This window comes from Sebastes umbrosus, chromosome 18 (genome assembly GCF_015220745.1).
Source record: "Sebastes umbrosus isolate fSebUmb1 chromosome 18, fSebUmb1.pri, whole genome shotgun sequence".
In the NCBI taxonomy this organism is placed as follows: Eukaryota; Metazoa; Chordata; class Actinopteri; order Perciformes; family Sebastidae; genus Sebastes; species Sebastes umbrosus.
Genome location: NC_051286.1, coordinates 24,462,464 through 24,714,307, shown reverse-complemented (window position 1 = coordinate 24,714,307; position 251,844 = coordinate 24,462,464). Strand labels below are relative to the sequence as shown.

Here is a 251,844-nt window from a genome sequence, read left to right as displayed (position 1 = left end):
ACTGTTTTGATCTGCAGGAGTGTTGCTGTTCCTGTTCGCCACTTGATGTCACCCAAGGGTGCCTGTTCACTAGTCCTAGTCTGAATCTTGTTTTTGAGTCCTACGGCACAGTCCTCTTATAAAAACAACTTTCAAAATGTCATCTTCTATTTTTAAAGGACCATTGCATGTCTTTTTCTTGTAGTATTTTCAATTAAAGATCCACTTACTCACTTTGTGGAGCTTTTAACTCCATCTCATGGCCTTTCTGCCGCAAGTCATCCCCAGAGTCTGGTGGTGTGCATCTGAGGTTAAGTGGTTGTAAATGTGTGTCTTCTCCTCAAAGCTGTCCTCCAGAGTTGGAAGTAAATGTCCTCCTTGATCCGTCTCCAGTCGTCGACTTTGACCTCCTCCCAGCTAGTAAGTGGACCTTTTGAATTGAAATTATTCTATCACCTCCAGTTGTACAGTATCTAGCCATGCAGATAGCTTTGGTTTTAGGTAGGGCTGCCAATTGATTCAAATATTTAATCGGGATTAATTGCTTGATTGTCCATAGTTGATCGTAATTAATCGCAAATTAATCGCACATTTTTTTATCTGTTCAAAATGTACCTTGAAGTGAGATTTGTCAAGTATTTAATACTCTTATCAACATGAGAGTGGGAAAATATGCTGCTTTATGCAAATGTATGTATATATTTATTATTGTAAATCAATTACCAACACAAAACAATGACACATATTGTACAGAAACCCTCACAGGTGCTGCATTTAGCATAAAACAATATGCTCAAGTCATAACATGGCAAACTGCAGCCCAACAGGCAACAACAGCTGTCAGTGTGTCAGTGTGCTGACTTGACTATGACTTGCCTCAAACTGCATTTGATTATCATAAAGTGGGCATGTCTGTAAAGGTGAGACTCGTGGGTACCCATAGAACCCATTTTCATTCACATATCTGGAGGTCAGAGGTCAAGGCACCCTTTTGAAAATGGCCATGACAGTTTTTCCTCGCCAAAATTTTGCGTAACTTTGGAGCCTTATTTAGCCTCCTTTGCGACAATCTAGTATGACATGGTTGGTACCAATGGATTCATTAGATTCATAGATTTTTTAGTTTCATATGATGCCAGTATGTTCACTCTAGCTTTAAAACTGAATCCGCTACAACTAAGCTCAGTTTGCTCATGTTGTGTGAATGATAGTTTGGTGATAATTTGTGTGCAAATCTTGCTGCTGTTGCCTGATTTGTCAGGGCCTGTGTAGCCCTAGTAGTAGTAGCAGTAGTAGTAATTCTAGTTTCAGTGTTCAACAACTCACGTTTGGTTTAAACTTTAAACTTCTTGTAAAATCTTAGAGTGAACTTTGCCACACTGCGCAACTCAGGTGAAAGCTGCTTCAGGCGTTGCTGTCGGCAGTCGGTTATTGCAGCACTGTGCACATGAGATTCAGTTCCACGTTGTTGGCCTTCTGTCGTCACGCATCCCACTCTGCAGTCAAAGGTGTTATTATAGCGTACCTTCTTATTGTGTCTTGCGTTACACGCATCAGTAAACAGGAGAAGAGTGAAACACATCCTGCTGCCTCCTCCCCCACTCTATCTTTGGAGTGTTAAAAATTGCAAGTTGCGTGACTGCGTTAATGAAATTAGGAAAAATTGTCAGACACTTCTAATAACAATCTGAGCCGGTCAGTGGTGAAAACAAGCACTGTTGTAAGTGGGGACGTATATTGACGGTGAGGCGTTGCACTGAGCGATTACATTACAGCCCGTTTAGCGGCTGCCGTCTGCAGCGTTCTTCCTCAAATACTGGACCAGTTTCACACATTGTTCCCTATTAGACAGTTAAACACAAAAACATGAGAAAATAGGATCCAAGTTGAAAAATACAGAAGTTACCCTTTAAAGCTGAAGTAGGCGAGTTGCTAGCAAATATGATTAAAAAAAAATATTTATAAAACGGTCGCTATATCGTGAACAGGAAACAGGTAACCTGAAAAAAAATCATGTGCCTCTGTGTCCTCCAGTGTCCTCTGGTGCTCCTAGCGGCATCTGCAAGGTTTCCCAGACCGGAGGAAAACAAGCAGTAAGAGCTGATCTGAGGTCTGCTGTCCAGCCGCTGTCTATGAGACCTGGCTGTCAATCACTCGCAAACTCCGACCAAACGGTCAAACTAGGCAGCGCTGATCAAATATGAATCAGTGTTATGTTACGTTAATGCCTATTTCTCTCCTCAAATGTTGTCAGAATCATCTTGTAGTGTACTGTTTAGCTGTAAAATGAGGAAGTTTGTGAAATTTGGTGACGGAACGCCAAATTCCGGTCACATGACGGGAGCACAGCCAATAGGAACGCTCTCTCTCTGAAATGACCTGTGATTGGTCAAAGTCTCCCGTGACGGGCTAGATTTTCTAAAGCCTGAAAACAAAGCCATGAGGAGGAGCAGAAGTATAGTTATCTCTCAGAACACTTGAATTACAATATGCTGAAAGGTTATTATGGAATTTTTGCCCACTGATGCCAAAAACATTCTGCCTACTGCCACTTTAAAGTGCTAAAACTCATAACTAAATATTTCTTCAGATGCACAAAAGAAAGATAAAAGATGGGAAATATGACAAAGATCTCAAAAAAACATCACAAACGCTGCGTGTCTGCCCCGTGTCCCTGCTACTGACCCTGTTGGTGTCATAAGGTTACGTACACACTCTCGTTACATAGGAGTGAATGTGTTTGGATGATTCGAACGCTTCTATCCACCATCAAGACATTCCACAGGATGCGTCAAGTAAGCGCCACATTCAGTTCTCTTTATGGGCTGCTGGTTTGACAAGTGAAACCAGGGCAGGCAAGCTGAGACTTGGCATCGACCTCGTGAGTTCTGGCAGCAGCAGCAGCAGCAGCAGCGGATCAGCCTGCACTGTTACTGCCACCACTTGAAGGAAATTTATGAGTTGGAGAGAGCTCAGCAGAATGTGTTAACGCAGATGATCCCATTTCCTTCTCTGTCTCCAGGTGCTGCAGCTCGGGTCGGCTCCTGAGGAACAGGTACCCCACACATACTGTATAGACCTGAACCCTGACAGGCAGCTATGTTATACTGGCTATCCAACAGTAGACAGAGACCAGGGTTTCTCTGCACTTCACAATCTGTAACTGCCTCTTCACTGCCTGTCATACCAGCACTGTGGAAAGATAAATGGCTCTAAACACGTCCTGAGGTTTCCATTACAGCTGGGAAAAATGCTTCGGTCTAATTCGAATTAATAGCATCATTTAGTTGGGCTGCTTTTATCCAAAACACTATTTAGCACCACGCCTACATGCAGGTACATGAGACTAACAGACCGTAGCATGACACAACATGACATGACTGACGGTAAAAAGCTTGACAAAGACGTGACGTAAATACGACATGATACAACCTGATATAATATGGCATCAAGTAAAAATAACACATCATTTCAACAAAACATACTTTAATCTAAAGGGTTAGTCCACACAAATAATAGAAAGGAGAATAAAAAACACCACCAGCTGTATCATAACCAGGCCCCAGACCCCCTTTAAAGGATATGCCCTGGCCATATTCTGTTGTTTTTGTTTCTGTCAAAATATCCCTTGAAATATGGAGGACAGAACCTGCCAAAATCATAAATAAATAGATAAATAAATAAATAAATGAAAAATACAAAATAAATGCTAAATAAATTTTAAAATAAATTTAAAAATAGATAAATGATACAAATTATTAAAATAAATACATAAATAAATAAATAAATAAAAGGGAAAATTAAACAGGAGAGTAAATAAATAAGGGAATTAATACAAAGATATATAAAATAAAGAAGCAAAGTAAAGAGAAATATCAATTTATGTTAAATTGTATCAATTAATTAATGGCTACATTTATTTTTTATATTATTCTTGCTACATTTGATGATATATTTATTTATTTATTGAGTCATTTATTTAATCATTCATTTATTTGTGGTTCCGTCCTCCATACTGAAAAGACCAAAACCAACAATGTGTTAGTTAGCTCCTGATGATAGAAATCTTTAAAAATGGGTAATAAATACTTGATTTTTTTTCTTAAGGCTCAGTAATTTTCTAAAACAGCTGGATAGCTGGGCACTGTAGTTTTTAGCTAATTTTACTCAAACAGGAGGAAATAGAGCATTTGTTGGGGACTATTTTCAGCGGCGGATTGATACACATTTGGTATTTGGGGCAGCAGGACAGTGTATGATTGTGTCAAAATAAACAACACAATCTCACGGAAGTTTGTGAAATAGTCACAAAATTGAATCTTTTTGATTCTTGTACATTGACATGAATTTCCCTTTTCGTTCATGACGCTCAACGACTTTCAACAACGGATTTTTTGTGTGTTTTCCTACGAATGTCCAGCAACATGTGACACACGGGTCAATTTCTGCTCCAGTCTTTTCAAAATAAAACTACTTAGTTAGGTTTAGGAATAGATTTACTTTGTTAGGTTTAGGCAACAAAACTACTTAGTTAGGTTTAAGAAAAGATTACGGTTTGGGTTTAAATAACTCCGGAAGTGGCGTAACTCATGTACGGAAGTTATACGTGACAAATAAATCAACATTGACTTGTGGTTTCACACGGCTCCAAATCAGAATTTCGCCAAGGGCACCAAAAGGGCTAGAGCCGGCCTTGACTGAACCCCAAGTTGTGACCGTTTGCAGGCAAGCACCAGTGTGAATGTGAGTGTGAATGGGTGAATGAGAGGCCAATTGTAAAGCACTTTGTTCGATAATGTAGAAAAAAGCTATATAAGTGCAGTTAATTTCCTTTATCCTGTAAAAGTAAACAGTTACTGTAGAAAAAAAAAGTCCCCGAGTAGAAAAAATTACTTGCAAGAAAAGGTTGGCGGCCTTTCTATGCATTCCAGTGAACAGGGAGAACCTGTCGTGAAAGTAGAAAGTTGGTATCAGACAGTCCCAGATGTCACCATGACAACACAAGTGCGGTAGGACATAGATATGGGGTAGTTGATGCATGGCATAATTTCTGCCCATGCTAAAGTGAGATTAACACCATTCAAAATATTGACACCCATATTTACTATTAACATTAAAGAAGTTTGGAGAAAATATCCCTGATGAATGTCACACAGCGATTCATTCACAAAACAACTTCCTCTATCGTATGTTAGAATAAAACTCTCATTATTTTGTGGGATTTAATGAATATGTAATGATATTCAAACAGAAACCTCTCTAAGGATTTTTTTTGATTTGTAAAGACTATTTTGTGTATATTCTGTGTTACAGTAATACAGTACCAGTCGCCACTTCTGACTGTCTGTCTGTTGACCAGCTTCCTGTCTGGCGTGGGATGTTAGACTGATGTCTTGGTCTCCTCCTCCTCCTCCTCAGACTCAGCAGTGTGGTGGAGAGAGAGAGTTTGTGCCAAACTGCAGAATTTGAACGAGTAGAACGGTGCACTTTAGAAGACTTATTCATCTGAAAATTAAAACCAATCAATCATTGTCTGCAGTCACCAGGAGACTACTGTTAGCATTGTGCTAAACCGTTGGAATGAAAGGGGTTGTCGAGAATAGATGTCAAGCTAATTACAAATGGCTTTAAGGGCCTAATTCAAGAGTCTCAGATCCAAATAATTGCACTTAAGTTAAACATTTGACACATTATCTCCTATAATGTCCCCAGTGGCGAAGCTCAGGGGGTTAGTGTACTCTTGCTGCCATGAGATGTGTCCATATTTTCCATAAGTTAATTTTTCTGTTGATGGTTATATACTGTAATTTTAGTCGTAGAGTTTTTCCACGTAATTTTATAATATGTTTGAGAAAACTGTTTATATTCCTAACGGCCTCATTGTTTTCCTCTGTGCATTTCCTGAATTACGTTACCCGCTTGCTAGCTTGCTAAATAGAGTGCTGAGGATTGAGTCCTAAAACCCGGAAATGAGTCAACATTTTAGCACTTCCTGTTCCCTCGTCTGTAAGTCAATGGGTTTTTATTTAGATGCCTGAAATAAGGTCTGTGGTTACGACAAGCTGAAGAGATTTTAACGTTTTGTTCTACGATATAAAATCCGTCAGTAAATACCCCACTCATCAATGTTGGAGCCTTTCTGTGTCTTAAAAAAGGCAGTTGCTAACAAGTGGCTAAACGAGACTACTAAACGTCATCACACTGTTCGCTTTTTACTTTTGGTGATTGCATTTACGCTTCAAAAATCATAAAAGTGGTGTTCATTTGTGAAATTATCTTGTTGAACAAAATGTGTAAGTATCATAAACGTTTGTCTAACCCAAAACTCAATGAAACAATCCCGTTGGCTTTTTGACGAGGAAACCAGGACGATGCTAATTTCCTGGTTGGCCTACAAAAATACATCATCCCTGCAGCACTCTATTCATGAACTCTTAAGTGGAAATTTTCTGAAAGCTCTGAGTTCACAAGTTGTGACGTTTTCAGAAATGGTGGAGGCCTTGGAAGTTAATTTTTCAGTGGATGGTTATTTAATATATAATATAATTTTAGCCGTAGAGTTTTTCTTTGCAATTTTATATATGTCTGAGGAAAATGTTGATTTCCTCTGTCACTATGCCTTTGCATTTCCTGCGTTACCCGCTTTCTAGCTTGCAAAATTGTTAGCCTTGCTGTTGCCGTTGCCTAGCAATAGTGTTCTCACGACTTAACCACTTAAACACCAAGCATATCGTGTACATGACTTCCCATTACGTAACCACAAGCTCACCAGTTCCATTTGAAGGGAGCAGATCTACATTCACATGTAGTAACTTAGTTTACCGTGTTCACCGTCTTAGTTTAGCGTGTTAGCATGCTAACATTAGCTTATCATAAGTAAATTCAAAGTACAGCTGAGGCTGATGGGAATGTCATTAGTTCTGCAGGTATTTGGACACAAACCAAAGATTTGGACACATCAGATGTTGACCTGATGATGGCGTTATAGAGGCAAAGTCAGAGGATCACCAAAGTTATTACAGTTCATCCTGAGGGGAGCACGAATGTCTGAACCACATTTCATAGAAATCCATCTTATAGTTGATGAGATATTTCACTAAAAATCACAAATGTTAACCCCCTGGTGGCGCTAGTCTGAGGATTACCAAAGTCAGTAGGATCCATCCTCTGGAGATAATGAATGTCTGTTTAATAGTTATTGATATGTTTAAGTCTAGACCAAAGTGGTGGGCTGAACTGATCCATAGAGCCAAACTGCAAACGTGGTTAAAAATACTGTTGAGAAAGTTCATAAGTTTCCATAATGATGGTGAAGATGTTGAAAATTATCTTAATTTTAAACTCTCTCGAGCCTGATCCACACTCTGATGTTGCCAGTCAAATAGCAGCCATTTTTTGCTTTTCCACATCAGATGGCCGAGCTACAGCCAAGCTACAGCTCTACGTGTCCTTTCTATCCTCTGCAGTTCTAGTGGGAAAGTGCCGACCCATCCACAGAGTGTCAGTTTGACCTTAAGGGTAGGAGATCGGTGTCTGGAGCTCCGCCATCACACCACTCACTCCCAGTCTGCTCTCAGAGCAGCCTCCAACCACAACTTGATGCTTACACTCCACAGACCTTGACATTTCGATTGCCTCTTAGTAATAAACTCTCTACTCTGCATAAAAACAGGCCCAGACTTTGTTTGGATCATTATCTGTTACCTCCTAATGAATCCAATGCAGTTGTAGTTCTATAGTACTTTTGCAAATATTCTTATAACATCTTGTTTTGTTTAAAGATGACACCAGAAACGCTGATTTAATATATTTTCGTATTATATGCTAATTCTTTTATCTTTCAAGTTTTAATGAAACCATGCAGCTCATCCTCCCTGTGGCTTACTCACTCTTACTGTCAGACGAAAACTCTGTATTTGCAAAATGTCTTTTTTCCAGGATCTATGAGAAATAGTCTTGTCATTACCTCTCAATGTAATAGTGACTCCTCTATATGACCTTACGAGACCATCAGCGAGAAGTCCAATTCCCCGCGAAATCAGACAAAACGATTTACGCAGGTTCACCAAAAACTCCTTCAGCTCAGACTCCAGCCCGCCACGGACAGACCCAGATCCGGCTTCGCTGCCGCCTTTCGACTCGGAGAGGTCGCTGCTCCGCCGGCCCCAGCTGGGAGCCAACACTGACACCACGCTGCTGGAGGCCCAGGCCGTATTGCCAGTAGTGGTTTTAGACCATTTCAAAGAGGATTTTAGGGGTACCAAAAATATTAAGCACAACTATTACAAACCTCAACAGGTAGAGCGGTCGTTCACTCATCAAAAAGTCGGTGGTTCGATCTCTGGCCACTGCACACTACATGTCGAACGATTCCTTGGGCAAGATACTGAACCCGACATTGCTGATGTGAATGTTTACTGTATCTCTCCTGAGGAACAGGTGGCACCTTGCATAGCAGCCTCTGCCATCAGTGTGTGAATGTGTGTGTGAATGGGTGAATGCTGACATGTAAAGCGTTTTGAGTGGAAGACTAGAAAAGCACTATATGAATGCAGTCCATTTACCACCTCTCTAGGTTTGGTTCCCCAAAAGACTAACGATACACATACTTTATACATACATAGAATTTCTCCTCTCTGGGGGTAAATGGAGTGAAAAATGTATGAAAATATTTGCCACAGTTAGGGAGAGGAGGGGTGGGGGGAGAGACGGGGGTCCAGGCTTAATATTACAGAGGGCACAAACAAAATGTTCAAAAATCAAATATATTAAAGGTGCTAAATTCAATATCCGGAGCATTAATATAGCTGCAAACAACTATTGTCTATGTAAAGATATAGAGGAGTAATGTCTACCTGAGCAGAGAATGAAGTCTCTCTCTCCCAATGTGTGTGTTGGAATTGGAGCTTCTGCGCGCATGACTTTTAGTGCATGTTCGTCCACGTGAGCGTCTCCCACTGGCGAGCTCACAGCCGCCGCTCTGCACTGCGCTCATACGGCGGTTACAGCTGATAACGCCGTCGTTGTGGAAAGCGTAATGACCACCTTCCAGTTCCCACTCAGGTAAACACTGTTAGCTCTGTCAGCACTGTTGTCGTTGTTTAGCGCTGTTAGCACAGTTAGCTGCTATCTGCCGTCTCAGCCGTCTCAGCCGTCTCAGCCGTCCCCACGCAGAGAGCCATTAGGGAGGCAATACATATGCTCTGAATTCCGTATAGTGAACCTTTAAGTATATAAAAAAAATATCTTAAGTGTATCAAGAATATCCAAACTATTTGTAAGTTACATGAAATGAAACAATAAACATAAAAAATATATTTCACTAGAAAATCTCCAGTAAATCTCTCATTTACATCATATGTTTCTTTTAACATGCACAAACTTACATGTCTGTTATCCTCAATACTATGGACAGATATCACCAAGAAGCTATGCCAAATTTACAAATCTAAATGTAAAAGTTAATATTTTTTGAGAGATTTTAAAGTACTTGATCTATTTGATGTATCATCTCCGTGCTCCCACTCTTTGGGATTGATGTGCTTTTGATTCAGTTTTAATTGTGTGCTTATTGAATTATTAATTGTTTTGGGATGTTTATCCCCACTGGGCGGGTTGGATGGTTAACCACACCTATCATAATAAGCCTACTGGTAGGCTATATACAGTGCATGGGTGAGGTATTTAAACATTTTGTCCTGGCGAAGCTTGACTGGTGTTACTCTTTTCACCCTCATAATACAATAAGTGTTTTGATATGTCACGTTAGTAAGTTTGAGAATAGAATAACTTCCTGCTCTCTGCTCCCTCTGTCCTCAACAAAACTGTGTCGAGCTTGTTAGCACTGGAACGGCCGCTTAAGCCGCTCCAAATGGCCAGTGGACAAGCACTGAAGTTTGCTTAAGAGGGGGAATAATGACTGCAGACCCACTGTGGAGCTAAATCTAAACTGCTGACCCATGACAAGCTGTCCTCAGACCGTGAGAAACGGGCCTCTTTCCATGCCAAGAATGTGGGTGGCCGACCTTCTATCTGAGGAGTGTGGCCAGTTGCAGCACTGGAGTGCAACGGCAGGTTTTTTATGTCAGATTTCTCTCAGACCGCCACTGTTATGTGCACGTTGCTTCAGATGAACCCGCGCTGTCATTCTTTGTAATCTGGGTCTATGTGCAGCATGTACACAGGGAAATGGAGCTGGTGGAGTGGGAGGGTGTGTGGGTGGGGGTGGCCTGAGGAGGGGAAGGGTGGGGGGGGTTGTAATTCCAAAGCAAACACAGTCCACTTCCACTTGTTAGGCGGCTTGAGAAATGAGAAGGAATGAAATGCGACCACATTCACGAGGTTCAGTCACTGGAAATTCTTGAGAATTTTGATTCCACTGGTTTTTGTTTTTGCTGATTCACTGGTCTGACACATAACCCCCCACGCCACTAGCACATCACAAAGTGTGTAAGGCATTGTGTAGAGTAATGAATCCTCTGTGAGAGCTCTGCTCACAGAGGATAAGAGGCTGCACTGTGCTGTCAGTTTGCTGCTCGCACTGAAGGGGATTTCAGCTCCCCAGGCTTCAAACCCAGAGTCAAGGGGTCATGGTCTGTGCGAGATAGCAGGGGCCACAGTTTGTGTGTGTGTGAGCGGCTGTGTGTGTGTGAGTCAAGGCATTACGCCGACACACGAGACGCCATATGTTTCCACCCAGCTCACAGGAGAACAAATGCACCGTCCCTTTTTCATGAGAGTTCCCACAGGCGTCTGTTTTCTCGCTCACCCCATGTGTGGGTCAGTGCAGCCGGGGGCAGCGAGCAGGAGACGTGGTCCGCGTCAATTATGTCGTAAAAGAAAAAAAAAATAATGGGGACACCTGATTATGATGCCCACGCAGAAAGAAAAAAAGAATGATTTAAAAAGTGGGTGCAACATTGCCAGAGAAAACTGGAGGGTTCTTCCTGGAGGACATTAAGATTTCTTGGAGGGGAGAAAAAGCCTTTGAAGCAGCATTTGACATCAAAAAACCCTCAAACAATGGCACAGCAATTCATTATCAAAATTATATTTTTATGGTATAAGAATGTTTAACAGTTTCTCTTTTCAAATACAAACCCCCGGTTGTAGGGCTTTTATTCTTATGACGAAATGGTCATGATGGCGCCTCAACCCCAAGCGATCTCATTCCCATCAAATTTACATTTTAAATTTGTTGTAGAACTGCTACATTGTGTGTTTTAAATGTAATAAAGTAAAACATAAAACAAGTGATAAACTGATGATAAAAATGTAATGCTTGATCTTGGGAACCCTGAAAATACATTTTTCAAGAAAAATTCAATAACTCACGGCCCACTTACGAGCTTTTTTAGCTTTCAACCGCATCTTATGGTCTTTCTTATTCTAATGAAACACATAAAATAACAAGACAAATAGCCTACTAGGGCTGTACCGAATGTCTTTTTTTTTAATATATATATTTGAAGCTTCTATTGAGGTTTTCAAATGAATGTCGTCATATTTTGGTCAACAGTCACGCTAGCAGCTCTGTGAAACTTTACTTTGGTACAGTGATGCTTTTAGCAAAATGCTTACGTCAGAATGCTAACATGCTCACAATGAACGTGCTGATGTTTAGCAGGTGTAATGCTTACCATGTTCACCATCTTTTTGCTAGCTCAGGTGTACTAAATTTAATGGCAATCAAACCAATATTTGCCAATAGATATTTCACTCAAAACCACAAATGTCAACCTCATGATGAGGAAAAGTCAGAGGATCGTTAAAGTCAGTTCAATAGGGAGAGACCTCTGTATCGAATAAACAATAATTTATTACATGGTGCATGATAAGAAGAATAGTGCAAAGTCTATGGTGATTAGACTTCATCGTGACGCAGTATATCAAAGGGGGTAATGATGCAAATTGCAAATTTCCCAACTGTGGGACTAATAAAAGAATATCTTATCTTATTACCTCCGCCAAGGCCGAAGGCCTAGGAAGGAGGTTATGTTTTCACCGGCGTTGGTTTGTCCGTTTGGAGGATTACTCCAAAAGTCCGCGATGGATTTGAATGAAACTTTTTGGAGGGGTGGGGTGTGGCACATGAACAATCCATTAAATTTTGGTGGCGATCATGATCCGGCTTCGGGAATTTTTTTTTAATAACTCCAGTCAGCCTGTGCATTAACACCACGCGCTTTAGGACATGCGCAGTGTAACTGATGACACTTTCATGACGCGTCACCCTACATCTTTCCTTCAGCCTACAGAGGGACAGAGAGAGAATATAATACAATATAAACGTTATCAAAATAAATTTAAAGAAAGCATATTAAGATCCATCCTCAGTCTGGACCAAAGTGGTGGACTGAAAGACTGTCATTGCTATCCCTATAGAGCCACACCGCTTTAGCGTGACTAAAAATACAAACTGAATAGTGAATACTAAAAGCTGAAAAATAAAATGATGGAGTTGTAAAAAAAAACCAATATGCACTGATGCACTTTCAATTGCTATCTGACAGCCCTTCCTCTGCCCGAGCGGTCGAGCAAAGTGTGTTTACAATCCTCCAATGAGGGAACACGTCGTGATCGGTCTTCACTTGACAGATGTTTGCCTCCCAACACTTGGACTACAGGCCTCTTGCACTGTACAAAGCACTGCAGGTCTTATCTGGTCGACTGTTTGCAATGTTGGATTGGTTTGATAAAATGTTGTATAAAAAGTTTAAATACAGACAAAGACATGCAACCGTGCACACTTTGTTAATGTTAGTCTTCAAACCTTCATCCACATTCTTTTTATCAGGCTTCTGGAGGCGTCAGTGATCAGAGTGCGTAGTGTCGTCTGGAGCTGCCTCTTGATAAAGACTGTTAACAAACAACAGAGCCTTCAGATGAATGAGCCATTTCAAACCCCATGAATCCATCACTCAGTAAGGGGGCCATTCATTTAGAGTCAGACTGAACTTTAAAGACTGCGAGCAACATGCTCATGCTTTACCAACCTATATCTCTTCTGTGAGTATTTCACAGCAGAAGGACAATGCAGACAGAAGCTCTGCAATGGTTTGTTATATTCTTTCTGGACGGAGCACTAATATGCCGCTGTAAATGAGACAGCTTTGTATTTCACACTCGTGTATGAAATGTGTGGTTTCCTTTTTGGGTGGAGAAGTGGTCAATAAGTGATAAGAGGAAGCTGTTCTGTGCACAGCCCCACTTTGTGATTTACATTGATAAGACATGTAGCACCCTGTCTGCTCTGTGATGCTGTGACCCAAACGGACAAAAAAAGTAGATGTAAAGTAGATGTGTCAGGCTTTCTCGGGACTCGTGCTACTAAAAGGTTCCTTCAGCCCGCTGTCTAAAGACCTGTGATGATTAGGCAAATTAGTCCGCTGACGTATGAAAAAGCAACATGACGCGTGATGAGGGCTGCCGGTGGTCACAGCAGTAAACACACTCTGCAGCCTGCAGTTCAGTGTGTCCGTCTGTTTACTCTAAAAAACACGCTGGAAAAAACAGATTGTGTCTCACTGTGACGACATTTAATGCTGTATATATTTACTGATGCACGTTGGATGGAATGAATGAAATGAAAGTAAGAGCGTCTGTCTCCACAGTAAATCATTTGTTGAGTGTTTGAGGGTTATTTATTTGTGCTTTAGAACGTTAACGCCGTGAAACAATCAGAAAATAACTTTTCTTTCTGTCATTCACAGCTTCATCATGCTCTATCTCTCTCTCTTCTACCGCTTGGGAAGCCGACAGCAGAGCCTAACATTACTATTAATGTTATCAAGCACAGAGAAATGCTCTCCACTCGTCCTAAATCGATACTAGAGTACTTCCTTGTTTTATGAATGAAGCGGTATATGAGTTGACGCAGTAGTGCTGTGTATGTTTCATCAATCAGCGACAGTCATCCCTGCAAACTCCAACCTGAAAGTTCTGGTACTTTCAGAGAGTACTACCCCCCAACCAGGACCTTTTTTGGGGGTAAAAAGGACCCATAAAATGTCCCCGGAACTTAATTTAGACCTTGGGTTGCGTCAAAAAGTCCATACTAATGTGCTAAAACAGTATGTCAGATATTTTAGTATGTATGAAACCAATAGTACGCAAATTGCATACTATTTCCGGTGAAATATTACAGTACGCAACGCTGGGCACTACAAATATCCCACAATGCAATGCGGTAGTGAGGACAACGTTGATAACGGACGTTGACGAACAGCTCTGTAACGTCAATAACGCTTCAATTCAACTGTAAGCATAAGATTTCACTTTACTAGGTGTAATATATATTTTAAATTAATTCAGACTTTGATTCTCACAAATCGTCGTTATGGTCACATGAGGTTGGCACAGGTTACCATGGCTACCGGCAAGGAGGCTCTCAGGAAGTGACGTCGTAAACTACCGCTCAGTGCGTCCGAAAAGATACCTACTACTGTTTATTCACACAAAAGTATGTTGAACGAGAGTAAACATATTGAGTATGTAGTGCATAGTATGCCACAAAGCCCCTCGTCCCTGCTGCTGAAACGCAATGAGTTCTTCAAAAGGTTCTTAGTTCCGGGAGGAAAGCTCCTGCGGTGGAAATGGGGCTTTACAGGTATTTAGGGAGACACATTTTCTTGTTAATTCCTGCAGAAATAGAATTTTATATTCAACAGCACCAGAGTTTGGTGTGAATCCATATCATTGTGAATAACAGTGGTGTAAGCCTGTAGCTGTAAGAATGTATTAAAGCTGAAGTAGGCGAAATTGGAGCAAATATAATTAAAAAAAGTTATTTCTATAAAACGGTCGCTATATCGTGACATTAGTACATGAAACAGGTAACCTGAAAAACACCATGTTCCTCTGTGTCCTCCAGTGCTTCTAACTGCATTTGCAAGATTTCACAGATCAGAGGAAAACAAGCAGTAAGAGCTGATCTGAGGTCTGCTGTCCATCTGCTGCCTATGAGAGCTGGCTGTCAATCACTTGCCAACTCCGACCAAACGGTCAAACTAGGCAGCGCTGATCAAATATGAATCAATATTATGTTACGTTAATCCCTATTTCTCTCCTCAGATATTTTCAGAATCATCTTGTAGTGCACGGTTTAGCTGTAAAATGAGGAGGTTTGTGACCCGGCAGCCATGTTGAGATCTCATGAAGGAACGCCAAGTTCTGGTCACATGACCGGAGCACAGCCAATAGGAACGCTCTCTCAATGAAATGACCTGTGATTGGTCAAAGTCTCCCGTCACGGGCTAGATGTTCTAAAGCCTGAAAACAGAGTCATGAGGAGGAGCAGAAGTCTAGTTTTCTCTCAGAACACTTGAATTACAATATGCTGAAAGATTATTATGGAATTTTTGCCCAATGATGCCAAAAATATACTGACTACTGCCACTTTAAGGTGATACCTTATTGATTCAGGTGGCGAATCCTCTTTTTGCTTACAGGTCAAACTTCGACTAGAGGTTCAGTCCCCTGCCGAGGTGTCCTTCAGTAACACAATGAATGCTTACTACTATCTTCAGGGCGGCTGATGCTACGTAGCTGACCTCTGACCTTTAACTTCTCTATGAGGAAAGGTAATATAAAACAAGATCACAGAGCAGACAGCTACTTCTCTTGCACAGTTTTTACTCCAGAAACTGTAAGAATGATCTGAGTCATGTCTTGTTTTTTCCTTTGCTTGCATCTTGTGCAGCAGCAGGCTGCTCAGCTCATTTTGCACACAATAAATGCTTACTACTATCTTCAGGGCTGCTGCTGCTACGTAGCTGACCTCTGACCTTTAACCGCTCTATGAGGATATAAAACAAGATCAATATTGTCCCATTTGAAGAGTCAGACCACAGCAGACAGCTTATTCTCTTGCATAGTTTTTGCTACAAAAACTTTAAAACTGATCTGAGTCATGTCTTGGGGCGGCAGTAGCTCAGTCCATAGGGACATGGCTTGGGACCCGGAGGGTCGCTGGTTCAAGTCCCCGCAATGACCAAGTACTGAGTGTGAACTGGTAACTGGAGAGCTGCCAGTTTGCCTCTTGGGCACTGCCCTTGAGCAAGGCACCAAACCCCCAACTGCTCGGGGCACCCTCGCTCTGACATCTCTCCATTAAAGGGACTATTTGTAACTTTGTACGCGCATAAATGTAGCGGGTCGTCACACATGCGCGCTCGCATATGCGTGTTCGCGTGTAGCCGCTGTACCCTCCTCCTCTGCCTGCTCTCCTTCACTCAGACAGCTCAGCTTGCTCCACCTCTAGACGTGAACGCGCGCTCACTCCACACTGCAGAAGAGTTAGTTTAGCTCTGAGAATATCTAGTGAATGCACAGGGGACGTTTGTGCAGAAATAACTGCTGCAGCTCCTCCAGACCAACAGAGGTTTTCCGTGTCTTGTGAAGTGACGGAGCTTTACGTTGTCTTCTCGTTACCAACCAGGTGCCGGTGTCTCCCCTGCTCTCTCCGGCTGCGGGCGGAGAGAGCAGGGGAGACATGCTGCAGAGCCCCGCTGCCTCAGCCTGCACTTAGGCAGGAAAAGCCAACACTAGGATCAGATCTAAATCATGTTCATGGAGAGACCTTCGTCTGGTCAGCTAACATTACTGCCAAGCAGCTGAAATATAGAGTGATATTGTGGTTTTAGCTGACGTGTGTCGCCTCACTGTTTTGAGCGATGCTCGTTCAGGTATATTGAGAGCGAGCAAGCGCGAGCCCGACGCTGACTTTCGTTGATTTCACGGCCACAGGTGTCGCTGTTAAGAAGCATTTCTGAAAGTTACAAATAGTCCCTTTAATGCATGTATAAATAGGTCCTGTTTGTGCATGTGTGTATGTTCTATGTAAAATAACAGAGTGTAAAAATTGAATTTCCCCTCTGGGATTAATAAAGTGCCCTTCTTCTTGTTTTTCCTGTGCTTGCATCTTGTGCAGCAGCAGCAGCAGCAACAGCAGCAGCAGCAGCAGCAGGCTGCTCAGCTCAGTTTGCAGCTCTCTCCTCCCTCAGCACAACTTTGGGAAACTAAAGAGAAAAAAAAGAGAAACAGCTCTTCCTCTCGCGATAGTAGCTCGCTTCAGCAGCCGCCATATTGTGTGACAGTATTTTGATTCGTATCTGCTGGAAGTGAGGAGGAAAAAGAGAAAAGTGCAGGGCTGTCGAGGGGAGGGGGGGGCTGAAGAAGAGGAGCTGTCAGAAAGTGATTCCCGAGTCTCTGTCAAGCGGCGCAGCGCCGAGCCGAGACTCCTATCCTCCTATCCCTCCCCCCTAACGCTGCTACACCGAGGACACTCACACTAGGCCCGGGGCCTCGCTGGTAGTTGGCTCTCCGTCTCCTGGTAGTAGCTGGACTCCTCTCCGGCTTACCTCTCACAGCTCCGCGGCCCTCTGGAGGTCCGGCGGCGGGTCTCGGGTGTTGAAGGCGGCCCGGGGAGCGGCGGCGGCGGCGGAGACGGTAACGGTAAGGTAACGTTACATTAACGTTAACGACACTTTGGTTGGTTAGCAACGGCCGTTAGAAAGCCGTTACTGTGAGACTTTGAAGCGGGTGAGCTTCTTGTGAGATAACCGCTGTTATAAACCGTCTCAGTTTGTTTGGAGGAAAATGGAGAGAAAAAAGTTTTCAGATGTGGAAAAAGTTTTTTGTCTCCTACCAGCCAGCAGCTAGCTGAGTTAGCCGAGGTGTTTGGAGGCTGTTGCCGTCAAATCACTGAGTTCAAGTTTATAACACATTACTTAACTTTCCCCTCTGAGTCCTGCTTTAATGTGGACATCTGTTAATACATATCCATGGTGTTTTTATGTGAGCATAACTCTGGCTGGTAGATTCATGTTTTGTAGCTCATGTTAGCATAACTTTTTTTTCCATTGAGCTCTTCTTTGAAACGTCGCAGGACTTGTGGATGGAAATCAGTTTTGTGTAACGTTAGCTTCACTTCACCCTCATACAGGGGTTATCTACAACGAGCCCTAAAATGAAGCTGTTAACTTACACACACAGTTAGCCAACGTTAATTGTTTATCCATGTGTTATAACATTGGAACTATTTTCGTGTAACGTAACGTGGAAACTTTCTTATAAGTTACTTGCAAGTTTGTGTGTCAGTGAATGCATCATACATACAGGTTACTGTTGTCAGTGAATGCATCATACAGGTTAATGTTGACAGTGAATGCATCATACAGGTTAATGTTGACAGTGAATGCATCATACAGGTTAATGTTGACAGTGAATGCATCATACAGGTTAATGTTGTTGTAAGCTTCACTATGTATCCTGTCAGTGATTGCATCATACATACAGGTTAATGCTGTTGTAAGGTTCACTATGTATCCTGTCAGTGAATGCATCATACATACAGGTTACTGTTGTCAGTGAATGCATCATACAGGTTAATGTTGTTGTAAGCTTCACTATGTATCCTGTCAGTGATTGCATCACACCTACAGGTTAATGTTGTTGTAAGCTTTTGTGTGTCAGTGAATGCAGCACACATACAGGTTAATGTTGTTGTAAGCTTCACTATGTATCCTGCCAGTGAATGCATCATACATACAGGTTAATGCTGTTGTAAGGTTCACTATGTATCCTGTCAGTGAATGCATCATACATACAGGTTAATGCTGTTGTAAGGTTCACTATGTATCCTGTCAGTGAATGCATCATACATACAGGTTAATGTTGTTGTAAGCTTCACTATGTATCCTGTCATTTTCATAATAAGACGATGCAAATAGAGCACAATAGTTGCACAACTGTGGCCAAGTTGCACTAAAGAAGACACACACAACTCTCTATTGTCTGTTTGGTTGTTTATTGAGTCACCTCACCTGTTTGATAGCTTTCTGACTTTGTACCTCCCGTATCAGATGTTCCTGGTAGTTGTGATGGAAACTTAAAGGAGGGGGAGGGTCTGACTGTTTGACAGTCAAAATGACAGCTCAGTTGTTGTTTGTATTCTTGGTATAGTTAAAGTAAGAGACGTTTATCCTGAGGTAACCTAACCTGTCATGATTTAGACTTTTCTCCCCTGTTGGATTTATTCTTGTGAAGCCACTAGAGGTGCCCCGGATGGTTGCAACATTTGACCTATTTTTAAAGTTGAGTGTTTGTTTGTGAGACAAGAGCCAAGGAAAACCAGAGTCCAAGTTGTGACAGAGCATGGTTGAGTGACTTAAAAAAGAATCTGAAGACTTGTACTTAATCATGCCGATTGCAGCCAAATGTAACACAAATATTACTGTTCGATGACGGGTATGTCAATTCTTTTTTTTATTTTTTATAATTGCAGTGTGCGGTTATGAAGCCTCTTTCAATTCATGGTAGCGTTTGGTGGTTAGTGGTGGTCTGCTTGGCACAGTGAAAGCCCCTCTGGGTGTGTTGACAGTGTGTTGTATCACTAAGGCTGGTCTTCATATTAACGCCAGCCCACCAGTCATATGATGCAACATGCTGGCTGTGGCTGGAAAGTCGGCTCTACCAGCCGCTTTGGCAGGTAATCAACCTGTGTTCCAGTTCGTGTTTTTGTTCTAAACCTGGCATCTAAGAAATGTGAATGAAACGCCATGAATCACTCATATGTTTTTCAATTTAAAAGATGATTTTGCAAGTCAAGAAAGTCTCAGTTCAGTATCATTTAGTTTTGTGTGAAACCGCTCGGGGAACTACATCTCTCGTCTCACACAATATACGTCACCAACACTAGCTAGCTAGCTAACTTAGCTATGTCCCACGCACAAATGAAACGTTATGTTACCTGATGTGTTTTATCCAGCGACTCCTGGTCTTTTTATTAGCCGGGAAGAGAAAGAACGAGCATGACGCGTTGCTCATGTGAGTATGTCCCAGTATGAAATACATAGGGCTTGGTCCTGACCGCGGTGGCCCGGGTTCGAATCCGGCCTGTGGCCCTTTCCGCATCCACTCTCTCTCTCCCCCCTTTCAAGACTCTATCCACTGTCCTCAATAAAAATGGAAAAATGCCCCCCAAAAAAAAAAAAAAAAAAAAAAGAAAGCAATGTTTAAGTCAAGCCTGATGTTGCCTTACACATAAAAGAATGATCCCAGTCACCTCCACACAGTGAGGCATACAGCTTATAAATTTAACACTAGCATCGGATCGGTACTCTGTATTGGCTGTTACCCAAAGCTCAGGTATTGTTAGCGGTGTCGGGACTGAAAAAGTCGCATCGGCATCCCTAACATAGGCACCGTGGCTTCAGCAAGAGAGACGTCACTTGTGTGACTTTTGGGTGTCTAGTCTTTCTAATTACGTATTTTCACAGTCTGACACTTCAACATCTTTAAGTCACTGCCATTTTCTTAATTTGCAAAATAATGTTTTAAATTGTGTGATTCATGGCGCAAATCAAACGGGATACAAAAAAATTTGTCTCTTACCATTGACTACCGTACATATTTTTTTCCGAAATAAGGTCCCATGGTGGTCCACCGGAAGGGGAGGGACTTTGCCTTTCTATATAAACCAAATTGAAAATTGAATTGAAATTGAATCCTCAGCAGACATCAACTAGTTTCTCTGCCTGTCTGCTTGCTTTGACTTTATTCACAACCCTAAAGAGCTCAGAATCACTCCTCCGTCGGCCTCCAAACTCCTCCGATCTACACTGTGTTGTCATCGCAGCTAGAGTGTAAGAGTGTATATCATTCATTAGCAGCTTGTGCCTGTCTTGACTTGCAGTCAACATTGCACTTCCTGACCAATAAGCTGCCATGGCCAACTGTTTATAGGTGCAGACCCCTAACTGAAACCATGTGTGCCTGTAGCAGGGCAAATATGTTTCTAGGAGGCCTTGCTGATTTGCCACTCTGTGGAGACTCCGCAGCGAATGCTCACAGCCTGTATGATAAGTGCTAAATCAGGATTTTGGTGAGGATCATGCACAACAGCAGGCTGCTAATTGCTTTGTTTGGATGTCATTAGGCATATGCTAACAAGCTAAATCAACAAGTGAAGGCACAAATTATAGATCTAAACTCAGAGTGCGTTACCTAAGTTGATGCTTGTTGACAGCGGTGAAGAATTGGACTCACTCGATGTGTTTGCTTTCGTACAATAAACAAGCAGGACTAACACTTGTGTTTGAGAACTTTTACAACAAGCTGAGGTTGTGGCATGTTGTTGCGAGCTCTGTGCCAATACTCAAATCTTCTTTCCTACAGAACCTGTTTCCTGATTTATCATTCGCAGTTTGCACAACAACTTATCACCAATCACAGCAAAGGGTGGGGGTGTGTAGTTTTTTCCCCTTTCACAAGGGGAAGGATAATTGCTACATATGAGTGTGTTTGGATGGAGTACAAATGCTTGTTGTTTGAGTCAGTTTAACCCAGGAAACGATATTGGCTTACCTTTCTCTTTCTCTGTGTGTCAGAACAGATTTCTTGAAGAGGCAGCAGTCTCTGAATTAGTGTAGATGTATAACTTGATACTCACTGACTTGTCAGGTTATTTATTACACAGCGTGTGTTTTCTTCAGAGTAAAAGTGTCGGGGTGAGACAGACCTATGAAGCCAAATGGGAATCAAGTAGGTGGAAGGGGAAGGATCCATCACATTATGCCCACTGCTGCCGATTCAGGAAGAGGGCTTGGTGTTTTTTAACCCTCCCCCACTCCAGTGTGTGGCTGTCAGGAAGAGAGGCTCTTATTTGAAGCCCCCTCCCCCTGCTCTCCTGACTTCTCCGCTTTAAATGGAGTCCTCCATTACACATGCTGCTCATGGTTTTCTCCAGTTCAAGGGTTAAATTGCATGCATCGGGGCTGACACTGCACAGTCCGCTGCACCTCTAGCTGTCGCCTGCACAGCGCTTGTTCATTTTGCAGAGTTCATTTTTTTTTTGCCACTTTTACTGCAGCTTTAAAAGTTATCCACAGTTATGAAAGCACTTGCACAAGATCATTTGAGGTTTGCATGTAACACGTTGTAGTTGTTCATGATTAGGCAGAAGAACTCCTCAACGAGCTGACCAACCCACAGCCTTGACAAATTCTGACTTTATAGTTGCATGTTTACACATCCAGCAGACACTGCAGTGCATAAGCATTAATTTGTAGTTATGTATATATATATATATATACATATATATATATATACATATATATATATATGTATATATATATACATATATATATATATATACATAAGTCCAATATTACCTCTCCTTTTAAGCTCTGGGTTGGTCTCTAGATCAACCACTGGTCTTTAGTTGTTACATGCTTGACTTTCTTGACCAGCTGGTCACTGACTTAGTCTGTCCATGCTAGTTGGTGCTGGGCAGGTAGCCTGCTTTTGCTTTATTATTGCTGATAATATCTGCCGGCTGCTGCTGGAAAATGGGTTGTGGTGAAACTGAACCATAAAGGGCTCGGCAATATGGCCAAAATCTTCAGAAATCCAGAATCAGAAATACGTAATTGATCCCTGGGGGGAAATTGGGGCGCAACAGTTGCTCTTATATAAACATAAAGAAATGTAAGGAAATAGAAATAAAGGGCTAAAAAACATGTATATTATGCACATAATGCTGCAACATACTGCTACAATATAAAGACAATGTATGTAAAGAAATATAACAAAATGAGAACATATAAAATATGTACAAATGTTTGCATTAAAACGTGCAATATATAGCAAATAACCATAGTGCAAAATAAGTAAAGACAAAATGCTGAGAAGTGGGTTATATTAAGTTTGTTAAATATAAATGCCAGACTGGTATAAATAAGAAATTAATAAGAATATTTCTTGAATGTGCAGTATAAATGCAGTATTATTCTATCACGGTATATGTAATTGTATTTCATGGTAATGGTATATGTCACGATACAGTAACTGTAAATTCAATTAAGAAAATGGTTTCAAATAAGCGTACCGTAATTCATCACATTTGATTATTTTCTTCTTTTATTTGGAGCTTCCATACAAACAAAAACAACTGCCTCACGTGAGACAACACTGAGACTTAAAAATAAATAAAAAATTCAAAAGCTTTAAGGTGAGAACAATTATTTCAAGTGTTACAGCTTTTAAGGTTAACAGGTGCAAATAACTACCAGCCTAACTTCAGTCAGTACAATAGAAAAATCACACAAATTTGGCTATACCAAAAGAAACAAATTACCTGACTTTTCCTGCAGGATTTGCTCATCTTTCATGTCCAAAAGCTGACAAAGCAAAATTAAACTACAGTGCAGATGTCTGATAATCATGTAGCCAGAGTTCTCCCTCATCTTGGGTTGGTTGGAATGCCTCTTCTTGCTCTGTATTTACACCTGCACGTGCCCAAATCACCTTACTTTGCGAGGCAGCTGGATTCACGCAAGAATCACTGCGGTGTAAACGTTATTGCCAAATCTCTACCGGTGGGCACATTTCTACTGTAGCATGGTAAATATCGCCCAACCCTAGAACCATACAGTACAATCGTGGGATGTGAGGCTAAAAAGCTCCATAAAGCTGAAGAGTTTGGTGATAAGTCTCACATTTGACACTGTGAGCAACCCTTTTTTTGATTTGTGGAACTTTAAATGTGGCTGTTATGTTACTTAGAACTTTACCTAAATAAAATACAGTGTCAATTAATGAAAAGTGATCTCAATCAGGCAAAGAATGAGTAGTCGCATGACTTAGAATATGAGGTGCTGTGCCCATTTGCATTATTAGACTGTTCAGTTTCTCTCTGCTATGGACAGGATCTGGTTTGTGCATAGAAGTATTTAGGCTCTAAACCCATCCATAAGTTAGACATTTATTTAGCAGATGTGATGACGAGCCAAGTTTTATATGCCTAACTGTATAGAACAGTAATGCACAGATTAGGTAATACAGATAAGGTAATGGAGATATATAACGATTAGATAACGTCTGATAAAAAAGTTAAGTGTTAGATTATAAATGATAAAATGGAGCAGTGATATTCTTATTGTGTGACAGGCCATTTTTATTTAGCTAAAACTGACCGGTCTCAACACATGTGTACAGTCTTCCATTTGCTTGATCTGGAAAATAAAAGAGAAGTGCCACTGACAGTTTCCATTTTAGTTGCTGGTTACATTGATGTTTCCCCTGAGCTCTTTGTGCATCTGTTTGTTGGCTTTTCTTAGATGTTCTCATTTATTTAGATGTGATGGTTCTTCTCGTTATAAGACCTTAAAGGGAGATTTGCCAAGTATTTAATACTCTTATCAACATGGGAGTGAGCAAATATGCTGCTTTGTGCAAATGTATGTATAAATGTATTATTGGAAATCAATTAATAACAAAAAATAATGACAAATATTGTCCAGAAACCCTCACAGGTACTGCATTTAGCATAAAAAATATGCTCAAATCATAACATGGCAAACTGCAGCCCAAAAGGCAACAACAGCTGTCAGTGTGTCAGTGTGCTGACTTGACTATTACTTACCCCAAACTGCATGTGATTATCATAAAGTGGGCATGTCTGTAAAGGGGAGACTCGTGGGTACCCATAGAATCCATTTTCATTCACATATTTTGAGGTCAGAGATCAAGGGACCCCTTTGAAAATGGCCATGACAGTTTTTCCTCGCCAAAATGTAGCGTAAATTTTTATTAAATATTTAGCCTCCTTTGCGACAAGCTAGTTGGTTGGTACCAATGGATTCATTAGATTTTAGTTTCATATGATGATAGTATGTTCACTCTAGCTTTAAAACTGAGCCCGCTAACACCTTAAAAATTGCAAGTTGCGTTAAAGAAATTTGTGGCTTTAAAACGAATTTGGACTAATGCGTTATTATCTTGTTAACTTTGACAGCCCTTCTTCAAATATTTAGATGAACAATTGGAAGGTCTAAATGACACTGAGGTGGTAATTTTAATCACAGTTTGCATCATTTTGAAGGGCTCTGCTGCGGCCCGGGACGAGCTCAGTTTTCTCATGTTGTGTGAAAGATAGTTTGGTGATAATTTGTGTGCAAATCTTGCTGCTGTTGCCTGATTTGTCAGGGCCTGTGTAGCCCTAGTAGTAGTAGTAGTAATAACTCTAGTTTCAGTATGTAACAACTTACGTTTGGTTTAGACTTTAAACTTCTTGTAAAATCCTAGAGTGAACTTTGCCACACTGCGCAACTCAGGTGAAAGCTGCTTCAGGCGTTGCTGTCGGCAGTCGGTTATTGCAGCGCTGTGCACGAGATTCAGTTCCACGTTGTTGGCCTTCTGTCATCATGCATCCCACTGTGCAGTCAAAGGTGTTATTATAGTGTACCTTCTTATTGTCTCTCTGGTTACACGCATCAGTAAACAGGAGAAGAGTGAAACACATCCTGCTGCCCCCTCCCCCAACCCTGTGCTTTTGACCCGGGCTCTAGGTTTCATCTCTGATGGCTTTTCTATTCCTCTAAAATCACTGCCCCAGCTTCCCCAAACTGACACATGCTCTGTCACAAGTTGCACACACCTAGAACTACTTGGGTGGGTCTCATTCCTGCAGAACTTTATTTTCGCACCCTTAAAAATAATCCAGGCAAAGTCAGCCTGACAAGTTCACTATCAGCACTCTCTTGGTTCACATCTGCACAGGCGCACACATGTACACTTGGGAGCGGCCCTGCAAAACCACAGTCTTCTACTGAATGCAGAGAGCAGTGTGAGTGGAGCAGCAGAGGGTTAAATTACCTGGTTACCTGGGGGGCAGCCTTCTGGTCCTGTCCCTCGAACATCAAGGCTACTGGTGCTCCATATTTATTAGAGATTTTCACTACAAAATGTTTAGTTACAAAAATGACACAAAGCTGTCAGAACCAGAATTTACATGTTCACCTGTTTAGTTTATTCGTGCACAGTCATCACTTAATTAGCATGCAACATGTTATGCATCTGCAATAAAACAATACAGTGATGATTCAATCATTAAGTGTGATAGCTATTTTGACAGCCATTAAGATACTACTCGCTACATTTTTTAATTATAGTAGGAAGTTTGTGAAGTTACTGTTAATCTTTAAAGGGACTCTCGCACTACCGACACACACAAGACTGAACGTGATTGACAGGCATCATGTTGATTAATGTTAGCAACATTAACCAGCTAAAAGCACAATATCACTATATATTTCACATGGTTAACGAAGGTTAACTTTTCCTGCTTCAGCCTCCCGACCGTGTTCAGAAGACACAGGGGAGACACCATAGTTTGGGTCTCCTGGGCCAGAGTCGATAACGTTACTCGCTCCGGAGTTAACCCCCGTCACTCCACTCAGCAGCAGGGAACAAGAAACATTTCTGCACAAACTGCAACTTCCACTCTACATTCCCTGATATTCTCAAAGCTAAACTAACTCTCTTCTGCTCTGCTGCTCGCTCGTTTTCTAGCACACTCGCTGCCGCTCTCTCTCTTTTACTTCACCACTCATTTCTGACGTACACACACACTCTTTATACTGGCTCTGATATTCTCCCACAATACTAGTTTTCACCCGACGTCGATCACGTTGCTGTTTTGCAAGACGGGCTTCACTAGATCTAACTTTGATTTATTGTGAATCTGAGTTGTGGTGGGGGCTGGTTGTTTGTTGGCGTTGGCAGACTCCATTTCTATCCGAACGTTAGCTATGGCTAAGGCACTGGCGAGCGCGTACGACGTCACATCTATTGGATTTTCACGGAAAAACAGGCTCGGTTCTTCCCATTGAAAGCAGTCTACAGGCTGATAGAGGAAACCCGGAAAGTCCCTGAAGGTCTCATTTTTTAGGTTAGGTTACAACCTGTTCACACATTGGCAATAAAAAAATGATTTATATGTGTCAAAAAGGTTGCATACAGTCCCTTTTAAAACTTGATGGAAGCTTGTTGTTAGCAGTAACTCTAAGTTTCAGTGATGAATACAAGAAAAACAGATGCAGAAACTTTCCCATGTCAATGGTGTGTAGAAATGAAGAATTACTGACTGAAAAATTTCTAATGTCATTATTCATTACATTAACACTAAAATCACCAAAGTGCAAAGACCGGCAAATTGTTCAGCTAAATAAATTAACTCAAAATAGACATGTCGTGTAATGGCACTTGTAAATCAGGCTCGAACGCGGTGGAATAATTAAAGAGCAGCTTTTTCATGCTAATGAAGTGTTTTTCAAGTTTCCTTTGCAGAAACTGGGCTATGAAATAGGATAGTAGCGCAACCATCAATTAAAGGAATATAGCAGAGCTCCTCTGCCGGCTTCCTTTGGATGTAGCATTTAAACTAATTGGAACCAGAGCCGCTGGTGTGTTAAACAGGCATGTTTGGAGAGACAGCAGTGCAGCTCTCGAGACACTTGGGCATTGTTAGTGGGATCAGTGTTGTGCTTGAATCGTTCATTTCCATCCTTCTTTTTATGATTTATTGGTCAATTGAAGCAGCAGACCAGTTGGATTACAGTGCCCCTTTATTCTGAGTGTCGAGAAAATGTGTTGTCAAAGCAGCATCATATTAACACGCAATCAGTTGAGCCCACAGAGAACTTGTTTACTTCCTGTTGTTGGGCTTATATTTTCAGTGAGATTTACTTTCACATGAAGCCAGGTGCCTGAACCAACAGGTTGTAGGATTCACTTTGACAAAACGAAAGCAGTTAGAAAACGGTAACTTCATACACATGTAACTTTGAGCAAGAATCGGATGTAATTTGTTGGTTTACAATTCACATTTTTACTCTTGATGATGTTCATTATTCAATATCTTTTTAAAAATATAGAGGTTTTAACATCAGGCTTTACTTAAACATGGCTTTCTTAACTTTGTGAAACAAAATGTAACATATAAATACATAGATATAAATGTATTGAATGGTTATTTGTTATTAAAATAATAAATCATACACCAGAAAATTCCAGTATAGTATATAATCATAGAACTTAATTTAATATATATCAACCCAGTTGTCACCGATACCCGATTCAGTATCGGCCCGATATCCGATATTGGTATCGGTGTATCCCTAATTGTTTTGTGTGTTTTGCCAATTCTTGTGTAAAATGAAGTCACTTTTCCTAATAGTGCATATCTCATTTACAACTGATACTAAAAGTTTACATTACTCCATCTTGGTTTCTCATTAAAAGGTCAAGCTGCCAGCAGTGTCCCATTCTTCCACATCAGTTAATGTCTGTTTTGAGTTTTCAAGCAGAAAACTTCTCTCAGAATTCAAATTGGCCGTCTGTAACTTTTCCTGTAGACCCACTCGCAGTGTAACCAGCGCTGTTCGACGTTCACAAACAAGCAATCAAATATTAGGTAGAGTTACCCCCCTTCTATTGCTTGTTGGCTTTCTCCTACATCCACAAATCTACTGGCCTTTCTAGTGTTACGTGTCACTGCACCTCCACATGAGCGCTGTTCCAACACGCCGGGCTGCGTTTTGAACGTAACCCCTGAGTGACAGAGCACAGGAAGAAGGTTCAGCGGTTATCTTTGGCCTCTGTGCTCCTCAGTCATGCACGCCGTAGCTTCTGCAGCAGGATACTGTATGTGTGTGTGACACAAGCACTTCCTCTCATAGTGCATTGCTCTGAGAAACACTTCAGTTTGCATTTTTACATTTGGCCTCCACTGCTTAATTTTACGTTTTCGTGGGTGCAGAGGCCAACTGCATAGTGTCATAATAATAATAATAAAGAGGTGTGCAGGAAATAAATGCAGCTCACTCCAGAGTTTGCAAGTTTCCTTGAAAGATATAATCTTACCTATGAGCAGTTGTTTTGAGTTGTGTTTGCTGCTACAAGAGAACACAGTTGGCGGTGAGACACGGAGAAAAGCAGACGCACACTCGTGCAACTGGTCAAGCCATTTCTTCTCTGCCTCATTGATGTACCTGTCATTGCAAGGGTCTTGGCCTGGTTTGGTGTGGTCTCCTGTTGCCTGCCTTTAATCTTTATTACAGTCTCTTTCTGTCTTTTCTCTGCTCTGAAATAAATACTTGACTACACACTGCAGAGCGATTCCAGACCTTACATGACATCCTGAACCTGCATATTGGTTTGTGGGGTGGGGATGGGGGTAGGTTAGCGTCCCGTTTTTTGTGCAGCTTGTCTTTGAAACACTCCAGCCTGCTGAAATGAAAGCTTCCTATAGTTGCAGATGTATTGACTTGAGCTTTCAGAATCAGATTTATTGCTGAGTAGTTTTTCACAAATAAGGACTTTGCTTTGGTGTACAGACCCTTTTTGTGTCGACTTCTGCCAACTGCGGCTAGCAAAAGGCTAAACTATTAGCAACCCTTTCTCTCCATCTCTGAAACGCTTCGCCCATATTGTACGACTCTTTTTTTTTATACGCCCTCAATTTATCTTTACAGTGCTGCCGTTGGTCGGACGGCTGGCTACTTAGCTAGCTTAGCTTGCTAATTCCGCCATGCCGTCATGCAACACAGAAAATGATCGGAACCAAGTTGTCAATCATCTGGTGAGAGCACTGTGCTTTCCTACGCTGTGACAAGAGTGTGTGGATGAAGCATTAAGTTGTTAAATTTTACTCATTTAGCGACTGGCTAGTTAGCTAGCTGCCTTGCTAATTCCACAATGCTACAGAAAATGAGCCCAACAGTGGACATAGCGTTGGGTCACGGTCCCTCTGCCTCACTCCTCGCCGCTAGGAGAGGAGGAGAGCAGACGTCAGCTAGCTAGCTAACTAATGTTAGCCAGCCATCTACTCCTCCCGAAGTAGAATAGTTTTGCAATGCATGCATGGAATTGATGCTGTGTGAGTAAGCAGATAGTGCTATGACATCCCGGCTGTTTGTTTTCTGTCCGATGGATATTGCAGGCTGCTGTCTTATCTCTCCCCTGCTTATCCTGTGGGCAGGTTCTGGCCCCGCGTCCCCTCAGACTCCCTCCAGCATTTCCTCGCAGACGCAGGACAGAAAGCTGGTCTTGTTCTGGGCTGTTTGTAAATGCCATACAGGGACTGCTCTGTCCTTCATCATTTCTCCCACAGCGTGCTGATGGTCTTTCATCTCTCTCAGGTTTTCTGCGCTCACAAACGATGGGAAAGGTCTTTGATCTGGTGTCCTATCAGTAACAGCGTGGGCCTCAGGCTCTCATACATACTCCCTTGCTCCCTAGCTGCCTCACTCTGAAAACATATTGTCAGGGCGTGGTGGACAACGGAGTCCACCCAGCTGAAAGCCTTTGTTTGTTGTGGTTCAGTTTAGCTTTGCCAATGGCAACTGCCTGTGTGGGTCTCTATGAAATTCTTGCAGCAGTAGTGGTCTATTAAATTAGACCCCATATTTGCCGATGTTTTGCAACCTTTCGCATCTCCGATACAACCACCTGAGCTCCGGGGGAAGAAAACAAACCACACTCCCCATAACACTTTAAAGGGAATCTTTTTTTCCCCTTCCACTGGAGATTGCACAACAGCACTGCAAACATACACACAAGTAAAGCTTGTGGAGCGTTCACCCTCACATCAGCAATGTGCAAACAAAGACATCAGATTTTTTGTTAATGCAGAGACAAGTTTCTAGAACTATCCAGATCCAGTACAAAGAGAGGAGCATGTTAGGTAAACGCTTGTCATAGTGGAATCAACTAAAGACTTTCTCCCAGTTGCCCAAAGTCTCCCTTTGTTTGAAATGTTTCCCTGTTCTCAGTTACTGATCCATGGAAACTTCTCTTCAGTTGAAAGAGGGAAGCGGAGAGGTCAGCTGAGGGATATCCCTGGGTTAGCTAAGTCCATCCCGCTCCCCTCACCCTCTTCCCTTACCCCCCTTTTCCTCTCTCTCTCTTCCATGGCGCCCTTTGGCCTCCCAAACCCACTGGCCTGCCTCCGCTCCTGGTTAGAGATGTCATAACAGAGCCGGTCTGCTGTGGTATTCCTTAGAGGAATGTGCTGCCTTGGGTTCTTGTGTGTGTGTGTGTGTGTGTGTGTGTGTGTGTGTGTGTGTGTGTGTGTGTGTGTGTGTGTGTGTGTGTGTGTGTGTGTGTGTGTGTGTGTGTGTGTGTACGTGTGGTTTGGCTGCTGTGTGTGTGCAGCGTATCAGGCCAGTCCGGCGCTGGCACCCTCCAAGGCACACCTGTTGATGCCAGTCTGCGCAGAACCAGCGCTGTGTTGTCCCTCCCGTCCTCTGCCGGCTGCACCAGCACAGCCGATCACTGGCTGCACACACACTGCACCTCCACACACCGGCCGACTGTGGGTGTGTGGGAAAAGAGAATAGCACACATTAGACCTGCCCATCCTGCAGATGATTGAGTGAGCATCTGAAAGTGTCCTAAAATTGGCAATAAATATAACTTGTACTGCTATATAGTGCAAAACCACCTGAATAAACAGAATGTGTGGAACATGTATGTAGTTGTTGATCAGTGCCAGTGACTCAACAAGTTCTCGGGCAGGTGCTGAGATATCTGGCTTCGAGATCTCACTTTGCAGCCATACTTTGTTTTGGAACACAAAATTAACTTTTGCTTGACAATGGACCACGATATATTTCAGAAACAAGTTATTAAATCTCTATTCAAGGCAAAGGAAAACAAAGCGGGGTTGTTACTACACTTTTTGGCATTTTTGATACACGTATCAAACATTTCACTAAGAAGAAAACCTTTGTGTGTGTGTGTGTATATAGGGCTATATTAGGACTGTCAAAGTTAAAGCGCTAATAACGCGTTACGCAAATATGTTTTAACGCCACTAACTTCATTAACGCAACTCGCAAGTTTTAATTAACCTCTTAAAAATCCGATGGCTGATGATGTTTCGGAGGTGGTGGTGGGCTCAGTTTTAAAGGTAGAGAGAAGACATCATATGAAACTATAAAAACCTAAGGAATCCATCAGTACCAGCCATGTCATATTGGCTTGTCATGAAGAATGCTAAATAACGCTCCAAACCTGCACAAAATTTTGGTGAGGAAAAATTGGCATGGCCATTTTCAAAGGGGTCCCTTGACCGATGACCTCCAGATATGTGAATGTAAATGGGTTCTATGGGTACCCACGAGTCTCCCCTTTACAGACATGCCCACTTTATGATAATCACATGCAGTTTGGGGCAAGTCATAGTCAGGTCAGCACACTGACACACTGACAGCTGTTGTTGCCTGTTGGGCTGCAGTTTGCCATGTTATGATTTGAGCATCTTTTTTATGCTAAATGCAGTACCTGTGAGGGTTTCTGGACAATATCTGTCATTGTTTTGTGTTGTTAATTGATTCCCAGTAATAAATATATACATCAATTTACTATGGACAATCATGCGATTAATCGCGATTGGCAGCCGTAATATAAATAAATACATAAATATTTTTTTAAGTACATTTTAATGAAGAGAAGAGGACAGGACTTTTGAAATGATGCAGTCACTTCTTTTATTTCATTTATATAGCACTTTAAAAAGCAAACACATTTTGCACCAAAGTGCTTCATAAAGACACAGAATGTATGCGTATACGTTATGTGCATATATGTGGAATTAAAACTAGATTATAATAGAAACAAGTTTAAACACAATTTAAACCCAGGGAATCAGATGAAGACAGGTTAGACACAATTAAAAGCCAGAATATAGAAATGGGTCTTACGGTGCATCTCAAAAGCATCAACAGAAGAATTTTGAAGTTTATGAATAGGGAGCCAGTGTAAGGATGCAAGGACAGGGGTGATGTGGTCTCTGTGGCTTTATTATTTCTATGTCTACACATTAAACAATTTACAACATGTAAATAACAGAGCTTTGGAGATGTTGAATGTTTTTTCTCAGTGTTGATGGAGCCAGGCTAGCAGTTTCAGTTTTGCCTCCAACCACTGTATTTACCAATGAATAAATTATGAAGTGAAAGCTATACTCCTCATAGATCAACTTCACTTATAAGATCTGTTTAATTATAGGCCATATATACTGATCACCAATAGCAGAAGGGTTAGGCATTTGATGGTTGTATTACAAGTCAATTATCCTGATGTAGGTGAAAAGGGGCTGCTCGCTGAGGGAGACAGCTATGACTTGAATGTTTGAGAGGGCTGGAATAAGAGCGAATGGCATCTCAGCAGCAGAGGAGTCACGTGACCTGGCTGCTATTTGTCTTTTGGTTGGCCTCAAGGTGGAGAATGATACTCCTAACAGCTGCGGGAAGCATTTCCGGCGGAGGGTTTTCTCCTCAGCCAAGCACACGGACGTCCAGCAATACACTGCAGCAGGGATGCATCGATGACTACTTCTCCACCACATATACATATTCTGAGCACAACATTTTAAAAGTGTGGAATTGTGCTGGTTATAAGGCCTTAGTTTGACTGAACCGTATCATTTTCCACTCTGGAGAAATCTGAAAGCATCATGCTTTTCAATAAAGGCAGAAATTCCTTCAGATGGATCAGAAATGTCTGCTAACTATGTAGACTTCTTTCATCAGATTTAAGTATTCATTGCCCTGTTTTAGCATTAATCAAAATCTGCTATAGCATCTGGTTAGAAGGCTTCATAGAGGCCTTTTTTCCTGTGTGTGAGTAGCCGATAACACCACCAGCGGTGGAGTGAACTGATGGAATGAGCTGACCAAAGACAGAAGTGCTGTTAATGTCCCGCTGTCTGTGTGCTTCAAAGAGCATGATGACATACAGTAAGTGCATTTCGTAAAGCAATAAAGGGTGAAGATTTGGCGGGTGCATACTTGGCATGTCATCGCTAAGCGCCTGAGTGCAAGCAGTCTCATTGTGTTCAATTGCCTCGCAGTGAGTGTTGAGAGACGGCGCTGCCACCCAAAGCTCCAGCTACAGAGAGCCGGAAGGTCACCAGTTTGAATCCCCATGGCCAGCTGAGTCTGGGAGGCGGAAGTGGATGAGAAATGCTTTTACCTCCCTCAGTAGCTGAAGTGGAGGTGCCTATGAGCAAGGCACTTGGAGCTACTTGAACAGTGAACAGTAGAAAGCTGTAAATGTTCTGGGGAAATAACTCAAGTACGCTCAGGGCTGTGTCGGAACGTGATCCGGGACCTCCCAGATTGGTTCCGGCACCTATTTGATTGGATCCCGCACCTCCTTCATCACTATCAATCTGTAAATACATTTTGTGTAATATTTAATGTTATCTGTCATTCTTTCATTTCTCATTGAAGTTACTCATAAATTGCTTATTTTGTTTATTTTGGATGCATTTTCACCTGCAGCGTAGGGCTGTGTGGAATGGCAAGAATCTGGCGTATCGTGATACTGGGGTAACGATTCAGTATATTGTGATGTACTACGATACTGTAAGCAAGGCGATATATTGTGATTTTTTTTTAAGTTTAATTTAAAAAGTGTAAAGAATACACCAGAAATACACAATTTTAGAATAGACAGAAATAACACATTTATACTGCATGCAAAAAACTGCATATGATTATCATAAAGTGGGCATGTCTGTAAAGGGGAGATTCGTGGGTACCCAAAGAACCCATTTTCACTCACATATCTTGAGGTCAGAGGCAAAGGGACCCCTTTGAAAATGGCCATGCCAGTTTTTCCTCGCAGTAACTTCACTCTAGCTTTACAACCGAGCCTGCTACTAGGGATGTCACGAGAACCGTTACTTTGGTACCAAGTCGATGCCAAAATTCTTTAAAACGTGACGGTACTCGTTTTCTACGGTACCGTACGATGCCTGCAGGGTCCAAAATTAACACCCGCCAAGTGCCAAATGCGGCTGCTTCTGTCTTCTGCTCTCTGTGTCGGAGTCTGACACACGCACAACAGCGCCATGCAGCAGCGAGATCCGGAGATGCAGAGATCCTATATGTCACTCGTGGGGGAAAAAAACTGAACTTTTGTTGCTTATTGTTAAATCTCTGAAAAGTGGTGTTTTTTTTATTGAACTCTGGGCTCTTTATTTCCGGTGAATGTTATTGGGACTTGCATTTGATTATCTTACACTTAACTCCCCAGATCCACTTAGTTTGAACCAATCCAACAGCATACAATCAAGTTTCACGAGAAAACCATGAAGAACTAATGTTACGTTACTGAGCACCAGTTGGATCCAGTTACTCTGCTGACGTTATATTTTGTGAATATGACTTGTTTAGGACTTACCTTGGACTTGAGACTTACTTGTGACTTGAAAAACAATGACTTGGTCCCACCTCTGGTAGCCTATACCCAGTGAATTTAAACTACTGCTTGCAATCTGAGGATATAGTATATAGACACATGTACACATTACATTGGATTTTTTTTTTTTTTACCGTGGTATCGAGAATCGTGGAAATTCACTGGTATTGGTATCGACTACTAGATTTCTGGTATCGTGACATCCCTACCTGCTACAACCTATCCAGTTCATTTTTAACGTCTAAAATGTGTTTTGTTTTGCAGGAAATATATTGGGTGTGATGTGATCTTTGAGGGAGATGGCATGCTCTGTTTGCGTGTCTGCATTGTTGCACAACGGAGAAAGAGGTGTGTGTGTGTGTGTGTGTGTGTGTGTGTGTGTGTGTGTGTGTGTGTGTGTGTGTGTGTGTGTGTGTGTGTGGGTGTGTGTGTGGGTGTGTGTGTGGGTGTGTGTGTGTGTGGGTGTGTGTGTGTGTGTGTGTGTGTGTGTGTGTGGGGGTGTGTGGGTGTGTGGGTGTGTGTGGGTGTGTGGGTGTGTGGGTGTGTGGGTGCGTGGGTGCGTGCGTGCGTGCGTGCGTGCGTGCTTGTGTGTGAGTGTGTGACTTCCTCTTGAAGGTGGGGCTGTGGAATGGGATTGACATGGAAGTTATGTCTGGTATTTATGGCTTTTTCTATGCAGCTTTGTTATCTCAAGGACAAGGCACCGAAGGCTGTGAAGGTACCAGACTATATACCAGGTATTAGTCAACTCCCAGACTATTAGGAAGGTGTTACTCATGATTTTGAGTTCACATACAGTCTCTCAACAGTCGATACGCTGCACCTTTTTTCCCCTGAATCTGACAGATACATCGCCTTGCATCTGATTAATTGATACAATGAAATTAATTATAACCACAACAAGCTGACTTATCAAGATAACAGCACCATTCCTTCAATTTTATCGGTACATAATTGCTGCTATCTAAATACTTACTACCGTGCTAAAGCTCCAAGTGATAAATTCTGTCAGATCCTGATTTGTATGGGTTTGATGCTAAGCTAAAGATAACCCAATGAATTCCCAAGCTTAAGCAGCCCTTAATGAGGCAGCCCACAGCAGAAATAGTATGAGAGGTTGTAACCATGGAACTGATAAATAATCTGTAATTGTGAATCATGGAGTGGAGGAATCCGGTGCCACGCAGCTGGCCAGTTGAGCCGAGCAGCCTCAGAAACTCCTGGCGGAAAATCTATCAGAACCAACTGTTTCTGAACCTTTTTTTAGCCCACCACCCCGCTGCAGTCCGTGTCCTCCCAACCCTCACTGGTATCAGATCAGTTTTCACATAACTTGGGTTTCCTTCAATTCATTGGCGTCCCTCTGTGACGGAACAAAAAGGAGCAGTTGTGTTGTTCCGAGCAGGGCAGTGACCGGTCTCTCAGTTTAGTCAACTTTACAACAGGCTTTGAGTGTTTTGTACCTGGTAAATGTAGTCCACGGGCTGCTTGTACTACACTCTTTCTTCCACTTAACAACTCAGCTGGTATCTAGTTGTTTTTAGTAGCAGCCAGCAGGTTCACTCTGCCACATGTCCATGAGTCACTGTATGACTCGTTGTTGTGGATAGACTCAGGAACTCCTCCACGCAGTGCTGCGGTGTTGCTGTGATCAGTGAAAGCGGAGCTGTGCATTCAGTGTGCACAGTGAAGTACCTTTACCACAGGCCCAGCTGCCTGGTGAGTCTCAATATGCTGTACAGCAGCAGCCACTTTAGCTGTTAAACCACCATTTTAACAGAATTATCCTGCTTCCACAACCCCACTGGAAATACTAGAAATGCAAGGTGACATGTAGAAGTTGAACATGAATGTTCCTTCAAGTGAAGTCAAATATATCAGTCATTGTCAGGAATTATTTTTTACATTTTTCCATCAACCCAAAATTCAAAGAATGAAGACATTTCCCTCACAAATTACTGGTATTTTCTTTTTAATTTATAAGGGACATGTAATGTTTTATACTTCTGGTGAATATAATCCATCAATCTTATTTCCATATATGTATTTTGTATATACAGTTCTCTTTGTTAACACCTTATTTTGAAAACCGGATGTAGTCACACATGTATACTTCCTCTAACTTCTCCAAGTCCGTCTCTAGCTCTCCCGTCAGCTCCGTTCTCTTTATAGTATATATCCATGGTCAGCTCCATCGGGGCCGTTTGAATGCATTTAACATAAATGTCAGTATATGGGTGCTCTTCAGTTGTAGCGTCGGCCCATTTGGCCTCGGAGATGAGAGCGACGGCCGGCTTGATCGCACGTTACCGCGATACGATGACGTTTCCTGTCCGTGACAGAGTTAGCATGCAGCTTTAGCCGTGATGTCTAGCTCTGCTTTTCCTGTCAATGTGTGAAACCCAAAGTGTTTCCATACTTAACTGGATGTGTAGTGTTTACCAAGCTGGATTTAAAATGTGATGGTGCAAGTCGTATCCACTTTCTCGTTTCGGCTCGCTGAGGCCGGCAGCGGTTTGTTTTGGTTGACGGATACGGAACGGGTATGACATCACGTTACTCCGACTACAACGATAAAAGCAGTAATTTCCTTCTACCTCCATATAGACTCAAATGAAGCAATTGTATCGATTCTGGCATTAAAAAAAATCGATTTCAAAATTGTAACAAAAAAAAATCATCGCAATACGTAGGTGAATAGATTTTTTCCCCACCCAGAACAAGTGGGCTACTTCACTTCGTCATTGTGATGCAGAAGTTTCTGAATCGTGTTTTACTGACCTTGATATCGACTGCATGATCGTTCGCAGTGAGTAAAGGCCCCGCTTCCATTCAAGAGCTGCTGTATTCTCCTGACATCCTCTATGTTTGTGACTCAGCAGCCGAACACAGTGGCTTTCTAATTACTACTTGACAGCTGGTAAATGGGAGCTTTGGACAAACACATGAAGGCAGCGTTAGTCCTCCCAGTGATTGACGGCCAACTGCCAAAACCTCTGGCAAAGTCAACAAACAGGCCTGCCATAACCTACATTTACTCACAGTTGGGTTATGTCTGGTCAGTTTTTCTCACTTAAAGACTTGAGTCAGGCCTGGGAAAAAAAATTATTTCTGAAGCTGCATACTAGCCCATTTGCTTTCACAGATGTTCTTAATTTGAAACGACTAGTGCAGTGCTCGTTCAAAACATACCTGTTCAGAACATGCCTGTTCAGAACATGCCTGTTCAGAACGGGCTGAATGCTTAGCCTGTGGTGTTGCTGCTCATACATACAACTTCACACTCGACACTGCACTTCCTTGAGTTCTCAGCAATACACCTGCCATGACATAGTTGCATCACGCACCCAAGTCGCTGCTACTCACGGTCAGAAACACCGGTGAAATACACTCTGGTTCACGGGAGAAAATACAAGGTGAAGCAGGAATCGACATTAATGCTTATCCGCTTGCCCGGGGCAAGTAAACCCTGTTTTCGGGCAAGTGGAATGCCTCATGCAGTTGTCTGATCAGGCAAGTGGAAAAACAAATATGATATTTATTGGGGATGCCCCAATATTCAGTACAAATATGCATCGGGAGTTCGGCATTAATGCTTTTGCTCAAGTGCCCAGAGTACGCTCCACCGCTTCGAGAGTGAGGTGCTCTGAATAACTGAACGGTAACCTTACATTCCAACAGAGCTCGGAATTTACCAACAGTCCTGTATCCTGTGAAATACACTTAGCGGAGGTAATTTCCAAATAGGCGTATTAGTTGCTTGCTTAAACCTGCAGTAGGCAGAATGTTCTTGGCATCATTGGGCAAAAATTCCACAATAACCTTTCAGCATATTGTAATTCAAGTGTTCTGAGAGTAAACTAGACTTCAGCGCTGCCTAGTTTGATCGGAGTTTACGAGTAATTGAAAGCTGCTCAGAGACGGCAGGCTCCAGATCAGCTCTTACTGCTTGTTTTCCTCCAATCTGTGAAATCTTGCAGATGCCGTTAGGAGCACTGCAGGACACTAGAGGCACATGATTTTTTTCTCAGATTACCTGTCTCATGCACTACTGTCAGGATATAGTGACCGTTTTATAAAAATAACTTTTTTTAACCATGTTTGTTCCAATTCTACCCACCGCTGCTTTAAACATTGCTGTTATAAACTAGAATATGGATTTAATTAGTGGAAGTATTTTGCTGGCGCTAACGTTATTAGTGTTAGAGATGAAATGATGAGTTGATTAATTGATTAGTCGAGCAACAGAAAACTATAATAATCGATTCATCATTTATCTCTTTTATCAAGCAAAAACACCAAACATTCTCATCATTGGGTCCGTTGTTTAATGAAACGATAGCCTTTTTAGTTAATAAACAAAAGTACAAACCATCACTTATTCACATTCAAAAATATATTTTGCGAACTGTGACCTTTTCATTTGTGTAATTAATTAGTTCATATACTGATTGGAAAAGATAACAGAGTTGACAGTTGTGAGATTCAGTAAAATGGTGGGCTGGCTGTGTTTGGTTTAAAGGAATAGGAAGAGTGATGGCTTTTTGTGACTCGGAGCTGCATCACTGCATCTGTCAGCCTTCTCAGAAGACAGGAAAATGCCTTTATCTGTCTGGTCACCCCCTTCCTGGTGCTCACCAACAAAATCTGTCTCATGTGCATCCTGCATTCAGCGTTTTCCATTGTTTGCTGCTCCACCCCCGTTGTTGTTGGAGCACGTTGCTTTGGAAGAAGATCTGAAGTGTTTTCTCTGGACAAAAACGAAAAGCTGTCTTAGCCGCTGTCCAAATACAACAGGATCCACCAAGACGTGCAGAGATGGGGAATAAATATGGAGCAGAAAGCCAATAGCTAGTCAGTGTTTGGTCAGGCCAGAGCCCTGCTGCTGCTGCACTCTGCTGACTTTGTGCTATCCTGTGATATAAAGTGCTCAGACATGCATCCAACTGCTTTATATACCCGTTTTAAAGGTTTGCATTGACGTTTTTTTCTCCCGTTGTCTCAGCTTTGATTGGTTGGGTTAAATCTCCACCCTCCTCTTGGCCTGTGGCAGTATTTGGAAGAATAATGCACTACTTGCAGTGAATGCCAACAGTTTGTAAAGTTGTTGCCTCCTTCCAAGCACGCTATCCCCAATAAGGTGTGAAAGTAGGGTCACATGGTTTCGGATACTGCTGCGTTGCTGAATGTTTTATGGCTGGAAAAATACCCTCTATCATGTAACCTATCTTTCCTGAGAGTTGATTTGGAAAGTTTAGCTTATAGATTATACTATATACCGGCTCAATGAGAGTCTGTGTTGAGGCATGTCAGCTGGCAATTAATGTTCCCACAATGTAAGGAAAAACAGTGCCCTGCTAAGACCACCATTGTTAAGCGCCTGGTCTTTCTTTTCACTTATTAATTTTTGCTTTGTAGATTGGTCACACCCTCTTTTTTAATTCAGATTTTCTTGGAAGAAACCATACAAAAAGATTAGTGGTTTAGGATAAGGCTTTTCATGTTGCTGAGGTTTCTATTTTAAGCTCAGGCTGTGGTGCTGACATATAATGCCTAAGGAAAGCAAAGCAGGGAGGAGGGCCCTCAGAAACAACTGTTGATTGTTGCACAGCCTCTCACTAAACAGCTGCACCTTTTGGCTAAATTCATACCTTTTAAAATATTGTGATGTGATGAATATGTGAGTCCTGATTATGATAAAGAATGTATACTGCAGAGTAGGGCTGGACCAGAATATTCGACCATTCAATTATTCGCTCTTTGTGCAGGTATTCGATTTTCAATTTTGGGATTCGGATATTCGTTGTCTTTTTTGTTTTTGTTGTTGTTTTTTTAACCCCTCTGGATTACAAACATGCATAACATACCAAACCTTTTGGAAAATGTTTTTTATTCAATAACTAATAATAATTACGGCTGTCAATGAATTAAATGTTTAATCGTGATTAATTGCATGATTGTCCATAGTTAATCATGATTAATCGCAAATTAATTGCACACACAAAAGTGGCAGTAGGCAGAATGTTTTTGGCATCATTGGGCAAAAATTCCATAATAACCTTTCAGCATATTGTAATTCAAGTGTTCTGAGAGATAACTACATTCCTGCACCTCCTCATGACAGCGGACCTCAGATCAGCTCTTTCTGCTTGTTTTCCTCCGGTCTGTGAAATCTTGCAGATGCCGTAAGGAGCACCGGAGGACACAGAGGAACATGATTTTTTTCAGGTTACCTGTTTCATGTACTACTGTCACGATATAACAACAGTTTTATAAAAATAACTTTATTTACTTACCTACTTCAACTTTGAATTAAACCAAAAGACACGCGTTTCAGCGCTATTCCGTCCATCCCGAGTCATGTCATTGAGACGAGCCAAGCCAGAGCCCTCGCTGCCGTTGTGTGGAGCGTTCTTCAATGCAAACCAGGGGGGCTCGGGCCGAAAGCGCTGAGCGTAAGCCCCCCGGAGGCTGCATTACGCACAAGGTTGCAGCTGGGCACTGCCAGAGAGGCAATGTGTAATGCGCAGAGACATCAGCCTCAAAATGCCACCGTTCAGGGGGAGAGGGCCCTCAAGGAGAGGAGCTGCGAGTGCGGAGAGAGGCGTGTGTGCACATCCACACACGGCGTAAAAACAGGGCAGAATAAGCAGGAGGACGAGAAGCAGCCGCGGCTGTCGCTGGCGGTGATCTCTATGGTGTCTGGTGGTCTCACGGCGGTCCGTCAGCGACCGGAGGAGCGCTGAGAGTGTGCTGTAGGTTGAGCCGCTTCCCCCGCCCGGCCAAAGCTTCGAATATTTGCTGTTGACTGCTACCGAAACTCCATTAGGATCTGATTTGGGGTAGCGTTTTTCTTGACATTGCTTACACTGAAGTACTCAAAACCCACAGCATGGCATGTAGATAGCTGGCTTTCATTTTGACAGAGTCAAGGTGCTTTGGGGATGTTTTGAAGCTGGAAACTTTGTGGTTGTGTGAGGGTTTTATTTGACAGACATTCGTGAGGATGCTTTGGTTTCCTTTTACAGTTTTCCCCATGTGGCCTGTACTAAGATTGGTTCTTTATTCTTTCTATCAACCCTCTGTCTCATATGCTGAAACCATTTTCTTTTCCGAAGAATTAGTCCGTCTTTAAGGAAATAAAAAAATGTCAAGAAATCCTCGTGGTGAAACTATGACTTATTTTCTTTAACATTAATGGATAGAAATACAAATATTTCTGATCCATAAAGCCTTGTCGAGGAAAGAAGATCCGTCCATGCAAACGTAGCCTGGGATAAACAGTGTGCTGCTATAGATTTACTTCCTGATCTTTCTCAATAGGGCATCTGTTGACTCTTTGCTGTGTCACTGAACTTTGTGGCTTTACTGGCACCGCTTTGTCCTTTGATCAACTACGGAGCCGTCTTCCTGTTGTCCTTACTGCTTGTCAGTGTGGTTCATGTCATGACCTTAACCTTTACCGAGCGCTCTGTTAACTGAATAACACTGTGTGTATTATAGTCAATGTTTCTGTAGTTGAATTCAGCCCTGTTGAAATTGACTGAAATTAAGTCACTTGTGGGCGCTCTTCATTCAACTCGAAGTACGAATTTAGGCGTGCCACAATAACGGGAGTTATTCACTCCCTAATTACATCCACTATGATTTAACAACATTTAATACTTCAGAAAAGTGCAGTATACAGTTTCATTATAAAAATGATGAGATGATTATTCATGATTAAAGTATTTAGCAAAGCAGTAGAACTTATCATTATCCTATCATATCCACTGATTGCCTTAAAGAGGACCTATTATGCTCATTTTCAGGTTCATACTTGTATTTGGGGTTTCTACTAGAACATGTTTACATGCTTTAATGTTCAAAAAAACACTTTATTTTTCTCACACTGGCTGTGCTGCAGCATCGCTTTTCACCCTCTGTCTGAAATACTGCAGCTGGTGATAAATGATGGATTTAACCGGTTTGTGCATCGGCTTATCTTTGCAGCCGGACGGCTTGTTAGGCATTAAAACCACAGCACTCCTGAATGCAAGGCACTAATCTTCTAATTCTTAATGAGTGTCAGCTATCGTTTAGAAAAAAAATTCTAAATTACAATCCATATTCACCGACAGTCTGAACTGTACACACACTGCACTGCTACGCTCACAGCTAGTTGCTCTCTCTCTGTCCGTCTGTCTCTCTCTTGACCGCCAACACCGACACTCACTAACGTTAAGCACACAACCTACACACCGAGGACATCTATACTTGTCTAACGCATTTTAGTTTAGAAAACATCTTAAAGATACATAATTCCCCGATGCTTTGACCTGGCGGTGAGTCATCTCAGGCCTGGCGGGCCGCTGGGCTCGCAATACACTGTTGGAAGCCCTGCAATAATAATAATAACGGATCTGTGTATATCGGTACTTTTTGAACATTTGCAGCACATTATAACAATACTGCGATAATAATAACCGTGATAATTTTAGTTGCTATAATCCTGATGGGAAATTTTCATACTGTTTCATCTGTAGTGCCAAACTAGCCGTTATGCAAATGTGTTACTTGGTGACATCACCACGTTACGGAAGAAAAAGGCAGGACTTCAAGCAAGGCGTTTCAGGCAGTTCAGGAGTGTTTCTGTGGGGGAGAGGAACTCCCTTTTGGGCTTTGTAACTTTACAGACCTTTTACATGCACAAAAAAAACAATATAACACACTAAAGGAAAGGGAAAAAGCACAAAAGCATAATAGGTCCCATTTAACCAGTACAAACCAGTAGCTCCACTAATGTAGACCAGACACATTGTTGACTATGCATTTGCATTTTTATAGCAGTGTGTTTATTTTAACTGTGCATCTCTTTCATACCACAGAGAAGACACAGCTCTGTGAAGATAAGCTCCTTTATGTGGTCATGGATAGTTGACCTTCTGGTCATCCGTTTCCACATGTGGACATAGAGTTGGAAGACGGCTCATGTCATGAATCCATAATAAGAAGGAAGAGAAAAGTCCTCCCTGGGGGTGGCTAGACTAACCTCATTTTTTAGCATTTATTATCTGGTAGCATTTTCTTATGGTCTCTCCAGAGTGAGCAAGTCAGCAAATGTACACGTCCAAAGGCTGTGATATTCACACTATAAAACAAAAATAAGTGATTTCAGCTGTCAAACTTTACAAATATGCGTAATTATATGTTGTTTACAAACCACTGTAGTTATTTTAAAGTGAAATTGGTATTTCAGGAGTGTTTGTAACGGCAGACTTTCTGTGTTTGCGATACAAATCAGAGTGGATGTTGGAGAAAATCTTGCATGGTATTTAAGATGAGATGATTACTAGTATGCAGTAATGCACAGCAAAAGTTGGTAGTAGTAATGCACTAATACAATAGAAGAAAAAGCTTAATATTGTAGGTTTCAAAGCATTCAGAAACAGTACATTTTATATGAATTGGGAAATGTATTCAACATGTGTTCAGATGTAATCTTGTAAAATATAGTTTTTGGCCAGAGTTGTTTGAAGGAGATGTTTTCACAGCGATATAAAATAGATAATAGAGAGGGAATTGTGACCTGTTTAACTTCCTAACACTAGCTCTAAGTGTTTATTGTTTTTTACCGTGGCATTTTATTGTGAAATTTCACTGGTATTGGTATTGACTACTTGACTTTGGGGCGGCTGTAGATCAGAGGGTAGAGCAGGTCATCCACCAATCGGTGGAAGGTGGTTCGGTGGTTCAATCCCCGGCTGCTCCGGGTCACATGTCGATGTGTCCTTGAGCAAAGCACTTAACCCCAAATTCCTCCTGAAGGCATAGCCATCTGTGTGTGAATAAGTATTTAGATTAGATCCTGATGGGCAAAGTTGGCACCTTAGCAGCCTCTGCCATCAGTGTGTGAATGTGTGTGTGAATGTGTGAATGCTGACATGTAGTGTAAAGCGCTTTGAGTGGTAGGAAGACTAGAAAGAACCTATATACTGTAAATGCAAATCCATTTACTACTACGTTTCTGGTATCATGACATCCCAATTCCCATGTGGGGACTAGCAGGTGTTAGACCACCAGAAAGAAGAAATGCAAACCACAATGAAAATAATTAGTCTTTGTATTGGCAGGGAAGCAAGTGTTAAATATATCTTTGATTCTACAGACAGATGGTGCATTCAGATGGCTTACCCTGGATAAATAAGGGTGAAAAATATGGTGCCAAACCATGAAAGACGCAGTGTAAGAATGCATCAGTGGTAAAATCATCCAATTTCTTTTTGGAGGACCATGTAGTTCTCGACCTTTTTGGCTTGGAAACCTCTAAAGTGAAGCAACGTCTACACATGAGTCATGATGAGCCCCCTTGTCTGAATTGTGAGCAGTACAACCAAAGACTGATGATCCCTTCTCAGACTGTTTCCTTTAAATAGTAGAAGTCTGAACAAGTAAAACTATCCAATATTTCACAATGAAAAAGCAAAGATTAGGAAGTCAGGAATAATAAGTCAGAATAGTTTTCTTTCTTAAAGGGGCTCTCAGTAAGAGTCAGAAAATGCTTGTTAAAAGTGACACCTGCAGCCGTTAGGTCAACGACAGTCAGCGTCCTGTTGCTCGCGCTCTACCGACAAACACGAGACTGAACGTGATTGACAGGCATCATGTTGGTTAACGTTAGCAACATTAGCCAGCTAATATCACTATATATTTCACATGGTTGGCAGTAATGTTAGCTCACCAAACGAAGGTCCCTCCATGAATGGAAGGCCCGGCCGATGTTGTTAGCGGACTCCATTTCTAACCGAACGTTAGCTATAGCTACAAGCGCACATGACGTCACATCCGTTGGATTTTCCCGGAAAAACGGCCCGAGTTCTTCACATTAAAGTCGTCAATCTACAGGCTGATAGAGGAAACCCAGAAAGTCATGGAAGGTCTAAATTTTTAGGTCAGGTTACAACCTGTTCACCGATCGGCTTCGTCCGAAATCTCATATATGTACTACATACTCAATAGATGTACTATTGTTCAACATACTTTTGTGTGAATAAACAGTAGTATTTATCTTTTCGGAGGCACTGAGCAGTAATTTACGTCGTCACTTCCTGAGAGCCTCCTCGCCGTTTGCAGACGTGTAACCATGGTAACCCGTGCCAACCTTGTTTGTGAGAATCAAAGTCTGAACTAATTTAAAGTATATATTACGCCTAGCAAAGTGAAATCTTATGCTCATAGTTAAATTGAAGCGTTATTGACGTTACAGAGCTGTCCGTCAACGCCCGTTATGAATGTTGTCGTTGTTTCCGCATTGCATTGTGGGATATTTATGCCGCCGGTAGTGTCCGGTGTTGTATACTGTAATATTTCACCGGAAATAGTATGCAATTCGTGTACTATTAGTTTCATACTAAGGCTTCGGATATACTAAAATATCTCGCATACTAAATAGCATGTTAGTGTGGAATTTCGGATGCAACCATAGGCAATAAAAAACGATTTATAAAATTAAAAGTTACATACAGTCCCTTTAATTCCTATTTTGTTAATTATCTTGTGTGTTTATTGTGCAGCCCTTTGAGGGGTCCCGACCCCCAGGTTGGTAACCGCTATTCTCGGCCAACAGCATTGCCTCAGTTGTACCTTTGATCAGGCCGGTTAATTGTTGAGAGGCCTGAGAACATTTTGCTTGTGGTCGAGGTGACTGCAGGTGAAAGCACACATTTGTACTGTAAGAAGCTGCTGGATGAGCTCAGCATTTCGTTGCCCACAGAAATCTTGTGTTGAAGAGTAGGGAGGAGGAGGGGAGGACGAAAAAGTAGGAGGGAGGTCGGAGTCGACTAGTGTCTGAGCCCGTGCACACATTCACACTCACAGAAAAGCAAGCTGCAGCGAGCGCCCAACAGCTTCACCTACTTAACACTTCTAAATACTCCTCTTCTTTCCTTATACGGCCAAGACAGACACAACTGGCCAGGCGGCTTTTTTAACTGATATTTACAGTGTTTACAGGGGAAAACACAAAGTTGGACTGTCATTCCATTGACTGAACAGAGTCACTCCTCCATGTTTCTAAGACCTCCCAGTTTCCCACAGTGCCTTGGGAGGGGTTGGTCGACCTGGGGAGCTGGTGCCCTCGCCTGCTTCCAATAAACCACCAGCTGCAGGCTGCGGCGCTGAAGAATTTTTGATTTCCTGCACACACACACACACACACACACACACACACACACACTCCCCCACCACTGTGCACATACACACACACACGCTTGCACACAAACACTCTCAAACCCCTGTTTTCAAAAGTGGGCAACTAAAAGCCGAGCAGGCCGTCTCGCAGAGCCGATCCCAGCTCTGTGTGCGCTGTGAGGCCCGGGCTTCATGGCACAGTTGAGTGCAATTTGGGTTCTGCACATAAAGTGTGGTTTGTTTCTGTTCTGGAGACTTTGGCTGGAACAAAAGAACCGCTTCATGTGTGGGGCTCATGTGCAAGCCTAGCATACTTACAGTAAATGTGTTGTCTAATAGTGTTGTCATTATTAAGATGAATTTAAATTGTTATAATCTAAAATATATTTATCTCAGTAATGTGGGAGATGTTTTTATTCTGAGCACATAGACTGGTAATAAGAGTCCAGATTTACGCTCTCAGCTTGGCCTGACCTTTTCAAGAGGAGGTTTCAGGATGTTTTAAGACAATCTTGTTGAAGATGCACAACTGTTTCAAGTTTCCATTGATGACACAATTGCAGTTTATCTTCAAGTTTATTTTAGTTGGACATTAATATGGTGGGAAATCACTTTGATTCAGTGGGTCACAGCTTTTGTGATGACTTGAAAAGCTCTTCTGTTAAGACTAGTCTCGTCGGTAAAGTTTCCATGCAAGCCTGTGTGTTCCTACGCTCCGTGGGAGGCAAGGTATGGCCTGTGGTTCTTCAGAGTCATTCGATCAGAATGAAATGTAAAAAAAAAATTGTATGATTCAAGTTGAATTCTTTAAGAACGACGAGCGTATATGAGCAGTTCGCAGAAAAATGGACGATGGAATGGCATGAGAGGAAAAGTAGCAGAGCTTCTGTGGGCTGCTGTTTGGTGGTTTCCATCGGGGCTGCTCGTCTGAGGTGTACCACGCCGCGAGCTGCACAGCTGAAACCAGTCTACAGTACAGCCTAGCAGAATCCTTCATCTTCCAACATTATGTAGTCCAATAAATCTAATCGATCAATACGTAATCAGTTTGGATTGTTTTTGTTTCTTTATAAGTGCATCCTTTGCATTCTCAAGCCTAAGTAACCGTTTGATATTTTGAATTGACTTATAACAGCTCTGTTTGGCAAATGTGTCACTCAGGTGCAACATACTCTTGGAGATATTAGCTTTGTTGTGGGTAAAATAAGATCATGTTTCATGCACGTGATTGGATATTGGTCCTTTGAGTACTTTACACAGTTTGCATACTGCTCTACAGTACAACATTCTTGTCAGGGTTGACCTGATTGATCGGCCACCGATCGTTATCGGACGATATTCAGTAAAAACATTAGTACACTAGATTTTAAAAATGTTCCAACCGAAAAAACCCTGCCCAGTTTGCCAACTCTTTTCCAATGGAAGTAGCTAACGTTTAACGTTTTTGAGCGTCGTTGTTTACGGTCTAGAGAGATGGAGACAGACAGAGAGAGCGAGGGAGTGTGTGTGTGTTGGAGTGATGGTAAGATGAAGTCAGCTGTAACTACTGTAGCTGTGAGTGTACACTTTAGGCTGTCGGTGAATAAATACTACAACTCGATGCGTCAGTCCAGCACGGCAGGGATTTATGTCTCCATCACTACAGGGCTACCTGCTCGGGTGTGTGTGTGTAACCACAGCTGTGACTAGTGGTCAAAGAAGCTGCTATAAAAACAGTGATGAACACATTTTGTTTCCTATATTCTTCACAATAAAAGTCCTCAGTTATTTTGTTATTTAAAAGCTTTTATAACGAAGCAGCAATATCAGGAAATGTTTATCAGCAGCAACTTAACACGACACCTATACAGCTAATAGCGAAACAGAAAAATAAAAGAAGGTATCTGAAAGTACAAACAGGGAAGCAGGAGATTCAGTCAGAAGCTACGAAAGTAGTGAGAGCTGAACACACAACGTCTTTCTTTCTGGTCTCCACGCTTGTTTGAGGGGGTGGACAGGCTTATTACAGTCCTGCAACAGCCACAGATACTAGATTATATGTATTTTCTTTTTTTTGTCAGAGGCTTGGTTAAATAACGGCGCTAACGTTAACGGAGGTTCAATTGAGTTACATTATGATGCAAGCTCTATTCAGTAAAAAAGAGTATTGGGTGAAGCTAAATTATAACACTGTCATGATGCGTTCAGTTAGTTTTTGGCAAGAAATTTGAATATATCCAGTTGTTTGAAGGAGATGTTTTCACAGCAATATAAAATAGATAATAGAGAGGGAATTAAGACCTGTTTAACTTCCTAACAGTAGGTCTAAGCAGCTTATAATACATCATTAAAACTATTGATGCCAAGAATATTTTTGAATCAAAACAAATATTTAAATAAGAAATATAATCGTTTATCCTATCCTCCATTCCTATCATTTTTTATTTATTTTTTAAACTTCTTTTTAGTTCCTTTTAAGAGGTGCAGTCGTACAGCACAATCACATTTTTTAAGACACAACAGGGTCATAAGTGTCCTCAGGAGGCAGTCCGTGAGCTTCGGCGTCCCCTCAATGTCCATACATTGTTCCATTAAGTAGGGATGAATAATATTTTTCATCAATAGGCATATACTGTACTTATATTTGGAGAGAAGAGAAGAGAAGTATAGAGGAATTGAAAAAGAAGAAATAAATAGATAAATAAATAAAAAATAAAAATAAAAATTAGATAAAGTTAGAAAATAGTAATAAAAGAATAAAAATAATAGAATAGGAATAATAATAAACAAAAATAAATAGGGGAAAAAAATAATTAAATTAAATTAAAATAGAGAAACAAAGTAAATAGTGATAATAAATCACAACGAACGAAAATAAATAAATACCAACAAAAATGAAAAGAAGAATAAAACTAAAAAAGTTGTTACATATTAATTTGGTTCACATCAATTAAGAAAAATGAAGTTATTGGGGACCACATAGTTCATTCCTATCATTGTTATTGTCATCTAGAGTGGTTATTTGCATAAAGACACAATTCAAAAGTAACAGGATAACATATAGAATTTTTGACTGTTTACACTGACCTCGGGATGGTTGAAATGATGGTGGTGAAAAAAGTTAGCCCTCTATACCAACTGCTATAATGAATAACATAATATAATAAAACAAAACAACAACAAAATGATCGGTATCAGCTGATAGGGCTTATTGATTAGATTGGCCATCATATCGGTGTCAAAAAACGTGAATGGGGCATCTCTAATTCTTGTGAATGTGCATGCGTACACGTGTCAGTGTGTGCCCTGGACACACACACACACAAGCATGTTCGTTGCTTCTTTAGAAGACTGGGGCGCCTGCCAGCAGCCCTCAGCAGCGTCCACTGCCAATTAGTCCCTTTATTTGTTTAAATTTTGCTGGACCAGGACACAGCAGTTAGACATTCCACGCAGCGCCGCTGGGCTGCTCCTTAAAGATGCAGAGGATGTTTCTGATTGAAGTTCAAATGGGATCCCCACTGTTCCCACTGTACTCGGTGTTTAGCATATTTCAACTACCAGTTCTGCAAATTCGTAGGAAGATTTGATTTGACGAGATCAGTGCCGTCCCAAACCCCTCACGATCAGAGCGTCTAGTCTTTAGCACACTGAAGAGAGAATGGCTTGACATTTTGTGGTGTGTGTGTTTTGTTCTCAGTAATGTGTAGCCCCTTTGTTTACAGCAGCTAGTTTAGTGTGGGGCTATCACAGTGGCCACAGCGCCAGGTGCTGGGCTGATATTTCTGCCAAAGGCTCCTGTTGATTATTTATAGGCTACATTTTATTTAGGCTTTAATTGATTTGGACGTTTTAGGTGCATTCACTTGGGCAGAGTGAATGAGCCCATTGATGGGAGCATGGCAGGCCTGCTACTTCCAGAAACGAGAGTGGGACCGTGGGTCAATGCTTTGGCACGGCCAATAACAGCCTCAGCAATAGAAGCTTTGTATGTATCTCTGCTGGCAGCGCTGTGCTGCCTCAGGCCCTGTTCCACCAGCTCCTCCAGGGACAGCAAGGACTAATCTGCCCCCCTCGGAGACACCCCCACACATGGGCCGGCTGCTGGCCTGTAATTACGTACAGTGAAGAGGTGTGGACCTTTTTGTTTTTGAAGCCAGGAAACAATCTAACCACACTGTTGACCCGTAACTGGGTCAGCTGCCAAGTAGTGAGTTTCCTTTCCCACAATGGTTGAGCCTCCTGAGCGGAGCCTGAATGGTGGACTGTTGCTCTCTGGCTCCGTGCAGCCATGTCTCATCTGGGCCTGTGATTTAAACAGGTATATGTAAACTGATAATGTATTAGGCTCCAAAAGTGGTGTGTGAAGTTGAACTTTAAAGGCCTCATTTTCTGTAGCTTTCATCTGCTGGAGGAGATGGAAAATGCTTTGCAGGAGGCAGTGAGATTTGCTCTAAACTTGTAATCTGAGATATGACAAACTGTTCTCCTCTGGTTTGCGTTTAGGGGCTCTCTCTAAACTGTTGTCTAAACTGCGTTTTGTGCTTCTTTTTTGAAACACACAAAATTAATTCCACAGTCTGGTGGCATAATTGCAAAACTTTCGATTTCCTTGTACAGTGGAAACCACTTATAGTGATCACGGCTGTCCAGGATCACTATAAGCGGATGATTGTTATTACCACTTCTTTTTTTCTCATGTAGATTACCATCTAATAGACATTTGTATATTTATTGCATGAATATAAAGTAATGTAACGGACAGCTTCGCTATTTGCTGGCTTGCTGCCAATTCTCCTGCCTTTTCCCCTTACCAAGGGCCCACTTGGGATGAGGCTTTGCTGTTTTTTTGGCCGTCTCTGGGTCACCGCGGTGCATGCAGATGAACGGCGCACCTTTGCTGCCGGGGCTCCTCGCTTGCTCACTCGCCGGCAAAAGGACCGGTGAGCTCCGGACGGCATGAAGGGAGGCGAGCGTTTCATTGAGAGAAAATTACTTTAATTTTCCCGTCATGATTTCAATGTGCACGCAAGTGTCCCGAGCTTTTTGATCCATAAGCGATTGATCACTGTAACCCTGATCACTATAAGCAATTTCCACTGTATTGACTCAGATGTTGCTGCATCTCCTTTCTTCTCTGGTCAATCTCTGAGGTTAGGCCCGGCTTTACCTTCCTACTGCCCGCTGAGGGTCACTTAGGTCGAACAAGCTCTCCAATCAGGTCCCTGTCTCGCTGAGTTTAGGCTCCTCCTTGCAGCTGGCGCCCTACTATTGACAGTAGCCAAATTGCTCCTCCTTCTGTTATCAGCTACATACAGATGTTTTGCAAAGCCGATTTAAGACTTTTCAGTTATGGCATTACACATCCTCATAGCTTAGATAAGACAGAAGCACAGCTGCTCAGATAAAAACGTGTCTTCTTCTGAGCAGAAATAAGAGGCCAGTGTGATTTGAAGCACTTTTCCTCATCATTAAATAAGAGTATTTCAGTCTTAAAATTCACTTTCTCTGATGTATTGAGATCTTTGTCAAGAGGCTTTTCACTCTGCATCACACTGCATTGATAAGCATAGAGCAGAACAGGGTGTGTGCTTCATGTGTCACGGTGTTTTGAATGGCATATCTGAACCTCCTACAGGTGTTTCCAAAGACATGGCTGATATGCACTTTGAAGTTCTGACAGTTCTGTTCCACGTCACTTTTGTCTGTATTTCTAGTCTCTTAATGTAGTAGGATGACGGTTGGAGAAGTGAGCCAGATCCGATCTCCGGACTTGCTTTTTAAAACCTGGGTTCCACCAGTGAATGAGACACAACCGCAAGGCGAGTGTCTTGAGCAAAGCCTTGGCCGCTGCAGTGAAGCTTCACAGTGGCACGTAGTAAAGTAGTGCGGTTGCCTTGGCCAGCTCCCAGGTATGAGTATAGCTCATACATAGAATGTGGATAGGAAACAGTCGAGCACAACTGTGGGTGAACACCTACCGGCCACTCGTTTTTCTCACCAGCCAACATTTGAAACATGCATTCAGTTTTCCAGTTTATAAGTTACACCTAGGTAAAACTAGATGACTTTATGTTGAGTGTTGATGGAGCAGCTGCATATCCTTTCACTGATCAATCCAAACTCCATTCTGAAAACAAGCAATTCAAAAATTGCTTGTCGTTTTGCGGACAGACCTGACAAAGCATGAATTCAGACTTTTTACAAATCTGCATCATTATGTAGTTATTTCGGTCTCCTTTTGATCCATTTACAACGACGTCGCTGCTGTATTTATGCCTGGATGACGTTATGTTGAGTGCTGATGGAGCAGCTACAATGATAGAATAGCCTAGCACTTTTTGATCCAAACTCCATTCAGAAAACAAGCATTTTAAAAGCTGTTTGCTTGTCGTCTTGCAGACAGACCTGACAAAACATGAATTCAGACTTTGTACAAATCTGCATCATTATGTAGTTATTTCGGCATCCTTTTGATCTGTTTATTTCAATTAAATCACAGCAAAATGTGTTTATTTTGGGTTCATACCGCAGTAGCGACGTGTGGCTTGCTAGATACAGTCAGTGCAATGGCGCTGTATGTGAATACAGCTCTCTGCCGGGTGATTTTATGAACCTGTTTTTTTTTTAAATATCTGGGACTTCCACAACATATACAAAGCAGAAACAGTGGTTATTTCTTCCATGGTTGATGGTGGAAAGAAAAGTTGCTGGTATCTATGGAGACAAGCTCCTTCTCCTCTCTGGCGCGTCTAGCGCAACTGAACACAAATGATACCGGCGGTCCGACTTGCACGACTAAAGCGAGGCGAAACTTTGCTTTGTTCTTGGTGTGAACGCAGCATGAGACATGACAACTTTCATGTGACTTTAGGTAAAAAAAATGATGCTATTATTACAGCACAAACATCCATTAGATGATAACAAATGAAAACACATAACTAAGAATTTTGAAGAGCTTGAAATGGAAATGTTTTCTCATAGTTGTATGAGCTGTAAATGCTCATAGTCCACACTGTTAAACATGACCTCCAAATCTATTAGCAAGTTCCACTGTGTGTGCAGAAACTGTTTGCTGTTAGTCCTTTTGGAAAAGCCTTTCCTCTGGTTCATTTAAGGTCAAGGGATGATTAATAAATGAATGTCCCTCAGATTTATGTGTGAGACAGTCAGAGGCAAACACAGTTTACAGCCCTGCAGCTCTGTCTTTGTGCTGCAGTGTCAGAAATAAAGCAGCGATTCTCGGGAATCAACTGTTCTGCAGAGCCGCCTTACGTTGGAGCTTAACAGATATTTATGTGCAGATTTTCCTCCAGACCAGACTACTGTTGGCCCCCCCCTTGTGTCCTTAATACATGAATGTTGATGTTGAGATCAGTTGGAAAGGCTGTTTTTCTCAGTAGTCAGTCAGAGGTGGTTTCCTCCCTCTGCTACTCTTTTATTAAGGAGCTCTGTGTGGACGAGGGCTTCTGAAATGAATGCCATCTATTTCTCATCGAGGATCTGTGAACTCTAAGTTTTGAAAGGCATAATGAAATGGACAGCCTCAAATGTCTGATGGATGTCTTGTAGTAGACTTGCAGTAGACCACATTGGCTCCTTCCCTGCCACTTGGACATGCTTACTGTTTCATTGAATAATAACAAAACACAGACTTCTCCAGCTCATATGACGATGTGAAGATTCCCTCCTGAGTGTGGACCAGAGAAAGATTGGATTCTGTGTATGTTGTTTTTTTTACAAAAGTCATATAGAGACAACTTTCTGATCATGTGTTTCCCCTTGTTTTCTTTGTTTGAATATAGAAGATGTTCAAGATGAAGGCGGTCTGCTGCCACCACTGACGCCCGAGTGCGCTGAACAGAACGAGCAGTCCTGACCTGGCAACATACGAATGGCCCAGGGAAGCCACCAGATTGACATTCAGGTTTTGCATGACCTGCGCCAGAAGTTCCCTGAAGTCCCAGAGGGTGTTGTCTCCCAGTGTGTTCTGCAGGTGGGCAAGTTCACACAGTTAACACCAGAAAAGAGGATTTCTGCAAAGTAACGCGCAAAATCCATTGTTTTCACACACACACACACACACACACACACACACACACACACACACACACACACACACACACACACACACACACACACACACATCCCTACTTACCTGAATGTAGTGGTGTGTGTATGTATATATATTTATTTTATTTCTGCGACCCCACCCACATTCATGCGTCAGGACAATCATCTTACAGTGCAATAAGCCAGTTAAGACCGTTATAGTTTGATGGTATAAAATGTTATGTTTAAAAATGGATGTTAGCACCTTTTAAGATTCTCATCTGAAACACTGATATATCATAATACGTTTATTTCCTCTCTCTCTTTCCTTCAGAACAACAACAATTTAGACGCCTGCTGTGAATACTTGTCCCAGGTCAGTCCGGTTTACCTGTACAGCGAAGGAGGAAACCTCAGCTTTTCTGACGACCCCGGCTTCATCAGGCTTCGTAATCACATGACCCAGCTGAACCTGGGCCTGCAGTCTCAGAATGTGCACATGTCCCCGGTTCGGGACGGCCTGAGAATGAACGGCAGTCGGACTCTGGCCCACAGCCTGAGTGACGGGCCCCTCCAGACAGGCCAGGCCCCCAACAGTGACTTCTTTCAGCAGGAGCCCCAGTCAGCCCCAGTGCAGGTGCCCTCCAGCATCAATGTGTTTGGTGTGATGGAGCCCACGCGCAAACCGCAGCCTCCGCAGCACCTCGGACTCTACGCTACACCGCGCTTCAACCCCATTACCGTGACGCTAGCCCCCAATATCCAGACAGGCCGCAACACCCCCACTTCTTTGCACATACACGGCGGTCCACAGTCGGGCCTCAGCAGTCCACAGGGTAACTCTATCTACATCAGGCCCTACGTTAGCCAGTCTGGTACGACCCGGCACAACCACCAGCAGCAGGGAGGCAGGGCCCAGTACAGCCCCACCTCCCAGCCCCAGCAGCAGATCTACCAGATCTCACACCCCTCATCCGTGTCGGGCTCCTGGTCCAGCCCTCAGCACCCCTCCTCACATACCTCACAGCACCAGACCCAGGGCCACCAGACCTCTCACGTCTACATGCCGATCAGCTCCCCCACGAATCCCCAAGCGCCCTCCATTCTCCCCACTGGAAGCCAGGCCTCTTCCTCCGGTGTCTCCTCATGCTCTTCTTCCTCTTCCTGCTCCTCTGTCATGCCCACCTCCCTGTCCACCATCAGCCAGTACAACATCCAGAACATCTCCACTGGCCCGCGGAAGAATCAGATAGAGATCAAACTTGAATCTCCTCAGAGGAGCAACTCCACAACCACGACTGCCGTGCTGCGGACAAGCAGCGGGCCCAGGTCCTCCTCCACCTCCTCCTCCTGCCCTTCCTCTTCCTCCTCTTCAACCGGGGTGGCTACCGTCCCCACCGCCCCTCTCTCCATCGGAGGCCCAGGTCTGAGCCGCAGCCAGCCCACTGTTTACATCTCTGCCAGCCCGCCCACTGCTGCTACCACTCCTTCTGAGGAGGCTGTCGTGGCCCCAACCGGCTCCCGCTCCCAACCCAAGTTTTACATTTCTGCCAACGCCTCCAGCGACGACAGTGGGGGTAGGAACCCTCCCACAGTCTACATCTCAGCCAACCCTCCCTTGCAGGGGGCCCCCGGGGGCCAGGAACATGGGGGGCCAAGTGAGCATGGGCCCCGCCTACATCCACCACCATCCACCTAAGTCCCGTGCCTCTTTAGGAGGGGGCGGCACGGCTTCTTCCCCACGCGTGGTGGTGACTCAGCCCAACACCAAATACACTTTTAAAATCACCGTGTCCCCCAATAAGCCCCCTGCCGTGTCCCCCGGAGTCGTGTCCCCTACTTTTGAGCCCAACAACCTCCTCGGCCTACCCTCGGACCACCACTTCGTGGAGCCGGACCCCCTCCATCTCTCAGACCCGCTGTCGCCACACAGGGAGAGGCCAAGTGAGCCTCGCAGACTCAGCATGGGCTCTGAAGATGCAGCGTACACACAAGGTGAGCAATGCTGAGTGTCATCACTTTGATCATAATCACAGGCTTTGTTTCATTTCATTTTTTATTTGTTCCACTGGTGGTAGTGCACAAGACAAGAGTGATTTACAATCAAAAACACAACTCTAGTTACACATTCCAAGACCGAAAAGGAGCAGAGAGAAGAAAACATCTTATTATACCTGCCCCTTACTCAAAACATAAATAAATAATAGAAATAGATGGTCCATCTGTTACAGTTATTCAATAACCAATATTTAAAGAAACATGAGAAAAAGAAGAATGCCCTAATAGAAACAAATGCAGAAGACTAAACATACATAAATCTCCTAGAAAAGTTTAAATATTCATAAGTTCATACTCGATAGTATAATATACATAAAGTAATTACAAAAACGTTTGTGCACTGATATAGGGCGATATCAGATTTTCACTACACGATTACCGTGGCAAAAATAATTCACTATATTGATATTATCACGATATCTATAGAAAAGGTGAAAAAAATAAAATAATAAACTAGGGCTGTCAATGTATTAAAATATTTAATCACGATTACTCGTATGATTGTCCATAGTTAATCGTGATTAATCGCAAATACATTTTTTATCTGTTCAAAATGTAACTTAAAGGGAGATTTGTCAAGTATTTAATACTCTGATCAACATGAGAGTGGGCAAATATGCTGCTTTATGCAAATGTGTGTATATTTATTTATTATTGGAAATCAATTCAACAACAACACAAAACAAGGACAAATATTGTCCAGAAACCCTCACAGGTACTGCATTTAGCATAACAAATATGCTGAAATCACAACATGGCAAACTGCAGCCCAACATGCAACAACAGCTGTCAGTGTGTCAGTGTGCTGATTTGACTATGACTTGCCCCAAACTGCATGTGATTATCATAAAGTGGGCATGTCTGTAAAGGGGAGACTCGTGGGTACCCATAGAACCCATTTTCATTCACATATCTTGAGGTCAGAGGTCAAGGGGACGCCTTTGAAAATGGCCATGACAGTTTTTCCTATATTATCACGATATCTATAAAAAAGTTGACATAATTGAAACAATAATAATAATCAGTCAAATTCATCTTTAACTTTGTTTATTGTGCATTTTATCTGGCAGATGAATTACATTTAAAATCCGTATAGGGAGGTGGAGAGAGAGTCTGTGACCATAACTGTTCTAAAGCGTGATTTAAGAGGTGCTGGATTATTTACATGATATTATCATATGTGTATTATTAACGTGATAGCTAGCTATTTTCACAGCCCTCGTGCCCGCAAGTTTGTGTATACATACTTTAGATTACGAGTTAACGCCCACAGCTTGGACCAAACGGACGAAAATGTCCAGAAATGGTTTACACTGTGGATTCTCCATCAAGTAGGCATCTGATGTCTCGGTAGAGCTGTTTGCTTCCCCGTTTATTGGTTGTTTAGCAAATGTCAAGTGGCTAAAGAGTGCACAGTGATGAGGCAAAAAAGACCAGTTTTTAGACTCATTTTCTGCTACCAGCAGTGGGTTTAAATGCTTTTTCCATCGCTTCCTGCCAAGAAAGTCATTTTACTATAAAGTACACTGTGATTTTAAAAGTTTCCCTCCATAACACTGACTGTAATGTATTATTGAGCCAAACTGTGTATACCTGCTGTCACTAATGTTCAGTCGGTGCCGTAAAGCGTCTCCGTGAGCTAGATAGAAGCAGAGGTGACTCGCTCGGTGATGACTGGAGTGTGAGTCCTCCACGCTAAATGCTGCGTTTGCTCCGACGACCCCTCGAGACTGGTGGATTCTGTAGTGTGAGTCAAATGTGTCAGAGCACTCTGCTGTTTCCTTTTTTGGGCTTTTGACTGTATTACGTGTGAGTCACCGGCTGTGGCTCCTGCACTGCGGTGACTACCACCGAGAGGGGGCTTCACAGCGGGCAACGCTGCCTCTGCTGCTGACCCCCCATCAGCCCACTCTACTCCTCCTACTGTATCTGCTTTGGCTTGAAACAAAACTGTACCTGATGGAGACACACCTGTCACCTCCTAACTGTTAGTTAAACATGAATGTGTTTAAACATCAACAGTCACCATTCACACCAGAGCTGTAGCTGTTACTGTTTTGCAGCAGAATAACATTATTTTAATCACATAATGTCATTGAAAGAGCCGGTTCTGGTTGGCGAGGGAAGGCCTGTTTCAAATGCAGTCACAGATTTAAGTCAGTTAAAGGGGAACTTTGGTATTATTCAACCTGGCCCTTATTTTCCCATGTTTTTGTGTTTAATAGGGCTGTCAAAGTTAACACGATAATTCCTTTTAACGCCACTAATTTCTTTAACGCATTAACGCAACTTGTGGTTTTTAGGTTGTAGCGGGCTCAGTTTTAAAGCTAAAGTGAAGATACTGGCTCCATATGAAACTAGAAAACCTAATGAATCCATTGGTACCAAAAACGTATAAACTGTCATGGCCATTTTAAAAGGGGTCCCTTGACCTATGACCTCCAGATATGTGAATGAAAATGGGTTCTATGGGTACCCACGAGTCTCTCCTTTACAGACATGCTCACTTTATGATAATCACATGCAGTTTTGGGGCAAGTCATAGTCAAGTCAGCACACTGACACACTGACAGCTGTTGTTGCCTGTTGGGCTGCAGTTTGCCATGTTATGATTTGAGCATATGTTTTATGCTAAATGCAGTACCTGTGAGGGTTTCTGGACAATATTATCATTGTTTTGTGTTGTTAATTGATTTCCAATAATAAATATATAAATACATTTGCATAAAGCAGCATATTTGCCCACTCCCATATTGATAAGAGTATTAAATACTTGACAAATCTCCCTTTTTAAGGTACATTTTGAACAGATCAAAAATGTGAGATTAATTTGCGATTAATCCCGATTAACTATGGAAAATCATGCGATTAATTTGCATTCACTTGGTTGTTTTGGTCCGCACCAGAGTACAGTTACTGCGTTCACAACCGGCCAAATGACCCACACCAGAGTTGGATTAAAGTGGACTAAATGTTGGCTTGTGAAAGCGCCTTTATACACAAAAACATGGGAAAATAGGGTCCAGGTTGACAAATACAAAAGTTCTCCTTTAAGTCTATTTGGTTGAATCAAATATAACCTGCTGCCACTGCTATTAGACATCACCCTTTTGATTCTGCAAGTATTCCTGCTGGCCTGTATGTTTTGTTATTTTATTTTATTTTATTTTATGTGTTTGTTATTGTGGGTATAGTGGGTCAGTAACAGCCAGACTACATCTTGTGAGCTAAATTTAGACTAAGAGATGTAAGTTTTTGAAAAACAACGAATTCAGTCCGATGTGTACCCGATCATTCCGTGAACCTTTTAATGTGACTCTCAAAAACAACAATTAAAAGTAGGCGTCGCAGATATAAAAATCAAGTGTTATTCTCCAACTGCATGACCTATTTGTCAGCTTAATTTTGGAAGGATAGTTTAGGAGAAAATAGACCCGTCGGTCTAATCAGGTGTAAGACAGACAGGCTCATGTTGTCGGAGTAAAGAAGTCATTTATTATACAGCTTACTTCAAGTGACAAAAAAAATAGTCGACTGGGTTTGCCAAGAAGGAAGATCAGCTTAAAACAGTTTCATTATCACATATTAAATAAAATAATAGGTTGAATCCAAGAGCCAAACATAAACCACAGGAACTTTCCCCCGGAATAAAGAGCCTTTTGAGGAACTCATTTCAGCAGCAACTGCAGGGACCAGGGTCTAAAATGAAGTTCCGGAGACATTTTATAGGCCACGCACCCCCAAAAAAAGGCCCTGGTCATGGGGCTGTACTTTCTGAAAGTACTGGAACTTTCGGTTGGAGTTTGCGGGGATGACCGTCTCACACACACACACACACACACACACACACACACACACACACACACACACTGCACCGCTACGGCTTAAACTCGTGCACCACTTCATTCACGAACAAGGAAGTACTCTAGTATCGATTTAGGACGATGGGAGAGCATTTCTCTTTGTTTGATGACATTAAAAGTAAAGTTAGGCTCTGCTGCCGGCGTCCCGACTCATTATAAAAAAGAGAGAGAGAGAGATCGCGAGGGCGAGCGGTGAAATGAGACGTAGACGTGGCCTTAACCTTCTAAAGCACAAATAAATAACCATCAAACACACAATAGATGATTTACTGTGGAGACAAACACTCTTAGTTTCATTTCTTTCATTCCATCCGACGTGCAGCAGTAAATAATGTGTTTTGTGTGGTTGTTTTAGAGTAAACAGGCGGACACGCTGAGCTGCAGGCTGCAGAGTGTGATTCCTCGTCTCATGTCATGTTGCTTTTTCATACGTCAGAGGACTAATTTGCCTAATCTTTGCAGGTCTTTAGAGCGCTGTGGAAACACAGACAACAGTGGGCTGAAGGAACCTTTTAGTTCCTTGAAAAGTACTTCCTACTTACTTACTTCCTTACCTAACTAAAGACTATTATCCGTTGTTGTAAGGCCCATTTGCCTCATTGTGGCTGAACTAAAATCACTGTAAAGCACGGCGATACATTACGTGCATCATGTTCCGTTTACATTCAGCTGTACGAGTGTGGGGGCTCATGTTCTCACACTGTGTGACTCATATTAAGAGAGCAGGTAGCAGTTTAGCTGGAGGACATTCTGACAGGAGAACAAGTGTATGATCACCATCCTCCCATACGTTGTGAAGCAGGAGAGAGAGAGTTATTTGTCACTGAATGTGTGTGTAGGAGGAGGTGTTACAACCTGTCAACGGATGCATGAACTGTAATGAATTATGGGAAACATGCTGCAGAGACTTGAACATGTGCACAGTGAAGGTTCTATATTAAACAGTGCAGCAGAATTTGCCCGCAGCAGTCCTCTAACCGAGATACGTCTGATCTCTCGGCGTTCACCACAATAGGTGATGAAACGTGGAATCTGATGTGGTTCCCCCGTCTCTCCTTACACAAAGTTGTTTTTATGCTCAAAAACTGGTTTGGCTGATGTATGCAGAGATCATCCTGTGGTGTATCTGAAAGCGTGTCAGTACTGTATTACACACAGCAATTTTCACTGAAGTGATCGTTATCAGTGGTTTTTATTTTTACCCTGTTTTGATCTGCAGTTTTTAGTTACGGGGAGTTTCTCCGTATAATATTCTCATGATTGCATTTTTCAGTAGTTGTTTACTCGTGAGACAGCTGATGACGGTACTATGTGTGTGTGTGTGTTCTCCAGCGTTGTTGGTCCATCAGAAGGCCCGCATGGACAGGCTGTGGCACGAGCTGGAGCAGAAGAAGAAGAAGCTGGAGAAGCTAAAAGAGGAGGTCAACGAGATGGAGAACGACCTGACCAGGAGACGGCTGGAGAGATCCAACTCGGCCTCCCAAATTCCTTCTGTAAGCTTCATTCGGTGATTTTTAGAGATACACTTTTGATTATTTTTTTTGCTTTAACCCTTTGAGGGTACACCTGTTTTTGTCTTTTTTAAGTGGGGTACAGGGGGTGTTTAGGGGGAGATAGCAGGTCAACAGTAGATGTCACATAGAAATGGTGTACATCATCTGAAAGCTGGGAACCTGGAGATTAATTTGAGATGCAGCTCAGCACTGTGTCAAGTTGTTCTAGTCATAAATAAACAGAAATAAACATGAATTAAATAATTAATTGATTAAAATAAATAGTGAGAGTGTGTAAGGGTTTAGAACAGGGGTGCACACACTTTTTCAGCATGCGAGCTACTTATAAAATGACCAAGTCAAAATGATCTACCTACTATAAAAATGCAAAACATATATTTATTTATAAATATATTGAGTATTCTTTATATGTACAATATATGTTGGTGTACCTTGCATAACTGCATGAACCCATATTGTACAATATAACTCTGTACATTTTTTGTCATTACCTTACTCTGATGACTTGCACTGAATGGAATCAGCCAGGGATGCATAGTCCGGACAGTAGCTGCTGATAGCCAGCCTCAAGCACACTTCCAAATGATCATCAGTCAAGGTGGAACGGTATTTGGACTTAATAATCTTCATGTGGGAAAAGGCTGACTCGCATAAATAAGTGGAGCCGAATAATGCAGTCAAGGAGGTAGCACATTTCCTCATGTTGAGGTACTTTTCCTCTGTGAGTAAGTTCCAGAACTGTCCATGAGCCCTGGACTTAAGCTGAATGTCAGCTTGTAGTGTCAAAATCTCATCCTCCACTCCAGATGAGTTCAGGTGAAACCGTGTTGCAATTTGTTGGCTGACGTCTATTTTAAATTTCTTTTTTTTTTTTTTATAATGCCATGCGATCTACCCACACTACCTTTGCGATCGACCGGTAGATCGCGATCGACGTATTGGGCACCCCTGGTTTAGAACATTATGATAGAAGTATATGATGTCCATCCCCATGTCTCATAAGTTGCTGCAGCAATTTTTGGAGTTGATTAGTTAGTTAGTTACACAGATTTGCTGCTACATTTAACCATTTTTTACCATTCGAGAATTGATAAAAATGATCAATAATCCCTCCAAGATACCACATTAAGACACCAAAACCTTGAGGAACACCATAGAAAAAGCCATGCTGTGATTTGGGATCAAAAACTTTTGGAGATTTCTGCAAGAATTGCATTTTTCAGCGATTGGATGGCAAGCACTTCTGTTGTGTAAACTGCTCAGAAACCCCCTTATTGTCAATCTAGCTAGGAAAGCCATCCATCCTCTGAATGCTCTAGGTCTTTAGTTTGTGGCTTTAAAATGTTATGAGGCTGTGATTATCCTAGAGGTCTGAAAGACAGTAAAGTAGGGATCCCGTGGGTCTCAGGGTGTTAATTTGATAGTGAAAGTTGAAATACAGACAGGAAATGCGAGGAGAGATAGGGTCTTATCCAGCAGACCCCCGGATGCCCCTGCAGCCCAACTCAGTAACTGTAATCATCAGCTCTGGTGTTGGTAGTCATATTTCCCAGCTAACAGCAGCCAGAATGTAGAAAAGTTGGGACGTTTGAAAGGGAAAATGTCTTTAACCAACATGTTTCACTGGCAGATCAATCAATTTAAAAAAAACAAAACAAGTTCAATATGATTTTATTAGCAGTCATCAGAGATGTTCTTCATAAGTGCAAACAGATGTTTTCCTGGTTATTACTGACAGATAAAGGCTGAACAGACAAAACAAAACGATCTGGGTCACATTGCCGTTGTCGGTGCTCCTGCACCCTGAAACTATGCTGATTACAGGGTCTGTTTATGATTTGGCTGATGTGGTTCCATATTTTTCAGACTGACAGAGCACACAGTTTCTGTCAAATTCACTTCACAGTTCGTCGTGTTAGCTGCGCAGCGAGCTCTGCAGCTAACACGGCGATGCTGCAGAGTTCAAAAGAAATCATAAAGTGAATGCCTTTTTCTTCTTCTGCACAACTTAATGTTTACGTTAGATTTGCAGCTGTTGAGTTTGTTGAAACCGCTCGGGTTCAGATCGAGTGCCGCTCTGAGCTTGTTGTTGAGTCAGCTGTTTTTGTCGGCCGTTCCAATTTGAGTCAACCGAGGGGGTTGGGGGGGGGAAATGTGGCTGCTGGAAAGTTAATTGTGTGGTGTTGCTGAGCTCAGTAGCTGCTTGGTTCAGTGTTGTTTATTGAGGCGAGCCAGGTCTGGAGAGCGGAGCGGCTCTCCTCCTGACACCGTCACAGATCTGCTCCGCTGACTTCCAGCTGCCCACCGGCTCATCCCTTCCTGTCTCGCTCTTTTTCAGATTGAGGAAATGAAGCAGTTGCGATGCAAAAACAGGTTACTGCAGATCGACATCGACTGCCTCACCAAAGAAATTGATCTCCTTCAAACAAGAGGTAGGATTCTGTTGACCTGTCTCTATCTCTCTCTCTCTCTTTCTCTCTCTGATATATGATATTTCAGGTATCTTAAACCGGCATACAGCTTGTGTACATATCCGTGTTGTATAATAATAATGTTAAAGGTGAGTGTCATTGAGCGGAGTTCTCATTTGATCCTGGGTCTGCAGCTGCTCACATCCTCTTTGCACACCCACTCAAGGTGCTGCCATTGTGCTGTTAACTACCAGCTCTTCCTGAATTGCATCCTGTTGCTGGTTGGTAACAAGGGATTTATTGGCCCCCTGGCAGCGTTCGCTGCCGACAGACACCGAGCCGCCGACCAGCCGCTTCACGCAGGTGAAGGAAGGCGAGAGGCAGCTCACTCGAATGAGCTGTCAAAGACCTGCTGCTACCTGGGATTTAATGTCAGACATAAACTATGACCAGCTGTGACGTCACAGTCAGAGTCAGAGTCAGTTTCCAATTGTTTATCATCTCCGCCAGGCTTAAGCCTGTGGGGAGATCATGCGTTCAGTCGTGTATGTCTGTCTGTCCACAGCTAATCTCAATCACACTACTGGACCCATCAGCCTGATATTTTTGTGCTCGATTTTTACCGTTTGCTCAAAGACCTCTCGTGGTTGCGGTGATTAACCCATGTTTATATTATTACAGTACAAACAGTCATTGGCTGTTTCAGCTGTTCTATGACGTTAAGTTGGTGGATAAATCAGACCGTGTGTCAGTGCAGCGTGTTGTTTCAGACCATTCATACAGTTGAATACAGTATTTTTATTTGTAAATGCATGTATTGATTATTGTTTTATAATAATGTCATTTGTGTGAATGATGAACATGAAAGATTACCTTTCTGAACACTGTGATGTATCTATTGACGGGTTTGTTCTGTTGACGTCATACCACTATGAGAAATGTTAATCTACTTTTTTTCTCCCACCTGTTTACAGGACCACACTTTAATCCCAGTGCAATCCATAATTTTTACGACAACATTGGATTCCTCGGTCCTGTCCCACCCAAACCCAAAGGTACTTTATCTATTGGTAAGTTTAGAAGAGGCTGCATGGTCGTGTCTGGGCATTTTCATTACATTTACTTTATTGGATTTACTACATTAGTATTGTCCCCTGTTCTAATCCTATTGATAGAGTATATATATTTCTTTTCCATTTGTTTCCGTATGTGCTAAAGGTCAAGACAGGCCATGTGGTTGTCATTTGTAATATTCACTTTCCATTCATTCATTCATTCATGTATTTATTGCACGTTGTCTACATGTTGCCCCTGAAGCATACCAAAGGTTCATACACATCCACTATTCCATTCCTGTTTTCTATCAGGGTTGTACCAATATGAGTTGTTGATAGCCAATACCAAGATCTTTAAAAATTATATTAGCAGTGTTTTATGACTATAACGAAAACCTTGACATTTCAGTACTCTCTGTTTTCTTTCAATATTTATCAGAGTGATGAAACAGTATTCAGAGTATCACGAGACGATAAACCTTTCGGCTGTTAAACACTAGGGCTGGGACGGTACACCAAGTACCGACTCAATACTATCACAATACTCGGGTGCCGATTCGATATGTATTGCGATTCTACACGTATTGAAATTCGATATTACGATTTATTGATTTATTCATACACTTCTAGGGACTTTTACTTTGGAAAATATCTAAATTAATCCAGTAAAAATGTTTGATTTTCAGCATGTATGTAGTCAGAGATTTCCTGAAGTCAAATATATCAGGAATTATAATTTTTTCCCAGCAACCCAAAAATCAAAGAAGAAAGACATTTCCTTAACAAATTAGTGGTATTTTTATTTTAATTTATAAGGGACATGTAATGTTTAATGCTTCTGGTGAATATAATCCAATAAATATTATTTACATAGATGTATTTTGTATATACAGTTATCTTTGTTAACACCTTATTTGAAAACCGGATGTAGTCACACGAGTATACTTCCTCTAATGTTCCCCAAAAGTGGTCTCTAGCTCTCCCGTCAGCTCCGTTCTCTTTATGCATCCACGGTCGGCTCCATCGGGGTTGTTTGAATGCATTTCACATCATGTTGATGTCATGTTACTCAGACTACAACAATAAAAGTGGTAACTTTCTTATGCCTCCACATAGACTCAAATTAAGCAAATATATTGATTCTGGCATTAAAACATAAATTTCAAAATTGTAAAAAAAAAAAAAAAAGATACATAGGTGACCCCTAGTAAATACACAGTGAGCAACACACCTAATCATTGTGAGGAATACATCTCTGCAAAATGAGGGATGAATTATAGATCAAAATGATGTAGATGTAGTTGATTGTTATTAAAACCAGCCCAGGATATTGGTTTAACCCTGTTTATTATGACCGACTACTGATTTCTTTATTTCTGCACTTTTCTTCTCCCCCCCCAACTGCTCTGTAATCCTTTTTCACCCATCCATCCATCCATCCGCCCGCCTCTCATCCATTCATCCCTCTTCTTGCTCTCCGCTGGGCTCCATCACACCTGCCAGACAGGAGAGGATGTAGATATAATGTGACCTCTGAGCTCATGATGGAGCCCTCCTCTGGTCCTCCCCCTCCTCTCCCACTTGGTTGGTATCTCTGTCCTTCTCCTCTTCTTTCCTTCTTCCTCCCTTTATCATCAATTGTCCATTTCGTCTTTAACGAGCTCATTTAGCTTTCCTGATTTTTACATTTGAAATTCAAACCTCTCCTCTACTGCCAAGTGGGCGACACACTGACACACAAGTGTTCACTTCACTACAGCCACACATGTGAAGAATTTGAATGTCAAATTCATGGATAAACTTCTTCTTCTCTGTCCTGACCCTCCTCTTCCTCTTCCTCTTCCTCTTCCTCTCCTCAGACCCGGGCAGTAAGATTGTGAAGCCCATCGCTGACCAGGAGGAGGACGAGGAGACGCAGTGGAGCTGCACCGCCTGCACCTTCCTCAACCACCCCGCCCTCAACCGCTGTGAACAGTGCGAGTTCCCGCGGCACTTCTGAGCCAACGAGGCTGCGACGCGCCGCCCCCCCGGCCCTCCTTCCTCCCATCCTCTGCCCGCCTGTCTTCTTCCAGACCAGGATAGAAAAAGGGCCTTTTTCTGTTTCTTCTTTTTTTCGCTAGTTGTATGAAAACTGGGACGGGGCGTCCTGATTTTTTCTTGAGTCTCTCCTCCTCTCTAAGGTTGGTAGAATGCTGTCCATTGAAGGCTTGACTGGATGGTGTTTACAGCTCGTGTTTTTCAAAAAGAGTCGGATGATACCTACCTTAGAGACTCGGATGGCGTGGGGGTCACCTTCCACCCCCTTTTTCTGCTCGACGGGTGACACTTTCTCCCCCGGGGATACCTCGCTGCTCCCACTTACAGTATTACGAGTGTGGCCCTGCAGTGTGATGGCACACCTACACACACATGTACACACACACACATACACACACACACAACACAGGTGCCAATGTGCCTTTTTGCTGATTACATTTTTTTTTTTCTTCCTCTGTGGTGGCATGACCGGGGAATTGGGAACTGTGTTCAGCCACTGCTCTCCACCTGAAGGGAAAACTAACAGACTAATCGTGGACTTTAAAGTTTGTTTGCTGTTTCTAGAGGATGTCAAAAGGGGGAAGCGGCGTCGCTGCCGCTCAAACGTGCCTGTTGTCCTCCCCCCTTCAGTATCCCCCTTTTTTTCTGTCTCTTCAGTCATGAGTTAATGAAAAAAAAGATGCATGCTTTGTGTACAGTACACGGAGGCAGAAACTCCCCTTGAGCTTTTTACTGTACATAATTTTAGAATGTGTCTTGAAAGCCTTCTTCCTCACACTATGAATCACTTGTATTTCCTGTAAGTATAGCTTTATAGACTTTATTAACTTTGTCTTGTTTTGTTTCCCTCTTTTCAAACAAATAAGCACCATGCTCCCTTTTTAAGCTTTTGACTTGATTTCTGTGAGAGTTGAAGCCTTGCAGAAGGAGAGGAGCAGCAGAGCGGTTAGAAAAAAACCCACTCGCAGTCATCATGAAGCTACGTCTGCCCGGTCCGTTCATCGCTCGCGTCGTCGCCGAGTTTCCTGTTGTGTACGATCTGCAGACGCAGCAAAAGAGGAAAAGGCGATGGAGGATTATTTTTTCTTTTTTTTTTTTTTTTTTTTTTTGAGGTTTCCAAATATGTGGGGGCTGTGGGGGGGGGGGGGGGGGGGGGGAAGGGGGTCAAAAAACAAAAAGCAAAAAATGACAAACTGCCATCTTATCTGACAACTGGAATGTAGGTTTAATGTTTTGGGGGACAACTACACCTCAGTGCAAAGAGACACTCGTTTTCCAGTACAATCAGGATGTTACTGCAGGTCGATTAAAGGTTTCCATGTTGCTGTGCGCCTGAAATGGGTTTTCGTGAGGTAACAAAGTGAATATGTTTCTGTTAAAAGTATTCCTATGATGTAGAAATATTCATATGGGTCCCATGCCTTATATCCAACAGGTCACAGTAGCAGACAACATGACTGTCCACTTTGTATACTCTTATTTTTATTTGGCTCATTTCATCCTCCTAAGCTTTTATTGATGAGGGTGTTTCTAAAGTTTACTTATCGTCATTAACGTACCTTAACTGTGGAGTAGTTACTTTGTTTTTTTTGTTTTTTTTCCACACTTGTGAAATGTTGCCTTGCATCAGTGCCTTTTAGAACTATCCAATTTGTATTGATTATCTATTCTGTCACATCAGAGTGCCATTTTTTAAAACCAAAATTTTTAGTATCGTTTAAACCCATTTTAAAAGTAGAAGATGAATTATTGTCTCTTAAGCACTTACGCCATACTTTTTTTTCCTTTTTTTTTTTTCCAATCCAAAGAAACCAGTTTTCAGCTTTATCTGCACCTTGGTGTGAAGAGGCAGTTTATTCATGTTTTATTAAATGGAAAAAAAAATAATTTGGATATCTAAAGTGTTTTTTTGATTTTAGCTGGGAAAACTGTCTTTGTAACAGATAAGTTATTTGTAAAAATAATTAAAAAAAATCTATTCTGATTTTTTTATTTTTTTTGGTTTGTCTTTGTGATACATATGTTTTCTGTCCACTAGATGGCAGAAGAGACCAACAGAGATTTCAGTAGAGGCAGCTCGTCTGATATGGAGATTTAGAGAATGCTGAGGGGATGATGTATTTTTGTTGGTTCCCTCAACAAAAAGCCAAGTGGATTGTTCCATTGGGATTTGTATTTTGCAGAAAATAAGCTCCGTGGCAAACAAACGTTTATGATACTTTTATTTATTTATTAATTTATTTGACAGGGACAATACATGTAGGCAATGTTACACGTAATTACAGTGCAACTGATGCAATGTAAACCGATCAGCCATAACATTAAGACCACTGAGAGGTGACGTGAATAACATTGATTATCTCGTTACAATGGCACCTGTCTAATGATATATTAGACAGCAAGTGAACATTTTGAACTTTGAACTTTGTGTTGGAGGCAGAAGAAATGGGCCAGCGTAAGGATGTGAGTGACTTTGACAAGGGCCAAATAGTGCTGGCTAGACGACTGGGTCAGAGCATCTCCAGAACTGCAGCTCTTGTGGGATGTTCCCGGTCTGCAGTGGTCAGGACCTACCAAAAGTGGTCCAAGGAAGGAAAACCGGTGAACCGGCGACAGGGTCAGACTCGAGGATCATTGATGCACGTGGTGAGCGAAGGCTGGCCTGTGTTGTCTGATCCAATAGAAGAGCTACTGGAGCTCAAACTGCTGAAAAAGTTCATGCTGGTTCCGATAGAAAGGTGTCAGAACACACAGTGAGGAGCAGTTTGTTGCGTATGGGGCTGCGTAGCCGCAGACCGGTCAGGGTGCCCCTGCCGACCTAATGTTATGGCTGATCGGTGTATATAGGACTTCTAGCTGTAGCCAATGTGCAGACCTTGTCCCTGGTTTGGCTTTTAAGAAAAAAAATACATAATACCACTCACATGTTTTAATTAATTATGCTTTATGATCAGTCAAGGTATCTCCTGTGACAATGGTCTACTGAGGGTTATACCAGATATTTGTCACATGCTGTTTGTCACTGTTTTAAAATGAGAAAGTTTGTGACCCGGCCGCCATGTGGACATCAGTTGAGTCTGTTGAATGAACAGCCAATAGGAACGCTCTCTCTCTGAAATGACCTGTGATTTTTTAAAGCCTGAAACAGAGCCATGAGGAGGAGCAGAAGTCTAGTTATCTCTCAGAACACTTGAATCGAAATATGCTGAAAGGTTGTTATGGAATTTTTGCCCAATGATGCCAAAAACATTCTGCCTATACTGCAGGTTTAAGTTCCCCTCACTGCAGTGTGTCGCCTCAATGTTGGCGGCGCCGGCGACCACAACAAACAATTGTCAACTACAGTAAACATAAAATATAAACATAGTGGTTGTTTGTGATACAGCCTCCATCTCAAATGTTGACACAAGCTACATATATTTGTCTGCAGCAAAAAACTGTTATTTAATCATCTCCAACACATTTCACAATGTGTGATTTCTATTAGGGACTTTACTATGACAGAGACTCAAACGGACTCTGGGAAGTTGTTTAACTTGCAGTGATTTACACTGTTTTACAAACTGCAATGAATAACCAGCGAACAAGAATTGTTCTTTTACTTCTGCCTCAAAACTCGCTGGACTAACTCAAAGGCACCACCTGGTGGCAGAAGCCGTGCAGCACATTCACAAACATCAATACCGCATAAGGTACTCAATTATTATAACATTGCAGCCTAGAAAAACATATTACAACAGTACATTTTGAATATAGATACTGCCTGCATATAAAGAAGCAAGGATGCAACTGCTGAATTAAATTAAAAAATACCAAAAAAAAGTGGGGACCAAAACAGTTCTGTCTTTTTTTTTTTTTTTTTTTTTTTTTTTCAGTTTAAAATGAAAAAACGAATTGCCAGAAAGTACACGGACCAGTCCGGTCCCTTATACATTATATTAAACAGTTAACAATATGAAATACCAAATAATAAACATAAACAACCTTAAAAATATCAATTATATACAGACTCACTATGTGCAAGGCCGTCAGCATCAACGATACACTCGGAGCCAGAACATTACACTGATGAAACTCATCAAGGCATCATGTAACACTGAAAATTAAAGGTCAAATTGATGAGATAAATTTACATCTAGACCTTGGTAGTCGTTGTATTGAAACATCGATAAAGACCAGTTTGTGACCCAGCTGGTTTTGGTCTCCAGTTTCTCAGTAATAATGCCCATTTCATTGTTCCGTACACCTGTCATACGTTATGGGAATAAAAGTCATGTTAACTACAACTAAGCTGCCACTTTTATCGTATCATATCAGAATATGTCCCCCCCCACACATGGAGGATTACAAAAATCGTTACTAGACTTTGCCACCTCATGTGATTTTTTTTTTTGGTCTGGGCCCGTGGATTAATAGAGTCCATCTGATGTCCACAGGTCGTTCAGTTGTGTTTCCAGTCAAAGTGATGGGAGGCAGAATGTTTTCGGCATCATTGGGCAAAAATTCCATAATAACCTTTCAGCATATTGTAATTCAAGTGTTGTGAGAGATAACTAGACTTCTGTTCCTCCTCATGGCTCTGTATTCAGGCTTTAAAACATCTAGCCTGTGATGGGAGACTTTGACCAATTACAGGTCATTTCAGAGAGAGAGAGCGTTCCTATTGGCTGTTCATTCAACGGAGGCAGCTGTCAATCACTCACAAACGCTGATCAAACGGTCAAACTAGGCAGCGCTGATCAAATATGTATCAATATTCTGTTACGTTAATGCTTATTTCTTTCCTCAAATGTTTTCAGAAACATCTCATAGTGTACTGTTTAGTTGTAAAATGAGAAAGTTTGCTCCGGCTGGTGGGCGGTGCTTGGTATTTCCTCAACTGATCTCAACATGGCAGCCGGGTCACAAACTTTTTTTTTATTGAATTCTTTCAACAATACAGTTTAAATTGGAACAAGAAAATGAAGATTTTACCTCATAACTTATAAATCATCAATATATGACATGGACAACATGAGACTAAAGACAGAAAAAAGATTAAATTAAATTACATACAATTAAAATAGAAACATATTATAAATGAAAAATAAGCGATGACATTTAGTACAAGGGAAATGACTAGATATTTGAAATTTATATAATTAATTTGTTAATATTTTCTTTATATATCAATTTGTTTGTATATTTGGGATGTCAAAAGAGCTTTGGTTGGTTTGGTTTAGTTTGGAGACTAGATGGCGGTAATTCACTCGAAGCCGGAAGTCAACCGCTGCTCCACCAAAGAAGAAGAAAATCACCAGTGTTGTCTTCCGCCGCTGTGATTCACGTGGAGGAGCTGCATCGTGAGGACTCGTGGTACTGTCTATCAGGAAGACCAAGAAACACACAAACATGACGCACTTAGGCGGTATAGTGTAAGTTTGACGTTATATTCTTGTGAACTCTCTGTGTTTGTCTCTCTCTGTGTCTCTCTTCTTGTTCAGGACTCGTTAAACTGTTAAGAGACCGCTAACGTTAGTTAGCCGAGCATGGACGTGTTGCTAACATTAGCTTCATGCTCTGTAGCCACAGCTCTCTCTGCTCTCTCTACTCGTCAGCTACATTCAATACAAACCACTAATGTGAAGTTAGTGTTGAACTGTCAGTCACGTTAACATGTAACTGGGTTAACTAACGCGTTACATTAGTGAGCTCAGATACATCAGTAAACTGTTATTCAGAGTTTGGTGGGGTGACCTGTCCTACTGAAACACCAGGAGAAGACTGGAGTACATCAATGTGTAATACATCAAGTCCTTTATTTATCAAATGCACAACAATGACAGAGAAGCAGAATAAAGATGTTATTCTAGTATCATATACTATCTAGTTGTTAGTCTATTCAGCATGTATTAAATTAAGTATATACATTTAAAATAAATGTACTAGTGATTTATAATGGTGAGGTACAATGGTGTTCAAAGCCTCTTCTTACTGTCCTGTATTGTATAACCATGAGCAGGTTAACCACACACACCATTTAATGTGAGGTATAAGGTGGACTGTTGTGTTCTAGTAACAGATAACATTTTTCAGCATATAGGGGAAGAAAGTTTGTCCCCATTTTATTTTCCAACAAAGGGTACATATCAATATGATCAGATATAACATGTTAGAACCTGAAATAAGATAAGATCAGATATTCCTTTATTAGTCCCGCAGTGGGGAAATTAGCAGTGTACAGCAGCAAAGGGGATAGTGCCAAAAAGAAGATGCATCAACTAACACTGTAAAAAAGAGCTAAACAAAGTGTAACAAAATATGAACCATTTAAATAGAAGAAAATATAAAAATAGGAGCAGTATATACAGTATTGACAATAAACAGACTATTAACAAAATTGCACAAGTGGAAAATGATAGTGCACAGTGAGAATGAAATGAATTTCCACCTGAAAATATTGCACAGTATGAATAAAATCTGAGTAGTATTGATATTGCACAGTCAGTATACAGTTTAGATGAGAGGAAGAGGGACAATGATGATGCTCAAGTTAGTCTAGATGGGTATGAAATGAACAATTATTTTAATTATCACTAATTTGTAGATGTTTTAATGAACTCAGTTTTCTTTAAATTTATATAATAATTAGGGCTGTCAATCGATTAAATTATGTAATCCTGATTAATGGCATGATTGTCCATAGTTAATCGCAATCAATCGTAAATTAATTGCACATTTTTTATCTGTACCTTAAAGGGAGATTTGTCAATTATTTAATACTCTTATCAACATAGGAGTGGGCAAATATGCTGCTTTATGTAAATGTATGTATATATTTATTATTGGAAATCAATTACCAACACAAAACAATGACAGATATTGTCCAGAAACCCTCACAGGTACTGCATTTAGCATAAAATATATGCTCAAACCATAACATGGCAAACTGCAGCCCAACAGGCAACAACAGCTGTCAGTGTGTCAGTGTGCTGACTTGACTATGACTTACCCCAAACTGTGTCATAAAGTGGGCATGTCTGTAAAGGGGAGACTCGTGGGTACCCAGAGAACTCATTTACATTCACGTATCTTGAGGTCAGAGGTCAAGGGAACCCTTTGAAAATGGCCATGACAGTTTATACTTTTTTGGTACCAATGGATTCATTAGGTTTTATAGTTTCATATGGAGCCAGTATCTTCACTTTAGCTTTAAAACTGAGCCCGCTACAACCTAAAAACCACAAGTTACGTTAATGCGTTAAAGAAATTAGTGGCGTCAAAACAAATTAGCGTTAACGTGTTATTGCAGTCCTAATACTAACATATTCCCATCAAATTACTGAAGTCTAAAGTAATGTTAATATGACCCATTTAGCCGAACCAAAGGCCAAAAACATAACGGTATTATGAAATGTTAAGAAATCATCTGAAACATGAAAAGTATGATTGTTTTCTAATTTGTGAAGCTATAATATTTATCATAATTACTCTATTAAAGACCACTAAAGATCTAAATTAGGATACATTTCCCTCAAAGGGGGTTAGTTAATATATCAGCTGTCCTTTCAACAACTTTCTCTTGAGCACAATAAACTCTTTTAAACAGTTTTATGTTTATTATATTTAGTTTAACTTAGCAAAGGATAGAAAAGAAATCAATTGCAATTGTTAGATTTAAGGAGCATTCATGTGTTTCTTTGCTCAGCATGAACAGGCTGTAAAACGGATGAGATTGATAACCAGCAGAATAAACAATTAAAAGCTCCTGAGAATCAATGCCATGTTTAACACTCATTTATTTCGTGACTCTTCTTTGGCTCTGTTTTTGTTATTTAGTGTAGCAGTGAGCAGCACTGTCAGTTTGTCATCTTCCCCCGTGTTTGTTTGTGTCCGTTCTCAGAAAACCCAAGACCAAGCGCTCCAAACGCTTCTTGGATAACAGAGCGCCCAAGCTGACTGAGGATGTGAAGACCGCCATGATTATGAAAGGGGGGAACACCAGTCAGACCATCACCCAGGCCCTCAAGGACATAGTAAGTAACCTGATGATGCATGGGCTGTTATAAAGCTCTGATAGCCCTCTTTATCAGTCTCCAGATGTTAGAAGATAATTGTAGACACGACGACATCACACTGTGTTCTTCTTCTGTTAAAGTTCTTTTAGTAGCTCTTTATTTTTTCTTTATTCGCAATAGAGTGCTGCAGGAATGAGTCCTAAAACCCAGAAATGGTCATTTTATCACTTCTGGTTCCATCGTCTGGAAGTCAATGGGTTTTTAGTAAAATGCCTGAAATAAGGTCTGTGGTTAACACAAGCTGAAGAGATTTTAATGTTTTGTTCTACGACATTAAATACGTGAATATTGAACTCTTTACGTGTGTTAAAAATGGCGTTTGCTAACAAGTGTCTAAATGAGACTACTAAACGTCATCACGCCGGCTCGTCCTCCTTTACAGCCTCGTTGTTTTATACGGTTTATACTCGCACTCATGCGACCGTGGTGTAGTTCGTTTATAGCATAACATTAGCTTTTTACTTCGGGCGATTGCATTCACCCTTCAAAAAATCATAAAAGTGGTGTTCATTTGTGAAGATTATATCATAAATGTGTGTTTGCAAAAGAGTTTATTTTCTGCAATAATCCAAAACCCAATGGAACAATCCCATTGGCTTTTTTGTCGAGGGAACCAGGGCGATGCTAACTTCGTTAGTTTCAAAAAGTAGACCCTGTGTAATTCAAAATAATAATAAAAAAATCCACTGAAATTTGCAGATTGATTGAAAGAGACGCAAACAATCTAATAATTCAGCTACGTCCAATACAGATACAGATTTCAACTCATGCACACATCACATGTGACAAACAAGAGTTAAATGGATCGTGAGGTACCAGAGCAGCTTTTGGAACTCTGTGAGTCTGTTTGAGTTCAAAATTGGGGGTTAGTTCAGTTCCTCACCTGTGGGTTAAATGTATGCTAAGCACTTCTGTCTTCTGATCACCTGAATTTCATTGTGTGATTATGTGTGAATGTCTCTGTTTGGAAACACAGAACATTTAAACAGTGACCCACTGTGTTCTGGTAATGTGGGTGTAATTAGACCTAAATGCATGCATCACTCACATCACTACCTCCTACTTCAGTCTACAGGCTGACCTCAGAATCAGAAACACTTTATTGCCAAATAGGTTTGCACATACAGTATAAGGCATGTGACTTGACCTGAATGTGACCTGCTGTTGTTTGCCAGTAAGACGTCAGATGTGACCTGGTTAGCAAAACCGAGAAGTCAAACGGGTCGAAAAGTCACGTACGAAGAACCTTTTTTAGATATGTGTTCTCTCTGCTCCTTTCCTTGTTGAAAAAAGCTGTTACCAGCAATGACTCCTGTCCATAATCTCTACAATGAAAGTCATTAATATCATGTTATTAAAACGTGTTATGTTAGTAAAAATTATGTCAAGGAAACCCCGATTGTGGATTTTGACTATCCATGCAGGGGTTAAGTGCCTGAGGGTGCTTTCACAAGCCAACATTTAGTCAGTTTTAACTGAACTCTGGTGGCAGTTGTGAAAGCAGAAATTGTACTCTGGTGCGGACCAAAACAACCGGTGCGAGACCACTTGCGAGAGGTGATCTCAGACCGTTTCCAAGCGAACCAAAACGCAGGCTGTCTGTGTGGCCTTTTGTTGAGATGGACACAGGTATACAACAGGTTAACATGAGTGGGAGAGGACTGACCTGGACTTCTGCAGAAGTCTGATGTTTGCTTGACGGCTGGGCCGAAGAGAACATACAGAATATGATAAAAATCTACAAAAACAGGGACGTTTGTAAAGTCATTGGGATATAAACCGGAGAAGGGATTCGTGCGGACAGTAGATCAAAGTGAAAACACTTCAGCAGCATCAAAGTCTGCGATTCCCTGCAGATAAGTGGCAGCTCTTGAGATGAAAAAGATAAATTCACTCCGTACACTCCCCTCAGCAAATAATTTTTTTAATTTGGTCCCCTTTAATTTGTGCACTGTGAAACCAAATCAGACAAAACAGAAAACGAACCAAAAGTATCAACTTCACTCTGATTCGGACTAGCCAAACGGACTACGGCTTTCGAAAGGTTTGTGACTCCAAATCAGATGTTGCGTCTATTAGTGCAGGGTTGTGTGGCGGTGTGGGAGTGTCACTTTTAATGGTCTATTAACACCAAGCAACTACACAACGATTAATGTCCTTTGTTCCCTCATGGCGTGGTTGCACAGCTCTGGATCTCCAGTTAAATGATCGGCCACCGCAGCGTGACGTTTGGTTAAGTTTCTCCAAAAGTTTATCCTGTTTCAAGTACGCAGGTCGCTGCGTTTTTTTCCGGCATCCCCTGTGGTCCCCACCGCCGCAGGTTAAACTCACTATCCACATTGAAAGTGGGTAGATAATTTGGGCAAGACAAAAACGGGTCTATTGTGGGTCTCAGTGTTAAATGAAAACTGCTGATTCACTAGCACAATTATGAATTCACACAATAAATCTTTTCTCTGCAGTATTCCCTGAAGAAGCCCAATGCTGTGCTGTACAAGAAGTAAGTGAAATTACTACTAGGATACACTGAGTCTACGCCTGTCGTATCAAATGTGCTTTATAAATATGACGGATAAATAAACTTGACTTGACATGTACATTTGTTTTGTTTTCCTCGGGCAAAACTTTCTATATTTCCCTTCATAATAACAAATAAATCTACCAGTTAAATGATCATGAAGTGAAAATAAAAGCTGAGCATTTAATATAACTATTTGAATGCTATTTTTTAAGAACTAATTAAGTATTTTTTTGTAATTTAATTTTATTGGCTCACAATCAATATTTCATGTGCTGTTTTCCACTGAGAATGAAACATGGATGTTGACAGCAAAATAAACTACTTATTTGAGCAAAAATGACAATTTCCTTAACCTTTCCTTACTGAATTCAGCAGGATTTTAGTTGTTTTCTTAGATCCTTTTAAAGATGTAAACCAATAGGAATATTAAAAGTCCCCATCACTTTTAATCCCGTGTCCCCCGTGTTAATTAACAAAAGCACGATCACCCCCAGCTTATACCTCGACCTCGGGACTTCTAAAAAAAAGTTGACATGATGACCGCAAAGCCCTGTTATGCTCGCGGAGAGTTAAAATCTCGGACAAATAGGGTGGGGCGAGGCCGTTAATGGCTTAAAAAAACAAACATCAAGAGCTTGAAATCAATTCTAAAGTGAACTGGAAGCCAATGGAGATAGTAAAGTACGTGGGTGATGTGTTCACGTCTGGAAGTGTTAAGGACATAATCCATCAGAACCATTGCTGAATTCAGCTGAGCAAATTAGATATCAAATCGAAGTTCAGTTTGAAAAACGAATCTTTAGTGGTAAATAAAAACTGTTGAAGTCAACACAGTTGATTATTATCTACGAGTGAGTGTTAGGAAACCTGTTGCGCTAACTGGAGTGTATAAAATGTGTATTTGCTTTTCAGGAAGAACATAACCCGGCCGTTTGAGGACTCAACATCACTGGTGAGTGTACTAGAAATACCCCAAATTATGATTTATTACAATGAAATCTGTGAACATGTTTTCCAGTTTTATTACTAATCATTTAATTCTCGATCAGGAATTTTTCTCCAAGAAGACGGACTGCTCTCTGTTTCTGTTCGGCTCCCACAACAAGAAACGACCCAACAACCTCATATTTGGTAAACTCTCTTTTTCGCTCTCTGTCACTCTCTCAGTTTTAAACATACATTGAGAGACCAATTAGATGTCATTTCTATACAGTTGATGTGTGTGTCACTGTTTCCTTTGGTTTGCTTGCAGGTCGCCTGTTTGACTTTCACGTGCTGGATATGATAGAAGTTGGAGTTGAGAAGTACGTCTCTCTGAGCGACATCAAGGTAATGCTTCTGTGTTTCCTGTTGGATTTTCAATCTTGTAGTCAAACTGGGTTCAAGGGTCAGTGTATTTAAACTGTCATCCTTTTTACTTTTAGTGGGCTTAAGCAGCATGAAGCATCTGTGTTGTTGCTACGGTTACCTGATAAACCTTGAGCACTGATTTAGAGCGCTGGTTAAACCGGTGTCTGAGGTGTCCCAGCATATGGCTTTAGGAGACATCCTGCCAGCCAATCAGAAAGAAGTGTTTTTCAACCCATGGAGTGTTTTGATGCATTCACACCAAAAACAAAGCAAATTTTTGCCTCGCTTTAGTCGTCCGAGTCGGACTGCCGGTATCATTTGTGTTCATTCGCTCTAGATGCGCCAGAGAGGAGAAGGAGCTTGTCTCCATAGATGCCAACACAGTTTTTTTTTCACCATCAACCATGGAAGAAATAACTGCTGTTGCTGCTTTGTACATGATGTGGAAGTCCCAGATGTGTCAGAAAACCAAACTTTGTCGTGTCTGACTTCATAACATCACCCGGCGGAGAGCTGTATTCACATATAGCACCATTGCATTGACTGTATCTAGCAAGCCACACGTCGCTACTGTGGTGTGAACCCAAAATAAACAGATTGTGCTGTGATTTAATATCAATAAACAGATCTAAATGATGCCGAAATAACTACATAATGATGCAGATTTATAAAAAGTCTGAATTGATGCTTTGTCAGGTCTCTCCGCAAGTCGACAAGCAAACAACTTTTAAATTGCTTGTTTTCTGAATGGAGTTTGGATGGATCAGTGCCAGGTTATGCAGCTGCTCCATCAACACTCAACATAAAGTCATCTAGGCATAAATACGGCAGAGACGTTGTTGTTTGAAAGGCCACTGTCTGACCACATAGCAGCAAATTATGGTTGTGAAATATTGGAGTAGTTACTGTGTAAGTTAGTGTTGTTAGTCACTTCCAGGTTATTAGGACATTTGCAATAATAGGACCAAAGCACATTTTAGCTTGTTTGAAGGGAACTCCCGCAACTACCTTTTCTTTCTGTTGTCATAGTTACACATGAGCCATCAGGTTTTTTTCTGTCCGGTCTTGCAGCAATTGAGAGGAAACTGGTAATTCCAAACAGTTGTGTTCTTTCTTTCTGTTGCAGACCAGCAAATGTCCTGAGGGGACCAAACCGATGCTCGTGTTTGCAGGGGAGGCTTTTGATATAGACAACGAGCACAAACGTCTGAAGAGTCTGCTCATAGGTAAACACCAACTATACTCGGTGAACCGGTCTCTAGATTTCCTTTATTCCTGTTCTACGACTAATCTCCATGTCACCTTTCAGACTTCTTCAGAGGTCCCACCGTGTCGGCGGTGCGTCTGGCAGGTTTAGAACATGTTCTGCACTTCACAGCCCTGGATGGGAAAATCTTCATGCGCAGCTACAGGTCAGTTAGATTAGGTTTAAAACTATATTAAGAATTGGTGAAGAAAAGTTTGCATCTAAACTGATCACAAAGTTGTGTTCTTCTGGTTGAAAAATAATTTACCTGTCACCGTGGCCAGTGACCACCTCATGTTCTGATCCTCTTTTAAGACCCTTTTTGAAAGAAAATTCCGATGTTGGTACACGCCAGACACGCATATCATCTCTACAACAGATATATTGATTGATGTCATGTGTCATTGCAGGTGTCTGTTGAAGAAGTCCGGGTGCCGCACACCGCGCATAGAGCTCGAGGAGATCGGGCCATCGTTTGACCTTGTCTTAAGAAGATCACATCTGGCTTCAGATGACTTGTACAAGTTGTCTCACAGACGGCCCAAAGCTCTGAAGGTAAACATCACCAACATCTGTCCTGACTCTCTCAGCTTTCCTTTGATGGGAATGACATTAAATTGAGAGGTGTGCTTACTGGGTAAATGTTGGATAATCCATCTTAACAGGAGCTTTCTTTCCGCTACGTTCATTCAGCTATGCCTATGACCAAGCTATTAATACTGAGAGTCTATTATAGCAACAGTAATGACCCCACGCGGCTGCACTGGTCATTACACCAAAAAAAAACGGCAACGTTGCTGTTCTTAGATCCTGACCATCAGTGGATTGAAAAAATGTAGTTTGTGCTGAAGATGGCGCCAGAGGACAGACCACGTTGTTGCCTAAATGTGAAGGTTTAACCTCTGTGTGGTTACCATTTCACAACCTCTTCCACTCTGCATTGTCAGACTTAAGGCTGGCCCACTCTAACAGATTTTTCAGATCTTAACAGATGTTGAAAATGTAACGACATGTAATGTTAAATTTAACAGTTTGGTTCCTACAGTGTGTGGAGAGCAACAATTTGGCCAAGACAGCACATCACACACTAAAAGATTCATTCATGAACAACAAGAGTCCCCACTAAAAAAACGGAAAACTCGCAAAATCTCTCGCGATCAAACGTGACTTTAGTGTAAACAAACATGGCGGACGACGGGCAGGAAGAATTAGTGATGTTAGTTTTTACTTTGTAAAGGAAGGATGGATGGATGAAGTCATGGAGACGCGTTAAATAAACACTCGCATTTTTGCCACAAATCAACCAGTTGGTCCTCCATCTCTGAGCTCCATCTTACTACTACGTTATGCTTCACGTTTAGCATTAGCTCACGCATTAGCTCACGCATTAGCCGCGGCCGCCATGACGCCGATGGTTGTCCTTCCTTCATCGGTCAGCTTGGTTCTCTATTGGTTATCGTTCTTTACAACGTGACTGCGTCATCGGCTGTCCTTGGGGTTCCCGACAAGTTATCCTATCGGAAATACTGAACATGTTTAATATTTATGATTTGAAAACTGACTTCCGAGCCGATAAGGGGGATGTAAAAAAACATTCTTAACATACCTCACACCACAGGAACATCTGGAAAGATGATCTCTAGAACCATCAAAAAATCAGGGCTTTGCTGGCGATTGTCAGGAGGGAGGAATCAGGCCCAAAATCAGCTTGATTTTTGTGTAATGTGTACCCGTCATTGATCTACCTTTAACTAGGCTGAGCTCTACTTATCTGTACTTCAAGGTTAATGCTAACATTAGCATTAAACTTCTCACACCCCACTGACCCTCCATTGGGCAGAGAAAGTTCAGAACTATTTTTATTTATTTTTTTACTTCTAGAAGAAATCCTGAATTTACAAATATGTGAATATCTGAATTTTGGGGAATATTTCCATTTGATGTTAATATTGAATAAATTCTGTGTAACGAGCTGATACAGAGTATACTGTCACACAGTGTGGAATAAGATGATTTTACCAACTGTAAAGCTGTTTAAAACTTCGACCGATACACAGAGTGACTGACTAATGAAATGACCAACATCGTCTCATATAGAGAGACACTGCTAATTTTGCTAAAAAATATATAAATTAATCTAACCATATAATTAAATGCCAATCACGCACAAACCACTGTGTCAAAAAAACATAAAAATAGAACAACCACTATCCCAAAAATTGCAATTCCGTCGGGGATGAGGGTGGATGTTATGGAGAGAGGTAGCAGTAGTGGGAGAGTTGGGCCTGTGGTACAAACTGACTTTCTTTGCCAGTATTTATGTTTGTGTATTGTTGAGTAAATCATTAAAATGACCAAAAAGAAAGTTCTCTGAATATACGCAAGTTAATCTGTCAAACTGACATGTCGTTAATGCTTTTCTTCATCACCGTTACAGGCCAGGAAGAAGAAGAACATTTCCCACAATGCCTTCGGTACCAAGTTCGGCCGGGTGCACATGCAGAAGCAGGACCTGTCCAAGCTGCAGACACGTAAGATGAAGGGCCTGAGGAAGAGGAGGGGACCGGTGGTCGCTGAAGACAAGGACCAGGAAGGACAGGAAGCCAAAGTCCCCAAAGTGGAGAGCTGAGGTGGCTGTGAACGTCGTCGTCCCCCCCCCCACACACACACACACACATTTATAAGACTGACCGTGTGCTCATCTGTGAGCAGAGAGGATCTATTATCCCTACCCCTGTTGTCTCCCCTTCTCCATGTGACTTTCAGATACTTCTCTGTCTAGAGCATCAGGAGTGTGTTCGCTCAGTTCTCTGGTTAAACCACACAAGCATCAGCAAAAGTCCAACACGTGATTGGCAGTTGAAGGGGAAGTCTGCCTGAAATTAGCTGAATTGTCTTCTATAAATCGGAGTGTAAAAATGTAATTTCACTGTCAGCACTCACTTTAAAGGAAATAAAACGCTCTCTAAACTACGTCGAGTTTAGAGCTTTAATTTTTAGACAATTTATCTGCGTCTCTTTTGACTTATTTTCCTTATGTTCACGTCATAAAGTCAGGCTATATTTGCCCTCATTCTGTTATTCCCAAACGGTGTGAAGCTTTTATCAGTCACAGGGCAACCAGTCTTTCTCTCTCTAGCTAAATTTGAATAAAACAGTTATTAAAATACCACAGTGCCATGTTTCTACGGTCAGAACTCACCACCAGTAGTTCCTTTGACTGCACAGAAAGGAGATTAGGTTGCAGGTATAAGTGCTATTTTGAAAATGATTTTTGAATGTGTTTATGTGGACTCATAATCTTTTTAAAAGCGTTTTTTGGGGGGGATTTGGGGATGAGTAGAAAGAGGCCGTGTTCATAATGTCGAGGCTTGATAATTAAAGCTTCATTTCCAGAACACTACACTTTAGGAAAGTCTCCAGCTTTGTTTCTTTAAATGATAGAAGACAAAAATAGCATCTAAATATGTTGTCATGTCCTGCAACATAAACATGAAACCTTTAAAAACGTACTACAATGTACTATGAATGAGATTCCTAACACTGTAGCACCACTAGAGTTTGCTGTTTGACAGCCGAACACGCTGCTCAACTAGCAGACTACTGGAACAACATCACCTCCAGGATTAAACAATCTAGGTAATGTGATATTTTTCCAGTTCAATCCAATTTACAGTCTCTAATCTGACGCCTTACCACTTCACTGTCTGGGTGCTCACGTGTTCTTCGCTCACGTGTTCTTCACTCACAACAGAAATCCCTTTCACTCTTTATTTCTTCTGTCTCCTAGTTAGGACTATTTACCAAACTATTACAAAAAGCAAATATGCATTCCTCCTTTACACATTTTTAAATTGTTGACAGACATGACAAACATATGAATAGACATTTCTAAGAACCAGTTGAACACTGATGTGCTCCATTGAAAACACTAATAATATGAAAGCCTTATCAGGGACCTATGCCTTTTGCATGTTCAGTGTTACTACGTATATTTTTGTATGTTTTCATACTCAAATGTAGAAACAAAAAGATACTGTAATACAAACGAGACTGCAAATGTAAACTGTAAGTAGGAATATAGTTCCCAATATGATAAATATATGAAACATACTTTCCGTTTACAGTACTATGGTCCACTTACAATAAAAAAACAACTTAAACTATGTTAGATTCATCCTATACATACAGGTACATACATGAAATTTGACCTCTGCATTTAACCCATCCTAAGCATTTAGAAGCAGTGAGCTGCTGTGAAGCACCCGGAGAGCAACCAGTGTCTCGCTCAAGGTCACTACGACATGCAGATAGTAGGAACCGGAAATCTAACCACATTCAGTCATTGAGTACTGTATTGATATGAAGTACTACAATACTGTGATGAGAGAAGATTTCTTACCTTACCTTCTGTGAACGTGCTCAAGTTTGGCGTTCCTCTTCCTCTCACTCCTCTTGCTATGCCTCTCTCTCTCTCTCCCTTCTGTGATTGCATCCATTGCTCCAAAACACAAGAGCTCACCTGTGGCCCTTTTGTTGCTGAAGCACAATTATTCAATATGCAGTCAGGCTAATTGAACATGTAAGTAGTCAGGGTGGATAGTAGGGTGAACGGCAGGGTGTTCCCTGTGAACACGAGAGATTGTTTTAATGTAGATTGAGCCAGATGTAGAGAATTGTGTTTTGGAAAAAGAAACATTTGGTTTAGAACTGCAGTCTGAGTGTAAAACAGGATCTGTGCTTGTATTTTAGCAGAATTGGTTCAGAGGGTTGGTACATGAGTTACAGGTTGTTGTCATTGTGTCTCTAGTACCAGTGTTGGTGTGTAAATAATTGAGAAAAAAAAAATTAGGAGGTTAAATAACGCTCCAAACTTGCGCTAAATTTTGGCGAGGAAGAACCGTCATGGCCATTTTCAAAGGGGTCCCTTGACCTCTGACCTCAAGACATGTGAATGAAAATGGGTTCTATGGGTATCCACGAGTCTCCCCTTTACAGACATGCCCACTTTATGATAATCACATGCAGTTTGGGGCAAGTCATAGTCAAGTCAGCACACTGACACACTGACAGCTGTTGTTGCCTGTTGGGCTGCAGTTTGCCATGTTATGATTTGAGCATATTTTTTATGTTAATTGCAGTACCTGTGAGGGTTTCTGGACAATATTTGTCATTGTTCTGTGTTGTTAATTGATTTCCAATAATAAATATATACATATATTTGCATAAAGCAAGCATATGTTGAAAAGCGTATTAAATACTTGACAAATCTCCCTTTGAGGTGCATTTTGAACAGATAAAGAATGTGTGATTAATTTGCGATGAATCACGATTAACTATTTGAATCGATTGACAGCCCTAATAGCAACTGTTTTCTAGTCAAATTACTGATATCATTTGTCATTTCTAGATCAACATCATTTTTCAAAATGATCTCCCCCACAAAAACTGCTGAAATTGTTATTTATTATATGTGGCTTCTTTTGTCTTATGATCTCCAACCACACAGTTCACTCACATCTACTTTTACTTCTGCTCTCTGCACATTATCGTTGCATTTGTGTCCATGTGCCTGCCTTGCAGTTTGTCTATTTTTAGCAGCTGGGAAGAGGAAGTGAGACCTCTCAGGACTGCAGAGAGGGAGCTGCCAGAAGAAGGGGGAGAAAACATCAAGCTGTGTAGATTAGTATGGACAGATTAGTAGTTTATTAGTAGTCGTGCAGTCGTAAATTCGTGAGCCTGGTTTGATAGCTCAGGGCTTGTGCCCTTTTCTATCCAGAGGAAATCATTGAGGGAGGAGAGAGGAGATGGAGGAGGAGCCCAGCTGGTGTTGAAGCAGCATGGCCCATGCCCGGCCAATTGAGGAGGTTTTTTTAAATATATATATATATATACATATATATATGTATATATATGTATATATATATATATATATACATTTTTTCCTTTTTTTCCCCCTTTTCTTTCTTTCTTCCTTTTCCTCGTAACAAAATAAAATAAAATGAAATATGGATAAAACAAAATGGAGGGAAAAATATATATATATATACATATATAACGGTAAGTAAGTAGTCGTGCATATGTAATCTACTGAAGCTGTACTGCGATTCTTGGTCGTGACGTTTGAATGACGTCGTCCAATCAGCTGCAGGATTCCCCGTAGCCCCGCCCCCTCCTTACTGTCTATTTATAATATTGCAACAGCGGCTCTCTGACAGCGACTGGAGGACAGATGCTGCACCGCCAACTACTGCTACTCCTCCATGGATGCGACTTTATACCTTTAACCCGACAGCCGGCACCGCTCAGACTGAGATAACCTGTGTTTGACTTGTTCCTACCTAGATCTTGACGTATACATATTTCTTCGCTCTTCAATAATATAAACCTGAAATAAAAACGCACCATGACAGAAGGAGGCAACCACATGCCGGAAGGTGAAACAGCGGGGACAACGGAGGAGGTGCCGGCCGGTGAGCCCGCGGAGGAGAAGCCTTCACCGCCGGCGGAGGAGGAGAAGAAGGAGAACGGGGACAGCAAAGTGACCGTACCGGAGCAGGCAGCGGCGGCCGGAGCATCGGAGGAGGAGGTTGAGTTCGTCCACCCGGAGGGCGGCTGGGGCTGGGTTGTCATGCTGGCTGCTATGTGGTGTAACGGCTCCGTGTTCGGGATCCAGAACGCCTTCGGGATTCTGTTCCTCTCTCTGCTGCGGGAGTTCGGCTCCGAGGACGACGACGACCTCCGCTTCAAGACAGGTGAGGGACTAACTAATATACCTGGGGGGGGGGGACTAACTTATATACCTATAACCTAGGGGGGACAGCTTCAAGACAGGTGAGGGGACTCACTTATATACCTGAGGAGGGACAGCTTCAAGACAGGTGAGAGGACTAACTTATATACCTGGGGGGGACAGCTTCAAGACAGGTGAGAGGACTAACTTATATACCTGGGGGGACAGCTTCAAGACAGGTGAGAGGACTAACTTATATACCTAGGGGGGACAGCTTCAAGACAGGTGAGAGGACTAACTTATATACCTGGGGGGACAGCTTCAAGACAGGTGAGGGGACTAACTTATATACCTGGGGGGGACAGCTTCAAGACAGGTGAGGGGACTAACTTATATACCTGGGGGGGACAGCTTCAAGACAGGTGAGAGGACTAACTTATATACCTGGGGGGACAGCTTCAAGACAGGTGAGGGGACTAACTTATATACCTGGGGGGGACAGCTTCAAGACAGGTGAGGGGACTAACTTATATACCTGGGGGGGACAGCTTCAAGACAGGTGAGGGGACTAACTTATATACCTGGGGGGGACAGCTTCAAGACAGGTGAGGGGACTAACTTATATACCTGGGGGGGACAGCTTCAAGACAGGTGAGGGGACTAACTTATATACCTGGGGGGGACAGCTTCAAGACAGGTGAGGGGACTAACTTATATACCTGGGGGGGACAGCTTCAAGACAGGTGAGGGGACTAACTTATCAGGGGCGTGTCCAGACATTTTTGATAGGGGTGGCACCAGTGGGGCACTGACTTATGCAGGGGTGGCATGAAGTGTGAGCAGGAGCGCCTGCGCACAGACATATACACTCAAGTATGCACGCACGCACACACACACACACACAAGAAAATACACACCCACACCCAGGTGTCGGCATAGCATTAATTTACCATTTTTGTCTTCACAACCCATATCTACTTCACTTACTAACACTGCAAGCAAGAATAGACCTACTAGTCACAACATTCAGGAAAAGGCAACATACAAATGTGATTGAAAACTACCATACTTTATTCTAACCTCAAAACAACCTTCCAAGGTATGATATACAGTACATACAAAAAAGACAATGCACTTTCTGTATAAAGTGCATTGTATAAAGTGCCAACAAAATTACAATAAATAAGCCTGTTTGGGCAAAACATTTACTTGACAAAACTTGTCACATGTGCCACAGTGTAGTAAGTTACTGTAGTATTCTCAGCAACAGAGAAACCTGAACTCCCAGGTATAAACAAAAGTCACATCCCTCCTCACATACCAGCAAATCTTGTTTTAACATTGTAAAGTGAACTGTTAAATAATACCAAAATAATTTGTAAATTCCCAAAGTAGGTTACATACAAAAGAAAATCCTTATTCTAAAACAGTCACTTTATAAAGTGCCAACAAAATTAAAATAAATAAGACTCTTTGGGCAAAATATTTACTTGACAAAACTGTGCAAAACTTTACATGTGCAACAATGTAAATGGTTGGAGGTACAGACCGTGTAGAATATTTCCTTCATCACAGGAATCTTCATTTGACTCTGCAATAACACATAGGTTGTCATTAGAATGATAATAAAATGTGCCTAAAATATTAAGCATATTATACTTCATATGAAAAATGAATTGTTAAGACATACCAATAGGTCCAAGCCCGCCAAATGGGGCTGCCACACCACTATCCCCCTGTGCATGGCCTGCAGGAACCTCTGGATTGTCAGCACTGGACAAACCTGAAGCAATACAGAGATTGTATCAGTTCATTTATATGTCAAATTGTCACATTTAGGCTTTTCACACCAGTATTGTTAAAAAATTTGTCTACACGCTTAATGACAGTATATGCCACTGTAGTATAAGTGAAATATCCCAGTTCGAATCAATGCACATAATGTTTTAAAGAAGGTAAATTCATACATACCCTGATGTGTATGTGATGTTGAGGGTCTTTCATCTTTACCATCCACATGTGACTCTATAATAATACATAAGCTGTGATTAGAATGATAATACAATCAGCCTTTCCTAAGTAAACTAAGTGGTATGTTACAGTCAAACCAAATGAGTAAGTTCAAACATGAGAACAAACTTGAACTATCAGGATTTCCCATACCTATGTGTACAGCTGAAGCTGAAGGCTGTTTCAGGACAAGCTGGCTCTCATCCTCTGACTGACTGCTCTGCCCCGGCTCTGCCTCTATTTTGGATTTCTTTCTTTTGAAGAAATCCTTTATATTCTGATTTCTTTTCATACTGTAATAGTCCCATAATGCACGACATTCTTATATGTTGTACAATAGATAATTGTGCATACACACGAATGAAAACGAAATGTAATTGATGTTACACGGGTCTAACATAACAATGTTACGCAGTACAGAATAGCTAAATGTTAGCTTTAGCATCGTTGACAGTCAAAACAGTGTTTGCTAATGAGATGAGATGATGACAGCCTTGTGCCAATTACAATAAAAAGAAATAAAACAAGACCGTTACAGCTTTTAACTACAGGCACAGTAAGTGTAGTAAAATGTAGGCTACGCACATCTTTCACGACGACGCTCCAGAGACGTGTTGCTTCGATAGACTGACTGTAGAAAAACAGTTTGTTTCACCTGTAGGTTCACCTGCTCAAACTTCTTCTTCTTCGCGCCTTTTTTTTTGCAGGCTACATACTACTTTAGCGCATCTCTGCCTCTCAGGTTTGAGAAGGAACTGCAACTCTAAACAAGAGTGCAGTTTACATTCAGTGCCGTGGCCCGCCTCTGACTGGGCATATAGCCAATCATATTTTAAGATATTGGGGTGGCACTTGGGGTGGCCAATCAGATTTCAGGGGTGGCCTGTGCCACCCAAGGCCACTCCCTGAACACACCAGTGTAACTTATATACCTGGGGGGGGGACAGACCTCCGCTTCAAGACCTTAACTTCAGGGCACAGGACTGTCGAGGTTGTCGGTGAGAATGTCCCGTTAAGCGGCCTCAAAAGTCAGCATGTATGAGAAAGGTCCAGAAGCTGACTCCCCCTGAAGGTGTCCCCTAGTGGGACTTAAAGTTAGCTTCATGGTGTCTTGCTCGTGGACCCGAGACACGATGGGAGTTGAACCGACCACACTTGCCATTTTGCCAATTTCCGGCTAAAAAATTGCCATTTTAACGTTACTTTAATGTATATTTATGTTAGCTAACGTCAGCTAGCAGGTACAGTAATATGATATATGTCGTTTCCTGGTGAGAGAGGGGACAACTGCTAACGTTACTATAGTCTATTTATAAATAACATATGGCAGGTAGTGGTATGAAGCTTCTTCAGTACTGTCTTCCGGTATTGTCTCTAATGTGGTGTCAGTAGCTGCTGTGGGTTTACTGGTTTCTGGGCTCCAGGTGTGAGGTGTTGTAGTTGCAGCGGTGCGTTCACTGACTGTCTGGAAACATGGGGACAGAAAGGTGGCGCTTAAATGCTGCTCTTAAAAAGCAATGCACCTTCTCATTGAGTAAACAATGTAACCAGACATTATGTTAGGCCTTTGTTGAAGACACATGGGGGTCCCAAATCCCCCCCTCTCTCTGTGTGTGTGTGGGTGTTTGGGTGTTCTTGTTCAGCTATCTTTGTGAAGACCAATGGGAGTTTTAGACCTTCAGAGTGAGGACATATTTGGAAAGTGAGGACATTTTACATTATCCCCCCAACACTGTATCCCTCTCTCTCTCTCTCTCTCTCTCTCTCTCTCTCTCTCTCTCTTCTTCTCTCTCTCTCTGGTACGTGATTGTTTGCACACCGGCAATATTTGCACTATCTGTTTATATTATGTTTATTTTTTGTTTATAGCTTATATTGTATATTGTACATAGGTAGAATTTAAATTTTTTTATCCTTATTTTATTCTAACGTTTTATCTATTCTTTTGTTATTTTACTGCTCATTTGCACCAACAAAACCAAAGCAAATTCCTAGTGTATACCTCTTACACCTAGCAATAAACAACATTCTGATTCTGATTTTGGCTGGTCGTCACCTTCACACAGACCTTCAAAGCCCTGTTTTGAGGGTTCAGACTTGTTTTTTTAAGGTTCCGGTTAGAATTAGGTTTAGGTTACGGTAAGGGGTGATGGTACTTGTCCACAGGCTCGTCAGGCTGTCATCACTTTATTGTAATGTAGCATTTACTGTAAAAACCAAGAAAAGCAACACTTATGCCATATTACGATATCCAAAGTCTCATATCATAATATTGACCCTATATTATACCTATTTTTGGATATTTTGTGCTATGGAGCAGTTAAAATGTAACTCGTTGCCCCTTTTTGCGATGAACTTTGAACAAAAGATTCCGCACAAATCCACTTTTACACAATATATATTGTATTATTGCTGTCTTTAAAGCCTTTAACACCCAGCGCCCTCTCCTCCAATGACCAGAGTTCACTGGAACTCTGCCTCGATGAGTGATGTCTTCCCCCAAGTGAGGCTGAGACAACTGGACGATGGGAATGTGAGGAGGAGGGGAAGCCAGTTGGACTCGAGGCTCGCTTATGCAACTTCCGCCAAGGGTTTTCACTGGATTTCACATAGTTTAATATTGAGGGCATTTAACATTCTTATACTTTAATGGGACTGTTTTAATGGTGTGAACCTAGAATGATCATAGTGGTCATAAGTGAAAGCAACAGAATTGAGGAAAACAAAGAGTTCAGTAAAAATTGTTGGTGTGTTTTATCAATTAATCATGTGGTATTTGTATGTTGCCAGTGGTGTAAAGTAGTGGTTTTACCATGAAATAGAACACAATGTGCCATGTGGAGTTGGTTAACAATCAGCTTGTTATGTAATCATTTACAGACGTAGGCAAAGTTGTTGGTAACGTTCCGTTAAAGAGAGAAAAACCCACAATGGTCACTGAAATAACTTGAAACTGACAAAAGTAATAATAAATAAAAATTTACTGAAAATTAACTAATGAAAATCAGATATTGTTTTTGAATTGTGGTTCAACAGAATCATTTAAAAAAACAAACTAATGAAACTGGCCAGGACAACAATGATGGTACCCCTAGAAAAGATGTAAAATAATTTGACCATAGGGACATATTAAACTAAGGTGTGTCCTGTAATTAGCATCACAGGTATCTTCAAACTTGTAATCAGTCAGTCTGCCTATTTAAAGGGTGAAAAGTAGTCACTGTGCTGTTTGGCATCATGGTGTGTACCACACTGAACATGGACCACAGAAAGCTAAGGAGAGAGTTGTCTCAGGAGATTAGAAAGAACATTATAGACCTTCATGTTAAAGGTAAAGGCTATAAGACCATCTCCAAGCAGCTTGATGTTCCTGTGACTACAGCTGCACATATTATTCAGAAGTTTAAGGTCCATGGGACTGTAGCCTACCTCCCTGGACGTGGCCGCAAGGGGAAAATTGATGACATATTGAAGAGACGGATAATACGAATGGTAACCAAAGAGCCCAGAACAACTTCCAAAGAGATTAGAGGTGAAATCCAAGGTCAAGGTACATCAGTGTCAGATCGCACCATCCGTCGCTGTTTGAGCCAAAGTGGACTTAATGGAAGACAACCGAGGAGGACACCAAATCATAAAAAAGCGAGACTGGAATTTTCCAAAATTCATATTGACAAGCCACAAAGCTTCTGGGAGAATGTCCTTTGGACAGATGAGACAAAACTGGAGCTTTTTGGCAAGTCACATCAGCTCTATGTTCACAGACGCAAAAATGAAGCATCCAAAGAAAAGAACACTGTACCTAATGTGAAACATGGAGGAGGCTCGGTTATGTTATGGGGCTGCTTTGTTGCATCTGGCACAGGGTGTCTTGAATCTGTGCAGGGTACAATGAAATCTCAAGACTATCAAGGCATTCTGGAGCGAAATGTGCTGCCCAGTGTCAGAAAGCTTGGTCTCAGTTGCAGGTCATGGGTCCTCAAACAGGATAATGACCCAAAACACATCTAAAAACACCCAAGAATGGCTAAGAACAAAACATTGGACTATTCTGAAGTGGCCTTCTATGAGCCCTGATCTAAATCCTATTGAACATCTGTGGAAGGAGCTGAAACATGCATTCGGAGAAGGCACCCTTCAAACCTGAGACAGCTGGAGCAGTTTGCTCACGAGGAGTGGGCCAACATACCTGTCGACAGGTGCAGAAGTCTCATTGAGAGTTACAGAAATCACTTGATTGCAGTGATTGCCTCGAAAGGTTGTACAACAAAATATTAAGTTAATGTTACCATCATTTTTGTCTAGGCCAGTTTCATTAGTTTGTTTTTTTAAATGATTCTGCTGAACCATAATTCAAAAACAATATCTGATTTTCATTAGTTAATTTTCAGTGAATTTTTATTTATTATTACTTTTGTCAGTTTCAAGTTATTTCAGTGACCATTGTGGGTTTTTCTCTCTTTAACGGAACGTAACCAACAATTTTGCCTACGTCTGTAGGTCTCTCCAAACCTTTGAACCTGGTTCCTTTGGAATTGATTTGATTTCAACAAAGGTGGTCTTGACTGCAGCTCTTTTTCGAGTTTTTAGGTAGGTGGACTTTGTCGAGTCACTCTTGATGATTGTTGTGTCCCAAATAAAAAAATGGAAATCTTGCAAAATCTCTCTCGATCAAACGTGACTTTAGTGTAAACAAACATGGCGGATGACGGGCAGGAAGAATTAGCGATGTTAGTTTTTGCACTACTTTGTACTGAAAATGCACAAAGAAAAGTAAAATATGGATGAAGTCATGGAGACACGTTAAATAAACACTTGTGTTGTTGCCACAACTCAACAAGTTGGTCCTCCATTTCTGAGCTCCATCTTACTACTACTTTATGCTTCACGTTTAGCATTAGCTCATGCATTAGCCACGGCCGCCGTGACGACGGTGGTTGTCCGTCCTTCTTCAGTCAGCTTCGTTGTCTATTGGCTATCGTTCTTTCCCACGTGACTGCGTCATCGGCTGTCCTCAGGGTTCCCCACACACAACAGGATATCCCATCGTAAATATTGAACATGTTTAATATTTCCGATTTGAAACCAGTGCAGCCAGGATGGACTTCAGACACCACAGGAATATCTGGAAAGAATCTTTAGAACCATCAAACAATCAGGGCTTTGCTGATGATTGGGGTGTTTGTGTGGTGAAATGGTGAAATGAGTATGGCTAGATTAGGGGGTGCGTGTGTCGGTGCGGCGCTGTCCGTAGTACTGAAATGGTGCAGATAAGATCGATAGACGGAACACGTCAAGGTTTCTTAACCTGCTTGCCTTTTTGTGTTTTTTTGGCCTTAATTCCTCCTCACGCCCCCTCCCCCCCTCCCCCCATTATAGCAATCCACAGACAGAAGGAAAACGACAGGGAAGTGAAGGGACAATGAGAGAATCCCCTGCTGGTTTTGAGTGATTATTGTGAATGCTCTGATTAATACATGTAAATAAAGGTAAAGTAGATAAATAAATACAGGTGATTTGAACCCAGTTCAAAATATGTTATTTTATTTTTGATATGTTATTTTTAGGGCTGTCAATTGATTAAAACATTTAATCGCGATTAATCACGTGATTGTCCATAGTTAATCGTGAATAATCGCAAATCAATCACACATTTTTTAGCTGTTCAAAATGTACCTTAAAGGGAGATTTGTCAAGTATTTACTGCTTAATGCAAATGTATGTATATAGTCATTATTGAAAATCAATTAACAACACAAATCAATGACAAATATTGTCCAGAAACATTTTGTACATTTGAGTTATGAAATGCAACAGTGTATTTAATACTAAACCACCAAACATTATTAAATTATTAAATGGATTTTTGGGGAGTTGGTATATTTTATCTACTTTGTAATATTAAAGCCGTTTCTCACCAGTGGGATGAGAAAATGCAACTGCACACCAGGTCCAGTGTGAATTATCCGGATATTACACGGAAACACGCCGTTTTAATAATCAGCCGACCACCTCACGGCACCGCCAGCTGTGAGCTGTGATCTGTTTTTAAAGTCACGCACTTTCGCGAATGTCTGCTCTGCCATTAACAACACAAAACAATGACAAAATATTGTCCAGAAACCCTCACAGGTACTGCATTTAGCATAAAAAATATGCTCAAACCATAACATGGCAAACATTTTCAAAGGGGTCCCTTGAACTCTGACCTCAAGATATGTGAATGAAAATGGGTTCTATGGGTACCCACGAGTCTCCCCTTTACAGACATGCCCACTTTATGATAATCACATGCAGTTTGGGGCAAGTCATAGTCAAGTCAGCACACTGACACACTGACAGCTGTTGTTGCCTGTTGGGCTGCAGTTTGCCAAGTTATGATTTGAGCATATTTGTTATGCTAGATGCAGTACCTGTGAGGGTTTCTGGACATTATCTGTCATTGTTCTGTGTTGTTAATTGATTTCCGATAATGAATATATACATACATTTGCATAAAGCGGGATATTTGCCCACTCCTATGTTGATAAGAGTATTAAATACTTGACAAATCTCCCTTTGAAGTACATTTTGAACAGATCAAAAATGAGAGATTAATTTGCGATTAATCACGATTAACTATGGACAATCATTCGACAATAAGTGTGATTAAATATTTTAATTGATAGTTTGTTTACAAGAAAACTCCACAAGCACCTTTAAGTATAAAAAGTGAATTTAAAAAAGTGGAAAGAGCTCGACTTTTAATCAAAAGTAACTGGTTCTAGCCCCAGTACTGCCATTGTTATTTTCATATAAAGTCTTTCCGTATTCTCTTTATGTTCAGTTGGCTTCCCCTCTTATCCTGTCACAGTGTGAGAACGTGGTTTCTCACCTCTAACAGACAACGTTTGAAGCCAACTTGTTAGCTTTGTAACAACGGGTCTGCTACGTGAATACCACACTGCTTGTTTTCCTCTTACTCTGTAATCCGATGAGAGAGCTGCATTGTCTCCAGCTGTCACCCAGCCGTCATCCTGCATCCAGACCTCTCACAGACGCACTGTCACTGCTTCATTTAGTCCGTCACAAAAGGTATTCATCGAGGCTGAATGCCAAGCATTTCCTAGTCAATGGGGTTGTAGCAATGCACTTTCCCTGGTTGTTGTACTTGCTGTGTCATGGGGTATGTTTCACGTACTGCATCTGTCAGGTTTTATTTTCCTGAGACGTGCCAGCAGACGATAAGAAAGCTTTCTCTTCTGTAGAATCACCACCTTGGCATGATCCATGGCAATTGTATTTTTATATTTAGTCTGTGTGTTGCCGTCTTGCTTCTCTGATGACAATAACAGTGCATTTCCTGCTCTGCCCTGTTTTTTCCCGCACTAGTTCACCTCCTGACGTGAGCGCACATTCATTTGCGTGTTTTTTCCCCGACCTGTTTGTCTGTTCCCAGAGGGAGAACATGAAGTGCTGCTTCAACCAGGACGGCCGCGCTCTACAGCGGGTCTTCCTGTCGTGAGAGGAGGGGTGACGGGCATTAATCAGCTCGTTGAGTGGTTCTGTAGTTGAACACCGGTGTTTAGAGGAAGTGCAGGGGGTTGCGTGAGGCGGTGGGAGGGGCCCCCGTCGCCTTGACAGGCAGGATGAGAGGCCAGAAAGACCTGATAAACATCATGAATCATTCAAATTCGATCCCTTTCCTTCCGACGCTGGTATTTTTGTCACAGTGCGATCAGGAGAAAAACAGATTTTAATTGACGGAACTGAATGATAAAGACTATTAATCAATGCAGAGTGATTAAATTAGCTTGGTGAAGTGCCTTAGAGATGGTTAGGGATGACTTATAGTCATAGCACATAATTAGATCTCAGTGTTTATCATCTCTCATAATCATGTTCTCATTGGATTGATTTATTCCTGCGATAGAACATTCTGTTGTTAAAGTTAATGATAGAACAGTAAGTGGTTAATACTACCCAACACAAGCATTCCCAAGCGTTTTCAGGGCGCAACCTGGGCTGCGCTCTGAGATAAAAAATAGTTCAACTTTTGGAACGCTGCAGTGCGCACCAGATGTCATGTGACGAGGAACAACCAATCACAGGCGGCAGATACCTTTTCTTTCTTCCGTTAATATCGGTCTACGGTAAATATATGAAAGAGAGGTTAATAATTTTAGTGCAGGACTACCCAGAGTTTTACCATCTGTCCCACAGACTATTTTACTGTCTTCACCCTGCAATGACGATGATGAAGTTGTGGTAATTTAGCAGTAAAAGCCTCACTGACTAAACTAAACAATGTTGAAACAAAGATAAGTGGATTTCCATTACCGTAAATCCCCCTCAGTAACTTTATTGCTCGATGTGTCTGTGTCTGTCTGGTTGACCTTTCAACCGGATGTTGTTCCGTCTTCGGACAGAAAGGGTGAAGCCAGTAAAATAGTCTATGGGACAGATAGTAAAGCTCTGGGTAGCCCTGCACTAGAGTGATTAACTTCTCCTCCATATATTTACCGTAGACGGATATTTATGGAAGAAAGATAAGGTATCTGCCGCCTGTGATTGGTTGTTCCTTGTCACATGACATGCAGTACGCACTGCAGTGTTCCAAAAGTTGAACTGTGTTGGGGCAAAGCCGCTGCGCCATGAATAGTAGGCGCTTGGGAACGCTTGCGTCTGCCGCGCGCCTACATTCACAACAATGGATTTGAGGGCGCAAAAAAACGAGGCCCTGAATGTCAAATCAACGGTGTTTGTTTAACTTGTTAACTTGTTAACTTGTTAACTTGTGAAACAAACATGTCAAACATGACATGTTTGTTTGACAAGAGATGAATACTTACAAACTGTTCAAACACGTCAAATTGCATTGAAGTCTAAGGGATCTCCGGTTATGGACCTTCATCAGAGCAAACCTAAACAAAAAAAAGAACAGATGGATTCATCGATAATGAAAGTATTGCTTAGCCGCAGCCCTGAAATTGTTGAGTAGTACCATCACATGTCAATAGCAAATTAACTAGTAAAATTATCATTTTAATCCTACACTACATTTGTCCAGTATTTCCCTTAGCATTTGTCGGACAGAGACAGAGACTGACTATGCTGAGGACATGACCTCACCTATCTGCACAGTTCAGCTCAGTTTATCTTAAGACAGCAGTGTCCCTTCGATCCAAGTTTACACTGCAGCCCGCTGCCAGACCCCTCCATCTGCTGTCTGCATATATAGCTCTATAGGGTAAATATGGCACTGCTGTTCATGAAGACAAACTGAACATTAATGGATTTACTTTAGCAAACATTTTAGCATGTCACTCATTACAAAGTACATATTTAGGGCTGACTTCAATACAAGGAGGTTGTTTTTGGCACAAGTGGGACTTTACCTATCTATCTATACATGCAGGGGACTGGCCTGTCTGCACTTAAGATATGACACTACTTTGGCCTTAACTAATGACATATTAAAAAGCCAAGAGGCTGTGATGTTACACGCAGCAGTGTGTAAGAGTTGTGATGAAGTGAGATGTAAAATCCAAGTACATAATGATAGACTTGCCTCATGTTGTCTTGTTATGATGTTTGTTTTTGGGGACAATTCCATCTGCTTTAATTTGACTTTATTTGTCCCACATGGGTGCAGTTTGAATGGATGTGATTAAAAAAAAAGTGCAGTGATAGGTCATTTTATACATGTGTTCTTTATGGGGACTGTATGCTCACTGTACAAGCAGCACTGGCTGTGTGTCTGTGGGACTGTAATACCGGCAGTTACTGTACACACAGGAAACCCATCTGATCTCCCTCTATGTTGTGAGACCCAACAGAGGACATACCAACGCACATGTTGCAACACGCTTCTTCTTCTTCTCACTCGTCCTGTTGAATCGGCATATGCTTAGAAACTACCTCCACGTGGAAACACTTTTTTTTCCTGTTATAAACTGGTATTTTGTACATTTGAGTTATGAAATGCAACAGTGCATTTAATACTAAACCACCAAACATTATTAAATTATTAAGTTGGGAGTTGGTATATTTTACCTACTTTCTAAGATTAAAGCAGTTTCTCACCAGTGCGATGAGAAAATGCAACTATACACACCAGGTCCAGTGGGAATTATCCGGATATAACACAGAAACACGCCGTGTTAATAATAAGCCGACCACCTCACGGCACTGCCAGCTGTGAGCTGTGATCTGTTTTTAAAGTCACGCACTTTGGTGGATGTCTGCTCTGCAATTAACAACACAAAACAATGACAAAATATTGTCCAGAACCCCTCACAGGTACTGCATTTAGCATAAAAAATTATGCTCAAATCATAACATGGCAAACTGCAGCCCAACAAGCAACAACAGCTGTCAGTGTGTCAGTGTGCTGACTTGAGTATATCTTGAGGTCAGAGGTCAAGGGACCCCTTTGAAAATGGCCATGCCAATTTTTCCTCGCCAAAATTTTGCGTACGTTTGGAGCGTTATTTAACCTCCTTCGCGACAAACTAGTATGACATGGTTGGTACCAATGGATTCCTTAGGTTTTTTAGTTTCATACGATACCAGTATCTCCACTGTAGCTTTAAAGCCGAGCCCGCCACAACCTCAGAAAGATCTATTGCGTTAATGCGTTAAAGAAATTAGTGGCGTTAAAGCGCAATTCCGCAAACGCATTATTATCACGTTAACATTGACAGCCCTAGTATAAACGGTTTGATATACCTTACACACGTTTTGTGATTAAGGCTCAATGAGTTTCCTCCTAAATAGTGCCGCGTCCAGTCCACTCCACACAACAACCTACAACCTATCCAGACAGAGAATGTCTAAGGGGTTAACGTCAACTACATAATACATAAACTAATCAGCCCCCAAATGTGATGCTAACGTTAGCTGTTGTGGTTAGCCCCGTTCCATGATCAACATTTAACGTTAGCAAGTGCATATCAGCTACATTGCCGTCTTCATCGTATCCCAGCTGCTTGGCGATCTCAAGCCATATATTGTCCTTTATTTGGTTGTTGAGGTAGTCGTTGCGGTGTTTGTCGTACAATCCTGAGTATTGAGAAACCAAATTGGTGATTTAATTGGTCAAACTTATATTGCCGCAGGGAGAAATCTGCTTTCCCCCCCGCACGAATGTTCCCCAGGGGTGTGCGAGCATTCATAAGAACCTACAAAATCAGTTTTTTGTAAATTTCTGTGTGGATTTTTTGGACAAAAATCCGTGCTTGGTGTGAAACGGCTTTTAGGTAACGTTATGTGAGCAGCTGTCTTAGCTCAGTTGCAGGAAGTCTACAGGATCAATTAACAGCTCCTCAAAAAGTTGTATGGAAGTTACAGTATCTTTTTTTTTAAAGATAATAATTCCTATGGTAGACGTCCTTATCCCTACTGGTGTAATCAGAACATGTGTTACAGAATATCACTCCTTTTGGTCCCAGTGAGTCTTTTGGATAGTGGATCACATAGTGTTCATTTCCTGGTGATTGGTGTGTTTTAAGGACAAGAATCCATCTGTCACATGGCAGGTCACTTTGTGGTGGCATTTGAAATTCCTTCAGAAATGAAAATCTAGCTCGAGTCCTGTTTTAATCAAATTAGTATGGCCCATGTGTGTCCTTTCACTTTGGGGGTGCTTTTAGTTAACCCAACATGGCACCAACTGTATCTTTTCAGGTCACAGGTTATGTTGCTTCATAGATGTCATGCTACATTTATTGTTTTAATAATTCATCTGAATTAGTGCCTTGTATGGTTTAATCTTCCTGTACTGATAAGGCAGTAGGCAGGTTTACAGCCCCACAGAGCTCACTGTTATTTAATTAACTCACTCTTAGCTGGATGAGGCTGTAGAAGGGTTCTTTATGATTAACCATAAGGAGATTTAAACAACTAAAAAAAAACACCATTAAGAAACTGCACTGTAAGGCACATTTTTGTCTCAGCAGGATCTCTACAGTGTTAGCTACACTTTCCACTGAAGTTTCTGGTCAGAACTTCTCTATCTGTGATCACATCGCTCAAAGTAGAGACTGTAAATAAAGATGGACGACATGACAGCTCCCCAAAAGTGAAGGTTGTGTCTAGAAGGTTACCATAAGTAGCGAAACTCTCACGAAATGGTTGAGGTTGACCTCAAATGATTAAGGTTAGAACAGGTCATCGAGTAGCGAGTCTCGTGAGAGTTTTCACACGTTTTCACAACTTGTGGGTAACCATCTAGACATGACCAAAAGTGATGGTGGTTGGCAGCAGTATAGGTCATAAATCCTGCCTCCTCCATGTTAGTGGATGGGACATGGGTCAAACTAAAACGCCAAAGAACACGTCAAATAAATCTTTCCCAAAGATGGTTTCTGTCATTTTAGGTAGTTCTTATCACGCTGATGTATGTTCAGATAAGTTTGGTTTGTTGTTGTGTCTTTCAAGCCAAAGAGCTACCTTGTGCTAACAAGCTGTGGCCGTGCTCGGCTCGCGATTGGGTTGGGCGCGTGCATGAGTGGGACCTGGATACAACTCCACTCCAGGATCACTACTGTCCGGGATATTTTGGCTTCACTTTTGTACAGCCGGAGGAAGTGGAGACGCATCGTCCCATTTATTTAACATATAGGCCTGTTATATCACATTATCAACAGTAAAGAAAATCATTGCTAAGCTTCTTACAATAAAATCTTGTTTACGGTTTGCGGCTTGAGACAAAATGTGAATTGCATTTCTTTAGTCTTGTGGCATGAAGACATTTCAAAGGACCAAGCAGCTGGACATTGATGAATTTCCCCAATGGGACATATTCTGTTGTAGACAGGTTTATCATGACAGGCTGATTGACGTCCGCAGCTATCACATGGCAGCTGTTGTCTTTTCTAGTGCCAAAGAGAACGTGCACAAAGCTGGGAAATTGGAAATGGCCTTCAACCAATCACAGTGCGTAATGCTGGGGCGGGGAAGTCCAGCCCATAGACTGGCTTGAACTATCAGGTCAGTGGCCTTCACATCTGTGTTGCAGGTTCTGGTTCCCTCGCTGTGGGAATGCCAGATGGGGTTATTCCTAGGCCTCGTGCCAGAAAAGCCACTTGCCTTTCGTCTAATGTTGGAGCAGCCAAAGACCTCTGGACCAAACAGAAGGTCTAGAGTCCTTGATTGTGCCATTTAGATGAATCTTGAGTAGTAACCTGAACTCACGTGGTTTACTGACGTTCACGTCAGTAACAAGAAGTCATATGAACATATTTTGGCTGAATATTATTTTCACTCGGCGTGAAAGGAAAACATAGAGGGGAGAACGACACATGAATCAGATGTTTTGTCGCTGGATTGGACGGTGAAGTTGAAAATATTGTTTTAGTATCACTGTCTGTTTTTGGCGTGTCATGCTGAGTGTGAGGTAGCCAGGATATGTGTTTCACGATCACTATAACACACAGCAACAGACTTCACTGCAGTAGTAGGCAGCTGACATGCCAGTAATTGGTTGGAGTTTGACCTCCCTCTGCCAACATTAGATGAAATGTAGTTCAAGTGCGGTAGCTGTAAAACCACCAACAAGAAATAGGACCCTGACCCAGTGCTGGTTTGTGCAACTCCTTCTGGATGTTAACTCTTCTAGCTCAAGGCAAAGTGCCATTGTTGGTTTATCTAATCTAAAGAACCTGTTTGTATGGATTTGGTCAGGTATCATTACCTCCCTCAAGGCTGAAGGCTTAGGAAGGAAGTTATGTATTCACCGGCGTTGGTTTGTTTGTTGGTTTGTTGGTTTGTTTGTCCGTTAGCAGGATTACTCCAAAAGTCTGCGATGGATTTGAATGAAATTTTTTGGAGGGGTGGGGTGTGGCACAATGATCATCCTTTTGATTTTGGTGGCGATCCAGATCATGATCAGGAATCTTTTTACGCTAGTCTCCAACAATGGCGCGCGCCCCAGAATGCTCCGCGATTCCCATTCCCTACTGGGAGTCTCCCAGACAAGAAATAGTGCATTTAATAGCATGGGCAGTCCCAAATATGATTTATGTCCATCAACTGATTGCAATTAAAAACATGAATAGCTAAGTCCTGCATCAAAGCAAGATTGCTGATTACTGAACAGCGGCCACAAAGTGGCAACTAATGGTAAATGCTAACATACAGTGTAAGAATAGCACAACAGGGGTAGTCATAAAGTCAGTGAACAGACTCAGTAATGACAGTTACACATCAATATTAAGTATCAAGTTTTCTAACATTAGCTAACTTTAGCCACTATTAGAAGCTGGTCATACCAGACCAAGTAAGGCTGTAGCAGCAAAACCTCTGAGTGCATTGGATTGAGTAGAGTGTGTTTTATTGTTCATGAAACAAGCTTTTCATTTGTAGAAGGAGGAAGGAGGTTATTTCTTATTTCAAAAGCTACGTAGTCTTGCTTTAAGGTTTCTTAAAATCTAAATTGAACTGTTCTCAGCCTTAAAATAGCAGCAGAACCCCACCCAGGAATCAGCCCACGCTGCTCCCAAGCAGATTTTCATGTATGTCTTTTATTAAATTATGTATATTGTGATTGGATTAAAATGTATGCCTGTTTCTGTATATCCTAAAGACTTTAAAAGACTGGAGTCAGGAGCTCCAACAGCTGGCACTGCGTGGGCAACTTAAGTAAAAAGAAAAAAACAACAACAACAATACATGGATCGAAAAGCTCCAAAAAACCTTGACAAGTTTGAAGCCTACACAGGTTAATATTTGACAGGCCGTTTCATCTCAGGCGTGTGTAAGCTGTGGGCCTGAGGTTAGGTGAAGGTTGTCAAGAGATAAAGCCAAGAGCAGGTAAACATGTTAGAACAGAGCAGCACTTCAGTGGCAGCAGGAGGACCAATTGTTTGGCCTCCTGCACATGACATGCATCATCAGGCCACCGTCTGAGAGGCTGGCTGTGAAGGCCTCGCTCTGTAGTCAGACAACCAGGGAGGAATTAAAGGTGTGTATCTGTTGCTGGTACTGAATCAGTATAGTTTAGAGGGTTCTGTTTACTCTCTTCTGCGTCCCTGATGTAGCACTGGACAAAACAATATATTGTCCTGGAGGTAATTAAGTTTGTAAAGAACAACTCAGAGCTCATCATACATCACATACACCGTATGAAAGCACATAACAAGATTCTGAGGTATTATGATCAGTCCGGTCTTTTTTATGTGACCTATTTGTTATCTGGTCTTTACAGGTTTATTCTGATAATTTCTTTCATTTGATTCTTTTCTGCCCTGTCTATATTTGGAATTACTGTGAGGAACTTTTAATGGTTATGAAACATTTGATACCGATGCCTCTATATGACCTACGAAAGCAAACGAGACCATCAGCGAGAAGATTGGTTATTTTTATGTAGGTATTCTTAATGCCTCTCATCGGTGCCGTCGGGTCCAATCCTCGCTAAATCAGAAAAAATCACGCAGGTACACCAGAAACTCCTTCAGCTCAGACTCCGATCCGGCCTCACTGCCGCCTGCGAACGTGCAGAGCTTCACCTCGCTGGTAGCCAACACCGACACCACGCTGCTGGAGGCCCAGGCCGTATTGCTGGGCCCGCTGGAGCGAAGGGAGGCACGGGAGAACCAGAACCAGGACTGAGCGGGGCAGACTGTCAGACCCTGCCACAGTGAAATTCGAGTTTTTTAAAGGGACTCTGGTGCTCGGAAACACCACCGCTCTTGTCCACAGGGACCGCCAAAATTAGGGGTGTCTTGATAAACGGGTAGTGGCGATAACCGTAATAGTTAGTGTTAACAATATGTGGTTAAAGACTCTCTCTCCACCTCCCTACACTCATATTTTGAGTGTAAGGCATTTGCCAAAAACAAGAAAAAAACACAATAAACAAAGTTAAAGACTGATAGCATTTTTTTTTTACTTTTTAAACTTTATAAAGATATCGCGATGATATCGTCATCGTGAATTAATTTGGCCATGATAATCATGTAATGAAAATCTGATATCGTGACAGCCCTAGCCAAAGTCAATCCAAAAGTTCCTTGTAGTTTTAATGCTTGCAAATTTCCCCACTGTGGGACTAATAAAGGAATATCTTATCTTATCTTTTCTTGTTTTTTTATACAGGCGTCTTTGAAATCTTAGGACATTAGGATTTTATTATAAATCCAGTTTTATTATATATAAACAATTCTGTATTTTTGAATTATTTGTATTAGTCAGTGTGGGTTTGCTAGTTTACATTAGTTACAGTATATTTTTATATTTTTTTATTTAGCTTCAGTTGTTATTGGTAGTTGTCCAACTTGTAAAAGCTATAATAAAAAGTACTTTAAAAAAATGGTACTTTGTACATCCACGGCTCTAATCAGTATTTTTATAGTAACAAAGGATCAAATGACTGTGTAATATGAAAGATGCCACTCATAGTGATGAACCCACAGAGAACTATCAGCTCAGCTATGGAGCGTTTCATTGTTTTGTTTCAGCACACTAAGAAATAAACGATAGGGATCTGTGAGGTTAAAAATTATTTCATTACTTTTATTTGATTTATCTAAAGTCACCTTTCGTCTGCAGCTCAGTAGATTTGTGTAAAACTTTGATGTGGCTTCATTCTCAGATTGAATGCAGATAGCAGTCAGGCCTGTGGCCTGGAGCCATCTCTATACTGTTGCACTTAAAAAGGGGGTGGATGAAAAGCTCCCCCAATCACCAACCAGCCCCGACACACCACCCCATTCCCTTTCCTCTGACACACTGGGCCCACAACTCCCATTTGACATATTTCATATGGACCTGTTGTATCCACTGCAGAGAGAAGCCGTTCCAAACATGCATATGATATGTTTTCCCTCCGTGTGCACATCCATAAATTACTCTGTGGTCGCTCCCCGACTTTGGTGCTGTGTCATCAGGCATAAGGTTTCACTTCCTGTGCTCTGAGGCCAGAAAACACATTGAGTTGGAACTTGGGATGCAAGCGCACAAGAAGTTGGCGCTCCTCACTGCCTCTCCCCCTCCAGAGCCTCCAGCGGAGCGGTCCAGTATAAATGGCTTCCAGCTGCTACCAGCAGTAGATGGAGTGTTACTTGTGGTTCTATGGTCCATTCATGTCCAGATGTGTATCTGCAGCACCGTGAAGCCCTGATTGGGGTTATGACTGGGCTCTTTGTGATCAAACAGCAACAGCTGTACAGTCATATTTTTACTGTAAGACCACATTAATTCTACAGTTTGTCAGGGGGGCTGAAGTTTCTGAGAATAGTAGCAAGAATTTCCTCAGGTGCTTCCATGCTGAGAAGAAGTCAGGCTTCACCTGCAGGAATCTTTGAGTTATTACATTAATTCAAGCTGCAGCTGCTTTTCCTTCATCTATTTATGTCAGGTGAAATTATTGCTGTCAAAGCCACATAAATCTTATCAGACCTGACAGAAAAGGATGGGACTGAAACCGTGGACCCGTGCCAGTAACGATTATACCACCACCCCCACACTGTAAAAGAGGCAGTTAGAGCTTGAATCAGTCTTAACGTTTTTTTTTTGTGAAAGATCCTGCCAGTGCAGCGGGACAATTCCATTTAATTCAAATAAAACTTTTGTCGATATCTCCAAACACGGCAGACCGTTCCACTATTATTAACAAAATAACCTCCAATTTAAGAAAAATCTCAAAATGGTCATTTTAGGGCAATAATTATGCGTTAACACAAATGTGTTTTAACGCCACTAATTTCTTTAACGCATTGACGCAACTTGTGATTTTTAGGTTGTAGCGGGCTCAGTTTTAAAGCTAGAGTGAAGATACTGGCATCATATGAAACTAGAAAACCTAAATAATTCAAAATTACACTAAATTTTGGCGACTAAAAACTGGCATAGCCATTTTCAAAGGGATCCCTTGACCTCTGACCTCCAGATATGTGAATGAAAATGAGTTCTATGGGTACCCACGAGTCTCCCCTTTACAGACATGCCCACTTTATGATAATCACATGCAGTTTAGCAAGTCATAGTCAAGTCAGCACACTGACACACTGACAGCTGTTGTTTCCTGTTGGGCTGCAGTTTGATATGTTATGATTTGATCATATTGTTTGATGCTAAATGCAGTACCTGTGAGGGTTTCTGGACAATATCTGTCATTGTTTTGTGTTGTTAATTGATTTCCAATAATAAATATATAAATACATTTACATAAAGCAGCATATTTGTCCACTCCCATGTTGAGTATTAAATACTTGACAGATCTCCCTTTAAGGTACATTTTGAACAGATAAAAAATGTGATTAATTTGCGATTAATCGCGATTAAATATTTTAAACGATTGACAGCCCTAGTTCATTTGCATTGGAAGCACAACATCACTTAAATTAGTTTCATGTCTTTTCAATGAAATCAAATCAGGATCAGGTGGATTTTCTTTGCAGTGTACCTCCTCCTGTTGAGCTAATCCTGTCCAAATAGGGATTAATTATGAATCGCAATTGGTTCTGGGGGCTTTCATACTTAAGACTAGACTGGATCAGTGTAACACTAAGGTGCACAGGCGGAGCCCCTTATCGGAGGACATCCTGTAAGCTGAAAACACATTCTCTGCAGTTAATATCCCACACCCACTTACTCTCCGACACTCTGGTCACTAGTAATAGGAGAGTTGTTGTTGGTTGCTCTTCAGTCCCATCCAGACTCTACATTTACAAAGAACACATCTATTTTGGCAAATTTCAGAGCAAACCAGTTGTGGAGACGTTACAGCGCTTGTGTCTGTTCTTCTGTTACTGTAGCTCCCCTCAGGAGGGACATTAGTAATGAGTCTCAGCTATGTGCCAAACATGTTCAGCTCAACACCGGCCACAGCTTGTAAACCCATTAACCCTGCTGCTGGCTCCACTATTCTTTTTTTTAGAAGGTGAGTGGGTTTTCACCTTCATTTTTAGGAAACAAAGCTCTGTCAGGGTATAATCCAAGGATCTCCACATTCTACACCTGCACTTTCCTTTTCTTTCCTCCTTCTTCTCTCTCTCTCCCTCTCTCTCTCTCTCTCTCTGTCCTCATCAGAAAAAAGTATGCTCTGTCTTTGTGGGAGCCAACAGTGAGTTCAGTACAGTGACCCCCAGGTCAGTGGGTCTAAAGCTCTGACTGTAATGTGAGCTGGCTGGTGAGGCTGCTATAAGTGCAGGTTCGACTGCAGCAGCAGTTCAGCCCAGTGTGCGGCTTCGTTCTTGCCTGTGGAGATCCAGTGAGCTTGGATCCTGCCCAGATACGAATGTGTTTCCATCTAGTACAGGACTGGCCAGAGGTGTGCGTTGGACACTGACAGAATCGTCTCTGTAGATGCTGTGTCTCTGCAGCTGCTCTGTCACAGTGCAGTTTGACAGAGGTAACTCCGTTGCTGTTCAGAGATATAGGATTTATTTAAGGAATTTATTATGTTGTAGCACTTATTGTTGTTAGGGCTACTTGGAAAGTCAGGTTGGACACATAGAGAAACTGTCCTGTTTAATGCAGGAGGTGATGTGTTGTAAACAGTGGTGGAAGAAGTACTCATATCTTTTACTCAAGTAAAAGTAGCAATACCACTCTGTAAAAATACTCCAAGTCCAACATTCAAGACTTCACTTAAGTGTTGCAAATTAGCATTCACTATAAGCACTAGGGCTGGATACACATATCTCCGGATTCAATACTATCACGATACTTGGGTGCCGATTCAATATGATTGTGATTTTTTAGTATTGCGATTCAATATTACGATTTATTGTGATTTTTGTTAACTTTTTTAACACTAGACCATGGGAAAAAGTTAAATCATACACTTCTAGGGAACCCGCAAGGCCCTTACATGTGTAATTATCTGGGCTTTCTATTTATTTAGTTTTATCAAACACCCTCAGGGTAAAATAAGGACATTGTGAGGCAATTTTTTGTTGGAGAAAGAAACTTGGTAAAAAATACAACATACTTTAGCTAACATGATTAGAAAAAAACATGTCAGGGGGTCAGTTTGGAGAAAAAAGAAGAGAAATCAATACAGACATAACATGCCTGTGCTTCTACAGCCGTGTCTTCCTGTTGAGTCTTTTTGTTAAGTTAAACACTGGTCTCTTATGGTCATGTCTAGAGGGTAGCCCGCAAATTGTGAAAACTCTCAATGTCTAACCTTAACCATTCAAGGTCAATGCCTAACCTCAACCATTCAAGATCAATGCCTAACCTTAACCATTCAAGATCAATGCCTAATCTCAACCATTCAAGATCAATGCCTAACCTTAACCATTCGAGGTCAATGCCTAATCTCAACCATTCAAGATCAATGCCTAACCTTAACCATTCAAGATCAATGCCTAACCTCAACCATTCAAGATCAATGCCTAACCTTAACCATTCAAGATCAATGCCTAATCTCAACCATTCAAGATCAATGCCTAATCTCAACCATTCAAGATCAATGCCTAACCTTAACCATTCAAGATCAATGCCTAATCTCAACCATTCAAGATCAATGCCTAACCTTAACCATTCGAGGTCAATGCCTTACCTTAACCATTCAAGATCAATGCCTAACCTCAACCACTCAAGGTCAATGCCTAACCTTAACCCTTCCAGGTCAATGCCTAATTTTAACCATTCGAGGTCAATGCCTAATCTCAACCATTCAAGATCAATGCCTAACCCTAACCATTGAAGATCAATGCCTGACCTCAACCATTCAAGGTCAATGCCTAACCTTAACCATTCAAGATCAATGCCTAACCTCAACCATTCAAGGTCAATGCCTAACCTTAACCATTCAAGATCAATGCCTAACCTCAACCATTCAAGGTCAATGCCTAACCTTAACCATTCCAGGTCAATGCCTGACTTTAACCATTCAAGGTCAATGCCTAACCTCAACCATTCAAGGTCAATGCCTAACTATAACCATCTCATGAGATTTCCACAATTTGCCTGTTACCTTCTAGACACGACTGTCTCTTATGTAACTCTAATGTTCAGCACTGTTCAGCAATTAAATCATTATGTCTGTCTGGCAAACAGGGGTTAAAAGACAAAGTAGTGTTCTAGTAACACTAAATATATTTTAAGTAAATTGAGATGTCAGATAAACAAAATCAAGTGTTCTTCAGGATACTTCCATGGCTGCCTTTTTTAGAATGTCCAATTATATATAAATAATATGATATAGTATATAAATATTGTTTTGTAAAAAGTGCCTATGGTCCAACCTAAACCTTTATTAATTTGGTCAACTTAAACACTAAGTTATATGACCACTTGATTGTTGGGACAACAGAGCATTATTTCGTTGTGTGTGCTTGTTTGTAAAAAGAGACAAACTCCAAAACCTTCTGTGAAAATTGATAGCATTTGCTCAATATTTACATTTTAAGATACTGAAATGTGCAATCTAGTGAATATACAGTGTAAGGCAAAGCATTGACATGAACTATAATAAGCTAAAGACATCTATTACCACCATTTACATAACAAAGACTTCATTTGAAAAAGCCAGTTTTATAAATATTACGGCTACATCATGGCAAAACACCCAGAGAGAAATCATAATCCCTACTGCATTGTTCCATGTTAATGTGGTGATACAGAGGGACATCTTGTCCTGTTTCTGGTTTGTTGGCAGTGAGAGCAATTGATTCATTAACACCTTTTCCTCCACAGGTTGTGTTTATTCTAGTGCAACAGCCCGAGACAGGCAGCATTTTAAGTGGTCTCTGGTGTGGAACTACACTTTAGCCTGAGCATCTTTAGTCAACAGATTCCTAGAATGTGCTACAGGGACAAGCTGTTTATTTGACTAAGCCGGGAAAAGGGTCTGTCACACCACTGCAATATGAGCCAAGTATGCCCGTCCATTAGCTGTTTCCACTCACTTTGGTTAATAGATAACTCTTCAACCAGTTGCTTTAATGCGGGCTTTCTTTTATTCACAAATTGAAGTGAAGTCATCAGGGATCAATGAGGGCCATTCTGTGCTTCACACACAGTTTAAATAGTTAACTAAAAGAATAAACAGTTTAAATAGTTAGCTTAAAGTAATGAATAAACAGCTGAAATAGTTAGCTAAAAGTAATGAATAAACAGTTCTTTATTTCTCATACAGATTACCCCCTTATTGACATTTGTATATGTATTGCATGAATATAAAGTAACGAGACGGACAGCTTCGCTATTTAGTGCATTTTTATTGACTGTTTCAAAATACAGGTAGTCTACACCTGTTTACATTTTTTTTTTTCAAATTAAATTACTTTTCTGTGTAGAATTTTATTCAGTATATTACTATATTACATTACTGTATATAAAATATAGCCGAATGTAGGCCCACTCAAGGGGGCATTACGTGACATTATCAATCCATTGACGAGGGCGGCTTCAACCGTGGTGTTCAATCAACAGAAGGTGCAGTAGCCTGAGGAACACCAAGTTTCATTGCTGCGTCTCGTTGGCTCCGTAGTTCGTCATAAGCTTCGAGGAGACTACATTTTTCACTGAGAGAAAAATATTACTTTCTTTCTCCCGTCATGATTTCAGTGTGGCACGCAGCCCCAGCCTCAGGTAGCCAGCCGGAAGCAAATGGGTTACCGCGAGGCGAAGCATCATGGGAGTAAAATAAATAAAAAAATAGAATTACCATGGTTTTACTTTTTCTTCTCCATATGTTGCCATGTATGAAAAGACCCAAAATGAACACTGTAAGCGGAATACTTGATTACTATAAGCACATTATTTAAACAGCATTTGTAGAGGAATGATTCCGTCCCAAGCTTTTGGTAACCATGATCTCTATAAGCAGTTTCCACTGTAGTTAGCTAAAAATATTGAATAAACAGTTGATAGTGCTGTTGGGATAAGTCAGACAAAAAAGTTTGGTACCACTGTTCTCTGCAGCACAAGAGGGTCAAACAGCATGATTACAGCTGATACCGGGACATGTATAAAACAGACAAGATTTCAGTGCAGAGTCTGCAGTTCAAGAACTCTCAGAGGTGTCACTTCATTGGCTTTGAATCCATTTTATGTTTTTTACATAGGTAGAGTTTTATGCAGTTTTCATGGCTGTAGGTACAGTCATTGTGGGGTGACCGGGTTCAGAGCAGAGGGGTTTCTAGCAAGTAGTCTTTAACAAAGCAGACAGACGATTTAGGGCAACTCTGCCTCGTCTGTCAGTGTCCAAGCGGGGCCCGCGGCTATCGGTGGATGTCACTGGGACAGAGAGAATCCTGATATTACATTTTTCAATCTGGAATTCCTCTTTGTCTGAAGCGTAAATGCTTTTAAATCAAGAGAGCCAGCAGATGAAACCACAACAGCAATTTCCTGTTGTCCTTGAGGGATTCTTTGCCTTTCTTGTTCACTGCCATTTATTACATTAGCTTAAAGCGGGCTGATATCCCCACAAGTATGAGACCAGGCAGAGTGGACCCCATTGAATTTGGGGCATTTTTCTGATTGCAGTGTCTGGAGTAGATCCTAAGAAGCTTTGACTGTGCGTTGTGCTCACACAGGGAAACCAGAGCAGGGCACTGAGTGAGAGAACAGTAACTAAATATAGGTGACACGTCAGTATTTTTATATGTGGAAATAAAAATATGTACAGAATTTGACTAAGGGACATTGCTGCTCTGTGTCCGGTAAACATCTGTTGATCTTGTCAAGTTTGGTTTAACTCACTCAAGGATTGAGAGCAAGTTTGGCTATATTTTTGACAAGACAAATGATGTCTAACCACTCAAACTTCAGCATCTGTACATTGTATAAAACTCATATCAATTATATGGAGCACAGCAGTGTGGGAAATAGGGAGGGAAGGTCCCAAATGTCTGCACAAAAATGCCCAACTGTGGTCCTGAAGTGTACATTTATGTATAAAATGTTACCTGAGACAAACTGAGAGAAATACTTTTAGCCAACTCATGGTTTTAAGAGTGGTAATGTCGGTCCGTTGGTCGGTCCACCACTTTGGTCCAGACTGAAATATTGGATGGATTACTATGAAATTTTGTACAAACAATGTCCCCAGATGATGTATCCTAATTACTTTGGCGATCCTCTGACTTTTCCTCTAGCGCCACCAGCAGGCTGACATATTAAATGGATTGCCATGAAAGTTGGACATTTGTGTTCCCCTCAGGATGAATCATCATAACTTTGGTGATCCCCTGACTTCTGCTTTATTGCCATCATCAGGTCAAAATTTTAATTTGTCCAATACTTTCGTTCATGAGCAAAACTAATGACATTACAATCAGCCTCAGCTGTACTTATTTGCATGCTAGCTAATGTTAGCAATAGTGTGGTCAAAGAGTATAGAAGCAAAGAGACGAAACTCTGGTGTTTTTTGTTTTTTTTACAACAGCCGCTAACGCCATTCTGGACTGAAAGTGCTTATTATATTTATAATATTTTATTGTTCAACACAGGCTATTTCGGTAGAATATGACAATAGAATAGAAATAATTTAGTTTTACTTTTGTACGGCACTTTTTAGGCGTACCTTTTACTGGCGTCCGGTAGTCGCTTTCAGTCCAAAATGGCGGATAAGTGTTGATATTGCAATGGAACGAAAAATTGACTTTAACTTATTGGCAATATACATTCTTTGGCATGTTAACACATTAAATTCTAAACATCACCATGTTAATATTGTCATTGTGAGCATGTTACCGTGACAACAACTACATTTTTTACATTTACTTCATCAGGTCTGATAAGAGGGAAAAAACTCAATTGTATCCATGTTAAAGTTTGGTTTTCTTAACAGTTAGCATTACAGCCTGACAGAGCTGCTTGACTGGAGACTCTTAGCACACTAAAACAAAGGTGTTCTCTCTAGTCTAACTTTAATCCAAACTCACAGTACAGTTGTGATTAATCCTGTAAGGGTAGCTGGTGTTTTTATTCTGTACTGCTTCATAACCTTTATCTTATGGGCCAACCGGAGAGTGTATGATACTCTGACAGCATGGGGTGAGATGAGGATTCAGGGAGAATAAAGACAGCGGTGAAACCAGTAATAACCCTGAAACTTGACCCAGCGGTCTCCTGTTACTCACGTTAAAAAACAGGCAACAAAAACACTCAAACTCCAGCTGCTCTGTATTTTCCCACAAGTTTCCTCTGTCCTCGCTTCGGAATTGAGAAAAACAACCTCTGTGTCACATGTGCTCATTTTCAACCCTACCTATGCTGTTACAGTATCTAGTATAGGATATGTGATTTCACTGGAAACCTAAAAGCGGCCCGGGCAGTCGCTCCTACCAAAACATGTCACTCACTCCCGGCTTCCCCATCCTCTTTATGGTCAAAGGGCACTGCACAAGGGCTTATGCAATTTGTGTACGTGAGTGCTTTGTCAGTATTGTTACTTTGGTTTTTTTCACTCCCCTTCTTCATGTTTGCCTTTTTTCTTTGATAAGAAGAAAAGCTGGAAGCGATATATCTAAAAGCGTGATATTTATGAAGCATTTCTACAGCGACATCTGTTGCTCCCAGGCCATACATGCCTGCCCATTCGTTAATAAAAACAACTTTTGATAAGATCATAGAGATAAGTTCTCTTAGTCTGCCTACAGTTAAACACTATTTCGCTCTACTTTTCTTTGATAAATCCCACAATGATAAAGCCCTCCAGTGCTTTTTGATTATCTCAGAATTGCCTATCTGTATTGCTGTAAATGTGTCCTATGTATCTTAACATATATTAGTCAGAGATCTGCTGCAGCATGTGACAGTGGTATTTAACCCTAGACTCACAGAAGACTGCTGACTGAGCATTAAGCAAACGCTGCGGATGTTTCCTGTAGTCGCCCTGATTTGTCAGAGTTTTAGCTCTGCTGACATTTCTTAGAGGCACATCTGACTTGCAATAAATATAATCACTTTGGTTGGCTTGAAATGGCGTAGTGCCATTATTGTGCCTGAGAAAATACAATCTAGTCTCACAGATATTGCTCAGCGAGTGCAGGTAAAGCAGTACCAAGAGATTTATGCAAACCTGAACCTAGGCTTTGGCAATATGACAATATCATTTAGCATTTATACATTCATAGAGAGGGGGGATTTACAAGAAACAGATAAAAAAAAAATAATGGTCAGAATTGAAACAGCAGATATATAGTAGATAGAGTAGTACTAGTACCGTGGTTCCCAACCTGAGGTCCGGGCCCCCCTTAGGTGCTACCCACTGCACCATCGTGCAGCCCTAGATTTGCACATGTATAACTAAAATCATAATCATTGTAAAGTCCAAAAGTCAAAATGTATTGAAAAAAGATAGATATTGTCATTTCCAAAATTCACAAATATTTTTTTATCTAATGAAATATTCTGCTTCAATGGATTATGTTGGCGTTTAGCATTTCAAAAACAACATTTTCACTGCGGTCAAAAAACTGTTTGCTCACACACTGACAAGTTATGTTCATTAAAGAAAGTTGATTTCTTAAAAAAAAGACTCATTTAATACACTCACTTTATTCAAATTGAGGATTTTGTTTCGAGGATTTGTAATTTTTTTAAGGAGATGAAAATATGGGGAGGTTGTAACTTAGATACAAGTTGGGGGGGCTTCAAGGAAAATAGGTTGGGAACCACTACCCTAGTAAGTCAAGCACCAAAAGCACTGGATCCTACATTTCCCATAATGCAATCAATAGCATATTTTTGTAAGACCCTCCCTGCCTGGTAAACATTCAGGTCTTTCAAACTCCACACCCCAGTTTGTAACAAAGCTCGGTTCAAACCGAGTATATGTCTGGACCGTGTACAGTCAGTCTGTGAATTTTGTGGCTAAATTGTCACACAAAAAGTCCTTGGTCATGTCTATAATGTTAAATCCTGTAACGGTAGATGAACACCTCTGCCTCTGTCCTTTCCACGCTTCCCATTCATTGTCTATGTAAGCAGCCGTGCAATGCATTCTGGTAGCGTCGTGGCATGATTCGAGAGACGGGGCGTCACGTTGGCCGTTCCTCATTCGCGTAAAGTTGAGGTCTAGGCTATGGACCAGTGCAACTCGCCGCCTCCGGAAACTCCCTAGAAACTTTTACACTAACCGTTGTCAATCCATTTTGAAAAAGTAACGGCTTATGAGGAAACTCCAACACTGGGCCGACCAATCGTGTAACTTCATCACTCAGTGACAGACTTTTGAGTCTGTAGGGCTGGTCCTCTGCGGTGCAGCCAAAAAAATGTGTAATCTCAAAGCACAGGCTGAGATAATTTAATGAAATCATCAACGTTATTTTTTCAAACTTGAAAAAGCATTTCCAGAGCCACAGAAGATATTATGTTTTCACAGGCTGAGTAGTTCCCCTCTTGACTAGTAAACTGACCTACATGTATAATATTGGTGGAGTGTCCCTTTAACCATGAGATAACATGATTTGTCCAGTAGAGATTATACTGAGGTTGCTATCCCTTTAATATCTCTAGTTGCATTGGACCAACAGGCAGGACTGCGTCATGGTAATATTGGATTGTATATGATTAAGTACCTTGATTTGTCGCTATTTTAGAAACATTATTAGTTTAGTTTATTGCCTGGATCATTTTTAGTAATTTCTGAGTCTACTGAAGAAGTTAAGTGGATTATGTTCTTACCCCCATGGTATCCGTGTACTTCTTGTTCAGATCACGCCCAAGTGTTTTTCCTGATCACTCCTTCCTGTCCACTCTGTCACACCCTGCCAATGTGTATTCCTGCTGTTGCATGTCTTAAGTCATTTACCGAACATGTTTTCTTCAAGGTTACAATGAAAAATGGACTTAAATGCAAACAATGTACAGTATGACTAATGAGCGAGAGCTAAAACAGGAAACTCATGACCTGTAAGACATCTGGAGACTGGTTGCCTGAGCAAATTGACTGTGCAATGTAAATAAATGTGTGCATCATGGATACAAGAGCAACAGTGTTCTATTATTGCATCACCAGGCTTTGTTTTGTAGTCAGCGTCCGTAGCATTAATATTAAACAACACCGTGTTCCTGGAGACGGTTTTGTTTTGGATGTGAATGATGATCAGTCACTGTTGTGTGAGGTATTCTCGTACATTCATTCTCTCTCGCTTTCTCTCTCTGTATCTCCTGCAGCATGGGTGGGCTCCCTGTCCATGGGGATGATCTTCTTCTGTTCTCCCATCGTCAGCGTCTTCACCGACATCCTCGGCTGCAGAGTTACCGCAGTGGGCGGCGCTGCTGTCGGCCTCGTCGGCCTACTGGCCAGCTCCTTTGTCACGTAAGGAAGGAAAAAAGTTGTTCAATTCAAAAGGAAGTCATCAAGTCATCATTGCATATACAGTATAGACTCTTTTACAGCCGACGTCATGATTAAGTCACGGCATACTTGCCAACCCTTCCGAGTTTCCCGGGAGACTCCTGGCTCAGAGGTCGGCTAATCTGGTCCCATTGGTTAATGTTAACTTTCTCAGCTAACACTCGTGATCCTGGAGAGTGAGTGACAGTACATATTGAGGGAAATTAGTATTTCCTTCAGCCATTGTTAAAAAAACAAGCCAACAAAACTTGCTAGCCAGCGTTAACTAACGTGTTCAGAGAATTACTCTGTTTCCACTTAATGGACAAGGGGTCTATACATGATACCTTCTTCTACAAGGTTATTGGGGTAGTGATTAACTTCGGTCCTCAGTCAAGAATATCAGTTAGCCAACAGATTTATGTTGTCCCTTCATAGTTTAGATATATTGAATGATCAGGAGCTTGACATATACTGTATCTGTTTTGGATGTGTATTTAGGGCAGTGGAAACAAGTTGTGAACACAAGTTGCTAGCAAAACCCAGCAGTTAAAGAGCAACACGATCATTCATGTCCATATTCCCTCTCTTTTAGCTCTGTTTTTGGTCTCCACCAACTCCTGAGGGAAATATCTGTCTCTTTAGCTGCTAAACGCTCCACTATGCTCACCAGTTAGTCTCTAACTGTCTGTCTGCTGGTTGCTGCTGAGCAGATAGTGTACAGACTCATTTTAGTTTTTATCATCTGTGGGTAAGAGGCTCTGCACTTTAGCACTGAGTTGTTAATAATTTCCTGGGATTCCATACGTCTACATGTGAGGGAGCACTCACACAAATGCACACAAACACACAGACATGTGCGATCCAAACAAAGCAGCAAGTGTTCAACCGTTGCTTGGTCACTTTCAAGTTCAATAAATATAACATATAAATGAAACAGCCGAATTACCGTTTATCAAGTGGCTGTCATACAGACACACACATTTCACAGGGCAGGCTGACAGCCGAGTTCTGCAGCGGACAGTTCAAGGTGCAACATTTCTTAGTCATGTGATTTCACTGTTAAAATTTATTTACCCCGAACAGGACTTTGAAACCACTTGGAAGCACCGTCCTATATTTTTTTTGGACCTTCACCACTAGACACAAATAATTTTACCGTGTTGAACCAAGATCTGTTTTACAAGTAATTCATATAGGCCTATATATAATATCGCAACAACACAATCCAGTCATACAAGGCTGTCACAGACACACTGATTAAATCATTCTAGGGCTGTCAATCGCTTAAAATAGTTAATCGCGATTAATCGCATGATTGTCCATAGTTAATCGAGATTAATCACAAATTAATCACACGCTTTTTATCTGTTCAAAATGTACCTTAAAGGGAGATTTGTCTTATTTATATATTTTGTATTATATATATTACTTTTATATTATCTTAGTATTCATACTCTTATCAACATGGGAGTGGACAAATACGCTGCTTTCTGCAAATGTATGTATATATTTATTATCCGAAATCAATTCACAACACAAAACAATGACAAATATTGTCCAGAAACCCTCACAGGTACTGCATTTAGCATAAAAAAATATGCACAAATCATAACAAGGCAAACCCATTTTTAACCCATATTTAATAGTATTTGTGAATGTTTTAGGGCTGTCAAAGTTAACGTGATAATAAAGCGTTAACGCAAATTAATTTTAACGCCACTAATTTCTTAAACGCATTAACGCAACTTGCAATTTTTAGGTTGTAGTGAGTTCAGTCTTATAGCTAGAGTGAAGATACTGGTATCATATGAAACTAGAAACCCTAAAGAATCCATTGGTACCAACCATGTCATACTAGCTTGTCGGGGGAAGGAGGTTAAATAATGCTCCAAACTTCCGCTAAATTTTGACGAGGAAAAACTGTCATGGCCATTTTCAAAGGGGTCCCTTGACCTCTGACCTCCAGATATGTGAATGAAAATGGGTTTTATGGGTACCAACGAGTCTCCCCTTTACAGACATGCCCACTTTATGATAATCACATGCAGTTTGGGGGCAAGTCATAGTCAAGTCAGCACACTGACACACTGACAGCTGTTGTTGCCTGTTGGGCTGCAGTTTGATATATTATGATTTGATCATATTGTTTTATGCTAAATGCAGTACCTGTGAGGGTTTCTGGACAATATCTGTCATTGTTTTGTGTCGTTAATTGATTTCCAATAATAAATATATACATACATTTGCATGAAGCAGCATATTTGTCCACTCCCATGTTGATAAGAGTATTCAATAATTGACAAATCTCCCTTTAAGGTACACATTGAACAGATAAAAAATGTACGATGAATTTGTGATTAATCACGATTAAATATTCTAATCGATTGTCAGCCCTATTACGGACGTAAATTAAAATAAGTCAATGTTGACTTTTGTTTTCACACGGGACACGAACAGCGGTCTCCTGGGTGAAAGTCTTGTGTTGACCCATCCATCCATCCATCTACCCCAACCTCCTCACTACATGGACTTTCATTAGAAACATATTTTTGATACGCCAAAACCAAACGTAATCCGGGACAAAATACGTTTACCTCAAATGTAATTGACAATGCAGTTTCGTTGTATGGGAGCATAATTCTTAGGAGACCAGGCTGAAATGTTACGACCAACTGAATCAAAAACAGTTAGACACTATTACACATTCACAGAAAAGATAATGCCATTATCCTTTGCTGCTGAAAAAACGTAATCAAACATTTACTTGCCTTATGTTGTTGATGGAGTACAAAGACTGCATAATGAGTCATATACAAACAGCTCAGAGGGCTTTCTTTGGCCGTTAGAGAGGTTTGACAGCTTTTCTTAGAGATCAGTGCCATGAGAACTTGTTTAGGAACACTAATGTAAATCAATAACTGACTCTCTGCTAGGAGACGTCTTGTGGATGAACTTTTGTCCTGTGATATACAGTAATATCAGCAGCGAGTCATACAGTGATGTATCTTGTTGTTTTGTCCCCTCACAGGTCCCTGGGCCCCCTGTATTTCACATACGGCATTGTGTTCGCCTGCGGCTGCTCTTTCGCCTACCAGCCCAGCTTGGTCATCCTGGGCCACTACTTCAAGAAGCGCCTGGGTCTGGTGAACGGCATCGTGACGGCCGGCAGCAGCGTCTTCACCATCACCCTGCCCTTTGTGCTGTCGGGCCTGCTGGAAAAAGTGGGCCTCCAGAACACCATGCGCGTACTCTGCATCCTCATGTTCGTGCTGATGCTGGCCGGCTTCACCTACAGGCCCCTGTTGCCGGTCAAATCCAGCAACACCCGCACAGGCAGCCGGTGCCCACCCATGAGCCGGATCTTCAACGTCAACATCTGGAAGTCTTTGGGATATCGCATTTGGGCCTTCGGTATCCCTGCAGCCCTCTATGGCTACTTTGTGCCTTACGTTCACCTGGTAAGTTTTCTATCATCAATCATTTTCTCTCACAGTCACATTTGGTTTTCTTCACACACAGGTGTGTGTCTGCGTTGTTTGTGTTGCTGAGTATCATCACCTCACTGTCAGGGCCAAAGGTCAGTCTCAGAGGAACTCCATGCTGTGATTTCCAAGTATCCTAATCCCAAGTTTTGGATGTGTCTGTTGGCACGAGGGAGGAATAAGGGCGAGGTCAACGAGGGAGCTTCAACAACACAGATATCAAAACACATACTAGCAACGTGAAATTTATTAATGTGAAAAAGGGGAGAGGAATGGAAATCTAAACCGCAGCCAGGATCTTCCAGGTATTCAGCGACGGTACGGAGTGTTACCACAAGATGGTTTATGACTATTAAAGTGTACTTCAGTGTTTAGGAACATAAGGTTGTCTCTGTCCATCAGGAAGGTCTAAAGGCTTTTTCACAAAATACGGAATATTTGTTTACTTTTTTTTGCGTTCAAACCTCTCACACCAAGGCCAACACAAATATTCGTGTTACGTGCATTCCATCGAATATTAAAGTCTCGCACCGTCACATATCGATTTGTTTGATCATTGTTTTTACTATAAAAACCCACACTCAGCTCTACACACTGGAGACAGGCTCGTTATTCCAAGTGTGCAATACTGTGCAGAAAAGTTACAAAGAGGGGTGGGAAAAAAAACTTAATTCATCTCTTTTTTGCGATTTTGAAATTAATTTTTTAATGCCAGAATCAATGTATTTGTTTCATTTGAGTCTATGTGGAGGTAGAAGGAAGTTTACCGCTCTTATTGTTGTAGTCTGAGTAACGTGACATCATATCCGTTCTGTATCCTTCAACCAAAATAAACCGCAGCGAGCCAAAAGGAAAATGTAGAAAACGGCCGAGGGTCTGCGTGGATACAACCTGCACCCTTACATTTTAAATCCAAAGTGGTAAACACTAGTGGTAAAGGCCTTTGGCCTTAGAAGGAGGTAATAAGGCATACATGTTAACCCCTACTGAAAGTTGGCAAAATGAATGCATATATGTACATCATTCCTCACTTACGCTGCTGTTTTCCATGTCAACTTTCCTTACCTTACCTTACCTTACCTAACCTTACCTGGCAAACAGTTCAACAGGGTTTTATTCCTGCAGGAGGGAGGCCTGCAGGGACTTTCTCTCTAGATTTGGGGACTTTTGGAGCTAGTACTGCTAGCTACTGTCATTGGAAAAGAGTTGTCAACACAGGGCTGGGTGTTTAGGTTGGATCATTTTTAAAATCTAGCGTACTCTTGCTAGTTTATCAACCTTACCGACCCTAACTTTAACGTGACTGCACATCACCACAACTTCCTTCACAGCAGCATGTGTCCACATGAGCTACATCAGCTGTGTGGTCCTGATGAAAGTAACCAAATATGACAGGAAGGCTCAATCTGCAGCTCTCGTTTCAGTCAGGACATAAACAGGTGAAACTTTCCCTGAGTCTCCCTTTATTTTGGCTATAAGACGGGAGAATATGATATTGGAGAAAACATCTTCTTGGGAGGGCCGGAGAGCAGAGTGTGGATGTGTTGGACCGACTCAGGAGGTGACTGTTTATTTGGACGCGGTGACTCTGTTATTGGAGGGAGATCAGTCTGTCCCGGGGATGTGTTTTCCCAACACTTCTCCTGTGTCTGCTACTCAGACTGGGACACCACGGGGGACCCGGCTGCAGCCTCAGCGCCACCCCTGGCCTTATAGCCCCAGCACCTGTCCTTCCCTCGACGCAGAGGCCCCCCCCGCTCCATGCTCTTAAGGCCACAGAGTGACGCAGCATGGGAAGAAGATGAAGGAAAAAACATGGGTCAAACAGCATATCGTTCAGCTTCTCAGGAAGGGAGCCCTATCAGGCCACCAAAACCTCTCCACACTTTTTATGTCTCCGCACTGGCGACAGCAGAGGCATTATGTTTTCAGGTTGTCTGTCCGTCCGTCCGTCCGTCCCATTCTCGTGAACGCGATATCTCCGGTACGCCGGAGTGGACGTTTGGCACAAACATCCACCTGGACTCAAGGATGAACTGATTAGATTTTTGCGGTCAATGGTCAAGGTCACTGTGACCTCACATCTGTCACATCCTTGTGAAAGCGAGATCTTAGGAACACCTTAATGCCAGGTAGCAGTGCTCCGATATTTTTCCAGATATTCCTGTGGTGTGAGGTATGTTAAGAGAGTATTTTACATCCTTAGATCGGCTCGGAAGACCATCCTGGCCGCACCGATTTCAAAATGTAAATATTAAACTATTCAATATTTACAATGGGACACTGCCTGTCGTCCGCCATCTTTGTTTATACCAAAGTCACGTTTCATCGCGAGAGATTTTTGTGAGATTTCCTTTTTTTTTAGTCTGGAATCGTTGCTCTCCACACACTATAGCAACAAAACTGTTAAAATTATCATAACATATCGTTATGTGGGGGCTCTCACATTTTCAGCATCTGTTAAGATTTGAAAAATCTTTTAGTTTGGGCCAGCATTAACGGGAATTTCATTACATCTGGCACAAACGTCCACTTGGACTCAAGGATAAACAGATTAGATTTTGGTGGTCAAAGGTCAAAGGTCACTGTGACCTCACAATACACGTTTTTGGCCACAACTCAAGAGTTCATATGCAAATGATGACGATTTCACACAAATGTCTAACAGGATAAAATGATGAAGTGATGACATAAACTGCAACTTGACTGGTTGACAGAGGCATACTACCATGTGTTTGCTTGCGTTAGTGAGTGTTTCTTTGCCTTTTACTGCCACACTGCCACAGTGCCATGTGTACTTTTCCTCTTTCCAAATCAAGCTGCTGCACATATCTGAAGACTGTGAAAGTGTAAAGTCCAATGTCGGTAGTTTGACACACACACACACACACGCACACACACACACCTGCACACACTTTTCCGAGTATTGCTGATTTGAGATAAGCTGTTGGCCTTCAGGTACGGCTGTTTGCTCTGTGCGTGGGCTCATTTAAAGGTGTGGTAGTGTCTTTATGCTTACGTTGCAGCATATTGAAGAACGGCGCATATGGAAGTTTGAACATACCAGCCCAGCCAGACAGATACTGCACGTCCTCCCTTTTTGGAATCAGTACTGAATCATAACAGATTCACATTGGCAGCATAGAGAATTGCATTTTTCTTTAGAAAGCTACCTCTACTTAAAAAATTAGCTTGTTTCAGTGTGTGTTTTTTTAATAAGGAACACCTGCAGGGCTGCGGCGTGTGGGCTGGGAGAAGGCTGGATATTTAATGACCATTAAACAGCCAAGAAGAGAGAGCAGAGAGCATGTGGGTTGGACCACAGTGGGGCTCTGAAAGGGAAAATTCACCCCAAAACACACTATTAAAGCAGCTTTATAGAGCGTATTGGTGATGTGCCATTTTCTAATCTAGTCTTTCTTATTTGTGTGTTTAACTGAATGTAAAATGTGTTGTTAATTCCAGCAGCTATTGATTTTTTTTTCACAGCAGGAGAAGTGCTACTAATAACAGTAATGATTGCTCTGCTCCATCGCTAATGTTGTTAATTACACCGGTGTTTGACTGCTGTGAGGAAACGCTACTGTGGAGTCTGGTGATATTCTATATATTTCTTATTGTCAACAAGACCAGAACCAACATCGCATGCATCCTACCAACAAGTACTGTCAGTTAAAGGGATAGTTTGGGTGTTTTGGGTGTTATCCATAGTAAGGGTATTACCTGCAGTAGATGACGGTCGGCATGCCCCCAGTTTGGAGAATCAGACAGGAGTACCAGCACGGGAGCAAAGCAATGTACTGCTGTGGACGGGGGCGGCAGCAAAACGGATTTTAGACACCTAAAAGAAATCAATATCAGTTTAAGTGTACGCTATATTTGGAATATTTTCACCGGTTTACCTTGCTGTGAGACAGCCTTTTCCGACAGGGAATTGGAACCATTGTATACATCTATGCTCTCGCCAAAGCCACCAGACTCCATTGGCAAAAAAACAGTAATTTTACTTCACACAACACAGGGGTTGATGGTCTACCGCTGCCTCGATCGGTTAGTTTGTTTGTGACTTGGTGAATCAAAATCTCAGTGTTCTGAGAGGTAAAATTACTGTTTTTTTCAATGGAGTCTGGTGGCTTTGGCGAAAGCATAGAGAACGACTCCAGTTCGGAAACACAGACTGTAAGGCCCCGATCGCACTGAGATGCGTCTCTTGAAACGCATCGCCCGCAAAACCATTGTTTTCCTATGGTAAAGCGCGCCTGGCGTGCTCTCTTTTCTTGCGCCACGCGTCGTGTTTTTTAGACGCGCATTAAAATATTCTCAACTTTTCAGCACCAGGTGCAAAGTCGCACCGCTCGTCAATGTCACAGTTGGCCCAGGCAGCCAGTCAAACCGAACAAGAGGCGGGCTTTACTACTTAACCACTTCCTTCCTCTTGTTTTTTATGCCGGTAGATGTGGTGGAGCTACCTAGCTAGTTAGCTGTTGGACTGTGAGAGAGCTGTGAAGTATATGAGAGGGAAGGGTGAATTCATATCTCATGTGGTGTTGTTCCACTACTGTCTTTGAGAGAGAGTTGAGTTAAGTATGCAGCTCTGCTCCGCATCAGCTGTTTTGCCCTATGCCTTTTGCCAAGCGTTTTTGAAGCGGCTGCGCCTGTAGCCATGCTTCTCTGTCTGATCCGGATTGAGCTGTCTCACAACAACATAAACCGAGGAAAATATATAGATATTGATTTTTGAGCCTTTCTTTTAGATGTCTAAAATCTGTTTAGCTGCTGCCCCCGTCCACAGCAGTACATTGCTTTGATCCCGTGTTGGTATTCCTGTCTGCTTCTCCAAACTGGGGGCGTGCCAACCGTCATGTACTGTAGATAATACACTGACTATGGATAAGTACCTCATACAACCCCACTTCAAAAAATCCAAACTATCCCTTTAAATTCAGGCATGTTCTGTTGGTCAAAGGCATTATGGGAAATGTAGGAAGTGGTTGAGTGTGGATCTAGGGAAAAGAGGTAGAGCCAAAAAGTAGTTAGAAGTTGAACGTTCTCATCCCGACTCGTCACATACTGACGCTTTGTCAGACTCCTTGGCGTCACATTTCACTGGCAGTAAACACGTTCTTAATGTTGTGAATCAAATTTAAACACATGCTTAGGATTAGGCAACAAAACCACGTAGTTAGGTTTGGGTAAAAACTACATGGTTAGGCTTAAAGCTACTACGTTTTTACAGTGAAAATGTGACTTGGCGGGACACGAACGAACAGCTGATTGAAACGTGAACGTGAAACTTAACGCACGGGACGTGAACAGCGGTCTCCTGGATGAAAGCCTTGTGTTTGTTGAACCCATCCACCTCCAATCCCACCATAGCTGTGTGTCTCTTTCGCTCTTTAAACTACGTCACCACTGCACCGTTTCCGCGGATGGGTTTACATTGTAGTTAATGGAAAGCCCGGTGCAGTTTTTTGCAGTTCAAAGTTATGTTTTTATGTTCAAGGAGTCATGATTCTTGTGTCTGAACAGTTACAGATGTGTTAGTGCTTTAGGAAGTTACAATATGAGGCTATACTGTTAGCATGACGTTAGCTCTAAACTGCTGGATGATACAAGTTTGTTAAAATGGCCGTGACGGGGTGATCTGAGCCAAAAGGCCTGGGGGAAGTTGAGCCATTTATCGTGAGATAATAATTTTAATTTAAATGTAAATCTCAATGTAAAATTGCGAATCAGCTTTAAACCTTTTCTAGGGCGAGATTGGTACATGTTTTAGGGTGCTCCATCATCTGTCATGACACACTCCACTAGCAGTCTCTCTGAAGAGCTGCTGACTTTAGGCACAATGTGGGAAAGTTTTTTGATAAGCTCGCTTCAGTGATGGACAGGTATAATTAATAGATTACGCGTACTGATACGGCTTAATTTATCCTCTCCCTCGGCTCAACTTACCCCTCATTGGGGGCAAGTTGAGCCATGACTTTTTTCGGAAAGTCATATTTTGAAAACTGTTTATTTTAGATCCAAAGTGATGCACCACATCCTGAATATATGTACGTGTTTTAGTTGGAGACATTACTGTCATTCCCTCACTTTAAAGACGCCTCAAGTAAAAACTGGCTCAACTCACCCCACTCTTTCTACCAGCGGCAGGGTGCCTTGCGCGGCGTTATCGAACGTCGACGGCTGTGACAAAGCGTCAGTATTTGACACCCTGGGAATGAGAACGGGCTTGAACGCATGTGTGTGTGTTTCTGATCGTGTGAATGTGTGTATTTAATTTGTAGGGTTCTGATCTTCCCATGCCACAAGGCCAGCTGCAAGGCTTCTGAGTTGCAGATGTGATTCTGAAAACGTGATCAAAGACACGCACACAACCTCAAAAAGCAATCAGTCAAGCTACACCGTGCTGCGATCTTTGGCCCACTTTCATGCAGCTCTGTTAAGCAACGGCGCTCCATCAATCACTTTAAATAAAATCACCTTTTTGTATCAAATTTTTGCCAGTAACTCTGGGGATCGGTGGAAAAATCGCCACGTGTAGTATAATTTTTTTCAATGTACGGCAATGTAGTGTTTGGAGACTGGAGACAAACTGATTGTTGGTGAGCACTGATCAGCTTATGTTTAAATGCCAAAGCCCCGTGATAAGCTCCAGCAGGACACAGGCTGACACAGGAGATGAGGTTAAGATAACCAGTGGTGAATCTATAGGAGCATCTAATCAGTCTGAAGACAAAGGAGGGGCAAAGTCGTCTCTCATCTGTAATGAGTCGACACGTGACACGGCACCATCCTGCAACCTCGCAGGAAGCCTCGAATACATAACAGACATTATTGATGCAGCGTGTGAATGAGTCAGAGAGTTCAATAGGGAATGTCCTCTTGTCTCTGAGACATCCAGCGGCATTTACACAGCCGCTCACTATGACAGAGGAACCATGTTTTATAGATCCACTGTCCAGTAGTCGAACAGCAGAGATAGAACTGACCAGAGGAAGCTTATCAACGGGCTATTTTGCTCCGACCTCTGTTGTGTGTTATCTTGTGTCTCGGCTACATGATCAACTTGACCTGTGACCTCATTTACAAAACACTAAATGTTTGCATACGTACAAATGAGGAAATGTACACACGCCAAACAATATTTTGATTTATGAAACGGTGCGTACGCCTGCCAGTGCACAATTTCCTGTAATAAATCCCAAATCAACTTGGAAATGTCCGGATCACCCTCCTATCTCGCCCTCTACATGCCCACATTCAGCCATAAATTGGTTAATGCAAAGCACCTCATGAATGTTTCTGCATAGTAATGAGTCTGCTGATCAATTGTTCTTTACAAACTACCAATAGGAAGACCAGGAAAAGGATTTTTTCTGACACAGAAATTGAGGTACTTGACCATAAAAGGTGTATCATTATGTAGAAGTCAACAGGGAAATTGCTAATTATATAATATACTGTATATATATTTTTGATAGGGCTGTCAAAGTAATAATTAAAATAAAGGTAATCATTTTGTTTTAACGCCACTAATTTCTTTAACGCATTAGCAAATTGTAATTTCTAGGTTGTAGCGGGCTCAGTTTTAAGACTAGAGTGAAGATACTGGCATCATATGAAACTAGAAAAACCTAAGGAATCCATTGGTACCATGTCATACTAGCTGGCGTGAAGGAGGCTAAATAACGCTCCAAACTTACTCTACATTTTGGCGAGGAAAAACTGCCATGGCCATTTTCAAAGGGGTCCCTTGACCTCTGACCTCAAGATCTGTGAATGAAAATGGGGTTCTATGGGTACCCACGAGTCTCCCCTTTACAGACATGCCCACTTTATGATAATCACATGCAGTTTGGGGGCAAGTCATAATGAAGTCAGCACACTGACACACTGACAGCTGTTGTTGCCTGTTGGGCTGCAGTTTGCCATGTTATTATTTGAGCATATTTTTTATGCTAAATGCAGTACCTGTGAGGGTTTCTGGACACTATTTGTCATTGTACCCTTTAAGGTACGTTTTGAACAGATACAAAATGTACAATTAATCACAATTTTATATTTTAATTGATTGACAGCCCAAATTTCTAAGTATTTCCTGATTTTTATACCCCCACGACAACGTAGTCAGGCGTATATAGCGCTCTACATGTCCGTCTTTCCATCTATTCTTCCGTCCGTCATTCCGTCCTTCCGTCCTTCCGTCCTTCCGTCATTCTGTCCTTCCATCCGTCCGTTCTCTTTTCACACTTTCGTTTCCGGAGCAGAACTCGGAAACTATTTAACTTCGGAGCTTCAAACTTGATATGATGGTTGACAGTGTGGTTTAGCTGTGCCGTTTCGGGGTTAGAAGTCTAGGGTGTCCAAAATTTCTAAAAATTTTGGACACCCTGGACTTGAGGAAGGTGAGCTAATTACAAGCTAGATTGTGCTCAACAGACTAATTCCATTAGTTCCAAAAGGGCAAAACCTTTGGCCCTACTTCAGTAGGGGTCAAGCGGTGAGCGGGGGTATGTGAGCCATGCTCACTTTTGCCTTGTCTGGTGAAGAAAACTCATCAAAAACAGCATTCTTTATTCATTTATTATTTCTAGGGGGAGGAGGAGAAGAGATATATATGCCTGGTAATGCGAATGATAAGCTAACTAAGAAGCGGTAGCCAATTAAACATGAGAGCGTCTCAAACTCTCCAGCTGGGAGAATGCCAGTCACATCTGGCCTGTCTCTGGAGTCAGCCCTCCCTGGGTGAGTGTGTATCATCAGTTACTCTGCACACGCTGAGCCTCCAGTCGTTTTGCCTGCAGCATTGCAGAATCCCCTCCGCTCCTCAACACAGGGCATGCTGTCGTGGCGTATTGACAAAGACGAAAAGTCATCCAGAGGTCTTTGCAGCTGGATGTGTGACCTGCAGGGGGGGATGGAAGGGGAGGGGTGGAAGGGGGGGCGTTATAGAGGCAGCAGACAGACAGGCCCTTTGCTGCTGTCTGCCTGGAGGTAGAAGTAGCTGGCGGGGCTCTACACAGCAGGCCCTTCTTCTCTCACTGGCTCTCAAACTCTGGGCCTCACAGACTGCTGCTCTGGGGTCAGCAGGGACACATAGTGTGGAAAAAAGGACATCTGGGCTGCTGTTCTAACAGTCAGAAGTCTCAGCAGTTTGTATTTACTTATTTGCACTGTGGTTCTATGTTATATATTATGTCTTAATGCACATATTTGTAGATATTTCTTATATTTTCTTTTTTTATTATGTTATGGTTATGTTTGGTTGGTTTGGTTGGTATGGTTATGTTTTCACCGGCGTTGGTTTGTTTTTTGGTTTGTTTGTTTGTTTGTCTGTCTGTCCTTCTGTTAGGAGGATTACTCTAAAAGTTCACGGTGGATTTGAATGAAATTATCTGGAGGGTTGGGGTGTGGCACAATGAGCAATCCATTCCATTTTGCCGGCGATCCGGATCCTGATCCGGATTCAAGAATCACACGGAAACACACATGTTAATAATAAGCCGACCACCTCACGGTACCGCCAACTGTGAGCTGTGATCTGTTTTTAAAGTCAGGCACCTTGGTGGAGGTCTGCGCTCTCAGAGTGCAATTGTAGTTACTTATATTTCTCTACATATATTGTGTTATATATTGTAGCATTATGTACATAATTTACATGTTACATACTCCCTATTTTCTATTTTCTTACATTTCTTTATGTTTATATAAGAGCAACTGTAACGTCCCAATTCGCCCCCGATTCTGAAGTTTAATCTAACATTCACCGGCAGCAAAAAACGGAAGATAAAAGAGGAATGTTGAAATATGGACAAGTTGGATAAGGCTGCTGATGTGTATTAGGCTTTGACATGGTAGCAACAACAAACTCTGGCTGACACAGTACAGAGCAGTGGAATCACTAAGTCACTGCCAAACACTTCAAAACCTCACATACAACCCGTTTTCTGCAAAAAACACTCATCACTCAAAGCATCCCGCGTCCTCAGCATGAAAACATTGTAATTTAAAATGTAAAGGAAATAATGTCCTGCTAATAAACTGACATTATTAACGCTGTGTAAATCTCTTCCAGGGTTTTGATACTATTAATCAACATCTTGATAGATACGTTTTGATGATTCTGCTTACAGTGGGACTGTCTGTTGCAGATGGTTTCAAAACAAGTGTCCAGATGACTGATGAAGGTGTTCCTCAAGGATCAGGATTAGGCCCCCTTGTTCTTTACTCTCTTCATAAATATTATTTACTTTCCAACTGAGCACTGCAATGCAATTTTTATGCTGGCAATCCCATCTTGTATGGCATCTGCTCTACCTCAGATCTTCTGCAGGCTACAGACCTGTGTTAAAGCCCCTGTGATTTGTGAACTAAGAACCCTTTTGAGGAACTTATTGCGTTTTGACCCGCAGGGACCAGGGTCTAAATTAAGTTCCGAGGACATTTTATGGGGCCTTTTTACCCCCCCCAAAAAGGCCCTGGTCGGAGGGTAGTAACATATGAAAGTACCTGAACTTTCGGGGTGGAGTTTGCAGGGATGACCGCCGCTGATTGGTGAAACACACACAGCGCCGCTGCTTCAACTGTACCGCTCCATTCATAAACAAAGGAAGTACTCTAGTATTGATTGAGAACCATTTTAGGATGAGGGTAAACAGGCGACTTCAACAGCGTTCTCAATACTGAGGACTTAAGTTAGATAGCAGGTTACAGATTACAGATAACACCTCGCTCTAAAACCACAACATTCAGATTGGATTATTATACAGGAACAGAGCTTTTTTCCTCTTTACTATCTACACTGGTGTACAGAGACACACTGTGTACTCATGCTGCTGCCACTGCCCCTAATAAACCACTGGATGCCATTTACCAGAGACAAGACTAGACAAGACAGCTGTCACACTCATCACTGTGAGTTCTATGAAAATGTCATCGCTGACGTCTAGCAGGCATCATCTCCCCAAAGGGCTCTCAAGCGCAATATAGAAAGCTGAACTAATCTCCACCGTTGGATTTTCTGTTTCCTCTTCTGCATTGTTAACATTCCTTTTTTTCTCAGGGAGTCATGAGTCAGCTGTGTTCATCTGTTTCCCTTAACTGTCCCCAGATGAAGCACGTGGAGGAGCGTTTTGGAGCAGACGCCAGTAAAGAGGTTCTGCTCATGTGCATCGGCATCACGTCCGGCGTGGGCCGTCTCATCTTTGGCAGGGTGGCGGACTACGTCAATGGAGTCAACAAAGTCTACCTGCAGGTCAGTGCCAGGCCTCGAAGTTTAAGGAAACACACTTCGGTGGTGTGGTTGTCGCCTCTGTACTTCTCAACTCATAACTTACTGGTTCAACCAGTAAGGTCCCAGCGTCTAACTGAAATTAAATAGCTTTTTTTTTTTGTCTGCTACAGCATAAAAAGCACATTGTCATTATTTCACACTGCAAAAGAGATGACTAAATGTGATTTCAGTTAATTCTTCTGAAACAGCATTTAGATGATCATGTGATACTAAAACTCTTCACTGAAATCCAAACTAACTTGAACTTGAAAGGAAACTGCGCCCTGATAAATAAAAATTTACAAGGACACTTTTCTCTCCGTCCTGCCCTTCTAGGTGACCTCCTTCTTCGTCATCGGCATCATGTCCATGATGATCCCTCTGTGCCACATCTTCGGCGGGCTGATTGCCGTGTGCCTGCTGATGGGGCTGTTCGACGGCTGCTTCATCTGCATCATGGCCCCCATCGCCTTCGAGCTGGTCGGGGACAACGACGTATCCCAGGCCATCGGCTTCCTGCTGGGCCTGATGTCTGTGCCCATGACTGTGGGGCCCCCCATCGCAGGTAAGGCAGGAATAGTCAATGTGTGTCAAGTGTCAGTGCACTCAATATATGATATATGCTCACGTCATACAGAATATGTTCAAATTGGAGTCAAGCATGGTGGTTTAGTACATTTGGAGACTTTTAATGAGCTCCAAATCCCTACTTCCTCCGACCTCTGACCTCTCTGTGGAGGCGAAATATCTCGCTGTTTATTCCATCACATCTACGTCATTGAAAAGCACCGACAGAAAATGTTTATATTAGGGCTATCGTAGTTAAAATGCAAATTCATTTTAACGCCACTAATTTCTTTAACATATTAATGCAACCTGGCAATTTTTAGGTTGTAGCGGGCTCATCATATGAAACGGGAGAAGGAGGTTAAATAACACTCCAAACTTACGCTACATTTTGTCGAGGAAAAACTGGCATGGCCATTTTCAAAGGGGTCCCTTGACCTCTGACCTCAAGATATGTGAATGAAAATGGGTTCTATGGGTACCCACGAGTCTCCCCTTTACAGACATGCCCACTTGATATGATAATCACATGCAGTTTGGGGCAAGTCATAGTCAAGTCAGCACACTGACACACTGACAGCTGTTGTTGCCTGTTGGGCTGCAGTTTGCCATGTTATGATTTGAGCATATGTTTTATGCTAAATGCAGTACCTGTGAGGGTTTCTGGACAATATCTGTCATTGTTTTGTGTTGTTTATTGATTTCCAATAATAAATATATACATACATTTGCATGAAGCAGCATATTTGTCCACTCCTATGTTGATAAGAGTATTAGATACTTGACAAATTTCCCTTAAAGGTACATTTTGAACAGATAAAAAATGTGTGATTAATCACGATTAAATATTTGAATCGATTGACAGCCCTAGTTTATACACAGCTACATAGTACCCATGAATACTAAATCTTACAACTGAAAAGGGGATGTAGTAAGGTGGAGAAGGCAAACCAGCTGATATTTTCATTATTCAAATGAATGTATTATACATTTTGTCCATCTTTTAATGAATAAATCATTGTAGTAAAGTCAGTCACTCCATAATTATTGTGAATCTCCTTCATCATTTAACATAAGGCCTAATATCTGTGGTTGGTGGAACAATATTTAACCGTTTTAGAGTTGCAGAAATAAATATCTTATTTTGTGAGATCTTCCTTCATCCCCTGCTATTTCTACCAGTCGGTCTCACAAATGAAATATCACATTTTATTGTTATACTGAAGATGGAACGTGCAACAACTATAGTGGCCTTTTGACCTCTGTCAACAGAGAGGCAGCATCCCAGTGTAGTATTACCACACTGATATTCACAGCTCTTTTGCACCACCTAGTGTTTATTATTTTTATAGTGTGCCACCTTATTACTTGCAGATACCATTAGGAGGACACGGAGGCACATGATTTTTTCAGATTACCTGTCTCATGTACTACTGTCAGGATATAGTGACCGTTTTATAAAAATAACTTGCTCCAATTCCATCCACTGCAGCTTTAAGTCAACTTTGACCAGTTGGAAATCTTAATAACACCTCTCCCTGTCTCTGCTGCTTCCAGGTTTCCTGAGGGACCGACTGGGCAGCTACGACGTGGCCTTTTACCTGGCGGGTATCCCCCCGATCTTCGGAGGAGCCGTGCTGTGTCTGATACCGTGGGTGGAGGCCAGGCGCAAGAGGAGGGAGAAAGAGGCGGCTCTCGACAAGGAGCAGGACGTCACCCAGAGGATGATCGAGAACGAGAAGGCTCTGGAGGACGCGCAGAGCAGAACCGGAGAGTCTGTCCTCTAAAGAGCCCACCCCCCCGCTGAGCAGACTGACAGAGAGAGACAGAGGTCAGGGGTCAGACTGAGTACTGAGACACAGTATGAGTAAGATTGTAATGACTGCCTTCAGTAGGACAACATGCCAAAGTGATGAAACATATCAGATACAGGGGGAGTACAGTTTAACATGAATGTGATCCTGAAGAACTATGCATTAGATTGTTTGACTGAACTAATCTTACAACAGGCAAACTTGAAGTTTTAAATGAAAATTGAGAAACCTGCACATTTCGTATTTGTCACAAGGGAAAGAAGACGCGCTGGTCTTACTATGAATGCAGTGTCACAGGTTTAACCAGTGTCTCTTTTACCAAACACACTGTGAGGTGGCATTCTTAAGGGAAAGGTGGACTTGTGCCAATCAGTTTTCATCTCTACCTAATGTATTTAGATGTGGCATAAAAAGAACACATATTGGATTATAGAAGACAGGAAGCCAGTCGCGTGTGGGAACATAACTTGATTTAGCCTCAGTCAAAGAAAGCAAACTGGTCTGCTAAAGATTTCTCCTTAAAGCTGCCATCTCCAGTGTCCCCTCAGACAGGATTCTCCTGCTAACGCCGTCTGAAAGCCTAAATTGTAAATGCTGTCTGAGGGGTGATGTGTTATTTCAAAGGGACATACAGAACAGAGTGCTCTGAGAGGTCATTATTAGTGTTAAGACTTCAAGGGAAACAGCTTTATGATTTTACATCCTGTCTGAAACACTGATGCATCATCTCAAGACAAGCAGCTCTGTCCTCCAGGCTGGATCCAGGAAATCTCATCTTTTTTTTTTTTTTACAACGGACTGTACTCAAGGCTGGATTACCAACTGGGCACGGTGCGGCCCCCACACCCTCAGGGGCCCCAAAGGGCTCCACGTTCACCACAATTAGCTTGTGGTAATTCATTAATTGCATAATAGATTGGTAATCATGTATGCACCACTAAAGCACAGTATAAAATGAAACACCTGCATTATTACATCATCTCGAGGTCCCACTGTGTGTAGGGGGCCCAAGGTAAAATCTACAGTTAAGGTCTTAATTATTTAAAGGGGACATATCATGAAAACTCACTTTTTCAGTGCGTGTGCACATCCATCTGGGTATCTGGAGTACCTACCAACCCACATTCTGTGAAATAAGACAACCCAGTCAGTTTTTAGTGGGCTGTCTAGATCAGAAAACATGTGATTCAACAAGCCGTTCAGATTTGGCTCCCCTTCCTATGTCACAAGTAGGCTTATAATGGCGCATTCACACCAAGTGTGAAGCGAACTTTTCGCGCGCCGGGATTACATACAAAGTCAATGAAAAGAGGCGAATACATGCAAATTCACGCCGGGCGACGAGCATGACGCGAAATTGAAATGATCTCGTATTCGTGGAAGTTGAAATATTTCCAAAATATTTGCGTCTTCGGACCTACGATAACACCTCATATATTTACAGAGACCAGACGAAACTCTATGTATAAATGTATGTGTATAAACCACAGACTGTCTATGCTAGAAACAACAACGTCGCTGCCGTATTTATGCCTAGATGACTTGGCATAACCTGGCACTGATCCATCCAAACTCCATTCAGAAAATGAAGATTTTAAAAATTGTTTTATTGTCGTCTTGTGGACAGACCCGACAAAGCATGAATTCAGACTTTTTACAAATCAGCATCATTATGTAGTTATTTCGGCATCATTTTGATCCATTTATTGCAATTAAATCACAGCCCAGTCTGTTTATTTTGGGTTCATACCGCAGTAGCGACATGTGGTTTGCTAGATACAGTCAGTGCAATGGCACTGTATGTGAATACTTGGTGTGAATGCGACATTAGAATATATCCCCCACAGCGACAACAGAACTACCTTTGTAAAGGTACACCATATTTTTCTCTCAAGCCAATCAGAGCAGACTGGGCTTTTTCAGGAGGGGGTCTTTAAGAGACAGGCGCTTAAACCGAGCATTTCAAACAGAGAGTGAATACAGGTACATTCAGACAGACAGGATGAGAAAAATAATGTGTTTTTTGAACATTACAGCATGTAAACATGTTCTAGTAGAAACCCAAAATACAAGTATGAACCTGAACATTAGCATGATATGTCCCCTTTAAGTTTATATTAAGCTTACATGGTGGATATTCCCACATAAAATTGTGGTTTATGGAATTACCACAAACTAATGATTAATTATTAACTAATACAAACACAACCCACAGAGAGTGGGAGGGATGGGGGAGTCAACAGAGGCCCTGGGGGCCCTGTAGAGGGTTAATTAGGCCCTCACTGTGATAGGGACTACTTGTAATCGAACTGTGTGCCTGAGAAACCTCATCAGTGTTTTACATTAATATCTTTAAAGGAACAGTTCGACCTTTTGGGAAACGCGCTTCTTTGCTCTCTTGCCAACAGTTAGATGAGAAAATCACACCGCTCTCATATCTGTCCATTAGATATATAAAGCTAGCAGGTTAGCTTAGCTTAGCACCAAGATTGGAAGTAGCTAGGCTGGCTCTGTCCAAAGCTAACAGACTTCCAGCATCTTTAAACTAATGAATATGTTTGATGATCCCATTTGTATAATCTATACAAAAACATGAATGTAAAAGTGCTAAGTTGGTGTGTTATGGGGGGGGTTATGTGTCGGACTATTTACTGGCAGCGTGCAAAGACTTCCTGGAGTCTCGTAAGCGTATTTCCCAAAATGTCTAATTATTCCTGTCACAATAAAAACTCTTAGCCAGCAGAAGTACACCAGCTTTCAGTTATGAGCCTAAATAATGATTCATAAGGAACATATTGACATTGTGTGTTGTGTTTATGTCTATTAATTGACTGTAGTATTGCCATTAAGCAGTATTCCTTTTAAAACAACCAGCGGTGAGACTTGTTTTTAAAGTTGCTCTTTTTTTCTCTCTGTAATTTGGTCCAATATTTTCAGCCATTGTGTGACGTAAATTTACAATGCCGTGCCTCTGGTTGAAGTGGGAAAATCTCATGTGCTTCCTGGTATATAAAAGAGAATGTAGTTTGCCCAGTAAGCTGACGCGGTCCAGGTCGTAAAACCAACCGTCACCGTGTCAACAACAGATCACCTGCTTGGATGGATGACCTCTTAAACAGACCAAAAAAAACACTGGTGCATATGTAGTTCCTCTCCACTTTATAAAGAAGTTATTACACATTTAATTACACAATCTTATCATTAGGGAGTAAGTGGAAGTGAGGACATGAATAATCATTGACTACGTGACCAGTAGTCGGTGAAGTTAATCATTAACTCTGTGCCCAGTTCAATAACCTTCAATAGAAAGGTGTTTGTTTTATGTTTTCATATTGTATTTATTTTTTAACTTTTTGTGGAGAATGTCATGCTGTAATTGACGGGCATTAGCCTAAAGCCTTGATTTCATTTGCTGAAGACCAAAATGTACTGAAATGAAAGTGGCTGAAAGTGTGTTCGCTTGCTGTTCTACGTCTCCTAAAGCCTACAGGTAGTGTGTGTGTGTCAGGAAGTCACTCAGTCAGTGATAGATGATGCTTTTGGAAAACAGTGCGCCAACGCTGGATCCCTGTGGGGTCGGTGTACTTTCCTCTGCAGCCCTGTGACACTCTCTACCTCAGGTGTTGTACATGTGTAGAGCTCTGCCCGTCCCTGTTCCCCCATCAGAACAGCGGCCTTGTCGGAGCCATGTGACTTGAGAAATAAACTACAAAGTCTTAGAGAATGACCTCGCTGTCCAAAGCTTTGCTCTTTAATGAAGTGCTTGCTGCTCAGAACCAAAAATGCCTTTTTTTAAAGTAACTTCAACAGCGTTTACATATCCCCCCCCCCCAAATATATATTTTTATTATGATTAAATCACATCCGTTGCCTTTCAATTCAATCTTTTTATAGCAAACATTTTTTCTTTTCCGTCATAGCACTTCCCTTATGTTATGTTTATAGCATTTTATTGTGAATTTGCTGTTATTATTTTTGCCTCGCATCTAATCAAACCACTGGCTTTATTCAGAATATCTGTGTATGCATTTTGTTTTTGCTGCAAGCGCAGATAAATATTCACTTTATCTGCAAGAAATGCATCATTGCTTCTTTCATCCTATTTTAGCATATTATTTTTGTCTTAATTTCTGTTCATGTATTGCATAGTTTTGTTTTTTGCTTATCTCTCATGAGTTATACCCCAAAAATGTTTTCTACTAAAATATAACTTTTCCTATCTGCTGCAGGGTGTGTGGTGAACTACAGTATATGCAATGTAATATTATATTATGTAAACACAATCAGATTTCAGCATTTTCAAGACAGTAAAAAAAAAAGATGTTTACATTTTCTGTGACTTTCTCCTAATTTATCGTTCCCCGTCTGTGGCTGACCACTGAGCTCGCACACCAACACTAAAGATCATTTCATCAACTCATGTGATTGTGTATGTGTACCATAAAGTACAGCTATAAACAGACAAGCAACAGCCCGGAATATTGCTGTCGACGCGGCTACAACACAGGGTTGCACAACGAAATGCTAGTTGTCGTCCTTTTATGCTACACAAGAGAACAACTATTTTTTATGGTAGAGTACGGAGGAGGATTTGAGGAGTCTTAAAGTCTGAACATTTAACTTCCTCTTCCTCTCAGTCTTTCACCAATGAATGAACTGCTTCTTTATGACCTCTTGACCCACATTTGGCTAATTAACAGACTGCTGTTCCCAGAGTTGAAGCTCTCTTAGAGAACCCTTCCCATGCTACAGTATGTACCCAATTCTCTCCCATTCACATGCTTTCACCAGAGTCATGGTTTGTCTGTACTTCTAAAGGAAGCAGGATTTGTAAGCAGTCTGGAAGGAAGTGGGACTTAACTCAGGGAACAAATATCTCAACATATGTGGCGGCCCAGGAGGTGATGAGTGCCCTACATGTGGACATCCCAGGGGTCCTTGAAGGGGGCCTCTAAAGGTAGATAATATGTTTTGATTTTATTGTTTATTACATAACATCCATATGAACAAGAGCTGGTGTATCCGTCTTTTTTCCTTCTTTAACCTTATTGAGGACAAATAATAATAAATTCAGTCCAAACATTCTACTAATGTTCGAAAACATCACTTTCCAACACTGAAAATGTTTCATCATTCTCCCCTTCATACATTCATCATTCACAACACTTAATTACCATTTATCATTTAAGGAAAGTGGCCTCAAGGGTGGAAGTAACAAAAAATAATTAAAGAAAAAGGAAATGATGAAAATGCTTACGAATTAATAATGAAAGTGATGAAAATGTATGCGAATTGAGAAATAGAGTGATAACTTGTCAATTGATATGATAAGCTAGATTGACATTTTATTTGAAACAGTGTTGATCTGATTATCAACTGTCTGCCATTCATCAATCAAAAACCACATGTTCTTTTTGTTTTTGATAGGGCGTAAGTAACACAAATTCCACCCTTGAGGCCACTTTCCTTAAATGATAAATGCCAGTTTTGTATTTTTAAAGATGAATGATGAATGTAAGATGTTGCAAATGATGAAACTATGACTCTGTGTTCATCATATCACGACTGTTTTAGTCAAATCAGCTTTAAATTAATGGAATCACCTGATAATTTATCACCCCATTTTTCATTTCACATCCATTTTTCACAAGCATTTTAATCACCCCCATTTTTTATCAATTCATTTTTGTTTACTTCCCACCCCTCATATACTGTATATGACATTGCACTGTATAGTTTTATAACACTAGAGGTCGCCATCTAGTCTCCATACTAACTAGTTACTGCTTCCTGGAGTACTGGACCATTCTTTAACGCGTCAGCTCAATCAGAGAGGAAAAGAAGCAAAGAGGTCTCACTCTGCTCTGATTTCAGGATACTAAAAACGTCAACGACCATCTGGATTGGCTGTCAGACAGTGTCGTAGTAGGTCCCTGTTGCCGGTGTTATTCCGTTAAAATGATTCATTAAAATGAGTCCAAAAAATTCCCACAGCCTGACATTACTGATATTTACTTAGGCTACATGGAGTGATGAGTGTGTTTTCATTTCATTAGGTCAGGGTTAGGGTTATGCATGATATGCTGTGTCGCTGCTAAAACAATATCCACCAATATCTGCAGTCAAAAACAGAGGAAATCTAGTAGTGTACAAACAAAGATGCCCGCTGCAGTTGATTGATGATTGATTCATAAATAAAAATTAGTATTGAACGGGGTTATACCATGCTCCTGCTGTCAGTCGGAAGGTGAGTCACTAGTATACACCGAGTGAGCCTCCGTGTCATTAGACGATCTGTGCAAACATCTAGCAGCCATACATCGCTGCTGTCATCATATGGAGGATCCCATCCAGCGGCGCCCGGCTCGCTGTCATCCTCCTACACCCTCCAGCGTGTCTAAACATACCTCACTTCATATTTAACGGCAAAAGCGCCGAGATATCTACAAACAGGAGGCGCGAAAACGACAATAAACCATTACAAATAACCACTATCAGGTGTTTTATCGCGGTTTAACGGCGTTGTCTGACATCAACCGTCAGCAGTCAGTTACCGTAGTAACAAACTGACAGGTATGTCCTCGTCCGCCGCGCGAGACGCCGTCGTTAAGAAGAAGCAGGTTCGTTTCGCCAGCATGGAGGACGACGACGACAACGACGAGCAGGAGGAGGACACCCTGTTTGACAAGAGGACGGACACCGGGGGGAGAGGGCTGAAGAGCGCGCTGAAGGCGGTGAAGAGGAGCAGCAAGCCGCTCTGCGACGCCCGGGTGGAGGTGGTGGTCGGCGGCGGGAGGAGGAGAGGCGGACACGGTGGAGCCTGCGGCCGCTGGATGGTCACCACGGCGCTCTGTGCATCCTTCCTGGGTTTGGTAGGTATAGTTAGGAGTTAATGCTAAAAACATGTGTGCTTAGAGAGACAAATGTATGTGTGAAAATATGTCTGTGAGTTTCCTCTGGCCTTCTCTTCATTGAGGTATTAATATCACTCAGGACAACCAGAATAGCTTTAATCCAGCTATCTAACGTTATTCTGATGCTAACAGGGAGCTAGCATTGCAAACACCTGTTCAAGGAGTGACTTTACAACCCGGGTATGTGGGGAAAGCACGCAGAAAATAGAGACTTGTAGTCAGATACTCTACCAGTATCTGCAAACCCTCAGTGTTGCTGGTTTTATACCACGCAGTTTTAAGAGTTATTTCTAAGTTATTTCTGATTCTGGCCTCATCCTGGTCCATGTGGATCACCTGCATCCACTCTGTCACTGACTGTTGCAAAAGCACAGTGGGAAAAGAAAAAGACAAATATAAGCAAAGGCTGGTCAGTGATCTTTATAAATTATAAAAAATAAAAAAGCTGGTAAGTGATCTTTATAAATGATAAAAAATAAAAAGGCTGGTCAGTTATCTTTATAAATAATAAAATAATAATAATAATAAAAAGGCTGGTCAGTTATCTTTATAAATAATAAAATAATAATAATAATAAAAAGGCTGGTCAGTGATCTTTATAAATGATGAAAAATAAAAAAGGCTGGTCAGTGATCTTTATAAATGATGAAAAATAAAAAAGGCTGGTCAGTGATCTTTATAAAGGATACAAAAAATAAATAATAAAAAGGCTGGTCAGTGATCTTTATAAATGATAAAAAAAAAAAAAAAGGCTGGCCAGTGATCTTTATAAATGATAAAAAAAAAAAAAAAAAAGGCTGGTAAGTGATCTTTATAAATGATAAAAAAAAAAAAGGCTGGTCAGTGATCTTTTTAAATGATAAAAAAGGCTGGTCAGTGATCTTTATAAATGATGGAAAAGGCTGGTCAGTGATCTTTATAAATGATAGAAAAGGCTGGTCAGTGATCTTTTTAAATGATAAAAAAGGCTGGTCAGTGATCTTTATAAATGATAGAAAAGGCTGGTCAGTGATCTTTATAAATGATAGAAAAGGCTGGTCAGTGATCTTTATAAATGATAGAAAAGGCTGGTCAGTGATCTTTATAAATGATAGAAAAGGCTGGTCAGTGATCTTTTTAAATGATAAAAAAGGCTGGTCAGTGATCTTTATAAATGATAGAAAAGGCTGGTCAGTGATCTTTTTAAATGATAAAAAAAAAGGCTGGTCAGCGATCTTTATAAATGATAAAAATTAAAAAGGCTGGTCAGTCATCATTATGAATGAGCTACCTAAGAGTCCAGCTATCAGTAATTCGTTTTATTCTGAAAAGTCAGCTTTTTCAAAACCAACATGGCTCCGTTCAAAATTTTGTTTCAAAACAAAACTCCTCATCTCTTCTCTGACATGATTTTGACATCAGATGATTTGCTACCACTACACTTCATAGTGATGTTTATTCAAACAGAGAGACTGAAGTCTCATCTGTCACTGGATTTCAATTAATGCCTCCGATTGCAGAAAAATAAAATAGTGTCCAGGTCCATCTGTCATTAAAGGAATGTATAAAAATAAGATGATTCTTCTGATTAATCTAAAAATAAAACTTTTACAGAGAAATGTGTAGCTTTGTGTGGTAAATCTCATCTTTTGGGGGGTTCTCCTCCTTTCTTGACTGCTAAATATGCTCAAAATTTCAAATAACGTCACCTAAAAAGCTAAAACAGTGCTGCTTTATGATACATACAAGCTGTAATGTGCAGGAAGTCAGGCCCAGTCTGCTAAAGGGAATGCTGCAGTATCCTGCACAGACAGGATTTACATAGTTGCAGAACTTGCTCTTCAACCATGTTATCTGCATCAGATTACTGAAAGCCATCAGCATACACCACCAGTGTCTGCTTAAGTCTGGGCCGTTTCTTCCTCCCTCTACACAGGGGAAAGTAAAATACACACAGGCTTTGTTATCTCAGCAACACCCTGATCCTGATTCAGTTTCATTCAGTTACAAAACATTGAATTAGAGAGGCTGGCCCATGAGTGTGGCCTTTTGAGAAACAAAGGGATGGTTGTTAAATCAACAATTTCACCCTAAAAGATATTATCATTGATATAGAAAACTAACACAGTACTTTTTCTTTTACAGAAGTAGTCAAACTATCAGTAAAAGTCAGATTTCATTATCAGTGTGGAATCTGCTACACGTGTTACACAGTTTTGTTGTCCATTTGCCTACTAACCACTCGAAAGAGTTGTGTGATTTTAGTAACTTGTATAGTCACAAGTACCTCAATCCTGCTTTCGTCCTGGTTGTAAGGGTTCACCACCTCAAAACCTTACATTTTGTGTCAGAAGTGGGATGAGAAGCTGCCAGATTGAAGGGGTATGGCTTTTTGAGCAAACAGTATGGGACTGAGAGCACGCTGCAAAACTCAAAAGATCAGGGACAAAGTCTGGATACTGTCAGCTGTTAGGGACGCCGTCGGGACACTTGCGGGTGTCAGGGATGTCTTGCAACGTAGTTGGCGAGCCTGCCGAAGGGGTAAGAAGTGTGAGGGAGCTGCAAACCATCCCCCTCACTAAGATGGAAAAAGACAAACACATGTGAATTGAATTTGAAGAAAACGAGCTAATACAGGAAGTTCAGGTTATTATATTGTGCTTTTATTTTTTAGGGAACTCCTCTAGGAACTCTCTCTTTGAGGCCTACTTCCTGGGGAGTGTTTTCAGGGAGCACACCTGAAACTTCAGCCACAGCTGATTTCAATTAGCCTGTTGGAAGTGCCAGGGAAGAGAGAGGGGAGTGAGGTAGAGGAGGTTGTTGGTTAAGGTGGCTTTCGTTTGATATTCATTCCATTTATCATACATATTATGTAATTTGTATTATTTAATATTCATTTGTATATTCTATATGTAATTATTAAGGATATATTGTACATTAAGTTAAATTGATGGTTGGAATGGGTATGTGCCTTGTATTGTTGGTATGGACAACAGGCCAGGTGGGAACAGCAGTGGTGTGTGAGTGAGAGAGGGAGAATCAGGTTGAGTGTCACCTCAATCCTGGAATCTGCTACATGTGTTACCCGGTTTTGTTGTCCCTCTGCCTGCTAACCACTGGTGAGAGTTGTGTGATTTTTGTAACTTGTCTATAGTCACAAGTAAAAACCTGAGCTCTGGAAAAATCCTGTCTGGTCTGTTGCTGCTCACTTTTCCATCCCACTCGCTGTACACCTCAATCCTGCTGCTTTTAGTCCTGGTTGTAAAGGTCCACCACCTCAAAACCTTACAATCAGTTCAAGCTTTCTTTGTGTATATTCAATGAAAAATCTGTCAAAGAAGAGGCAGAGCAGATATGTTAAAGCAGCGGTGGGTAGAATTAGAGAAAATATGATTCAAAGTTTTTTTATAAAACAATAACTGTATCCTGATAGTAGTGAATGAGACAGGTAATCTGAAAAAAATCATGTGCCTCGGTGTCCTCTGGTGTCCTCCGGTGCTCCTAATGGTATCTGCAAGATTTCACAGACCGAAGGAAAACAACCAATCAGAGCCGAGCTGGAGCCTTGCCGTGTCTGAGCAGCTGTCAATCACTCACAAACTCCGATCAAACGGTCAAACTAGGCAGCGCTGATCAAATATGAATCAATATTCTGTTACTACAGTGCCTATTTCTCACCTCAAATGTTTTCAGAAACATCTTGTAGTGTACTGTTTAGCTGTAATGTGAGAAAGTTTGTGCCAACATTCAGCCAATAGGAACGCTCTCTCTCTCTCTGAAATGACCTGTGATTGGTCAAAGTCTCCCATCACAGGCTAGATTTTTCTAGTCTAGTTTTCTCTCAGAACACTTGAATTACAATATGCTGAAAGGTTATTATGGAATTTCTGCCCAATGATACCAAAAACTTTCAGTAACTTTACTTTACTGTCTCATTGTAACTCCTGATGACATCTTGTTTTTCTAGGGGATGAGTATCGCTGTTCTTGGCCCCACGTTCGAGGACCTGGCTGTGAATGTGAATAAGAACATCAGCAATATTTCTTACATCATCGCCGGGCGCTCTGCGGGCTACATCGGTGGTTCCCTCTTGGCAGGCATTCTCTTCGATTGCATGAATCCCCATCTCCTGCTAGGTAACCCTTCATCCACATGTAACTGTTGGAGATGTTGTATTGTAGCTGGACGGCGGGTAAATGTCCCAGCTACTTTTCTGAATACCTCAAATTGTCTCGGCCACTAATTTGATATTAATTGCATACAGTATTGATACAGTGTATTCATACAGTATTTCAATCAAATATCATTTCTATCGGCTCCACAGACTACTTCATAACTTTTTTGTGACATTTTAATTGCATACTATACTATGACTTTTTATGTCAATTTTTCATGACATGACATACTATACTATGACATTTTAATTACCATTTTATGACATACTATACTATGACATTTTAATTACCTTTTTATGACATACTATACTATGACCTTTTATTTGACTTTATTATGACATACTTTACTATGACATTTTTGACGACATATTACAGTATAACTTTTTTTTCGGCATAATATGACTTTTATTTCGACATACTATACTATGACTTTTTTCCACATACTATACTATGACAATTTTTGACATACTATACTATGTCTTTTGTATGACTTTTATTTCGACATACTATACTATGAATTTTTTTTCAACATACTATACTATGACTTTTGTATGACTTTTATTTCGACATACTATACTATGACTTTTTTATCAAATCAAATCAAATCAATTTATTTTTGTATAGCGTCAAATCACAACAGAAGTTATCTCAAGACGCTTTATATATAGAGCAGGTCTATGACCGTACACCATAGTTTAGAGACCCAACAGGATCCACCAAGCGCACTGTGGCCAGGAAAAACTCCCCGATTACTGGGAAGAAACCTGGAGCAGAACCGGGCGCAGGGCGGGAGGCCATCTGCCGAGACCGGCTGGGGGGGATAGATAGATAGATAGATAGATAGATAGATAGATAGATAGAGAGAGAGAGAAATAGTGGTGGATGGAAAGAGTGATAATACAACTATCGGAAATTATATCATTGGGTCGTCCCCAGACGACCCAATGATATATATACATATACTATACTATGACTTTTATTTCGACATAATATACTATGACTTTTTTATCAACATACTATACTATGACTTTTTTTCGACATACTATACTATGACTTTTGTATGACTTTAATTTCGACATACTATACTATGACTTTTATTTCGACATAATATACTATGACTTTTTTATCAACATACTATACTATGACTTTTTTTCGACATACTATACTATGACTTTTGTATGACTTTAATTTCGACATACTATACTATGACTTTTTTTTCGGCAAGGCAAGGCAGCTTTATTTGTATAGCACATTTCAGCAACAGGGCAATTCAAAGTGCTTTACATAAACATTTAAGAATATTGCGACAAAGTGCATTAAGAAACAGTTATAAAAACATTAAAGATTAGAAAATAAAAACAAGCTAAAAATAAAAGCTAGGATAGAAGTTAAAATATAATAAAACACAAAGGAGTAAAAGCTCTGGTGCAGTATCAGATCATTATCTGGTTTAATTAAAGGCAGCAGCAAACAGGAAAGTTTTAAGCTTTGTTTTAAAAGAAGTGAGAGTTGGAGCGGTCCTGCAGGTTTCTGGGAGCTTGTTCCAGATATTTGGTGCATAAAAACTGAATGCTGCTTCTGCATGTTTAGTTGTGACTCCGGGGACACTAAGCAGACGTGATCCAGATGACCTGAGAGGTCTGGATGGTTCATAACATAGCAGAAGATCAGAAATATATTTTGGCCCTAAACCATTTAGTGCTTTGTAAACCAGCAGCAGTATTTTGAAATCAATTCTCTGAGAGACAGGGAGCCAGTGTAGAGACCTCAGAACTGGACTGATATGATCCACTTTCTTGGTCTTAGTGAGGACTCTAGCAGCAACGTTCTGAATCAGCTGCAGCTGTCTGATCGATTTTTTAGGAAGACCAGTAAAGACGCTGTTACAGTAGTCAAGTCGGCTGAAGATAAATGCATGGACTAGTTTTTCCAAATCCTGCTGAGACATCAGTCCTCTAATTCTTGCTATATTCTTCAGGTGATAGAAGGCTGTCTTTGTAATTGTCTTAATATGGCTGTTAAAGCTCAGGTCAGAGTCCATGACTACACCAAGATTTCTGGCTTGGTCCGAGCTTTTTAACATCACAGATTGTAGGTGAGCACTAACCCTCAATCTTTCCTTTTTGGCTCCAAAAACTACGACCTCAGTTTTGTCTTTGTTCAGCTGAAGAAAATTACTTCAGCATACTATACTATGACTTTTTTTTTGGCATACTATACTATGACTTTTGTATGACTTTTTTTCGACATACTATACTATAATTTTTTTTTCGACATACTATGACTTTTTTTCCGACATGCTATACTATGACTTATTTTCGACATACTATACCATGACTTTTCTTCGACATACTATAATACTATGACTTTTGTATGACTTTCATTTTGACATACTATGACTTTTATATCGACATATTATACTATGACTTTTTTTCGACATACTATACTATGACTTATGTATGACTTTTATTTTGACATTTATTTTGACATGCTATACTATGACTCTTTTATCGACATACTATACTTTGACTATTTTCGACATACTATATCCTGACTTTTTATTCGACATGCTATACTATGTGTTTTCGACATACTATGTCTTTTTTTCAATATACTTTACTATGACTTTTTTTTACATACTATACTATGACTTTTTTTCAACATACTATACTGTCTTTTTTCGATATACTATACAATGACTTTTGTATGACTTTAATTTCGACATACTATACTATGACTTTTTTCGACATGCTATACTATGTCTTTTTTTGACATGCTGCCACCATCATATAGCATTATAGTATAGTATAGAATGTCTTTTTTTGACATGCTATACTATTTCTTTTTTTGACGAACCATACTATGTCTTTTTTTCGACATACTATACTATGACTTTTTTTCCACATACTATACTATGACATTTATTTTCGACATGCTATACTATGACGTTTTTTTCGACATACTATACTATTACTTTTTTTTTACTTCTTTCGACATGGTATACTATGAAGTTTTTTTCAACGTACTCTACTATAACTTTTTTTTTGACATACTATACTACGACTTTTTTTCAACATACTACACTATGACTTTTTTGACATAGTCTCCAAAAAGTTCTTTAAAAGTCTTAAAAGTACTTCAGGGTTCCTGCATATACCCTGCACTATATTTTATCACAGTTTCTTTTGACTCTTCACACATATTCTACTAAAATGAAACATTTTCTCTCATTATCTTGCTTTCCAGGGTTTTCTATGCTGGTCACATCAGTGGGATTGTGTGCTATCCCTTTCTGTAAGCAGGCTCTGCTGCTCACTGGGCTCATGTCCAGCATCGGGATGTCTATGGGTATTCTGGATACAGGTAAGACAACACATAAATACATGAGCAAATAGTGCGAGGTTTGCTTACCTGGAGTGAAAATGCATAGCTAATGGTACATTATTATAGTTAAGGAAGATTTACATATGGAAGTCAACAGGTATCAAAGGTATTAATAATTGATTCCCTTAATTTACTACACACACAGTACATCCTCACAGGCTTTTGTTTTTGACTTATTTGGGCTGATTAGAGCTGGTTTCCACTTGGTACTTGTTTAACTGATGTATTCTGAACTTTTCCATTAGCTTTGTTGAACTTGTTAGGGCGGGACATGTTGCTCCTTTATGATTTTTAATAGAACTTTTTCACAACAGACATTTTGTCTTGTCATAGCAGGAAACCCATGGTGTAATTGATAACATGCTTGCTCACTGTCATTGCTTACTGAGACACTGGATGGAACTGAGAAATGTTTTCCTGTTATGATGAGTCAAAATGTCTGTTGTGGAAAGGGTCTGCTACTATTAATATACAGTACATTTCTTCATTTGGCTGGCTGGTAGTGGTAAGGACCAATCAAGGATCAATTAGCTCAGAGACCCGGTGTGTTAGTTGCTGTTGTATAGCAGCTTTGATGAGATAGTTGTTTAGCTGCTGCTGGACTGAGCTGGGGAGCAGATGGTTATCTACTTTCTGTTGAACTGTAAAGATAACCTCCAGATTGTTTTAAACCTGGATAAATTGATTGTTTTTGGCCACTTGGTGGCAGCACAACAACACGACAAATTTTCATATCACCACCTTAAAAAGTTGATATGGCACAGAGCATTCATTCATTTGGAGTCATGTGTGTGTCACCCTGATGACTGATAGTCCAATATGCACTACTTTTAGCTCTGCTTTGGTCTCCACCAACTCTTGAGGGAAATATCTGTCTCTTTAGCAGCTAAATGCTCCACTATGCTCACCAGCTAGTCTCTAACTGTGCCTGTCTGCTGTTTGGTGCTGAGCAGGTAGTATACAGTGGGTTTATCAGAGCTTTCTCACTGCAAACAGCTGCTGCTAGAAACCGGGTTGATGAGAGCGGAGAGACTGAGCCAAAACAGTGAAGTTGTAAAACAATGAGCTAAAAGATGCTGACATGCTTCGTAGAGCTGAGGGGAACTGCAGAGATGGGTGATAATTCTCTGTGAGCAACACAGTGATACACAGTGATTTGACCCATTGTTAATATAAAAATATTGATTAGAGTAGCTTTAACAACTAACCCAAACTTCAGTCGCCTTGTTTTGGCTAGCCATCTGCTGGGGCTCTGTTATTGGTCGCCGTTATTGATGCCCACTTAAAGTAAGCCCTAAACAGCCCACTGCCAGCCAGCCTTCTTTCTATGGTTAATACAGTTTGTATTACATTTTGAAAGAGATACATGGCCATAATTAGTGTTTTTGTAACACAACACATTGTTTTATCTTTGCTGCTCCTTAAAGAGAACCTATTGTGCTTATTTTCAGGTTCATCCTTGTATTTTGTGTTTCTACTAGAGAGCATGTTTACATGCATTAATGTTCAAAAAAACTTTATTGTTCTCATACCGGCTGTGTTGCAGCACCTCTTTCACCCTCTGTCTGCACTCCGAATTGTGAGATACCGAAAGATTCATACCCCGAGTAACTGCCTTTGGCGTGGTTTTTGTAACTTTGCAGACCTTTTACATGCACAAAAAAACCGATATAACACACTACAGGTAAGTGGAAAAGCACAAAAGCATAATAGGTCCTCTTTTAACACATTTTATGAGATAAGTTGTATCCATATCTTGTTACTTTGAGGGCATCAGTTCATTAATGTGCTGTTGTGCACACACTAAAAACCTCTGATACCTGCTGAGATCTGTATTTTTACAATTTAGTGAATACCAGTACTTTGGTCAACTGTGGTTCTTTTAAATGTGCAATATAAACATTGTGACCTTTGACCTTGAATACCTGAAAAAGTTTTTTTGTAGCAAATTAATGTTTTGCACCATGTGCATCAATCAAGAAGTGAATCTTTCAAGACATTACAGGATTAGGAAATGTGGTGTCACTGCAGGACATCATGCAGAGACTCACACAGTGTCACCATGATAAATGATGGTTTATTCTCCTCTGTCCGTCAGGTGGGAATGTCCTCATACTGAACACATGGGGGGAGCAGGCGGGCCCTCACATGCAGGCTCTGCACTTCAGCTTCGCAGCGGGGGCCTTTGTGTCTCCGATCATCGCCAAGCTGGTGTTTGGGCCCGACGGCAACGGCAGCGCAGGAGTCCTACCGGCCAACTCTACACCTCCCGTCACCACAGAGCACATCACCAAAGCCCCCGACGCTCACACCATCATCCGCTACATCCACAGCAGGAGCAGCACCCTCAAATCCATGTGGGCCTACGTTGTGATCGGCTCCTTCGTCTTTCTCATCTCCTTCCTCTTCTTCTTCCTCTTCTGTCGCAGCAACGCGTCACGTGACAAAGCCCGCACGGCGTCGGGAAAGCCCCTGGTGGCCAAACACCACATAGCTCTTATTGTCCTGCTCTGCTTCTTCTTCTTCGCCTACGTAGGCGCCGAGGTAGCGTACGGCTCCTTCATCTTCACCTTCGCCAAGGACTACGCCCACATGGATCAGACCGAGGCCGCCGGGCTGAACTCGCTGTTCTGGGGGACGTTTGCTGCCTGCAGGGGGTTGGCCATCTTCTTTGCGTCATGCATGTACCCAGGCACCATGATCCTGCTCAGCCTGGTGAGCTCCACGGTGTCCTCTCTGCTCCTCTGCCTCTTCAGCAGGGAGAACGTGGCTCTGTGGGTTTGCACTGGTCTGTACGGCGCCTCCATGGCCACCACCTTCCCCAGCGGCATCTCCTGGGTGGAGCAGTACACCACGGTGACGGGCCACACGGCGGCGGCCTTCGTGGTGGGGGCGGCGCTGGGCGAGATGGTTCTCCCAGCCCTGGTAGGCTTCCTGCTTGGGAAGTTCCCGGACCAGCCGCTGCTCATGTACCTGTCGCTCACCACCGCCACCTTCACCTCCATCCTCTTCCCGGTCATGTACAAGCTGGCCTCGGCCCCCAGCGGCCAGAGCAGGAAACCCCGCGTGAGGGGCCGGCCTGACGCGGACGACAGCGAATACCGCCAGGCGCTGCTGGACTCGGGAGCCAATGACGAGGAGGAGGAAGAGGAGGAGGAGCAGGAGCAGGAGCAGGACAACGAGGCTGATCAGTGGAACGACGCAGACTTCGAGGTCATTGAAATGGACGACACGGCAAGTCTCATCAGTTCACCCAGCAAGGCTTCCTCTCCTCCCGACGTCACCGGGAGCTCTGCTGCCTCCGCCTCCGCCGCCCCGGTGACGGAGGCTGCAGCTGGAGCCTCTTTCTCAGACACCATCTCCCTGGTAGGAGACTCCCCCAGACGCAAACTACTGCTCTCTCTGGACCGAGAGAAGAGAGACTGAGAGAAGAGCCTCTACATGTTTGCGCTCATTTGTTGTCCAGCAGCCGAATACTCCCAATACATTATTTATGACCAGTTGGTGATTTACTGTGCAGTGAATGCAACACTGACTACTGACCGAAACCTGTGCAGCTTATCAACCATCCACACACTGAAAGTTTGAGGGGTGTTGCACAGACTCATCAGCATCTTTTAAAGCTTTTGGACCTCCTCCTTCAGATTTTGAACTGCACCGTTGCGCTACAGATGGGTTTTAAATGATATAATACGTCATTGATTCTCTACAAGGATTCTGCGTTGGCCTCAACAGTGGGGTCAAAGGTCAGAGTGAGCTAGAGTGCAGGTCCCAGGGCTGGTAGAATTCAGTGCCTTGCTCGAGGACGCGTGAGCAGAGTGGATGAGATGAACCAGGGACTCTTCATCATCATCATCATCATCATCAGGCCACCCTGCTGCTCAAAACACAGGTTGAAACATGTACATTCATGTTGCAGTATCACAGTGAGTTCATCAACAGCAGGAAACGTGATGATAGTTGTGAGATTTGAATGAAGTTGTTTCTGTTGCACTTCTTTAAATTTCTTTTCTGTTTCGTCATGTTCTGTACCGTGCCGTGGCTTGTCGACCTTTCAATCACGCGTCGTCACTGTGATTCATTAGCATTTTTTTAAAAAACTGAATCGTTGACAGAAATCATTTTAATACATTGACTTTTTATTATATCAATCTCAAACCTCCACCCACAGCAATGTCCATTAAAAACAAACAAAAAAACACCTCCTTCATTACTTTTTTTGTTTTTTTACATTTATACAAATACACAGGTCCTGTGTACGGCTGGATGGAGAGTTGAAGGTTGGATCTTGACATGATTTGCTTTGCACAGAAAATTGGAAACGTACACAAAACCATATATGCACAAGGAAACGATAGACTCTTCATGACATAAATTATCAAAATACAGTATTGCAACAGTCCCAGATTTCGTAAAACTGAAGTAGTTTCCAGTTCCCACACTCTGTAGATAGAGTGTGACGTGTCAAATCTGCCAAAATGAACATCAATACAATCAAGGTGAAAAGAAACATGGCATCCTTTAACAGATTGGATTGCATTCATGGCCGGAGTTTTAGTTTTTTCTTTTTTAATGCTAATGCACAGTGAGATTATAGATGGATCTGTACAAGAACTATTTACAGAAAGACTGCGGTCGATATAAAAATGAAGAAAAGTCAATTAGTGGTTTGAATGTAGTTTGTCTTGAGATTTGTAAGGAGCTCCTTAACAACCGATGACTTCAAACTGCTACAGCGCAAACAAGATACAACAAGTCACTCTTGATTGGACTGCTCTCTCATTCCATGACAGGCAGTCCGTCGCCGCGTCACCGCGGACACCGGCTTCACTCGGCCCATAGCAGCTAATGGAGATGGCAGCAAACAAGCATGAGGACACACACAGCGCTCCCCACAGGAGGCTCCAACCAGACGGTCTGCACACGCAGAGAAATACTAACAGTTACAAGACAGAGTGAAAAACCCCGCAGGGTTCAATCGAAGCACCATTGAAACTATTACAACTGAGTGGACAATCAAACACTGAGATGGGGGTTAGGGGTTGGGAATTGGGAGTTGGGAGGCGGCAGCGGTTAGCACCAAATCAGCGAGGAGCTCCGGGGGGTTCAGGAGCCAATCAGAACTGCTCCAGCAGCTGTCGGAGGTAGGGGGCCTTGGAGAGCTGTCTGTTGACCCGGGACAGCTTGTAGAGGACGGGACAGTCCAGAGACACGCAGGGCACCTGGCGCTCTGCACAGCCGCTACAGTTCCTACACATCTGGACACACACACACACACACACACGAGAGCTGGTGAACACGCAAATATCACACTCTGGAAACAAGGCTACATTTTCTTTTTTCTTTATTTACACTGCAGAAAAGCAGAGTCTGCAAGATCTGGTATTTGATTATCTATAACTGGGGCTGTCAATCAATTCAATTAGTTATATAGTGCAATTAATCACATGATTGTCCATATTTAATCGTGACTAATTGCAAATGAATCGCACATTTTTTTGTACCTTAAAGGGAGATTTGTTAAGTATTTAATACTCTTATCAACATGGGAGTGGGCACATATGCTGCTTTATGCAAATGTATGTAAATATTTATTATTGGAAATCAATTAACACAAAACAATGACAAATATTGTCCAGAAACCCTCACAGGTACTGCATTTAGCATCAAAAATATGCTCAAATCATAACATGGCAAACTGCAGCCCAACAGGCAACAACAGCTGTCAGTGTGTCAGTGTGCTGACTTGACTATGACTTGCCCCAAACTGCATGTGATTATCATAAAGTGGGCATGTCTGTAAAGGGGAGACTCGTGGGTACCCATAGAACCCATTTTCATTCACATATCTTGAGGTCAGAGGTCAAGAGACCCCTTTGAAAATGGCCATGCCAGTTTTTCTTCACCAAAAATTTTGCGTAACATTTAGCCTGTATGACATGGTTGGTACCAGTGGATTCATTAGGTTGTCTAGTTTTATATGATACCAGTATCTTCACTCTTCCGCTATGACCTAAAAATCACAAGTTGCATTAATGCGTTAAAGAAATTAGTGGCGTTAAAACAAATTTGCGTTAACGAGTTATTATCACGTTAACTTTGACAGCCCTAGTCATATACATCAGTGGAACACTGAACATCAGTTTGATTTTTGAATGATATTTTGTATATGCATTATGCATCATATAACACATTCTTATTTATATCATGAAATGGATTGATTTGAGATACTTTCACACTCTAAATTGTGTTACTTGGCTTTGATGTGAACGTTTCACATCTTGTGTCCAGCAAAGTTTTGAAATAAATAAATAAATAATAAATATTTGTATTTTCACATGAGGGAGAAAGAGTAATTGTAAGAATGTTTAGGTAAAAAAAAAAAATCCACATTGGACAAATAATTATTCATAGCGTGTTAGAACGTGTGGAGCTACAAACTGTGACTGTGAGCTCTCACCTTCAGCAGCTGGTCCTGCTGACTCTCCCACTGCCTCATGTCCTGGTAGAGAGTGACGGCGACTCGTTGGGGCTCGGCGCGGCACCGCGAGCACACGCCCAGCTGGGTCAGCTCGTCACACACAGGGCAGTGGAGCGTGGTGAAGTACTGGGAGATGGTGCCCTTCCTCCCAGACTCCTCTCCGCCCGCCGCCGAGGAGCAGGACGCCTTCTGGATCTGAGACGAGGGAATCACACGGGACAACTCTTCAGATGGACGTCTGAATGCATTTTATTCAGGATTATCTAAAAACCGCAGTTTCAGACTGAAAGGTTGGATCAAATTGTAAAATGCATTGCATCTAATCAGAGGTCATCATATTGATGAGCTGTGCTCTGAGCTCCACCAGCAGATGGCGTTTGTGCGCCGTCTGACTTCAGTATTGACACAAAGACTGAAGCAGGTTTGATGAGTCTCATTGGATCCTCAGCAGGAAGCACATGAGAGGTTTTCTCTTCATCCTTTGTTCTCTCCACTAAACACACTGAATGAAACGTCTGCTTGTATTTTGACGGACCAATACAATAACCTCTCTGACCGGTCAAAGAATACTGTAGATGGTTATTCAGGTTTGTCTGTCTAGCTTTCTTCTACTGTAGGAAGTTCATTATCACTCTTTGCTTCAAAAAATCTGAATGCTGCTCATTCCCTGACGTGATATAGAAACTGGTCTCCGTCTCACCCTGGGCAGCTCCTGGTACCAGCTGAACACGTCCACTCCGATCAGCTGGAACATGCGGGCCAGCGGCGGCAGGATCTGCTTGGTGATGTAGTACGTGGCGTTGAGGCGGAGGCCCGGGTCCTGCAGCACCTCCATGGGCCGACGCACCAGCTGGATAAGTGGCAGGCCAGGCATCCCGTACACGATCACGTAGGGCACCCGTTCGCCCACGCGGGGCTCCAGGCGACGGTCGTACGCCATCATACGCCTGGAACGAAAACAGGAAAAAGATAAATGCTGTACCAGATCACCAGGAATCACCTCATAAACTATACTAGTGCTCATGAATGAGGCTCAGTATTTCCCTCTTACCCAGGCCTCTGAAATCTTTTTTTTTTTCACCCATTAAGAGCTGGGTTGCCTAGCAACAGACTCAGGTACTGTACATGCAGGCTGGTGCAGCCAGACAATGAGCACTGTGGGGAAGGAGTAATTGGATTCACACTGACTACTGTAACTGTAGTTGACAGCAAGCTCTCTGCTGCACACGCACGCATGCACGCACACACACACACATTCATCCAAGTGAAACTAAGGACTTTCTCTGTTTTGGTGTTTGTCTGCATGTGGCTTTTCTGCAAAAGGCCACTGACAGTACGTCTGTATCTCTCACACACACACACACACACACACACACCTGGTGAGCTCCAAGGCGGGCACGCAGGCTCCGGGCCGGTACGAACCGCTTCCCCGGTACTCCTTGGCGAAGGTCAGGTCCTGCATACTGGCCCGGCCGTCCAGAACCTTCACGCATTGATGCTGCACAAACTGCTTCACCTGGCTGATGTCCCGAGTCTCAAACAGCAGCTTGATGGAACGCTGCAGAATCTGGAGGAGAACATGACGGATGAGAGGAGGATGAATCCAGAGAAGGGCCCAAACATTGAGGTGATGAAGTGGTTAATAATTTAGATCAGGATTCATATGAAATATTAGTGTTTAATAACACAACAACAGCAGCAGCCGTGTCTCTGGGCCCTTCTGCCTGATTGACACGTGTGAAGCAGTCCGAGTAAACGAGAGCGGGAAGAGAACTGGCACGGCTGTGATTGGTGGAGAGCACAGTGGAAAGGGGGAGAGGGAGGGAGGGAGGGAGGGAGGCAGGAGGGGGGGTGGTGGTGGTTGGTTTGCCAGTTACCTTGGAAACAGCGGGGCAGCCGTCGCGGCGCACTGTCTCGATCCCTTTGGCGTCAAACACGGGCTCTTTTTGGTCAAGGCTCTCGTACATGTAGCCCACATAGCGCTTCTTTGTCTGCAACACGCAGGGCAGGTACACCTGGGAGCGCACGCACACACACACACACACACAGATCAATAACTAGAGATAACTACAGATCTAAATGTGTGGATTGAGAAAGAAAATTGGCAGACTGACACAAATCAAAATGCACTGACATTACAGAGAGGCTGCTGCCTGTGTGTGTGTGTGTGTGTGTGTGTGTGTGTGTGTGTGTGTGTGTGTGTGTGTGTGTGTGTGTGCGTGTGTGTGTGTGTGTGTGTGTGTGTGTGTGTGTGTGTGTGTGTGTTGGGAAGCTCTACCTTCTCAAACTTGAGCTTGACAGGTTTGGGGTTGGTTGCGGTCACGGCCTCGGCGATCTCGTTGCCGATCTTGAAGGCCTGCTCTTTGGTGGCTCCCTTCAGCAACACAAACATGCTGCAGAACACACAGAGACACAAACAGAGCTCTTTATTCTACAGTCCAGATCAAGCCCCCAGGTAGAGCGCTGGTCGTTGATCCCAACTTTCATAGTGGCCAAACAGCGGCACTACAACTTCCGTGTCCGTGATGCCATTGGGCCCAAAAATACTTTTCCCCATACTTACATTGGGAAAGAGACGTCTGTAACTTAGATCATTTTTTAATTGAGGTGAATCAACTCCCCGGTACGAACACTTGAATAGTCCTTATTTAAATCATTAGGTCCTAAAAGTTGTAAAACACACTAATAGATGAATCCAGAGTTATTTCCCTTCCTCCGTTCACGTGATTGAGATCCAGACCAAGGCTGGAGCGCAAACTGTGACGACGGCGTGACGTTGGGACCCCGTGACCGAGTCATGTGACCGAGCGGACGCTACTGCGCATGATCCACGTGCCCAAGTTCCGGGTACTTGTCCAGGCGGAAGTCGAGCCATTTTGTCTTCATGCGCCACTGAGCAACTTTCATAGGAATGAACGGGTTCCCGCCTCCAACGCTGTATCCAGTTCTCTTTATACATCCATGATGGAGTGTCAACATTGCTTCAGTCACTTCCTGTCACTGCTCACCCTGCTGGCCATGAACCACGCCGTTCCAATCTCTCTGCCTCCTCATTTACTATCATCTCAAATAAAGGCAGAAAAATACGTCCTGTTGTTCAGCGTCTGTATCTAACTAATCTCGATAAACACATTCTGCATTCACATGCAGACATGACTGCAGGCAACGGGACAAGATTTTTGGTATCGGAAGCGTTCTGGTTTCCGCCAAACTTCTGATTGGTGGGCGACGCCGCTCTACCGCTGAGCTACAGGCTTCTATTTTAATCAATACAGCCGTCTACACAGACAGTGGGAGGACTTGTGCTTACCTCACACTTCACATGCATACAAGTCTGACCAAATATGTGTCACTCTGACAAGTACCGAGTACTGATTGATAAATACGGGCCGAGATCTTCTTTTTGGTTCCCCTACTTCAGTAATTCACTTTAATTAACAAAGAGCAGAAGAGTTCTTACAACTGAAACTCTACAGGAGCAGAAAGTCTCCAAATCACTGCTTGGATAATACAGGAGTTGCAGCCAAAACAATAAAACATGTCATTTGACTGTTGAAAATGTTAGAGCACCATGAGAGAGCAGTACAGGTACTATCAGAGGCTCTCCCATCATCACATCAACGGAGCTGCTCGCCGTGTTAACCCTCTGAACTCCAGGCACTTTGAGGGCGGTTTTTGCTCCGGTCACATTTTACTAAACATGGCCTCTTGTCTTACTGTGATATAGAAGTCCTGCACTTCTATGGAAACAGCACAATCACGGCTAGATGTGGGGAGAACTGGAAAATGTCTTTTCCATAGTATAAGTAAGGGATAATGTACAGCGAGCCGGTCATTGTTGTGAAAGAATCACCGACAGGGTGATGCTGCTGCTGGTGGTCTCTCATCGCCCTGAAGGGGATTCTTTCACAACAATGACCGCTAGCTGTACATCATCCCGCTTATTACTCAGCTACTAACTAAAATACTTATTGAAATCAATATTTTGACACAAAAACAGTCCTCCAGAGTCAGACATCAGAACTGCTCCGATAGCAATACATAGTTATACAGAAATTACAGACCGCAGAATGCCATGATTGACCAATCAGAATCGAGTATTCAACACAGCCGTGTAAAAATACAGTTATAATGGCAAAGTATTATGAAACTAGAACAATCTAATGAATCCATTAGTACCAACAATGTCATACTAGCTTGTCGTGAAGGAGGGTAAATAACGCTCCAAACTTTCACTAAATTTTGGCGAGGAAAAACTGTCATGGCCATTTTCAAAGGGGTCCCTTGACCTCTGACCTCCAGATATGTGAATCTAAATGGGTTCTATGGGTACCCACGAGTCTCCCCTTTACAGACATGCCCACTTTATGATAATCACATGCAGTTTTGGGGACAAGTCATAGTCAAGTCAGCACACTGACAGCTGTTGTTGTCTGTTGGGCTGAAGTTTACCATGTTATGATTTGAGCATATTGTTTTATGCTAAATGCAGTACCTGTGAGGGTTTCTGGACAATATCTGTCATTGTTTTGTGTTTTTAATTGATTTCCAATAATAAATATATACATACATTTGCATAAAGCAGCATATTTCCCCACTGCCATATTGATAAGAGTATTAAATACTTGAAAAATCTCCACAAGTGACCACAAACGTTACCAATATTGAACAAAATGGGGGCTCCATGTGCTAAACATATTGAACTATTTACAATTTTACATCCTGAAGCTTAAATTTGAGTATTTTTCCTGATTGAAGCGTTCATCACACATGACTCATTCAAGGACCGTCGGAAATTTGAAAATCGGACAATAATTTCTGTTTTTACAGTCCATAAATGGTGTCATTTTGGCGGTTTCTTAAAGAAAACATGCCTTTCCGGCAGGTTGTGGGATTCAGAGTGTTAACAGGGTGAGAGACAGCAGACATGAGTTTGTGTCGGTCATTAGCAGCTGGTATTAGTTGTACTCCTGCTGCTGCTCTGATGATGGAACAATGAGTCTAAAGGCGGGACACAGAGAAAAGTACTAATGATGGTTTACCTGTCGGTGTCTCCGTACACGACACGCGCTCCCCACTTCTTAGTGTCGTTGACCATCTTGATGGCTCTCTCCAGGGTCTCTCTGGCTTTGTGGACGATACTGTCTCCGACCTGGAGAGGACAGGGGAGACGTTAACAAATACTGCAGCACAAGATTTAAGAAATACTGATGCAACGATTCTGCAGAAATTCCTATTTCACACAGATTAAGTTTGGGTCCAGATCGATCTGTGAGAACATTAGAAATGCAAAGATGTGGAGTTCTATCCATCCTCCTCCAGAACAACCACAGACGGCTTTAGATACGGGAGATTTTGAATATGAATCCAACACAAAGCTGCTATACTTGTCTTTGCTTTCTTCACTTTTTCCACTGAGGTTTGAAAGACTTCTATAAATCCAAGTATTGGTAGAATTCATTAGGTCTGTGTTAGCCCTCCTCTTCCTCTTCCTCGGTCACAGTGCAGACAGCTGACAGTAACCTCCGATGAGCTCACCTCCACGCTGGGCATGCGTCCAGAGTAGCTGGCGGCGGTGTAGCCGAAGGTGACGTTGGCGATGAGTTTGAGTCCGAGCTGCCGGGCGTCCAGCAGCCTCATCAGGGCCTTGTCCTGCTTGTAAGCCTTCATCGACTGCTTCACCATGATCCTCGTGGTCAGGATCTCCTCCAGCATGCTGGGCAGCACCCCTTTACGCACCGACGACTGCACACACACACAACAGAGGGGTGAACAAGACTGTTTTGCATTGCATTAAGTCATGGATGGGAGTATGCATACCATAACCTGACATAACCAAACTGAGTTCATTACAGATGGAAGGAGTATGTAAAGAGAACCTGATGGGACTGCTGGTGTGGGAGTGCTGATACACTGACAGGTGTTTCTAATATTTAGTCTTCATTCATTGATATGAATGTAGGTGGACAGATGAGAGTACAACTAAATACTAGGGCTGTCAAAGGTAACAATAACAATAGGTAACGCATTAACGCAACCGATCTTTTGGAGGTTGTAGCGGGCTCAGTTTGAAATCTAGAGTGAAGATACTGGTATATGAAACTAGAAAAAACCTAAGGAATACATCGGTACCAACCATGTCATACTAGTTTGTCGCAAAGGAGGTTAAATAACGCTCCAAACTTGCGCAAAATTTTGGCGAGGAGAACCGTCGTGGCCATTTTCATAGGGGTACCCATAACCTCTGACCTCCAGATATGTGAATGTAAATGGGTTCTATGGGTACCCACAAGTCTCTCCTTTACAGACATGCCCACTTTATGATAATCACATGCAGTTTGGGGCAAGTCATAGTCAAGTCAGCACACTGACACACTGACAGCTGTTGTTGCCTGTTGGGCTGCAGTTTGCCATGTTATGATTTGAGCATATTTTTTATGCTAAATGCAGTACCTGTGACGGTTATTGGGCAATATCTGTCATTGTTCTGCGTTGTTAATTGATTTACAATGATACATTTTTGCATACATTTGCATAAAGCAGCATATTTGAGTATTAAATACTTGACAAATCTCCCTTTAAGGTACATTTTGAACAGATAAAATCAATTGACAGCCCTAAATACAACATTTTGGCTCTGCATGTAGAAACGAGGACACGTCTAAGAAGAAGAAGAAGAAGCTCCATCAACACTCTGCTGTGTCTCCACAGAGAATGATTCTTATTTCTTTCTTCACATTTGCAGATGAATCTTTATCAAACACTAAAACGGTGTCCCAATTTCACCTCTTCCATTTAACTGTTTTCATTTTTCACTTCCCTTCTGCAATTGGTTTTCTTTTGTGCAGCTGTGAGTGAGTAGCACCTATTTCCTTCACATTCTTGGACAATATTGTCAACAACAAATCTTTGTTGAGTTTGGCAGCAGCACTCTGAAGTCAGTTTGATTGATGTCCAACTCTTTAAGTATCTCTTCCTGTGAGTATAAAAACGGTGAAAGTATGTTGATTTCTTGTACACTATACTATAAAGATGAATATATAATACACGCTGTGTGCAGTTTAGATTTAGGGGCATGGCAACAGAGTGGTCCATAAACTAAACTACCGTCAGCCAGCTTCAGCAGCGATAGACAAACTAATTCAGATCCAGACCAAACCTGATTTCTTTCTGTACCTTTTAATAACCTCATTACACATGAGCAGTGTTCACTGAGCTGTGGCTGTGTGTGTGTGTGTGTGTGTGTGTGTGTGTGTTATGTAATGAGTGTGTGGGACAGGAGCCAGGGAGTGTGGAGCAATGAGTGAATGAATGAATAGAATGAATGGAAGGACGAGGAGGGCTTTAATGAAGCTTAATGAAGCTGCTCTGCTGGAGGACGCAGACGGATGATTCATACTCAGGACAACGTTAAGTGGCAGGTAAACCTCTTCAGAGCGGAGGGTGGGCGGGGGTGTGCTGTACCTTGATGAAGGCGATGCCGTTGGGTGACACGGTGATGTCATTGCGGAGCTGGTAGAGGACCTCAGGAGGGACCCGCAGGGAGGTGCAGCCGAACTTGAACTCATCAGACCTGAAACAGAGACACGGTGTGTGAATGGCGGCCTTTATCAGTACTTAGTTATCACTGGGCTGCACTGCAGTATCTGAGCTATCGCTCCATCACCTGAGTATGACTAGAGGAGCGTCTGGTATAACACATGTTACAGGTGTCCAAACAGATAGAAACATAGTTCTTTGAGATCTGATTTATATTAATTTTTTTTTGACTAATTTTTACTACGTAGTTTTACTTCTCTTCTTCGTCCTCTGACCACTATGCCAAAGAAATAATGGGACACGTTTAGAGGGCATATACTGTATGCATCCTGTGCTGGGCTCAAAAGTAGACCCTGCTTTATTTTACATGTCAGAAAAGTCTATCAAATGTCTAAAAATATTGATAAACCGTCCATCACAATATTGTAATCACGTATTGGGGCTGTCAGAGTTAATGTGATAACGCAAATTTGTTTAAACTTCTTTAACGCATTAATGCAACTTGCGACTTTTAGGTTGTAGCTAGAGTGAAGATACTGGTATCATATGAAACTAGAAAAACCTAATGAATGCATTGGTACCAACCATGTCATACTAGCTTGTTGGCAAGTAGGCTAAATAACGCTCCAAACTTATGCTAAATTTTGGAAAGGAAAAACTGACATGGTCATTTTCAAAGGGATCCCCTTGACCTCTGACCTCTAGATATGTGAATGAAAATGGGTTCTATGGGTACCCACGAGTCTCCCCTTTACAGACATGCCCACTTTATGATAATCACATACAGTTTGGGGAAAGTTATAGTCAAGTCAGCACACGGACACACTGACCTGTGAGGGTTTCTGGACAATATTTGTCATTGTTTTGTTTTGTTAATTCATTTCCAATAATAAATACATTTCATAAAGCAGCATATTTGATTATTAAATACTTGATAAATCTCCCTTTAAGGTACATTTTGAACAGATAAAAAATGTTCGATTAATCATGATTCATATTTTGATCGATTGACACCCCTGATAAAATGGTTATAAATCAATACAAAAATAACTCCAGTATTGAATGTAAGGTGCTGCAGTTGGATATTCTGCAGCTAATTTGCTTCTTTCTACTGAGCTGAGGATGAAGAGAATGAAGAGGATGAAGCCAGCGTTAGTCTGCCAGCCACTACTCTTTTTTTTTCTGTTACCGAGGACTAGTAGACATATGCATGTTGGGAGAAAAACTGTTCGTGGCTCCTGCTGTTGCTATGCAACTACAGTAATCCTGAAATATATCCTAAGTTGCGGGGCTGTCTGCTCGGAGCTGTGAACACCATGCAGAGCTCTCAGCGTGTCTGTTCCATTAAAAATAACGAGGGGAGGAAAGCAGACGCGCAGCCTGAGCCGGCGGTACTGTAGCCGTGCGGTCCTGTCATGTCCTTACGTTCCCAGGCTGTCCACGTGGCCCAGGCAGGTGGAGTAGCAGTAGTTGTACGCGATGACGATGGAGGGGTAGAGAGACTGGAAGTCCAGTACAACCACCGAGTTGCTGTAGAAGCGCGACTCGGGCTCCATCACCAGAGGGATGCACTGCGGGGCCCTCTGCTGGGCTCGCTGCTGGACGTTGGGGGTCACGGGGATGTAGTTCAACGGCTTGGCCACACGCAGCATCATGGACTCAACGCGGTACTGTCGGGACAAATAGGAACAACACGGAATATTTTATAGACTATAGTATATATAATCATATTGTTTACCTATTTAACAATATATGCAAAGAAAATACAAAAAAAATCTATTTCTTTGTATCTTTATATCAAAATCCAATGATATTTTCTTCCCGTAAAATCAATTTAACATGTGCGAACGTAAGCTTGTAGCAATCAATTTCAACCAATAATATCATGACATCCATCCACCTATCAATCTGCAACTTTTAGCAACAAGAGAGGAGTGTGTGGAGCCACCATGGATGTATAATCAGACCTGGATACGGCCTGCAGCCCAAAAAGCATTTTCCCCATAGACCACCATTGTAAAAGAGACGTCTGTAAAACTGTTGACAGGATACCTCAAAATGCAAACAAGGTTGATTATGACTCTTTCTATCCTGAATTTTTGATCCATGGAGGTTTTATATTTGTAAAACTTTCCTCGAGCCGAGAAAAGCGATTTAAACATCCCTGACGTCATCACAATGTAAAGTCTGTGGGCCGCAAAATCTGATCTAAGATCTGCAAAAACTTGCAAAAACTCGCGAGACGCGCTGCCCCATAACAGATCCTAACCTTAACAATCTTGCGAGAGTTTCCTCGGTTTGGGGGGGGTCCCTTCTAGCCACTCCCCTTTTTTTGGTGTATGCTCCAGGCAAACAATTCTCATTGGAATGAATAGGCACCATCTTGGGGTCCGGTATCCAGTTCTTATTATAAATCCATGGGAGCCACAGCCTTCTATTGCTCCGTATCACTCTACATCACAAGCCCGCCCACTTTCTAGCGGTCCAATCAAAAAGATGCTAAAGACGCTCTAACTTCTGTTTCACTGGGACTTTAAATCTAAATTTGTTGCTTCATAAAATTCTTGTCTTCTTTATTTCCACTATTCTCAACTTTACTTTGATTACGCTTTGCATTTATTTAGTCCGCCCATCTAGTCATCTATGCATTTGTTAAATCTAAGCGCTGCTGTTGCAGTTAACAAAAACAGCGACGGATGGACAGTAATGATAAAGTTGAGACTATTTTCAATAACTTCTCAATATGAAATATCAGCGTAGTTTCTAGAAGCTGTCAGATGGTACTGGTAAAGCCTGATTGTACATGATCTGTCAAGCACTAACTGAACCCTAATATTAAAAACATCAAACCTAAAGCTCAAGTTAAAGCTGCGGTAATTGATATTTGGCCACTTGGGAACAGTGGAACGTGGTTTGACCACCAAAACAATGAGCTAAAAGAGGCGTTGGGGATCATTCTCTATCACTACAAGTGACACCTGTCACACTGCACACAGCTGATCGATCAAACCAGGATGTCTCTATCAAGTCTTCTTTGATCCCGATCTTTGATTCACAACAATCACTGTGTCCACTCTGATCAGTGATCGGTGTTACAGAGAGGAGCTTCTTCCGGCTTACAGAGAGAGAGCACTTTCACCAGACCAGTTTCATTTTGGCCTGTCTTCAAGTTTCTCATGTTATCAACACTGATGAGCGACAGCTGATATGACCTGCCGCGCTGACATTTGTCATTAATGAGAGCAGCGCTGGTGGACAAAACACAGTAGCATTCAGGAAAGAAAGGTTCGGATTTTGATCAGCGTTATTTTAGCTGATACCGATCCTTAACAGATCTGTCAGGCTGACACTGTTAACAAGCTGGTGTTTTAGCATTTTTAGGTATAATGTTTACCATGCTAAGTATCTTAGTTTAGCCTGTAAGCATTGCTAACATTTGCTAATTAGCAGTAAAACACAATGTCCAACCGAGGCTGATGGGAATGTCATTAGTTCTGCAGGTGTTTGGACATAAACCAAAGATCTGGACACATTGAATGGTGGCGCTTGATGAAAATTCAAAGGAATCACCAAAGTTGTGTGGACCAATCAGAGTGTCTAAAGTATGAGATGTATGTGTCGTTACCTGAGAGCCTCGGGTCAGAACGTGAAAGAACTGAATCCCGAACAATCTGGCCAGCTCGCTGGTTCTGCCGATGATGTCGTGCTGCTGAAGGAGCTGCATGGTGGCGCGCACGCGACTCACGTAGTGGTCCACCATCTTCCACCTAACACACACACACACACACACACAGGTTTCAATCACTGTTTAATGCACACAGTATGTAGTAGTATTTGTATATTATATTATTATATTTATGGGGGAGTACTGGCCGAACTACACGATTCAAACAGACAGAGAATGAGGTGTGTTTGAAGTGTGTTTGGTGTTGGCACAGACCTGTAGAGGTGGGTTTTGTGGTCGAACCAGTCGGACAGCGTGCGGGGGCTGTACAGGGGGAAGCGCTGGTGGAGGACATGGAACGCCACGTTCTCAAAACTGTAGTTGTTCAACGTCGCCTGGATGAACAAATAAAAACAAGATCTTAGACCATCTCCTCCAGGTAGCTCCTCCATGATGTAGTCCAACAGTCCTACAAAGAGTACAACTTGTAAAACGCCCTGACTTTCCTCGTCTGAAGCATAACGCAGAATCTTTTATGACAGTGGTTCTCACGTTTTGTTTTTGGCTTTTAACCCTTTAAAATGAAAGTGTCGACTTGTGAGCACTCTTCACAGGTTACAGTCTTTGTGAAGACATTCCACCGAAGAGCGTTTTTTCCTTTTTGGACTGTTTCATTTGAAGGACTTTAAGACACTTGAAGATTTCAAAGTATCCTGTATTTCACATGAAAAAAAAAGTAGGAATTTGAGAAAAAATAATAATAATAATACACATAGTTCTGTGTAACAAATATATATATATGTTATAAAAATAAATTAATAAATAAATAAATGACTCAATAAATAAATAAATGTGTCATTAAATGTAGCAAAAATAATATTACAAAATAAATTTAGTCATTAATTAATTGATAAAATAATTGATAAAATTTGTTTTAATTTTCTTTTTTATTTATTTATCTTTGTATTAATTACCTTATTTATTGACTCTTCTGTTTAATTTTCCCTTTTATTTATAAAGGGATTATATGATAAATATTGAGTTAATTGTTGGAGTTATGGAGAAGGGGTAGGACCGTATACTTCTTCCAACTTCTTTTCGGACATGTAATATTTATTTATGTTGATTATTTGTTAATTGATTGTTTACTGTTCACTGTTCAGGAATTGTGGGATGTTATTCTCTCTCTATTCCTTTGGTAAAGGATGCTCCAGTGTATCCTATGCTAAAGGAGATAATAAAGGAAGCATTGAAGCTCCTTTCCTCAGCATTTAGAGGATTCGAAAAGCTCTTATCACGGCTGCTACTGAGATACTTCCGGGTCATTTCACGCCGTTAAGAACCTTCCTAAGAGAAAAGGACTTTTCGACCGCAGCCCCGGTGTGTTGTGAGTGAGCTCTCAGCCTAAAGCTGAGCAGAGAATCCACACAGTGAACTACAATACAGCAACCAGAAAACTCCCTGGATATGTGGAGGATGAGGCAATGTAAAAGAAATTCAAACTACTTTTAGTGAAATATGTTCAGCAATTATTTGCCAATATGCGATGCAAAGATTATATTTCATAGTTCATAGTTCAATAACAGGACTAGATAACGCCTTATATAAAATTAAATCAGGTGGCAGCAGAGCATCGCTGGTGAGAGTCCTGCCTGGAGGAAGGAGAGGAAGTAGGTCACAAGCTCAATCTCTGAGTGTTGCTGGCTGACAGCAGTGTGCGTGGGAGGGAGGGAGGGAGAGAGGGTGGGGGGAGGTCATGCCGGGACACCTGCCTCAGTCTTCATCACCCTCCACAGGTTGAGGGTGATGCGTCCGATGATGTTGATCTCAGTCATGTGGTCGGCTCCGTATTCATCCCTGTCTGCAGCGAAGCGGTTCTCTCTGGAGTCACCTGAGGACACGCACAGAGCCAGACACACAGTTACAGAGGAGGAGGAGGATGACGAGGAGGAGGAGGAGGACGAAGAGGAGGAGGAGGAGGAGGAGGAGGAGGAGGAGGAGGAGGAGGAGAACGAGGATGTGGAAGAGGAGGAGGAGGACGAGGACGAGGAGCTGGAGGAGGAGGACGAGGACAAGGAAGAGGAGGAGGAGGAAAAGGGGTTGCCTGAGGCTCTCCATTCAGCTGCTACCACACACACACATACACAGGTGCTGTACCCACACATCTGTGCTCCCATGCACGTGTATACACACACACAAACAGGCCCACACATGTTTGTACTTACAGTACCTACAGTGGGTGTACATGCATGCACACACACACACACACACACACACACACACACTTTCTCTTGACCTAATAGTTGCCTTCAGACTGGAATAAGAGATTGCTCAAAAACAAACGCTTGCTAGAGTAGAAAATAAAAGTGCGCTGACACACTTCAGTCTGAGCGGACTTCCTGACTTCCAGCAGCCACACTCCAACTGTCACACTGATAATTACTCCTGAAAATCCTCAACACGTTCAATATGCAGCTATGAGCTTAACGAGCACCAGTGTCAATTTATGGATTTGCCCAGATGTGGCACATCCTCCTTTAAAAAGAGAGGATTTTATTTAATAGTCGCCCACCTGCCACTTCAACGGGGGAAGACTTTAAGTGACAGTAGGCAGTATATTTTTGGCATCATTGGGCAAAAATTTTATAATAACCTTTCAGCATATTGTAATTCAAGTGTTCTGAGAGAAAACTAGACTTCTGCTCCTCCTCATGGCTCTGTTTTCAGGTTTTAAAAGAGCTAGCCCGTGACGGGAGACTTTGACCAATCACAGGTAATTTCATTGAGAGAGCGTTCCTATTGGCTGTGCTCCGGTCATGTGACCGGTACTTGGCATTCCTTCACCAAATTTCCCAATGACGGCGGCGTCACAAACTTTCTAATTTTACAGCTAAACCGTACACTACAAGATAATTCTGAAAACATCTGAGGAGAGAAATAGTCATTACAGTAACATAATATTGATTCATATTTGATCAGCGCTGCCTAGTTTGACCGTTTGGTCGGAGTTTGCGAGATCAGCTCTTACTGCTTGTTTTCCTCTGCTCTGTGAAATCTTGCAGATGCCGTTAGGAGCACCAGAGGACACAGAGGAACATGATTTTTTTCAGGTCACCTGTTTCCTGTACTACTGTCATGATATAGCAACCGTTTTATAAAAATAACCTTTTTTTTAAAATCATATTTGCTCCAATCTCGCCTACTACAGCTTTAAGGACCACCAATGGGTTTAATTGCAGGACGCCGGGCTGTGCTCCTTCACCTCATTCAAGGCTCATTTACTGACAACCTACAACACAGGATTGTACGATGAAATGCAGTCTGAAAGTACCCCTAAATCATCAAATGTCCTCACAGCTATTTTTCTGTTTTTACTCAACACCATCAGTGTTGTAGAATCTGATGTGATGGGAGTGTATCTGCACATGCATATGAGCTATTAGACGGTGGCGACGGTCAGCCCTACCTGGCACTCGTGACAGCTGCTGACACAGGTCCCCTCCGAGCGCTGCAGCCCGCTGGAGGAGGTAGCCCCAGGATCGCATCTGCGCCTCATACCCCACCAGGATGTCTGGGTCAAACCTGACAACAATGCCATGTTAGAGCCAGGAATTAATTACACAGAAGCTGTTTAGATTAGTATTTCAAAACCCAAATAATGCTTTAAAAAAACAGATATAGCCTCTAGTTATGAGCATGGATATGATATAGTATATGAAGGAGCCGTGCTAACACCTGCTTGGCCACACATACAGTACACACCTCCTCATGATGGTGATGAGCTCCTGAAACAGCATCTTCTCATCGGTGGCGTAAGTCACCTGCAGCCCAGAGACGCCCGACCTGACCAGCAGGGGCGCTGCTCCTCTGTGACCTGCTGAGAACACATTCATCAAAGTGTCAATTTTGGCAACTATTTCAGATTTAATCTTAGTCTTAAAATGAAAATGCTTATTAGTTTGAGTCACATTTTAGTCATTTTTATCCCCCATAGTTTTAGTCACCGGAAAGTCATTTGATTTTAGTCAAAATGTTTTCTCTCTTAAAGGGATTATTTGTAACTTTCAGAAATGCTTGTTAACAGCGACACCTGCAGCTGTGAAATCAACGAAAGTCAGCGTCGGGCTCGCGCTTGCTCGCTCTAAATATACCTGAACGAGCATCGCTCAAAACAGTGAGGCGACACACGTCAGCTAAAACCACAATATCACTCTATATTTCAGCTGCTTGGCAGTAATGTTAGCAGACCAGACGACGGTCTCTCCATGAACATGATTTAGATCTGATCCTAGTGTTGGCTTTTCCTGCCTAAGTGCAGGCTGAGGCAGCAGGGCTCTACAGCGTGTCTCCCTGCTCTCTCCGCCCGCAGCCGGAGAGAGCAGGGAGACAACGAGACAATAACGTTTCTCTCAGCAGAGCTCCGTCACTTCACAAGACACGGGAAACCTCTGTTGGTCTGGAGGAGCTGCAGCAGTTATTTCTGCACAAACGTCCACTGTGCATTCACTAGATATTCTCAGAGCTAAACTAACTCTTCTGCAGTGTGGAGTGAGCGCGCGTTCACGTCTAGAGGTGGAGCGAGCTGAGCGAGAACGCGCGCTGTCTGAGTGAAGGCAAGCAGGCAGAGGAGGAGGGTACAGCGGCTACACGCGAACGCGCATATGCGAGCGCGCATGTGTCCCGACCCGGTACATTTATACGCTTAAAAGTTACAAACAGTCCCTTTAACTATTTTCTTTATTTAATCATAGTCCTGTTTAGTCATCAGATTGTATTGAACATTTCATTCATTTTAGTCAAATTTATTTCACCGAAAATTCGATCTCATTATCTGATGAAAAACACAGGTTGAATGATTAAGAATGCAGCTTTGCAGTTAGTTTGAGTCCTCCTCCCCTTGACGGCGCGCATTAATGATGCGCAGTTCAGTCGCACCCACCGGTCCATTATGAGAGCCAATCCGCCACCCAACACTAAAAAAATATGCGTTACTCAACCACCTGGAACCTGAACCAACCCATATAGTAGCACAACTGTCAGGATTGAGTACAAGTAGGACAGAGATGGAGTGAGCGCCGCCACCGCAGCGCACAGTGCGATATAGCATGTTTGATAACGCACCCTTTTGTGTTTAATGACCTTGGTGCCGTCTCGTCATCGTCTCGTCTTAGTCATGGGGAAAAAAAGGTTGCGATGAACATATCTTGTCATAGTCTTCACTAACAAAATGAACACTGATTCATCAGTCTGACTGTACGTAGGCACTGACACTGGAATAATGCTAAACATTATAACATCTTAGTACGGATATCCTCCTTTCCAGCAGTGCTATGATAAAGTGAATTTTAACCTTGATCACAACTTTGATGGTCTTTGTCCACCACGATGGCGCCTGACAGCTGGGTGCTGTCCACATCTGGCAGGGGAGCATCAGAACTGAGGCAGTAGAATAAGGCACATATGGGGTCGAACTCGGGGTCAGGCTCGAGGTCACGTCGGGTTCTTGCATGGAGCTCCATGCCCATCAGTGTTAGGTGCTGGACCTGAGAGGTTGGGGGGGAGGAAACATCAATGTGAAGCCTGAAGAAGGATTTTGTTAACTCAGAAAAGAATGATCACACCCTGCACCACCACCACCACACTTTATTTCCCAGCTCTTATCTGATAGTTTCTAGTTGCAGGATGAACATCGCCAGAGCAGCATGACCTTGAATATTTCACCCCTTGTTAATGACTGCTTACCATTTCGGTGACGGAGTAATTGAAGCATATTTTACTGATGCATTCACTCCCAAGTCTCTTTGGATGAGAGCATCCATTAAATGGTGGGAATATTGAGTGCAAATGCTAACAGGCTGTACCGGCTCCACGGAGCGGCCATTTCAACATTAGTTTGCATTTCAAGAGATACTCGAGTCCTGAATCCTGCTCAAACCTTCCCATATTCACTGTCTGCCCTCTTCTCAGCTTTCCCTCCATTAAAATAAAACAGAAGCAGCTGAGCACAACTACAGGTCGCACAGATCAACACCGAACAGTTCAACTTCACAATCTTTCTCAATTAAAATTAAAGTGCTTGGAATTGTATTTCTTATATGATAAATGAGATGATAGTGACATCATCAATGTGTGCAAAAATGTAAAATGTCACAGAATGATGCATGTTTTTGGGATACAGTGTAAATATAGCACACTCATAAAATGTTTAACTATGTTGATGTATGTATGGAGCTGTAATGTATGCAAAAACATACAGACAACCCTGAATATTGGACTGATGTAATCCGTCTTCCACCCTAAAAGAGTCTGAGAGAAGGCCGGGGCGGCTCACCTCATGCAGAGCTTTGGCATCCTGCAGGTTCTGCATGCTGATCTTGAAGCCGTACGAGTTGGCTATGCTTGGCCCTTCGATCTGAGAGTTCTCTTTCTTTGGCACATTCAAAGCAGCAAACTGGTTCTGTGGAAGCCAAAGAGCACATAAGAGACATCTAAATGAACAAGGCACATCATATGAAAAGCAACACACATTAAAAGGAACAGTTTGTAACATTTCGGGGGGGATCTATTGGCAGAAATATAATATTCATAACTATGTTTTCATTAGTGTATAATCACCTGATAATAAGAATGTTTTCATTAGCTTAGAATGAGTCCTTCATATCTACATAGGGAGCAGGTCCTCTTCACGGAGTCCGCCATGTTGCTCCGCCATGTTTCTACAGTAGCCCAGAACGGACAAACCAAACTCTGGCTCTGGAGAGAGCCTTGCATGTTTTTATATTACCTGAAGGCCACCGTAGTTCTCCTACGCCTACTGCAGTAACGTGAGCAGCAGAGTGTTAAACTGTGGTACCGCCAGCCGCCGTCTGACTTCCTTTACTCCTAAAGTAGTGTTATTATGGTGAGTTTTGCACTCAGCGGCTCACGTTGCCACATAGGGAGGAGTGAGCGGAGGGGTTCTCATTTGGTTGCAATCTCCAACCACACCACTAGATGCCGCCAAATCCTACACACTGTCCCATTAAGGCTAAATTCAAACAAGTGAAGTGAAAGAGGGACTGACTTTCATCAGGGCAACAAGCTGGAGGCATAATGTCAGGTACATACAGTAGGACTCTCCATGCACAGCATGCAACAGGATGGACTGTGGTCTAAAAACAAATCAACACTTGAGGTCTGACCTTCATCTGTGTGGTCAGTAACACTCTTCTCAGTGGGTCCGTTTGGCTTCTCCTCCTTTGCTGGATTCTCTGAGAAATGGGATCCTCTGCAGCAGGGAATATTAGACATGTGGAGCAGAGACCAGTTAAGAAACATGACTATTAATAAGAGGACTGCATGCAGGAGATTTGCCCGAATTAGAAATCATTTAAAACAATTATTCAGCTATGATAAATTCCTGCCACACTTTTAGATTCAGAGTGAAACAGCTGTTTTCTTACCCTCAGATATGGGCGTGCTGCACACTGGCTCTAGATCTTCCTTGCTTCTCCGCCTCCTCCTTAAAAAGGGGGTGCTGTGAAAGAGGTGGGGACTAGTCCTCCCCTCTTCCCTGTCACTGACACGGAGGGGCGAAGGGCTGAGTCTCTCCCCTAGTCTCTCCGGGGAGTTGGAGAGCCGAAGTGACAGCGGTTCTGGAGGGTTTTCACTTTGCCTATTTTGGCTGAGCCCTACGGGGCTGGGCTGACAGGACTGCTGCCAGGGAGGCAGCTCTGGGGACTCTGGAGAGGTGCTTTTATCATCATGACTTTCTCCGCCCTGCTGCTCAATATCCACACGGTCTTCATCTGAAACGGGACTCAACTCTGTGGGTTTACAGTGAGAGCCGGTATTCTTCACGGGAGGTATGATTAAGGACAGGTTCCATTTCTTTCTCCTCTGGGTCCTGATACTGGAGAGTTTCTCGCTCAGCTCAACCTTCACTGCTGGACAGCTGCTCCCAGCTGGCTGCTCCGGGTTCCCCTCCGCATCCAGCCCAACCCTCCCCTTCTTCAGCAGCCCTTTTTGTAAACTCTCATACTGTTTCCTGGCTTCCAGCCACAGCTGCACACGCTCTCTGCTTGGTGGGTTTTTGCAGGGCAGAAGGACGACCTTCTTGTCACCGGCTGAGGACGGGTCGAGCTCGGCCTGCTCTTTACTCGCCTCTGAGGCCGGAGCTCCCTGGGCTAGGGAAGAGGAGTAAATACTGATGGCAGGGTGCGTCATGGCCGAGAACGCCGTCTTCCAGAAATGGAGGCCGTCCAAACACAGGTCTCCGCTGAACTCCGCCAGCTCCTTAGTCAGCCTGGTACGCACCGTTAACTTACGGCCGCCAACCTCCCTACAGAGAAGACAGGGGAATGACATCAACGGACATCTTTACATTTCATTTATTACTACAATTCATTACAACTTCAGAAGTGGAGGACTATGCAAAGCCAAGTGATTTATTAAATAAAGCCCTGTAGCATTATTTAGAGCCCGGCTGATACTGGATTTTTCTCAGTTATTGATATTTAATAGTAAGAGTAAAAAAGATTTGATATATGTATTGATTTACATTTTGACATTCTAATATTTTTCATAAGGATCTCCTCAATTTGGTTATTTAAGAATTGTGATCAGATATGTACTGAGCAGAGAGGGAGAGAGAGAGAGAGAGAGAGAGTTACGCGCCTCCCCCAGCTGATTATTAAGAATCGTTCATAGATTCAAAATATATTTTCTGAAAGTACTACGTTCTTACGTGAGTGCTCTGATTAATAAATGTAGCCTATTCTTTCATTTGAAACAGTAGCCTTCTGTTGTTATTTATGAATGATCCTTTGTTTTCACAACTTGTTTGTTTCTTGTGAGGACATGGTTCCATAACACTACTAGTGGTCAAAAACTCCGCAGGGCACATTTAGACAACTTATCTGCTGAAATATATGATACAATACATCTATGTGATACTAAAATCAACAAATAATATCAGCCATGCTGATGTTTCAGTCAGGCTCCATTTTCTACATCGGTAGCTTTTCAGATATACGTTTATCTATATACATTTAGTCCACCCACAGTTTATTCATATGCGAGATACCTTCAATATATATTACTTCAGCTTGTGCCGATGGTGCATATAGTCTTACATTGGTTTCCCTGGTGCATCAGAGGGGTTGCTGCAGAAGGGTTCCTGGAAGGTGGCCTCCGACATCTCCAGGTCCAGCAGAGTGCTGAGGATCTCCTCCCGGCTTGGAGGGGACATCAGGGGCTTGAGGACGTGGGCTCCACCTCCTGTTCCCCGCAGCGGCTGGCTTGCCCTCACCTGGGATAGCGAGCTGATGGAGCGTGGAGAGCTACTGGGCGTGGTGGACGTCAGTCCATCAATGCCCTCCAGGAGATCCCCTGTCGGGGAGCCCTCGTGGTCGACAAATGATGCAGAGCTTAAAGGCAAAGGTAGAACGGGGTCGAAGACGGAAAAGAGCAGCTCTTTTCTCTCACAGTGAAAGTCTTGAAAGGGGCTGAGTGTATGGGCTTTACCTAAAGAGAAGTCCCACTCTCTGCTCTTCATTTTCTCTGAGTCGAGGAATGTGAGGTGATTTGATACCGACTCCCCGTTCTCGGTTCTATCAAAGAGGTCGGGGCTGACGGGCCTTGCTTTGTGCCAGTCAGAGCCCTTTTGAAGCTCCTCCCCAGAATCAAATAGCCTATCAGGCTTCCTCTCAAAGCCCAGCGCCTGAGCAGATACAGCTTCCTGGCTGACATCACTCAGGAACTTAACTGGTAAATTTTTATCAGTCAGGACAAACTGACTGCCGCTATATGGGCTGGAGAACTCAGTCTGATCAATAGCATTTATATCAAAGGTATAGTTGTGTGGGAGCTCTGGGGACAAGCTGTCCTCAATGAAGTTGCAGCTGTCCAGGCCTGGGTCTGACAGAAAGATGGGGCAGTCGTCAGACAAGTTGCCCTCCTGCTTCACTGATAGATCTGGCTGAGTGCTACTTGCCTTGCCTTTCCTGATTCTGGGCTTTTTATCCTTGGGAGTGGCAGATTTTGGGGCCCTGGGTTTTCGTGGAGTGGCGGAGGGAGCTCTTCTGGATTTCCCTGGTTTAGTTGTGGGATCTAGTAGTGCTGTGGCCTGAGCTATGGCAGTGGAGTGGCTGTCTTTACCGACCACTTGTAGAGGAAGAGCCTGTCCCTCTCGCCTCTTCTGGAGAAGCTGCTTGAGGACAGCCAAGCCAGAGGGGGTCTCAGAGAGAGTGGGGATCTGCCCGTTCTTAGGGCCTGAGTGTGGGGAGGAATGGGAGTCTTTAATGTCTTTCAGTAAGGGTCTACCAGCCAGAGGAGGTGGAGGAGCCTTGCACTCCTCTTGTGAAGCCTCAGCCTTTACCACAGCAGTCTGGCAACCTTGCTGCTTCAGCTGAGCCGGTGCTGAAAAGCTTTGGTTGACCTCCATGATGGAAGTCTCACAGTCCTCAACCTTTGGTTCTATAGACCGGGCTACTGAGTTAGAATCTGATACAGATGCTGGCTGGGAACTGCCCTGGCTGTTGCCATCTGTGCTCGCTGGCTGCTGAAATGGAGGGACGTCTTGAGAGGAACTCTCGGAAGGAGGTAGCTCATCTTCTGGGAACAGGAGCTGGGACTTGTCTTTATTTGAGTCATGGCTTTTGGGTTCCTCAGTCTTCTTTTTGCGAGATTTTCTAGGTCTTGTGGGGGTTGTAGAACTGTTGACGGTGCCTCCTTCTGCTGTATCTTTAGCTTTCTTCCTCTGCTTTGGAGCAGCACCACTCCTTTGTCTTGATTTCTCTTTTTTGGGTTCCTTTTCCTCCTGAGGCTTAGTAACAGACTTGCTTACTTTCCTTCTAGTGTTTGTGGATTTCTTAGGTTTGGCAGTTTGACTCTTCTTTTGTGCTCCTTTGGTTGAAGACACCGCAAGTGGCTTGTGAAAAGCAGAACTAAGACATGGGTCACTGAGTGGGTTCATCAGCTGTTCCGAACTCCCAGTGTCCATGAGAGGGTCGCTTGGGGACCAACAACGAGGGGGTGTTGAGTATGTAGGGCTTGGGGATCTATCAGAGAGGTAGCCCAACTCTACCATGACATCAGTATACTCAATGTCATGGTCATCTACTAGCTCACAGTAACATGGCCGAGGGGGCGGTAGAGAGGGTAGAATTGGGCCTCTCTGACAGCCTTTAGTCCTTTTGACCCGTTCACCCCGTCTGACCCGAGGTTTGGGGGAGTTGCTGACTGTTTTCTTATTTGTGGCGTTGATCTTTACCTTTCTTTTGGGCTGTTTCTTGGCCTTTGGCTCAGCGATGGGAAACTTGACGGCAGTGGATTCTGGCACCTTGGGCCAGAATTCCCTAAGAGGGGCTAGTTTATTGTACTGCTCTATCTTGTCTGGCGTCAGCACCACCAACTGCTCCTCTGCACTCACTTTGGACATCTTTACCAGCATGTTTTTCTGTCCTTTGAACCTGTTGATAATAATGTACTTGATGATGATAGGGGGTTCCTTCTTGCGCCGTTTCTGGTATTTTACTTCCTGCCCACTGGGGATACTGGTGTCCTTGAACCGTTCTTTGACGGAGGCTGGATTTTTAGAACGAGCGGCACCTGAGTATTCTCCATCCTCGCCGTCATAGAGCATCTTCCGTTTGGCCCTCAGGGTGTATTTACTACCAGGCAGTGCTGAAGGTTTAGTACATGTGACCTTAGCTGATAAATCGTGTAATGGGCTTAACCTATCCTCTGCTGAGTCTTTAGCCTCTTCAGAAAGATCGGAGACGGTGGTGGCAGGGGGCTCTGAAAGTTGTTCTGTCTGTTCATTTACAGAACTCTTCTCACTTTCTGATTCCTCCTGTGTGACTGGCTCTCCCTCTATGATTGGCACATCTTCAATTGGCTCAGCCTCTTCTATTGACTTGTCCTCCAAAACCGGACCACTAAGACTCTCTGTGTCTGATGTCACTGGACAAGCAGGTGGGGTTGAGGTGAGGCCAGTGCTAACCTGGCTATCAGAGGTAGAGCTTTCATCTATGTTTAATTTGTTCCTCTGTCCCGCCATTCCCAACCTTTTTTTATACACTTTTAGCCTAGATCTGCGAGGCTGGGCCTGTTCAAGCTTGCTGCAGGGATCAGCCAGCTTTTTGCTCCCAGCTTTCTTCCTACTGAGGCAGTTGGAGAGGATGACACTGGGGAAGAACTTGTAGTGTGCTTCCTGCTGGGCCACTATAGTCCTCTCGGTCTTGTTTTCCTGATAGTCCTCGTACCTGATTTTGAGTTCACCAACATCTCCCTCCTCACTGTCCTGGCCCATTTCTTCCTCCTGAGGATCAAGAAACTCGTCCTCCGCCATGGGTGACGGGGCTGAGGAGATGGTCCTCAGGATGGGGCTTTTACTGTCCTTCTGGCTTAGTTCCAGCTCTGTCTTTGCTGAGCAGTTTCTCAGCTCTGAGTAACAGAGAGAGAAGGTCCTGTGGTTCTGAAGAATGGACAGACAGTTCGTTTCTACATTCTTTATGCTGCCGTACTTCTTCCCGTTTTTGGTGACCTTTCCGTTACCAAATGGGAAACTTTCTAGGTCTGTCTTATCCAAAGCTATGGAGGTTTTCTTGTCATAGGTGTACAGGGGTCGTATGTCCTGTTTGTCTACGCAGATGGGAGACACCTCAGGGTGATTGGGTATCTTGCAGGGGATGGGATGTTTGACTGGCGGGATGTAAGGGATTTCTTTATTAAACTTGAACCCTGTTGAACATTCACTACTGCTGTCCTGGCTGCTTTTTGATTGAAAGTGCTTGTCGAGCGGTTGCTCCGTGTCCAGCACATGAACCGGCCTGTGCTCGGCGTGCTTGCACTCAAGAAGGATCTTCGCTGAGGAAGGTGGCTCCAGGTGAACCGTCTCCCCAGAGAAGGGATTCCTACTCCCGAGCATCTTCTCTGTGACTATGACAGAAGACTGGGTCCTGGAGCCGCTGTCCGTTAAGGATGAATCTGTGGATACAACAGAAGAGGCACCTGAATAAGAGTCTCCAGCAGAAAGACATTGATTCAAATCTCTAATTTTCATCCAACTACTTATTACTACTAAATATTATCTTTTAAAAACGTAGCCATATTCACAAAATATCCAAAAGCTAAAACTGGCTAAGTTAGGAGATACTCCTTAAAATAATAGGTGTCAGTCCTAACTTTAAGGCTTCTTAGTTTTTGGTTTAAGAGTAATTCACAGAACATTTTAGCAATACAAGGTAGCTCCTAAGAATGAGAGTTAGAGTTAGAGCTGTGGTTCTCAATCTTTTTGTGTCAAAGACCCCTAAATTGATATTTAGGTCCGATTTTGAAATAATACCTAACCGATTATTTTGACTGATATTGCGATTACAATATGATTTGCGATATTAAGAGGGAATGATCATGTTTACATCATCATTCTCATTGAAAAACAAAATGATTATGGTGTGATTTTTGCGGGTACCAATCTAAGATGTTTTCTGAAGTCTGCAGAATATGATGCGTAGGCCACGACATCTCTGCAGCACCACAATATTTAATTTGAAATGGTATATTGACACACATTTCGCATTTAACAAATATTGCAATTTCCTACTCAAATTGCAGATGGCCATGTTGCAATTTCGATAAAATTTCGATCAATTGTGCAACCCTAACATGATGTCATCCATAGCAACAGGGTCAACCCCCCAACTTTGAGTTCCATTTAGTAGACCTCCTAGTGGTAAAATAGATCCTTTGGGAGTACAGCCCCAGAAATCGGTTCGCATTAGAAACCGGCTCCAGTGGTACTAATTAAGACTGCAAACCTTCGCTGTCTATTCCCAGATCTGACATTTAAATCAGAGGAGGTTTCGTCTCTTGTCCTTTATCTGTCTCATCTCCTTAGGAGGCAGCTTGTACCTCATCGGCTGCTCTTCAAACACAGCTCTCGTTGTATTGATGATGTGGTTATTAGGCAATTAGTTCAGGAGAGCTAATGATAACCGTCCTCTGACATTGTAACATGTAAAGCTTGGCTGCAGAATAGATAGGAAATACAAATACTGTAAGAATACAACAGAAAGTGTGTACACTTACAGAGTGCTGCATACTCATTTATGCATATTCGTAGCAGATTTGTGCTCCAAATATCTACATACTACATCAGTTGAGGTGCATAATTTTAACCATGATTCAGTGGCCAAGTGGTTCCAGTAAAAGAGCTACGAAGATGGCTGATGGCAAACCCACGGACTGAATGGAACCAGGTGCCATGCTATGGATTTGGCTGTACTGTGGTAAAATGGGTTGGAAGATGCAACGTGAGAATCGGCTTACTCACTGCTGAGAAAAGGCGGGGGGAGACTGCAGCAGAAGCAGGACCACACAGACATGTTTCATCCATAGACTGGACATTGTTTGGTTTTAAAAAGTGGCGCTTTGATAGAATATACTCAGGTGAAGTCTGTACATGTGGACAGCTGTTGCCCAGGGTGGCAATACAGACACCTATCACCCTAAAATGAAACATGTCTGTGAGGACTGATGGAGAATATGCTCCCACTATGACACCAGCAGTGTTCTGCACTCATGATGTCAGCTGAACATTTATAGTAAACTCTGCCTTCACAGCTACTGTAAAGTTTATTAATTGATAATAACTCCAGGGAATCAATTACAATCCCAAAGACTTGCGCTATAATAAATCACAGCTCCCCATAATGAAATTAGATCGTACAGCCAAAACCCAGTGTCAACCCAGATTGTTGCTGTGCAGCTGCTGTCAGATCTCTATTCTGATATGCTTGATGGAGCATCAGCAGCAGGGGATGGAAGATAAAGCAAACTGGCATTTAAGTGCCGTCTCAGCGTGAGCCGACTCACCGCTGCTCTCGTCCGCGGCCCCGTCTAGCTGGGGGATGGACAGGTTGGCGAACAGAGAGTTGTTCCCGCTCCACTCCATGTCTTCGTCAGAGGACTCCTGCTGCTCGTCACTGAAGCAGTCCTCTTGCTCCTTCACACCGGGCCTGTACACACAGGGATGACAGGAATACTAGTTCACCAATGCACAGGCACAGCTGACTGCTTCACTGGATGTTGGTATCGCTTCTTACTTATATTACTCGTTCTTAAACTGGGCAGACTAAGCCCAACTTTAACCCCAAATCTTTCACTTTTTTGCTGTGTCAACCAATGTGTATATGATTAAATTGTTTACTAGAGCACAGTGGTGGAAGGTGTACTCAGATGTTTTACATAAAAGTAAAAGTAATACCACAGTGTAAAATACTCTGTTACAAGCAAAAGTCCTGCATTCAAAATGTTACTTAAGTACAAAAGTATGAGAATCAAAATATACTTCAAGTACCAAAAGTAAAAGTAGTCATTATGCAGAAAGTCCCATTTAGAATAATATATATTATGGTATATCATTGGATTGTAATATAGAATTATTGATGCATTAATGTGTTCATCACTTTAATGCAGCAGCTGGTAACGGTGGAGCTCATTTTAACGACTTTATACACTTAATGATATACTACTTAATAATATACCATTGTTTACTAGTTGATTTATGTTTTGTATTAAGAATCTGAATCTGCCAAGTAACTAATAACTAATGTTGTTCAAATAAATGTAGTAAAAAGTACAATATTTACCTCTGAGATGTACATTCATGGAGTAGAAGTATAAAGTGACATAAAATTTAAATACTGAAGTAAAGTACCTCAAAATGGTACTCAAGTATGGTGCTTAGGTAAACAAAATGTACTTAGTTTCAATCCACCACTGTTAGCTGACGAGAGCAAAAAGTTCTTCAGAGATCTAGCCTCTTCATTCTGCTCTCAAAGAACACCAGATTGATGCATTTAACTTTAAAATGACAACATTTTCTTCTGGGGGATCATGAGGGTACGAGGTGCACCCACCACAGTCTATCAAAACCATATGGGAGACAATACTCTGCCTATATTTGTGATTAAACCGAGCTGTTTCAGAACAGAAGGAGGAAATGTGTATTTAGATGAACAACTACTATAAACTCAGACACGACAGGGACAAACTTGCCTTGGTAAGGGAGAGCTGTCAGGAGGCTCGTTGTCCCACCGCTGTGACATTAGCTCGCTGAGCTCGGCCTCTACCTTGTCCAGCTCTGGCCCTTCCTCCTCCTCGTCACTGTTGCAGTGGTAGCTCCTGGCACCGGGAAGGGACTGGGACTGGGAGTTCTGCCTGACGGGGGTCCTGCAGAAACCATCGTTCTCCAGTCCTGCCAGCAAATCAATCATGGCTTGGTCTTGGCTGCTGTCTGCACAGACAACAAAAGCAAAGACATTATGGCTATAAACGAACTACACCAGGGTCGCATGACTTCACGTCACCACCACTAAACCTCCAACTTGTAATTTTATTTTGACCTCTTCTACAAAAGCCTTTCCTCTCAGTGTGACATCTAGCGCAACGTTTGAGTTAAAATAGTTTGCAAGAGCACGAGTATAAAACACAACGAGGCTGTAAAGGTGAACTAGTGAGTAGACGACCTTCCGTGGCATGATGACGTTTAATGTCCCCAACAACCTCTGTAGTCTCATTTAGCCACTTGTTAGCCACAGTCTTCAAAATCCACGAGTGGGGTATTTATTGATGTATTTTATATCGTAGAACAAAACGTTAAAATCTCTTCAGCTTGTGTTAACCACAGACCTTATTTCAGGCCTCTAACTAAAAACCCATTGACTCCAGACGAGGGAACTGGAAGTGCTACAATGCTAACTCCTTTCTGTGTTTTAGGACTCATTTCTGCACCACTGTATAGAATGAGACATTAGAGACAGAAACAAGGACAATCAGGACAGAAACAGTAAAAGAAACATGTTGGATTATGGAAAACAACTACAAAACACGGATTAACGAGCAGCAAATAAGCCTATTTATGATAATAAAGAGGGCTTCACATAAATGCAAGTTTTAAATACATTTGTAAACACAGAAGGAAAAGACAGAGAGCAGACAGTGAGCTGTGTGTGTGGCTACTGTACCTAACAGGGGAGAGTGGTTGGATGTCTGGGAGAGCGGGAGGAAGGTCTGACTGTTCTCCAGGAGACTCAAGATGGCCTCCTCATCAACGACTGCCTCCTCTGGGACTTTATCACCGCTCCTCACAGAGTCTGGGACGGAGGGGATAAGAGCGCTGTTAGCATCACTGGAGCATCACACTTTATACCTCAGGCAGATCCTGATTGAGATAATCTAAACAGAGAGGTCCATCAACACACACACACACACACCGACGCAGCAGCAACACCGTGGTTCAGCATGAGGTCAATGTGTGTGTGCCACTGCTGCTGTCCATGTGCCTGGAGGAGACTTGGAAGAGAGAGTGCCTGCAGATTCGGCTGAAGCTAATCACAAAGTGGGCTATGGCAGCAGCTACGGAGATGCTGTGAAGACGTGTGATTGGTCAGCTTGTGTTTTTCTCCTACATTATGTTGATAAGAAAGGCTCAGTAGTCTTCTCCTTTTTCAGAAACACAAGACATATTTTGTGATGTAAATAGGGCTGTCAAAGTTAATGTGATAATAACGCGTTAACACTAATTCGTTTTAACACCACTAATTTCTTTAACGCATTAACGCAACTTGGGATTTTTAGGTTGAAGCAGGTGAAGGAGGCTAAATAACGCTCCAAAGTTATACAACATTTTTGAGAGGCAAAACTGTCATGGCCATTTTCAAAGGGGTCCCTTGACCTCTGACCTCCAGATATGTGAATGTAAATGGGTTCTATTGGTACCCATGAGTCTCCCCTTTACAGACATGCCCACTTTATGATAATCACATGCAGTTTGGGGCAAGTCATAGTCAAGTCAGCACACTGACACACTGACAGCTGTTGTTGCCTGTTGGGCTGCAGTTTGCCATGTTATGATTTGAGCATATTTTTTATGCTAAATGCAGTACCTGTGAGGGTTTCTGGACAATATCTGTCATTGTTTTGTGTTGTTAATTAATTTCCAATAATAAATATATACATATATTTGCATAAAGCAGCATGTTTGTCCACTCCCATGTTGATAAGAGTATTAAATACTTGACAAATCTCCCTTTAAGGTACATTTTGAACAGATAAAAAAATGTGTGATTAAATTGCGATCAATCAAAATGAAATATTTTAATGGATTGACAGCCCTAGATGTAACACAAAACAGAGTGACTGAACATACATAATGATTACTTCAGCTATTAATACGGTCTTATTCAGTAGTGAGAAAAGGCAAACCTTCAATGATCTTATAAAGTGAATGAAAGGCTGTAAACAAAATGACTTATGTTATATGACTTAGTCCCCCTTTAGTTTTTGACAAAACAATCTCACCTCAAGGTCCGTTTAATACCAACTGTTACGATCAAAAGCTCCAGATACTCTGTTTCAGCATTTTACCAGTAGAAGTTTCACGCATTCCCAGTAGTAGTAGCTTGATCTTCCTCACCTGGCTGTGAGAGCCTGTGCACCTCCACAGCGTTAGCGGGAGTACACGGCAGTCCCTCAGGGGTCAGGGGGTCAGAATGGAGAGTCATTTCAGCAAGAAGATCCTCTTGGTCCTCCCCGTCGCTGACAGACGAACCTTGTGTCCTGAGCACAGGAAGACAGACATTGAGATAATTTCTGCATGATGATAACTCCTGCTATGATGACACATTTTAGGATTCTTTTTTTCTTCAATTTGAGCAAGTCCTAAAACTCAAGGACACCGGGAACAAACAGAAAACATAAACTTTGATTCATTGATGACTAGAATTACAGCCTTGTGGTTGTATGCCTCCGCCAAACAGTCAAGGCAAGTTGCAGTTTACATCCATGTCATCACTTCATCATTTTATCCTGTTAGACATTTGTGCAAAATAGTCAAAAATAGCATATGAACTCTTGAGTTATGGCCAAAAATGTGTTTTGTGAGGTCACAGTGACCTTGACCTTTGACCGTTGACCTTTAACTACCAACTTATCAGTTCTTCCTCGAGTCCAAGTGGACTTTTGTGCCAAATTTGAAGAAATTCCCTCCGGGCGTTCCTGAGATATCAGATTCACGAGAAGAGACAGCTGGACGGACGGGTAACCCCAAAATGTAATGCCTCGCTGCCACGATTGTTGCCGGTGCGGAGGAATAAAATCTGATGATCGCCGGTTATGCGATTTGCCCACTGCAGCGTGATGTCGGGCTGCGTTTCTCCAAAAGTTTATTCTGTCTCTACATTTCTGCAACAGGCAGTAACTGAGCTAAGACAACCGGTTTAAGTTAAATATACTGAAAACAAGCACACAGATCAAATGCGTGCAACACACGAGCATCAGCAGTGCAGTCAGCTGGACTGTTACCTGAATCACAGAGCAGAGGACCTTCTGGTAGCCGCCCCCCATGCAGTCATGTTTTATTAGCATCTCTTTACTGTGGCTCTTAATCAGGGGAAGTGCTCTGTTTACTCTCTGTGTGTATCTGTACACAGAGGTGCTGTGTGTGTGTGTGTGTGTGTGTGTGTGTCTGCACATGTGTGGAGAGCGTCTCTTGTCTGCTAAGCGTGTGTGTGTGCAGCTAAGTGGTGTGTGTGTGTGTGCGTGTGTGTAGGAGAGGGAATATGAATGGAAAACGGGCAGGCAGCCAGCTCTGGCTTTGTATCCCTCCAGATCGCTCTCAGCTACAAGCTGCCTATCACGCTCCCTCACCATGCTGCCCCGCTGCATCGCCTAGCAACTCACCGCTTAGTGACTCTGAAATATTGAAATGGAGACGAGGCAGGCGGCCGCCGCTCACAAGTGGAACTAATTTCACAGGAACGGTCATAAAAAAAAAAAAAAGACGAAAATGAGTTCCATTTTAGGTACTAGTCCTGAACTGATCCAAACCCTGTGTGGAAGAAGGTCTTTCACATCTGATTAAACAGCAGAGGCTTCAAGGTTAGAGCCTTGAGCCCAAGAGGTTACAGGTTTGAATCCCACAATGAGCAGGAGAAACTGATGAAATGCCCTCAAAGCTACTGATTCAACCCCCTGTGGCTCCAGTGACTGTAGCCATGCATGTTCAACGGGATAAATTAATGCTTGTACCCTTTTTCCTCCAAGTATATATGCAGGTTTTTAAACATAGGAAATGGTTGATAGACTCCATTCCCATTGCCAATAGACCAGCAGTAGACGAGTATTGTGGTGTGTCACGTTCAACGTCGCGAACACGCCGGAAATGTAACGTGGTTATATCTTTTTTATATCGGTTACTTATTCAGTCTCTCTTTCAAACTCTAAAACCAGAGTTGGTGACTGGAACAGTCGAAGGACTAACCAAGATGGTTTTGATGGGTTATATTATGTTTCGGTCGAGTTTAAAGTGTGTTTCGATGATCAGCGAGGTAAATTTACTGTTTTTCCATTGGAGTCTGGTAGCTTTGAGGAGAGCATATAACGACATCTAACACAGTGAATTAAGGGTTTATTTCAACCAAACCAGAGTTGGTGATTGTTGGAACAGTGGAAAGACTGAGAAATATGGTTTTGATGAGTTTTATTCCGTTTAGTGTGTTTCTATGATCAGTGAGGTAAAATTACTGTGTTTTTCCAATGGAGCCTGGTGGCTTTGAGGGGAGCATATAACGGCTGTTTCTTTTCACATCTAACTCGGTGAATTAAGGGTTTATTTGGACCAAACCAGAGTTGGTGATTGTTGGAACAGTGGAAAGACTAACAAAGACGGTTTTGATTAGTTTTATTTTGTTTCTGTGGAGTTTTAAGTGTGTTTCGATGATCGGTGATGTAAAATCACATTTTTGCCCAATGGAATCTGGTAGCTTTGAGCGCATATAACAGCTGTTTCCTTTCACATCTAACTTGGTGACTTAAGGTTTTATTTGGACCAAACCAGAGTTGGTGATTGTTGGAACAGTGGAAAAACTAACAAAGACGGTTTTAATGAGTTTTATTTTGTTTCTGTGGAGTATGAATGAAGTGTGCTTTACAATGATCTGCGAGGTAAAGTTACTGTATTTGTCAATGGAGTCTGGTGGCTTTGAGGAGAGCATATTCATTTTATGTTTTGTACGTAAATACATTCTAATAATTGTCCAAGTCGCTGTTGATTTCATTTATTTCATATTCACTTCAACGCACCACACCAGAAAAGGGGCGAAAATTAGCGTGTCCACCCGGGTGTCATGTTTCCACCACTACTGATTGGAGCTGGAGCCAATAAATATGAATGACAATTTTAGCCTTTCCTACTGAAGACAAAAGCCAGATGTTAGTGGGGGTTTTTGTCCATTGCGAAAGGGAGTTTAGAAACACATAGTGATGAAACACACTGAGAACGCTGTGTGGACAGACGATGTCTGAGCCCAGCAGCAGGCCAGAGGAATAAAGTAAACACTCCTGTGGAATCCGTCCAGATAGAGACACAGACACTTCTCTGCATGGATGAGCTCAAGGCTTCTTGCTCTTACTGATTAATCCAACCTGTTAAATGACGTATGATTTTCAGAGGTGATGAATGATGAAATCGTGGCTGTAAACATATGAAATCTATGTATTTATCAGCTGACATCTCGCTGCTATTCCAGAGTTTGTGGTTGGGATGACAGCGGGAGGGATTCTACTGCAGTCTCATTGTCATTCAGAGAGTCGGTTCTACCGGGCCATATGAGGAAAGGCCTCCAGAGAGTCAGCGTGCACGTGCCACTGTCTGGCTGTCTCTTAATTAGTCTGCTAGCTAACGACTTTAGAGGCGACGAGGGAGCGAGCCTGGCGGGCGTCGGGAGATTACCGCAGCGATTAACACATTTCGCTATCAAGCCACGCCCCCCCGCGCTGCCTTTACTGGCTCTGCTTTGATGTGACAGTTTGAATGATGGACCAGGGGAGGGAGGAGGAGGAAAAAGAGAAAGGAAAGATACCCTTCTGCTGCATATCATTGCGCTGAGGTAACAGAAACCGCCTCCTTTTATTTATGAATATTTTGATTTTGACATGTTGTAATATCTGATGAAATGTTTCTGATGAATTAAAGGAGGAGCTATAGTAGGCATAATGTTGCATCTTGGGGTGGGAGCATATTTTCATTTGACTATTTACATTTAAATTACGGCAACTTATTTTTTTGTAATTTCCCATTTGTTGTCTCAATGCAACACTGTCAAGTACATTTTATTTATATAGCACAATATCACAAATTTCCCTCAAGGGGCTTTAAAATCTGTACAGCATACGACACCATGGACGCTTAAACCCTCGATTCAGAGAAGGTAAAACTCCCCCAAAAGAAACTTTAACAGAGTCACTCACTGGAAATACTGAACACAGGTACATTTTATGGTCTAAAGCAGTGGTCCCCAACCTGGGGGAGGAGTCCCCTCAAGGGGGAGGTGGGAGGCAGGATAATCTGACGGTTCACAAGATGATTACAGTATAAACTAAGGCGGTCAAAGTTAACGCAAATTTGTTTTAAGGCCACTAATTTCTTTAACGCATTAATGCAATTTGAGATTTTTAGGTTGTAGCTGCTCAGTTTTAAAGCTAGAGTGAAGATACTGGTATCATATGAAACTAGAAAACCTAAAGAATCCATTGGTACCAACCACGTCATACTAGTCATATGAATAACGCTCCAAACTTACGCAAAATTTTGGCGAGGATAAACTGGCATGGCCATTTTCAAAGGGGTCCCTTGACCTCTGACCTCCAGATATGTGAATGTAAATGGGTTCTATGAGTACCCACGAGTCTCCCCTTTACAGACATGCCCACTTTATGACAATCACATGCAGTTTGGGGCAAGTCGTAGTCCCTGTTCGGACATGGTATTAACATGCGTCCTGAGTTGAGTGGACGGCTCTGAGTACAGGTGTGAATGCACTCGAGACGCATTGAGATCGGATCGCTCAGACCACATTCAGAGGTGGTCTGGGCCACATATGGCCACATTCTTTCAGCACTGTGTACACAAATGTGTCCTGGGCAAGCCCCCAGGAAGTGCCCCTTTCGTCGATCCCAACTTTCGTAGGGGCCAAACGGCGGTACTGCAACTTCCGTGTCCGTCATTGGGCCCAAAAATACTTTCTCCCATAGACTTACATTGGGAAAGAGACGTCTGTAACTCAGCGGATAACTTTTTTTTTAGGTGAATAAACTCCCCAGTACGAACACTCTAATAGTCCTTATTTAAAAAGTAACTAATAGCTGAATCCAGAGTTATTTCACTTCCTCCGTTCATGTGAGTGAGACCCAGACAGAGGCTGGAGCGCAAGTCGTGACGACGGCGTGACGTTGGGACCCCGTGACCGATACATGTGACCGACTGGGCGCTACTCCAGACGGAAGTCGAGCCATTTAGGCTTCATGCGCTAATGAGCAACTCTCATAGGAATGACCGGGGCCCCGCCTCCAATGCTGCATCCAGTTCTCTTTATACACCCATGGTCCTGGGCCAGATTAAGGACCACCTACTCAACTGACGTCCCGCAGAGATCCGCGGGGTCTCACTGCGCTACTCATATGAATAGATAGGAAGACGCGAGCGCTTGTTTGCCTCGTAGCATGGAAACAGCTTCTGTGCTCTACTGTATCCTGTCGGTACAAATGTGTTTTATTAAAATATATCTTATCTATAGGCTACATATTTACAGACTATCAGACTAGGAACAGGAAGTGCATTAATATCATACTGTCGGAGATGTGTCAGTGTTTTTGTTCCAGTGTTTTGCACGGAGCTGACACCCGTCCGCTCGCTCTCATCCCCGGCTCTCTGAAGCTCTGTACCCCGCTGTTGTCTGGCAAAAGCAGCGGTGTCTGCGGCACGGAGGTCCCCAGGGACCGCCAGTACAATAACCTTTTATTTTGATGTTAATAAAATGTACCAGAATTCACAAATATGTAGGACATCACTACTGACATTCCTGTAATATTACGTCACAGCATCTGCTGTATTAGCCGTGTGTTTACTACGTGTTTATTTGCATATGGAGCGGGGAAGTGAGATCGGATCACAAGTGGCCACTGAAGACACATGTTGAGACGCATTCTAATGCCAGGTGTGAACAGACATACTTAAAGCTGTCCACTTGTGTTCGGATCGATTTACAGCCATACATTATCAGTACAGCCCAATCTTCAAAAAATATTGTTCCCCTCAAAAACATAATCCGTGCAGTAGAGGGTTAAGAGAATGAGAGTGATTAGAAATAGCACTAAAAATGTTTGAGGCCTGGACTGAAAACATGCAAGATAAAAAGGTGAAAAAAGAAATTTCCAGCAAAGCCTGCAGTGCCAAGTGAGACCTTGAGAATAGAGCAGCAACAATAGCAATGCATAATAGAGTAAGGGGAAGCCAGCAGACAGGAGGTGGTGAGCTGCGTGTGTGAGTATTAACAGAGAGACAGTCAGGCAGTGGGAGAGCTGAGAGCCGCCAGCCAGCTCTCTGGGAGTGTTTGTGTGTTCCATCACTCAAGCCGAAAGCCCACACCGCAGTACTTCCCCCTCTCTCTCCTCTGTTCCCGTCTGATATCAGGAGGTTAGTGAATAGAAGCCATCTGGATCTGATGCGGAGGAACGCACGGCCGCCCAGCCAACTGTACTTTTATTTATAACAGGAAATACTTTCTGCCTGTTACACCGTGGGAGCGGGAGGGAGGGGTGTGTAACCTCGTCGACATCATTTCATTCTCTCCTTCCCCCTTCTCTCTTCGCTCTCTCTCCACCCTCTTGCTACATCTGCTCTGACTTCACTTTCTCAATCCCTCCTTCCCATGTCACTCCCTCTCTCTCCCTCTCTGCCCTGAGAGGACAGAGACACTGACGTGAAGCGGAGAGGCACAGGGGAACTGAGGACACGCGACGGCTTCATTACACTTCAACACAAAGAATCAAAGACGAGAGAAACTTGTGATGAATGTGGTCTGACACTGTGGGAAGCATCTTGTGCTTATTTTCAAACACTGTGTCTCTCATCCAGCTTCCTCCCAGCGTCTCTGTCTTTCCTCAGTGACACTGGGACGACTGTCCAACAATGACTTTCAGATTGTATTTGTCCTGAAACATCTGGTGAGCCCCGTCCCGTCAATCCCGCCCCCAACACGTCACCGCCGACGACAGATCGGAGGAACTTACACGTCAAACTCGTTCTCCTTCAGGATCTCCTTGAGCCTCTTCATGAAGATTTTCTCGCTCTCCGTTGAAGTGACAAACCCATGATCTGGAAAACATCACACAAACTATTTCAACACTGCGTCCATCATTCCTGGAAACTGTTCAAATATTGCAGTTTTTTTTCCCTAGACCTCAAATTCTTCGCTACAATTGAAACACTGTGGTCAGTAATTGACGCTGAGTATGCCGGTAGTGGTTGCTGTCAGTGGAGTTATATCTCATAAGCACAACAATAAAATGAAACTGGGTGTAATTCTACATACCATTATTGAACAACAGATTATTTCCAAACTTGTGTGTGTGTGTGTGTGAGACGGACACACACGGACAGTTCTGAGAATGACGAGACTCTGACTTGTGTGGGTAATGGAAAACTCAAACACTGTCCTCCAAACAAAAGACACATAACTGGCTAACAAGGAGCTAAACATGATGAAACAATACAGTTAGCCGCAGAAGAATTTGCATTGCCTCAGAACACTGTCAGAACTCAGAAAGACTAGTACAAATGAAATGAGACCAGCTCACTTTCGGTCTTATTTTCATAGTATTGGCCATTTTCTCATCTGAGAAAACAGCTCTACAAATACACCGATCAGCCTTAACATTATGACCACCTGCCTAATATCGAGTAGGTCCCCCTTTTGCTGCCAAAACAGCCCTGACCCGTCGAGACATGGACATCCCACAGATGCTCGATTGGATTGAGATCTGGAGAATTTGGAGGCCGAGTCGACACCTCGAACTCGTTGCCGTCCACATGATGTAAAAGAAAACGTGACTCATCAGACCGGGCCACCTTCTTCCATCGCTCCGTGGTCCAGTTCTGATGCTCACGTGCCCATTGTATGCGCTTGTGGCGGTGGACACGGGTCAGCGTGGTCACCCTGACCAGTCTGCGGCTACGCAGCCCCATACGCAACAAACTGCGATGCACTGTGTGTTCTGACACCTTTCTGTCGGAACCAGCATTAACTTTTTCAGCAGTTTGAGCTCCAGTAGCTCTTCTATTGGATCGGACAACACGGGCCAGCCTTCGCTCCCCCCACGTGCATCAATGAGCCTTGGGTCTGACCCTGTCGCCGGTTCACCTTCCTTGGATCACTTTTGGTAGGTCCTGACCACTGCAGACCGGGAACATCCCACAAGAGCTGCAGTTCTGGAGATGCTCTGACCCAGTCCTCTAGCCGTCACTATTTGGCCCTTGTCAAAGTCACTCACATCCTTACAGTGGCCCATTTTTTCTGCTTCCAACACAAAGTTCAAAATGTTCACTTGCTGTCTAGTGTATCCCCCCCTCTGCCAGGTACCATTGTAACGAAATAATCCATGTTATTCACTTCACCTGTCAGTGGTCTTAATGTTATGGCTGATCGGTGTACGTTTTCCTCGAAAGTTAGTTGTGTAAAACCCGTCTGGTGTATTGTCTTTCTTTCTCCATCTGACTTCTTTTTAGAAATGTTGCCCCGTTCTCAGATCTCAGCTATTAACTTGGTGAGAACAATGTTAGTACCTCACCAAGACTGAAGTTATAATAACCCAGAATTATTCCTCAAAGGATTAGTCTGGTGATATTCTAATGTTTTCTTATTGCCAACCAATATCGTGAATTTACCAAACCAACAGTGAATGTATCCACTAACGAGTAGTGTGTGTGTATCACAGCCTGATATCTCTGCTTCCTCTGTACCATAGAGCTCCATTATAAAACACATCAGTGAGCCACACTGTTCCTTCACCACCATGAACACACACACTGTAGTTTATTTCGGCTCAGTCCCACATACACCGTCCTGCTGCCACAAACACTCACTAGAGCACCAAATGTGGATTAATCCGCTGCTAAAAATAGTCCTTAAACTAATAGCTGCATTCCAGAGGAAATTTGGTTAAAACTTTGAATTTCAATGGAAGATATCAAGCTCAACCTTATGGAGAGCATTTGGCTGGAAGACTGTTAGTAGATTTTTTATTACTCCTGCTCTGAAGTCTCATCATTCAGGCTCTTCCAGCTGCTGGAGGAACTGGGGCTCCCAGGAAGCTAACCATTATCACCTGTTTTGGGCCTGTCCAAAAGTAAATATTTTTGGCGTAAGATTTATACAGAATGAGTTACTATATTTGGGACAAACATAGCTTTTAAGTGGGACAAACTCCTGTTTGGTCTTTTACTTTTAACATCTCCAAATATTAAAACAAAAACGTCCTTTTTTTAAATTTTTCTTTTTTTCTAAATGTACATTTTTTTAATAATTATTTATTTGATCATTTTTTAAAATAAAAAGCACCCCATGTTCTATTTTTGTGTTCTATAATTTCATTGTAAAAAAATGGAAAAGTTGGTTCACTTTATATTTGTATCTAATTAAGTATGTTTTATGTAAATGTCAGTTTGAGTAAAACCAAAAATGAAACCAAAAAAAAGTAAAATAGTCCCTAAATTCACTGTTTGATTAACATTAGTTAAATCCTACAGTGACCAGCTGTTTTGGGTAATAATTTGGATATTAGTAAAAATTAAACTATATTTGTGACCCAAGATCCAACTTAAGGAAGTCAGAAAGTATTGAGAGACGGACTAACATTGTTGGTTTAAGTCTTACTCTTTTCATGGGATTTGTTGACAATAACAAAAATATAGAGTATCGCTCGCCTTATCCTATAAATAAACAGCTACCTTGTAGGTTGGTGGCATATTTACAATCTGATGACATTTCTGTCAGCAGTGTTTGAAAGAAGCCCAGAACCAAATCAGCATAAAATGGACACAAAAAGCAAAGTAAAGGAGTTCCTTGTGCCTCATGTCATGTCTGACTGTGTTCATGTCTTTGATAGTAAAGTGTTGTGAACAGAGAGTTTCCAGTGTGGATGTGCTCACCTTGTGACTCGGGGGTTTCTATCTGGGAAGTCTGGTTCTTCTCTCTCCTCCTCTGCTTCTCGTCCTCCCAGATGGCCTGCAGGCCCGGGTTCCTGCCAATCTGATCTGGACACGGAGGACAGTCACAGCACAAAGTGTCAGCTATCACACTCTGTAGCCGTCTATACGAGGAGTTTTTAAACCTCCAACAAAGACAGGTTTTCAACTGTCAAATCCAACCCATACATACTGTAGTTATATTTTCAACAGTGCAGGTTTAATACATGGCTATAGAGCAGATGGAAAAGTATGAGTCAGAACACGAGCGGTGCCTGCCCTGGAGTGGCCTCTCTTCACTCCGTCTCCACTCCAACACAGATGCTTGTTGTGGTTTACGATTCTGTGACCAGGCTGATCTAGATCATAAGGACTCGCTGCACACTTACAGCCTCCATGGAAGTTAACGCACAAACGAACATCCAGCAGAACTGGCTCTGCCGGGGGAACCTAAGGGCCTCATCCTGACAAGGACATCTTTACTGATCTGCTCTTTTTAACGCTGCACCAACAAACTCTGTACTCGTGTGGCTTTAAATGCCAGTGAGAATGTTTGACTTTAACGCCAAGAAACCAGCAGCACACCGCACCCTTGTGTTTACCAGCACAGCTGGTCCGTGATCGGCTTCGACTGAAGGGCTTAAAAAAGGCAAAAAGATCCAAATTGTGTCTTAAAACTTGTTTAAGAGCATTGTTCTGATTGACACTGTGGACAAAGATGATTTTCCCACCTAAAGCCAGAAAAAAGAGCATATCTTTGGCATCCCAGTTAGGGAGAAGATAGCCGACAAGATGGGTGTATTTATATATATTTTAAAACCATGCCAAGTTTTTAGCTTTATCAACACGTGTCGACTACTCTTCTGATCCACACGGGGTTTTTTTTCCACCATGGCAAGAACAAGGATTGGCTTTCTCTTTCCCTCACATCCACACATTTTTGTTTTAAAACACATAACTTTTGCTATATTTATGCCTAGCATCTACACTACTTCAGCGTTGTAGAACCCCTAAAACGATGATGCATTTATTTACTATTTTTGTAAACATCTTCTCATTTTTTAACTGTTTACAAGCTGCAAATTACAGGCGTTGCTGACCTTTTTGTCTGTGCCAGCAGTTGGCGTGCAGTTAAATTCTACATTTTATAATGATGCTACTGCCTACATGCGCAGAAAACAAGCTATTATTTGAGCGATTTGCGACAAATCCTGTGTCCCGGGGCGTTATCGGCCCTATATGGAGCGCCGGTTTCGGGTGAAATAAACATGGAAGACCTTCCTTTTGTTATCTATGCTCATTTTGTTCTGCATAACTATTGTGAAGTTCACAAGGAAACTGTAAACGTACAAAAAATAAATGCTGCTCTCCAATACGACAGGGACTACCAGCCCCACGGCAGAGCTACGAGTGTGAGAACAGACAACAACGAAACCAAAGGGAAACGGGTGAGACGTGTTGACCAAATTTCTTGACCCATAATGTTGTAAAACTTTGATTTGTAACTGTTCATTCTTAAAGTAAATTTGATTTGTGTGAGAGAGAGATAGATGGTCATGTGATATGCGTTTTCAAACGTGTTGGACGTATGGACGGAGTTTATTTCTGAAACGGTGCTAAAATGCTTGTGTGCATGGAGATTGTTTTAAAACGGAAACGTATTCGTGTGGATGTAGCCTAAAATAAAACAAATCCAGACGTATAAAACCTTTAAATATTGAAAACTGCAACAAAGAGGCCAAAGACAAAGTCACTAAATCCTGTGATTTAGGCACATTCTGCGGAGAGATGCATAACCAAATAGATGCAATAGCTGCACGTGTTCTGGGTGTGCATGGCTTTGTCAGATAATGCCATCTGCTTTATGGGTTTTGTTCAGTTCAGTGAAATATCCCTCCGCCCTGGATTCATCTCTTCCTCTCTCTCTGCTCCCCTGTGACAGGGGGTGTTAGGTCAGCTCCACGGTGTTTGTGTTGAGGGCTGCTAATGGATTTGATGTGTGGAGATGGTCAGAGGGAAATGCCCTGAGCAGTTCTGTCAGTCACGTGCTGCACCTGAAGCACTGATGATTCAGCAGATGACCTTTCACCTATCCGTCACCTGTCTTATATGTTTTTGATCGGTACCTCAACTTCAATCAGCACATTACGAGTCTTGTTCCATCCTGCTAATCCTCACCCTCATTTCCTCCCGCCTAGACTATTGTAATTCATTATTTACTTTCTTAACCGATGCAGCAGTCGCCCGTCTACAGTTGGTGCAGAACGCAGCAGCAAGACTCCTCACAAACACACTCGACGTAGCGAACACATCGCTCCAAGTCCTGCATACCAATTACACTGGCTTCCCATTTGTTACCACAATTCAATTTAAGATTGTATTGATTACATCCTCTTACATGGTCTGGCTCCGCTTTACATTTCAGAGGTCTTAACCCTTTAGTCTGCTCCGAGACCCCTAAGATCAGAAAATCAAATGCTGTTAAAAGATCCACGGTCCAGGCTTAAAATAAAGGGGAACCATGCTTTTACCGTTTTAGCTCCAACACTGTGGAACAAACTCCCTCTCAGTGTCTCAAAGTTTAAAAAGCTTTTAAAAACACCTGTACAGACTGGCATCTGTATAATATCCTTTATTATTACACGGCTGTGTTGAATACTCGATTCTGATTGGTCGATCACGGCATTCTGCGGTCTGAAATTTCTTTATAATGGACCGTTGCTATGAGCGCAGTTCTGATGTCAGACTCTGGCAGACCGTTTTTGTATCAAATTATTGTTTTCTTCAGTAAGTAGACGTGTAATAAGCGTTTCTTTCATAACAATGAGCGGCTTGCTGTACATTATCCCTTACAAATTTGTTGTTGTACTTTTACATTTTGTTTTATCTCTCTGTGTTTGACCACTTCATAAAATCCCAGTTTATCATATTTGTTATTTATTACAACACTGGCACAGGCAGTTGGAGGGATGTTGTCCTGAGAGATCTTACTTTCGATTTCCAGGCGGTTGAGGACGTCTACAGCCACAGCATCGACCTCCAGCTCACAGGTGCTCTGCTTCTCCACCTCATCCAGGACCAGGGAGCTGCAGGCAGACACAAACAAGTGCTTTTAAAATACTTCAACGGGTACTACAGTAAATTATGTTGTACTGCTGCTTAAAAATTATTTTTTGATATATGAAGACGAAAGAAAGTGGGATGGGACAGGAGGATTGGTGTAAAAACACATCTTCCAAAATGATGAAAACATTAACAAAACTTAAAACAAACTAGAAAAGTGCACTCAGCAGAGTGCAGATCTCCACCATGTGTGTCTCCCTCTCCCAAACAAAGAAGAGTTGAATCTCTCTCCTGGTTCCATTAAAGGTCCGGTGTGTAGATCCGGTGTTTAGGTCCTGGTGGTATCTAGCGGTGAGGTGAGGAGATTGTGACCAACTGAAGCCTCTTCCGTGTGCCAAACGTGTTGGAGAACTACAGTGGCCGACGCAAAAACACGAATGTCCCTCTCTAGAGCCAGTGTGTGGAGTGTGTGTACGAGAGAAGTGAGTGGTGAAGCGAGAGCGAGACAGCGAGAGCGAGAGCGAGAGCGAGAGCGAGAGCAAGAGCGAGAGGCGGTGGCGACGGGAGCGAGTGACGTTATCGACTCCGGCCCAAGCAGGAAAAGTTAACAGTGTTTGGTTTGGCTGTTCTGGGCTACTGTAGAAACATGGCGGTGCAACATGGCGGACTCTGTGAAGAGGACCTGCTTCCTATGTAGATAGAAACGGCTCATTCTAAGGTAAAGAAAACAACTACTTTTATTATCAGGTGATTATACACTAAAGAAAATATTCTTATTAATATTATATTCCAATTCTGCTAATAGATCCCACTAATTGTTACACATTGGTCTCGGCCTTGGTTATACTCCCGAAGGGACAAATACACGGACAGCTGCGGACACCATGGATGCATAGTAGCTCTGTTTATACTACTTTCTGGAGTATGCGTATCATACATGTACAGTAGATCGCTACGCTACCACTTGAAGCGTAACGGCCGCTCAGACCTGTCAACAAATTGGTGGTACGCAGACGTCGGCACCGAGCCTACACGTACACCCTCTGATGACAAAATTTATGTCACGCAATCCCTCGAGTACTCGCGGAAAGTATAACTTTAGCTTTACAGTCAAGATGGCGACAAAGATATTAAAAAAAAGGGATTCATTCAACTTGTATCGTGCCTAATTATTCTGCAGAAGCTCTGTTTCAAAATGACACCAAACTTTTCTACGGTGTCAGTTTTTGAGCCAAAACAAAGGCCAAAATGTGGCCTGCATCAGACTAGGTAAGGCTTGTTATTTTAGCCAATTGCTTGAAATGCTACTGAAGCAGTCGTTGATCGGTTGCGGTTAAGAGGAGCGAGGAGTCAGCGGTCAATGACGGTATAATCACTGCAACCACGAGAGGTCCTTGAGCATAGACTCCAAAATGAGCACAAACATTTTTAGGTATGCAAAATTAGCAGTGGACAGACAGACAGGCACAACCAAACGCATCATCTCCCCACAATCTTACCCCTGGCGGAGATAACTACGGGCTATTAGCATTTCAGTAAGACCTCATCCATTTGACAAAGAGAGAGAGAGAGAGATGGGACAAACTGTGAGAAGAGAACAGTCTCTTGCAGAACGAGTGATATTCAGCCTTTACTGTCAGGACATTCACTCGCAGTGAGAGCTAATGCTGCCGAGGCTGGGACTCACCAGGGTATGGCGTTCTCCTCCCAGCGGACAAACGTGCCCCCCAGGGTGCTGTCGTTGAGCTTGGAGGTGCAGGGGCTCTTCCAGGGGCTGATGCTGGGACGACTGCTGGGAGTTGGCCTGTCTGGGTTCACTGCTGCGTCTTCTAGAAAAACACACACACACACACACACACAGGCACACATGGTACAGTAAGGAGCCGTCAGCTAGTCAAATACAGATCTAGTAGGGTAACAAAAAAAAGCACCATCATCACTTGCAGAGCTGCATCTCAAATTAATCTTCAGGTTCCCAGCTTTCAGATGATGTACACCACTTCTATGTGACAAATACTGTTGATCTGCCATCTCCTCCTAAAGACCCCCTGTACCCCGCCCCTACCCTTCTAAAAAAAGAGGACGGAATGGTAAGGGGTTAATTGATATAGCCATGGATTCTTCTTTTATTGCTCTTTGATTTCAGTTGTTTCTCCATTTAATGTATGTTTGCCTCAGCACCATTGAAAACGAGGGCTCTCCCTCAATGGGTTTTAAATAAAATAAAACAAATCATTGTGTACCCAAACCTGCAGCAAGTATAGTAGGTCAACGTTGAACCAGGAAACTGGATTGTAAACTGTGTTGGATTTTAAAACGGACAGCTTGAGTAATCATTTTATAATGTTTAATGTTTTTTGGCTAACCTGGGGTTTTGTCTCAGACCGGCTCAGGTTTCCTGTCCAGTTGGACTTCTTTTTTTTTTTTTAGAAACGTTGCTATTAACTTGTTGAGTAAATGCCATTATCAATGATACTAAAGTTTGCCAGAACTACAAGAATAAGTTAATATTCCCGTGAAACTATGCAGTTATGTATAGGTATAATGAGTCACCATCATTCTGGGTCATTTCGAGGACACATTCTACTTGTAGTTTAGACGCTTGAACTGTATTTGAGGGGAGTGTTTTAGCTGTGTGTGTGTAGTGGACTTCAAAAACATATTAAGGCTTCTATTCATCTCAAACTGAGCCATTTTATTAGTCTAGTCCCTTTTATTATTCTCCCACTTTATCCCAGATTAAGAACTTTGCTTTCAAGTTCTTGAGGGGGTAGAAGAAAATGTAAACAGGTGTAGGTTTTATCGGGGTGTTTTAGATTCTCTGTTGTACGCTGCATTGATTCCATTGATTGCATCAGTGTAGAGGTGGATCAAACATGGGAACCCTGCTTTAGTCGGGGGGAAGTCGAGCGTGAGGATTTAAAAAAAAAAGAAAAAAAAAGAACTTTATTAAAGTCAAGTGTGGAATTTCCTGTCCTGAATCATTAATGCCCCTCCTATGTGATGGTGGCCCCGCTGGGCTGGATGCTCTCTGGGAGTGTGAGGAGAGAGAGAGGGGGGATGAACAGCCATGATGAGCGGAGGTACTGGTCTGAGATTAGGACTAAGCTGTGATCAAACAGAGTTAAGTCTCCATCAGGAGGAAGTAGAGATGGGCCTGTGAGAGGCAGGTTGACCCATGATCTGAGAGAGGAACCCCTCGGTCTGCCACTCCCACTGTGAGGCCCAGGTGACTGCTGGGTTTCGGTGCCTGAAGAGCAGACCCGCTGTCCTCACTGAACACACACATATATATATATCAAATGAGTGTGGCTCTGCTGTAGCTGCTGGTAGATGGTCATTCTGAGCAACACTTCAGCACAGAGCTGGCCAGTTCAGAAGTTACACTTACTAAACAGTAAAAGAGACACCAGGCTCCATGGTGCTTATTTCATCTGCTGGCTAAGGACAAGTAAAATAAAGGATCTCCTGTCCAACCTGAGGACAGAAGGAATGTGACAGGATATAAAAGCAGCTGCTGTGCTTCGTCAATGTTTCTTTAAGTGAGATGACCTTTTGCTGAACAGCAGCTAACTGAGGCCATGAATGACAATTACCAGCTAATGGCTAATTAAGCTCATCATTATTAAGTCTCCTGGTGATGTACAGCGTGTTTACTTCGTATTTTATTTTTTTCATAAAACAATTGAAAAGTTTATCTGAGACATGCTAAATCATCAGCGTAACAGTAGCACAAGTAGAGAAGAATACCTATCTATGTACAGTTTGTTAACTAAAGCTAACATTGGCCACTATTTGCCTTTTACACTCAGTCATTATATCCACATTACTGATGATTCTCAAAAATATCATGTTGTAAATATTTTGTGAAAGCACCAATGGTAAACCCTACAATATCGTTACAATATCGTTACAATATCGTTACAATATCGTTGCAATATCGAGGTATTTGGTCAAAAATATCATGATATTTGATTCTCTCCATATCGCCCAGCCCTAAGCTGGGTATAGAGTTGCTAAAATTAGACAAAGCCAACACCAGCCTGACAAGTATTCCCAATATTTTGTTTTACATTTCAGAAAGTGATGCGTGCAACTTTTGCCTGTTAGCGGCAACACCTGGAAAAGATGCAGGTCTTCTGTGTGTGTGTGTGTGTGTGTGTGTGGGTGTGGGTGTGTGGGTGTGTGGGTGTGGGTGTGGGTGTGTGTGTGTCGTCACTCTGCAGGGCTGATAGAGCTCCAACAGACAAACACAGGACAGAGAGCGCAACACAATATCGGCTTGTTTGTTCATCATGTTCTGTCCTCACACCTTTTGATTCCATTTTTTGTGTGTGTGTGTGTGTGCGTGTGCGTGTGTGTGTGTGCGTGTGCGTGTGTGTTTCTGTAGAATCTCATTGAATGATTTTAAGGGGTCAGTGTGCTTTCACTAGATTTGACTTTTGCCTCTTCGGTGAACAGCAATGAAAAGAATAAAATGGCTCAAATGGACCAGAGAGAGAGAAAATAAAAATAGAGACAGAAATTCAAAGTGGTCAGGGGCACAGAGTAAAGCAAGAGAGAGAGAGAGAATGAATAGAAGCGAGAGGGCCACAATAGAGATGAAAACAGAGAGAGCTTTCCAAAGACAACAGAGGCATCCCGAGGCCGAGGTGAGATCAGGACTAATTGGATATGACACAAGGCATGGCAGCCGTCCCTGGCCCGCTCTCCATCCCCGCTGAGCCAGAAGAGAACAATGCAGTGAGAGAGAGGAAGCTCAGCTATGCCCACACTGTCCAGCAGAGACATGAAACAGCAGTGTGTCCTGTGTGACAGCAGAAGTAGGCCACATGCTGAACAGCACAGGGGAAGACCTACAGTAAGCTAAGAACTGCCCCAAAGACAGAGGAGGCAGGGGGTGAGGGCAAATGTCATTTATCATGGAATTAGATCAAAATGACTAGAAGGAAAACCCTTACTTTAAACACTTTAAAAGATAAAATCTCTTGCAAGTTCATTGGGGAGAACCGCATCACTCATGCTCCCATCAGTTGTAGTCTAACCACGTTCACTGGTCGTGGTTAACATAGTGGAAACCACGGCTGATCATGTTTTCAGTTCTCAGCTCATTTTGCAATAATTTCAAAATAAGAGTGCATTGTTATTCAAGATAACTTCGTCCAGGATTAAAGGGATGGTTCTGGTGTTTTGAAGTGGGGTTGTATGAGGCACTTATCCATAGTAAGTGTATTACCTGCAGTAGATGACGGTTGGCCATATCAGTTTAAGTGTACGCTACATTTAGAATATTTTTGCATGTTTACCTTGCCGCGGGACAGTCGTTTCCACCTGGGAACTGAAGTGGTTATATCGCTCTTTTCAAAGCCACCGGACTACATTCACAAAAACAGTAATTTTACCTTGCAGAACACGGGAGTTGCTGGTCTACCGCCGCCTCGATCGGTTAGTTTGTTTGTGTTATTGTGTGACTTTGGTGAATCCGAACTAACCAAAGTCACACAATAGTCTGGTGGCTTTGAAAAGAGCAATATAACGGCTTCAGTTCCCCGTCGGAAACATGTTTTTAGGTGTCTAAAATCCGTTTTGCTGCTGCCCCCGTCCACAGCAGTACATTGCTTTTTCCCGTGCTGGTACTCCTGTCTGCTTCTCCAAACTGGGGGCTTGCCGACCGTCATCACTGAAGGTAATACACTTCAAAAGACCCAAGCTGTCCCTTTAACAAAAATAACTCCTCAAACTGCTTTCAAAGAACAAAATTATTATTATAACAGCATGTTAGCCTGAATTGGTTCAGCCATATCTGAAGAAAAGGGCGCTAGAATACAGGAAAAGAAAACAGATGAGTTGTGTCTTTGTCCCTTACCTTTGTTCTGGGCCCTGCGGAACTTGACAGCTCCCAAGTTAAGCAGGTTCATGCCGTACAAATTGTAGTCTATGAAGAGCTGCAGCAGGTAGGGGATGTGGCCCTCGTGGGGCTGGTAACTCTTGTTCATCACCGCTCCGCTTTGTAACAGCTCACACACCCTAACAACAAACAGAGGTTATTCCATTATTACAAGATATCTGCCACCTGGCTGGGGTAGGAAAAACACACACTTACTTATCAAAGACACAAACTTAGCAGTTATTTCCCCCCATCTACACAATAACAGACGGGTTTTGGTATAGCTGAGATGGTGTAGATTGCTCTGGAAGTGAAGGGCTTTGTTGTGCTCTGATATAATTGCAATGTTGCCTGGCTGAGTACAAAAATGAGGTGCTCAATGCAAAACGTGTCCACAAACTTCAAGCCCTTGAGTGGGAGAAAGCCTACGAGGAATGCATTTTGTCTGTCTGAACACGGCCTTACACCTCTTCCTAGCATACAGCGAGCGAGCGAGCGAGCAAACTCTGGCGAATGGAGCACGAGATATTCTTCAGATATACTACGAGCGAGGTCACTTTCTAAAGAGTAATATAGATCCACCAACCAGTCAACCTGCAGTTTACATCCATGTCTGTCCAAAATGTCATCACTTCATCATTTTATCCTGTTAGACGTTTGCGTGAAATTGTCATAATTAGCATATGAATTCTTGAGTTATGGCCAAAAATGTGTTTTTGGAGGTCACAGTGACCTTGATCTTTGACCTTTAACTACCAAAATCTAATTAGTTCATCCTTGAGTGGACGTTTCTGCCAAATTTGTAGAAATTCCGTCCTGGGCATTCCTGAGATATCACGTTCACGAGAATGGACCGGATGGACAGACAACACGAAAACATAATGTCTCCAGCTACGGCTAAAAAGCTGAACCAGGCTCAACTTTTGCTGCAAAGCAGCGCATTGTCATCTGGTAAGATGCTGCATTGGCCAATCAAAAACATGCAAACACACATTCCTAGTAGATTACTTTGTAACACGAACACTGTATTTCTACTGTTTCTACACTTGCCCTCATGAGTATTACAAACTGTTGTGCAGTGTTTTGCCATCTGAAAAAACCTTTAGCTTTAAACACATTAATCTGTTTCTGCAACTGGACTGTCTGGACCGTACTTCACCGTCTCCCTGGGACTTTAAACAACATGACCCCCGCCTACAGTAACACAGCCAACGTTCTAAACACAGGATTTCGGTTTCTATTTGTAGTTTCCAAGCCTCAGCTGAGATAATCAAGAGTCCCATCGGTCATTTTCTAAGACTTGACAAAGCTGATCTTTTTGCATTTTTGTGCTGTTTATTTTAGGTATTTTTCAGTCCTGATAGCGATACCTGGGTGTTTAACTAATAAGCTGCTGTATGCCTCACTGTCTGGAAGTGACTGGGATCATTCTGTTATATGTAAGGCAACATCAGGCTTGACTTAAACATTATTTGTGTATATATATATATATATATATATATATATATATATATATATATATATATATATATAAATAAACATAGAACTGAATAGATCGGTCCCATTGTCACCAATACCTGATCCAGCTATTTGAGTCAGTATCGGTCCCTGATCCAATATTGGTGCATCCCTAGTTTATCTGTAATGTACTTTTAGAGATAACTAGACTTCTGCACCTCCTCTTGGCTCTGTTTTCAGGCTTTAAAAAATCTAGACCAATGAGACTTTGACCAATCACAGGTCATTTCAGAGAGAGGGAGAGCGTTCCTATTGGCTGTTCATTCAACGAAGGCAGCTGTCAGTCACTCGAACTAGGCAGCACTGATCAAATATGAATCAATATTCTGTTACTGTAATGTCTATTTCTCTCCTCAAATGTTGTCAGAAACATCTTGTAGTGCACTATTTAGCTGTAAAATGAGAAAGTGTGCTCCAGCTGGTGGGCGGTGCTTGGTATTCCCTCAACAGATCTCAACATGGCTGTCGAGTCACAAACTTTCTCGTTTTACAGCTAAACAGTACACTACAAGATGATTCTGAAAACATTTGAGACGAGAACTAGTCATTACAGTAACAGAATATTGATTCATATTTGACAGATATTTGATGAGACAGCAAGGCTCCAGCTCGGCTGTGATTGGTTGTTTTCCTCCGGTCTGTGTAATCAAATGCCATTAGGAGCAAGAGACATGATTTTTTCCCCCAGATTACCTGTCTCATGCACTACTGTCAGGATATAGCGACCGTTTTATAAAAATAACTTTTTTAATCATATTTGCTCCAACCCGCCTACTGCAGCTTTAAAGAGGCCTTTAAAATCAGAGAGCTCCCCAGAGTCGCAGAACACACGAGTAGTTCTGCCTCTCAAATTGACTTTGACATTTAAAATCCGTGGATCTCTCTTCAAATATACAGTATAAAGGTAATCCCTTCGTTTAAATCTGAATGTCCACACAGAAAAAAGGGACTGCTTGTTTTCCAGAAGCATCCTCAACCACAGAACAGCTCGTCTTTACGGTGCTCGCTGCTTGATAGATAAAGAGCAGCTCACTGTGTGGATGTTTAAGCTCTGCCCTGGAGTCATGTTCCCCTTTAAAAGGTCACAGTTGCGTGCCGACTGATTGACTGATCACAGACGAGGGGCTGAGGAGGGATGCAGGGCGGCCAGACCTGCCACTCACAGTCTCCTCTTTTTCTTCCTCATCCTCTATTACCCTCTGCTTCTCTCTAGTCTCCCTCTGTCCTTGTATCTCTCTTTATTGCTCTCCTTCAGGTATTTTCTTTACCTTGCTCCCTCGTTCTCTCTTCCTCGGTCGGCCTTTTTCCTTTCATATTTCTCTCTTCAATCTCATCGCTATACATCGTCCTCTCCTCAAGCCTCTTTCTGTCACTCTCTCTCGCTCTCTGTGAGTCACTCGGCTCTCTGCCGAGCACCGACTCAGCTGCACAACCTCGCCTCACGTTGTTGTCGCCGCTAACGCTGATCGCTCTGGCAAATAATTCACAGTCTTCCTGTGTGCTTCCCCACACACACACACACACACACACACACACACAGCCAATCAATTTGTACAACTGAATACGCAGCGATCGATTCTCGTTTAGTGAGCTGGCGGAGTCACGCGCACACAGTCTGGCATTCAGTCCCATCAAACAGGCTCGGGATGAGCCCCGTTCACATTAAAGTGCATCGATCCGCAGTAACCTTACCGTTTGACCATCTGAGGATTGTACAGATAGATCTTCATAAAGTGCTTCTCCTTAGCGTGGTAGCCATAGAAAGGCCTGGAAGACAAGAAAAGGGCCACATTAACACCACGAACCTGGATCATTCATTAGAAGGATTTACCTCATTGTTATTTTATCAATTTTAATAAAAGGGTTCTGTAGCCTTCATCAGCTCAGTTGCGTCGGTCAGACCAGAAATCACTTACATGCCAGAGACCAGCACCACCTTGAAGACATGCTGGGCGTTGGAGGCGGGGTTTCCCATGGCAACGTTGAGGGCCCTGTCGATGCTGAAGGCCACCTGCCGCAGGTGGCGCTCCGGTTGTTGCCCGTAGCCATCGTATGGTACGTAGATGTAGGGGAACACGCCATGGAGGTGGAGACACGTTTTCTGGCCTGCAACAACAACAACAAATCTATTGAACATCAGGCTTACAATTTGATCTCATTTATCCATATGCCACCGCGTTTGAACCATCTTGGTATTTTGCAACCAGCAGTTACTCGAGAGGGTGGAGCTAAGTACAACCCAACCATGAATAAGACATTTTTAGGAGACCAAAACGATTATTGTGCCGCATTCCTTTTCGCAATGACGCTCTTATTTTGTCTTGTGTCATAAATCCAGCGCACCCCTTTCCTTTAAAGCAGTTTTGCCCCACTCAGCGGGGCGTATTTTCTCCGTGATGGTGCAACGCGACCGGCTGTAGGTCAGCTTGGAAAGGCCCAGGGTGAAGATGGTGCTTTACGGCACCCCCTCGCCTGCCCTGGACCTCGCCGCTTAGTGCTTTGTTGTGAGGCAGGCTGTCCTCAATGCGGAGATGTCGGCAACCCGCCTGGCCTTTCTTGAAACACGGAGCCTGTCTCGTTAGCCATGCTCTGTGGGTGTGACTTTTTTTTGCTGTGTCATCACCATTCTAGGGCTGTCCCGAATAACATTTTTTGGGCTTCGAAGCTTCGGTTTGAAGCTCATGGTTGAATACCATGGCAACGGTCGAAGCTTCAAAGCATTCAGGTCAGCCCTACACCATTCATATCCATATAACCAATGTGTTTATTATTAAATTGTTTACTAGAGCACAAAGTTCTTCATAGATCTAGCCTCTTAATTTAGCTCTCACAGTGCACCAGATTGATGCATTTAACTTTTAAACGTGGACTACAACATGTCCGTTCTTTTTGCCATAATCAAGCGGCCCTAGAATGAAGTAGAAAAAAGGCATCAAATGAAGTGCTATGTTGGTATTGGATTTCATTTTGTCACCAAATAAAAATAGGTGCAAGTATTACAGTGCAATATGAATCAACCCACTGTACTCAGTTTTTTGTTGAACACACACACACACACACACATAAGCTGAGCAGCTGGAGCCTGAGATGTGACTTCTCCAACAGAAACTATTACATCTACTGACAGGGTGCAAGTGAGATGGATGGAGTGTGCTGAGGGTCCAGTACACTGTTTTATTCCTCCTTCTGACCAATCACTGCAAGGCAGGTTGCAACACAGATGAATGAGTGCGACAACCAGCTCTGTAAATGCCATGATTCATGACCGGCATGCACACAGTGTTAAAGCAGCCCATTAGCTAAATAAATGAACAGAAACAGAAGAGGAAGAGCGTGGCTGGAGGGTGGACGGGTGGAGCTTAGAGGGGAGAGAGGATTGAGGTCTGGAGTGATGTGAAGTGAGGTCAGCTGGGGAGAGATACAGTATTTATAACAGGGGCGGCGTGACATCATCACTGCCAGACAGATACGCGCGCTGCTGAGAGTCATTTGAGGTGAGCTGTGCTGCAGACACCACACTCCGATTCATTATCAGCCCGGGCCAGCGCTTTTATCTGCAGGCTGCTGGAGGAGCCTGCGCTATGTTTAATCGGGTTACATAAGGGATAATAACAGCAGTGTAAAAATGAAGACAACAAAGAAGCTCACAGAAATCTGAGCTTCTCACTCTCTCCACTTAACTTGCACCCAGTTGGACAGGAGGAGGCAGTATTGAGCAGGAGCTTGACTGTTGCCCAGACGTGTCTGCACATGCCCAGAGACATGCCTGCCTCCCCAACACTCATCACTGGCAGCAGGGCTTCAGGAGAGGAAGGTTCTGGCACTGTTTCTCCACCCAAAACACACACACACACACACACACACATTACACATGCACATCCACAGCTTGCCAATTCTCCATCCTCATGCTATGCTATGACAGACGATGCGTGCGATGCCGCAGTCCCCCGGGCACGATTGGACCCAAAGTGGAGCTTCCAAAAGAGGAAAGGATATTCCCAGCATCTCTCTCTGCACAACTATACATACGACTGCCTCCAAACAGGAGGGGAGGGGGGTGATGCAAGAGATGAGATGTGGTGCTGAAAGACAATGAGCGGCTCAGAGCAGGCCCGGTGTTAGACTGAGTCAGACATGTAGCGTATAAAGAGCAGGGAGCAGCATATGCTGGAGCTCACAGGCAGAGCTCCCTGTGGAGGACAGCGGTATCGAGACCAGTGTGCGTGTGTGTGTGTGGGAGCGAAACACACACACACACACACACACACACACACCAGAGTAGACCGTCATTAGGAGATAAAGCGGGACATTTCCGTTTGTTATTCTGTCCTTGGAAATAGTATTAATATGCTTGGCTAAACGAGGGCTGCATTATGAAATATTAAACCTATGAAAAACTGAACTATGAACAATCTAGCCCACAATCTCTGATGTCCACAGCAATCAACTGATCGAAGAGATTATTACATATCGATAATCACCGTCATAGATCTGGTGAATTATGACCACCATTTTTCACTATAGTATGATATTTTAACCCTAGTCTGGTCTTCCCTTCCTTTGCGTTTTGTTATGCCTTATCCAAACCTTATTGGTTGTTATGTTTGTTTTTTTAAACTATTCAAACTGCCAGGAAGGTTTGACTATTTTTTAAGACTTTTATTGCAAATCACTCATATATTATACATCCACAATATGTGCAGTATATATTTGCAATTTTTCTTTTATTATTGTATACACCCAGTGGTTCATATGGAACCGAAGAGTAAGATAGAAAAATAAGTAAATAGCGTCCTCCTAACCCATAAAATTAAATACAATTATAACATGATAAGCGCTGTAAATCAAAAACGAGAAATATATAAAGCGGGGAGTGAACCTACCATCTGGATCAACAACGAAGAATTTTGACAGAAGAGAACAAAAGAAACATAGTAAGATGTCCACACAGCCGACAGACTCGTCTACTTAAACGCCAGAGTTTTGGACAGAGGACAGCAAAATTAAACGTCTAATGATTGATCTGGAAAACTCCATCACAACGGAGATTAAAGACTTCCAATCTGAATGCAAAACATACCGAGAAGAGACGTAAAGAGATGTCAAGAAAATCATAGAGCAAACGACTGAGCTCCGGCAAAAAAATGAAAAAACAGAAACCAGAGTGGACGAAATGGAAGGTTTGACTTGAGTCAAATCTGACTGAGAGTTATTACAGGGAACTTTCATTTTGTGTTGATTTTGACAGTCCCTCTGGACAAAAGCGGTACCATTTCTGAGCACCAGAGTCCCTTTAGAAAACCTCTAACCTATTTTACTGTAACTGGATATGACAGTCTGCCCCGCGCAGTCCCGGTTCTGGTTCTCCCGTGCCTCCCTTCCCTCCAGCGGGACCAGCAATACGGCCAGGGCCTCCAGCAGCGTGGTGTCGGTGTTGGTTCCCAGCGGAGTCCGAAGGAGCAGCGAGACAAAGCTCTGTTCCTGGCCGTAGGTGGAGCCGGAGCGCCGGCTGCAGGTCGAAAGCGGCAGCGAAGCCGGATCTGTCCGCGGCTGTCTGCGTGCCGTAAAATTGTAAATTTGTGGGGAATCGGACCTGATGGCACGCAACATGAACAACTATATAGAAATAGACAATCTTCTTGCTTATGTAGGTCGAATAGAGACATCAGTATTAAATTAAGACTGTTTCATAACCAGTTAAAAGTTCCTCACTGTAAATTTAAAGTAAATCTTTGTTGTTTGTCTTTAAACATTTTTGATGGTGTTATGTATTGGTTATTAGTTTGTTTATCTCACGTTCACCAAAAACCTCGTAGGTTTCACTGATCAGCTGGATTACTGTTCGGTAATGAGCCATCGTATTTGACACCTTCAGAATTCTAATAAAATACATTTCATAGCTGCATTTTTCTAGGTGCACCTAGATTTTACATACCTGTAATTCATCATTCATAAGTGCAACTGGCCCTGGTTATTCTGAAAAATACAAATGTGCATAGCATCCATATTTTGGGCTTATTAAAAGAGATTTGAGAGAATGGATGTAGGACAAAAAGGCTGGTTTTCGTCTGGGATCATGAAAAAAATAATCAACAGATTATGGTATTGCAGCCAGTGAGATGCAGAGGGACAGTGGGATCAGTAGGTCTCTGTCAAGTCTGGAGTGTGTGTGTGTGTGTGTGTGCGTCTCAGATGTACAAGGCCAAGGTGTGTGTAGTGCCGGCAGCCACTCCGGCGGTGGAGGAGCGGCGAGGACGGAACGCGTCTGTCTGTCCTCAGTCTGCCGTGTCAACATGGAGTCTCACACACACAGAAATACATACGCGCACACACACACACACACCCCAAGCAGCCAATGTCGGCTTCGGCTGCAGTTGCTAGGCAACGGCAAAGCAAAAGCCCCTGACGGACAGCGGGAGAGATAAACAAGTGATTCTTTCCACCCAGCTGGTCAGACTACAGAAAGAGAGACGTAGGGAGAAAGTGTGTCTGAGAAAGCAAGAGAGAGTCAAAGAAAGAGAGGAAAATTATAATATGAGAAAGAGAGTGTGAGTGTGTGCATGAGAAAGAAAACAGGGAGGGGTGTATATGTATGGGTGTGAAAGAGAAGAAGAAGATGTTAGAAGAGCCTGAAAGACTATAGACTGACTAACCAGGATTTCATGTCTCAGATAGACAGAACATCTGCTGCGTCAGGTGGATGTTGGCTCATTAACTGGGATGTAATCAAACTTAGGACTGGGGGACCCTTCGCTAAGCCCCACCCCCCACGCTGCCACTCCATCGAGCTGTAATAGCTGCCATAGCGCCCACAGTACAAATGCACATCCCTGCATACAAATTATTACATTTTTGAAAAACAAAAAAGCCATTTCAGAGAGAAGCAGACAGAAGACAGGTCTACAATATGTGTTTGAAGGATATATCCAGGATGTCAAACTGATTCAGCAGCAAAAACAGGTTATAAAGTTAAAGATAGAAGTCAAAGCTACAGATCACAGTGGAAAAGTGAACCACCACGTGGCTTGGCAATCGAGACAGAAGACAATGAAATTAAGGAGCAACAGTGTTCCTGTAAAGCCCTGTAGGTCTCTATTCACCGTTACTCATTCCCTCTCTCTCCTTCTCTCCCCTCATTTCTTGTCAGCTCTCTACTTCTTTCTCACCTCTATATAAAAAGGCAAAAATCCCTGCTTTCTTTTAACATTTTTTTGTATTACATGACCAACCGTGTGCACATAAGAATTGAATTACAGCCCAATTAAGAGGCATCAATCTCTGTAATATTTGAACAGTGTTTGCATGATGGAAGGACCAGACTGATACAGCAGATAGACTGACATATTCCCGACAATAAAGGTGCATTATTTTTCTTACAGTTTTGCAGGAATTGCCTCTGAGCTGTATGCTGCTGTTCACTCTCACTGTCGCAACCATCATTACCACCCAAATCAGAGTGGTTTCCACTTTAGCCCACCCAGAGTGTTTTTTTTTTCTGACCACTTGAATTAAAATACAGTCCTTGAATCGGCGCACACCGGGCACCTGAATCGGCCTTTTTAGAGAGGCAGTCTCATAACTGGTTAGTCCCAGGATTGATCCCCTCAACAGGCACTCGGTAGCCATATTTTTGATAACTCTCTCTGAAAGTCTCTCTCATGCATTCTATTATCTTTCGCACGCTTTGTTATTTGTCCTTTCCTGGAGTTGCCCTTGTTCTCTGACACTGTAGCGAGTGTTACGGACAACATCTACACTGTTAAAGTTGATGCATCTTTGTTAAAACTTTTACAGCTGCAGCCATTGTACTGTTTTTTACTGTGGTATCAAATCTGTATTGAGAATTGTGAAATTACACTGGTATTAGTATTACTACAAAATTTCTGGTATGGTTACATCCCTAAATATATCACAACAATATTTATGATGCCAAAAATATACTGCCTACTGACACTTTAAATGTAGCTTTCTGAAACCTGGATATACTTTACTTTACTTTACATGGAGTTGCTTTGCCATCCCTGTCAGCATCCCTCTTCCTCCTCCTCTTCTCCTCTAGACCTCCTCTCTCTCAGTCTCATTGGCTTGGCGCTCTGCCAGGCTGCTCAGTGAGCAACATACTGCCTCTTCCAGAGTGTGTGTGTGTCAGATTACTGGACCTTAATGCTATCACCTCTCTAAACTGAGTGTATCTGTTGTGTATTTTCCCAATGTTGCTTCCCTCTGTGCCCTCAAATACCTTCAATCTGTAGATTTAGCTACTAATATAGATGAGTGTGTTATGTTTTCAGTTGATTTAATGGTGTAAAGTTAGAGTCTAACTTCTTAACCGAATATCGTTTTAACCGCTTTGACTTCACCAGAGTCTGCAAAAGGACGCCGTCTCCGGTGATTTAGTCCGGAGTCGGCCGCCTGCCAGATGTGAGTGGCTGAGTCAGGACACAGTGACGTCACATTAACAGCTTAAAGTCTCTGATCAGGTGCACCTCGGTTAAACCTCTGAGACCCTTTTTTGTCTTTTTTTTTTAGGGTGGTACAGGGGGTCTTTAGGGGGAGATAGCAGGTCAACAGTAGATGTCACATAGAAGTAGTGTACATCATCTGAAAGCTGATAACCTGAAGATTGATTTGAGATACAGCTCAGCACTGAGTGAATTGTCATTAATTAATTAATTAATTAATTAAAATGAATAGTGAAAGTGTATAAGGGTTTATAACATTATGATAGAAGTATATGATGCCCATCCCCATACTCTATTATGCCTCATAAGTTGTTGCAGCAATTTTTGGGTTGATACCATTTGTTACACAGATTTGGTGCTATATTTAATCATTTTTTTATCAATCAAGAATTGAGAAAAATGATCAATAATCCCTCCAAAATACCACATTAAGACAATTTCTGTTGTGTAAACTGCTCAGAAACCCCCTTATTGTCAATCTAGCTAGGAAAGCCATCCATCCTCTGAATGATCTAGGTCTCTAGTTTGTGGCTGTAAAGTTTCATGAGGCTGTGATTAACCTAGAGGTCACCACAGGTCATTTTATACAGTGAGGTCAAGTTTCAAAAAACATTCTCACTAAAATGAAATGGCTACTATGGGGACTAACATCATCACACATGAATACAGTTGGGCTCATTGGATCCACTAGAGTCTCAGCTTTACAGTGATACCCAATTTATGTAATTCATGACTGTTTAGGAACCCCAGTATGCAGAAATATTCAAATACACATTTATACTGCATTAAAAAAACTGCATGTTTTTTGCCCCAAACTGCATGTGATTATCATAAAGTGGGCATGTCTGTAAAGGGGAGACTTGTGGGTATCCATAGTACCCGTTATCATTCACATATCTTGAAGTCAGAGGTCAAGGGACCCCTTTGAAAATGACTATGCCAAAATTTAGCCTAACTTTGGAGCGTTATTTATCCTCCTTACGTACTAATGAATTCCTTAGGTTTTTCTAGTTTCATATGAAATCTGTGCTCCAAAACTGAACCTGCTACAGTAAAGTCGGTCACCACCATCATCACGGATGTGCGTAGTGTGCACATATAGTCTGACGTTCTCTCTCCGGGCCTAGATTTCACACAGCTCTCCCTGGGCCTTTTTTAATTAATACCAACCCTGGTTTTATTAACATCTTCTGCCACTCCTCCCTGTGGCAGCTGTATGTCTGATTACAGAGGGCGTCTGACTCCTCCCCAAACCTCTGATAGTAAAGGGGAAAAAATTAACTCGATGCACTCTGCTCACATGTCACTGTGAATGCCTTTTTTTCCCCTCTTTTCAGTACAGTTCAGCATACAGTTTGAGCATGAGGATAATTGGTGTCACCGAATGCCACATTCTGAACATACTGCATTACTTATGTCAGATAAGACTGTGGTTTTGTTGGCAACTTTCAGGTGTGAAAATGTGTGTGTGTGTGTGTGTGTGTGTGTGTTCTTAAAAAAGAGCATTTGTACTCAGCGAACCTCCGTTGGACAAATACAGGTCGTTTTCTTTCTGCTTCTGTGCTCCAGTCATGTATTTTGAGCTCAGAGAAGTAATGCTGGTGACAGCGATGAGGATTTGCGGCTTCAACAAAATCAACAAGTTCTGCAAATTGGATCCGTTTATCTGCATATTTTCCCAGCTCCTGAGCAGGAAGCGAGCTTTTTGTCCTTCAGCATCATCACCGGCACGTTTTAACATTTGACTGGAAATGGGAGTGTTTTTAACATTTGACTGGAAATGGGAGTGTTTTTCCCCATAACAAGTATGGCTGGTTACCAGGCAGAGCGGCAGACAGAGTAAACAGACTTGACTGCCAGGGAAAAAGTTACCAGCATGAGTCATGACTGAGGGGCCAGTGCTGACTCTCTCTGCTCTCGTCCTGAGGAGACCTTGCTTCTCCCGAGCGGTGTGTCGCATCTACGTGACTTCATTGTACCCCCGCACTGATTTCTTTAACAGCCAATGCTGGTGCTTTGATCCACGTGACATAAATGTTGTCATCCGCCCATGCATGTTTACGAGTGTCCGCGTGGACTGTATGCAAAGAAAGCATGCCGACTGTGCATGCTCCAGATTCTTGCTGGTTTGCCAAGAAGAAGAAGAAGAAGAAGAAAACAAAATAGATGCTTGTTTTGAAAAGATGTTGTGCGAGGAGATCTGCCGTTACCCACATTTATATAATTAATCTTTAAAGGAATACAAAGACGGCAACATGGTGTTGAACTCCTGGCAAACAACGTTATGGTGCATTACTGCTACCAACTGGAATGGATCGTGGATCCAGAAATGCACATGGGTGGAACGGCAGACCGACGCGGACCATCAATTGTAGTGTGAAAGGAACATTGCATCCGTGCGACCGGTACAACTCCGCAGCTGTCCGTGGAATGCGAATGTCTGAGGCGTCCATTTGTAGACTCCAATCTCCGTTCAGCCATCATTGTTCCCTGAACCTGCTGTGCTGTCAGCGACACAGCTGTATCGTGGTGCTGAAAAGACTGGCACTAACCAGTTACCAGATATACCATCAAAACTTCTAATCTGTGCAATAGAAAAAACTATTTCTAAATAGACTACTTCGGAAGTACACAGGTAGGTATGTTTATAGTGGATATATCTTAATATCTGGTTCAACATGGCTAACAACAGGTTAACAGCTGTCTGCTTGGCCCAGTGGCTGAAATGCTGTCTGACAGCATCACCGGCTGGTTTAGTGACTGAGCTGCTGGCTCTCTGCCTTACTGACCCAGTGGTGGTGTGGGGCTGCTGCTGAGTCATGGCGCTGCCCTGCAGATAGACCACGAGGAAGAGGGGGGGTGGGAGGAGAAGAAGGGGATATAAGGCTCCCTCCCTCCCTCATTCACAAATCCTCCCGTAGGAAGGTAGACAGGAAACAGAAACAATCCGAGGTGTGCAAAATAAACAGCAGCCACCTCACACATACGCTGAATCTACATCTATTAGTTAACTGAAACAAACTATTAATCTATTAATTTTCTGTCAAATTATAGAGTAAAACTGTTCATTCTCAAACATTCTCTGGTTGTAGCTTCTCCAATATGAGGATTTGCTCTTTGATGAATCAACATAAAATAGCAATTTCAGAATTTCTTTTGATTTTTCTTCATGGTAAAGTTTTTTTTTGTTTTTTTTGCTAGTAATCTCCTGACCTGAACAATCAAATACTGGTTTGCTGCCAAAATTATCAGTTAATGAAAAGATAACTCCTTCCTGCTGAATGGAGACACACTTCCAGATTAGAATGGAAGATATGAAGCATCCAGTCACTGAGAACAACATCTGTTGTGTTCATCAGGAGGACAATGAACAAGCTACAGCAATCAATATCACACTTTATTGCCACATCTACCCCAACAACCATACATCTTTTTAAATGCACTTGTGTACAAGATCAAAGTTGACCTCTTTATTATACCCCGACAACATAGTTGGGGGTATATAGCGCTCATAATGTCAGTCTCAGAAAGTTCTTGGTTGATTGACCTTCGTTAAGTCCCGCCCTGACAGACGGGCCAATCATAGCGTAGCATCGGCCAGCTTTGCCCAGGGCCCGACAACAATCCGGCTCTGCTCCACAGACTTGTCATGCAATCGTTGCAGACTTTCCTTCATTTTCAGGCTAGTTTAGTGAATTTGGAGCTCGTCATGGTTAAACGTTGTGTAATAGTGATATTCGTTACCTGGAGAGGTTGGAAGGAGGGTTATATGTTTCTAAAACGTTACATTTCATCATAAAAACTTGTGGAGCTAACATTAGCAGAGTGCATTAGCACATCATTAACTAGCGTTAACACTATGCTACACTACTGAAGGTATACTGAATTCTGAACCACAGCTCCCCATCAACGCTTCCAGCTGCTGCTTCACGGTAAAAGTCACAGCCGACCACTACAATGCTTTGTATCAGGAAGCTACAGAGAGAGCAGCCTCAGGCCACCAATGTTAGTGATGGTGCTACATTATTACTCAATGAAAATAAAGACTCAATGGCAGGTTTTCTGGAGCTTCCGATCGTGTCACACAGCAGACAGTTTTTGCCCAGTTCTCGTGGAATTGTACCCATTTTAGTTTTCGGAGCACTTCCCAGGACTACTCGTCCTAGTCGGTGTCAAAGTCCAGGTTAAAGTTCATTCTTGACCTTGGAGACAGCGGTTGACAAAACAATCTCACTTCAAGGTCAATTTAGTAGTTTGTTCTGGAGCTTTCAATAATAACACATGATCTTACTCAGCAGCAGGAGTTTGTGAAGTTGTCAGAGGATGCTTTAAATATTTCAAGGGAGGCAAGGAAGAAAAGAGGCAGCAGCCACAGTGACCTGAATAGATGAAGAACTCCAGGCAGTCTGGGCAAACATCGGACACATCAGAGTCCCTGGTCATGACCGCTGGCATACGGCATGGAAGGTACAATATTTGGGAAAGCGCGTGAATGCAAAAGCATTCCCAACTATTTCACCCAGTTTCAATTATTCAAATGCTAACGCAAAGCAAACAGTGTTCTGAATCCTACAGTAAAACAACACCCATACACCCCCACCTCCTATCAACAACCGCTACTGACCACTGATAACTCCTTCCTGTGCCTGGAAAGGAAAATATGAACTCAAACATGACATGCAACACATTTCAATCTCAGCAAAGATACACAACACACAGCACAATACACTAACAAAGCCTTTCTCAGAAAAAAACTCCGCCAAATTCATGCTGCTAGGACGGTGTCCAAGCCCGAGACGGACTGGGTGAGTCTCCCTTTAACTATTTCTGGGCTTTGTTCACTGGACAAATAGGTGGGCTCTCCCCCCTGCTGCACAGACAGGCCTGTCATGACTGGTTGCCTGAGCAACAAGCTGAGGAGCTGAGGAGAGATGACATCCCAGCTTGGTTATTCCTAAACAAGCTGGAGGACTTCCTACTTTGCTCCTATGCACAGTGCTTAAGGCCTGCTTACTAAGGTAAACATTTGAATCAGGCTAGGATGATGATATATTTTCTCCATCATTTTAAATTTGTCCCCAGTCTTGATGTCAACAAGGCAACAGTACGCATTCTGCACACTAGCTGTGATCCAGCCCACATCTGACCCAATCCATGACAAATACATCACTTTGGTTTAACCTGTAAGTGTTTCAACCAGCTGGGGATGTCACCACAACCGATAGTAAACAAGGCAAAAGTGGGCATGGCTCACATACCCCCGCTCACAGCTTGACCCCTATTAGAATAGGGCCAAAGGTTTTGCCCTTTTGGAACTAATGGAATTAATGGGCATTAACTAATTAACTAATGGGCACCCTGGACTTCTAATCCCCAAAAGGCACAACTAGACCACACTGTCAACCATCATACCAAATTTGAAGTTCCTAAGTGAAATAGTTTCCGAGTTCTGCTCCACAAACGAAAGTGTAACGGACGGAAGGAAGGACGGACACACGGAGCGCTATATACCCCCGACTACGTTGTCGCGGGGGTATAATAAGTAAATGTCTTCTTTATTCATCCTCCATTTTTGGACCAGGATTGGGAAAAGCTGCAAAGCTTGAAATGCTCTGATATCAGTCTGCCTCCTTTGTTAGACAGCACTCTGCTAAACATGCAGGTCATGTCTCACTCTCTGTACACACACACACACACACTCTGCATTGTGATTAATGTGACTGATGCAGTTCTGCGCGTGGAGACGGGCGTTTTACTCTGTGGGAGATCGTTGACAGCCTCCCAGAATTCCATTTGTCTGTCACTGCAGCCTCCCTCCAGTGAGCAGTTGAGTGTGAACTGACCTCACCGAGGTGGGGAACGTCTGACTCACACAGGATGAATAGTGGCCCCGGTAACGGTACATCTGGGTTGGACCAGCTCAGTTTGGACTATGTTCCTGTTGCCTCACATCACACCACACCACACCACACCACAGATGACAGATTATTGGTTGGTGTTTGATTCACAAGCCTCTTTCAGATCCACAGTCCTTGTCTTACATCTTGCCCAGCAGCACAACACTGTGTCTGTCTGTCTGCCCTAAGGGATGACACATTAGATGAAAGTGCTCTATACAATATCCAGAGCATTAATGCAGCAGCAAACAACTAATGTCTAAAGATATAGAGGAGTAATGTCTACCTGAGCAGAGAATGAAGTCTCTCTCCCTCTGTGTGTGTTGGAATCAGAGCTTCTCTGTGCTTTGTTGACATAGCCGGACCGGGGGTGTGTGCCTTTTAATTAGGGCTGTCAAAGTGAATGCAATAATAACGTGTTAATGCAAATTTGCTTTAATGTCACTAATTTCTTTAACGCAACTTGCAATTTTTAGGTTATAGCGGGCTCAGTTTTAAAGCTAGAGTGAAGATACTGGTATCATACGAAACTAGAAAAAACCCACCTACCAACCAACCATGTCATACTAGCTTGCCGCGAAGGAGGCTAAATAACGCTCCAAACATACGCTAAATACTGGCGAGGAAAAACTGTCACGGCCATTTTCAAAGGGGTCCCTTGATCTCTGACCTCAAGATATGTGAATGAAAATGGGTTCTATGGGTACCCACGAGTCTCCCCTTTACAGACATGCCCACTTTATGATAATCACATTCAGTTTGGGGCAAGTCATAGTCGAGTCAGCACACTGACACACTGACAGCTGTTGTTGCCTGTTGGGCTGCAGTTTGCCATGTTATGATTTGAGCATATTTTTATGCTTAATGCAGTTCCTGTGAGGGTTTCTGGCAATATCTGTCATTGTTTTTGTGTTGTTAATTGATTTCCAATAATAAATATATACATACATTTGCATAAAGCAGCATATTTGCCCACTCCCATGTTGATAAGAGTATTAAATACTTGACAAATCTCCCTTTAAAGTGCATTTTAAACAGATAAAAACTGTGATTTATTTGCGATTAAGCCTGATTAACTATGGACAATCATGTGATTAATTGCAATTATATATTTTAATCGATTGACAGACCTAATTTGAATGCATGTTAGTGCATATGACCGTGCCCCACTGGCTAGCTAATGGCCGCTGCTCTGCACTGCTCTCATACGGTGGTTACAGCTGATAACGCTGATAACGTAGCCCCTACAACGATTTCTGACTCTGTTTGCCCTCTCCATCCTCTCTTTCCAACCTGTAGAATATGACACAGCCACTGATATCATCACAGTTCGCACTTCAGGTTTACTGTTTGAGAGGAAAAGAGCATGTTATAAGTGAGACTGGGATTCATAAGTCCTGTCTGTTCTAATCGGACATGTCCAATTCTAGGAGGTCACAGATTATGGGTTCTTGTTGCCACATTTTCATGATCAAATCTTTGATTCATTGCCAGCAGAGAGGGCCTGATTATTTTCCTGCCTTGCGTGTTGTTCTAATCACATCCTGTGAGTGTCCATCTTGATTTTGAGTCATCCCTGACCCAGTCCAGACCTGTCTGAGTCTTGCAACCTCCATCTGTGCTTCGCTCTCACCAGCCAGGCAGACGTACAGGAATCGTAACACGAAGGAGCGACAGGAAGACCGGCCCGCACAATCACGGCGTTGGCTGGCCACCATCACACCGCAGCCAACCTTGATTTCGGTGTTCGTATCCATTCACGAAGATTGATGTATTCTTACTTTGTCTGCTTAACGAAGGTCTGGCATGAAGCACCTTCCATCTGGTCAGCCTCGTCCTGTCTGCTCTGATGACCGGCTCTACTGTGCCGTCTGTCTCCTCGGCCGGGGAGACGTCGGGGGGTATAGCTGGCATCGAGGCACATCCAGGCCTGTCCTCCAGCAGGCTCAGCTTGAGCGACGGGGACATGCTGGCTACAAAGTGGTCATTAAGGAAAAATGGGGAGCTGATTCTGTTCCCTGTCATGAAACTAGGGCAGTGGGACTGTGGATTGGTCGCCATTCACCTGCTTGCTGCCATCGCAGGCATTATGTGAGACACAGGTGACTGCATTCGGATGAAACTGGGGGAAATGATGCACTTCGCTACTCGCTTCTTACATCGTCAAAATTCCACTGATTTGACTAAGGCTGGTCTTACAGATGTCACGATACCAGAAATTTAGTAGTTAACATTTTGCCATTCTCCTTAATAAATAGGTTGAATGGCTAACCTTGGGGTTTGGCGTTTCATCTTTTTGTGTTTTATCTTTTTAGCGATGTCACGACATTCCCAGATCTTATCACCTACCTTATCAAAATAAGGTTATCATAAACTGGAATTATCCTTGATACGATAAGATGTTTTTACAGTTGAGGTTGTTTATTCTTTCCAAAACAACATGAGAAGAATGTTTTCCATTCAAGGACACAAATATGGACTTTGCTTTCTTCAATTTCATATTCACCTGCTGACTAATACCCTTCCACTGCTAAACAACTGCCGAGGGTCCCTTGAGCAAGGCACCTCAGTCTTGTTCCAGGGGAGCTGGCCAGCAGCCAACAGTACAGGCTTGTGGCTGTGCAGCTCTCAGGCTTCAATGAGTAAAGCAGGTCAGTGCTGACAGACATAGAGAGAGCACACATGCTCAGTCAACTTTCCTGGGATAAAAGAAAAAAAATCTGATCACGTCAAAGAGATCAAAGCCTGCAGTCACCTGAGCAGGAGTCAGAGGAAGGGCAGACCAGATATGAATCACTCACAGTGGATGCAGAGGAGCAGGGAGAGGGGTGAGCGAGAGGTAAAGAGACAAATACTAGCCGCTTCCCGGTGACTCAGGGATTTCTTATGGAGCGCATCCTGTGGATTCTAACAAACAAACACTTAAACATACACTTTACACTCTAAACACGGCTGTGCTGCCATGTTAGCCTTTGTGTTGCGCTACCCTTAGAGGGTTAGTATTTAGTTATGGTTTGCCCTGCTGCCTGAGATACCACATTAGTCTTAGTGTCAGCAGCCGGGGAGGATCAGTATATATCTACCTAGCTCTGTCTTTCTTCTCACAGACCAAAACCCACTTATTAAAAGAGTAGCTCTGCAGCATTAAGTGAAGTTACTAAAAGTTCTTTGTTGATAAAGGCCCTGACACACCAAGCCGATTCGGATGGAAACAGCTGGAAGCAGTAGTTCTGGAGAGAACGACAGAGAACTGGCTTTTACCACAGAGTGTAGAGAAACAGACGTAGAGAAACAGAGAGGGCAGGAGAGTGGGAAGAGATCAGCAGAGTAGAGGAAGAGAGGAAAAGAGAGAGTCTGGGTAAGGGGCGGGGGCAAGAGAGAGAGGGAGTGATTTGAGAGAGAGGGATTGGGGAAAGGGATAGGAGACAGGGGTTAGATGGGGATAGGAGAGAGAGGGAGATATAGAGGGATAGGAGAGAGGGAGAGATGGGGATAGGAGAGAGAGGGAGATATATAGGGATAGGAGAGGAGGATAGGAGAGTGGGAGAGATGGGGATAGAGAGGGATAGGAGAGAGAGGGAGATAGAGGGATAAGAGAGAAAGGGGGATAGACAGAGAGGGAGAGGGGGATAGAGAGAGAGAGGGAGAGAGGGATGGAGAAGGTTAGGAGAAAGAGGGATTGGAGAGAGAGGAGAGAGAGTACAGCCCTGAAAAGAGCAGTGGATCCAGTGTGAGTGTAATTAGCAGGCTGAGAGTTTACAGGAAGAACCCTGTGAACTAGGACACTATATTCCCACATAACCTCAGCTGAACTTCTCCTCAGAGCAGACACACAGAGAGAGGGAGGAGAAAAAAAGCAGGTCTGTTCTGCCTGCACACTGTGCATGAAAACATAGGGAGGCTCAGTGTGGGCCATGTAGGCCAGGCACAGCCCCAGGGCAGGAGCAGGGCAGGGCCAGGAGAGGAGGCTCACGCATTGGTCCTGCAGCGAAGCACCAGGAGGAGGAGGAGGAGGAGAAGGAGGAGGGACGAGAGACAGCAACAAGGCTTGAGGAGAAGAGAGTCGTGCAGATGCAGGGAGGTAGAGTGGGAAAGAAGGGCTGGAAGAATGAGGCGGAGTAAGAGCTTAATTCAATTAAGCTGCATCAACACGCAATGGGAAAAAATGAAAACGCATTTCTATGCAAGAGAAGAGGAGTGAAATCCAGTTTAGCGCTGAGACACGATAAGGACATGAAAACTGTAGGTTTGCTGCACACATAATAACCTAAGGTCTAGCCTGTGTCCATTATTTAACTTAGCATACTGCCAGTCACACCAGCCACTGAAAACACCATCAGAATCGATATCAGAGGAGAAAAAGACAGATCCGTGCATCCGGAGTAATTGTGTTGTTTGACCCCTCATGAACTTCTATAGAGGAAGAACGTTTTCTTTTCTGATGATAATCACTTAATTCAGAAATAAATGTGATTTTTTTCCATTTGAAAATGGTTAAACAGTTCACAAAGAAATGCATCATGGTCATGGCCTCCTGGTGGCCTTAGGTGCCAGAATCAAGCGGTAACCTCTGGTGCTGAAAAATGAAGCCAACACAGAAGCAAAGAGTATAGAGGACCATTTTTTTTAGGTAAATCAACTTCCCAGTAGGAACACTTAAATAGCCCTCATTTAAATCATTATGTCCTAAAAGTTGTAGAGTTATTTTCCTCGGCATAATTAACGTGCATCAGACCCACTGGATTGCGCCGCCCTGCATGCTCATATGACATATCGGGTTCTGCCAGCTTCCTGCTAGCTGTATGCGGCTGAAATGATGGATCTATTGGCTGTAATTCATCACTTTTATTATCGTATAATACACCCATGGGCTGTATGCTGTAAAGCCTGTACCGTGGTGGATGTATTATGTATTAGATAACATCTCTGTTCCCAAACAACCGGCTATCGGCCAGTAGCTAGTAGTGCTAGTAGCATAACGAGTTGTAGGCTAATTACTAACACGAAGGGGCAAAAGCACAGGACCCAACCTCTTCTACATCCATGGTCTGGGGTCTGTTGGACTCCATTTTGGATCCTTGACATGAAAAAGTTTGAGATTGCTCTCAAAATCTGTGTGCTGGATTTTTCTAACTTCCATTTATGTCCATCACTCACTTTATGCTCCTCTGGGAAGCAGCCGGGCAAAAAGTTTAATAAATAAATAGTTATAATAGTATGCATATTTATAATATTTTATTGTTCATAACAGGCTATTTCGGTAGCGACATTAAATATGACAATAGAATAGAAATAATTTTGTTTTACGGCACTTTGTACGCGGACTTGAAGCTGGCTCCAAAAGCGAGTCAATTCCCATAGAGCCCCATGTTAAAATGCCCAACTTTACAACTTTACAGCAGATATAAACATGTTTACAGCCTCCAAAAATGGTTTTGGTCTATACAGCCCACCCACTTTGAGCTTCACAACGGCTCTTCAGAAACCTACGTCCATATTTTGTACAGTCTATGGCCAGTATACTCAATCAGGTAGACAGTTAAATAGTTCTGATGTCTGACTTTTCTAGTGTAATGCTGACCTTAGTGGTTTTGGTGCATACTAATCGCAACTTCCCTGATTCGATTGCGGCCGGGGACCATTGTTGCATGTCACACCTCTCTCATCTTTCCCCTGTATCGATCTCCACCATGGGCTGTCTAATAAAAGGCAAAACTGCCAACAAAAAGAAAGAAATACATGCAGGTAAAAGGTACAAGTGGAGTTCAAACAGACCACACATAAAACTCTACATAAAGGGTTTGTTATCCCAGCACTCAGCAGGACCCTGGACTACCCCAGCCCCACAAAGGACCTGTCCATTTGACTTGTTCACTCACTAATCACTGCCACCACGTTGATGTTCAGGCATGCGAGTGTGTGGGTCTACAAGATAAGAAGAAGAGGAGGAGGAGGAGGGCGTGGAGGGCAGAGAGGGATTTAAAGGGTGTGTGAGGCTTTGAGTTGAGGGGGACAGCGAGGAGGGGTCGGGGGAGTTGACGGGGCGAGGGCAAAGACCAAACTAGCTCTGGTTGTAAACACTCCCTCTCTGTGCGCTATGCGGCAGCTCTCCCGTGGAGGCAGTCCAGGACAATCTGAGGGCAGGAGAGAGTGAGGGGGGAGAGGAGGAGGGAGGGATGGATGGCGGAGAGAGATGAAAGGAAATGCTGATGTGATTCAGGGAGAGAAAGTGAAAACCCTCGAAACTGGAACGGCATGTCGAGGAAAACAAAGGAATGTGGAAGACAGGAGGAGAGGGGGGGTGGAGGATGAGTGGAGGCCGAGTACAGCAGAGAGAGAGAGAGAGAGAGAGAGACAGAGAGAACAGAGAGAGGCAGAGACTGTGACCAGCAGAGGGGAAATCCTCGGGGTGCCTGCAGCTACTTGCACACATGCAGGGATATTCTCATTCACACACACACACACACACACACACACACACACACACACACACACACACACACACACACAGAGTGGTACTCTCAAAACACATCGGCCACAACATTTTCTGTCATGATGCGAAATTTTTCATGGAAAAATAAGCGAATCAGTTGAACTCATTTCATGTAGGATTTCAACACTCATAGGAAGAAGCAGAGTGAGAAAATATATTTTCAGGGTCTTTAAAGCCCAGACATGAGAGTGGTATCAGCCTTCTCATCTCACTCTCCAAAAGAAAGCAAATAAACACATTTACAAAAACTATTCCTATAAAAAGTGCTCAATAAAGAGTTCAGGGCATTTCTATTGCCTCCACATGGCTCTCAACATGGATCCCCCATGGGATCGAGACTAGCGTCTAAAATCCAAAAGGACGCAGTAAAACATAAACTATATTAGATTCATTATATACATACAGGTACATACATGAAATTTGACCTCTGCATTTAATCCATCCTAGGAGCAGTGAGCTGCTGTAAAGCGCCCGGGGAGCAACTTGGGGTCTCGCTCACCTGGATATGCAGACAGCAGGAGACATATCACTGGGACATGAATTTCACTGGTATTGGTATCGACTACTAAATTTCTGCTATCGTGACATCCCTAAAACAAAACACACAGAAGCTCTGATTACAACACACACACAGAGAGGGAGAATGACTTCACTCTCTGCTCAGGGAGACATTACTCCTCTATACCTTTACGTAGACAATAGTTGTTTGCTGCTACACTAATGCTCTGAATCCTGTGTATAGAACCTTTAAGCTTGGAGCTCGACCAAACTGTCTAGCCAGAGTCTAAATAAACACGTCGTGGTAGCAGAAGGATGGTTTGATAGCAGGAGGCGAGTGCCGAAGATGCTGTGCTCCGTTATGTAACGCATTATGTAAAACTCTTCTCCGCTCATTATGGGAGAAATTAGTGTAATAATGTGTGCCCCCATTTTAAGCAGCCTCAATGAATGCAGATCCTCAGTTACAGGAGATTCATATCAGTGGGGCTGGCAGATCTAATATGGAGCACCTTGAGAGGAGGAGGAGGAAGAAAAAGAAGAAGCGAAGATGATGGGAAAAACGGGAGTCAATAAAAAAAAAAAAAATAAGGATATAATGGCACAAAGAAAGATGTTCTTTTAAAATAAATGGGAATGAATAGAGCAAAAAAGGAAATCTCATGCTCTGAAAAACACATGACAGATTTAATAATGAGTGTGAGGAGCACTGGTTAGAGCTGAGTGGTTGCCACGGTGCTAAAGGATGCTGTGTGTGTGTGTGTCCGGTATTGCTCTCTGATCAGGGGCGGCAATGTCTTGCCAGACAACGAGGAGAGATTTCCAAGCTCTGCCTGCTCTCCTTTTCTCGGCTCCGACGGAATTTGATATTCACGGCGTGTCTCGCTCTCCGCCACACATCACAAGAAGCGGGGACGGCAGCTCGGCTGGTGCATTGGGCGAGCGAGACTCGCACACATGCTCGCTCTTCTTCTCGGCTCACCCTCCCCTCCCTGTTCCCACCCCTCCACTCTCAATCTAACACAGGGACGGCCATAAACACACAAAGAAACACACAGTAAATTGGAGCTGAGATATTGCCATGACTGGAGCGGATTACAGTGGGAGAACAGAGAGAACTGAGCAGGTCTAGACAGACAGAATAACAAGGGGTTTTATTCTGACATCAGAGGTGGTAAATGTCTCCCAAAAATAAAAATAAAAACGTTTCACAGAAGACAAATGGAGACGCTCATCAGACAGTGTAAAAGAGTTGGTGGTCTGTTAAGTAACAGCAGCAACAACCAGCCGGATATCAACACAAACACAAGCTTGGTTCCTTTCAAACACACACTCTCACACACACACACACACACAAGCTGGGCTATTTTTAGAGCTGGGCTTCCAGAATATCCCTCCCCCTCCCTTTTTAATAAGCCTGCCCTCACTGACTGTACTGCTATAGAATTAAAAATGGATCAAAAGACCCTTTGGTTCCCACTGCAGTCTCAGATTTTAAAAAACAGCGGCAGAAAGACCGATGGGTGTTGGTCTACAGCTTTTTAAAGGAAGAGTGGACTTTGTACAGGTAAAGGAATGTACTGACTTTAAGCAAATACGCTCTGGAGCTAAATGCAGCAGAAAGATCTAGTAAAATCTAGAGCTTATAAAAGACCAAAGAATATCTGTTGTATTGGATTGTGATTAACATTCCCAGTAATAACTACTGACTAATGCCAGGATCAGACTACACGATATTTTTGTTACGATGGTGAGTATGTCAGATTAGACGATAAATTCTTGTCGTGACTTGGCCGCGACACATGACAGACTACACGTCGGTCCCATGTTCCGACAATACACACTTTCCCGGCACCGCCGTCTTAATATACGGGCTTACCGGGGCTCAAGTCCCCGGGCCCGATCACGTAAAGGTGCCCACGAGGCTCCAGGGGAAAACAATACAAATGTAATTCACAGGGAGAAGCGAAAGCGGGCGCGCAACGGGATGCTCTATGAGCAAAGACGCAACGGCGGTGGTGTTTTTTACTCCGACACAACCTAGATCGAATATCCTACTGCGAGGTCCGGCAGCAGTTGCGCCGGGAAGGTGATACACTACACAAGATAAAACGATAGATTTTCGCACACGACACTCACTTATCGTTCCCGATCCGAGTCAACACCCTACGACGGCCGTGTCGGGCTATGATCGGGCTGATATCATGTAGTCCGGACCAGGCATAATAGGCCCTGAACCAAAACACTAAAAATAAACAGATTAAGTCTCCAGAGACCTTAAAGATACACTTTATGGGACAATAGTGCCCCAAAAACCACAATTATGTCCAAGCTCACTGTATTTTGAAACCTTTCAATGGACAATAAGTCAGCCTGGTGCACACTAGAACATGTCCCTGACATGCTTTTGCTCTCTTGCTGTAGGAGGATCACAACACTTGAATCTTTCATACCGAGATTCCACAATACTGCTGTAAAGAAGACCCACCATTACACCGGCTTTGCTTTTTCACTGAACCAAACAACGGCGGATTTTAGATAGCATGCGGGCATCACAGGAGCGAAAGAGGCGTGACATTTAACACAACAGCGTCGGCGTCTAGTGTGTGTGTGTGTGTGTAGTCCCGCCATGCCGGCTACCATCTCAGCGCCAGAACAACCCTGACCCCCATTCCGTCTCCGTACCTTTCATACAGAACAGCGAGGCGAAATAATGGCACAACAGTCCCGCCTTGAACAGGCTGTGTGAAAGGGGCTACTGCCCTTCAAAACAGCTGAACCATGTCCCAGATGCCACGGTCATTATTAGACATGACTGATGTTTCATCAGCTGTCTCTTAGTGCGAGTAGTCAAACAAGCTGAGGTGTCCTTGTGCCCGATGTCACAAAGAAAGTTATGGTTGAGTCATATAAGGCTGTGTTTAGACTGAACACAAATGTAGGAAAGGTGTAATGCAAAGATGGAAGTGAGTGAAGACAGACGGAATTCACCCCAATGCAAGCTAAGGTGAAGATGCGCCCTTACAAGTTGAAAAGATTCTAACTAGGGCTGTCAAAGTTAAAGCAATAATATTGCGCTGTGCGTGATGTCACAAGTTTATTAACCGGTGGGAAATTTTCCTTACTGTCACATCCCTACCAATGACCATTACAGGTATCGTACGGTAGAAAAAGAGTACCATCACGTTTTTTGAATTTTGGCATCGACTTGGTAATGAAGTATCGGTTCTTGTGACATCCCTACTCCAATGTAATGTAATGTAATGTAGTGAGCATTGCACATTTGTGCACATTTTCCAGCGCAAGTGATCCACGTGTACTATCAAAAGTATAACCAACAAAACTCTTGTTTCCACATACCAACTTTGCAACTTCAGTAGTCCTCCATCATGGTTGATCAGGTCTCGGGCTTTAAAATGGTCAAGCAAAGATTAAGGAGTCTGGTTTCTTGTAAAAGTTGAAACAGCAATACTAGAGGTTCCCAATCCTATGAATCCCATTATTACACAACAATACATGAATCATCAAGCTCATGTGCTGAAGCACTGGTGCATTCCTATAATAACAGGAGACAGTGCTATTCCCCCCTAATTGGCAGCTATACCCAGTGCTACAGATGAAAACTTAATTGCTTTGTTTGTCTTTGTGTGTATGCAAGCACGCGTGTACACCCATCACACACACACGCACGCACACACACGGGCCTCATTAACATCCATGCTGAATGGCACAGCACGGCAGGTTCAAAGCGCTCTCCCCCTCCAGCAGCGATTCAAGCTTTCCTCGGCCTGCCAAATTCTTTCATTCTTTTTAAACAAGGTCTTAATCTGCTTTGAAACACTGCAGAGTTCTCCTGCAGCACTGCCAGTGGCCCCAGGGGAGCACAGAGTGGGAAGTCTCCCTCTCTCACCAGCTAGGAGGACAAAGTGGGGCCCCTCCCCCTTTCTCTCTGTGGGCACAATGGTGCAGGAGGAGAGAGGAAGAGCTGAGGACCTGAACTGACCTGACACCACGTGCCAACGTGGGCCTCTCTCTCTTCAGACCACACAGAACCACATTACAGGAACCTGCTTTTGGAAAAGATGAGGAGGCGCCGCCAGAATGGAGGACTTTACAAATCTCCGGTCAACAGTGGCATTGGCAGACACTTCACATCAAACACGGGCTTTTTCCCGCAGCTGCATCCTCATCCATCCATCCATCCACCTGGGCATGGAGATGAACTAAATTACATCACCTCACTGGCAAAGCCACCTGGCACTCAGCTACCAGAGGGAAACAACAACTCCAAGGCTCCAACTCCTTAGGGGCCGTACTCTGTCATGACCTGAACGCCCTGGTAGTGGCTTATTATAGTACACACATGGCAGGCACTGCATTTTAAATGAGATTTAAGACAAGCTTGTTACTACACGTAGACATCAATCAACAGACACTGCATGTGCTGTGGCTCAGGGACAGACAGGCACTGCCTTTCTGATATTAGCGGTAGTATTTGTGCTTCAGAAAAAAAACTTAGAGAATGTGTTTAACCAGGCCAGCAGTATGGCAATATAACTGTCATCAGAGTGCCGATGCATTGACAGTTCTGGTTGTTATGCTCGATACTATGCGGGTGTTTGTTGGGGGGGTTGCTGGGTTACTGGTAAATTGGGAGAATGAAAGGGGGCAGGCAATCCACCACCAACCTCCCTTATTCCCATCACACTGATGTAACCAGGGGGGGGGGGGGGTGGGTGGCGGGGGGGGCCTCACTCTGGACTGAAAAATATGTCAACTGGACAACAGAAGATCAATGGTCCTAGGGCTGGCCCCCTCTAATGCCTAGTTCACACTACACAACTTTAGCCCTGTTTTTCCGCTCCCCGACAGTTTTTTCTGCTCCCCGAAAAAAAAAGCCCCCAGATCAGAGGCAAATCGGCGTTGGCTCACCGCTTGCACATCGGCGCTCATGTGTGAACTGATCTACGGTGCTAAATCTCTGGACCTGTCGGGGACTCCAGCCACGAGCTACAGCTAATGAGAGCACAAGACACGGGTTGAGGGGAAACCTGGGGGGAAGAGGGGTCGCCTGTAACAACAGGAACTTACTGTATGTACTGCATTTGCACCACGGAGTAAAGCTGTTGTTGCACCTAGAGGAATAAATGGACGTGTGGAAACAGGCCATTTTGTGAACACATGTGCCAACAACATCAGTAATGTGTCTCTCATATGGTATCACATCATTAACCGTGTATTTCTTGCGTGTGTTTTCGTGACTAAACGTAGTTTGGAGACCTCATCAGGGATTCCTCCTGAAAAATCTTTGTAGTGTGTGACCTCCCGTCTCCACTCAGTCATGTAGTGTGAAAACCACAACGACTTAAGGACTCTTGATTACAAGACAGCAAGTTGTGTAGTGAGAACAGTACAGAGATGTGATGACTTTGAAAGTCGTGTAGTGTGAACTAGGCACTAGATTTCTTTAGTCCATTAGTCATTTTTTATGCTTTTTTTCATGATGAATGACGTATTTCCAAGAAACTTATGAGAACATCTCTGGTAAACACCAGATTTAAAGTGGTGCTTTTGTGTGATTCTTTGCGGAGAAACAGATCTGTCGATTAAATCAACTGATCGATTACTGGACAAAATTGTAAGAGTGCTAGTCGACTAAGAATTTCTTTGGTCGAGGACAGTCCTGTGTGTGTGACATCCAACAGTCCAGCCAACATTTCCCCACATCAAGTCTCTCAGTCAACAGTGGGCACTGTGGTGCATGAGTAGTTAGCACTATGACCTCAAAGATGAGAGCTCAACATGATCCTGGGTTCAAACGTTAATGTGCTTGTCTGTTTATATGGGTTAACCCTGTGATAGACTGGCAACCTGTCCAGTGGTAGTTCTAGTTTCAGTCAGCCGGATGAACACCTCAGGAGCTTGGGCTGCTGAAAGGACAGTGAAGAGAGGCTGGAGTCGCTGTAGATTGGACAGATAGATGCTGTCTGTGTGAACCACTGCTGTAGTGTCCTTGGCCAAGACACTAAACTTCAGCAGCAGTTGAGCAGGTGCTTTGAACTCCCTGTGTGGAGGAGTGGAAGTGAGGAGAATCTCTCCTTTGAGGGAGTCGATGCAGCATCGTAAAAAGAACACTTGTGGTCAAGCGGAGTCTGCATAATAATGAACAGGCTTTCAATAGTGGAGAAAGACATCCAACAGCTACAGATGTGAACGTAAAGTCAGCCGTCCCACCTGGCTCAGTGTGAATCGAGGTGACGGGGCATCTGGGACGAGGACTGCTGCAGTGTCAGGCCAGTGACGCCTTCGGATACCCACTGAGGATCCGGAGGGAGCCATTATAGCCATCAATCAGACTGACCGGGCTGCAGCAGCAAGGACACTGAGACAGCTGCTGTACACTCACAGCTCCTTCAAGACAAAGGGACATCACCAGCAGCCACCAGGTAGTCAGTGCTGGCTGTGGCTGGTTAGCTCAGCTACTCTGATGCCAGCTGCTTTAACAGGTAACACGTTATGACTACAAGGTCCTAGTCTACTCTCGTAAACTGCAGAATGTGGCTGCGAAGTTTAGGATGCATTGTGGCTTTGCTAAACAGTTCTGTACACGCAGCAGAACACAATAGAGACACTATATTGCCTCCATATGACGCCATGAAGTTGCAGAAAGTATCCTGGCAATTGCTTGCTGCGCTGCATTCAATGGCAGTTCGACAACACGCCAGATGTGTAAACCTAGCGGCGTTCTGATAGTAGAGATGTCAGTTACATTTTAGCACCTTTGTATTGTCAGGTAATTGATCACGTGTTTTGAGTGAATTTAGATAAATGAGCATTGTGAACCAGTACATCACCTCTGGCTGGGTTTTACTCAAACTATTCAGCCTCTGTGACTGTAATCCACCACAAAGACCACCTGTGGTATCAAGGTATTCAGAGACACACAAAGCTTCCTCCCACATCTACACTGTTCACACAAGCCTGGGTGAAAGGGAGGGGAGCCTGTTTACTGATTAACCCTCTGAGAACCGCAGGATCGTTAGTGATCCCCTCCAACATTATTGTCTTTAAGAGGCTGTAGCAGACCTAAGGAATCCATTGGTACCAACCATGTCATGTTATCTTGTCGCGAAGGAAGCTAGATAATGCTCCAAAGTTACACAACATTTTGGAGAAGGGCATTTTCAAAGGGGTCCCTTGACCTCTGACCTCAAAATATGTGAATGAAAATGGGTTCTATGGGTACCCACGAGTCTCCCCTTTACAGACATGACTACTTTATGATAATCACATGCAGTTTGGGGCAAAAACTTGCATTTTTTGCATGCAGTATAAATGTGTTATTTTCCCCTATTCTAAAATGATGTATTTGAATATTTCTGCATACTGGGGTCCATAAACAGTCCTGAATGACATAAATTGGGTATCACTGTAAAGCTGAGACTCTTGTGGATCCAATGAGCCCAACTGTACTAATGTGTGATGATGTTAGTCCCCATAGTAGCCATTTCATTGTAGTGAGACCATTTTTTTTTTTTTTTTCTGACCTCACTGTATAAAATGACCTGTGGTGACCTCTAGGATAATCACAGCCTCCAGAAACTTTACAGCCACAACCTAGAGACCTAAAGCATTCAGAGAATGGGTGGCTTTCCTGGCTAGATTGACAATAAGGGGGTTTATGAGCAGGTTTACACAACAGAAGTGCTCGCCATCCCATCACCGAAAAATGCAATTCTTGCAGAAATCTCAAAATGACAAGTATGGCTTTTTCTACGGTGTTCCTCAAGGTCTTGGTGTCTTAATGTGGTATTTTGGAGAGATTATTGATTATTTTTTATCAATTCTCGAGTGGTAAAAAATGGTTAAATTTAGCACCAAATCTGTGTAACAAATGGTATCAACTCAAAAATTGCTGCAACAACTTATGAGACATAATAGAGCATGGGGATGGACATCATATACTTCTATCATCATGTTCTAAGCCCTTATTTTAATGAATGAACTAATTTATGACTAGAACAACTTAAAACACAGTGCTGAGCTGCATCTCAAATTAATCCTCAGGTTCCCAGCTTTCAGATGATGTACACCACTTCTATGTGACATCTACTGTTGACCTGCTATCTCCACCTAAAGACCCCCTGTACCCCCGTAAAAAAGACAAAAACAGGTCTCTGTGGGTCTTTAAGGGTTAAAGCTCTTCACTGTGGCTGCCCTGACTGTGTCTGGACAAGCCTCTCTGAAACCAGATAGCACACTGGAAATGCCTCGGATGTTGGAATGCCCCTGCAACAGAGACACAACAGAAATGGGGTTAGCAGCACGACAACACTAGAGAGGTGTGAGTGCCTGCTGCCGACTGACTGGGACACCTCTGGAGTCAACTGACAAACTCACAGCGGAAACCAATCGAGGATGTACTGTAGCTAATAATGTCAGAAAGTGTGGGCGAGTCAGAGTGGAGGTAACAATATAGTGAGAAGGCGATCTCGTATGAACAGAAGCTCAGAGTCCCCAAAGCCAAAATCCTGTAAAACATTCCTTCCTCTGATTCAACTTCTAAAAAGCCCTGACGAGAAGCTGAGCCTCTGTCTGTGGGCAAAAACATCACAGGAGGAGGATTAGTGTGGAGCAGCGTTCAGTCTCCCTTTGTGACGCCCCTCTATCGCCAACACGGCCCAACTTCCGTCTGGTTAACCCACAGTTATCACATGTAACACGCGTCAGACAAAGGCCCTGTCTACACGTGTACAGATATTTTTTTAAACGGATATTTTCCCCTCCGTTTAAAAAAAAAAAAAAATCTGTACACACAACCTTCGTTTAACAAAATATCTCCATCCAAACTTGAACGCAAAAACAACTCCGAACGCTTGCCGTAATATTTACATGTCACCTCAAGTGAGATCACAAGTTAAGGGTCAAGGACTTTTCTTACTCCCTTTCCTTCGGCGTCATTAAAGTCACTGTGATAACAGTTGTTGGTCGGGGAGGGGAGGGGGGGGGGGCTGTGGGATTCCTGGTCATTACTCTGCTGTCGTCCACGGTCTCTTTACATGCATAAATGACGAAATGGAGGTAATTTAGGTTTATGTCCATCGCTCTTCTGAGTGCTCCAAACGTTGCCTTCAATCGCCCAAAAGCACATTCAATCATCATTCGGCCTCCGCATGTTTAATGTGTTCCTGCTTTGGCCTCCTCCTGTGACTGGAACACTTTTCAAATGTAAAGTAGTAACTAGTCCGAGCAGTGCTAACAAAACGTAAAAAAAAGCCGGTAGTCCGCCATCTTTGTTATTTTTTCTGGTGCATGCTCATTACACAAAGCAACAACGGGCGAAATGAGGAGAGGACGTCATCGTTACCAAAACGCTCCGTTCCACACGTCCACACAGATACAAAGTAACTGGAGTTTTTAATAATCTGCAGCTTAGAAGGCGTTTTCAAAAATGTTCATTTTTGTGATCTAAACCTCTGTTTGTGTATGGACCAAAACGTAAAGGCAAATATCAGTTTGAAAAAATATCCGTACACGTGTAGACAGGACCTAAACCGAAAGCTCCCTGAAACAAAACTGGAGAATTAAATTTAAAAAAATAATGAAATAAAAGCAACTCCAGAGACACCGTATCAACAAATCGGCATCTCACTCGATCATAAAGTAATTAGAAGCAACTGGAGCGGCAGTTAGAGGATGATAATTGAACCTGAGTAAGTGACAGGGAGAGAGGAAAGTAAACAGTTAAGGGGACAATGACCTTCTGTCTAATGAGCCACAGAGTCCTTCTGAATCCGCCTATTATCCTATTAATGGATCCGAGAGGAATTCCTTCAGATGGCATTAAGGGTTCCCCTGGAGAGAGCTAAACCTGGGGGGAGAGGGGGAGAGGGAGGAGGAAGAGGCCCTCGGTTTTACTCCACCATGCGCTTCATGCTTGGCCCCCCTCATTCAGGTCAATTGGTCATGCACTTCCTCCCTCTCCGCTCTTACACACAGCCAATAAACACTCAAGTGCACATGTCCGACTGAGGAACCAAAACAGTGTGCCTCCTGCTGTCGTGGGGCCCAGGGCCTGTCAGTGCATCTGGGCCCCGAGCTTGTCGGCATTGAGGGGTGGAGATCAATGCTGTCAAAGCTCAAAAGGTTGCAGCCGCCTCAACAGCAACTCTTCGCAGTGTGAGAAGAGGCTCACGGTTTACCTCCCTGGGAGATTTTCAACCACAAGCACACCGAGGAAGTTGGTTATTAATAAGCACAATGCGATACCGAGCTATCCCAGAGATGGATGCACGATGTACAGTATGTGTGCAACTTGGGCAGGCTGGCCACCGAACGCTAACAAAGAGAGGGGAGGAAAAAAGGCAGGAAGCTTGGCATCGAGTTACACAGGGCTGATTGGTGGGAGTGTGCGTGGCTTGGGTCAGGGAAGGACAGGAGAGGCCTGGGGTTGTAGCCAGAGCCACATGGTGCAGATGCGCCGCTGACCGCTTACACCAGGGTAAACAAGCTGATGAGATAAAAGCCGACACACATTAAGTGCTCGTGAATCCTTCCCTTCGGGCCAGACAACAGAAATCACCATGAAGGCAACAGCAAATATTGTAAAGTACCTCCTTCTGGGTGGGCGTGGCCTGTTCCTGAGCTACAGAGAAACAGAGCCCTCTCTCCGCTTCAATGTGTTCCAGATGGTGATGCAATTTTATTTCTGGAAAACGCAGAGCTAACTCGGAATCCGGCTCGCCACAAGTGATACATAAACTGAGCAAGAAGCGGAGGCAAACTGTGCTGAGCACACACACACTACTTTATCATTACTGCAAAGTCTGATTCAAACCACATTTACAACAGAGAAACAATACCAACTACTGTGCTTGTGTACATACTTGTGTCAGAACTCAATCAGTGAAAGCTTTTAAAGCTCCAATGGGATACCGACATCCGTTTAATGCCACGCACTGGGGAATGTTAACCAATCGAACATGAATGTGTGCCAACACACGTGGGTCAAACATTATCACAAAATGGAGGAAAAGTAGTTGTTATGACGATTATCACACCTGTATCAATCTATTACAATGTTGTCTCCTTATGAAGCTTTTTCACGGCAGACATGTTCACGTGTCATTAAGCACGGGTGTAATTAATAACATTAACAATGGGTGCATTCCATGAAGGTGAGCCTCTCCTACGGTCCTGGTGTTGTGCATGCTGACTCACTTGGATGTCTTAGGACACAAGTGGAACCTTGTGATCATTAAAAAGTATACCATGCTGGATTTTCCTTAAAAAACAATGTGTATTCTGCTGTGTTCGGGGTGTTTCTGCACCCCCACAAAGCTAATGGTGGACACAGTGCTGAAAAAAAAAATATATATATAGCGAGGCGAAACGCCAAGTGGACAAAGCTCGTTCCAAAATGACAGTGAATCTGGGGTTGGCTTTGGCTGCTGTATGAGATGCTGCAGGTGGTACACTGGGTGTGTTCTGGCAACCGCAATCAGGGGATGTGCGCTTCCTCTACATACCTCCACACATTGTCTGTAAAACTGTGCTGAAGTCAAAATACAAATGCATTATTGATACCGTGACATTTTTGGAGAAAATAATTGTTGGTGATTTCAGCAGAGATTTACACACAAATTCAATGTTCCTATTTTCATAATTCAAAGTCATGCAAACTTTGCACTCGTCACCTCTGTTAGGTAGAGATTAGGTAGACACGACTCCGCCTAACAAAGTGTATCAGGGGAAACACCTTGAGCCTCCTACAGCTTTCCAAACAAACTCCAGTTTTACATAAATCATTTCAAACACTTGTGTCACAGTACAACAGTAAACACCGAAAGTAGCCCCCTGGATTAGCTATTGGAACTGCTTAGGGATCTATGTACTTAGAGGGCAGCCAGCCAGTTACATGCAAAGTCACCATGACCCATAGTCAGAATGAATACAACCTAGGTTGGAAAAATACCAGAATTTTCCTTTAATGTGGGTAAGGGCTGAAATGATTGGTTAATATGAATCAATTATTTGATGGACAGATAGTTAATCGCTTGCCATATTTTATGATCAATTAATAATATTAGTCATGTATCATCTTTTATATCACTGTAAATTGCATATCTTTCGGTTTTAGTCTATAATGTCCATCACAATTTCCTGAAGCCCAAGGTGACATTTTCAAATTGTTTGTATTATATATATTTGTCTGACCAACAGTCCAAAATCCAAAGCTATTCCATTCCTAATCCCACAAAGAAAGACATCAAATCCTCACGTTTCAGATGGGAAAACCATCAAATGACTTACAGATGATCAACTAAATTATTAATCGATTCATTGACCAAATATGCTGATTGTACTCATTGGGTCAAGCTCAGACAATTGTGGCACTCAACAATAATGCAGCCAATTAGGCCAGACCAGAAAGGGAATAAAATGTTATGATATATGTAATATCTATCAAATTATGACCAAAATCAGAGATAGTATCCTGTCTAGTCTCATCAAATGTCTCCAAACTCTAGAGCCTGAAATGGAACACTGTGTTCACTGGGTTGATTGTGCTCGAATCAGTGTTGATGAATCGCTCCTCAACATCCATCCTCTGACAAGACACCTCAGCTGCCTCTGCTGCAGTGTGTGTGTGAGTGTGTGTGCAGCCTCCTCATAACCACGCAACCGCATGCGAACGTGCAGGTTTATGACAGAACCAAATTAGACCTGGCACCCTAACCCTGACCCACAGTCCTTCATTTCTCTGCTCGAAATCCCTTAATCCTCACTGAGCTACATCCTGTTGGACGCCGCTCTAGGTCGTCCTGCCACAGCCTGGGGGGGACCGGTCTGACTCCCATTTTCCCCCCCACTGGGGACAGACTAACCCTTCTAAAATACATACACAGTCAGTCACTGTACCGCAATGGTGTTTTCACCTGGCAAATAGGGTTGAAGAGAGGGCACAGCATTCGCAGGAGGATTGGGCTGGGGTGATAATGCTGTGCCATTGTGCAGGAAATGATTCTATTGTTTAGCGCCGTGGGGATTAAGGTACCCAGAGTGCTTGGCTGTAATGGGTTTATTAGAGAGCAGGGCATGTGCCAAATCTCAGCCAACACACAAATCTACTCTAAATCCTAGCCCCTCCTTTTTTTTATTGTTTTTGTTTTTTTTTAATCTGCAAGCCATGACTCTTTCTCCATATATAGGCTTGTAATGTCAATATGCACTGCAACATTCATTTCCAAACAACGTAGGAGTCATTTATCATGTCTAACTCATTGTTATATCCTGCATATTCATGTACTATCGTGATGGCTCCTGCATTTTCAGACTGTACTGTATTCTATAGCACACAATTGACACCAGGGTGCTTTTTTTACAGTAATCCCTGCTACAGATATATACCATTTTCTTGCTGCAGACGCTCAATTTCACCATTTGAATGAACAAAGTTTCCTTTCATCTACCACTGTCTTATACTACACTGAAAAAATGAGCTCAAAGAGGAGTGCAGCATGTATGTGGTAGTCTTGTCCGTCCACACTCCACAGGTTGTTATATTAAACACATTAGAACCACCATAAAGGGAAAGATATGTAAGGTGTCCCTGAACGCCACATGTGGAGCCCTGAGCCACCACCATGCCATGATGGAGCAGGAGGAGGGAAAACAAAGCCGAGCCGTGTGAGAGGACCTGAGGAGGAGGACTCCCACCGCTGCAGGCTGCTGCCAGTATGCACAGCGACAGCGGTGCAAGCCGCCTTGGTACAGCGTGTCAACACCCTGCATCATCTTTCCTGTTGACATGTTGCATGGTAGACCCGTTACATGTCCCCTAAACAATACAGCAAGGACGCGTTTGTGCAGAACCGCGTTCACATGCAGCGTTCTGCCGCGCGGCAACAAGCACACCGTTAGCGTCCGTTAATAACACACACACAAATAAACGTTAGAGTTGACTAACCTGCAGGTGTTGCTCCAAATATCCGCACCACCGGCACCTTCTTCACGCCGCTCTCCCTGAACTCAGAGTAGCAGACGTCCAGGTCTTTAACGGGACTCGCCAGGTAGAAGTCCGCGGTGACGATCCGCACGGCGAACATGATTGACTGCCGCGTCCGCCGCCGCCGGAGAGAGGCACCGAACCGTCAGAGAGAAAAAAAAGCCCAAAAAACTACTGTTAGGAGTCCATGAGACGCGGGCACCTCCGTGGGGGATGCTGTCACGGCGGTGAAACAACGACAAAGCGGTGGGGAAGCCCGGTTGTGTCCCATGAAAAAAAAAAAAACGCGAACAAAGCTTCCCGCGGCTCCAGCCGGAGGTGCTGCCGTGGAGGTTCAGCTGCGGCAGAGCAGCGGCAGAGCTACACTCGACGACGGCGGCGGGTGATTACCGGACGCTCCGCAGCTGTCAGCTCCATGTTGTACTGTTGTAACTGTGGCTGTCCCGTGATTTCACCTCTCTCTCTCTCTCTCTGTGGTGTTTGTGTTGTCAGTTCAGGAAGACGTTCCCCCGGGCTTCCGGTATGGAGCGTTATCTTCCCAAATCACGCCTCAGAACTAGTCCCAGCCAGTCCCGGTTCATCAGACAGCCCCTCCGTGGAGCTCCTTCTTCTGCTTCCATAACAGGCTACAGGCAAGCCCGCGTTAGCTAACTACTGATGTGTTGGTCAAGAACGAGCCGGTTCAAAGAGCCGGCTCTTTTAAGTGAACGATAATGATACGTGTCCACGGGCTCCATTCTTTCCACGCTCCCCATTCATTGTTTATGTAAGCAGCCACGCATGCATTCTGGTAGCGTGGCGTCGCGATTCGAGAAACGGAGCGTCACAACGCCCACTCCTCATTTGCATAAAGTTGAGGGCTAGTCTACTTTATGCAAATCACGGGCGTCCGAAACGACTCGCCGCCTCTCGAAACGACTCGCCGCCTCTCGAACAAATAAACGTTGTCGATCCAAAATAAAGACAGATTCAGCAACTGCATGGCTTATTTCTCGCCTCAAATGTTTCCAGAAACACATTTCGGTGAACTATTTTCGTGAAATAAGAGAAGAAAGTTTCCAAACGAGCCTCCATACTGTTTCCGGTTTGAAAGCTGGGAGCAGCAGCCCACGGAGGGAAAGCATTCGTCCAATCAGGTGGGGACAGCCTGTGTCTAGTGACAGCCCACCAAGCGTCCAGTGCTGGGAAGCGTCGCGTCCCCTCACGATAAAAAACGCCCCTGTGGACACGTACCATAAGAGCCAGCTCCTCTCCGAGAGACGGTTTTTTTTTTTTTTTCTTTACTTAATTCAAGGCAGAATGATAGGACGATCTTCTCCGCGCGGTCTACAGGTACAGAGCAGGAGGTAGAGTAGGAGAGAAAGAGAGAGGAGTGCGGTGCGCGAATAGCAGAAAAGATGAGTGACAGTCGGAAACGAAGCAGCATGTAAAGTTATGGTATTCAGGAAATTATAGGGTTTAGCATAATCATATTAAATAATTTAAGTGATATATGTGCGCACATACTAATAATAGGTCAAAACAGCGCTAAATTTGGCTGAATTATAAAAGGCAGAAGTGCTAAAACAAAGAGCCGTTTGGGAGCCGAAAGAGACGGCTCTTCTTGGTGAGCTGAGCCAAATGATCTGGCTCACTAAAAAGAGCCGGAATTCCCATCACTATCTAAACTAACCTCTATGAGGAGGTAAAGCTGGTGGAAATGCACAAGGAGTACTTCCGACTACAGTTTTTCAGAATAAAAGCACTGTTGAAGCGGCACCAGCGCAGTCACACAAAGCAGCTCACTGAAAATTACCGTTTTATTTTGGTAGACTCACATCTGGCACATTTGTTTATATAAGGCTGGCATTTATAGATTGGGAGGCATCGCTGTTTTTATCCGCTGCCTAGCCGGCTAACGGCTAACAACGGCTACCGTTACTGCGCAGACGTTTATTTACATTTCGTTCAGGTTCATGTTCGTCTTGGACGTCGTCCTTCGACATTTGCTAGAATGGTAGGGTTGATTAAACACAGTTTTTTGGTGTATTACTCACACACACATCAGTCTGCTACCGACGGTGTCAAAAACTACATGAGTTAACCAGTGATATCCGGATTCATCCTGTCTGGTATTTCAAAATAAAAGCATACACATCTGAACAGTATTCTCACTGAGATATTGATTCAGAATCACAAACAGGTTGTAGGTTTTCACAATTCACATACAAGGAATTTGCACTGGTATTTTGGTGACAATAAGAGAAAACAAGTATTCCCTGCCAAGGATCCTAGATATAAAATAGAAATTCACACAAATATTTATGTGAAATATATTTATTTTTAATGAAAAGAACTGTGCAGTGTTTAAAATTTAGAGGACGGAATGTGCAAAATAGTGACCAGGAATGTGCAAATGTTCACTGTATTAAGAATATAAAGAATATGTGCAATAAAGATCTGGGTTAATGTATAATGTAATGTTATTGAGAGTGTTAGTGAGGGTCCCGGGACTCGGTGATAAGACAGGCTGAAGTCGGGAAGTAGACCCAAGAATAAAGATTCAATCATGGCTGGCTCTAGTCGGATCTACTTTTTTTGGTACCGAAATCCGACTTCCGCCTATATGGGATTTCGCCGCTCTAGGGTTGGGGTTATGATTCAACCCCCCAGAACCCTAACCCTCGCCCCGTAAACTGCAACACACATCAGACACCACAATGGTTTTAAGGCAAAAATTATTATTATTATTTTTCTTTTATAAATAACTGTATTTATGATAATATAAATAATCAATTGGTCCCTGATATTGTTGGCTTAAAAGTGTTTAGTCAGTTTCACTACAACGAGAGTTACGGGGTGAAAAATGTATTTCTTTATTTCTTTGTTTATTTGTTACCTCAGTGCAGAAAATGCACCCCCAGAAGGTGGTGCCCTATGGCGACCGCCTATATGGCCTTAAGCCGACCCTGGATTCAATGCTTTATTTCAACATAGTTGATAAGAATTTGTTTTGGTGAGCACACATAAAAAAATCTCAGGGCATCACATCTACACTAAGACATTAAACAAGTAGTAAGAACATAAAATGTCCGTAGTCAACAATAAACCCATTATGCATAAGATGATGAATAAATAAATAAAGCAAGCATAACCATGGGGATGCTATCAGCATCGCAAACCAGCTATGATGTACAGAATACCATCGTACCATCACAGTGTTTTGTGGACATGAATAATGCACACTGGTCATTTTGGAGTTAAGAGACATGATTGACCCCTGGAAAATGGCTGTCCTAGATCTACTTTTCAGTGTTGTATAAGAAAGAGGTTAACAAATGGTTATTAGGGTGAGAGGAGTCTTGAATGCACCCTTAATTGTTTGTAGAATGTGCAAACTGTAAATGTGTGCATTGAAATTGAAAATCAGCAGTTAAATTCAGTAAAGCCCGTTTCCACTCCTAAATGGTTTAGGCCATATTTCTTCCTCTATGCAGGGGATAATTGGAAATTTCTGAAGCCAAAGTCAATCTCCTTTTCCACCATAATACACCAAGAGAGCATTTTAAACCATCCTCTATGAATCCTCAAATACAAGAACTGTTGACTGCAGACGCAGAAGAAAGCTAAGGAAAATTTTTTAGGGTAAAAAAAAAAATTTTGGTGAGCATATTTTCAAAATGAAAAGCCTGCAAATGTATTGATATTAGGATATTGTGTGTGTTAGCAAATGACAAATGAGAGATCCTAACATGTTCATGCCGCTTGTATTTGAGTGTGAAATCATGAAGTATGAACAACACACAGCTCATATGTGAGCAGGTATCATCATGGAAAAGGAGTCAGAGCAGGTCAGACACTCCCCTTAGTGTCATTAAACCACACTGAGAGCCTAGTTATTGATCTGATCTTTATGATATATATTTATTTAACCCTGCACAGGAAGCTTAGGCTCATAACTCACTATTTGTGTAACATGATACTGAGCCTGACCCCTTAGATTGCACTTCAGGCCTGGTGGGAAAAGTACTTTTAGATCATAAATAATGAAAGAAACAAAGGGATGAAAACACCATGTTCTATATTTTCATTATTATTCTGAACATTAAGCAACACTGCAGCAAGCATTCTTCAAACTGACGGCCTTGGTGACATTTATTTTGTAGCTAAAATGCTCTTCAACAGAGAAACAGGAAGCAGCGTCGTGGAACTTTTAAAGCTTGATGACATTTCACCTCATTTGCCACTGCAGCATGAAAACAGGGATCAGATCAGAGAGAGCTGTCCCCACTGGGGAGGAACACGCTTCTCATTGGCTGATGGGTTTCCTGTGATTGGGGAAAGAATAAAAAAAAAAAAAGAAGCTATTCCAGAGAACATCTAACAAAAAGGATATATCACACAAGGACACATCAAATCCATAAAGAAATGATACACAAATATTTTCGGCCAAATCACAGATACACTGTGAGTTTATATGGGAATATAGCATCGATATAAAATGATAAAATTACCATAAAATACATATATTTATTATTAACTAGGGCGATAGTGATTTTTCACGAAGGCAGCTTTAAAGGAGCTTAAGCACAAGCATTAATATTGCAGACAGTTAAACACAGTCTCATACTGTAGATCTTCTTCAGGCTCGTAGCTACCACTGAGGACATGATACTGTTTTTAGGCCAAACAATAGGCATCGAAACAACATTTAGACCATTGTAAAGGGAAATTAAGTTGCAGAAAAAATATGATTTAACAGTTAAAGCTGAAGTAGGCGAGATTGGAGCAAATATGATTAAAAAAAGTTATTTTTATAAAACGGTCACTATATCCTTACAGTAGTACATAAAAAAAAATCATGTGCCTCTGTTTCCTCCGGTGCTCCTAACGGCATCTGCAAGATTTCACATACCGGAAGAAAACAAGCAGTCAGAGCTGATCTGAGGTCTGCTGTCCAGCAATGATGCCAAAAATGTACTGCCTACTGCCACATTAAAGCTGCAGTAGGCAGAATGTTTTTGGTATCATTGGGCAAATATTCCATAATAACCTGTCAGTATATTGTAATTCAAGTGTTCTGTTTTCCTCTGTCTGTGAAATCTTGCAGATGACAGTAAGAGCAACGGAGCACACCGGAGGACACCGGAGGACACAGAGGTACATGATTTTTTTTTCAGATTACCTGTCTCATGCACTACTGTCAGATATAGTGACCGCTTAAAGTGTCAGAAGTAGCCTACAATTTATCAAATTGACTCTGAATCTGAACTGAATCCAGTTAATTTGACCAATTATTAGAGATGACGGCCGGCACGCCCCCAGCTTGGATAAGCAGACAGGAGTACCAGCACGGTAGCAAAGCAATGTACTGCTTTGGATGGGGGCAGCAGCAAAACGGATTTTAGACACCTAAAAGAAAGGCTCCCCTAAAAAAAAGTATATCCGTTGAAGTGTGTTGGTACTACGCTACTTTCAGTGTGTCTGTTTCTCGATGCTGGGGGCACGCCGACCGTCATCTATCAGAATCAGAATCAGAAATAAAACCAGAGTGAAGATAAATAACTCTTCAAATTTGCGCTACATTTTAGCGAGGAAAAACTGTCATGGCCATTTTCAAATGGGTTCCCTTGACCCCTGACCTCAAGATATGTGAATGTAAATGGGTTCTATGGGTACCCACGAGTCTCCCCTTTACACACATGCCCACTTTATGATAATCACATGCAGTTTGGGGCAAGTCATAGTCAAGTCAGCACACTGACACACTGACAGCTGTTGTTGCCTGTTGGGCTGCAGTTTGCCATGTTATGATTTGAGCATATTTTTTATGCTCAATGCAGTTTCTGGACAATATTTGTAATTGTTTTGTGTTGTTAATTGATTTCCAATAATAAATATATACATATATTTGCATAAAGCAGCATATTTGCCCACTCCCAGGTTGATAAGAGTATTAAATACGTGACAAATCTGCCTTTAAGGTACATTTTGAACAGATAAAGAAATGTGATTATTTGTGATTAACTGTGATTAAATATTTCAATTGATTGCCAGCCAGATAGTACATAATGCTACAATATATGTAGAGAATATAAATAATAAAAATAAAAATAAGAAATTAGAAATGTATTAAATATGTACAAATATGTGCATCAAACACATAACACACAACACAATATATAACCACAGTGTAAATAATTAAATACAAAATGTAGAGAAGAGGGAGCTATTAAGTGTGTTAAATATAAATGCAAGAATAGTATAGTTAAGAATTTAAATAAGAATATTTCTTGAAATGTACAGTATAAATACAGTATTAATGACAGCGTATGGCACAGTTGGATTATTGTACAATTTATTGTACTGTAAGTAATGCACTTACTATGAATAAGTACCTCATACAACCACACTTCAAAACACCCGAACTATCACTGTAAAGTCACATATATAAATTAAAGGCTTTATCAGTGATAACTTTAGTTTTTTCAATAATTAAGACCCTCTCAATCACACTTTTTCTCTGCGACTCCAGCAGACCACCCATAGGTGCTTTACCAGCAGTGTGTGTGAGGACGTCCTGGGGCTGTTCAGTATTCCACTCAGACTCCTGTAATGGCCCATACATGTCAGGATGTGCTGAGCTCACTGCTTTCTCCTCTCCACTGAGAGAGCCATAACCCTCTCCAGACAGCTGGTTCGGTCCGGTTCATGCCGGGGACATGGCAGTCGGGGATGAAAAATGTTTCATTAGCATTTCCATCTAGATGGAGAGGGAACCTCTGTCTGCTGGAGTGGCTGCTGACCTTGACTGAGAGCCTGGCCCTCTTAATGAACCAATCAGCAGGCATCTGCTTACGTCTGCCAGCGGCACGCCCGAGGCCTATACGAGCGCGTACGAGGGACACATTTAACATCAAACTAATTCAGAAATATTACATACGCTATATTTAATGCAGTGTTTGGTCTAAAGTGCTTTACAGTACACTGAGTGCAGACATTTGTTGTATGGATGTCCTCGGTGGGAGCAGAGCCTCAAACTGTGATGGTGAAAGTGATATTTCTCTGTGTTCCTCTCAGTGATAATGATGGAGGTGAACTTAAACCAGGAAAGCAGTGTGGCTTGAAGGAAAAAATCACCCCAAAAAAAAAATTCAGACCATAGACTGTATATAAGAAATGGACGTAGCCACCGTGATGTACCCCATTAGTTTGTGGTCTACGATTTTGAAGCCTCAAGGTCGGCATTTTGGGCCGTTGCTAAGGGTGGGTCATTTTCTCATAGACTTCTATACAATCTGACTTCTTTTTGCAACCAGAGGAGTCGCCCCCTGCTGGCTGTTAGAAAGAACGACAGTTTAAGGCACTTCAGCATTGGCTTCACTTTTCAGAACCAGATGATTCAAACATCATCAAGCTAACCCCATGTCAGTCAAAACTGGTAGAGGTAGGTAGAACCACTAACACAAACTCCCAGCGTATTCAGCATAATCTAGTAGTTTTACCAAAAATCCTAACTCAAGTTCCACTTATTGGCATTTTTTTTAAGCTTCCAACCGCATCTCACTGTATATCCTTACCCAGTAGAGTTTGTATAGTTGTCATAAGATCATAAGAATGGCTCAGATGTCTTTACATGATCAAAATGTGGAACTTGCTGGTCATGTGATAACAGTGGGTCGTACACGGTAACACGTCTCTGTTCAAAGAGGTCTGTGGCGTCCTCCACTGACTCCTGGTCAATGACCTTTGACCTCTTCCCAGTGAATGCTGTTTGGGTCTGGTGTCGACACACAGCTGATGTCTGTTTGTGGGGTACATAAAAGAATCCCCCATATTCGCACTGCAGGCCGACCTGTAAAGACTGACCATCTTTACTGATACTGCCAGTGTCAGTGTGTTCCATCCACGCTGGATGTCAAATGTAAATAGGAAAAATAACATGATTTAAGGTTGTTTTGATCCCCAAAGGCCACTTAAGTCGAACGGATGCTTGTTGTCGTGGATATACTGTACATGTCGAAAAAGACAAAAAATCATAAAATGAGGTTTGAAGTATTGGGAAGAAGCGTACAGCGTTTTACAAGCAGCAGGGCCGATGGATAAGGGATCCAGGCCTTTTTGGGGGGAATATCGGTGTCTGGTTGCTTTGGCCTCACCAGATAAGGCCGAGTCAAGTGGCACGCAAGTCCTGGAACAATAACAAACAGTGGATTTATTGGTTCTGGCAGCAGCGGTGTTTACACACAGCACCCTCTTGCAGGAGCTGATAAAAGCCTGGACATCACCAGAGATCCCCTCATGCACTCTGATGTGAACAAATCATTTGTTTTTTGTCAGGTTCGGTAAACAGACTGACAGGGTTGAACTAGTCTGTGCACACTGATGCACACATGATAAAGTTCAGGGTGAAAGATAGCAGTTGGAGGCGTTCCACACTACTAGGAAGTTATAATGTTCAACATATGGATGTTTACTGTCCCCGTCTACAGGTCCCTTTTGGAAATGTTGCTCTCATGACCTTCGTGAACTCCTTTTTTATAACTTAAACTTATTAAACTAACCACAGTCAAAACGAAAATACATCCTCACCAGTTAGTTAAGACAATGACATTTATTCCAAAGTAACATGAAAACAAAATATCAATAACATAATGTAATATTGAATGGAAATTAGAGCTATTGCCATGAAGAAGTAACCCAGGCTGGGAGTCGTTATTTGGGGCTGTGCTGCCACCTGCTGGTTGATCATCGGCTCTACCAAGAAATACACTGGAAAATACTGGAATAATTATAGGGTTCATTATGATCTATTCATAAATTGCTTGATTTAAAAAAGCTATTATAGATTGATTATTTCATGAATTTTAATTTAATTTATTTAAATTTTAATTTAATTTATTTTCATTTTAATTTAATTTATTTTCATTTTAATTTAATAAAAAAAATGATCATTCAAATGATGCATTAATAAGCTCCATTTAAATAATAAAAACATTAAGATGATAATTAAATCTGTCCGTAAGAAAGGTTTAAAAAATTAAAGTGGAATTGCAAATTACAAAAAGCTTTAGGATGTTGTATTTCAAAATCCCATTTACCAACGTGTCTGCCTATCATATTCCATTTTTACAATTGTCTTCAGATTTAACATTTACAGTTAATATTTCTTGATTGCTGTAATTAAAGATGTTTCTCTTTATGAGGAGACACTACAGGCAAAAACATTGTTTCTTCAGTGCTTCCATACTAGTGGAAAGAAAACAACCAAAAATTCACATTTATGTGTTTATTTTACTACTTTGTCTATTTGCATCTGTAGATTTCTCCTAAATTCACCAAGAGTTAGTATTAGATAATGCCTTATTTGCATATTTAAACATAACATTTCAGAAAAACTTGTAATACAAAAAATAATTGTCTTAATGTGAGTACCCTACCCTTGGGTACCCTATTCACTTGTAGTGCAAAATGTATGGAATTTTACAATCCATATCTTTCAATGCCATTTTCTCAAAATGAGCTTTTCCTCAGACTCTGAGCCAGAAATCTCCACTTCAGTAACACAAACTCTCCAGTTTCATTCCTATCTATATTCTGAACATTTGTACAGAGGGGTTTGTTCATTTATCATTCACAGCCTTTTATATTTATACATCATTTTATTCCTAAAAATGATTTTTTTTATGGCTGTTAACAGTATTTTCTGGATTATGGAGTGATAAAAGAGAAATCCAACATTTCCTCTGTAAAAACCTTTGACTTTATCCAATGTTCACATTTGTCTTCTGGAAATTTATAGCACATTTAATAAGACTTTGCCTCATTTCCATATTTAAACATAACATTTCAGAAAAACTTGTTATACAAAAAATAATTGTCTAAATGGCAGTAATCAACTGGGGACGTTTCATGGTGATATATATATATATTCATATTAACAATGGGTTAAATGACTGTGTGGAATGTTTGTCTCTAGTGACAAACAAACAGAGAATTATCACCTGACACTGCAGCTTCTCTCAGCTCTATGAAGCTTTAAAGGTCCCATATTGTGCTCATTATCAGATTCATACTTGTATTTTGTGTTTCTACTAGAGCATGTTTACATGCTGTAATGCTAAAAAAAACGTTATTTTCCTCATACTGTTGGACTGAATATACCTGTATTTACCCTCTGTCTGAAACACTCCGTTTTAGCGCATTTTGACGGAATTGCAACAAAATTGCGTTGCTAGGCAACAGTTTGGGTCCATGTGTACTTCTTGTCAGCTGATGACATTCACATACACTGCAACAGGAATAAACTGGGACACATTTAGAATGTTTACATTTAAAATTGTATATTTGTGACATCACGAATGGGCAGAAAATCCTGAC

At 42.4% G+C, this 251,844-nt stretch overlaps 5 protein-coding genes and 2 long non-coding RNA genes across 11 annotated transcripts; 4 read left to right on the top strand and 3 right to left on the bottom strand.

The window, feature by feature from the left end:
- The first annotated feature begins 17,038 nt into the window (after positions 1 to 17,038).
- Positions 17,039 to 70,152, top strand: tab2 (TGF-beta activated kinase 1 (MAP3K7) binding protein 2). Its single transcript, XM_037751709.1, is given in 9 exon segments — positions 17,039 to 17,433; positions 54,984 to 55,174; positions 55,565 to 56,854; positions 56,856 to 57,225; positions 62,484 to 62,644; positions 65,004 to 65,097; positions 66,051 to 66,146; positions 67,635 to 67,715; positions 67,991 to 70,152. Coding segments are annotated over 8 exon segments (2,334 nt in total). The 5' UTR covers positions 17,039 to 17,433; positions 54,984 to 55,072; the 3' UTR covers positions 68,131 to 70,152.
- Positions 70,153 to 73,416: 3,264 nt separating this feature from the next.
- rpf2 (ribosome production factor 2 homolog) lies at positions 73,417 to 84,350 on the top strand. The gene is made up of 10 exons (XM_037751750.1): positions 73,417 to 73,582; positions 76,051 to 76,183; positions 78,688 to 78,725; positions 79,659 to 79,698; positions 79,796 to 79,877; positions 79,999 to 80,075; positions 81,223 to 81,322; positions 81,406 to 81,508; positions 81,753 to 81,897; positions 83,780 to 84,350. The coding sequence occupies exons 1-10, from the start codon at positions 73,560 to 73,562 to the stop codon at positions 83,969 to 83,971; spliced, it is 933 nt and encodes a 310-aa protein (XP_037607678.1). The 5' UTR covers positions 73,417 to 73,559; the 3' UTR covers positions 83,972 to 84,350.
- A 1,483-nt stretch (positions 84,351 to 85,833) lies between these two features.
- Positions 85,834 to 87,923, bottom strand: LOC119477605. Its single transcript, XR_005204263.1, has 3 exons — positions 87,748 to 87,923; positions 86,861 to 86,986; positions 85,834 to 85,968 (listed from the first exon to the last, which is right to left on the bottom strand). It is a non-coding gene; the product is annotated as an uncharacterized LOC119477605 (long non-coding RNA).
- On the top strand, positions 87,419 to 139,789 carry slc16a10 (solute carrier family 16 member 10). The gene is made up of 6 exons (XM_037751732.1): positions 87,419 to 88,097; positions 118,154 to 118,298; positions 121,348 to 121,777; positions 132,915 to 133,058; positions 133,413 to 133,641; positions 135,201 to 139,789. The coding sequence occupies exons 1-6, from the start codon at positions 87,749 to 87,751 to the stop codon at positions 135,428 to 135,430; spliced, it is 1,527 nt and encodes a 508-aa protein (XP_037607660.1). The 5' UTR covers positions 87,419 to 87,748; the 3' UTR covers positions 135,431 to 139,789.
- LOC119477608 lies at positions 89,451 to 90,219 on the bottom strand. Its single transcript, XR_005204267.1, has 3 exons — positions 90,047 to 90,219; positions 89,766 to 89,858; positions 89,451 to 89,666 (listed from the first exon to the last, which is right to left on the bottom strand). It is a non-coding gene; the product is annotated as an uncharacterized LOC119477608 (long non-coding RNA).
- A 2,243-nt stretch (positions 139,790 to 142,032) lies between the features above and the next one.
- mfsd4b (major facilitator superfamily domain containing 4B) lies at positions 142,033 to 154,110 on the top strand. 2 transcript variants are annotated; one of them, XM_037751723.1, is made up of 4 exons: positions 142,033 to 142,329; positions 146,318 to 146,486; positions 149,772 to 149,888; positions 152,008 to 154,110. In XM_037751723.1, exons 1-4 carry the CDS (start codon positions 142,033 to 142,035, stop codon positions 153,333 to 153,335), a joined length of 1,911 nt encoding a protein of 636 aa, XP_037607651.1. In that variant the 3' UTR covers positions 153,336 to 154,110. The 2 variants fall into 2 exon arrangements, with proteins under 2 accessions (XP_037607651.1, XP_037607652.1); XM_037751724.1 differs by lacking the exon at positions 142,033 to 142,329 and adding an exon at positions 145,332 to 145,469.
- Positions 154,028 to 242,227, bottom strand: rev3l (REV3 like, DNA directed polymerase zeta catalytic subunit). 4 transcript variants are annotated; one of them, XM_037751702.1, is made up of 32 exons: positions 241,447 to 242,227; positions 208,044 to 208,233; positions 207,820 to 207,894; positions 204,589 to 204,749; positions 200,410 to 200,551; positions 198,651 to 198,745; positions 195,624 to 195,728; positions 192,707 to 192,791; positions 186,054 to 186,196; positions 184,603 to 184,731; positions 183,635 to 183,872; positions 182,450 to 182,592; positions 176,707 to 180,562; positions 175,036 to 175,913; positions 174,775 to 174,860; positions 173,925 to 174,050; positions 172,944 to 173,136; positions 171,356 to 171,470; positions 171,060 to 171,175; positions 169,366 to 169,484; positions 167,870 to 167,988; positions 167,555 to 167,696; positions 165,355 to 165,599; positions 163,855 to 163,963; positions 161,929 to 162,135; positions 161,433 to 161,542; positions 158,669 to 158,783; positions 158,268 to 158,405; positions 157,767 to 157,957; positions 157,091 to 157,337; positions 156,370 to 156,585; positions 154,028 to 155,167 (listed from the first exon to the last, which is right to left on the bottom strand). In XM_037751702.1, exons 1-32 carry the CDS (start codon positions 241,583 to 241,585, stop codon positions 155,027 to 155,029), a joined length of 9,114 nt encoding a protein of 3,037 aa, XP_037607630.1. In that variant the 5' UTR covers positions 241,586 to 242,227; the 3' UTR covers positions 154,028 to 155,026. The 4 variants fall into 4 exon arrangements, with proteins under 4 accessions (XP_037607630.1, XP_037607632.1, XP_037607631.1 ...); XM_037751704.1 differs by having other exon boundaries at positions 171,356 to 171,467; XM_037751703.1 differs by having other exon boundaries at positions 200,410 to 200,548.
- Between the last annotated feature and the right edge of the window lie 9,617 nt (positions 242,228 to 251,844).

Coding starts and splice junctions, on each gene's coding strand:
- rev3l (XM_037751702.1), bottom strand. CDS start 241,585: ATGTTCGCCGTGCGGATCGTCACCGCGGACTTCTACCTGGCGAGTCCC. Junction 171,471..172,943: donor CCATCAAAGTTGTGATCAAG/GTTAAAATTCAC, acceptor ATGTGTTCTCAG/CAGGTCACAGAGGAGCAGCG. Junction 161,543..161,928: donor GACGCATGCCCAGCGTGGAG/GTGAGCTCATCG, acceptor TGTCCTCTCCAG/GTCGGAGACAGTATCGTCCA.
- slc16a10 (XM_037751732.1), top strand. CDS start 87,749: ATGACAGAAGGAGGCAACCACATGCCGGAAGGTGAAACAGCGGGGACA. Junction 118,299..121,347: donor CTGGCCAGCTCCTTTGTCAC/GTAAGGAAGGAA, acceptor GTCCCCTCACAG/GTCCCTGGGCCCCCTGTATT. Junction 133,642..135,200: donor TGTGGGGCCCCCCATCGCAG/GTAAGGCAGGAA, acceptor TGCTGCTTCCAG/GTTTCCTGAGGGACCGACTG.
- mfsd4b (XM_037751723.1), top strand. CDS start 142,033: ATGTCCTCGTCCGCCGCGCGAGACGCCGTCGTTAAGAAGAAGCAGGTT. Junction 142,330..146,317: donor GTGCATCCTTCCTGGGTTTG/GTAGGTATAGTT, acceptor TTGTTTTTCTAG/GGGATGAGTATCGCTGTTCT. Junction 146,487..149,771: donor GAATCCCCATCTCCTGCTAG/GTAACCCTTCAT, acceptor CTTGCTTTCCAG/GGTTTTCTATGCTGGTCACA.
- rpf2 (XM_037751750.1), top strand. CDS start 73,560: ATGACGCACTTAGGCGGTATAGT. Junction 73,583..76,050: donor ACGCACTTAGGCGGTATAGT/GTAAGTTTGACG, acceptor GTCCGTTCTCAG/AAAACCCAAGACCAAGCGCT. Junction 79,699..79,795: donor TTGAGGACTCAACATCACTG/GTGAGTGTACTA, acceptor ATTCTCGATCAG/GAATTTTTCTCCAAGAAGAC.